The sequence below is a fragment of the Megascapheus bottae genome, chromosome 7 (genome assembly GCF_031878675.1).
Source record: "Megascapheus bottae isolate mThoBot1 chromosome 7, mThoBot2.hap1, whole genome shotgun sequence".
NCBI lineage: Eukaryota > Metazoa > Chordata > Mammalia > Rodentia > Geomyidae > Megascapheus > Megascapheus bottae.
The window spans coordinates 30,981,595-31,269,952 of record NC_143515.1 but is presented as its reverse complement, the minus strand read 5'-3'; the positions used below and the strand labels follow the sequence as shown (position 1 = coordinate 31,269,952).

General features: G+C 39.7%; 2 protein-coding genes across 2 annotated transcripts; one reads left to right on the top strand and one right to left on the bottom strand.

The window, feature by feature from the left end:
* The first annotated feature begins 12,351 nt into the window (after window positions 1–12,351).
* On the top strand, window positions 12,352–18,150 carry Pole4 (DNA polymerase epsilon 4, accessory subunit). Its single transcript, XM_090336604.1, has 4 exons — window positions 12,352–12,610; window positions 12,976–13,060; window positions 13,929–13,970; window positions 17,862–18,150. The coding sequence occupies exons 1-4, from the start codon at window positions 12,392–12,394 to the stop codon at window positions 17,873–17,875; spliced, it is 360 nt and encodes a 119-aa protein (XP_090192730.1). The 5' UTR covers window positions 12,352–12,391; the 3' UTR covers window positions 17,876–18,150.
* Window positions 18,151–72,347: 54,197 nt separating this feature from the next.
* Tacr1 (tachykinin receptor 1) lies at window positions 72,348–213,791 on the bottom strand. Its single transcript, XM_090336603.1, has 4 exons — window positions 212,940–213,791; window positions 143,075–143,269; window positions 74,249–74,399; window positions 72,348–72,548 (listed from the first exon to the last, which is right to left on the bottom strand). The coding sequence occupies exons 1-4, from the start codon at window positions 213,326–213,328 to the stop codon at window positions 72,348–72,350; spliced, it is 936 nt and encodes a 311-aa protein (XP_090192729.1). The 5' UTR covers window positions 213,329–213,791.
* Window positions 213,792–288,358: the final 74,567 nt, after the last annotated feature.

Below are 288,358 nucleotides of genomic sequence, written 5' to 3'. Positions count from 1 at the left end.
TAAACCAATTTGTTGAATTGAAACTTCTTTGTACAACTAATTGGAGATAATAAAAATGTGGTGTTAAAAAAAAAATCTCTCGGGGCCAGGAGTTTGGCATAGTGGTAGAGTGCTTGTCTAGCATGCACGAAGACCCGGGTCCGATCCCTTGGTACCACATACATAGCAAAAAGCCGGAAGTGGTGCTGAGGCTCAAGTGGTAGAGTGCTAGCCTTGAGAAAGTCCAAGGACAGTGCTCAGGCCCTGAGCCCAAGCCCAGGACTGGCAAAAAAAAAAAATCTCTCAAAGATGAATTGAATATGCCTTACATACCAGGTTCTAGGCTGAGATGACAGAACAAGAAGGAGGAGGAAGAGGAGGAGGAGGAGAAGGAGGAGGAGGAGGAAGAGGAGGAGGAGGAGAAATTCACTGGTGGTGGATAGAGCCAACGAGTTCTAAGTGGGTCAGGAGAGCAGTTCCAAAAGGGAGATATATCAGCTGTGGGTCTGGTTGTTGTTGATTTGGTTCTGATTTTGGGGTTTGAACTCTGTCCCTGAGCTTTTTTTCTCTTTTTGAACCACAGATCTGCTTCTGTTTTGTTTGTAGTTTAATAGAAAGAAGAGTCTCACAAACTTTCCTGCACAGGCTTTGAGCTGCAATCCTCAGATCTCAGCATCCTGAGTAGCTAGGATTACAGATGTGAGCCACAGTCCCTGGCTTCAGTTGTGTTTTTTTCTTGGCATGTAACAAATCACTCCAAAACTTAATGGCTTAACACAATGACAGCAATTTTGTTGCTCACACATTTACAATTTCAGCAGGTCTGGGTGGGGTCAGTGTGTCTGCTCGACCTCTACTGGAACCCTGTGAGGGCTTCCTCATGTGTGTGGTGGCTGGTGGTCAAGATCTCAGCAGCTGGACTGGCAACAAACACACCTGTTTGGCCTTGTCACAGCATGGCTGCTTGGTTCTAAGAGTGAGGGGAGGAGAAAAGGGGTAAGGGAGAGAGGAAGGAAGGGAGACAGAGAGAGAGAAAGGGAGAGAACCAGATAGACACTAACAAGAGAGGAGCTCAAAGAAGAGGGGGCCTGGGTGTTGGGAAGGTGGAGGGAGTGTCAGGCACCTACTACCAACAAAGCTCCAACCTCACAACTGACTCCCTGGCAGGTGTCCCCAGGGCATCCCCAGGGCATTCCCGGGCACCCCAACCCCTGGCACAGGGAAGTACCACCTGCAGCCCAGCACTGTGGGGGGAAGGGGCGAGGATGTCCTGGACTGGTTTTAATCTGTGATTGTTAAATCTACTCCCATTTCCTGGCTTATCTATCTGGGTGTCACTGCTTCTTAGTGATCACCCATCTCTTCATCAGTCCATGAGCATGTTGTGTGATGGCACTGTTTTCTCTTACTGAGCCTACGTCTCTTTGTCTTTCTCCCTTGGTAGTGGCAATGTGAGGAAATATATTAAAAGAAACTATATTCAAGGAATACAGTGTTGAACAAATACAGTTGAGCGATATGTTGTTCTATGTTAACACTAATTCCAAGTAGAATTAGTGCACATCGTAGGGAAGCTTTACAAAATTTTGGTTATCAATGAAGCTCAGAAACTAGCTGTGATGTGATTGGAAGCTAATATTCACATGTACCATGGTAGAGAATGCAAGCAGCATTAAATGAACAACACCAAAGAATTGGAGAGGCAAAGATCTAAGACCAAGGAGTCTGGCGTAGTGGAAGAGTGCTTGCCTAGCATGCACAAAAACCAGGGTTTGATTCCTCGGTACCACATACATAGAAAAAGGCAGAAGTGGTTCTGTGGTTCAAGGGGAAGCGCTCTAGCCATGGGACAGTGTTCAGGCCCTGAATTAAAGCCCTAGGACTGCCCCACCCCCCCAAAAAAATCCAAGACCAAGACCAAGTCCTAAATGACCCGAGTTTTCCCCAGTTTACAAGGAACATTGTGAATGGTGATTATTGGCATCCTCTTCTTGTGGGGAGAGAGACAATATCAGCTACAATGGCATGAACAGATGTTTCTGCATCTGCACAGAGAGAGTTGACATCAGGAATTTATGAAGAATCTATACATGCTGTGCTAGACATGGGTATGTAAGTGCCTCTTTTTTTTCTTATTCATCTAAATCTACATTGGTAAGTGTCAATACATCATATAGACCCTTACAATTTTGTTTGCTTGTTTTTTGTTTGTTTGTTGTTGTTTGTTGTTGTTGTTGTCATGGGGCTTGGACTCTGGGTCTGGGCTCTGTCCCTGAGCTCTTCAGTTCAAGGCTGGTGCTCTGCTACTTTGAGCCACAGACCACTTCCTGTTTTCTAGTGATTAATTGGTGCCTGGGCTGGCAGTAAAGATCCACGATTCTCAGATCTAGTCTCCTCAGTAGCTAAGATTACAGGCATGAGCCACTGCACCTGGCTTAGGTCCTTACATTTTGAAGAATCAAACAGTTCCTGTAAAAATACTTTTTTCAGTGCCTTGTAACAGCAAGGTCATCTTGGCCATTGGTAATCTTGAAATACCAACAGAAAGGGAATAAGAAGAGAAAAATGAGAAGCAACAAAATGTAGGCGAGTCTCTAGAAAACATTTGCAAAGATCCAAGACGGAAGTCAGAAAGGTATGTATGCTTAACGTATATTTGTGTTTTCTGAAGGAAAGGCGAGGGCAGGGAAACTGATGCTGTAGGGGAAAGAGATGGAGAGTGCATGGATGCTGCAGCTGGGAGGGGTGAGAGGTGATGGCCAGAGTTCATAGGAGCTCTCTTTTCGATGCCTCTATTTTCTCTATGGTGGAATGAGAACTAAAGTCATCAGCAGAGATAGCAAGTGGAGTGGGGAGATGATGTCTGTGATTGATGAAAGAAGAGAGGGTGTCAAATAGCCATCATGACAAAGAGGACAGTGAGCAGACCAGAACACGTAGTCAGCTTGCCAACCAACCAAACACCCAGTTGAGAAGAATGCCAACACCAGTCAGACAAGCCAGTTTCAGGGTTATCAATGCATTGCCTCTTAGCTTCAAGCCCATCTCAGTTGTTGCTTATGAAAATGCAATGTTTCTTTCTGGTTAGGTGGCATGGTTGGCCTGATCAGGAGGACATTGGAGGAAGGAGAATTTCCTAGCTCTGTGTGATTTTTCTATTTCTAGGTGGCCAGAACTATGGTATGTCTGTCCCATGCACATCAAGTTCAGCCAGCAGGCACTTCAGGGACTTCCCTACCCGGGAGGTCACAGCTCTGTTTTCTCCAGCAAGATCTGAGTTTTGAAGCTAGTATCTTCTTTTTGTTGCCAGCCAATGTCTGATTTCCTTTCCTTGTAATTCAATACACTCAGACAAAGCTTGGAGGACTTTCAGTGCCATAGGGAATGCGAGGGATCAGAGAGTGAGCACAAAGATGTCTTCAAGAGGCTTCACAGGGTGATGATCCTCTGCCTTGGGCCTGTTCTCTGCCGTGAAGATTGAGAATCTGGTTCTGTCAGCACACAGTGTGCAGATCCATCTCTCAGATTTAACACTAATTAATTAAGGAGATTGTCAATTTACTGATTCACCAGGGGTCCGGAACAGCCTCTGTGTCTGGAATACTTGTCTCTGCTTACACCTTTCACTGAAAACAGATCCCCAAGGAAGGAAAAGAGCAGAAAATTGCTTAGTGAGCATGGATCCAAATGATGGGAACTGGAGGATCTAAATATTTAGTGGTTCAAGCCCCACAATTGGAAAAAAAAAAAGAAAAAAGAAAACAGGCAGCAAATGTTACTGAACTAGGAGATGGTGATATTGGCATTCTTACAGTGAGAATATTCAACACTGCCTTTAGCTGGGGCGCCATCTCCCCAAAAACAAGGTCTCTGCACTTAAGTTCCTGTTACCATTCTCCTTTCCCTGTTCTTTCATTCTGGCTAATCCTGCTTTGACCAAATGTTTAATTTTTTTTCTCTTGCTAGGCTGCTACATTTATATTGTGAAGAGCATATTAGAGCAAAGAAATGAGAAAGAAGTTGGAAAGGTATGTGGTAAGTGGTTAAGATATATTTGTGTATTTGGATAGAAATACATTCTAAATAATTTGTCTTTTTTTGAGTTGGGGTTCATGGGGCTTCAACTTGGACCCACTTGGGCACTGTTCCTGAGCTCTTTTGCTCAAGGCTAGCACTCTAGCACTTTGAGCTACAGATACACTTCCAGTTTTTGAGTGGTTAACGGAGATAACAGTTTCTTGGGGACTTTTCTGTCAAGGATGGCTTTGAACCACGATCCCAGATCTCAACCTCCCCAGTAGTTAGGATTACAGGCATGAGCCAACAGCTCCTGGAAAGAGTGTAGGTCTTAAAAGATGACTTTACCTCTGCTCTGATCTGTTTTGTGCAGTTGGTAAGCCTTATCTGCTTAATTTATGCACACTCATTAAGTTCTCCCCAATAGATGATTTTTTTCTTGTACTTTCTATCTTTATTCAAAAGAAACATTTGAGACAAAATGAAAACAAGAGCATTTTTCCTTTCGTGTTTCCTTTCTGTCTTGTTTGTTTATTTGCCTTTGGGAGGGTAAGGTACAGAAATGGAAGCAATAAAGGGTAAACAGATGCAGCAGTGATACTAGACACTGTTGAATAAATTGACTACACAGTTTGTAGGTAGGGATGGGAGGGAAAAACTGGGAGAGGGCAAGGAAAGGGATGACCTTGTCCAAAAAGAAATATACTCTTTACCTGACTTTTGTAACTGTAAACTCCATGTACATCACCTTTATAATAACAATAAAGGCCAGGAGTTTGGCCTAGTGGTTAAAGTGCTTGCCTAGCATGCATGAAGACCCGGGTTCGATTCCTCGGTACCACATACATAGAAAAAAGCCGGAAGTGGTGCTGAGGCTCAAGTGGTAGAGCTCTAACCTTGAGAAAGTCCAAGAACAGTGCTCAGGCCCTGAGCTCAAGCCCAGGACTGGCCAAAAAAAAACAAAAACAAAAACAAAAACAAAAAAATAACAATAAAAACTTTACAAAAGACACCTTTGAAGACACTTACCAAAGACCCTATATCCCATCACTGCATTATGCTCAAAATTATTTACCTTATCTGTTTGTAGATAATCTTCAACTTAGTAACTGCTTCTTGAGTTTTTAATTGTTTCAGTGATCAGTTTCTCCATAAGTAAAGATTCCTTGGGGCTGATGCAAAATGGCAGCGATGATGCTTGTGAGCATAGCACTCTCCTTTGCCTGGTGGTGAATCCTGCCTAAGTTACTGTCAGTTTAGACGAAGCCACACAAGCCTGTCTTACCTGATCATCTGGTGGTTTGGAAAGGCCCTTTTCCCAGCAATCTTTCTTGCCCAATCAAAGCCGTTGTCTGAAGTCTGGTCCTCCATTCTGCATCTTTCTTTGACACCCTCTTTCAGCCATCATATCAGGAGCTGTCTTTTCAGTGCTTCTATTTTCACCAGGGTGGAATGGAAAGTAAAGTTCCTGGCCAGTCTGGGGGGAGTCTCTGAGTCTCTGTCTAAACACACACACACACACACACACACACACACACACACACACACACACACACACACACCTACAAATTAGAAACTACAAAAATAATAAAAACCCCTTTTCCCCCAGCTCCTATATCATATGTCTACAACTAGATAACCTGCCATCTGTCTCCTAAGCTTTGCTTCTTATATATAGCTTCCTTTAGTTAGAGATTTTTTTGAATCAGATCTTAGTAAAATTTGCTCTCTCTCTCCGTCCCATTGTGCCTGTCAGCCATTGTGGGATGAAGAGCCCTCATCTACATGTGTTCTTTTTATACTACATAGGAGTTCTATGGAAGACAGAGGGGGTTTGAGATAGGCTTCCTGAGGCTTCTTGATATTTCTGAGCAGTGTGCTGCTTCCATGAGTGTGCTTGATTTGTGATACATATGATTTATCAGATCTACTTGATGTAGGGTAGCCTAATTAAACCTTTAAAAGAATAAGAGTAGTTGTGAACAGTATTTTTGTACAAGCATGAAATTAGATGTAATGAGTCACAATACAATTTTAAAATTTATAATATGGTCTGAATCCGATCATTCTACAAACTAATTCAGTGATGACAAAAAACCCCATCAACTTGATAAATGATCCATTAATATTCTGCTTTTTTGTCTGTACAACTTCTCACTGATATTTAAATAGAGCACTTAAGTCTTTCATGGGCATGGATAATGACTAAAAATAATTAAATCGTAAGTTAGTGGACAAATGAGTAGACATTTATTAAGCATGTACTTTGACATAATCTGTTAGGTGCAATAAAAAAAAAAAAGAGACTGTCATCCCTGCGTCAATGGACTTCGTGTTTTAGGAAGACTCAAGAGGAAATACAAAGCAACCAAGTAATGGTCTAGGAATTTGTAGTCTACTAGGGTTTACTGAAAACAGAAAGAGAATTAAGTTAGACTGGGAAAAGGCTATGGAAAGCTTGTGTGAAGAACAAAGAAAAAATTATTCTTGTCTGCCTATATTTGATTTATGTTTATAGTTTTAATTATATTTGTTTGGCTTTACCGAGAAATCGAACCCGGGCCTCCATGCATGCCGGGCAAGCACTCTACCACTAGGCCAAACTCCCGGCCCAAGCCTAGGTATCTTAAAAGAGAAGGCCAGGAAGGCAGGTAGAGGATGAAAGTTAGTAGAAAACTCAGGCAGAATAAGAGTTCGAGCAGGTGCCACAAGTGAAGGTCAGGGGCAGTGGGATGACCAGCAACCAGGCAGTGATGACCAGGCTGGAGCTGTGGATGTACTGTTAACAGTAGCTGTTATAAAAGTATAATCAGAGCTAGAGCAAGGTCAAGCCCATAGGGAGTTTAGCTGAGATCCACAGAAAATCAGCATTTGAGCTAAGCACCAAGGATAACTGTTCCTAAAATGAAATCTTTCCTATTAGATATCAAGGCCTTCTAGGCAAAGTCCAGTCTAGTACAGAGTGGTCCTCATCACTTGAACTCTACTCAATGATCCATCGGTGGAAGCTCTGGGGTTCTGACATTCACAGCTCACCAGCTTCATCTTCTGCTGCATATACCAGGACCATCAAAAATCTCCATCCATTCTCAGCAGTCTGAGTTTGGGGCTAGATCCATGGAATGTACTTTGACATCAATTGTTTGCAGTTGATTTGGATAGAGGTAGTAGTTGATGCAAGAAAACTTTTATTCAAAGTTGATTAGTTGTAAGTCACTACTCAGTCCCATGGGGGGCATCTTTTTTAATTATCTTTAAGTAGTTGTACAAAGGGATTTCAATTCAACAGGTCAGTTTATGAGTACAATGTGTCTTAATCAATATCATGTCTTCCATCATTCTTCCCCATCATCCTTGACTCCACTCATCCCCTTTAAGTTGCCTGGTTCCATTTTTCCATGTCTATATTTTCAACATACTTATATAACAATGTTTCTAATACACACACACACACACACACACACACACACACACACACACACACACACACATCCCTCCCCCATGCAGAGTCACAGTGACAAATCTATTTGGTAGTGTGGACTTTTCCATTAAGTAAAGATGTATGAGGTAGCATCTTCAAGAGCAGCAGAGGATTTTTGTTTTCCAAAATATTCTTTTCTTGGGACTCCCAGTTAAAATGAGTATGCACAAACTCCTGCCTGCAAAGGTAATTATCTTCTCATTCATGTCTGTTCAGGTTTGGCTGTATTCACTTGTAGAACAATGATTTAATGTGTCAATATCCTGCAGGACCTAGGCTGGGGGAAGGAGGTTTGTATCTCTATGGGCTTTGATCTGTGTTGGCACACTTCCTAACTGGGTATGGATTCTGGCATGCAAATACAAATTTACACTGTCAGTTTTTAAAAATATGTAATTTTATTGCTATTACTAAGGTATTGTACAGAGGGGTTACCATTTTACAATTCAGATGTGTACATTTCTCTTTTGGACAGTTCCTTAGCTTTTCCCTAGTTCCCTCCTTCCATCCCTGCCCACAAGTTGCACAGTTCATTTTCTATGGAGTGTATATTGAATACCATGATTGCATTTGTTCATCCTTCCTCCCTTTCTGTACCCTTCCCCTCAAAAAAAGCAAAGCAAAGAAAAAAAGCACACACATAACACCACTGCCACCATAAATAATCCATGTTTCCATTTCTTGGACTTCAATTTGATAAATCCAGTCACCTTTTGTAAACGATCTCATCTTTCTCTACAGGTCTATTTTTAAATTTAATTTTATGATCATTTTTGTTAAAAGAAATATATGCATATATTATAACCAAAGATATAACTGTTAAAATCTCTAGAGGAAAGTTTAATAATCCCCAGCTCTTCCTTCCTTATCTTCCCATTTCTGATACTGTAACAATTGTTAAAAGATTCAACTTTGTACATTTCTCTTTTTTTTTTTTGCGGACTGAACATAGGGCCTGAGTACTGTCCTTGGGCTTTCTTAAGGCTAGAGTTCTACCACTTGAGCCACAGAACCATTTCCAGCCTTTTCTATGTATGTGGTACTGAGGAATTGAACCCGAGTCTTAGTGCATGCTAGGCAAGCACTCTACCACTAGGCCAAACTCCTGGCCTGTACATCTCTTTTTACTATCTCTCTTTATCTGTCTCTCACACATACAGGTCTAGGAGTCAAAATTGACTGCGGTCTTCATTATTAGAATGAAAGTATGATAAGATAAACTTTGTTATTCTTGTCTGTGCTTCCAGGGATTTCAGGCTTTTGCAATTTACATTTTTTCCTAGTTTCTCCAGTCCTGAGAGCATATTACTTTAGTTTCTTTCTTTCTTCCTCTTTCTCTCTCTCTCTCTCTCTCTTTCTTTCTTTCATGGGTCATGGGGCTTCAACTCTGGGCCTGGGAGCTGCCCTGAGCTCTTCAGCTCAAGGCTACTGATCTACCCCCTAAGCCAAAGCCCCACTTCCTGTTTCTAGTAATTAATTGGAGATAAGAGTGACAAGTTCTTTAGTGCTTGGGCTGGCTTTGAACAGTGATCTTCAGATTTCAGCCTCCTGAGTAGGAAGGATTATAGGGGTGAGCCACCGTGCCCAGCTGAGCATATTACTTTAATCATACAAAAACAGAGTTTGGCCTAGGGATAGAGTGCTTGCCTAGCATGCATGAAGACCCGGGTTCAACTCCTCGGTATCACATACATAGAAAAAAAGGGTGCTGAGGCTCAAGTGGTAGAGCTCTAGCTTTGAGAAAGTCCAAGGATAGTGCTTAGGCCCTGAGCTCAAGCCCAGGACTGGCAAAAAAAAAAAAAAAAAAAAAAAAGAAAGAAAAAAGAGAGAGAGAGGAAGCAAAAATCTCGTCTCAGAAAGCTGCTTCCTGAGGCTTTAGCCCCAGGGATTCTCACTAGCTTTGGGCAGGTAGGCTGTACCAACTCAACAGTAATTTTGTGATTAAGTGCTAAATAGAACAACACATTTTTTTTTTTTGTTTTTTGGTCAGCCACGGGGCTTGAACTTTGGGTCTGGACACTGTCCCTGAGCTCTTCAGCTCAAGGCTAGTGTTCTACCTCTTTGAGCCATAGCACCATTTCCAGTTTTCTGGTGGGGTTAATTAGAGATAAGAGCCACCGGCGCCAGGATAGGACAACACATTCTATTGTTAGAGACATAGGAAAATAATAAGAACTTGTATTTGTGACCAGAGGCCTGGAAGTTGCTGTGCTAAATTAGCTGAGCAGTGCCAGTCTGACCTGAATCAGGGCCCTGTGAGAGGTAGAAGCAACAAGCAAGGATCACCAGAAATTTTTTGAGGGTGGCCTCCAGGCTCAAATACATGGTGGACAGGCAGTGCCAGGTATGCTCTCTGCATATGGGGAAGATGATTAATTTGGTTATGGCTTTGCCATTGGCTGGGAAATCAATGAAAGCACTTTAGTGTCTAATGGCTAAGCAACTTAATTATGGACTAACAACAACATAAGTGTCTTGTAGCTGGAGTTGCAAGGAGAGACCCTTGTTGCCGGATGACCTCTGTTTTGCATTTTGCTGACTTGGGGAGACAACGGATCGCTTTTGGTGGTTCTCAACAGTAGTTGATTTGTACTCAAACTGTAGTTTATTTCCACATAAGGCTTCATTTGGCTTTGATCATGGTGATATTAGGTGACAGAGAAGTGATACCATAAATTGGAAGATTGTGATTAAGGCCTTTGGCCAACTACAGAAAGATAATATTTTCCTTGAAGGGGCATTTTAATTCACCTAAATGATTCCCTTGTTCAAAGCTGGATCTCCTTTCACTGAAACTTTTTGAAGTTTTACTACTAAGTAGAGCCTTAGGCCTAGGAAAATAACAACTGCATTGACCAAAGACATATCTGCACTACTGGAACTTTCTTCAGCATCCTGTTTGCTAGCTGGGAGGTGTCCTGGGAAGAAATGGAGAGGAGGCTGAGGTGGGAGCTCACAGGGCCTTTGGAGGCAAGTTTGGTGGGACTGGTACAGGCATATCTGGCAATTAGTGGAGATATAAGCAAGGCTATGTGTTCATCATTAAAGCTGGCAAGAGAATTCTTAGTTAATGAAACAATAAAAACTAAAGGACTGTATGGAGTAAGATTCCTGTGCCACTACATGTGGAATTATAAAGACCTTTAGAGGTCTTTATAAAGCTGAGGCCTTTGAGTAATCATCATTATCCCTATCCTCAACAACTTTTTCCTTTGGAGGATCCAGGCACTTGAGTGGAAATCAGGTTCCCTCTTGTGGATAAAGGGATAGGAAATGGTTTCCCAGACAGCAGAGGAAGTTTTCTGTAGCTGGGTCATGACATGCCTGTGAGGTCTGATGTGAGGTAAACCTGTGAGCAGTCTAAAAGTAGATTCAAGCTGAAGATGGATGAACAGGGTTTCTGCAAATGATTAACCAGGTTGCTGACAGTTCTCCCAAGACCTTAGTAATATACTCCTTAAATGTGTTGGCTGGGATTCAGCTGTGCTATTGAAGCTGTTTCTAAGTAATTCTGTAGCTGTGTTCACGGGGGGATGAAAATCTTCAAATTTTGTCTAATAGCTTTGAAGATAATTTTAAAGAAATAAAATCAAACTGTTCAACATTAATTCAGTGCTAAAAGGCATTTGGTGCCGATTAAAGAACAAATAATGTTATGACATGCTATGGGAATACAGATTTTGAAGTAAGCTTGAGCAGAGAAAGATGATGGAGAAACGGGTACATTTCAAAGGTAATACAAGCATCTTCAAATAACTGTCATAGGGGCATACTGTGTGGAAAAGCAAGTTCTTGAGAGAGGCACCAACTTAAACTGAGAAAAGTAACAATTGCCCGCCCCCTCCCTTTTAAGCAGGGAGCCTATGATTCATCCCTATAATCCTACTTAGTCGAGAAACTTAAGTTTGAGGATTGTGGTTCAAAGCCAGCCCAGGTAGGTAAATCTAGTTAGCTAGCAAAAAGCCAGAAGTGAAGGTGTGGCTCAAGTGGTAGAGTAGTAGCTTTGAGCACAACAGCTCAGGGACAACATTGAGACCCTGAGCTCAGGCCCAGCGATCAGCATTTAAAAAAAAAAGAAAAAAAAATAGTGATGGACCAGAAGTTTGGGCCTAGAGGTAGAGTGCTTGCCTAGCATGCACGAAGACCTGGGTTCAATTCCTCAGTACCACATACATAGAAAAAAGCTGGGAGTGGTGCTGAGGCTCAAGTGGGAGAACTGTAGCTTTGAGAAAAGTCCAAGGATAGTGCTCAGGCCCTGAGTTCAAGGCCCAGGACTGGCAAAAAAAAAAAAAAAAAGTGACTTGCCCCAAAGGAAACTGTATGTGTAAAGTATTCGTATATTTTAAAAGCTTTAACTCCAATGCCATGACGACAGTTACAGGCTATGGAGGCAACAGATCTCTTGGTCCTCAATGGTTCTTAGGCGTGTCAAGGGACCCGGCGATGGGATGCGTGGCCGCGACCTCAGGACCCCCACAACCCCACGGAGTCTAACCTCCTCTGCCTGGACTACACTTCTTCCATTTCGGCCTCCCTCTCCTCCCCGGGCGTCTGGTCAGGTTTCTCGCCCTCCTCAGCGATCTGGGGCGGACCCGGTGCCGACCCTTGTCCGCGGGGCCTGGCTTTCTCCAGAGCGGGGCGGGGACCAGCCCGGCACAACCCCGGTAATTAACGGCAAAGTGGAGGCAACCGGGGTGGCTGGGCCCGACCGGAAGGGAAAGGCCACCGGAGACCGCGACCCCGGCGAGGGGGCGGGCACACCGCGCCCTCTCGACTTCCGGCGCGCCCGGCCGCGTGGGGGCGGAGCTATGCGCCCAGTAGAGGGCGTGGTTCCCACCGCGCGCGGGAAAGGGGCCGGAGACGCCTGCGCGCGCTCAGTCGGGGGCCGCGCGCGCGCAGTCCGCTGCGGGCGGGATGGCGGCAGCGGCGGCGGCCGCAACTGGGAGTGGGGCGCCGCGGGAGGAGGAGGGGCCCGGAGGGGAGTCAGCGGCCTTACAGCCCCAAACTCCAGCGAATGCACCCGGGGCTCGCCTGTCCAGGCTTCCCCTAGCGCGCGTGAAGGCTTTGGTGAAGGCGGACCCCGACGTGACGCTGGCGGGCCAGGAAGCCATCTTCATTCTGGCGCGAGCTGCGGTGCGGCGGGAACGCGAGCGAGCTCGGGGCCGCGCGGGGAGGTGGGGGGGGGGAGGGCAGGGCGCGCGCAGGGGGCGGGGCCTGAAGCGTGGGCGGGGGGAGCGGGGCGGGGCCTGGAGGGGTAGGAGATACTACTTGGGAGGGCCTGGACTTGTGGATCTAGTGAATAAGCCCAGTGGATTAGATCTGATGGAGGAGGGAAGTGTCCGATCTGACCCCAGGGGCAGGGACAGTTGGAGGACTTTTAGGAATTCAGGGCATCCTTAGCTTTAAACTCCCCCCGCCCCACCTTCCCACGGGATGGCACCCCAACCCCACGGGCTGGACCCCCACATTGATCATTCCTCTGCTTGTCTGCTTCACAGGAGCTGTTTGTGGAGACGATTGCAAAAGATGCCTACTGCTGTGCTCAACAGGGAAAGAGGAAAACCCTCCAGAGGAGAGATTTGGGTAGAGTGGCATTGTGGCAACTGGGAATAGGGCTCCCAATTTGCTGTTTGGGAATGCATTACTGCGGCAATTGAGGGTTTGATGTCTGACCTTTGTTTAGTCGGTAACCCCTGTACACGTGTAAGCCTACATACAGTGTATCTCACCCCTTTGCCCCCCAGCTCTTCAGCTCAAGGCTAGTGCTCTTCCACTTGAGCCACAGCTCCACTTGCAGTTTTCTGGTGGTTAATTGGAGATAACAGTCCTCTTGGACTTTCCTGCTTGGGCTAGCTTTGACACCCATGATCCTCAGATTTCAGCCTCCTGAGTAGCTAGGATTAACGGTGTGAAGCACCACAACTCCAGGCTCACCCTCTTTGTTGCCAAACTTTCAGAGCAAAGAGAATAAATGAACTTAAGTGTAAAACCGGATTGAAGGAGGGCTTTCTCTCTCCACCCCTCTACTCCCCATAGAGCAGTTACTTGGGCTTTTTTCTTTTCTTCTTTTTTCTCTTGTCAGTTATAGGACTTCAACTCTGGGCCTAGGTGCTGTCCCAGAGATCTTCAGCTCAAGGCTAGTGCTCTACCACTAGCCCCTCTTCTGGTTTTTCAGTGGCTAATTGAAGAGTCTCATGGGCTTTTGTGCCCCAGCTGGTTTTGAACCTAGATCCTCAAATCGCAGCCTTTTGAGTAGCTAGCCTACTGTGAGTCACCAGCACCGGTTGGGGTTTGCTGTAGAGAGGTAGGTAGCTAGGTAGCTCATATATAAGAGTTAATGTAAGAAGACAAATTTTCAGAAGTGGCCTAATTTGCGCACCTGGATTGTGTTGTTAAGGCTGACAATCAAATGACCAGCATTGTTCAAATGCCCCTTTGTTGTGTGTTTCAGATAATGCAATAGAAGCTGTGGATGAATTTGCGTTTCTGGAAGGTGAGTTTTTGTTAGTGGACAATCATTTATAACTTTCTTTTTGATGATAATCATGTGAGTTTTCCCTTGTTCAGGAGTAATTCCATCTCTCTTCTTTCCACTAGATTTATTATTACTAAATCTAGTATAGTTCATTTTTCACCGTTGGAGATTTAGAACTTCTACTGGAAAATTTCCTCTTGCCAACAAGAGAAGAGAAAATATGAGAAACATTGGTAGAGTTAGAGAGATTCAAAATTTGATTCCTTTATAGGCTGATATCCAAAATATGAGAAACATTGGTAGAGTTAGAGAGATTCAAAATTTGATTCCTTTGTAGGCTGATATCCTTAAGTATAAACTTCCCTCCCCTCAATACAATGTTAGAAATCAGAAACAACTGGAAACCTTTAAAATGTCACCATGTTCCCTTCTTTTTTTTCTATTCAGTAGTGTATGTATAGTGATTATTATGCCGCAGGGAAATTCTATACTAAAAGTTTCTGTTGGTTCTTTAGAAGTTTGAATTAACTTGATTACTAACTAAATCTTGTCATAGAAATAGCAAATATGTGTAATACCACATTTTAACTACCTCTCTTGGAATGATTTCTGCTACTTATTTCCTTAATCTTCCTGCTGAAGACATATGTTCTGATTGAATACCTTTGTGAAAGTATCCTCAGTTCATTCTGTTTCCACCTCTAACAGTATTTCTCACTACCTCGAAGCCTCATTGCCATCTGAAGTCCTTTCTTGATTTATTTCATTCCTTTGTCCTATATCTTTATATCCAACTAGATGTGGGTTACTTTTAGTGTTTAAATGTCTTTGAAGATTCATTCCCATGTTATTCCTACCCAGATTATTATGTCAGATTATTATGTATTCTTTCAATTTGTACATATGTGTTTAGCTTCTTTTTCTACCTACTTATAATCTGTTACTTGCCTACTTTGCTTTATTAGTCCAGTGTAAATCTTAGCAGTGTTTTTGCCTGTACTTGTAGACAAAGGGTATCCTGTAGTTGCTAGATGCAATGTTAAGTTTTATTATTGCATAGTTCAGATTTAATAAAGTTCTTCTGTTTGTTTATCAGCTACTGAGATTTGTGTGTTAAAGTCTACTATAACTGAAAATTATTTTACTTCTAGTTTTGGGTCATTTTTTTCATTACATATTGTGATTAGGTGATTAGGTATATACAATACTCGATACTCTTATGTATTGTTTGGATTTCAGTCTCTATAAGTTAACCATCATTTCTAGTAGTGTAAAGTATCTCTAAGGCAAAATGCCTTAAAGTCTGTTTTCTCTGGTATTGTCAGGTTTATCAGCTTTAGTGTTTTTGTAGTGTCTGTTTCATTTTTATGTTTACATATATATATGTAAACTATAATTTTTTTTTCTTTTTTGCCAATCTTGGGCCTTGAACCCAGGGCCTGGCCAATGTTCTTGGACTTTCCCAAGGCTAGTGTGCTATCCCTTGAGTCACAACACCATTTCTGGCATTTTCCGTGTATGTGATATTGAGGAATTGAACCTAGGGCTTCATGCACACTAGGCAAGTACTCTATCACTAGGCTTGTGCTCATGGCCCCTGTCGTTGCTTTTAATTGGAGCATTCAATTCATTAATGTTAAATGTCTTTGGGGCATATATGGCTTTGCATCTTCTGCCTCATTTTATCCTTTCTAATCATCCTACCTACGATCGTTTTTTTCCCCCTCCATTTTCTGCTTTCTTTTGGATTAACATCCCTTTCCCCCTTTCTATTAGTTATATTCTATTCCTGTCCCTTTAGTGACTAACCTATTGGTTATGACATGCAACCATGATTTATAAAAGCTTAATGTTAGAACTTTTTTCTGTATTTTGACCCTCATTGGTTCCCTTTTAAGATATTTAGCTAAATATGGTACATGCATATAGTGTTAGCACTCTGGAGGCTGAAGCAGGAGGATCAAAAGAATGAGTCCAGCCTGGATTGACTTTGAGTTCAATTGGGTTATATAGTGAAACTCTGTATCACAAATAAACAAGACACCCCAAATTACACCCCTTCCCCTCAAAACCAACAATTTATTTTTTTTCTGTATTTAATTTTCTGTAAGTTTCATTCTAGTATATAGAAGTGTAGATTTCTTTTTATGTGGTCAGCACTTGGGCTTCTTCAGAATACCTGAAGATATATTCAGATATTGCTGTATTTTGTTCTCTATCCTTTCTCTCCAAGATTCCTATTGAGCAATCTAATGTCTCAGCCCTAATTTTGTTTCTCCATGGTATATTCTATATAATTTTTTCTGATCTTGCAGTTTATTTTCTTCATTTCTTTGATTTCTCTATACCTTTTTGTTGTGTGAATTCTATTTGGTTTTTTGGCAGTGCTGGGCTAGGAATTCGGCTATAAGCTTGCTTGGAGAGTGCTCTACCACTTAAACCATGCCCCTAAGGGGTTTTTGTTTTTGTTTTTGTTTTTGCTTCAATTAAAAAAATGTAGAGTCACAATTTTGCCCAAGTTGACCTAGGGTAGCTGGAATCTCTGGTATGTATGACTACCCACCTTATTTTATTTACATTTATTTATTTATTATTTGCCAATACCAGAATTTGAACTCAAAGCCTTAAACTTGCTTTTCTTACTTGCTTGACTGATGCTCTATAACTTGAGCTATGCCATTAGCTATTTTTTTTTTTTTTTGATCATTGGGCTTGAACTCAGGGCCTGGGCACTGTCCCTAAATTCTTCAGCTTGAGGCTAGCACTCTACCACTCTGAGTCACAGTGCCACTTCTGGGTTTTTGGTGGTTAACTGAAGATAAGAGTCTCACGAACTTTTGTTCCAGGGCTGGCTTTGAACTTCGGTCCTCAGATCTCAGCCTCCTGAGTAACTAGGATAACAGGTGTGAGCCACTGACACTCAGCCCAAGCTAGCTTTTTGCTAGTTATTTTGGAGGTAGAACCTCATGGGCTTTTCCGCCCTACTTGGATTCAAAGCTTGATATTCCAGATCTCAGCTTCCTGAGCAGTGAGAGTTCCTTTTGATTGGAATCTTGATTTTTGAGAACATGTGAATTTCTGGGCTCAGTCACCATCTTAAACTGGGACTTTCCAAAAAGGCATTTTCTTTGGGCCTTTTTCTTATTTATTTTGTTTCAGTTAACTCTTGTTTGTTCTCTATGAACGCTGCTTAGCTAACACAACAACTTATTTCTCTCCTACCTCGATTCTTACTCCCTTGGCTGTTGCACCTTATTCCTAACTCCCCATCCTATGTGTTTTTTAAAATTTTTATTTTTGTCAGTCCTGGGGCTTGAACTCAGGGCCTGAGCACTGTCCTTGGGCCTTCGCAAGGCTAGAGCTCTACCACTTGTGCCACAGCACCACTTCTGGCTTTTTCTATGTATGTGGTACCAAAGAATCGAACCCTGGTCTTTGTGCATGCTAGACAAGCACTCTTACCACTAGGCCAAACTCCTAGCCCCTAAATGTGTGTTTTTTTTGTCTTTGGTCAGTCTTGTGGCATGAACTCTGGGCTTGGGCATGTCCCTGAGCTCTTTAGCTCAAGGCTAGTGCTCTGCCACTTTGAGCCACAGCACTACCTCCAGTTTTCTGGTGGGTAATTGGAGGTAAGAGTCTCATGGACTTTTGTGCCCAGGTTGGGTTTGAACTGTGATCCTCAGATTTCAGTCTCCCGAGTAGCTAGGATTACAGGTGTGAGCCATTGGCGCCTGGCATCTCCTCATCCTCTGTAGTGACATGTTTTTCTCTGGGATCTTTTGGATAGATACTCCTGAAGATTAAAGTGCTGCCAGTACCAACAGTTCTGCTTTGTTAACTTTGCCCAGTTTGTTGGAGTAATGTAGCTCTTAGAGAAACTGATTTACACATTGCACTTTGTATTTGTAGGTACTTTGGATTGATCGCCGAGCTGGGCAGGTTCTGGAGCCTTCACTCCATTCTTCAGCTCTGAAGAACAGAGTCTGCAACACAATCTTCTGTTCTATGTTTACTTAATCTGGGCTAAGCAGGGATCTCAGCAGATAGCTTTCTCCAAAAGGTCTTCCACTTCTTGTGTCTGTCTTCCACATCAGGCCTGGATGCGGCTGCTGCCACCTGGGGCAGAAATGAAGAAACTGTTCTGCTAAGTGGCTTAATGAATGATGAAGACCAGAATAAAGGTCTTTGATCACCTTCAGTCTGTGTTTTTTTTATTATTTTGCCTTTGTTCTTGCACTTTAATCAGAGAGACGTTATTCCTAGGTGTACACTTTACTAATTACATTAAAATCAGTCATTATTCTTTGAGCCAGGCTTCTAGACTATCCTTGTCAGCTATTGTATATCAGTTATTTCATTAATTTTGTTCATTTTTTTCCAGCATGTCATTAGAATGTGCTCCAAAATTTATGGAGTACTATTCCTAGGAATTCAAATAATTGTCTCTTAGGTTGAAAATCAGTTAAAATCTCATTCTAACAGTTTTATTGAGGTATAACTCAAAAGTCACATAATCCACTAATTCAGGTGTACAGTTTGTGTGACGATGCAGGCCTGTAGTCCTACCACTCAGAAAGCCGAGGCAGGAGGATAGTAAGTTTAAGGCCAGCTTTGGCTGCATGGGAAGGTCTAGGTTAGCCTGGGCTACATATTGAAACCCTATCTTGAAAACAGAAGTCAAAACAAATGAAGTGTGCAGTTTGGTTGGTGTGTGTGTGATATGTAAGTATTGCCATAGTGAATATTTTTAACATTTTCACAATGGAATAAAAATGACATATAATATGCAGGCTTGTGTCTGACTTTTTAAAAAGTTTGTTTATCCATTCTACAGCATATCCAGTAACTTAAAAAATTTTAACTTCCTAAAATGTTAATTTAAATACATATAAAATTTTCTGTTTTAACTTTTTCTTTCGCACTAAGGTTTGAACTGAGGGCTTTGGGCTTGTTAAATGAGTTCTCTCCCACCGCTGTACCTAGTTTTAAGTATCTTACTGTCAGTAAGTGTGCTTATGTGTTACTATCTGGCTGTAGACTGTTTTTAACCTTCTCAAACTGAAGTTTGATATGCACTAAGCAGTAATTTCCCTTCCTCCTCTTTCCCAATCCAGGGTATTTTTTGTTGGTTTATTTGGAAGTGTGGGTAACAGCAAGTGGTGGTTAAGGCAGCACTGAGAAGGATTGCAGCAGGAAGCCTTTGAGAGGAGTTCTTCATTATTTTGGATTGTGAATCAGGATTGAGACTCTACAGTATCTACTGTCTAGAATAATGCAGTGACACTGTCCTGTAACAGGACTGAGGACACTCTGTCCTGTAAGAGTCCTGAATAGGACTTTATTTCAGAGAACACTGGACTTAAAATGTTACAAAGAAGTCTTTTTGTTTTCTTTGCATAGAGCTTGTACTGAGGCCTGTATGCTTGTAGACAAGTGCTCTACCACTTGAGCCACACTTCCATTCTCTTTTGCTATATAGTTTGTTTTTCAGATAGGGTCTTGTGCTTTTGTCTAGGTCAGCCTCAGACCTCAATTCTGCCTTTGCCTTTAGCCTAGCTGGAATTATGGATGTACGTGACACACCTGGCCCTCAGATCACCTTAGTACCACCATTGCTAACATCCTAATATTCTCGGGTACATTTATCAATAATCAGATATTTACTTTTATGGGTCCTTATTAGCAGCTTCAGCCTACTGTGATTTCACTGATTTTCCCATTGCTCACCTTTTTTTTTTTTTTGGTTAGTCCAGGGACTTGAACTCTGGGCCTAGACACTGTCTCTGAGCTCTTTAGCTCCAGGCCACTGCCCTAACCCTTGAGCCATAGTGCCACTTCCAGTTTTCTAGTGATTAATTGGAGATAAGAGTTTCATGGACTTTTGTGCTCGGGCTGGCTTTGAACCCTGATCCTCAGATCTCAGCCTAGGATCTCTAGCTAGGATTACAGGCATGAGCCACTGTGCCAGGCATCCATTTTTCACTTTTTTTTGTGCCAAGATCCAGTCCAGGATCTTAACTACATTTAATTTTCATATTAACCTAGTTTCTTGATTGTGACTATCTTCATTCTTTTCTTTGATTTATTATCTTGATAGCCTTGACTAATGCTGGGCACCTATTCTGTAAACTGGTTTGTCTGTTTTTCCTGTGATTAGTTAGTCCCATAATTTTGCCTGTAATTACGAGTGTTACACAGACTCTGAGAACTCTTTCATATTATTGAAAATGGGAATTTGAAAGGGCATGCTGGCCTTTTTCTGAGATAAATTAAAATTACAGGTTGTAGACCAATAGTGGGACATAAATTGATGTACTGTGTTTCCATTAGCATTTAAAAATATAACCAAGTGACTGTGGTTAATGCTGTATCTAGTGTATTCATGAAAAGTAGGATGTTAAATACTCCCACCAAGAAATATGTGAGGTAATGCATTTGGAAATTAGCTAGGTTTAGCTATCATGATGTGTATGTATACAGTTCAGAACATCATGTTTTCTATCATTGTTGAATCCAGTAAAGTTACTTTAAATTTTGTTTCCTTTGTGTGTGTGCTATGTCATTGTCTAATGTGCCTCTCACCTGATGTCCTGCCTGTTAAGGGAAAAAAAAGAAGTTGCCAATATAACTGATGTTATTGACTTTTAAATAGATTATCCTGAATTGGTGCCAGTGGCTCATGCCTGTAATCCTAGTTACTCCAGAGGCTGAGATCTGAGGATTGTGATTTGAAGACAGCCTGGGCAGGAAAACAGACTTTTTTTTTAAAAAATCTAATTAACCACAAAATGTCAGAAGTGGAGGTGTGGCTCATATAGTAGAGCTAGCCTTGAGCAAAAGAGTTCAAGGACAATGCCCAAGTCCGGAGTTCAAGCCCTCTTTCCAGCACACACAAACATATATGCACACAGGAGTATCCTGAAATAGCTAGGCAGTCTCTAAGTGACAATATGGTCCGTTAAAAGTGAAGGCTCTTGCTGAAGAAAGGTTGAAGAGAATGTCAGATTCAAAGTACAGAATGAGTTTTGTTTTTCTTTCTTTTTGGTTTGGTTTATTATCATAAAGGTTCCCTCACTCTCAGACCCTTCCTGCCATCTCCACTACCAAGTTGTTTGTTTGTTTTTTTAACCAGTGCTGGAGCTTGAACTCAGGGCTGAAGTACTGTCCTTGAGCTTTCTCAAGGCTAGAGCTAGCACTTGAGCCACATCACCATTTCTGGCTTTTTCTATGAATGTGGTACCAAGGAATCAAACCGGGGTCTTTGTACATGCTAGGCAGGCACTCTACCACTAGACCAAACTCCTGGCCTATGTCTCTTGCCTTATTGCTCTGGCTAGGAATTCCACAACTATATTGAAGAGGAGTGGAGAGAGTGGGTATCCTTGCATTGTTCCTGATTGTAAAATTGTTTGAGTTTTTCCCAGGTAGTATGATGTTGGCTGTTTGACTGTCATACATAGCCTCTAATATTTTAAGTAACGTTCCTTCTATTTCTAGCTTCTCTAGAGCTTTGTTGAAGGTTTTTCTGTGTCTATTGAAATGGTTATTGCTTTTGCCTTTGGCTCTGTTGATATGGTGAATTATATTTATTGATTTGTATATGTTAAGTCGGCCTTGCATCTGTGGGATGAAACCTACTTAATCATAATATGTGATTAAAAAATTGTTTCTGGATAGAAATAGTATTTTCTTCCCTTTACTGGCTTTGAAGATAGATGAAGCCATTTTAGAAGCTGATAACCATTATGGCCACTTTAGCAAAATCCTCAGTCTCACAATTGCTCCAGACTTGATTTCACCAGCTACTTGGTCTTGGGAATGATTTTCCTGTAGAGCTTTCAGATGAGAAAGAGCCCAAGCCAACTGACCTCTTCACTTTGGTTTCATGAATCTCTAAGGGAATCTAAAGTTGATATACCAGACTTCAGCTTACAGAACTATAAAACAATAAATGAATGTTCAACTGCGAATGTTGTAGTTATTTATTATGGCAGCAATTGAAAACTTACATATTTCTTACTGAGAGTTAATGAAAAATATAGTCAAATCTTGGATAGGGGTGATGAGGCCCCAACTCTTATCCTGCTATTCGGATTACCTCTGAGCTTTCTCTTAGAGTTGGGTGAGTTATTCTAAAGTTTCTTCCATATTAATTACAATAAAAAATAAAAAAAATAAAAAAAGTTTCTTCCATATAGCATTTTTCTTTCAATGATATTTTTATTTAGGAAAATTCACCCTGTTAGTGTGTAGTTCCTGAAGTTTTGTTTTCATGCTTGTCCTGGGGCTTGAACTCAGGGACTGGGCACCGATCCTGTGATTTTTTTTTTTGTGAGTCATAGGGCTTGAACTCTGGACCTGGGCGTTGTCCCTGAGCTCTTCAGCTAAACGCTATTATCCTACCCCTTGAGCCACAGCCCCATTTCCAGTTTTCCAGTGATTAATTGGAGATAAGAGTCTCTCAGTTCTTTAGTGCCTGGGCTGGCTTTGAATGAGATCCTCAGATTTCTAGTATTACAGGCATGAGCCACCTGGCCCAGTGATCCTGTGATTTTGTGCTAGGCTAGCACTCTACCATTTGATCCACAGCTCTACTTCCAGCCTTTTGGTAGTTAGTTGGAGATTATCTCATGGAATTTCCTGCCTGAGGTGTCTTTGAACCACTATGTCAGATCCCTGTCTCTTGAATAGCTAGGAGCCACTAGCACCTGGCTAACTGAGTTTTAATGCATGTAATCATTTTTGCAATCACTAATACCTACAAAAATTCCTTCATCCATGCTTTTGTAGTCAACCCCTGCCCAGCCTTAGCCCAGAAACCACTATTCTAGTTGTCCCTATACTTTCTTCCAGAATGTCATGTAATATTTGGAATATGACTTCTTTAATTTAGCATAATACATTTGAAATTCATTATTTTATTGTATGGGATATATGTACAATAATCTATCCATCCCCCAATTGATGGACATTCATTTCTAGCATTTGGTGACTATAAATAAATGTTAAATATATATGTGTATACATATGTAAAGTATAAATAAAAATGTTACCATTTGCTTATAGGATTCGTGTGAACATTGTTTCTCTTGGGTAAGGATAGGAGTTAGTTGGGTCTTGTTGTAAAAAGTATATTTAATTTATAAAAGAGGTACCCCATTGTTTTTCAAAATAGCAACATTATATTTCACTTAAGCCAGCAGTATTTGAGAATGTCAATTGTTCCTTCTTTACCAGCACTTGGTATTAACTTTGAAAATTAAATAAATGAGCCATTGTAATGGCTAATGGTATCTTAGTGTGATTATCATGCATATATTTTCTTCAGCTCCCACAGTGTGCACACACACACACACACACACACACACACACACACACACACACTTAAATCCTGTGAATAATTTTTAGCTGCATTTAGCTCTGTTGGTAGGCTGACTGCAATGAGGGAACTTCCAGGGGATTTCTTGCTTTTTTTTTTTCCCAATTTTTTTTTTTTAAGTCAGTGGAAAAGCAGGACTTACTTTGTGGTCAGCCATTCCTATACAGCTGACCTGCCTCAAGGTCTGAAAACTTATGAATAATAATTGGAAAAAGAGTTTGGAAAAGAGTGCAATAGAGGAGGGGGTGATCTGAATAAATTACAGAATAACCACAGTGAAACCTCTTCACACAACTAACACTAAAAAAAAATGAATGACAGAAATGCATAACAGGTTCTGTTTGGAATATGGCTGAGGTACTTTATGTATGTATATTCATAGAGACACATGCGATCTGTTCAAAAGTAGAGATAATGGAGAATGATATCGGTGGTGAATTTGAACAGGATGCATTGTATGCATATATAGAAATACCCTTATATACCTAACGTATGCTAATAGAGAAGGCAAAACAAAACTCAATGCCTGTTAGACTATGAGAATGCATTCTATAGTGCAGGAGAACATGCAGTATGCTATGTAGAGTCTCCTCTCTCTGATGCCTAATTTAAACTATGACCAGTCCCTTTGTACTATGTTTATGTCAGTTAGCAAAATATATTACTTCAGTAATGAAATAAGAAATAGGGCAGCTTCACAGAGTGGAAAGCAGAAGAATTGAGAGGGGATGCATCTAAGTATTATAGTAACAGAAGGCTAATGGCATTGTTATTGTAGTTCATTCTCTTTCTTCTTTCTTTCTTTCTATCATTTTTCTTCCTTCCTTTTTTAAATGTTGCCTTCAGCAATTTTTACTGAGCACTGCAAATTCTTGTTCTGAATGTGGGTCATCTATGGTAATAAAAACTGCAAATAAGAAATGAGGGCTATTTCAAGCACCCATATGGGAATACTGTAAGTGAAGGTATGTCTGCATAGCAGACATTGGCTAATGAGCATTCATTTCTGAGAAAAAGGTTCATTTTGATGTGCTAACAATTCCAGATTTCTTAGCCTGAGACGTATTTGCTAAGATTATTCATGCTACTCTGAAGAGCCTCTTTGGAAACAGCTGGAGAGCTTTTTACCAAAGATAGAAATCATGTCCCTGTGTTCCCCGTTTCCTAATAGAGTCCAGTATCACCAATGAAGAGGGCCATGCTTTTGAAAAAAATCCATGCTGGCTGGTTCCTGGTGTTTTCCAGATGAGCTGATAATGAACACATCTCTACCTTGTTAGAGAAGACAAATAGAGACTGGTGAAGGAGCAGAGGGCAGTGACAGTTGTTCTCATCACTAGATGTCACATCCAACTGTCATGAAGCAGAGATGAACATTCTGCTTAATTTAATTTACAAGCTCTTAATTAAATTACTCATTTAATTTAAATCAAGTAAAGGCAGTGAATTCTCTAAAGACTCACTATATCTTCTGATTAGCATATATTAATTATACAAAGAGGTTTCCTTTGGGTATTTCCACACATGTATATAATGTACTTTGGTTACATATACCCTTTCTATTAGTTTCTTATCCTTCCTTATCCTCTTTTATATTTTTACATGAATTTTATTACTTTCATAATTCATATAAAGTACTAAAATATAAGTGTTCCTTCTCATTCACCCACCTTCTGTTGATTCCCTCAGTAAGCATTCCCTTTTTACACTGATGTCATTTGTTTTTAAGGTCTATATTCCACATATGTACAGAGAACATGTGATATGTGTCTTTCTTAGTCTACTTATTTCACTTCACTATGATGATCTACTGTTCCATTCATTTTGCTACAAACATCATAATTTAATTCTTCTTTATGGCTGAGTGAAAACTCCATTGGGTATATATACACCATATTTTCTTTATCAATTCATTGATTGATAGATACCTAGGGTGATTCCATAGTTTGGCTTTTGTGAATAGTGGCATGTTAAGCATGGATATATATATATATATGCATTCATCTATGTATATACATGTATATATGTATTATGATGACTTAGATTGCTTAAGATATGTGTATACCCATGAGTGGTATAGCACAGTGATATGGTAGTTACATTTTTAGTTTGTCTGTGTGTATGTGTTTAAGGAGTCACCATACTGATTTCCACAGTGGCTATACCAGTTTGCATTTCTACTAACAGTGTGTAAGAATTCCTGTTTCCTCTATATCCTAATGTCATTTCTTGTTTCCTTGATAATAGCCATTCTGACTGGAGTTGAGATAGTTTTGATTTTTATTTCTTTTATACCTAATGGTGATGAATATTTCTTCATGATTTTATTTGACATTTATTCTTTGATAACGGTCATTAATTGTTTAAATCTTGAGCTATTTGCTTATTCTGGGAATTAACCCCTTTTTTCATGAATAGCTGACAAAGATATCTTTATAGATTGACTATTACAGAAAATGTTCCCTTTCATGTAGAACTTTTTAAATTTGATACAATCACACTTGCCAATTTTTTGTTCTTATTTCCTGAGCAATTGCAGTCCTATTTGGAAATCGGACTATGGGCCTATGCCTAATGTGTTAATCAGATCTAAGAGTGTTTTTGTAGAGTGTTCAGGATTATTTAAATATAGGATCATTTGATCTGCAAATAGAAATGATTTGACTAATTTCTTCCTTTTAGCCTCTTATTTATTTCTTTTGATTTATTGCTTGAAGAATTCAAGCATTGCCAAGCACATTAATGAATTTTGCCAGTAACCTGAATGAGCTTTGAAACAGATCATCTCCAGAGTATCCAGAAAGGAAACAATGTAGCCAATATCTCTTATTTAGTCCTGCTTGATTCTAAGCAGGAACCAGGCATGCTATGTCTCTACTTGAGACCTGAAGTAACTAAATTGACAAACCTCAGTTTGCTTATTTATTTATTTATTTTATGGTCCCTGAGCTCTTCAGCTCAAGGCTGGAGATCTATCACTTTGAGCCATAGCACTACTTCCAGTTTTCTGCTGGTTAATTGGAGATAAGAGTCTCATGGACTTTTGTGCCCTAGCTGGCTTTGAACCACGATCTCAGATTCCAGAGTAGTTAGGATTACATACATGAGCTACTAGCACCTGGCTGCAGTTGTTTTAAGACCCTACATTTCTGGCAATTTGTTGCCTCAAGAAGAGAAAGCTAGTATTGCTGGGGTCACATGCACACACTGGGTTCCCTACTTTCTAGACTTATAGCTTCTTTTTTTTTTCCTTTAATTTTCATTATCAGGGTGATATATAGAGTGGTTATAGTTACATATGTAAGGTAGTGAGTACATTACCTCTTGAACATTGTCACCCCTTCCCATGTGTTTCACCTATTTTACCTCCACCCACCCCACCCAAGTTGTAAAGTTCATTTCCAACATATTGTCCTGTGAACATTGCTGTTACATTGGTTCATCTTTGTCCTTTGTCTCATCATCTTGGTGTTCCCCTTGCCTACCCCAAGTCAAATAGACAAATGTATATACAATACACCAGGTAGCAAAGTCAGATGCTGACATCACAAAGAATATTTTCCCATTTGTAAGGAAATGGGAAGACTTGGAAAAAGTCATATTAAGTGAAGTAAGTCAGCTTCATTTGCAATAATTAGTATATGTCCAGGATTTACCTAGCAGAGGATCACAACAGATCAATAGGCATGTGCATATGGCCATATAGGATGATTCTAAGTGGATTGAACTCCAGGATATGGCAACAAGAAGTTTATCTTTGTGGGTTTTTTTTTTTAATGTACTGTGTGAAGTTATTTCTTTTCTTTTTTCTTATGGTTTATCCCCTGTTGGTGAGAGTGTAGACGTGTACAACCACTCTGGAAAGCAGTGTGGAGGTTCATCAAAAGACTGAACATAGCTGGGCGTGGTGGCTCACACCTGTAATTCGAGCTACTCAGGAGACTGAGATCTGAGGATAGTGGTTCAAAGCCAGCCTGGATACTTAAAGTCCGTGAGACTCATCTCCAATTAACCACTAGAAAACCGGAAGTGGTGCTGTGGCTAAAGGGATAGGGCAATAGCCTTAAGCTGAAGAGTTCAGGCACAGTGCCCAGGCCCAGAGTTCAAGCCCTACAACTGACCCCCCCCCCCAAAAAAAAAAAACCCTGAAACAAAAGACTGAACATAGAGCTCCTCTTTGACCCAGCAATCCCACTCCTGGGCATTTACCCAAATGTCCATAAAGAAGGCTATACTAAAGCTGCCAGCACAATCATGTTCATTGCAGTATTATCTACCATAGGTAAGATATGGAACCAACCCACATGCCCCTCAGTAGATGAATGAATCAAGAGCATGTGGTATTTACACAGAATGGAATTCTGTTTTTTGTTTTTGTTTTTGTCAGTTATAGGGCTTGAACTCTGGGTCTGGGTGCTGTCCCTGAGTTCTTCAGCTCAAGGCCCTATACCTTGAGCCACAGCGCCACTTCCTTACAGAAAGGAATTCTATGCTGACCTTTAACTTCTTACTGGAATATCTTCTTATAGTGGTTCTCAAATACATTGTCTCAGGACCTTTTGATACCCTTCTAAATTACTGAGACTTCCAAAGAACTTTTGTTGATATAGTTGCATATGTCCCATATTTGGAATTAAAGTGAAGAGATCACTAAAATATTGATTCACTTCAAAATAACAGCAATAAGTAGGATAAAATATTAACCTAAGAAACAACTTTTGTGGAAAACACTCTTTTGACATGTTTGCAAATCTCTTTAATATCTAACTTACTAGAAGGCATGTAGATGCTCAGACTTGTTGCCATGATCATATGAGTTGAGTGTATGAGAAAAACCTTCCTTCCCTAGGTTGTTTCTCTGTGTCTGGAGATTTCTCTGTGTCTGTGCTGACAAATTACTCCTCACTGCTTCACAGAGCCACTTCTACTGCATGAGGCATGGTTTATGCTTCTTCTGTTCCTTCTATTTGGAGTTTTGGCTTATACTTTTTTTCTTGGTGCCAGTACTGGGGCTTGAACTCAGAGCCTGGGCACTATCCTTTAGCATTTTAGCACAAATTTGGTACTCTACACTTTAGCCATAGATCCACTTCCAATATTTTGTAGTAAATTGGAGGTAAGACTCTCCTGCCCTGGCTGGCTTTGAATTGTGATCCCTCAGATCTCAGCCTCCTAAGTAGCTAGAATGACAAAAGTGAGCCAGTGGCATTCAGCTTCGTTTATGCTTTGGTTACTTCACAGTGTTTCAGAAGTTGCATTTGCCCAGAAACTGCTCCAATGATTTTAATTATCAGCACACTATGCAATGTTCTGCTTTCTGGTGGAGCTAAAAGAATTCTCCATCTTTCATTTTTAGTTTTTCACATGGAGGTTATAATTAGCTTACCTAACCTCCTATCTGTTGGCATTCTTACTGTGATCATATTAAATTTATAGTTTAATTTGGGGAGAAGTGGCAATTTAAGTTAGAGTCTTTCAAGAACAGGGTATGCTTTTTCATTTGTTCAATTATTCTTTTATGTTCCTCAGTAGAATTTTAAAGTTTACATCTTGTAGATTTTTCCCATGTCTTGAATTTTCTTTGGTTGTTATTGGAAATGAGATCATTTTTCCTAATATACCCTGTAACTTTTTGGCATTTCACTTGCCATTGTATCCCTGAAGTCTTTTGATTTTGATGTTTACAAATCTATCTCAGATCTTAAAATGTTTTAACTAAATTTTCATTTAGACATGACATAGAAATAATTTTTAAAATGGCTGTATAATGAAAAATTAATTTTCCTTTCCTCAAGATCTCCAGCTTATAATCATAGATTGTTTCTTACAATCATTCCAGATGTTTCCTAGCATATATACAGCCGTATATAAATGCATTTCAACAAGATGTCGAAATACTATTTTTTTTCTCCTATTGGATGAGACCCAAAGGCCTAGCATACCCCAGTGGAGGCCTTATACTTAAAGGGTTCAACTATCTTCCCAGGCTGCACCAAGAGATTGTAAGTGAGAAGGTGGTACTAGCCTCCCTTGTCCAATAAAATTAATGGGTGTAGGGCTAAGAGATTTCTTTAGAGTGTCTTTTGTGTGCTGGGGCACATCAGGAGGGCGGGGAGACAATCTCCCAGTGAGCTGGACTCTATTGCTGGACATTTCTTAGAAATGAACAGAGGGGGTAGTGGCTTCCCTGGGCTTGACATGTAATTTGAAGAGGAAGCAGATACGGTTTTTGTCTTGCATTGTCTCTCAAGAGGGTTTTTTTTTTTCCCCCTGAGGAGTCCATGTGATCCCTAGTGCTCCTTAAGCTGTACATAGGCAGACCAGACCAGAGGTAATTCTCATGGAAGGCTCTGTGGCCACTGGTCCCCAGTAGCAGAAGCTCCCCCCAAACAAAACTAACCAACAAAAAACAAAAGATAAAAATAAAAACGAAAAAAAGAAAATGCCCAAACCTATAGCACTGCTCCATAAACTATCTACAAATGCTGCCTCTATCAACCTAAGAAACAGCCAGGCTCAATTACTTTTGCATTAGCCACAAGAGACCATCCTTTCTCTTCAGCTAGTTTCTACTTGCATTCCCAATAGAGAGTGAGTCAGAGCAATGCTGAGCAAGTGTTTGATGTATTTGCATGGACTGAGGGAAGCCAGTGTGTTTTCTCCCTGGGGGTGTAGGATAGCCTCAGGTTTTTGTGTCCTTGTCTTGCCCCATCTTGAATTCAGCCTTCCCTTCTTGGCATTCCTTTGACTACACACTCCCTCAGTCTTTCCTGCCTACGGGGAATGCTGAGGGCACTTCTGAGTAGTGTGCTGCACTATCCCTTGTGAGCACCCGATTCCTTGTTCACACTTCTGTGAATAGCTCTTTTAATAAGCTGCCCTGAAGTTATCCCAAGTCCTGTGTGCCATCTCAGTGTAGTATTTTGACATCTTGACTAATGTAAGTATTGTGTGCCTAGCGACAGCCTGAGAGTCTTTGTAGGAATAACAATGATCTCTAAGGCACCTATGACCCTACAATCAATGCAAAAAGGGGTGACATAAGGTAGGGTAGAGGCCAGTCAGCACCTCCTTCCAACCCCCACCTAGAGCTTCAGGGAGGGGTGGCCTTGGACCCTCTGGAGAGAATAGCAGCCGGGGCTGTCAGGGCAGAATACTGTGATCCTCCTTGCACTCAGTATGGACTCTCAGGAGAGACAGTAGCCAGGGCTCCGACATTCCACAGTTCCTAACTAATATCTGGCTCTGTAACAGACGCCATAGCTTGATTCTCCTATAAGCTCAAGTATTGGATTCAGCCCTCAGTGTGGTAGTGGTAAGGTGGTGGGAATTTTAAGAGGAGAAAAGTGGTAGGAACTTTTAGAGGAAGCTCATGTGGTTAGTCATTAAGAGCACTGCCTGTGGAGGAATTAAGTAGGGCGTGTGTGTGTGTGTGTGTGTGTGTGTGTGTGTCTGTGTGTGTCTGTGTGTGTCTGTGTTGATTCTGGAGCTTGAAATTAGAGCCTGGGCACTGTCCCTGGGTGCTATTTTTGCTCAAGGCTAGCATTCTACTATTTGAGCCACAGTTCCATTTCTGGCTTTTGGGGAATTAATCAGAAATGAGAGTCTCATAGATTTTCCTTCCCACGCTGGCTTTGATCTGCAATCCTCAGATCTCAGCTTCCTGAGATCTGTAGTTAGGACTACAGGTTGGAGCCACTAGTGCTCAGCTTCAGAGTTATGTAGTTTTCTTAGGATCTCAATTTTCATGAGAGTGAGTTGTAAGGAAAGAGAAAGGCTTGCTTTTTCCCTCTTTCTGACTTCCAGTCTCACCATGCAACCTCTGCTTCACCATTGTCATGCTATCCACCACAACGCCTTCTCCAGAGTGGAAGAGATGATGATTCTGTGGCCTTTCACTGACAATCTCAGGTATTTGAATCTGGAAAAATATAACATGTAAAACAAAAACACCAGACAGAAGAGTGTCTCAAGACAAAATCACTTGTCCTGAAGTATACCAATTATTGCCCAGGCTTTTCTGGCCTTGATCTTGGCATTCTATAGAATAGACATAATAGTTGGGATAATGACAATAATATAACTAAAGATAAGTACACCTGCTAGCAAAAAACAAAGAAATGATACATAAAAAATTACCTTGAAAAGTTACAAACGCTATGCAAAATCTCGAAGCTATGCAATCTTGGTTTTCTCTTGGGCAGATCAGTAATACATGTTATTCATTCTATCAATTATTTCTTGCTTTTATTTTCTTTCTCTTTTCTCCTGAGCATTCCTGGATTGAATGCTTCCCTGTGGTCTTCTTTTGTCTGAGTTACGAAGACATAGTTGTTTTTCTAGCTGTTTTAAAACAACTATCTTTAAATAACCTGATAAAATGAGGAAAAAAATCAAGGCTATGAAAATGCACAAGCCTTTTTGCATCTCATTGGCTATTTTCTTAAGTAACTGCTGAGGGAGGCTTATGGATTTGATGGCAAAAATAGCTTCAGTAAATGCATCTATCAAAGCGATAATGAACCTCTGGTATTTAAGGGTGACTTTAGTCATTACTTAAGGCTCCAGTCAAGAAATAGTGGGAGAAAAATCTTACATGAAAATTCACACTGACAACCATCAGACATGCCCTTTAAGAGATAATCGGAAAGTTTTTGTTTTATATTTTATTTCATAAAGAGGAGTTATTTTAGATGAGTAGATCCTGAGGGCATAGAGCATAATCAAAGATAATTTTCCTTAACTCATTCATCTTGGTGGACTTAGAAGGGTGGAATGACAAATACAAATGAAAGCTCTTCTAGCCATCTTATTACCTTACACTCAGAGGTGTATTTCTGGAACTATTTATATAGCAATAATAAATTGATCATAAGACCCATCTCTATGGCCTGCCATATTTTAAAAATACAAACTCATTTTAAAAATGTACTTATTTATCTATTTTTGGTGTGCTGTCTTTTGTTGTAATCTGGATCTTCAATGGCCCTCCAAAGACCTCTATTAAAGGCTTAGTCCCTAGCTTGGTGACATTGGGAAATGTCTGGCTTTTCCTGTTTATGTGGTACTGAGGACTTAAACCCAGGACTTCATATATACTAGGCGAGCACTCTACCACTAAGCCATATCCCTAGTCTTAGCACTGTACCTATAAAACCAAGGAATAAAGTAGGTTCTGGTGGCACAGGCTATGTAGGAGGCTGAGATGTAGAAGATCTTGATTTGAAGGGATCCCTGGCTGACAAGTCTGACACTCCCTCTACGATTAACCAGCCAAATGCTAGACTGAAGTGTGAATCAAGTGGTAGAATGCAAACTGTGATCAAGAAAGCCAAGTGAGATCACAAGGTTCTGAGTTTAGGCCCAAGTGTACACATATTTGTGCCTGCTTGTGTGCGTGCACACATACACAATACAAAGACTGTGAATCTAGTTCAATAGTAAGGTGCTTGCCATATGTACAACACTACAAACACATACACACACACACACACACACACACACACACACACACACACACACACACACACACACTGACCGCTTTCCCAGAAATGCTGGAGGAAGGACTCCAACCTCTGTTTAATAAGCCCTCTAAGGTTTCTGAAGCAGAATCAGCTGTGAGAACCACTTACATAAGTAACCCAAATGATACAACTATGAGGAGTTAAAATTATTTTTATTGTTGTTATAAAGGTGATGTACAGAGGAGGTAGTTATATAAGTCAGATAAAAAGTACATTTTTTGGAGAATATCCAATTATTTTGCTTTCTCAATCTCCCCTCTCATCCCAACTATTAGGATTTTCCTAAACTAATAAATGATGTCCAAAGCATGAGAATTAATTACAAAAATTCTAACGGATTCTTACATTATCTGTATGTATGGTAAAGTGTGCTTTTTCCTTCTTTGTCTGAGGATTTTTTTTTATGACATGGGACTGCAACAAATTTGGTACAAATGTGTCACAGACAACAGAGGACCCTGTGTATAAAAGTCAGATTTTCTTGGAGCTAAAATAAAGGGCCATACATTGCTTTAGAACACAATAGCCTGGCTTTCTGTCATAGGTTATCCACCAAAGTGAGTCCTAGCTCTAAGAACATCCAGTCTTCTCATAAGGACATTCAGTTGAAAAATGGGAGAGATCCTAGAGTCATGGCATTTCATTCTTTCGGATAGTTTGTGAGCAAAAACAAGAGGGATGGGGTATTCTGTTACCATGACAACTTGGAGAGGGCCTGGCTGACTGATGATCTGGTTGAACAGACAAAAGCCTGGCATCTTGACTTCAGATGAAAGAAATAGGGCTGCTGGGGCCTGAGGATAGGGTAGAAAAATAAATATTCTTTTCTTCCCTCACAGTGCTGCCAGTGTCTGATTTTAAAGTAATAAAATATTAAATTAAATGCACGCACTGTGACTATGACTAAGGAGCAGCTATGCACGCACTTCCCCTACCTGGAAGGTACACCTATTCCCTTGTGGAGTTCCTATCATCCTTCGCTGCATCGCTCCACACCTTCTTCCCAGGGAGAGATCTCTCCTTGACTGACTCTTGGTGAACGGTAACATTTAAAGCTCCACTACTCCCTCTGTTCTAGTCAGCAGCCCCATTTTATACACAAAAACAATCTCCTTTGAGTGGAAAACAAAACAAAAAAAACCAACCCAAAACAAAAAAAACGACAGTAGCTTTTATACTTCCTGGTGGCTTCAGGGTTTAAACAACTAAATCTGTCTATATTCTTTTTTCTTTCATCCTTTAGAAGAGAAATAGCCAATATACTGAGTAATTTGTGTGTGTGTGTGTGTGTGTGTGTGTGTGTGTGTGACACTACTGTTTAAAAAACTATGCCTGTGTCATGTGCTAGTAGCTCATTTCTTAACCCCAGCTACTCAGGAGGCTCAGATCTGAAGACTGTGGTTCAAAGCCAGCCAGGAGCAAGAAAGTCTGTGAGACTCTTGTCTCCAAAAAGATGGAAAGTAGAGCTGCAATTCAAATAGTAGAGTGACAACTTTGAGTGGAAAAGCTAAGGGATAGTACCTAGGCCCTGAGTTCAAACCCCTCACCTGGCATGAAAAATTTGTGGTTGAGTTGGATCATATCCCTGACAATATATGCCATACAGACTGGGTTGTGTATACCATTCACTCTCCATTCTATGAACATTGATCTATGAGCATTCTAGAATGTTCACCCAATGATGAAATCAGCAAATGGTTCATTTCTCAGAATGCGTTCTCACACTGGAGAGTGGTAGTACATTCAGGAATGATTCCTGGGTATGCACTAGAAGAGCTTGTAGTCTTTACAGCCATGCTTCTGACAGCCTGCTCTGCATCAGTTACACACAGCTGTAGACAATAAGCTGACATTTTAGACTCCTGACTTTGAAATGTCCAATCTGTGGCACGAGGATAAAGTCTAGCCACTAGTTTCAAGAATTTTGACACTCAAGAGGAGAACTGCTAGAGAAAGTTTCCTTGTGTTTAATTTTTTTTCTTCCAGTGTTTAATCTTAACAAGCTTTACAAGCTTTCTTTGAATATAGCTTTGGCATAGGTGTTAGTGTCTTGAGTGCCTTGTTAATCCATTGTAGCTTATGAAATCCCCATGCATATACTCTGTTCCTTGCATTGCCAGTGTCCACTCTCCTTCTTTGGCCATTATGCTCAGCAAACAGATAATTTTCCTTTCATGCAGTTGTCATATTACATGAGGAAGTTTTGCTTCCATGATATGGATGGAGGTCCATTTGTACTTACATTTTTCTTTTCCCTCCTTCCTGGAACGAAACCAGGTAGGGCTCTGCAGTAAGGCATTGGCCTAACATGTACAAGGCTGAGCTTAAACACCAGTACCACCAATAAAAAGATTAGCTATTTTGAGCCTCTTAATTCCAAAGAGATGTACTTGGGAATTGGGGAGAGTAGAAGAAAGATCTCTGTTGCTTTGACTTTTGCTAAGAGGAGGGGATGGTTACATTACAGGTGACTTGAGTGCTTCAAAGCAAATGATCCTATTAAAACATCCATTCATCACATTTCCCAGGTCAATTAGGCTTCCCTTCCCAATTCCCATTGGAGTGATTACTAGCTGGACACTGGGTGCCTTTGGCTAAGTTTTGTCTGCTGAACCAACAGGCAGTTGGCTTTAAGGAAGATACAGGGCGACAGCTTGTCTCTGGGAAATTTCTCAGCCCTAAACTCTACAACTGTAGAACTGATGACCACACGGAACACTTGAGTATCACAGGAGTAACCAAGGAGGTTGAGGACTCTTAGGAAGCTTCAGAAAGTACAGATGCCTTTTCATTGCTGCTCTGTAGGCCTGGCTTAGATCAGAACAAACATGGAGTTCCTCAGGCCACCCAGTGTGAGCTTGTCCCCTGACACTCTTAGGACATTGTCTTCTTTGACCTCTGCCCCCAAATTCAGGCAAGGACTGGATATTCTAGAACGCCATAGAACAACAGCATATCAACACATAACTGCCCTCTTTGTCTTCACACAGGAATATACACCTTGTTGGGGTGAGGCTTCACATTCCGAACCCACGCTGCCCATCCATACATGTGCAAGTTCTTCTCAGGATCTCCTTTGAGCCTGACAGCCACAGAAAGATGCTGGCCAAAGAGGGAGTGGAGGTCAGGTCTTTTCCAAACCCTCTGTGCATAGATTCAACACTAGCAGTGACAACAGTAGGAGCCCATTGCAAAACAGCACACTGCCCGTTGGCCATCCCAGCAGAGACTCAGAGGGCCCTGCCCAGCAACACCAGCTTCATTCTGATCCCAGGTTTACGTTCTGACCATTATTATTATCTCTGTGTCCTGTCCACCAGCTGTAGCAGCACCCCTTTGTGGTAGCTGGAGAACTGTCCAATGTGGCTATTACTCCATTGCTTTTATTTTTATTTTTTCCTGTTTTTCTGTACCCTCTCTAGACAAGGGACATCTGGTCAAAGATGGCCACACAAGGTCAAGGCTATGCATGTGCACACACACAGCACCACCACCTCAGCCACCACCACCAAATCTCAGGGGTATCTAAAGTAACCCATGCAAGCCTAGGCCTTGGGGAGTACAGGCCCAAAGCCCTCCAGAAGCTAACGTGAGAAAAATCTGACTTCATCCTTTTGCTCTACTCCACATCAGCACAGCAGGATTTTTTTTTTTTTTGTGGATCATGGGGCTTGTACTGGGCCTGGACACGGTCCCTGAGCTCTTCAGCTCAAGGCTACTGCCCTACCCTGAGCCAAGCCCCATGTCCCATTTTCTAGAGGTTAATTGGAGATAAAGAGTCTCAGGTCCTTCTGTGCCTGGGCTGGCTTTGAACTTTGATCCTCAGAGCTCAGCCTCTTGAGTAGCTAGGATTACAGGCATGAGCCACAGTGCCCAGCTCACAGCAGAAGCTTTTTAGCTCTCTGTCAAGGCACTGGAGCAAGGCCATTGCCATGACTTGTTTTTGTTTTTGTTTTTCCAGAGCTGGGGACCGAACTCAGGGCCTTGCACTTGCCAGGCAAGGGCTCTTCTACTGAGCTAAATCCCCAACCCCTGCTGTGACTTGTTTAAATGTCTTTTTTTCTTTTGTGTAGTGACATCCACCACATCCTCAGCATCAGTCAGCATCACGCAGCATGCTTTCACCCACCGAGAAAATTCCCCATGGTTATCCATGCCTCCCCACCCACTAAGATCTTTACTCCTTATCATTAACTCTAACTTGTACTTTCTTTCCATTTCTTCAGACAAATGACTGTTCTGCCCTGCTGAGATCTCCTTGGAACATAATTTCTCAGATTTGTACATTATGCTTATGTTCTAGTTATTAGCAGAAAAGTCACCATGTTATCTAGATTTAATTTGGACAAATCTATCTTTTCATGTTCCTTTTCCCAGGGTAGGACAACAGACAAAATGGACATTTGGGACCTGAAAATAAGGACCTGTACCTGGCCTTTGAATATCACCATCAAGGTGCTATGGTGTGATGGGGCCTTGCTACCTGCTCTTCTGATGTCTTTCTTCCCTGGAATTTAGCCCAGCCAAAATGATCCTGAATCATGAGGAACACGAGCACCCACAAAACTGAAATAATATCCAAAAGCTATCATGTTCACTTGATGAACAAGACAGCCTGTGTTGAGATGTGGTGAGCATTTATGCTTAGCAAGGAAAGGAAGTTTCTAGCAACAGAGGCAAGAAGACAGCATGTCTCTGGAGAAAAAGGGTTTTAGAGGAAATGTCACATGAAAGGAGAGCTTTCTTCCTTTCAATTCAAGTAGCCTGAGAGAGCTTGCCACTTATGACCCAAATGCTTTAGGTAATGAAGCATCTAGAAAGGGAGAAAAACAAGGTTTTTTTTCCCCCCACAAAATAACACTTTCCTTCTCAGGCATTACCATGGCAGCAGAGACTTCTGGAAATATGTTGGGAAGCATCTTGGCAGAATGCACCAGTAAACTCTAAAAATATTTACATTTTTGACACTGAGATACCACGTCTGGGAATAAATCAGAAGGAAATAATCCCGAATAATAAAAATGCAACGAACACTAAAATGTTTATGGCAATGCCATTCTATTATAGAGAAACATTGGAATCCAACTAAATATTTAGTGATAAGAGAATAAGTAATTAACTCCCATTGCATTCCCTCAATGAAAAATTATGAAGCCATGAAAAAGTTATAATTATGAAGAATATAGCAACATAAGAACATAATGATGTAAAATTTCTTGCACAGTCTTAATTGCAATGCCCTAAAATATATGTGTTTACAACCAAAGGATGTAAAGGTATACATAAAATGTTAAAGTGGGAGAATTATTGGTGAGTTTCTCATAGTCACTCAATATAATGTTGCTCTAGAGTCTTTATAACCTGTAAAATAAATCTGTAAAATTAAAATAGTCTAAGATGGCTACGAACCATGGGCAAGAACTAGCATTTATTGAAGGACTGGTTTGATATTATTTTATGTGTGTTATCTAATATGTCTTCAGTTTGTCTCAGGTTTTTTTTTTAATATGTGGGAACTGAGGTAGAGGGAAGCTGATTGGGGTTGAGGAGGAGGTGGGAGAGGAATGGATACACTTGTAGTATCATTCAGAATTTATCCAGCAGTGGAAGAATTGGGAAACACTCGGAGTTAGAGTCCCTTCTCTTCACTGGCTGTGAAAGGCTGGGGATAAGCCCTCTCCTCTGCTTCTTTTCTTCTGCTCTTCTGACACAGAATGGAGGGACAGATTCTTGGTTGTACCCAGTGGACTCCTGGATCAGTGCATACCTCTGGTTTCCCAGAAGTCCTTCTTCCAGAATGTGTGACATCTGTCAGGTGTAATTCCAGCACTTTAGGGAGATAGAAGTCCACCAAGATTTCTGCCACATCTTTCTTAGAGCTGGTCCAGAAATGGTGATGTTTGAAAATGCCTGGCTGAGATTTCATGGAGTAACAGTTATGAGGTCCAAGGAGAAGAGTAAGGTGAGCTGGGAGTTGAGGAGGTGATGGTAGAGAGGAATGGAGGAACGCACAGAAGTCAGGGAGCAGACGCAGTGAGTGAGGGCACGGGGGAGATTGGGACAGGAAATCCCAGCTGAGTTCCCGATTGCAACCTGGGAAAGTGTGTGTCTATTAAGGACTGAACTTGTCTCTTCCTTTCTCCACATGCCACAAATTCTTTTTTTTATTAAAGAATTTATTAACATTGATTTTTACATCATATTTCAAATGACATATTTAACAAATAAGTATTCAAGAAGGGAATCTCTATATACAATCACGGGCACTTAGATTTTAGAACATAATCAAAATTAGGCTGAGGGTTTATATGTCATAGATACATATTAATCTATGTAATAAAACCTTATGTCTATAGAGTCATAACTTTTTTCCATATATTTTTTATTGTAATTAATAGAAGGGTTACATTACATTTGCCAGATAGAAGGTGCATTACTTCACATACATTGATACCCTTTCTCATGTCTTGGTCCCCATTTCTCTCCCCCCACCCCCACCCATAAATTTTTATATCTATGTAGTTGTGTTTATATTCCCAATACCATGTCCATAGCATTGGGTATGCAAATATTGAGTCTTTGCTCTTGTACTGTGTGGATCTAATAGCCACATAATAAAGATACCATGCGCCTTTTTTTTTTTCGCCAGTCCTGGGCTTGAGCTCAGGGCCTGAGCACTGTCCTTAGACTTTCTCAAGGCTAGAGCTCTACCACTTGAGCCTCAGCACCACTTCTGGTTTTTTTCTATGTGTGTAGTACCGAGGAATCGAACCCGGGTCTTCATGCATGCTAGGTAAGCATTCTACCACTAGGCCAAACTCCCAGCCCCACCATGTGCCTTTTGTTCCTTTGGTCTTGACTTGTCTCACTCAACATGGTTTGCTCTAGATTCATCCACTTGCCTGCAAATGCCATTGTTTGATCTTGTCTGTTGGCTATGTAGAATTCCATTGTACAATATATATACCATATTTTTTGTATCCATCCATCCATTCATCTGGCTTGTTTCCATCTTCTGGCTATTGTGAATAGTGCAGAGATGAACATAGCATATCATATCCTGGGTTATGATGTTCAGGATAGATGCCCAGGAGTGGTATGGCAGGATCATAGGGAAGGCCTATTTTCAGTTCTTTAAGAAACCTCCACACTGCTTTCCAGAGTGCACATGCCACAAATTCTTAATGATGAAGCCTTAGCAGCCAATATGACCACACTTGATAGAGGGCCTTTCAGGAAGTACCTATGGTTAAGTGAGGTCACAAGCATGCGCTAATGTAACAGGGGCTCTCCAAAGAAGATATGGAATTTGTGTATGAAGGAACTCCAGACAATATTCTCAGTCTTCCTGTCTGTGAACAGAGGAAAGGCCATGGTGCGAAGGTTGAATAGAATGGGAAATCTATGTGGCTAAGATGGTGAAACTATCAAGCTTGTGTGTGGGGTAGGCTCTATGGATAGGCACAAAACCCCAGGAAGATGAGCATACAAATGAATAACAATGCTAACTAAATGTATGGGGCATTTGCTGAGTAGGAAATCTAAATGTTTTATCAATATGAATTCTTCTAATCTTCAAACACTCCCACAATAGAAGTACCACACTTTCATCCTCATTCATGGAGAAGGCATTGGAGCACAGAGAAGTGAAGTGGAATACCTAGAATTACAGAGATGGGGCTTGAACTTGGGCTGTAGATCTCCCACCCTTACAATTCTGTTTCATATGAGGTGTGAAAAATGTTGTGAAGCCGGGAGTTTGGCCTAGTGGTTAAAGTGCTTGCCTAGCATGCACGAAGACCCGGGTTCAATTCCTTGGTACCACATATATAGAAAAAGCCTGAAGTGGTGCTGAGGCCCAAGTGGTAGAGCTCTAGCCTTGAGAAAGTCCAAGGACAGTGCTCAGGCCCTGAGTCAAGCTCAGGACTGGCAAAAAATAAAATAAAATAAAAATGTTGTGAACTAAAGTCCAGCCTAATCAGCTGGGCAAATCTGGTTGTTCAGTGGGTGAGAAATGAAAAAGATGGCCTCATTACTCTTATTCATAGGGAGAGGAAAACCAGTCACCATAGTTGTGCTGAGGGACGCAATGTCACTATACTTTTGAGCTGGGTCACCTGACTTCTCCAAGCAGCACGTACAGAAATCTTTCACAGGCTACTCTGTGAATGGGGTGCCTACCCATAGCAGTAGTGACAACAGCAATGACAGGTGACAATGACCTAGCCAAATATTTTCTACAGAGAAATGGCATTTGATAGCATCTACTTAGTGTGCCATACAGCAAACTAAAGTCCAGGGACTCTTGTCTTATAGACATAGTAAGTGGTTTATGAAATTCGGTGAATACAAGGAAAGGGTATGCTAGTCAGGGGACTGCACTTTAATGTTTGAAATATCACTTTGGAGAGTGAATTCGTTTGCGTGAAATTGCTGACTGGAACCTAGATTTTATGGTTCTCCACTCAAGGAAAATTGGAAATGAAAACTAGGGTCAAATCTTTTTGTTTACAATGCATTTGCATCATGCTTCGGAGAACAGATTGCCATACTAATTAAGCTGAGCACATTCTTATGAGAACTCCTTGCTTTTATTAGCAGGCAGTTATTAATCAAAAAGCTTTCTGTATTTCTAATCTGTTGTTATAACCTCTCTCCAGATGAAGCTGTTAATTTTCTCTCCTTAGTCGGAGGTTAAGCAATGGACTCAAGGTCTTCCAGGCAAACCTAGGCACAGGATAGAGGCCATTTTGTTCAATGACCTTGTAACTTGAGAAGTCTGTGTAAGAAGGAAACAATTATTAAGATAATAAAATTGTCTGGAAGTTGCAATTTCTTCCCCCCTGCCCTTTAGCAATAATCCCAGGAACCTCTCTCTGAGGCAGGATGAATCACTGTCTTGGCTTTCCTGTGGCTCTTCCCTGGCCTCTCCTCTCATGCATGTTCACAGGATGCTTTTGACTTGGAGCCAACCCTATAAATGCATTCCTTTAAAAATTATGTCTCTCAGAAAGCAAATTAGCCTGGAAGTAACTTCAAGTACTGTATTTGGGCCTGGGTGAGCTATTTATGGCTGAGAAAAGGGATGGAAATTTAATGCTCCACTGGCAGCTATCAGGGCATCCACTCTTGTTCTCCATTGCAATCACATCCTCCCTCCTCACTTTATTTTAATTACTTAATGTAGGCTGGTCTGACTTCTGATTGCCACAGTTAGTATTTCCTAAACTGTGCCTTTTTCCTGTGCATACTGCAGGCCAGAAACCCCCGCCTCCCATGGTCAGTCAGCAGCCCTAACCAACTGGTGAGGAGGTGTACACAAATGGCCAGGCTCCCCAGTTCTGGGGTAGGCATTCTGAGGCACATGGGCTTCAGACTAGCCCCCAGAGATCTGTGGGAGAATCAAGCTCCTGTTGCTTGTAGAGGTAACTTGCAAGATGCTACAGTATTCCTTTCTGTGACTTCTTACCTTCCTCATCTCTTTCTTTCGGTACTTCCTAAGATTGCATTTCAAATAAACTACTTGTTTGGCTGGAGAAACTTGGACCCAGATAACTGGCCAACTTTCATTCCTGATAGAGCCCTTGATGAAAGAATATTTATTAATGTCAGCCTTCTTTTACTTGTCATGTGACTTCAGTTTGCACAGAGCTGAAAGAGATTTGGGTATTAGGTCTCCTTACCTCATTAGTTTTTTAAAGTTGTTTCAAGAAGTCAGTGCATCTCTGTGCTCAGCTGTATTATATTAACTCCTTTAGAGATAAAGTTTAATTAATGCTCTGGGTTCTGTAAGAGAAGCAATGAATCTGAAACTTAATGAGGTAATCTTCCTTTGTCCCCTTTTCTCTGATAATGGGAACACTTTAGCATTTGGCTAAGTCACATACATTTTGGTATGTAGTTAAAATAGGAAAATAGATGGGCTAAGCATCAGCCTTACAAAAGATGATGACAAAGTATAGTCTAGGAAATGGTATATGTGTATGTGTGTGTGGGGGAGAGTGTAAATTTAAAAAATGCTTGAAGTAAGACTGAAAAATTATAGAAATAGTAAATCAAGCTGGGTGTCAATGGCTCATGCCTATAATCCTAGCTACCCAGGAGGCAAAGAACTGAGATTGTAGGTTTGAGGTCAGCCTGGGGAGACAAATATGAGAAACCTTTATCTTCAGCTCGCCAACAAAACACAAGAAGTGGAAGCCTTGTTCAATGCTATTTATTGAGCATAAAATCTAACCTCCGAGCTTTCCTTTTAGTTCTAGATAAACAACTTAAATATTTGACTACTACTTTGTATGGTCTATGAGTTTTATTCTTCAAATTCTTGAAGGCAAAGGATACCCAGACTACACCTGACCAGAACTATGTCATTGAGACATAATATTGGAAGTTTTTGTGTTGGAAAATTGTTTCCTAGTGCAATAGCCTTGGGAGGTTGGGCCTAAAGGGGTCTGGAGAACTCCACACTCACGCTGCTTTCATCAATGATTCTGTGCTTTATAATGCAGCAAGAATACCCTCAGCAGCCCATCATTTTTGGACTTCCCATATTTTGGAAGTGTAAAAAGTACATATCTGTACTTTTAAGTCATAGTTTGTGTATGTTCAGTTTTTTTATATAATTTTTTATTGTAATTAATAAAAGGGTTACATGATATTTGCCAGATAGAAGTATGTTCAGTTTTTATAAAATGAAACTTGCACATTTATTACTTTTACAATGAATAAAAATAAATGAGCTGGGAGCCAGTGGTTCGCACCAATTGTTATAGCTATTCAGGATGCTGAGATCAGAGGATTGTGGTTGAAGCCAACCCAGGCAGAAAAGTCCACGAGCTTATCTCAAATTAACTAGGAAAAATCCAGAAGTAGAGCTGTGGATCAATGGGCAAAAGCACTAGCCTTTAGCACAGGGACAGGGATGAGGGATGGGAGGGAAAAACTAGGAGGACAAGGGAAAGGATGACCTTGTCCAAAGACCTGACTATATCACTGTAACTCCTCTGTACCTCACCTTTACAAAAATAATAACATTTAAAAAGTATAGGCCTTTCCAAATGCATCAAGATGTGCCTTCAGGCAGGTGACTCAGAGGCCTCATTTTTTATCCCCAGATGCCAGCAGGGACCCTAGGCTTTTCTTGTGAAGAACTAGTGTGAAGAATTTGAAACTACAACAGGCAAATTCCTATGGCATTCAGGTTAGAAAAACAAATGGGAAAATCATATTAAGTGAAGCAAGCCAGACTCAAAGGAACATAGGCTCAATGGTTTCCCTCATTTGTCATAATCAGTAGAAACCTTGGGCTCTCCTAGCAGATTTACAATAGAACTAAACCTAGATACATAAAGCCATACAGGATGAGGCTAAATGAAAGGACCTCCAGTATGTAGAAACAAGAGCCATATAATGTGTGATTGTTGTCCTTAATGTACTATGTTATCTCTCATCTCTTTTGCTGTCCCTTGGTTATCTCATATCATTACAGTATTTTACCTTGTTATTTGATATACTGTACATATATTTATTTGGTTATTTGAAATAGGAGAGGGAAGGGGGAAAAACAAGATGAGGGGCAGGGGTGGGGGGAGGAAATGGGGACCAAGACATGAGAAAGGTTATCAATGTTTGTGAAGTAATGCACCTTCTATCCGGTGAATAAAATCTAACCCTTCTATTAATTACAATAAAAATATATAAAAAATAAAGCAAAACAAATGGGTTGGGTATAAGTGGCAGAACACTTGCTGAGTAAGCACAAGGTCCCGAGTTCAAAGCAAACACCACAAAATCCAAACAGCAATATCTGGGAGTGGTGGCTTACCCTGTAAGTCCAAGGCCAGCCTGGGTTATATACTGAGACCCTGTCAAAAAGCAACAAGGAGATAGTGACTTAGGCTGTATGAGTAGGAAGTCAGGATTATTACCAAGTTTCCCACTTCCTGTTATTTCTCTGTACTTCCCCCATTTCCTCCAAGGAAGAGATTACAAACATCATCAGAATTAAAGGACTCAAAAATAATAATGCAAAGAAAATAAATGCAGAATACAGGTAGATGAATGAGAGCAGAAGGTGGAGGTGGTGTTGTAGGTAGGGTAGTTAGGAGGTTACAATGATACAGTGAAGACTGAGTAAGAAGCTGTATAAACTGAAAAATTGGGCACAAAGAATGACTGGAAAATGGTGTTCTGCCTAGAGGAATTTCCCACTTCAGTGTAAAGGCCTTGAAATACCTTCTATCATATTATCCAGTTTGACTTTCTTTTTTTTTTTTTTGCTAGCCCTGGGGCTTGAACTCAGGGCCTGAGCACTGTCCTTGGGTTTTCTAAAAGCTAGAGTTCTAACACTTGAGCCATAGCACCGCTTCCTGCTTTTTCTGTGTATGTGGTCCCCAGGAATTGAACCTGGGGCTTTGCACATACTAGGCAAATACTCTACCATGCTCTCAGCCCTCTTTATTTTTTTGGAGGTGGTGTCCTGGGGTGTGAACTCAAGGCATGAGCACTGTCCCTGAGCCACAGCTCCACTTTTGGTGGGAGAGAGAGGATGTGGTTAATTGGAAATAAGGGTCTTACAGATGTTCTTTGCTTTGAACCATGATCCTCATATCCAGTCTACCAAGTAGCTAGGATTATAGGCATGAGACACTGTTGCCTGACATTCCTTTTTTTTTTTTTGGCAGTCCTGGGCCTTGAACTCAGGGCTTGAGCACTGTCTTTGGGCTTTCTCAAGGCTAGAGCTCTACCACATGAGCCACAGCACCATTTCTGGCTTTTTCTATGTATATGTGGTACCGAGGAACTGAACCCTGGTCTTTGTGCATGCTAGGCAAGCACTCTACCTCTAGGCCAAACTCCTGGCCTCTTTTGTTATTTTTTTATATATTTTTTATTGTAATTAATAGAAGGGTTACATGATATTTGCCAGATAGATGGTGCATTAATTCCCATACATTGATACCCTTTCACATGTCTTGGTCCCCATTTCCCTCCCCCCCAACCCCACTTCCACCCCTCATCTTGTTTTCTCCCCTTCTCTATCCAATTAGAAACCATTTGTTTTACTTATTGGGTTACTACTTGTATTATGCTAAGAAAGTTTCTGTAAGAGCAAGAATTCTACTGACTTTATTGCTTTATCCCCTATGATTAGAATTAAGTCTGGTGTAAGAATATGTCCAATAAGTGGGGTCCCCTGTTAACTTTTCTTGTTAATTAGGATCTCTTCGTGCAAACTACAAAAAAACTTACAAGGGAAGCAAAATAAAACCTGAAAACGATTTTATAAGGATATGAGAGCCCATAGGATGTAGTTGGAGCTGGAGAATGGGACATCCAGACGGAAGAAGAGAAAGAACAGAAGCCTGGGTAGTGCTGAGATGCTCTTCATGAACACACATCCATGTAGAGCACTGCTGAAGACGCGATTCCGCTGCCCTCCTCTTCGCTGAGCCTTTCCTGCCAGGGAATAAATAGACCAACCAGGACTGACTTCATGGGAAGCCAAGTGGGTTTCAAAGAACTGCTACTGGCGGAAGATTCTATTGTCACCAACTTCAAAATCTTCCGAATAGTTCAACAAGGGTCTTCGAATTACCATTTTGCACTGAAAATTGTATTCTGGGACTAATTTGGGCTATGGACTCACACTTCTCCTTGGCTAACTGAGGCAAGAGTCACTATGTCTGATGGCTTCCCTAAAGGAAAAACAAAGAGAAGCTAGCTGAATTGTGTAGGGGTCAGGCAGATCCAGCAGTCATGACAGAGTTTTGAGCCCTGTTTTTAGGAGAGGGAGGAAATAGCGTTGAGTTTTGGAGGCTTAGGGCTCGCCTGCTTTAACCACACCCACAGACACCAGGGAGAGTTTGGAACCTGCTGCCTGTCCCTCAGTGTCAGTGAATGGCTTCCCAATCATCCTACATAAGGTATTATAAAGAGAGGGCGTATCTCTGGAGCTATGGAAAGCTAATTCTTATTTGTAAATTACATGTAATACAAAAAGTAGTATTTTCTCAACCAAACATGGCCTTTTCTATTTCATAGAAATCAAACAGAACTCTGTAAAATGGAAAAAACCCCAGTCTTAATTATATGCATAATTACATATTATTTTTTACTTCTTCAGTGATTATATCACCACTTCTCTGCAGTAAAGGCTTAGATTTCCAGAAGCACGTTCCTGTTGTCATCTTTGTTCACTGTCCCACTTATTAAGCACTTACAGCCACTTTAAAAGCACATGCTATTGCTCTGATTGTTCTTCATGGGCAAGTTAGAAGTAATTATATGGTTTTAGATTTTATTACTACATTTGGATGTGTTTTATAAAAGAGAACCAGCTGTGTCCTGGGGACTTCAGAAAGTCTCACTCTGCTGTCATTGTTAAGTGACTGGTTTTTTTTTTTTTTTTTTTTGTTGTTGTTGTTGTTCAGGTTTCTTTTTTGGATCAGCGTTTAGCTCTTTGTTCTCCCTGATTTTTGTTGAAAAGGAAGACAAAATGTAAGGAAAAGCATGCATTTAGGAAAGCATTATACATCAGAAATTATGAGCTTCTCTGGAAGCTGAGAAATAGATTTGACTGAGTGATGAGCATACCAGCAGAGCAAAGCTTGTCCAAGAGGCTCAGGGCTGTCCTTCCCAGCGGCCTCTGGAGGGCGTTTCAACTCAATGGCTATCACATGAGTGACAGGGCAGACCATATGGAAAAATTCAAACCTGAAATATGGAATGAGCCCCTGCAAAAGGGAAAAATCTCAGTAGAAAGCAGACAAGAGATATTAATAGAAACAATCACAGAAAGCCACATCTAAACACATTGAACTTCAGCTCTCATCAGAAAAGCACAAAGTAAAACTAAGCTGAGATATCATTTTTTATGAAATTAATGTATTAGAATTATCCAGAGAAATAGAACCAAGAGAGTGAGCAAGAGAGTGGGAGGGAGGGAGAGAGAGAAAAAATAATTGTGTGGAAGCTTCTAAGTGTGAAATATCCTGGAGAGGAGTTGTGATGGAGACCCAGGGAAGCATAAGAGCTCAAATCCAGAGGGAGTTTGGAGCAGGACTCTATGTTTGAGGATTTCAGGGTTCTTCCTCGTAAGATCTCCAACAGATTGGATGAGGCCCATTCATGTTATGGACCATCCATGTCTACTCTTCTTTCTACTGTCTGATTCAAACGTAAGTCCAATTAAAGCATATTTTCACACTGACATAAATATCTAGACTACTGTTTGGGCAAGTTTCTGGAGACATCAACTTAAACAAATTAGTACTAGGATAAATATGTATTTTTTTTAAAGATTGGTAATATAAGAGAAAATAAGATAAGAGAAAATAGTTTTTTAAAAAATATTTTTGCTTGAGAGAATAAGGAATAAACTTTTGAGGACCAGTGAAACAGTAGTTTGGCAAGTTCTACAGAAATTTCATGTGTGCCTAAGTGTCAGTCTAGGAATCCAAGTTTTTGTTGTCTCTCTTATGGAAATAATCACATACGTACATATCAAGGAAATAAGCTATGTAGTTATCCATCAGAAATGACTGAATAAGTTATGAACCCTCATATTTTATATAGCACTTGATTACTTTGATGTTAGAGAAGACTTTGGACATTTGTAAAGTGAAAGGACTAGATGATTAACAAAAAATCCTAAGCTCACTTTCATTCATGAGTTTAAACCCTGGTTAGGCAAAAACAAAAACAAACAAAAATTGCAGAAGCTGGGGTAGGCGAGGCTTCTTATTTATGTAGGGTCTCAAGGACTCCTGGAGAGCCAACAGGGATCTGAGTGAGACCAGTTACTGCCTAGTGGAGATGCCCATACAATGGGCAAGTATTGTGCAGGGTCTGGAGAGAGGCCAGTGAGGGTGGGTGGATGTGTGATTGGACAGAGGCTGGGAAAGGGCTAGTCTCACAGTACCTGTGGGCTGTGCCTGAGAGCTTGGATTTTTATCCTGAGTACAGCGGGGAAACCACCAGAGGCTATCACACAGGGAAATAACATGACCTGATTTATATTTGCTGAACAGTGATGAAAATAGATGATAGAAGTGCAAAGGAAGCAGGGAGCTATTATTGCAAATTCATGCTGATTCATCTCTATTTTGTGTGTGTTTGCAACTTCAAGATGGTGGTGGGGGGGTTCTGCTAGGAGATTGCATGAGGTAGGAAGAGATTCTAAGAATTCATGTGGATCTGTGAACAATCCTCTTTTCTCCACACCAGCTCTGAAATAGCTCCACGTCTCTGCTTTATCAGACCTGGTCCTTTACCTCTCCAAACCATTCTCTCTCCATTTGGGTTAGTCAGACATTCACTGCAGTGAAAAATACCTATAAAAATGACAAGAAAATTCATTTTGCTCAGTTTCAGAGGTTAGCCTAAGGTCAGTTGGCTTCATCGCTGTGGTCATGAGACTAGGCAGAAACGTCATGGTATCAGGAGAAACAAGGTGTCAGGTGACAAGGAGAAACAAGGGAAGCATTTTCAGGGTTTACCTCTATGAACCACTTCCTCCAATGAGGCTCCACCTTCCAATCGTCATCATCCGATTCTGAAGCCATCAAGTGAGGAGTGCAGTGATGAGCCTTCACTTAGAGCCCCTTTGGTGCCAGTCAAACCACAGATAAAAAGCCTTTGTGGGACCTCTCAGGTTCAAGCCATTACACTATTCTTGGGAATAGGGACCTGCATAGTTCATGCCAAAGAGCTCCCTTGAACTCAGGCTTCAGAAGGAGGCTATAAGACTGGTGTTTTTGCCTGTTTTGCTGCCTTGTTAGTAGAGGAAACCACTCTTCTCATGGCAACCCTTTGCATTCAACCGTGTCCTGTTCTCAGCCATGAGGATGGAATCAGCTCCTTCTCAGAGGAACTACACTGTCCCTTGTGGCTTTGCTCAACTCTGTCCACACTTTTTAAAACAGTACCTTTATTAGTCCTCCTTAGACTCTCCTAATTTGAGCTTCTTGCAGCCCTCCCTAGTATGTGTGAGCATCTTCCCTTGCCATCTTTCTCTGCCTACAGTCTATCACCAAAAGTATGTTACTCTTTATATTCCACTTCAGAACTAGTATTCCAATATGGACCATTATTATCAGCATTCATCTAGCTTCCTTTTGTCCTGTTTTTGTGCCTTTTTTTTTGATACAGATCTTACATAGCCTCTCAAGCACTGGAATTACAGGTATGTGTCACCTGTATGTGCTTTTTCACCTAGATTTCTGAAAAAGTTTCCTACTAATCTTGCGTTTAATTTCTGTCTTTGTGAAGAAATGGTCTCCATTATAGTTAAAGGATCTTTCTAAAATGAAAACCTGGCTGTATCATAGGTGGTTCCTCTTTGCCCTTGGAATAAAGTGCAACTTCCTAAGTGAGGATTTTCTAGGTCCTGCAATATCTGTTTCTTCTCAAAGCTTCTTCCATGTTTTGACCCAGTCTCTTGAACTTTCATCATGTCTCAGACTTCTGCTTCTCCTCTCACCGATGAGCCTTTTTGAACCTGCAGTCAAGAAGTTTCAAGACAAAGGAGACAGTGCTAAGGAGTAACTTCTGTCACCCAAGAGCCTTCCTACCGCCTGAGGAGAGTGTCTTGATTTGAGTAAATGCATCTTCCAAATCAGAACTCCTTGTTTTAATTCTGAGGGGGAGCCTGGATCTCAAAATAACTGTCTCCTAGGCTCTTTTAGCCTGAAACTCAGATATTTAGAGCATTCCTCAGTTGCTGAACGAAAGTTCTTTGAGACAACAGTGAGACCTTCTTGAGTTGTATAGCTCCATATGGCAGCTACTAGTCACTTGTGGTCATTGAGTGCTTGAAACGACATTAGTTGTCTGGTCTGGTGGCATGTCTCTTATCACAGCACGTTGGAGGTTGAGGTAGGAGGATCATGAGTTTGAAGCCAATCTGGGATAGGTACTGAATTTCCAGAGTGAGGTGAACTACACAGTGGCTTTATCTTAAAACAAACAAACAAACAAACAAAATAAACAGAAAAGTCAGGCTAATGTAATTCAATGTAGAATGTAGAATGTACACAGAGTGGTAAAGACTTAGAATGCAAGAAGCATGCGAAACTCTCAATTGTATACTAATTTTACCCTAAAATATTATTTTGGCCTATTAGCTTAAAATGTGTGGGTACCTTATTTCTACTTGTTTCTTCTCAGTTTTTTTCTTTTGTGTTATGTCTAGAAGAGCTACATTATATATGTAACGTGCTGCCCTGGACTCTAGAGCTCTTCATTCCTCCAAGCGCGCTCTGTGAATCGGCAGTCAGCATCTGAGAGTGATTCCAACTCCCATTCTCAGGACCCGCGTGCATGTGGCAGTTCAACAAGATGCCCAGGTGATTCCCATGCGTGATATTTTGATGCACTGGTCTGGAGGGAACGAGGGAATGAACCAGGTCTGGTAATGATTTCTGTCTGTGAACACTGACTACTCAAAGGCTGTAGGTATGCATTTTGCTTTAAGGGAGAGTAAAACAGAAAGATAAGAAAAAGCTACAGAATTAAAAAAAATATTCTTTAAACCAGATACATATTCCCAGATTCTAGTCAAGCATTGTGAGCACAGAGGTTTAAAAGGAACTAAATTGGACAAATGGAAGGTTCAACAAAAATAAAACTGTGTCAAATTGGCCCGATCACTTGAAGAATGAACATTCAAGGAAAGAATAGAAACTCTTTTAGAATCCAGTAAAGCATAAGATTCAGATCACAAGCACTATGATGGAGAATGAATAGAACCATTAGAGCGATATAGAGTTGGAGTTGTACAGAATTGTAGAAGGTCTGCATACAACTGCACCATCTACCAGCCACCATCATTCTAGGGGATTATCAGAAAAAAAGTGTATTTTTCTTTGATTACTTTGTGGTTTTACATCTTTATTTTTGGTGAAGTTTGGATAGTCAATGCTCTTTGTTATTAAACTTAAAGCTATACTTCCCAACAGATTTCAAAAATAATAAGGATAAGACAATATTTCTGTAGCAACTATAGTCTGGCATTTCTAGATCCACTGCTTGAAGCAAATTGACCACACTAAATCCCTCTTAGACAAAAGAAAAGGATCAGGATAATCTTGTTTATTCAGAATATATTTTAGGTTTTCAACTTCATATATTGACTTCAATGGACAACTGTACTCATTTGCCCACAGAAAAACAAGAATTGGATATTATATAATTCTTTGTCACTCAATTCCTGGCAACCTAGGCACTTGTAGTTTCTTTCCTTTTCTTTTTTCTTTTTTTTTGCCAGGCCTTGGGCTTGAACTCAGGGCCTGAGCTCTGTCCTTGGGCTTTCTCAAGGCTAGCCTTGAGCCACTTGAGCCTCAGCACCACTTTTGCCTTTTTCTATATATGTGGTACTGAGGAATCAAACCTGGGTCTTCATGCATGCTAGGAAAGCGCTCTTAACATTAGGCCAAACTCCTGACCCCAGCACTTCTAGTTTCAAATTATTTAGTAAGCAAAATGTTTCTTTTAAGCTTACTGCAAGTGGAAAGCCCTGTGTCCAAACTCCAGTACAACCAAAAAGTAAGCAGTGCATAACAGATACCAATGACCAAGATAACTACTTCTAGTGTAATTTTTTGCAGTAGAAAATTCTACTTCCTTTAAAGGTCTCTGATGTTCTGCCCTAAAGCTTTGGAAAAGGTATTTGCTTCCTTCATGGTATCATATTTATTTGAAGTCATAGACCCATTAACTGATTCCTTAAGCATTCTAGCTCTTAAAATAAACTCAAAGTGTTTGTTAAATTCAATTTATTGTTTCTCATCCCAAAAAATTTAAGGTAATCAGTAGCAAGGACAAATGCAACAAAACACATAATGTAAAAATAGAAAGTTAGGACCAAGACAGATAAATGGAAACTGATAAGAAGGTACCACCAAATCGCCTTATGTAATTTCCAGAATCCAGGGATGAAAGGCAATCAATCAACATTACAAACCTCAAAATCAGGAAAGAGGATGTCTACAAGTTTCCCACAGGAGTCACAATTTTCTTAGCAGTAAAGTACAGAAGAAATTCTCATGTGGAGATTATTTAAGGAATATGGTGTGCCCTTGTGAATAAATGCATTAATAATAGTATCTTCCTCCCAGAGGATATATGAAGATTAAATGAAGCCAAATATGCTAAGCCCTTTGAATTGTGTACTACACATAATAAACCGAAACAACCACTAATTATCCTCTTCATCATGATTACATACAAATTATGTAATAAGAAAACAATGCAATTTCCACATCGACTTTAGCACATGTGAATTGGACTTCATTTAATTGTTTCTCAACAAAGTTCTCACAAAGAATGTATTAGTTCAACTGAGTGAGGGCCATGGCTAATGTGGTCCAGGATGGGCTGTCTGGTATCCTAATTGGATCAAAGAACAGAAACAGAGGAGACCTAGAAATGTCTAGCTTGCACAGCTACATCACCGATTTTAGATATGGCTCTTGGACACACAGAAGGACACTAGGAGCCATCAGATACACAAAGATCAGGCCCAAAATCCATGTGTCTACAGGAAAAGTGGTGTACAATGCTATAGGATTTTAGTATATTGATTCCTGGTAGTCGCTAAGTGATTGATCAATGGTTACCAAAATTTGGCACTCACAAAACTCCCGTAGACACTTAGAATTATCTAAGGATTTTAATTCAGCTTTATGCCAAGAGGCCCGGCTGTGCACTATATTGGACTGATAATGCTGTAGAGTGAGGGGCGGCTTGTTAGTGGCTCATTATTAGCAGTATTCTGGATTTATTGTGCATTTCCATGGCTTCTATTCTTGACATTTAAAGTACTAATTTTATTTTCTGAAGGTTGTTTGGTTATGGATTATTAATAACCCATATACATTCTATGGGCTAACAACCCTCTTTGGGATACTATGTGTGCTTGTACCAGCTGTATTACTGAAGTTAATATCTGTACAGTCCCTTCAGAATGTGCTTGTTTCAGGATTTTAATCACCTGAAGTCCTTGTCTAGTGGAGTAGTTTTTCTCTAACTGTGACGAAGAAAAAATTGGTTCTACCCATCTCTCCCAAATTCAGAAGCTTCTGCCAGAATTCTCCAAAGGAAAGAATGGTATAAGACCATCAATCTTGCTGAGGCTCTTGCTTACCAGTTGTCCAGGTTACCATTCTGTCTGGAGAGAAATCTGAAAACATTCAAGATTTGCTGCTGCTGGATGCCACTCCCTGAGATAATCAGAGTTTTCATTACTGTGACAAATACCTGAGAGAAACTATTTATAAGAAGGAAGAGGGCTGGGAGCATAGCCTAGTGTAGAGTGCTTGCCTAGCATGCCTGAAGCCCTGGGTTTGATTCCTTGGTCCTACATACAGAGAAAAAGCTTACTTCCCACCAAGAAAGCACTGATCTTCATTATCTGCTCCTACACTAGTCTGGGATAGCAACTGGGACAGCAACTTGTTTGTCTCACAGGTCTACCTCCTGTATCCCGCAATGTTCCTTATTCTGAATTCAATTCCGATATTGGTGCCAGTGGCATCCTTCATGTCTTCGGTTGTGGATGAGTATAGGGAAGTAGAACAGGGTTACCATGACTAATAACAAAACAGAGCATATGGCACAGGAAGTTGACAGCTACAAAACTGAAGATGAAAAGCAGAGGGCAAGGTGTCTTCCAAGAGTTTGCTGAAATCCTGAGCATTTAACATGAAAGCCCTTGTTGCAGATGACAAACTTCAGGACAAGATCAATGATGAGGATGAACAGATGATTCTGGACACATGTAATGAAATCACCAAGGGGATGTGGAAGAAGCAGAATGCAGAAAGAGCTGGAAGAAGTCTGGAACTCCATCATTGCCCAGCTGGTTCAGAGTACAGAGGGCAGACCAGGAGGAAGCCTGGGGGCTTCTTTCATTTCCATGATGGTTTCTCAAGGACTACCATGGAACAGGTTGATAAAGCAAAGCCAAGAATAGATGTGGCATTGTTCCATATAGACATACATCTCAGGTTACAAATTTGTAGCAAATTCTGTGGCAATTTTTAGGTTGGGTTTCTACTGTAAGTTCCAGTGTTCTCAATACTTGGATATGATTCGTGTATGTATACAAGAAAAGGAAATGACACCACACTTTTTCTTTTTCTTGCCAGCCCTGGGGACTGAACTCAGGGCCTGAGCACTGTCCTTGGGCTTTTCCTCAGGGCTAGTGCTCTACCACTTGAGCCACACCACCACTTCTGGCTTTTTTTAAAAAATGTATGTGGTACCAAGGCACTCTAACCACTAGGCAAAACTCCCAGCCCCTGACATCACACTTTTTGAATCTTATATTGTAAATGGGAAATGCAAGGTCTTAAATAAAGCTCCAATTAAAATTAGAAAAAAAGAGTTAAGAATTTCCAGAAAGTTTTGGGGTGCAATGGCTTATTCCTGTAATTCCATCTATGTTGTAAGCAAAGATTGGGAGAATTACAGTTTGAGCCAAGACCAGGTCTTCCTCCCCACCCCCCACCTGCCAAAAAAAAAAAAAAAAGGAAAAAGCAAGCAAGACCCCATTGTTGGGATTACATGCCTACCCTCTCAGTTCTGGACCAATCAGCAGGAGGATCACAATCCAGGCAGGCCTAGACAAAAACATGAGAACTTATCTCCAAAATAACCACAGCAGGGAGGCTTTGGTAAGTGGTAGAGCACTTCCAAGACCAGAGTTACAGTCCCAATTCCTCCAGAATAAGCACAGAAATTCAATCAAGGTCAAGAATGGCTTTATTTAAAAATTTTTTTATGAACATTTAATCATCATGAAATTATGAGCACAGGAACCAGAACTGACTTACTTTCATCACCATAGCATTTCCCTTAGGATCATTGACCTAGATACTAAGGACACCTGTAAATCTGAAAACTAATTCTTTAGTCAACATAACATTTTCTCCAGTCTCTCTCTTAGATCAAGAACAACCTTATGACTGGGTTAAAAAAAAAAGGAAAGAAAGAAAACAGTCAAAAAGTCAAAAAGAGGCCGGGAGTTTGGCCTAGTGGTTAAAGTGCTTGCCTAGCATGCATGAAGACCTGGGTTCGATTCCTCGGTACCACATACATAGCAAAAAGCCGGAAGTGGTGCTGAGGCTCAAGTGGTAGAGCTCTAGCCTTGAGAAAGTCCAAGGACAGTGCTCAGGCCCTGAGCTCAAGCCCAGGACTGGCAAAAAAAAAAAAAAAAGTCAAAAAGAAAATTTTGGATATCTGAGCACACGCTTGTGTGTGTGTGTGTGTGTGTGTGTGTGTGTGTGTGTGTGTGTGTGAGAGTGTGTGTGTGTGTGTGTGTTTGTATGCATGTGTGTGTGTGTGAACCATCCTTCTTATTGTCATTTAGGTGTTTATAAGAGTCTATCACAGTACAGTGTTCTAGATGTGCTGGCATCCTTGTGACTATATTATGGTTGCTTTTTTGCCTTTTTCTAAATAGGCAATAAATAAGTGAATGTGTAAGAATGGCTTTATTCTTGGCTTTCTATTCTATTCTATCCTTCAGTCACTTGGGGAAGTAGGACCATTTGGGGGCCATAGAATCACAAAGATTTTCATGTGCATCAGTGGAATGCTCTTGGAAACACTTATTTCTTCACTCTTGGGGGTGAGTTTCACATGGGGAAGGCAGAAGGGAGATTTTTTTTGAAACAATGTTCCTCAAAGCCTGGTCCTTGTATGGGAATCAGCTGTGTTGTTTGTTAAAATGTAGATTTGAGGGCACCCCTCCAGAACCACAGAATACAGTTTCAGGGAATCATGGTCATGACTCCAGCTCTTCTTTGTGCTGATAGTCCTGTTCTCTCACCTCCGGTTGCATCCACTATAGACATCACTTTCTGCTTCTTAGAGGAAATTTAAACCACCAGCTAGGGGAATGTTTCGGAGAGCCTGTAATCAAATCTCCTGACCTACCTTCACCTTCTGTGTTTACCTTCCAGCTGTGCTCAGCATATCAACCTCCTACTTTCTGAGAAACAGTTTGCGATCAGTTCTTTCTTTTCCTGTGTGTACATTCCACTGCTCCTTCACAGAAGGATCATTTATGGAGGCAGGGGAGTATATTCAAGTCTCTTCTTTTTTTTGCATTTTTTTATTGTAATTAGTAAAAGGGTTACATGATATTTGCCAGATAGAAGGTGCATTAATTCATGTACATTGATACCCTTTCACATGTCTTGGTCCCCATTACCCTTCCCCCCACACCTCCCACCCATCTTGGTTTTCCCCCCTTCCCTATCAAATTTCCAAAACCAAATACAAATAAATTCAATATATCAGATAACAAAGTGAGATACTATAACAATATGAGATAACCTAGTGACAGCAAAGGAGATGAGAGACAACATAGTACATTAAGGACAACAATAATTCATTATATGGCTTTTGTTTCGATATCCTGGAGGTCCTTTCAATTAGCTTCATACTATATGGCCTTATGTATCAAGATTTTGCTCTATTGCAGATCTCTGCTAGTGGAGCCCAAGGTTTCTGTGATTATGACGAATGAGGGAAACCATTGAGCCTAAGTTCCTTTGAGTCTGGCTTACTTCACTTAATATGATTTTTTCTAAGTCTTTCCATTTCCTAACAAATGGGGCAATGTCATTCTTTCTGACAGCAGCATAGAATCCCATTGTGTGCAAATACCACAACTTGTTGATCCACTCATCAACTGAGGGACATCTAGGTTGGTTCCATATCTTTGCTATGGTGAATAGTGCTGCAATGAACATTGTTGTGCTGGTGGATTTAGTATGCCCTTGTTTCTGGATGGTTGGGTAAATGCCAAGTAGTGGAATTGTTGGGTCATAGGGGAGTTCTATGTTTAGCCTTTTGAGGCACTGCCACACTGCTTTCCATAGTGGTTGAATGAGTTTGCACTCCCACCAACAGTGTAGTAGTGATCCCTCCTGGCCACATCCCCTCCAGCATCTGTCATTATTCGTTTTCCTGATCCTGGCCATTCTAACTGGAGTGAGGTGGAATCTTAGAGTTGTTTTGATTTGCATTTCTTTTATGACCAGAGATGTTGAGCATTTCTTCATGTGTCTATAGGCCATTTTTGTTTCTTCTTCAGAGAAGATTCTCTTTAAGTCTTTGGCCCATTTTTTAATGGGATGGTTGTTACTTTGGAGATTAGTTTGGGAGTGATTCAATTTTTTGAGTTGTTGATATATTTTAGATATGAGGCCTTTGTCCGTTGTTTGGTTGGTGAAGATCTTCTCCCACTCTGTAGGCTTCCTAATTAATTTACTAGCTATGTCCTTTGCCATACAAAAGCTCTGCAGTTTAATACAGTCCCACTTATCCAGCCTTTCTCTGATTTGTTGTGATTCTTGGTCCCTATTAAGAAAGTTTCTACCTGTGCCAAGGAGGCCTACTATGTCTTCTATTCCTTCCTGTAAAGTTTTCAGTGTGTCAGCTTTTACCTCCAGGTCTTTGATCCATTTGGAGTTAATTCTAGTGCAAGGTGACAAAGAAGGATCCAACTTTAATTTTCTGCAGGTGCTTAACCAGTTCTGCCAGCACAACTTGTTGAAGAGGCTGTCTTTCTTCCATTCTATTTTTTTGGCTCCCTTGTCAAAGATTAGGTGGCCATAGGTCTGTGGTTTAATATCTGGGTCCTCAGTTCTATTCCATCGGCCTTCAGGCCTGTTCTTGTGCCAGTACCAAGCTGTTTTGATAATTATAGCTCTGTAATAGAGTCTAAAGTTTGGAATTGAAATTCCTCCGGCGCTGTTATTTCTGCTAAGAAGTGTTTTTGCTATACGGGGTCTTTTATTATTCCATATGAAATTTTGAATTGCTTCTTCTATTTCTTTAAAGAATGACATTGGGATATTGATGGGTATTGCGTTGAATTTGTAGATAGCTCTTGGCAAGATTGTCATTTTCACAATGTTGATTCTTCCAATCCAGGAGCATGGGAGTCAAGTCTCTTCTTGAACAATAGATACAAGTGACAGTTTCTTCCTTGTTCCCATACTACCTCTAGGTACACCGTCTTTGTTCTCTCTAAGCTAGTAGTTCTGAAGGTTTGGGTTGGGGCTGTATTCCTTTGGCAGACCCTGGTGAGGTCGGCCTCTGTCTCAGCACTTCCCTCCAACAGGTCTTGATGAAGCTGTTACCAATCTTTCCATCATTAAGCCTAAGCTTTCTTAGCAAAGACTTCTCTGACATCGAATCCTGGGTCTGTGTCTTTTAGTAAAGGTTCACACAAAAGTCTTTCTTCCTTTAATAGTCCTTATCTCAGTTTTCAGTTATTTTCTCACTTATGGGATTATTCAATAAGCATTTCTTTCCATTAGCCTGGGAGTTTACCAGAGAAAGAGTCAAGATCAAAGGTTGAAAGGGCAAAAGGAAGCTCTATATTTCAGGCCGCAGGGGCCATTGGAGATTACTTCTAGAGTCTCAAAGCACTACCATTGTCCTCCCTGAGTTAGTGGAAGCGAGTCATCATCTGTGAAGGAATATTTCTAGAGATTTGGTGTTTGTCTCAAAGGAGAATTATGGTAAATGTTGTAACTAGTTCTGTTCTCATTTCATAGCCAAGTTCTCAATCGTGTCCTTGGCACTCTCCCTATCCTCATAATATGTCCCTGTCATGATGATGTCTCAACCTTTTAGCTATCTGAACAAGGATAAAGTTGAGGAGAGTTTAGGTTTATAGTCTTTATTTTTTGATCATGAATATGTGTTTACTGTAAAGAAATATTGCTTGGGGAGCATTAAATATTAATTCTAGATTTAAAAAAATGCATCTGCAGTATTCCATCAGATATCAAAGTGAGACCTCGGCAAAATGTAATATTTATAAATAAATAAAAGTGGCCATAAAGGGATTTAAAGTTTATCCCTGGATCTGCCATTCTTTTTTTTCATATACTTTTTATTGTAATTAATAGAAGGGTTATATGATATTTGCCAGATAGATGGTGCATTAATTCCCGTACATTGATACCCTTTCACATGTCTTGGTCCCCATTTCCCTCCCCCCACCCCTCATCTTGTTTTCCCCCCTTCCCTATCCAATTTCAAATAACCAAATACAAATATATCCGATATATCAGGTAACAAAGTGAGATACTGTAACAATATGAGATAACCAAGGGACAGCAAAAGAGATGAGAGATAACATAGTACCTTAAGAACAACAATCAATCATTATATGGCTTATGTGTCTATATCCTAGAGATCCTTTCATTTAGCGTCATATTATATGGCCTTTTGTATCAAGGTTTTGCTCTATTGCAAATTTCTGCTAGGAGAGCCAAATGAGGGAAACCATTGAGCCTAAGTTCCTTTGAGTCTGGTTTACTTCACTGAATATGATCTTTTCTAAGTCTTTCCATTTCCTAACAAATGGGGCAATGTCATTCTTTCTGACAGCAGCATAGAATTCCATTGTGTATAAATACCACGTCTTGTTGATCCACTCATCAACTGAGGGACATCTAGGTTGATTCCATATCTTTGCTATGGTAAATAGTGCTGCAATGAACATTGTTGTGCTGGTGGATTTAGTATGCTCTTGTTTCTGGATGATTGGATAAATGCCAAGTAGTGGAATTGCTAGGTCATAGGGGAGCTCTAAGTTTAGTCTTTTGCCATACTGCTTTCCATAGTGGTTGAACGAGTTTGTACTCCCCCCAACAGTGTAGTAGTGATCCCTCCTGGCCACATCCCCTGCAGCATCTGTTGTTATTAGTTTTCTTGATCCTGGCCATTCTAACTGGAGTGAGGTGGAATCTTAGAGTTGTTTTGATTTGCATTTCTTTTTTTTATTTTTTATTGAAATTAATAAAAGGGTTACATGATATTTGCCAGATAGAAGGTGCATTAATTCACATACATTGATACCCTTTCACATGTCTTGGTCCCCATTACCCTTCCCCCCACCCCCCACCCATCTTGGTTTTCCCCCCTTCCCTATCAAATTTCAAATAACCAAATACAAATAAATTCAATATATCAGATAACAAAGTGAGATACTGTGACAATATGAGATACCCAAGGGGCAGCAAAGGAGATGAGAGATAACATAGTACATTAAGGACAACAATCATTCGTTATATGGCTTTTGTTTCAATATCCTGGAGGTCCTTTCAATTAGCTTCATACTATATGGCCTTATGTATCAAGATTTTGCTCTATTGCAGATCTCTGCTAGTGGAGCCCAAGGTTTCTACTGATTATGACAAATGAGGGAAACTATTGAGCCTAAGTTCCTTTGAGTCTGGCTTACTTCACTTAATATGATTTTTTCTGTCTTCCCATTTCCTAACAAATGGGGTGATGCCATTCTTTCTGACAGCAGCATAGAATTCCATTGTGTGCAAATACCACAACTTGTTGATCCACTCATCAACTGAGGGACATCTAGGTTGGTTCCATATCTTTGCTATGGTGAATAGTGCTGCAATGAACATTGTTGTGCTAGTGGATTTAGTATGTCCTTGTTTCTGGATGGTTGGGTAAATGCCAAGTAGTGGAATTGCTGGGTCATAGGGGAGTTCTATGTTTAGCCTTTTGAGGCACTGCCACACTGCTTTCCATAATAGTTGAATGAGTTTGCACTCCCACCAACAGTGTAGTAGTGATCCCTCCTGGCCACATCCCCTCCAGCATCTGTCATTATTCGTTTTCCTGATCCTGGCCATTCTAACTGGAGTGAGGTGGAATCTTAGAGTTGTTTTGATTTGCATTTCTTTTATGACCAGAGATGTTGAGCATTTCTTCATGTGTCTATAGGCCATTTTTGTTTCTTCTTCAGAGAAGACTCTCTTTAAGTCTTTGGCCCATCTTTTAATGGGATGGTTGTTACTTTGGAGTGGATCTGCCATTCTTATACCACAACACCAGAAGGTTGTCAAAATGACATATTGTTTATCATGTTTTAAAAATCACATAAATTTCTCTAGTAGGAAAATACAGCAAAGATAAGGTTTAATGTCATTATTAATTGAAAAAGTCACTAAAGCATTTATAATACAAATTATTTTGAATTATAGTTCATAATCATTTACTCAAATACATTTTATATAGCATTCTAGAAAATAGCAATCCAAGAATTAGTGAACACAAAAATTCCCTGCTTTTGTGAACCTTGTATTTTATTTTATTTATTTTATTTATTTATTTATTTTTTGCCAGTCCTGGGCTTGAGCTCAGGGCCTGAGCACTGTCCTTGGAATTTTCTCAAGGCTAGAGCTCTACCACTTGAGCCTCAGCACCACTTCCGGCTTTTTTCTATGTATGTGGTACCGAGGAATCGAACCCGGGTCTTCATGCATGCTAGGCAAGCACTTTAACCACTAGGCCAAACTCCTGGCCCGTGAGCCTTGTATTTTAACTGAAAGAAAATTAAGTTAGGGAAATGAATAAGAATATTTCAATTAGGGTTCGGGGATACAGCTCAGTCGTAGAGCATATATCTAGTCTTCATAAGGTATTAGGTTCAATTCCTGGTTCCAAACAAAAATAAGTTAGTGTATAGTCTTTTTTTGTCTTTACTTATTATGACACGAAAATATATCCTACTTCTACTGCTTCTGTCTTGGCTATCTTTTGAAAGATTTTTATTAACACTGATTTTTTTTTACATCATTTCAAATGTCATGTTTAACAAGTATTCAAGAAAGGAATCTCTGTATGCAATTACTAGCACATAGATTTTAGAACATAATTAAAATTAAGCTGAGGGTTTATATGTCATAGATACATATCAATCTATATACCATTATGTCTAGAGAGTATATAGCCCATCATAGATTTTTATGTCTATGTTGTTATGTTTGTATCTCCAAGACCATGTCCATAATCTTAGGTACCCAAATATTGAGTCATCGCTCTTGTACTGTTTGGATCTAATATCCACATATCAAGGAGACCATGTGCCTTTTGTTCCTTTGGTCTTGACTTATCTTTTTCAACATGATTAGCTCTAGTTTCATGCACTTACCAGTGACTGTTTCTTGGCTGTTATTTGACCTTCTTTTCCTCTCCTTTCTTGCCCACATAAACATTACCCTGGTATATAGACTTCTTCCCTGCTTGAGTATAAATCTAAGTTGAACATAAAGGAAAAGTAAATAATTGAAATTGTTGTAAAATTGAGTTACTGAGAGTTAGGACTGTATAAAAGTAAAGTACCTTCCTATAAAATGCTCTGAAAATTGTTTTAGAATTCAGGAAAGGCAAACAATTCCATCCTGAGTTGGATACAGTGTAGGACTGGGGTCTCCCACTGTCAGCAGCTAAGGCCTCTAGCTGGGAATCTAGAAAATTTATGCCCTTGCTCTTTGTTTGCAAACTTTCATGAAGGAAGAGCAGGAAGCAAAGGAAGATTAATGAGCTTTGCACTAGAGGGATAACATTCAAGTGCTGGGAGTAAACACCAGGAATGGGCCCAGAGCAAATGGAGAAGTGTGTTAGATTAGATTATCATCCCATCTTCTTTTTTTTTTTTTTTTTTTTTTTTTTTGCCAGTCCTGGGCTTGAGCTCAGGGCCTGAGCACTGTCCTTGGACTTTCTCAAGGCTAGCACTCTACCACTTGAGCCTCAGCACCATTTCCAGCTTTTGTCTATGTATGTGGTACCAAGGAATCGAACCCGGGTCTTCATGCATGCTAGGCAAGCACTTTAACCACTAGGCCAAACTCCTGGCCCTCATCCCATCTTCTTAACTGCTCTTTCCATTGTCATTCTCTCCTCTTGTGGTACTGAACCGAGGCCTTGCTCCCAGCTAGATTTGCATACCTAGTCCTCTGAGGAGAACCTCTTTTACCAAGAGATACCAACCTGGGCAATAGGGATCTCTGATTCATCTGTTTAGAATTCATCCTTGTCTGCCAAAATCCTTCCTTATTGGCTTTCCAATTCATTTTCTGTTTCCGTTTTACTTTTCTAGGAGTCATGTGATTCATATGCAGGATAATCACTGACATGCTTGCAGCAATATGTTTCATTAGCCTGGGCAGTGATCTACTAAATAAGGCTCTCTGGACACGAAACTAGGAATTTAGTCTTGGTAAGTACTCTAAATTGTGCTATTCCAATAGGTTTTGCAACCTAAAGGGACCAAGGCAATAATTTGCAATTGTTTCCAAGGAGCCCGGGAACTTCCTCCCATACATGGAGGCATGGATTCATCAGCAAATAGTTGTGACCACGAAGCATAATCTTCCCCAGTGATATTTTAAAAGGGGATATTTCTTCTGCAGAAAATGTGTATTGAGGGCGTTTTATGCATCCAAGACTAGATGTTTCGAGATTAATTTCAGCTGGAAATACTTGACAAGTTCTCTTCAAATCATAGTTGGAGTCTGGCTACACATCACACCTAATTGCAGAAATGGCCATGGAGACTGTAAAGATATTTTACTATTTGGAATATTTTTTCCTGAGGATCTATTGGAGCTATGGAAACTTGATATTCCTAGAACACTATCTTGTGAATTTGCTTCCTGGCGATGTATTTGTGGGCATCGTGTCACCCTGAATTGAATTGGATAGCAATATGACCAATGTGACATGGTTCCTGGTCACAGAAGGGAGAGTCTGGCTTAACACCTTAGACTTTAGAAATGGGTATTGTTGAGCTACAATTCCGGTAATGCAATCTCAAATACGTTACTCCAACTCTGCCCCATTGTTCTCTTAGTAAGAAGTTATTGACATTGTAGCATTTAAGGACTAAATTTTATAATGTAGAGAATGCTTAGCACCAGATTCAGAACATAATACTTGCTATCACTATTGTCACTGCATTTATCATTATAACATTTGAAGTGGGGAAAGGTGAATAATTCTATTCTTCCACTTTTGGAGGGCTTCAAACTGGTACATAGCTTCAGTGTCTTCTCAGTTGCTTCTTTGATGAGCTGGGACTCAATTTGCGAGCCCTCTTCACCATTTGAGAAAGTATTGGGGAATGAACATAAGGGTTAGAATATGAAGAAAAAGTATGGATGGTGTCCTTGTTTGAATATGAGATGCACCTCCCTCTCCCAAGGCTAGTTCCTAACATAGCATGTTAAGGGGTGGAGCTTTGGAAGAAGTAATTGGATGGTGAGGGTAGTGACTTCTTCAATGAACTACTCCTTTGATGAATTTATAATTCGATGTCATTATTAGATATCAGTATAGTTTGATATCATTACTAGATAATGGAAACTTTTAGAGGTAGGGTCTTGGTGGAGGAGGTAGGTACCTGAGGGCATGTCCTCAAGAGCTATAACTTTTTCGTCTCTCCCATACTACCTCTGTTTCCTGGCTTCCATGAGATAAATAGCTCTGCTCCACTATGTCCTCTTTCCTATGATGCTCTGCTTTGCCTCAGGCTAGGCAGTTGGAACCGGTTTATCATGAACCACACAGAAACAATGAGCAAAAAAAAAATTATTTCTTCCTCTTATGTGATTGGGGTATTGTTTTAGAAAGACAGAAAGATGACTACCACAGGTGGTGGGTGTATGGGATGAGAAAGGAAGGATTTGGAGAAATGGGTTCAGGGATGTGTGAGTAGAGGATCAGTAAGTTTTTTTTTCTTTTGCCAGTCCTGGGGCTTGAACTCAGGGCCTGAGCACCATGCCCAGGCTTTCTCAAGGCTAGTGCTCTATCACTTGAGCCACAGCACCACTTCTAGCTTTTTCTATGTGGGTGGTACCAAAGAATTGAACCCGGCCTTTGTGCCTACTAGGCCAAACTCCCAGCCCAATCAGTAAGTTATTGTTACCATGCAATCTTAGTTTAGCTGCTATAAGAGAATGCCATAGACTGGGTGTCTTAAGCAATAGAAAAATATTTCTCGTGGTTCTATAGGCCGGAAAATTCAAGATCAGGATACTACCATGGTCAGATTCTGACGAGGGCCTCTTTTCTGCTTTGCAGATAGTGATCTTCTGATGTTTCAAAGAAAGAAGAAAACTTTCTAATTTCTCTTCTTCTAAGGATGCTAAGTCCATCAGGAGGGCTTCTCCCTTGTGACCTAATAACCTTCCTAAACCCTCATATTCCAGCACCATCACAGCGAGGATTGGAGTTTTAGCATATGAAGTTAGTGATGTACACGTGCGGCCCACAGCACACATTAAGTCCTGTATTAATTAGTGCATCAGAAAATTAGAATGGGGTGATTTGACAGAGAGAGAGGGAGAGATAAGGAGAAGAAGACTATCAGGGATGAGAGCGAGGCCAAATTAAAGTCTGGGGAATGAACAGAAACCAGAAGTGAAAACAGAAAGCAGAAAGCAAGGAGACAGGTACACACAATTGCAGAGAGCCTGGGTATGAATGGGAATGAAAATCTCAAAAGCAAAAAGAATATGCACAGCTAACATGGACAGGCTGGCAATGAGGACAGTGTGGGCGGCCCATTGACTTTGTGTCATCGCTGACAGCCTTTGGTCACTTGTTAATTTGCAGTCTTGTCTCCTTGCAAGCTGCCCTGCTTGAGAGAAGCCAGAACTAAAGTCTGTAGCCCTTTTATGTTGAATCTGGTGCCATGAGATACGATGCTATATAATACGATTGCTCTGTGGTCTTTTCCCCTATCTCTCTGTTTTCCCAAACTGGGTAGAAAAAAATGACAGTGTCTCAGAGCATTGTCTGTGGGGGTCAGGAAAACAAGTTCTGTAATTAGGTGCTGATGTCATCTTTGAAGATGAAGGAGTGGAATATTCTCTGTGTGTCCCTACCTCACCCCCTCTGCGTGGGGCCAGGACTGAAACGCTGCTCTATGGTTCAGGGCTGATGAGATCCATTTACTCACCATTCCCCCTGTTCATCAAGGGGATTGAAGGTAATCATGGGAGGGGATTGCCAAGGCCAGGTATAGTTCCCAAGGGTATGTACCTCCTGTGAGATGCAGGCCACAAGTGCTCAGCAGTAACATCTTTGCATTTCTGTAGAAATATCAGCACCTCCCATCCTGCATTATTTGTATGGTGACAGCTAAGGGGCAGTCTTTCTTTATTAGTCAATAGTAACCTTTCCATGGAGAAGAGAAAGTACACGCCTTCATCATGAATTTGGTGTTTTTAGTTCCAAAATGTCTAATAGCATTTTGCAACTTTAACCCACAGAGGACTGAGGTGAATTATGATTTTTATTCCAAAGCTGAGTTCCATTTCCCAGAAGCCTGTCTGGTTCTTGCAGGGCTCATCTGCTTCTTTCTATGCTGGGAAGGTCTCAAGGCTCCTGTAAGCAATGCAGTATTTCTCCCCCCGCCCCCTTTTTTTCTTAAAGAGCAGAGACAATGATTTCTCTTGAGTAGATTCAGGTTTAATTGTACCTCTTAATACACATATACACATGCATATATACATATGTGTGCACAGATTTTTCATGTGATCTGTAGAGATCTCAAAAGACACTTGTGGATCCACTTGAGATTTATCCCAGACTCTCACTATGTTTTAATTTAAATAGAAACAAGCTTTATTATTTTCTTTCTAATACTATGTGGCATACCTGCCTCTATTTTCTTCCAACTCCTCCTCTGAATGCATCACTGAAAGTCTGTTACCAGCTTCTCATCACTCTCTTGATGGTCCTGCCTGTGGGTTGAGGAGGCGGTCCAGGAAGTCCAGGAGTAGGAGGCATGTTGCCTGCATTCGCAGCCATCATTATTGGTGTGTTCAGTCTGCCAGGGTTTCCTCTTTGCTTGCAAACACAGGACTGGTTCAAAGGTCTGGTGTCAAGCATGCAGCTACACAACACAGCCCTCTTTTGAATGATGAAAGGGATGCAATTATCTGGTGAGTTTGAGCTGCAAGGCTTAAGGACCTGCCACAGGGTCCAAGTGCAGAACACTCTCCAGAGACACCCACTTCCCTCACCAGAAGCTGAGAGTGGTAAGGTATTCATCTAGCCATTTCTAACAATCCAGGACTTCTCTATGGGAAATATGCACACTGTTGGGCTAGTTGATGGGCTTCCTGCCCCGCTCTCTCTCCACAGTGTCTACACGGTGGTCTGATGGCTTTTCCTGCCTCCTGAGGCCTCTAGCTTTGATCACCTCTTGACCAGGAGTTCCTTGCCTAATCCTGCATTTCTAATGCTGCCATGGTGTCTGCTTTTTGGACTGCCCAAAGTGGCAGTTCTCCTCACAGGTGACCTTACTGGGCACAAGACACAATTCTACTTCACCTTTCCAGTTCTCAGCCTAGACGTTTCTCAGATCTTGCCAACCGATGACATCACAGAATTTAGAGTTTATTGGATATTACCTTCTACCTTTCTAGTTGTGTAAGTTGTTAGGGTCCCAGCCACCATCCCATTTAGACCCTTAGAGAATGATGTTGCCACTTCCTAGAGAAGAGACAGAGGCAGGAGACAGTCAAAACCAAACTTTATTTTGACACAGAGATTCTTTCAAGGATCCTAGGCAGGAAAACATGGAAACCTCAGGAACAACTCTTCTCTATTTGTATTCTTCTCTCCTATAAAAGGCCAATGGAGTCAGCTTCTGTGTATCCCTTCCCCAAGATTCCATTAAGTACTACATCCTGGCAAGAAGAAAACAAGATAAAGACTCCTTTTCTCTAATTGCTCCCATAAAGGTCCCCTCTTTATCCCTCAGTTTCTGTAAGTACATGATGCACATCCGGGATCCTCCCTGAGAAAGAGTGACGACAGGGAGGAGACTGGCATAGAACACACACACACACACACACACACACACACACACACACACACACACACTGACAGCCACTGGATCCCACAGTTGGGGAGTCATGTAACCAAGATGATCCCATGATATCTTCTATTCTGTTACTACTGGACAGCACATTAAAGAAACACACTTAGGAGATTAACACACGGTGACACATTTTTACATTTCTATAATAAGTATGAGACCCATGCACAGTGAAGATCATGGTATTCCTCACATAGAAGAGTCAACAACAGTTTTGTAAGTTAAATGGGCCTTGGAGCATGGAGGCAGTGGAAGACTTGCTGGCACTTTGCTGAGTTTTTTTTTTCTCTCTGTATTTCAAACATTCTGGGACCACCCCCACAGTCTGGTGGGTTCCCTTTCAGAATTATTTCAGGAAATTATCATTGCAAAGCTCTTTGATGGCCCCAGACTTTAGCTGGATTAACCATGTTGAGAGTGGTGAAGAATCGGCTTCTCAGATGCCTTCACACCTGCCAGGAAGTCTGGCCTCATTAGGTCTAATTTGTTAGGAATGGCAAGGAATGGTGCACTTTCTGGAAATGGACAGAGCCATGTGTTTCAAGCTCAAGGCAAAAGTTCAGAGCAGGTGCTCAATAAAGTCTTTTTGAGTTCAAACTCTAACCTTTTCTTCTGGAAGTAGGTTCTCAAGCCTTGATACTTTCTACTTTGGTATTTTCCAGAAGCATGTCATTAGCCAGTTTCTGTACTGGAAGCATGACTAATGCTTTGGGCACTGTTCTTAGGCTTTCCTGGTTTATGCTATTGCTATACAACTTCCTCTGGGTAAGCCGATGTCCTTGAAGGGTTAGAGACAGCAGCAGTGGCAGCGGCTGCATTGGTGTGGGTGGCATTCGTCTCCCCTCAGCACTACAAATGCAAACCAAATGGCTCCACATTCAAACCATGAGGAAGATGTTGCCCAGAGTTTCTGCTTCCAGCCACATCTGGACACAGTCCAGATCGGGGAGGCTGCATGCTCACCTGCTGGAGACCCCAAAGCGATATCAGAGCACAAAGTATTCAATTCATGGCTCTTTGCAGGCTGTCTTTCAGCTCTGGTGGATCATTTTACCTTTAATAGATAGGAAAGAAACAAAGCAATGGAGCAGAAGGGAGAGACCCAAAGCCTGAGGAAAAGATGCAAGGTATCGCTTCCAAGAAGCACAGCTGCGAGACCCTTACTTTATGGGCTCCTGAACTCATGAGTCTTGCTAACTAAAAGTTAAAATTTAGGTTAGGCCCTCTAACCAAAGATACTACAAGCCCATATTCTTGAATTTCCTGATAGGGTTCTCAGCCTGTGGAATTCAGCCTGGCAAAGCTTGCTGAAGAGATTCAGGTTTCAACTCAAGGTTCTCTGTGCTGGCAAAGACCAAAGAGAAGCAGCATACCAAGAATGAATGAATGAATGTCAGAGAAGGTCCATTTCCAGGAGCTAGGTATCGTTCAATCCATTCTTTCTGAGACCACCATTTTTGGTTGCATGAATGAACACTACTTATACAATGATTGATTCATGGAACATTAACATTCAAAGGAATGTTTCGATAATCTAGTTCAGTGCTACTGATAAAAAAAGGATAGAGTCTAAGATACATTAATCTCAACCCAGGTCTCTTGACTCTTGGTTGGTTCAGAGATGAGCTGGCTTTAGTAGACAGCTTCCGCTTGCATCTTCTGGTTGCTCAGGATGGTCTCTGGGAGTGTAATGCAGAAGAACCTGACAGTCTCAGTTCTGTGATGCTGAAATGAACTGAAGTATTGGAATGCCAGAAGGAGTCGCATGTGTGTTTTATTATCATGGGTGCTTGGGTTTTATGTGGTACCTTCTTTTGTTTACCTTGCCAAGTGATTGCCAGAGCAGTGGGTACCACAAGCTGAAGAGAACTACCTTGAGCATGGCTGAGAATGACAGCAGGGCCTTCAGGCAAACAGACCTGTTGGATCCATTACTGTGGTGCAGAATTCACCCTGAAACAAGTACTTACATGCAGCAGAAGTCGTTTCTAGAATCAAGGCATGATCTATAGGGAAACTCTAGTCCAGCCTTATAAATTCATAAGCTCAGAGAAGTTCAGTGATTTGCCTTGGGTCACACAACATGGATGGGGGAGGTTGGCAAAGATGAAAACATCCAGATTTGAAATCCAGATTGACTTTAAGAGGGAACATTTTCACCAAACCATTCATCCTTTCCAAAAGCTCCAAATGCGAGAGTGTTTCCAGATCACAGAAATATCCATGCGTGGATGAAGCAGGACAAAGACAGTGGTGGCTGCGTTTACTGAAGGGACTACCACTTAGGACAGCATGTTGGAGTAGAAGCTGAGGCTCTCTGTCAGGGTCTTGGAGTTGCTGCGAGAGGAGCCATTGGAGGTGAGGTCCATGGAGGAGGGCGTAGCTCTGGGGGCCTCCTCCGGCTCCTCCTCGTGGGCCCCTACCACAGTGGAGACAGTTGTCTCCAGGCGGCTGACCTTGTATACACTGCCCTGGGTCTGGAGGTACCGGGTGGATTTCATCTCTAGCCCCTCATAGTCACCAGCATTGATGAAAGGGCAGCACCGGAAGGCATGCTTGAAGCCCAGACGGAACCTGGAGAGAGAAACAAAAGAGGGTGAACTGTGAGGGCGGCCTGTTTTCAGAGGCCATAGCTGCCAGTGTGTCAAGTTCTCAACCTTCGACACACGACCCTGCCATATTTTTAAAGTCAATTCACAGGCTAGTCAGCAAAGTCAGAGGATGAGGAGCCAGGTTTGCAGTGCGTGTTGCTTCTGAAGGCATCTCTGAACTGGGCTGTCTATCCTGTGAGATCTGAAGGCTCTGAGTCAACTCAGTGTCGACAAAACCCATTCACTAGCCGTGCTCATGGAACTAAGCTGGCCACTGAGCACATGGAAAAACCTGGTTTAGCTTTCAGTCCTTTCCCAAGATCATCCAATGAGTAGAAATAGACTTTCTGTGACTCTTATTTCACAACTGAGGTACATACAGTATACCTACCTCAGTTTCTCTATTAAATAAGCAAAATCTGCCTTTAAAGACATACGGAGAAATTTTTACTGAAAAAAATTGAGGCAAATTGTCAAGCTTTTAGAAGGATGGGATCTTATAAATTAGATTAACAGGGACCGTTGGGGCATGTTCAAGAGCATGTTCCCATACTACAAGTGTGTGTGTGTGTGTGTGTGTGTGTGTGTGTGTGTGTGTGTGTTCTTTTCCTCCCTACCTCCTGCCTCACACAGAGGCTACTGCTTTGAATGAATATTGTATTAAAACTTGGTATTTCTATGCCTCTGGGACACGCTGTGCCAGCCAGGGTGATTTCCCTATTGAGGAATTCCCTATTGATGAGAGCTACTTCTGATAGGTTCTCTCTGCCGACTAGTCTGAGTTTGGCTTCTTTGTGTGTGTGTGTGTGTGTGTGTGTGTGTGTGTGTGTGTGTGTGTGTGTGTGTGTGTGGAAGGGGTCCTTACATCAGTCTGATAAAATAAGAAAGGTGGCTTTCCAGGCTCTGACTCCCTTTTGCCTACCTGGTCCTGTTAGATATACAGCTGGTCAGGAAGAGGATCCAACTTACTGACTTAGCCTTATCACAGTGGTTGCTACAAAAATATATGGATTCCTGGTTTGTTGGAGAAACATTCATACTTGTATACAACTCCTGGTCAGCCAAGGACCCAGCGTGTGGCTCTATTGCTGCAGTTCCTCCAAAGCCCCTCCTGTTTTAGTCAGCTGTGCTGAGAATGGCTAGACCCTCAAAAGGGAGTGAGCGAGCAAGGATTCACCTGTCATTGAGGCAGCAGTAGATGATGGGGTTGTACATGGTGGAGCTCATGGCCAGCCACATGATGGCCAAGTAGACCTGCTGGATAAACTTTTTCAGGTAGAGATCCGGGTTGATGTAGGGCAGGAGGAAGAAGATGTGGAAGGGCAGCCAGCAGATTGCAAAGGTGCACACCACGACGATCATCATTTTCACCACCTGGCGAAGAAGGTGAGGCAGTGAGCCCACCACCACATTCTTCCTTTCCATGCTCTTCTCTTCCCCTCCCTCCTCCAAGGCATACCGTACTGTGGTATAGGGTGGGAGATAGCGCTAGTATTCTCACACAGAGGAGGAGAAGGAGGCTCTCATACTTAGAGCTAAAGGATTTTGATTATGACAATATTTCTGAGTGTGTCCCAGGACTGGCATCATCATCATAATCAGGGAACTTTTTAGAGATGGGGGGGTTCCAGGCTTCTGGAACCAAAACTCTGAGGGTGGGGATCCAAAGTTCACAGCTGGACAAACCCTTGATCTTCTGGCAAGCCTGGAGAAGCCAAGGGAAATGAGTTGGCTTGAGCAGGCATTTGTCACTTGGTCTGGAGGATGAAGGAGTGGGAAGGGGGAGAGAGGACAGAGACTGGGAGAGCCACAGCAAGGATATATTTATGAATGAGATTTAAAATAAGGTTTTAGGAATGCTTGTGTTATTCCCAATTAATATGTTAAAATCTGTTAAAGTTCTCAACATGATGGTGTCAGAGGATGGGGCCTTTGGGAAGAAATTAGGTCTTAAGGTAGAGATTTCTGAATGGGATTAGATCTATTGGAAAAGAGGCTTCAGTGTTCCTGTGTGGGCACCCAGGCAAACGAGCCGGGAAACCAGGATGTGGCTCTCATCAGATACCCAAACTGCTAATGCCGTCACCCTAGACTTCACAGCCTCGAGAGCTGAGAGAATCTATTTCGCACAATTTCGCACAAATTTCCAGACATTTTTTTATAGCAGCCTAAATGGACTACACATGTAGTCATGTAGGCATGTATGCATGTTTTGCTAATAAATGTGCTATGTGTGTAGAAGCGTATATGTGTGTATGAGTGTACATGCTTTGTATATGACTATGTGCATACAAATGAGTTTGTGTATGCATTTAACAAGTATATATGAATGTGTATGAATATGTACGCATTCATGATTATGAATTCGTGAATGTGGAGAAAATGAGTTTATGTGTTTAGGTGTGTGACTATGTGGCATGATTGAGTGTGTCTGTGAATGAGTATGTATGTGTTTGAGTAGGTGCATGCAAATGTGATTTATGAAGGTGTGCAATGATTACATATGTATTGATGTGTGTAAAGCATTTATTTATTGTATGATATATAAGTATTATGTGTGTGACAAGTGAATATAAATGTGATATACATTTGCATAATGAATGTATATGTGTATAAGTATGTATATGGAAATGAGAATATTATGCAAATAGCAGTTATATATGAATGTGTTTGTATGAGCATGCTATGTGCATGAGTGTGTGTGAATGCATTTATGTATGTGTGCATGTGTGTAGAAGTATATCTGTGTACAAGTATGAGGGTAAATGAGTTTGTTATGCATGTAATTAGTGAATGTACGCATGCATGAGTGTGTAGGTATGTGTGAGCATGGATGTGTGCATGTATGTAATGAGCATGTGAGTATATGTGCACAAGTGTGTGTATGAATGCATAATGTGTATAAGGAGATGAGTATAGGTATGTATGTATGAGTGTGCACGTATTATTAGTAGGGGCATGTGCAGAAAAAAGCCCCTCCTCTTTGTTCTCCAGACCCAGGGACATTTTGTGCCTGCTGCTCTAGTACCAGTCTGTTGTCTGTGCCAGGGCAGTGCTGCTTTCCTCTTGCTCACCTTGCGCTTGGCAGAGACTTGCTCGTGGTAGCGGTCTGAGGAGTCCCCAGGGATCTCGCTGGCCCACAGGGTGATTCCCACCACGGTGTAGGCATAGCCGATCACCAGCAGGGGGAGGAAGTAGATCAGCACGGTGACACAGATGTGGTACCTGCAGCAACACAGACAGGAAGGATCAGTCCAAGAAAGGGCTGGGTGGTGAAGGCTTGGTCAAAGGTTTTGGGCTCAAAGCCTGGGTTTTAGGACTGAAAAGCGAATGGATTTTGAACTATGTGACTGCAGCAATATCCATTCTATCTTAAGGCAAGCTTCTGCTAAATAGAAGGTTCAAGTAAGGGGTTGGACTTGGAGAAAATAGAATTTTTTTTCTCAAGGTTTATCTGCCTAGATTTATTTTTTTTCATGGCGAATAGTCGATAATCCAATAACAACAATAACAATAGTAGTAGTATCTTGGCTACCATTTGGATATGGTTTGGTTATCAAAATGTCGTGTGCTCAGAGCTTGGTCCCCTGCGTTGGTGGAGACGGAGCCGTTAAGAGGCAGGGTCTAGTGGAAGGCTTCTAGGTCATGGGAAAACCACTTTTGTGCCCACATTTGTGCTCTCTTCTGGGAGTGCTCAGGTCTCATGGAGACTAGCGTTGTTCCCCCATGTGAGAATGTGAGCCTAACACGTTGTTGAATCACTGGGGCGCCTACACCACTCCTCACTCTTGCACGTACTCCTGCCTCTGTGCTACCATCCACCATGAGGTCTGGGGATGATGCCAGTGCTGTGTCCTTGGATTTCTATAACCCTAATTATCTTTTCTTTCTAGAAAGCACTATGCCTTAAGATGTATTTTGTTACAGAAACCCAAAACAGACTGATAATTACTGTGCTAATAATATTAATGACATTATGAGTAGCAGAAATGGTAACTAAATTTGAAGTATTTAGGAAGATGATGATGCCAAGTATGTATTGGCATGTTCCTATTTCATCTTTAAAGTATATCACCATTATCCCATTTTGTAGATCCAGAAACCAGACTTCCAGAATTCCATCCATTTGTCTCAGTTCACAACCGGTCAAGGTGAGAGGCTGGAGTCAGGATGCAGGTTAGTGACTCTATATTAGTTTCTTGTCACTGGAGAAAATTCACCCACAGATTCTATTTCTGGCTCTTTTCAGCCTATGCCAATTTTCCCAATAGGAAAAACACATTTATGCGCTCAATTTCTCCTTTATGGACACTCCATTTGCTTTCAGGAACTTCTTTGTGAAGCCCCTGCAGCTTGCCACTTCTTCAGTCTCCTCTGGATATTAAAAATACTTGAAGAGTTCTTAGGCAATGAACCAAACATTCAGTGAAGTAGAGTAACAGTGCAACCTTGTTCTGTGCAGACAAGCTCCTGGATCAGCAGGCTGTCAAGGTCACCTGGGTTGAGCTCTCTGGGGGCCTGCTGGATTCTCTAGCAACCAGAGCAGTGATGGTGTGATGTGCTTTCTGGGGGAGGGGTGGAGGTTGTAAGATGCTGCTACCCTTCAAGAGGCCTCCTATCCATCTTCTCCCCATAAAAACACTTTTCTCTCATGAACCCAAACATGCTGACTGTGCTTCATCAGACCACTGCCTGGGAATGCTGAGCATGCTTGTGGGCTCAGGGGTGTGAGGGAGGGCCCTGAGGTTCAGTTGATGTGCCCTTCTCTACACCAGTGGTTGTTACCCTCAAATGGGCCCTTGTAAGGGCTGGTGCAGTATTAAGGGCTGCGCCTAAGTATCTGCATTTATTGTACGTTCCCAGATGTTGCTGCTGTTTGGTTCTGATTCTTGAGTAACGTTCTCTTTAATCAGTGGCTCTAACCCCAAAAGCCTACGCGAGGGGAATGTGGCTCTTCTGAGATGATCTGTGCCTGGAGGTGTCCATCTAATAGGCCTAGCTATGGGAGCTGAGAATTCTCCAGGTTATTTTAACGGCTAGTGTGGAAAATGGCTCTTTCCGATTATAGATCTTTGAGACCAATGAGTGCCTGCTGGGACCCGATAGTTTTTTTTTTTTTTTTTTTTTTTGTGGTTGAGTGACTTTGTTAAAATCTGTATTAAGCATATTTTTTTGGTGTCTGTATCTGATGCTTTGGCAGCAGAAGGCTTGCTGGTAAGAGAGATCTAGCTGATTCCTGGAGATAAAGCACTCTCCTGGTCACAAGCCTTCCCATGCAAACTGATAATTGATACCCCACAACTGTCCGCTTGATTGGGTTTGTTAGATCCAAAGGGCATTTCCTCTGCTCTGGACATCCCAAAGCCAGGCATCAGACTTCTATAGCCCAGAGCCTGCAGAAATAATCCTCAACCGGCTTACCCAGTCTCACAGATTCTTTCCAGAGAAAACTCCAGTTAAGGCTTCTTCTGTGGTATGAGAACAGACTCCTTCACTTCAGAAACTGTGAGGAAAAAGGCATTTTCCCCCAAGTGGTAATTATCTTGATTTATAAACCTCACCATACCTAAATCCATAAAACCAGCATTTTAAAACAACGCATCCTTTGGGAAACACTAAATCAAAACATTAGGAGAATGCTAAAGTTAAACATGATTTTGTGAGTCTTTCTTTCTGTCTTTTTTGTGCAAGTCTTGGACTTGAACTCATGGCCTGGGCATTGTTCCCGAGCTTCTTTTTGCTCAAGGATAGCACTAGACTGAGCCACAGCTCCATTGCTGGCGGCCTTCTCCCTCTCCTCCTCCTCCTCCTCCTCCTCCTCCTCCTCCTCCTCCTCCTCTTTCTCCTCCTTCTTTCCTTTTTTAGTTTATTGGAGATGAAAGTCTCATAAACTTTCATGCTTGGGCTGGCTTTGAAACGTGTCGCTCAGATTTCAGCCTCTTGAGTAGCTATGATTACAGGAGTGAGCCACCAGTGCCAGGCATATTTTTCTTTTTTTTTTGCCTCTTAGTTCTTTTTTTTTTTGCCAGGCATATTTTTGACCAGCCTTTTTTTCCAAAGAAGAAAAAGAATTATGTCATCTATTTGGAAACAAAAATAAAAAGGACTTAATTTCAACAAAAAGTGTTATAGCAGGTAGAGCTTTGGCTTTTCTGTACACAAACAAGAAATCACAGTTCTAGGCCAGCCTGGATATAAAAATTTGTGAGACTCCACAATGGTGGAGTGCAGTGGTTTACGCCTATCAGCTCTAGGAACACTGGAAAGCACAAATGTGAAGATTGTAGTTCAGGCAGGCGGGGACATAATGTGAGGCCCTACCTTGAAAATAACCAATAGAAAAAGAGGCTGGAGGTATGGCTCAAGCAATAGAGCCCAAGGCTGGGAGTCAAGAATTCAATCCCTAGTACTGCCAAAAAGAAAAAAAAGAGCATAAGAGCACAATACATGTTTCAGCTGAAACAAGGTTTGAATGGGAGAAAGTAGAGTAGTAGATAAATGGTAAAGAGAATTGGGGATAAATACAATCATAATACTCAGTGTACATCTGTGATAGAGGAAGTGGGAAATTGAACACAATTCTAGGAGGAAGGGGTAAGCAGCATGGAAGAGAATGATGAAGGGGTGACCGATCAAGAAGCACCTAACACGTAAATGGACATATTAAGTTCTAACTCTGTTGTACACCATTTGAAGTTAAAATGTAAAATAAATATTACAAATAGGACAATGAATTTAAGTTATATTATCATTGATTCTACTAGTAGGAATAGACCCAAAGGAACAGAAAGGCTGAACTCAAGCACATACTTAGACACCAACATTATTCAGCATAGAAGATGGAAAGCAACTGAAATATCCATCAACAGATAAATGGATCAACAAATGTGGTAAATCTATGCAACAGACTACCATTCAGCCCTAAATTGGAATAGAATTCTGAAATATGGATAAACATCTCAAATATTATGCTAAGTGAATAAAGCAAAAAGACAAATACTATAGAATTACACTTATATGAAATACATGCCATTAAGACAAAAAGTAGAGATAGAAGTTGAACAGTAATTCCTACTCTTTAACTCCTATTATTTAATTGGCTAAAGACTTTCTATTTGGGATGCTGAGCTGATAGTGATGACTGGTCATATGACATTGTAAATATTGTTAATGCCATTGCAGTGCAATTTTAAAATGATTAAGCTGGTTTATTTTATATTATCAAATTTTAATCTCAATAAAAGTATTACAGCAAAAAAAAAAGATTTCAACAAGTCTTGGATCATAGGTCTCCAGAGTTGAAATTTTCTGTTTTCCTCAGGCATTTCTGAAACCTCACTCCTAAAAAAGATAGATTTAACCCTTGGATAAACTCCAAGATGAAACATATCCTTCCAAATCATGTTCAAACAAACCCTCAACTCTGATAAATTACAAAAGTTCAACCCAAGCTGTGCCAACTTACTGAAAATTCTAGAGTAATGTACGTTGAATGAAAGTTCATCACTATACTATATAAAAATAAGCTAATTTCTTTTATCCTCACACTTTTTTTAAAGAATTTATTAACATTGATTTTTACATCATATTTTAAATGACAAGTTTAACAAACAAGTGTTCAAGGAGGGAATCTCTATTTACAATCACTGGGACTTAGTATTTAGAACTTAATCACAATTAGGCTAAGGGTTTGTATGTCATAGAAACATATTAATTTATAAAATAAAACATTATGTCTGTAGAGTGTATCCTCACACCTTTTTGAGAGAAATTTTAAACCATATTTTATAGTTATCTCAAGGCAGCTAGCTATTGGAGTTAGTCAAACATGTGTCTATGTATTTGCCAAAATTATTATTTTTGAACTCTGGTCAATGAACCAGCATAATCCTATTTTGTGTGATTTCACACCTATTTTGGCTTTCATTTCAGATATATCCTAGATTCCTGCCAGGCAGGATTTTATGAGCTCTCAAAAATAATATCTGCCTTGGGAGAAGAGATCTAGGGTCAGCAATCAACTGGAAGTGAGCTGAAGAGAGTCAGAAATGAAAGGAGAGGCAATGACAGAAGGAACTGCTTTGTCCACGTGAGAAGATGTGTAGTGCAGGCGTGGGGGAGGAGAATCAGCACATTCATTGTGATCATTAAATCTTGCTGATGTGCTTATCTGAACTTTCAGATGAAAGCTGCATGCAATTGATCCATACCTTTGTTGCAACTCCTTCACTCCTTTAAGCAGTGAATAGAGCTGGAAGCATTTATAGGATAAGCTTGCTGAACATGGACCCTGCAGCCCCCAGTCCCATAGTTTCCTGGTCCTCAATGCTCTAATTTCACAATTTATTAAGTACCATGTAGGTATCTTCATAATGGACTTACCAGAGATTCTAGATGCCTTGGGATAGTGGATGAAGGAAGTTAAATGCTCATGGCTCTGTGGCTCCCATCTTTATCTCTAAGGAGGTACCTTTGGCATGGCCTTATAACTTGATTTTCTATGTGTGGTTTTGTTTAGGAGATAGTAGGTGGAAGATTTCAGCTCCTACAAGAGCACTGATGCACTCCTAGTCTCCTTCAATGCATTCACCATCTCTGCAATATTCCTGCCATATAAACATTCCACATCCTCTTAAATAGGCCCTGTAGCGTACTGCTCGTTACCTGAAATGCTGAGCTACACCAGTGACCCTTGGAGGATTGTTAAAGGTGCAGATTCTCAGGCTCAACCCTGAATGGGCCAGATCAGAGATCTGAGTTTTCATATGCAAGTTCAAGTCTGAAGCACACGGCTGTCCCTCTTGGCTGCACTTTGGGGTGAACTGTGGGATCTTGAGACATTCCAATGTGTGGAGCCCATCCTAAGGCTTCCGATCTATACCAGAGCATTAGGAGATCTCAGGGTGTTTCTTCTGGGTAGCCAGGGCTAAGAATCAGTGACACTGAACTTTCTGGTCCTGGTGGCCCCTTCTCAACAAGAGTGAAAGTCACTGGCCTTGGAATATTCACTATTCTGTTCAAGGTTAAAAGCTGCACACAGATTCTATCTTCTCAGGATGTCCTGCAAACATGAAGGCAGCGTGAGTTTGTGTCAGTGGAGAAGTGAGGGAGAACTAGCCACCAGAAGTAGATCCAAGAGGGCAGTCCAGAGATGGTGGCTGCCACAGAGTTCCCAGTGGTGAGTTTAAGTTGTTAGGTGGTGGAAGAGGTTGTGACAGAGAAGAAGACCCCACACAGAAAGGCAAAGGTAGTCTATGCAGTTGTATTATGCCCCTTGATCATGCTTCCCAGTGTAGCAGATGATACCAGATCATCCGAAGATTTGATGATATCTCTGAGGATGTTCTTCAAATCCCTTCCAGCCCCAGGGCTTCAATATAGAAATCTATGGCTGACAACTGCCACCAGGTGGCACCATACTGCAGTTGGCCCTGGGACCAATCAGTATTTCTTGTAGCTTATTGGCTCTTCAGTAAATGAGCAGAAAAAGGAATGCATTCTTTATGTGCTTGGACTCACTGGAGAGTCCACATTGCCTGCCCTTCATTTCACCAACATGCCTTACCCTATCATATGCAGTTTTCTAGTTTACGCCCGTGTAAGCATGTGCTTTGCCAACCCTGAAATGTTTCAATATGGTGGAAAACAAAGCTGTATTTTATTGGTGCCATGCTTGCTCTGAGTGTCAGTGGGTACTGGCCAATGCTTTGCTGCTATAACTCACCTGCCCTTGAGCCCTCCACGTGGATCTGGAACTCATGTTATGCTCTGGCTGAGGAAAGGTTGACTGATCATCACTGCAGTGTGCCCTTGCTGAATGAATGCCTAGGGGATGACTCTGGGTGGACTTCTTTCTGGACTGTTGCAGCCCAGGATGAACACTGAGATATGTAGATCTGGGATTTGAGCATTAGAAGCAGAACTTGTATTTTATTTTTCTATCAGATATTGAAAATGTGGTTATTTTTGGTGGGATATTGTTAAGAAATTGCTTCAAACAGTGCCAGGCAATAAGAATAAGCTTTTTTTTCCCCATATAAATAAGTCAACCATAAATTTGGGTGTTGGTTGGCATTTGAACATTTATCTAGCTCCTAGGGTATACGAAAACACATAATTGGAACAGTCCTAGTCACAATAGCCTAAGCACCAAATCTGTGGCCCTTGCCCTACATTGTCATGACTGGAAAACAGTTCCCCTCTGTAAGAGAAATCTCAGGACAGCAGCCCCTAATAAATGGCCCGAAAGCTGAAGACCATTGATGAAGACTTCTAGAAGCAAGTGTGATACAGTGTGATTAGCTCTGGGCGTGTACAGGATACAGCAATTTAACCTTTTCGATGTGTAGTAGCTTGATTGTACAATCATTTCTGGGAAGTGGATTTGACTTTATCCCATTACCCCTGGGACTGTAGGTAACAGGTGTTGCTGACCCCGTTTTAAACTGGAAAATTAGAGGGACAGGGAAAATAATTGCCTTGTCTAAGTCACACAAAGTTGAAATGGGAGTAGAAAACAGATCTTTCCTTTTCTCAGTTCCGTCCTTGGCACGTTTTCCTCTTGCTGCTCAGATGTGCAAAGAAGAATGGATGGTTGTCATTCAAATCATACAAGCTAAAGGGCTTTTTGGGGGGAGGGGAAAGCAAATACATGAAGCACAAAAATTATCTGAAGTATTTAATAATGGCATACAACATTAAATATAATATGGCTTAAAACATCAGACATAGAACTCAATTCCACGTGGATGGATGACTTGAAGTGTAGCCAGTTGGATTCTAATTTGTGTCTGGATTCCTTCAAGTAGTTTCATAGCTTCTGTTTATTTCGGACCCTGAGCCCTCCCAGAGAGATTCTCAGTTACCTGAAATATGTGGGAAAGGCAAAGACAGTACTTTGTAGCATAGACAACAGGCCATTATGCCATGCCCCGCACAGGCTGCCAGTGTAGAGTTTCCATCAACTAATTGAACAGTGCCATTTACATGTGTCATGGAAAGGATTAAGAAGACTCCATTAGTCATTCTGAAGTCTTGTATGTGTAAAGACAAACATTTTTAAGGTAGAAGTGTTGGCAGAATTCTCTGCTTCTCTGGTTGGCCAAAGCCAATCTAATAATTCAAGACCAACTTTTCTTTAACTCACTTATTTTACAAAGCAAGACTTTTTTTTGCCAGTTCTGGGCTTAAGCTCAGAGCCTGAACACTGTCCTTGGATTTTCTGAAGGCTAGATCCCTACCATTTGAGCTTCAGGACTACTTCTGGCTTTTTTCTATGTATGTGGAACCCAGGGGAATCGAACCCGGGTCTTCGTGCATGCTAGGTAAGCACTCTACCACTAGACCAAACTCCCGGCCTCTTTCTTTTCTTTTCTTTTCTTTTTTAATGGCATGAAAACCTCGGCTGATCTCCACAATAGAGATGGAAAACCGAGGTGCACTGAGTGTGGACAGAGATGATTTAGTGACGGAGGCATAAAGGGGTCTGTGGTGGAACATGAGAGTAATAGAAACTTTAAAAAACATCAAACTGTGGACAACTGTCTTGGGTATTCTTTAAAGGAATTCTTACTTTATTACTTAGACCTATTAAATTGGGATTTCTGAAATTAACTTTCTGAATATAACTCTGTATCTTCATAAAATCACATACCGTTTAGGAAAATAATCTTTAGAAGCTTGGGGATAGCCTTGGCTGAGAGAGAGCACCTTCAGTTAGCAATTTTATTCCCTTTAGTTCTGCAGAGATGGCAACATGAACAAACACTTTACCATTCAGGGTTCTCCAGGGAAACCATGCTTTTGTTTTGATGTGTCTCTGTCTGTCTGTCCTCTTGTTCCTTTTGTTTGTCTATGTAGACAGAGAAATTTAAAGCATTATTTATACAATGGGGGGTAAGTCTGAGATCCTTGTGCACTTTGCAGGCTGAAGACTTGGGCAAGAGTTGATGCTGCAGTCTTGAGGCAGAATTCCTTCTCTTCCAGGAAATTTCACGTGCTCATATGACTTCCAACCGACTTCATAAAGACACGGCTTGAGTGTGGGTGAGAGGTCTTCCTAAAAGCTCATGCACTGGAGCAACAAAGGCCCAGTTCTTAGCTGGTGGCACTCTTTTGGAGGATCTGGAAAGTTTGGGAGTCGTGTCTTGTTGGATAAAGTCAGTCACCGGAAACACATCCTTGGTGACTGGATCTATCTCGCCCAGACTCCTTGGATCTCCCTGTTTCCTCTCTGCCTTGAGGTGATTCACATGCTTCAGCTGCCAAAATGTTCTGTCTTGTCCCAGGCTTGGAATCAATGGAGCCAAGGAGTATAGAGTGAAGCTAGTGAAACCATGAGCCAAAATGTATCCTTCTATCTTTTAAGTTTTTTTTTTTAATTAGGTTTTGGCCAGAAGGATGAAAAGTCTGATGAGATAAGCATTGTTGACATTTTTATAGAGGCTAATCTCTTTCATTTAAAGCAATGCCTTCCTGGTAACACAGTGTTTGACTGGTGGTTTGGTCAACTGACATATACTTAGCTATCATATGGGCACAGCTTGAATGGAGAGAGCTGGGGAGAAGTCAGGATATGATTTGGATTCATTCTACCACCACTACCACCACCACCACCACCACCATCATTACTGCCATACTAATAGCGAATACAGATATAGTGGTATATGCCAGAATTTGTTTTAAATGCTCATTCACCTCCCAACAGCAATGCCTGTTTTATAGATAATAAAACTGAGATAAAATGATGGCAAAGTGCTGCACCACTGCATTCAATGCGACTCCAGGGCACACTCACAGAGACTATTGTGTAAATAACAGTCCCTGAAGTTGTGCAATGCCACTGACCTTGACAGAGGGTTGCAGTAACTCAAGAAATCTATATTATACAGAGCATCTAGGGTGAGAAGCATTGTAAAATTATGTAGGAATATATACTTTTTATTATGTCTGTATGTATTTAATAATCTAGGAAGTTAAAAAATAACAAAACTATTGAAAATAGAGCTGGGCGCAGTGGCTCACATCTGTAACCCTAGCTACTCAGGAGTTTGAGATCTGAGGATCGAGGTTCAAAGCCAGCCCGGGCATTAAAGGACCTGAGACTCTTATCTCCAATTAACCTCTAGAAAATGGGAAGTGGGGCTTGGCTCAAGGGTAGGGGGGTAGCCTTGAGCTGAAGAGCTCAGGGCCACGCCCAGTTCAATATCACTAAATTACCAAAGAAATGTAAATCAAAGGCATAGTAAGCCATCACCTCATGCCTGTTAGAATAGATGTTATCAACAAGAGAAAAGGATGTCAGTGTAGGTGAGGATGTAGATAAATATGATGGTAATATAAAACATGCACAAGGGTTTTCCCACTACATGAAAACCCATTTGCAGTCTTCTGTCTCCATGGAAATTGTTCACAGACAGAATGGGTGAAAAAGAAATGAATAGAAAGAATGCATGCATTTAAGACACCGTTCTCAGGTCTTTCCCTTGTGAGGCACAGCCTGGGAAGGGGGACCCATTCATGTGTGAGGGAACCAGTGCTCTGAGAGGATCCTAAGTCCACAGATGTAAAACAGTTTAAGTTCTAATGGCATCTGATTTAGGGCAGGCATCCAAATTTCTCCTCAGAGACAGATTCCCTGGTGACCTTGTTTTTTTTTTTTCAGTTTGAAAGAAAATGGGCACAAAGGAGCCTCCAGGGAAGGCTGGCTGGTTGTCTGCCAAGACATCTCCCCAAAGGGTGCTTATCTTGAGAGGTTCTCTTCAGTCTAGGAGCTGGTGCCCGTTTCAGTTCCCAGAAGCCTCATTTGTCCTAATGACGCGTCTCTGAGGCAGAAGCACCTTAGCCAAGCTCTTGGGTCTGATACGCTGTAAGCCATTTTAAGGGAGGGCTATGACTGCTAAGTTAATGAGTGTTGGTGTTGGCCAGATCAACCAGCTGTGGTTCACATAATCAAATGCAGAGCCAGGAGGCCAGTTGGCTATATATAGCACCAGACTCTGAAACTGAAGGGCAGGTGTACCCCAATCACAAGAGGATCTACGAACGAAGAAGAGAAGCAATGCTTGTTCCGTAGGGGACACAGCTGCTTTGCACAGTGCCTGGCACAGGATACACAGTTGGTGTCCTGGAGATGGCTTAGTGAAATGAAATCGACTTTAAGACATTTCCAAGATGTCTTCGTTTAATGGAAAAGAATCAAACACAACTTCACGAATGATGTGGGTTTTATTTTTTTCCTTCAGTCTCTTGTCAAGTAAGGCCATCTAACAACTAGGTTAAGCTGAGCTAAGCTGAACTGCACTGAACTACGTAACTAGTCTTCATTACTACATCTTGTAAAGAATATGTTAACGCCAGAAAAGAAACCCATGATCTTAGCACAAAACAGCAGACCTTTACGCTTAAAAAAAAAGCACCTCACTACATTAAAATTTAAAAAAATTCCCAACATTCTTCACAGGTGTTTGCAACCCCATGAAAATGTGTGGTCACCTTCCAGATGGGCTACAGTGTGATTTGATTTCATGTTCCTCTGCTCTGCTACCACCATCTCCAGCCTCATTGCCCTTCTCTTTAGATGTTGATCTTTAGGTGTTGGCAAACTTCTCCTCAGCTCAGATGCAAGGCCCTTTTCTATAGGAGGATTTGAAACCTCAGCCCATGAGAAAAATAACAAGACATCTGTGTGCTTCCCACCTTCCATGCTGTCCTTTCCTCACACAAAAGCACAAGTTTTGGAGACCAGGAGTTTGGCCTAGTGGTAGGGTACTCGCCTAGCATGCACAAAGACCTGGGTTTGATTCCTCGGTACCACATACATGGAAAAAAGCTGGAAGGGGTGTGTGGCTCATGTGGTAGAATGCTAGCCTTGAGAAAGCCCAAGGTCAGTGCTCAGGCCCTGAGTTCAAGCCCTGGGACTGGCAAACACACACACACACACACACACACACACACACACACACACGACTTGGAATTACACGGTTTGTAAGGTGACTGAGATGATGCACACGTTCTTGAATTTTATCACGCATAAGTTTTTTACCCCTCCCACTTGTTGTGTAACATTTTTTTTAATCAAATGGAGAGGAGTATTAAAATATTTTCACAGCCAGTGCTTCTGTCCCCATGTGCTGTTGCTGGATGCTCAAGGAGCACTAAATTTATTTGCAAGATGAGCCACTGCCCACACAAGCGCTGGCTGGTGCTATCTTAACTTGTTGGGAAAAGGAGAGAAATTGACAAGGGTTCCGTCATCTTCATTCTCTGAGATGTCAATCTCTAGCAAAGGGCCGCTTTTAGTCTGTGTTTACACAGAGCTCAAACTTTGTGTGCACACATAGTGCAGCTCTCAGAGAATATGGCTGATTCTCCAGGCAGACCGGCCCTGGAATCGGTATTGTTGTTGAGATGTTTTTTTGTCATATTTCTCCAGCCTAGGGAAATAGAGATTTTTTGGGGGGGAGGGAAGAACTTCTGAAAAATATACAGACATAAAATACAATATGATCTGAATTGTTAAGGTAACAGGTAATTTTTTTCTCTCATTTTGTTCAAGGAATGGACCCTGAGAACACCCCCCACTATTTCCATGTCCTTTCTGTCTCCCCTAATAACATAACCTCAGATTACAACCTATGCATTCCTACTTACGATCTGTGGGCCAGTTTGGGGTGTGCATATGTTAGAAGATTATGTTGTTTGCATGGAATCAAACATTTTAGGACTAGCCAGGGGAAGGAGCATCTGTGTGTACAATGTGGCTAATTACTAATTAGTCTCAGTTTAATTAGGATTTTCCTGGTTTCACGGACACTCCCCAGTTCCAGACAAGCCAGGATGCTGGGTTATCCTACACATGGAAGTGCTCACGCCTGCCCTTCCGAGTCTTCATGTCTTACTGATAAGGGACGGGGCTGATGGTCCATTATTTTAAGAGTAATTCCTTAACTCAAAGGAATATTAAAAGAAGAAAACTCCTGAGAAAAGTGATATGTTAAACTGTCACAGTTGAAAAGCAACCTTCTATTCATCTGATCATCCCTTTTTGCTTCAAACAACTATGTTTTTCCTCTGAGAAGTACAAATCAGAACTACAAGAGAGCACTTTACACTAGATAGGAGACAAAAAAATAAAGAACTGTGACAAAACCAAGCGTTGGCAAGGACAGAGACAAATAGAAACTATGGGCGAGTGCATACATTGTTGTACTTACCTTAGGAAATAATTATCTTATTAGTACTATCTTAAAAAGTTGAACCTATACAAACCCAAGTTTTTCTCTTTCAGAAAAATACCTTAGTTAAACTTTCAAACTGAGGGCTCAGGAATCATATTTAAGGATGTTTATCACATCAAAGAATTGGAAATCACGTGCGTGACAATAGGCAAGAGAGTGGATGAATAAATTATAAAGCATTTACGGCAGAATAATAGAGAGTATTTAAAATTAATGAACCATAGCTGTGTACAATGGTATGGCTTAACCTTAGAAGCAAATGTTGTACCAAACACTTAAATAGATGATGAAAAATGAAATGCACTATGATATGATTTCTATTATTTAGGATCGTATTCAAGCCGCCTATGAGATGGATTCAGTGAGCAGTTCTATGGCCTAAGCACGCACAAGATGGGATGTCAGCGTGTCATGTTTCAGTTTTTATAATTTCCCATTATTTACACAGGTGTTACCTTACTCATTTTGTAAAATTGCAAGATGTTTAGTAAATCTTTTCAGAAAAATAAGATGGAAATTAATAAAATATAAAGAAGCACAATAAGTATACAAAGAGCAGGGATAGTAAGATTACATTTAAACATCAACCACAAGTCCATTTAGATGCAATTTATAACAAACATACCTAAAAGAAGAATGAAAGCACAGGGCAGAAGATATTTCAAGCTACAGATAACTATGGGAATGTAAGCCAAATAGACAGTAAAGCAAACATAAGGAACATCTGATATCCTAGTGCCAACAAAGAATCAAGAGCTTCTACTAAATCCTCATGAAGCTATAACTGCTTTGAATATATATATATATATATATATATATATATATATAACAGCACTGCGCAATAAGGTAGATCTTAAAACAGCAATTAGGAAAGATGGGACAGAATTCCAACCTGGGGGCAAATTTTAACCCAGCTAGGGAGTGCCAGTTGTTGGTTGGGCTTGGATTTGCCTTTGCTATTTTTTTTTATAGTTAATGCAAACTTTGTTTATAAAAGTCTCTTAAATTAGTTGTTTCATGCCATGCATTCATACAGAATACAGTGACCTTTTGGAGCTACAGAAAGAAGAGCTCACAAACTCAATGGAAAATATTAAAGAGTTTCTAATAGTTAAAAGCTAGGAAAGATTAGGACATTTTTACAAATCAGCAATTAAAAAAGAAAACAAAAGAAGGAGTTATGGAACCTAGTCTGAGCTGAGAGCAGCTGTTTGCCTTTGCTATTTTTATCTTTCCTAGTTTTTTTCTGTGACCTGAAGCAAGTTTCTACTTTTAGTTACATGATCTTGGTTTCTTATATTTTTTAAAAAAGGACTGGACAAGATAGGTGAGGAATCCCTCCAACACCTACATTCCCATGCCAGGCACAGCCTGAAAAGAGGCCTTGTCACATGATGAATGGCAGCTGGTATCTTTTTTTCAGCAAATCTCTGGACAATCCATCACGTGTTATTTTTCCTAACAATGCCACATCTCAAATCCTCTCTTTCTATTCTAGGCAGCTCTACACATGTGGAATCTTATACCTGATCTCTCATCAGTTGAAGAGCTGACAGAGTAAAAGCACAGCTCATAGATCCTGAAGCAGACGGTTGCTGCTTGCCTGGTTTGCCTCTAGAAATCAATTAGGAGGTGACAGAGTGAGGTGGTCAGTCTAGGTCAGGTCCACTGGAAAGCTGGCGTTATTACTGAACTAGCTGTGAAAGCTGGGCAGACAGCATCCTTTGGTGGAGATTTCAGTGCAACCTAAAAAGTCTAATTGGGCAGTACCATAATGACAATATGATCTTTGGGACCAGGAGTAAGAAGCCTGGGTTGCTTTTTGCCCTTAACTGATACAACCCTCAGAAAGCTGCTGCTTTTCTCTGTATTTCTTCCTCATCTTTAAAGTGACAGGGACTTGTTCTAACCTGGTAGACTTTCCCAACTCTGGTAGACAAGTACTCTATTCCTTGGCTACCTCTTCTCACTCTTTTGTTCAGTAGCAATACAGAGGAAAGTGAATGAATGCTCTTTAGGTCCTGCTAGGTCCCACATACTTTATATAAGTAATTTTGTAGGGCCCTCATCATACATTTATTATCATTTTAGTTTTATGGATGAGAAAAGGGGGCTGGAGAGGTAATACTAAGAATAGTGGTATAGACAGTACTTAAACTCAAGTCTTTTGAAACCAAGGTTGTTCTTTTTCCTTCTCCTTTTTGGCTGGTACTGAGTTTGAACCCAGGGCATTTTAGTTTCTCCATTTGATTGTTTAGCTGATGATCTACTACTTGAAACATGACCCCACCAGGCTCTTTTGCCTTTTATTTATGAGATAGGGTCTCTGAACTTTCCTGTCAGGGCTGGTTTTGAACTGCAGTCCTCTAGATCTCAATCTCTTGAGTGTTTAGGATTACAAACGTGAACCACTGGCACCTGGCTAGATTGGAGCAACATACTCCAGTGGATAGCTCCACCAAGAGTTTAGCTTGATGGATTATGAATATTTGTTCTTATAAGGTACAATATGTCTAACAGGGACTAAAGGGAAAAAGAAGTTCTTGTATATGGTTGACACAGGCAATAAACACCCACAAATGACATGTAAACAACACAAATACACAAACATTCTATAAGGGCCATTTAGCAGGCCTTCCAGAAGCATAGCCTGGCAGCCAACAGACAGTGGTCTGCATTCATTCATGCATTCATTTCTGCATTCACTTATCAAGTATTTTCTGAGTGTACTGGGAATTGGGCCTGAGATGAGAAGGCTGCAGTGACTGGCAATACAGAGATGGTCCCTCATCTCTTGAGCTCAGGGCTACTGAGATTTCAGAGGAATCATTGGGAGTGTAGAGTAAAATTTCTCCTCTGGTTAAAAAAAGTACTAGAGAAGGATCCCAGGACATGAGCCACCAATGACCTTCTTTGCCCTTTCTTCTCCAAGTTCCTCTTTTCACTCAGTCTTAGCTCTGTGCTCATCTCTCTTTATATAATTGAACTTGAAACAGCAGTTCATTTACATCTATTTGCCTGACCCTGTCTGGGCAATCTGCATTTTAACTCAGGATTATGGATTCAAAATGAACAGCTTCTTTTCTGATGCGACTGCTGTTATTGGAGTGGGGCAATCAATGTTCCAGGTCAGGGGTGAGAGGGGCTTCCTCGGTCACTCAGGCAGTTCCCCCAATGCCTCATGGAAGAGAAAACAGTGCACGGAGATTGAATATCATACTCAGTAATTGAATTATCAGCCCAGTGGCAAATTCACTTCTCCCTAGTGTAAGGTCTGCCGAAAGGAAACTCCACAGGAGAAGAGGGTTTATTGTGTGAGGAAAGAGCAGACATGCCGCCCAAGATAGGGTCGGTGGAGCAAGAGCAGTTATGATATGGGGGGAGGCAACAGCTGGAGTGGAAGTAGGGAAATACCTCAGACTGGGGGACCTCTCATTGCCCCCAGGCATGCCAGTTGCCAGGGTTACAGGTGCTGGGTGAGGATTTCCACGGTGCAGGGGGGGAGAGCCAAGGGAAGAAGTCATTTCTTCCAGGGGGACCTGACACTGAGCAAGATCTTTTGGGGATCTTGGGCAGTTGTCTCACTTTAGCTTGGAACAATAAATTTTGCACAATTTTTGCAGTTGCATGACCATGAAAGATATTCATTAGTCTTCAAATCTCAATTCATGCAATCTGCCAAGTAGATGCTATGTAACACATCATGGGAAGTTATGAAAACCAAATGGGATTATTTACTTACCAGAAATGCCTACCTTATTTTTCTGTGTCATGGCCTAAGGTCCATAAAATTAATAATTAATTTTAAAAAATAATAAATGAGATGAACATTAAGAAAACTAACTTAAAATTTGAATAGCAATTACTCAAAATGAGAAAGCTTTATATAAAAATCATTCAAAATACTCATATGTACATTTTAGTTTTCATTTTTTAATCTTTTGTCAGTTGTGGGGCTTGAACTCTGGGCCTGGGCACTGTCCCTGAGCTCCTCAGCTCAAGGCTAGCACTCAACCACTTTGACCCACAGCGTCACTTCTGGTTTTTTGGTGATTAATTGGAAATATGAGTCTCATGGACTTTTGTACCCAGGCTGGCTTTAAACCATAATCCTCAGATCTGAAACTCCTGAGTAGCTAGGATTACAGGCGTGATCCACGAGTGCTTGGCTAGTTTTCATTTTTTTCTAAGTAATACATCTGATGCATCTTAATTTAATTTCCCACCTTCCACCCCAACACAACACAGAGATGACAGAAAGCATGGCCCTGTGGCTGGACCATAGGGTGGCAGAACCTTCTTTGGGCACCAGAAAATAATGATTCAAAGTGTTTTCCAAATTGTATTTTCTTGATTACATTTGTTCCTTTTCTGATCACTCTGTTGCAAAGTGCTTAGCATTATGAGTCTCTTTGTGTACTCCTCATCTCTTCCATTCTCCTTCCTCTGCCCAACAGCTGCTTATCTATCTTGGAGATTCTCAGAAGTATAAGAGGAAAATAAGACAAAATATTTTAAAAGTTCACATAGATAGAGTGTTATTGGATTGCACATCTAGAAGCTCCCTGACAAACAAGAAATTGCCAAAGTGCTGCCATAGTTGAGGCCCTGGCTGCATTATGGAACCGTCTACTTCACACAGCAGCCCATCGCATTACTTGCTAGGGAGGATTAATCCTAAAGTTGTTTATAGATGGAAGCCACATGACATGGTATCATACCACTTTTGCTTGTCTTAATTTTGTTACTTCTTCCTTCATATACAACCTTTATCATACCAACTACTGTAGTCTTATCATATTCTAAAAAGTCTTTTTAGCATGTTTCTGGATCAAGCCTCTCTCCTAACCCCATCTCCATTGTTAGTCAGATTTTTCTTTCCCAAACCGGGTTACCAACGGCTGGTGAAATGTGGCAATTGAGCTAGTGCCATCATCCATGATTCTCTTTCTGGCCCTAACTTGACTCATCTGTCTTCCCATGTACTTTTTCAAAGCACCTCTATGTCGGTGACTATCCAGAAGTATATTCAACTGTTGTGGACAATTTGTTGCTGAAATTTGCTTGTGAGTTTCTGCCTTTTTGATTTCATTTATATCATATATATCTTCCTTCCTTCTTTCCTTCCTTCCTTCTCTCCTTTCTTCCTTCCTTCCTCCCTTCCTTCCTTCCTTCCTTCCTTCCTTCCTTCCTTCCTTCCTTCCTTCCTTCCTTCCTTCCCTCCCTCCTTCCTTCCTTCCTTTTCTCTCTCCCTCCTTCCCTTCCTCCCCCTCTTTCTTTGTTTCTTTCTTTCTTCCTCTTCTTTCTTTCTTGGGTTCTTTACAATCTCTGTCCAAACATGATACATTTAACCTGTCAGGAAAAAGATAAAAATTCATCTAGACCTAGGTCATACCTTCCTTGGAAGTGAGTCATTCCCATCCATCCTCTGAGAGATTACTCTCAAGAGGAAAAGCCAATAGAGCAGTCTTCTGGAAGACTGATCTCGTGGTGATGTTTTGCTGTTAACTGGAGAGCTGAAACAACTACAGGTGAAGAAGCCTTTTTTTTCCAAGCAGTGTGACTGCTCAGGTGGGTGGCTATGTCACAAAGTGTAGAGGAAGTGCTTGGAAGCTGATCTGTAATTAAACACACATCAAAACCCTCAAGGAAGCAGTCACTTTCTGATTGCAATAGGCTGTGACCTATCTGTATACTTCAGCAAATTAAGATTGGGATGAAAGTAATTCTTAACAAAATTAGACATCAAAATGAACTTTCTAATTAAACAAGCATAAATATTTATAAGAATATGCCTTACATTTTAGTTGTTTGGAATGTCTCTTTAAAAGAGGGGAAGAAAGATACACTGCTCAGTCACTCTTCATACTTCCAGGCAGTGCCAACAGACACATTGTTCTATTTCTTGTGGCTGTGATATGGTATGGAGAAGGAAGCAACATAGACACACTTGGAAAACATAAAATAATTATCACTTCATCATTATCCTACTGGCAGATAGATTAGTATCTATAGAAGAAACACTTCATAAACCATAAAGCCTGGGATGGGAGAAAGTTGAGAGGATGGAGGCCATTGGCTAGGGTCAGATAAGGAAATACAGAAGATATTGTAAGAACGAATGAATTCATTAGGAGAGTTAGGGAAGGATCATCTTCACAAAGGCAGCTATCAAACTACTATACTTCTAGGCCAGATGGCAGATTGTTTTAAAGACTTCTGCCAGTCTTTAAAAGATGGCAGAGATTTAGGGTGAGCCTTTCTGACCACTCACCAAGATACTAGTTTTATCATTCTAACAGAAAGTTTATAGATAAAGAGAGACACCAAGTAAGTTGTAATAGCACAGAGATCTTAGCCAGAGAGGAAAGAGTCAGGCAGCCTGCTTAAGAAGACGGTTTTGAGCCAACACCAGTGGTGGCGGCAGTGGCAGAGGCCACTGTGTCTTCCCAGAGCAATTGTGCCAAGACAAAGGCTCTGGAGCCTGAAAGCTCAGCGCCTCATTTATCTACAGCACAGACATGGTGACTATGAGCAAAAATCTTCATCCTGCTGGCTACAGACAGATGCAGATTGCAGAAGAAACTGACAACCAAGGGAGAAGTGTGAGTACCTCACTAAAGACATTCTCACTCCTTCTCACAGCACAGCACTGGAAAGTAGCCCAAAGACCTGGAAGTAAAAGCAGATACCCTGAAAACTTAATAGGAAGGAATAGGAGATACACTAGGACACATTGGCACAAGTCAAAACTTTCTTAATAAAGGCCCAGAAACACAGCAAATTAAACAAAGTTTGGACAAAGGGGACTGCATTAAACTGCAGAGCTTGTGTATGGTAAAGGACATAGCTAGCAAGTTAAACAGAAAGCCCACAGAGTGGGAGAAGATCTTCACTAGCCATACAACAGACAAGGGCCTCATACCTAAAACATACCTGCAGCTCATAAAATTGAATCTCTCAAAAACAAATCCTCAAAGAAACCACCATCCCATTTTAATGGTAGGCTAAAGACTGAAAGAGAGACTTCTCTGAAGAGGAAATAAGAATGGCTTATAGACACATGAAGAAATGCTTGACATCTCTGGCCAAAAAAGAAAGGCAAATCAAAACAACTTTGAGATTGCATCTCCTTCCAGTTAGAATGGCTGGGGATGTGGCCAGGATGGATTGCTATTACACTGTTGGTGGGAGTGTCAACTCGTTCAACCACTCTGGAAAACAGTGTGGTGATTCCTCAGAAGAATGAACATAGAGCTCTCCTATGACCCAGCAATTCCACCCCTTGGCATTTACCAAAATATCCAGAAACAAGATGTTCATTGCAGCCCCTCAGTAGATAAGTAGATCAAGAAGATGTGGAATATACAGTGAATTCCATGCTGCCATCAGAAAGAATGATCATTCTATGTTCCTTTGGTACATAAGGTCCTATAGGATGAGACTAAATGAAAAGAATTCTAGAATATGGAAATATGAGGTTTAGTTTGTGTGATTGTTGTCCTTAATGTACTGTTATTTCTCTTCTCTTTTGTGCCCTTATGGGTAATCTCATACTGTTACTGTATCTGACTTTGTCACCTGGTTATTGTATATATGTTTATTTGTTTATTCAAAATAGGAGAGGGAAGGGGTGGGGTTGGGGACAAAAATATGAGAGGGGGTATCAATGTGTGAGAAGTAATGCACTTACTACCTGATGAATGTAACTGTAACCCTTCTATATATTATCCTGACAAGAAAAAGAAAAGTGCAAATTAGTGCTGCCAACTCTACCCATAGTTCATCAATGACAGTAATAACTTAGGTGCCTAAGTTATTATTTGGATAACAAGGGTGCCTATCTTGGGTCCTGAGATACAGTAGCTCCTCTCAAGGCCTTCCATGACCAGTGCTCCCCCTACCCCAGGTTGAGAAGTCCGTGAGGCCTGAAAACAACATACTGGGAAGGGATAACTCTGCTCATCATGCTGTTGGAAGTGCGCCCGCTCCTGGGATTTGTGTGAATCTCTTCCTTTGGATCAGCCTTCCCAGGCATGGCCAGTTCTGATTTTGCTGCCTGCGAGGCTGGGAAGAATGGAGTAGGTGTAGACATTGATGTGGCATGTAGGTGAGACTCTCTGAAATGAGAAGAAACACAAGTTGAAGAGTAGGAACTGCCTTGTCCCAGAAGGCCAAGGTCCAACAAAGAACTCCTGGAGTCCCAGTGTTCAAACCTGGCAAGAAGGATTATTTTTCTAAGTAGAAGAGATTTGACTTAATGGTATGTCATTTTAGGAAGATTTACATTTACGTCCTGGCAGGTGAGATTTCACTTTTACCTTCAACTATCTGTCAAGGTTGGGGAAAAATGGTGAGAAATGTGAGTGATTGGGAACGTTTCTGGAAGGAATGATGGTGACAGTGATGATCTACTTGGAGCCAGTCATGGCTGCTCCCCGCTGTAGTTGAATTTCTATCCTGTATTCACACCCTTTGGAACCTTCCCAGATGACTCCAGTCCTAAAGTCATCTTCTTTTTCTGTAATTCTTTGTCTCCAACTATCAGTATGCACAAGCATATGTAGAGAAATCTCCTATATGAGCACTAGCCAGGTTTGACTTTAATTATGAAACTAATAGTAAAAATCTCTGGAAAGCTAACAGCCCCTTTATCTAAACAGAATGATCTTGAAGCCAGGCAAATTCAAGGCCATTTGGACAGTTTTGTATTATTTAGGCTGAGGAAAGAGGAAATAGAGGAGGGAGAACAATTATTTGACTTCTTAGACTTCATTCAAGTTGCCTCTTGAAGCAGAGGAACTGAGACCATGTCCCAGGGGGACACTGAGGGCATAGCCCTAAGCTATGCATATCAAGCCTAGACATTTGTGTGAAGTCTTCCATTTCATCTTAAATCATGCAGATTTTATATTCTACGCGATGATACATTTTTGTATCCGTTAAAATCAAGTTTTAAATGATTTCTCTCTAAGTAGAACTCACTTGTTTGGAAGATGAATCATGCCAGTTTTATAAAGTGTGACTGGATCCCAGAGCCAAACACAGCGTTGGCACACAAAGGACACTCACTAGATGCTTCCTGAATGGATGACTAAATGAAGGAATCCCACTGCGGTTTGCACTGTAGTTTTTGGAGGACTAATGACTGAGTGGCATGAGCAATGGGAGATTAGAATGCTAATCCCATGGCCCCTGTGTGAGGGAAAGGGCTGGCCATGTCTCTGGCAGTGAAGAGGAAGGATAGGTAATGGAAGAGACGTCAAAGGCAGAGTTAATGGGACTAAAGGACAGAGTGTAGATGGAGGCCCCAAAGAAGGGTGCTTGGAAATAGGATGGTTTAAAAAGTGAAGGTATGTTTAATCCAATCTTAGCCTTTTGGTTTGGGATGACAGGGGCAGATGAAGGTTCTTGGGTCTTCTCTCCCTGACAGAGAATGCCCTGTGAGTCACTGTCAGTGTAACAGAATGCAAAATGCCTCATCCTAGTAGAAGAACTATCACTGTCTAGATGTATCTTGTCCATTGGGGTAGCCACAGAGTGCATATAGCTGATGAGCCTTAAAGAGAAGCTAGTCTAAACATATCCTAAACATGGAAGACCACAAACCTACATGCTCTGAATATCTTATTGATATTTTTGTATTAATTATAGCATAGTATTAATGCATTTGGCTGAATATTGTTTATGATAAAACTTACTTCATCTTCAACAAATGGTGCTGTCAGAATTGGTTAAGTACCTGTAGAAAACTAAAGTTGAATCCTTATATGTCATCCTATGCCAGAATTAATTCCAAATGGATCAAAGACCTGAGGTAAAAGCAGATATCCTGAAAACTTCACAGGAAGGAATAGGAGATACACATTGGCACAGGTCAAAACTTTCTTAATGAAGGCCCAGAAACACAGCAAATTAAACAAAGTTTGGACAAAGGGGACTGCATTAAACTGCAGAGCTTGTGTATGGCAAAGGACATGGCTAGCAAGTTAAACAGAAAGCCCACAGAGTGGGAGAAGATCCTCACTAGCCATACAACAGACAAGGGCCTCATATCTAAAACATACCTACAGCTCATAAAATTGAATCTCTCAAAAACAAATCCTCAAAGAAACCACCATCCCATTTTAATGGTAGGCTAAAGACTGAAAGAGAGACTTCTCTGAAGAGAAAATAAGAATGGCTTATAGACACATGAAGAAATGCTTGACATCTCTGGCCAAAAAAGAAAGGCAAATCAAAACAACTTTGAGATTTCACCTCCTTCCAATCAGAATGGCCATTATAAAGAACTCTAATAACAACAGATGTTGGTGGGGATGTGGCCAGGAGAGATTGCTATTACACTGTTGGGAGTGTAAACTCATTGAACCACTCTGGAAAGCAGTATGGTGATTCCTCAGAAGACTGAACATAGAGCTCTTCTATGACACAACAATTCCGCTCTTTGGCATTATTCACCATAACTAAGACATGGAATCAACCCAGATGCCCCTCACAAGATGAATGAATCAAGAAGATGTGGTACTTATACAAAATGGAATTCTATGCTGCCATCAGAAAGAATGGCATTGCCTCATTCTTAAGGAAATGGAAAGACTTCGGAAAAATCAAGCCAGAGCCAAAGAACCATAGGTGCCCTAATTTGTAATAATTAGTACACATCTAGGACTCTCCTAGCAGAGGATCACAATAGCTCAAAAGCTATGCACATGTAGCCATAAAGGATGTGGCTAAGTGAAATGAACTCCAGGACAGGGAAACAATAGGTTTTATCTTTGTGATTGTTGTTCTTAATGTGCTATTCGAAGTTATTTCTTTTCTCTTTATTCCGCTTTATGGTTTATCTCATTTTTTTAATGTATCTGACTTTGTTACCTGGTATATGGTATGTACATTTATTGGTTTATTTGAAATAGGGAAGGGGGAAAACAAGATGATTGGGAGGAGATGGGGGAAGGGAAAGTGAGAGAAAAATATGAGGAGAGTTATCAATGTTCAAGAAATAATGGACCTACTGCTTGACGAATGTAACTGTAATCTCTCTACAATTACCCCGACAATAAAATACAATAAAAATCTTACTTAGTTTTGTGTGTGTGTGTGTGTATGTGTGTGTGTTACTAGGAATTGAACTCAGGGCCTGAGCACTGTCCCTGAGCTTTTTCATTCAAGGCTGACACACAACCACTTGAACTACAGCTCTACTTCCAGCTTTTTGATGCTTAATCAGATATAAAAGTCTCCTAGGCTTTCCTGTTGCAAGCCTCAATCCTCAGATCTCAGCCTCCTGAGTAGCTAGGATTACAGGTGTGAGCTATGGGCACCTGACTCACTTCATATTGTGAAAATGAGGCTAGCAGTGAATCTGGAGTTCTTTAATCACCTTGCATTTATTACCTGCACTCCAATCGGCGGTGCTAATATAGACTCATGAAGTAAATGGACATGGTCAGGGTTCTACGCAAAGAGGTCTCAGTAGCACTTCCTTAAGGATTACTAGGGACAAGATTTTGCCAACCTCTTCATAAAACAGTACTTATCTCGCTGGGATATCTGGAAGTCACTGTTAATAGTTGGTTACAAAGAACAATTACAATTCACCATACGCTTTTGAAGGGCTGTTGAGAAAAGCTGTGGTAGCAAAACTTCACATCGAAATTTAATTAAAACCCTTGCCTAAAGAAGTCTTATTTTCCTAAGCAACTTCAAGGAGAAATCTGTGATTACATTCCCTTTATCTGCAGGTTGTCACTGACTCCCCACACTGCTTCCATTTTAAACAGTAAATAATTAGATTTCTGTTCACTTCCTTGCTAGTTAGAATCACTTCTCTCTGGCACAGGTCGGGCCCTTTTATTCAGTCTATTCACTGAGACGCTTCGAGGAGCAGAAACATTTCTGATACTGTACTTTAACATCTGACAGAACTCTGGCAGGTTCAGGATTCTAATTGCTTCCTTGCTGTTGGTGGTACAGAGAACTATCCACAGAGGAACTGAGGCCAGAGGCAGGCATTCTGGGGCTGTTCTGGAATCCTTCTAAGGAAAATTCTTCTTGGTGCTGGTGCTGGGATGGACTTCTGGCATCTACTGTAGCCTGAGTCACTGTTTCTCTGCGGATCAACTTCCACCCTGCCCCCTCTGGTGATAGGTGGAAAAAAAGAATTAGGCCCTCAAGGGAGCCATCAGCGATTTGCCTGACCTGATCTTTCTCCTTCCTGCAGCCTGGGGTTAGACTAGTGCCCTGAAATGACCAGCTTCACTCTCCACATTCTGTTTGGTCTTGTGGCTTCCAGCCTTGTGCCTTTTTCTTTTCATCTCTTACCACCATCTCCTTCCTCCTCCTCCTCCTCTTCTTCCTCCTCCTTCCTCTTCCTCCTCTTTCTTCTTCCTCCTCCGCATTCTTCCTCTCTCTCTCCCTCCCCCCCCTCTCTTCCTCTCTATCAGCAGTGCTCTGTGCCTATGTCTCCTTTCTTTCTCTAGCATGTGGTTGACTCCTTCTTAAGATTTTGCTCCTCAGGTCATCATCCCTGAAACCATCACCCAATCATTTGCTCCCGTGGAGGACGGGCTTTTCTTTCAAGCTGCTTATCGCAGCTCATGATGCACGGCCTACGTGGTTTCGGGACTCTTCATTGCCTGCCTTTGCCACTTGATTCGAAGCAGCTGGAAGGTGAAGGCAATGCTTGTGTCACTCTCTTTTGCATCCTCAGGGTCAGAGATTCATTAACTCTTGGATGGGATAAGTGTAATCCCTCTGCTCCTCTCTGAGCTGAGTGGCAGAGGGAACAGCCGCCTCCCCCCTCCTGCCAGGAGGTGGAGCCCCTGGTGCTTTCATCTATGGGAGAAGTGTAGTAGCTGGGTCTGTTTTAAATCTTGCGGGTTTAGGCCTGGGGTGGCTCCTCCCTCCCTGAAGTTTCCGTGTCTCTGGATTGGACAACTTCCTTTACTCTACTTGAACGGGTGCCTTCCTCTTCTCCCTTCTTACATGCGGCCTGCCCCGCCTTTCAGCTAATCAGCCAGTTTCCCCACAGGGAACATGCAGCTCTCCAGAGATACACTGAGGCACTTGCCTGTGTAATTACTGTGGCTCCTCATTTTACATCTCTACGAAAGACCACACAGATTCAACCAGTGACTGGGGAGCCCTCGCACGTGCTGTCTTAGAACACAGAGCTAGGTGCCCATACTGTCTCAGGCTGGAGTTTGTTTTCAATGCTGATTAAAGAATTAAAGGGCAGGGGAAGTATTTGAGGCAGAAAGTAGGTTTATTTGAAAGCAAAAGAAACCAGTAAAATGGCCTCTGTACAGGGGAGGACTTCCTCTCCGGAGAGTTTCAGGATGGTTTCTCTGCACCTGGGAGTTCCTGCAGGAAATTTCCCTTTGATTGCATCACCCCCATCTCCACTCCCTGGTGTGTAAGTGGTCCTGATTGGACGGAAGCTAGGGGAACACTCACCAGGTTACAGTCCATTGCAGGTGTTTCCTCCACTATGCTGGAGCTGTCATCTTCTATGCCTGAATAGCTAACTTGGGCTACCTAACTTCCTCTCTGGTGCCAGGTACTGGGTTCCAGTGAAGGCCCAGTTCTAGCCGGGCAGATTTTCATTTTCTGAAGATTGCAGTTGTTTTGATCTTTGATCTTACGTGGCAGCAACACCATGACTTGACTTTTGCATCAACACAAGCGCCCCCCCTCCCCCTGCTCTCTTTTGTGGGTTGTGGGGCTTGAACTCTGGGCCTAGGCACTGCCTCTGAGCTTTTCAGCTCAAGGCTAGCCCTGTACCATTTTAAGCCACAGCACCAATTTCAGTTTTCTGGTAATTAATTGGAGATAAGAGTCTCACAGACTTTCATGCTGGGGCTGGCTTTGAACCATGATCCTCAGAGCTCAGCCTCCTGAGTCGCTAGGATGACAGGAATGAGCCATCAGTGCCTGGCTTAACATAGGCCCTTTTCCTCACCAAAATCTGCCAGCTCTTTGCAGACAATGACAAAATCTGCAAGCTCTCACCGCCTTCACTGGCAAGCCCTTGCTCAAGCCACACCATCTTTTCTATAGAATTATTGCCACACTCTCCCTGCTTCTGTCTTTGCTTATCAATCTCACATTCAGAGTGATCGGGATGAAATGTCACCCAGCTATGTTTTTCCTCTGCCTGGAATCCTCTAAGGAACAGTCACTCAGAGTGAAGCTGAAGTCCATGTAATTGGCCCCTTCAACCCTGTCTATTTCTTGAGCTCATTCCACTCCGGTACCATTGACTTTCTTCTGATCCCTCGATTACACCAAGACTGGTTTCCATCTGCACCTTATACCTGCTTCATCATCTGTGTGGGATACCATTCCTTTGGGTGTGCACGTGGCTTGCCCTCATTTCCCCTAGGACACGGCTTCAGTGGAATCTGACAGGCTGCTGACTCTGCATCTTTCCTTCACCTTCTATTTAGCTCCTTCTGGCTTTCCTATTCTGATCACTGTTCAATGTGAGCAGGTTAACAGCCCCTTTACAACTCCTTTAGGAGGGCTTCTGCAGAGGTAGAAAGGGTCCAAGACCTGCAGGAAATAATTCTAAACTTAAATGAACAGATCCCGAATTTCAACCTTTAATTGGATGAAATCATATGCAAAGAATCTCATTTTTTTTTTTTTGCTAGTCCTAGGGTTTGAACTCAGGGCCTGGACACTGTCCTTGGGCTTTCTCAAGGTTAGTGCTCTACTACTTGAGCCACAGCATCACTTTTGGCTTTTTCTGTGTATGTGGTACTGAGGAATCAAACCCAGGGCTTTGTGCATGCAAGATGAGCACTCTACCACTAGGCTATGCTCCTGTCCTTGTTACAATTTTTTTCTGGTGTGGAGGGACGGTCATGGGGCTTGAACTCTGGGCCTGGGCGCTGTCCCTGAGCTCTTCAGCTCAAGGCTACTGCCCTACCCCTTGAGCCTCAGCCCCACTTCCTGTTTTCTAATGGTTAATCAGAGATAAGAGTCTCAGGTTCTTTAGTGCCAGGTTGGCTTTGGATCGAAATCCTCAGATCTCAGTCTCCTGAGTAGCTAGGATTACAGGCATGAGCCACCACTCCCAGCTTCCTTGTACATTGTTTTTTCTCATTGTTGGAAAATTTACTTTATGCCTTACAAGCTAAAAACTCTTGCCACACACGAACCAAATTTAGAATTATGATTCCTCCCTAGTTTACCTACTTTCTTGTGAAACTTCACAAACAAGATTTTGTACACAGAAGTAGCAGTGGAAAATTCCAGAACCTTGTACAATTTTTTAAAGAAAGAAAATGTGCAACTATGTGGACACATTGCTGGGATGCAGGGTATGCTAGTGGCAGGGACTGTCACTGCTTTTGATAATAGGTGAAGAAATGAGGATGAGAGGTTGCATTTTTAACGTAGCAACTTAAGGTTATGACAAAGTTCGTGGGCATCAGAGTCCTGGCTTTGTTACTAGCCCATGTTCATGATGTAACACGGGGTTATATGAATCCTAGAATAAATAATTTTGTTATTAATTTCTTAGCACTCAGACTAAAATAAACATGCCAAAGATGCTAGCTAATTGCTATCTTCATGAATGTCATTATTGGTACCATTAATAAATTGTCAATGTTTCATTGTTTTGTCTATAAGGAGAGTTTTGGCACTCAATACATCATTTAATAATGTATCTCCCCCACCTGCTTCAGGTCACCTCTCAGCTGTATCACCTTCCTGCTAGACAGTGTGACCCACTCCTGTCCATTCTCCTGGGTATATCCTTGTCTATCTACTTTGCTCTGTGTTTTTCTTTGGTCATTATGGCATTTCTGCCTTTCTAAAACATGATGAATATACTCATCTATTGCTTTTCTATTGTTTATTTTTTGCCTTTTTCTGCCTAGAATGCAAGCTCAGCATTGGCAGATCCTTTGTTGTGCTATTTGATGCTGACCTAGAAAAGTGCCAAGCTCAAAATAAGCAAATAAGCTAGCAAATAACTATCATTATATTTTCTTCATCTTGTGTTTAGTCAGCCAACTTTCTAAAACTCCAAACTCAAGAGTAATCTGAGTGTGGTCGACATTTCTCATGTATCCACGGAGGGACTGTTCATATCTTGTGGATGTTTTTCTCATGGTGCAATGAACTCAGGACTTTGTGAAGTCACTTTGCTCAACCTCCATCCTCGTTTATCTTGTCTGAAAGAATCATTGTGGCCATTCCTTCTGTGAGGGATCTAGTTTGTCTTCAATTTCCAACAAAGTTTTAACCTTCATTCTAGGTTCTAGTTTGTATCTGTCCTATCTCCTTCTGATTATTCATGGAATACATTGTTTTATCTCACACATTTTGGTGCTTGAGAGAATTATTATTTTTTTGGAATCTTTCATTTTTATGTACTTGGATATGTTAAAAAATTCTCACTGAACTCCTAACTGCCAAAATTCATGGCAATTTTTGGACACTGCTCTACCACTTTGGATTCCATTGTTTTCATTTCATAGAGAAGAAGTTAACTTAGGCTAAATCTAAGCCCTCGCCAGATTTCATCTTTTAAGAGCTCAGATTCAGTTTTGTAGCACAGATCATTTAAATAGCAATGACGATTTCCATTTATAAGAGTCTGATAGATTCCTTAACCAAGTTATTTCCAATTTTTAAAAATAATGTTGAAAGAGAAATATGACTAAGGTCATTTTACAGATAAGAAAAACTAATGGAGGAACTGTAACCCCCTCCCCCCCCCCCAACTTATTTTAAGGATGGTTAGTGATTCAGGGCAGTTACTCTATTCTGAGACTATTTCACTGTTCTTTCTCTATTTTAACTGCTTTGGATCTTATATTTCTTTTATGTTACTCTTGCTCATGAATGTAGACCTGGCTTGGAAGTTAATGATCTAAAGTGAACTTTGAATTGCATTTCAAAACTATACTCATTATCTGACCTATGTAACTATAAACCCTATGTACATCACCTTTATAAAAAAATGACAATAGGATTCATTTATATTTTCTTGTTCAGTCTCGAGACTCTTCTGTATCTACCTGGGCAAACCCTCAGGGTCTTTCATATTGGCAGCTGGAAGAAGGCAGTTCACAGAGGAATGAGTAGTTTTTGTTATAACTAATAAATGGTTGTGGACAAGTTAGATAAATTCTGTAACCTATTTTACATATATTTTCCTTCACTAAATAAAAATTCTACCTCCTAGGTGTATTTGGAGAATTTTCTTTTTTCTCCAGTCTTGGGGCTTGAACTCAGGATCTGGGCACTGTCCTTGTGCTTTCTCAAGGCTAGCACTCTACCACTTGAGTCACAGCACCACTTCTTTTTCTGTGTACGTGGTACCCAGGAATCAAACCCAGGGCTTCGTGCATGCTAGGCAAGCACTCTATCACTAGGCCATATCCCTGGCCTGTATTTGGAGAAATTTAAATGAAGAAATGAAAGTGACCTCAGTATGTGCTGCTTTGTTCCAAATTGATCTCAATGTGAAATAGAATATCTTCAGAACACACACACACACACACACACACACACACACACACACACACAAGGCAAGGACCTTTCAAAACAATAGAATGGAAGTTGTATAGTATAGCTACTGTAGGAAACAACAAAACATCCATATTCTGAGTTGTAGTATTTTTACCAGTCCTGGGCTTGAGCTCAGGGCCTGAGCACTGTCCTTGGACTTTCTCAAGGCTAGAGCTCTACCACTTGAGCCTCAGCACCACTTCTGGCTTTTTTCTATATATGTGGTACTGAGGAATCGAACCCCAGTCTTCGTGCATGCGAGGCAAGCACTTTAACCACTAGGCCAAACTCCCGGCCCGAGTTGTAGTATTCTTATGTGGAATTTGGTCTCACAAGTTCTTACCGCCCTCCCCATTTGTTTAACCCAAATGCAGTGCCATCAGCTTTAATTCCCCAGCTCACATACCCAACTCATTATGATGCACAGAAAACAAAGAGAACCTGCCAGTACTAGACTCATTCTCCTTGGGCAATTATTTGGTTATAAATAATAAAGTATATTTACCTTACATAATATCATCAGAAACTTCTGTGGGTTGATACAGAAAAAATAATAAGACGGTAGAAAAAATGGAGATGGGGTTATTTTAATCCAGCTATCGAAAGAGATATAGATGGTTCAAGAAAATCCAGTGCTAGGTAAAATATCTCTGAAATGGAATTCCCTATGCTTAGAAAAATAGAACTAATTACAGTCACCTACCAATGCACACATATTTTTCAGCTTTGGTTGAACATAGATTAAAGACTCAGAGCCCCACTGAATTCTCAGTGACCAGACCTTCTCTTCTTCCTCCTTCTTTCTCCTTCCCTCCTCCTTCTGTTCTCCCTCCTCCTCTTCTTCTCCTCCCCCTGTTCCTCCATCAAACTGTACCTTGACTTGCATCAGACAATGGCTTTATTGTCTTATTGCTTTCTGGCCCTATTCTATGTAAATGACCTGAGAATTACCATATGAATGTAACACCTGGAGGTTCCCTGGGTCTGGAGGAGGGAAGAAGCGGGAGTGAAGAATAAACGCGGCAGTCTTTACCTGGACTGCGGACATCCCGGACCCGGTGTGTCTGTCTCTCTTCTATTTCTTCGTAGTCCTTGCCCCCTATTTCAGGAACCCCAATCTGCGAACCCTGGTTTGCTGCCGGTTGGCCCCGGCATCTGGCGCCCGAACATACTGGGGTTTGAACTCATGCATGCTAGGTCAACATGATTCTGCGGAGCCATGCTTCTAGCCCATCTGTGTATATGTCTGAACTGTAGACTGTGGCTTCCTATCTCAATCTCAGGCTTGCACCACCCCATCCAGCTTACTCCATGGAAATGGAGTCTTGCAGCCCTTTTCTGTCTTGTCTTACAACAGTGATCCTCTGATTTCAGCCTCACGTAGCTCGGGATGACAGGCACTCAGCAACGCTCACAGCTCTGTGCTGAGATGCAGGAGTAGGGGTGGGAGGTGGGTGTCTTCTGAACTTTTCTGCCTGGGCTGGCCTCAAACTTGGATGCTTTCATTAGTAGTCATCCAAGAAGCTAGAACTAGCAAGCACAAGCTACGGGTGTCTGGCTCCAATTAATATTTTATTAGTGTGATGGATATGAGCAAATAAATATACAGAGAAGTTTTTCAGTTTTTCAGGAGGGTATACATAATATTATTATTATTTTTTTAAAGCAACTATAGAGACCTACAAGCCATAACATAGAAACCATTCTTGGTTCTTTCCTCACTCTGCATTTTCAACACCAGTTCTTCATTGATTTTTTCCTTTCCTATTGTTCTGTGAGGTACATTTAGAGACTTGACCTAAATATTCTTTCATCTAACAGAGAGATGTGAAGATTAGAGCCAGTCAGAATATTTAAAAATAAATAATGAAAACTATAGAGCTAAATATATTAATAACAATAATAATAATATACTTTGGATTCCTTTTTTGTCCCATCTCCCAGTGGAGAGTCTCACTACATTCCTTTTATGGCTTCCCTTCCACTTTCAAATAGACTTGCTCAGTTTACCTTAAATAATGCTTGCAAGATCATCACCCATGCATCAGAACTGAGGGAAGCTCAGTCTGTCTCAGGCATCCTCTCGCTCTTAAGGCAAGCCCTTGAATACGTAGGGGTATCCATACTTGGGGGGGGGGTCACTCAAAACCCAGACAGCTATGACTGTAAATCTAAGCAGTTGGTTTTATTGTTCTTAGCTGGGACATAAAAACGTTGTTTCTTTTTATTTCCTCTAAAGATCTTCATCATAAGTAAAGACAAAAGGAGGCATTTGCCTGTTTCTGGTGATGGTACCCAGCCAGTGGTATGCGGGTAACACCTGCTCTCTGAAAGGAAAAATTCCTGATTTGTAGCATGTTGAGTTGTAAATACTTCTGCCAATTTCCATTTCAGGCAATAGTATGTGATCACTGAATGTGAAGCAAGGGAGAGATGGGCACAATTGGCTCTTGCATTTAGGCTGGCATGCTGGGGAAGATGGGGCATGGTATGCTCAAACAACAATCCACATGCTGTAGAATACTTAAAAATCAGAGGAGTGCTGGGCAGAATTCAGATAGAACAAAAAAAATACCAGGAGCAGAAGCATCCAATTAAAAAAAAAGACTTAATGATTTGTTAACTTCCAATTTTAAAAACAAAGAAAATGTGCTCAGATTGCTTGTAATGCTTAGTGTCACATAGCTCTTACACCATACCTTAACAGAACACATGCATTTCTAATGTTGTTTTGTTTCGTTTTTGTTTTTTTGCCAGTCCTGGGCTTTAGCTCAGAGGCTAAGCACTGTCCTTGGACTTTCTCAAGGTTAGAGCTCTACCACTTGAGCCTCAGCACCACTTCCAGCTCTTTTCTATGCATGTGGTACTAAGGAACCAAACCTGGGTCTTTGTACATGTTAGGCAAGCACTCTACCACTAGGACAAACTCCCGGCCCCGTTTTTTTTTTTTTTTTAAACACATTTGTCCTAAGCATTCTCTATTGCATAATTAAACTAAAATGCAACATGGTACCTTGAATTTGATTCTCTCTCTCTCTCTCTCTCTCTCTCTCTCTCTCTCTCTCTCTCTCTCTCTCTCTCTCTCCCTCCCTCCCTCCCTCCCTCCCTCCCTCCCTCCCTCCCCCTCTCTGGTGTGTGTGTATGTATATATACATCTGAGATATGATATCCAGTCTGATTTTCCATCCTCAAGATATCTCATTATGTGAATGAAAATATTGTAAAACAGAAAAAGTCCAAATTGTGAACTATTTTTTTATCCAGGCATCTTTAATAGGAGACATTGCGCATACTCCTGTACTTCCTTTTTTGTGCACCAATATATTGACTGCTGGGAAGATAACTCCCCTTCCCTTGACTTCTCCTTCCCCTGTGGTTCTAGCCCTGTAACAATCTCAGCTCAGGATGAAGGCAATCGCACACTGTCTAGTCTGCTGCTGATTCAAGGGCTGCATACTAGAAAAGGCTCATATAGTCAGCTTGATTGATGTGATTCTAGATTCTGGGGCCTGTGCTGCCGGGACAGCACACCCCAGCTTCCTGCTTACCTGGCTAACCTCTGACTCATAGTCTACTTTGCTCAATTCTACCATTTTACTGACTCCCTCTAATTGGCTTTCTTCAGCTGACTTCTTGGCTATTTTGTAAGTCCACCTATGAGCCTATGACTCACATTTTTCTATCTGTGCCTGAGCCTCACTCATCAGGAGCAGACGTCCATTGGGACATTCCTGTCTTTGGCTTTATGCTGTTCTTTTCGAGCAGTTACTACACATTGTGTCATGGCAAATTCTACACTTAATGGGACTACAGTACTTTTCATGATCTCCAGCCTGGTATTTTGTCACTTGCTCCTATCTTGTATCTTCTACCATATCAATACACACACACACACACACACACACACACACACACACACACACACACAAACGCACTCCATACAACCATGGTAATTTCTTCAGAAATGCAGGGTGGTATAATAGCTAACAACTGAGCTCCAAAATCAGACTTGCTTGGTTCAAAAATCTGCTTTTATTATTGGAAATCTTGGACAATTTACCTATACCATGGAACTTGCTGAGAGGATGAAAAGAGACAAAACAGGAATAATTGTTGGCAGAGTGCCTAGAACTTCATAGGTACTTAATGAATGTTAGGTATTACCAGTTTAAAATTGAATCTTTTCAGCATAGCCTATATATTTTTAAGACTTTTGTGCATGTCTTTGCCTCTTTCTGCCATTTTTCTTTCTTTCTCTTTTCCTTTCTTTCTCTCTCTCTTTCTTTCCTTCTCTTTCTTTCTTTCTTTCTTTCTTTCTTTCTTTCTTTCTTTCTTTCTTTCTTTCTTTCTTTCTTTCTTTCTTTCACAGCACCACTTCTGGTGGTTGATTGGAGATAAGAGTCTCACAGACTTTTGTGCCCAGACTGGCTTTGAACCATGATCCTCAGATCTCAGTCTCCTGAGCAGCTAGGAAGACAGGCATGAGCTATCAGCGCCTGGCCTACTTTTTCTTTTAATGAACCTGATTTCTTGGTCTCATTCTACCAAGATTCTGCCTAGTTCGGGCCCAGATTTCAGGGCTTTGTTGATTACATGTCTTGTTGAACATTTCATGACTTGTGGCAATGACCTAGGTACCCATTCTTTGTGTTCTTGAATACTATGAAGTTATTTTCATCACCATGCTGATTGTGTTTACAGACTTGTTTTACCTCTCTGCCTAGAAGGAGCACAGTTTAATCATTAGTTTATATTCAGCATAGTATTTGCTATAAAGTAAGTGTTCATTAATTTTTGTGTGTATATATGCATGTATGTATTTGTGTATGTATGCATATGTGTGCATGTGCACGTGCATGTATGTGTGTGTGTACTGTCAGTACTGAGTCTTGAAATTAGAGTCTTGGCTCTTGTTCTCTCATAGCTGGGGCTTTACCACTTGAATCATGCTTCTACTTCTGGCTTTTTGGTAGTTACTTGCAGATAAGAATCTCACAGATTTGTCTTCCCAGGCTGGTTCTGAACTAACATCCTCAGATTTTGGCTTCGTGAGTATCTAGGATCATAGGCAAAAATGCCTATGTCATGATGCTAGCATGAAGTGAATGCATGAATTGATAAACACATTGAGACACCATTGCTTTCCTTTTAAAGAATGTATCAGAAAACATAAGTTTGTGGCAACTATGAAGAAACTTTGAAGGAATGTAATTCTAACTCTAAATTTAGTGAACTCCCTCAGGATATGAATAATTATTTCATGCTGTAGATTACTATAGGAGACTAGCTCACTGATTTATGTAGGAATGCTCAGTAATATTCTGTCTTTAAGAAACAAAAAGAAACTTCCATTGAATAAACTCCAACATCTATACTTAACAAACCATAGTGATAAATGTATTTGGCGAATTTAAAATGAAGAATGGGAAATATCATGTTGGCAAAATAGAAAATTGGATTAGTCATCCAGAGGGTAACCTGATTATTCTCAGAAAATACTCTAGAAAAGAGAAGCAAGATGAAAATAAAGATATCAGATCTAACAGAGACAGAAGTAAGATTCTCAAGGGATTCTCCCTACTAATGAAAAAAATTCCAATCTAGATAGAATGATAGAGATGAAGACGCAACAAAACATGCTATAAGTATCTGTTCTTGGTTTGTTTGTTTGCTTGTTTTTGAGACAGTGTCTCATTATACAGCCCAAGCTACTTTGGAACTTACGGTGCTTCTTCAGTTTCCAAGTGCTGGGATTTCAGGTGTTCATCACATCTGGCATGGATGACATCGACTCAGATGCATGGTACTTATAAATTGATATGTTGGACTGAAACTCCTTTGTAAACTATTTAATGATAATAAAAAACAATCATGATGTACAAGATACTGTGGTAAAAGCTATATACAGTACCTTATTCAGTTCTAATAACCCATGACATAGCTATGATGACTGCCAATTTAGGATGAGGAAATGGAGAATTGGAGGAGTGGTACACCAATTTGCCCTAGGGAAAAAGCAGGTGAATGGTGGCTGCTCTATTAGAGAGTGAGCTTTTGACCCATGTTAAAAAAAAATCATCAGGGGGCCGGGAGTTTGGCCTAGTAGTTAAAGTGCTTGCCTAGCATGCATGAAGACCCGGATTCTATTCCTCGGTACCACATACATAGAAAAAAGCCAGAAGTGGTGCTGAGGCTCAAGTGGTAGAGCTCTAGCCTTGAGAAAGTCCAAGGACAGTGCTCAGGCCCTGAGCTCAAGCCCAGGACTGGCACAAAAAAAAAATCATCAGCATAATTCTGGAACTCTAGCTGAGATTTAAATGCTACGCGTCTTTGGCAACTGATAGAAAATAAATACACATATTTTCTAGCATATGGTTTGTTTGGCCAGTGGCATGCTGACATATGTAAGATAGACAGAGGCTTGGAAAACACTAGTGTCAAGGGACTTGTTCTCAACTGCTGCTGTGGAATGTAGCTACAATATGAAGGAATGAACTCTCCTATCAGATGACAAGGAACATATGGTCCAATCAACCCTTACAGCAAAAATAGATTATCAGACCAAACGGTCACATAAATATTTTATAGTTTTATAAATATTCTCACAATTTTATACATATTTTTCAGTTTCCAGCAACAAAATAAAATCTCTTTAAGCTGCAGTGATTAAAAGGAAGCCTGTTATTCTACAATCTATAAACAATGAAGCATATAGATCCAACTTGTATCTGGAAGAGAAAGATATTCTCAAATACACATCAAATCTCTTCTTTTTCCTTTTTTGTTTTTGTCAGTCATGAGACTTGAACTCTGGGCCTGGGCACTGTCCCCAAACTCTTGAGCTCAAGGCTACTGCCCTACTCCTTGAGCCACAGAGCCACTTCTGGTTTTATGGTGATTAATTGGAGATAAGAGTCTCAGGGACTTTTTAGTGCCGGGGCTGGCTTGGCTTTGAACAGCAGTCCTCAGATCTCAGTCTCCAGATAGCTAGGATTACAGGTGTGAGCCACCACACCCTGCCCATCGAATCTATCTCTCTTTCTTTCTTTCTTTCCTTCCTTCCTTCCTTCTTTCCTTCTTTCTTTCTTCTTTCTTTCTTTCTTTGTTTCTTTCTTTCTTCTTTCCTTTCTCTTACTTTTTTTGTGGTACTGGAGACTGAGCTCAGGGCCTGTGAATGTTAGGCAAATAGGTGCTCTTCTACTTATTTATGCCTTTAGTACTTTGAGTTAGAGCCTCTTACTAACTTTGCCAGGGCTGGAGTTGGCTAAGGTATTGCTACTTCTGCCTCTCAAGTGGCTGGTTAATACAGGTGAAAACCACCATTTCTGGCCAGAATGCAATGTATTTTAGCAGATTGTTATACATTTTCTCAATCTGTTTTGTTTGGGGATCAGTTTTAACTAATAAAAATCATTGCAGACACTAAAGAGATTTTGTTCATATGCTACATTAAAAGTAAAAGAATGCCTTGAATGTCTAAATCATTATAAAATAGCAATAATAAACTCAGAGGTCAGATCTTGGTTTCTAATGTCTTTTAAGAAATTACCATTATAGGGGCTGGCAGTTTGGCCTAGTGGTAGAGTGCTTGCCTAGCATGCACGAAGACCCGGGTTCGATTCCTTGGTACCCCCCCCACACAGCAAAAAGCCAGAAATGGTGCTGAGGCTCAAGTGGTAGAGTGCTAGCCTTGAGAAAGTCCAAGGACAGTGCTCAAGCCCTGAGCTCAAGCCTAGGACTGGCAAAAAAAAAAAAGAAATGACCATTATAGAACCAGAGAAAAGAAATACACAAAATAAGCCTGGCACACCTTTAGTACTACAATGTGAGAAAGTGCTCTAAACAACACAATAAAAATCAAAACCTGAACCCCAATGTATATACAGAGTATGTGGAAAGGATACAGGAACTTTTATTGGGGTCTGAAAGAAATCTCAGTGGTCAAATCTGGAACAATACAAGTAACAAAACAGGTAACCAAAAGAGATTATCAATACAAAATAAATTTCTAAAAGCCCATTCTAGTATACATAAGTGATTGAAAAAATAAATGGTGGGGAAAGAGACAGGTCATCAGTACAGAATCATTCCATATAGTATGTGTAGCCACTTTGTTTTCAAGGAGGTGAGTGTAACTTCTCACTCCTGAAGTGGGACATCTTTCAAACATTAAGGCACAGAAAATGGGAATAAAAGAGAAATAACTTCTCAAAAACCCTAACTTAAGTGAGGGAATCAAAACCAAAAACTGCTATCAGCAAGGTGATGGAGCAAAAGACATAAGCTTAAACTGTTACAGCTGAAAATAGATTTTTAAACTGTTTTAAGATGTTCTGTGTAAGCCTCATGGCAATCTCAAAGTGAAAATGTATAGCTGATGCATAAAGAAAGGGAATAGGAGAAAGTGAAAGAAATCAAATCAGAAAGGAAACCAGCAACAGAAGAGAGGTACAGAGATTCTGCAGAAGAACCTGCAAACACTTGGCGTCCTGGCAGTAGTTTGCTCTTTTTTTTTATCAATTGCTTTGAATGTAAAGACAAAGAATGGCCGAATGGATTAAAAAATTAGAGTCAACTCTATGCTGTCTGTAAGAGACATGTTTTACAGACACAGAGTAAAAGTGAAGGGAGAAACAAAAGAAATTGGGGTAAACTTGCATTACCCCAAACAGATTTTAGGACATAAACTGTGAAAAAAAGAGGGGAGAATGTTGGGGATGTGGCTTGGTGGTAGTTTGTCTCGCAAGCATTAAGAGCCTGCATTCAATCTTTGGTACCACAGCCAACCAACAAAAGCAAACCTGTAAAAAGAAAGTCATTAGGAGGCTACTGGTGGTTTATGTATATAATGTTGAGATACACAGAATCATGGCTTGAAGCCATCAGGGGTGGACTGGACTTCCTCTCCAAAATAACCAAGAAGGTTAGAGGAGTGGCTCAAGGAGAGAACAATCATTAAAAACAAAAACAAACAACAAAACAAAAACATGTTGATAGAAGGGTTGATTCAGTGTGAGAAGGTAGCCATCAGAGCAAATGCTAATAAATCGAGAGGGAGAGATAGATAGCAATACAACAATGGCAAAGGACATCAATAATCTTCTTTCAGCAATGGATAGATCATCCAGACAGAAAAACCAATAAGGAAACATTGAACTTGAACTATACCTTACACCAAAGGGACCTAATAGACAATTTATAGAACCTTCCATTCAATAACAGTAGAATGAACTTCCTTTTCAAACCTGTACACAACATTCTCCTGGATAGACCAAAACATTCTATTCAGCCATGAAATAATAGCTTATGACAAATTTAAGAGTGAATTCATACAAAGTATCTCTTCTCACTACATCACATGAAATTATCAACCAGTAAGAGACAAAAAAACCTCACAAAACATGAAAGGTGATCAACATAGTAAAACAAAACCCAAAAAACCCAGCAGCAAAATCCACGATGAGACACTATCTCAGACTTGTTACAGTGGACCACTATAAAAAAGACAAGATCAGTTTTGGGGGAACAGGTGGGGTAAAGAGAATACTTTTACATTGTTGATGGGAATGAAAATTAATACAGCCCTTATACAATAGAATATGGTGCTTCCACCAAAAATGAAACCGAGAACTTCCATAGGATCCAGTAGTCTTGTTCTGGGTATGTAGCCAGAAGAACTGGGAGAGGCATTATCTGCTATCTCATAATCATCGCAGCCCTAGCTACAATAATAAAAATAAGCAATCATTATCATGATATTGGATGGTTAAGATACAGAACCAATAGATGGACAAATAAAGGCATTGTGGAGTAGGGACACAAAGGAATACTTGTCTGTAAAAAGAAGGGAATCCTGACATTTGTGATGACATGGATAAATTGGGAGGATATTTTGCTAAGTGAAATAACCTGGGTTCAGCAAGGCAGTTATGACATAATCTAATTTTTGTGTGAAATTTTAAAAAGCTGACCTCATAGAAGCAGAAAGTAGGATGATTCTAGGGGTTAGAGATGCGGAGATGTTGGTAAGAGGGCCCAGAGTTCCAGTTAGAATAGACAGGTGAATATTTTGTAGAGATCTACTGGACAGCATCGTGGTCATAATTCATGGACTGTATATACCTGAAAATTGCTGAGGGGGTGTATCTGAAGTGTTTTCATCTCAAAATGTGTATGAGGTGATGGCTATGTTAATCAGCTTAATGTAATGATTTGACATTGGATCAAAACGTTGTATGTACACCACAAATTAACATACTTATTATTTGTCAACTATAATAAAATAAAACTTAAACATGAACACCAATAGTAATAAACTATATTAGTCACATATTCCCTTCATAACTGTAATGAGAATGCCCATTACAATAGTATCATGAAAAGTAAAAATTCCATTTAGACCTCTTCTACAAAGTACTTGGTGAGTATTCCTGCAAGCTCTCAATGTCAGCAGAAACAGGGAAATGGTAGGAAACAGCCACAATCAACCAGAACCTAAAGAGATAGGGAAGCTAAATGTACTATACTTTAGATGGTCTCTTGGAACAGAAAAAAAGACATAAGGGAAAATCAAGGAACTCTGAATTAAGAATGAACATTAATAATTAATAGTTAATAATTAATCAATATTGAGTTTATTAGTTGTGATAAATGCACCCAGCTGAGACGGTAGTGATGAAGAAAATTGCTGGTCCTGGGGTATGGGGAAACTCAGTTCCTGAGCTTTTGTTTTCGAGGCTAGAACTCTACCACTTGAACCACAGCTCCACTTTGGCTTTTTTGATGGTTAATTGAAGTTGAGTTTTATGGACTCTCTTACCAGGGTTGGCTTCAAACGTTGATCCTCAGATATCAACCTTCTGAGTAGCTAGGATTACAGGTGTGAGGCAATAGCCCCTTACTGGTTTTTTACAAACAAATTTGAATTGTGCCAAGGAACTTTAGTGTATCCCTGTCCCTTCCTTTAATATTTTCAGGGTATCTGCTCTTACCTCAAGGTCTTTGATCCATTTAGAGTTGATTCTGGTGCAGAGTTATATTTAAGGATCTGATTCAGCTTTCTACATGTCTATAACCAATTCTACCATTACCATTTGTTGAAGAGGCTTTTTTCCATTTGATAAGATTAGGTGGCCATAGGTCTGTGGGATTATGTCTGGGTCATCAATTGTACTCCATTGCTCCCCAGGCCTGTTCATGTGCCAGCACCAAGCTGTTTTTATAACTACAGCTTTATAATAGTGTTTGAAATTTGATATTGATATCCCTCCAGCACTATTTTTCCTGCTAAGGATTGTTTTTGCTATTTAGGGTCTTCTGTTATTCCATATGAATTTTTGGATTGCTTCTTCCATTCATTTAAAGAATGTTGTTGGTACCTGATGAATGTAACCCCTCTTTATATCACCCTGAGAATAAAATATAATAAAAAATAAAAAAGTAGAATGTTGTTGGGATATTGATGGGTATTGCATTGAATTCGTAGTTAATCTTTGGTAGTATTGCCGTTTTTCACTATACTAATCCTCTTCATCTAGGAGTATGGGAGGTTTTTCTACTTCTTTAAATCGCTTTTAACTTCCTTTTTCAAGGGTTTCAAGTTTTCATCATAGAGGCCCTTCATCTCGTTTATTTTATTTTTTTTTGAGGCTATTACAAAAGAAGTTGCTTTATCTGATTTTAGCCTTGTTCTTCTCATTTTTGGCATACAGAAAAGCTCCTGATTTTTATGGGTTAAGTTTATACCCTAGGAATTCCAATGCCCCTCAGTAGATGAATAGATCAAGAAAAAGTGATACACACACACACACACACACACACACACACACACACACAATGGAATTCTATGCTTCCATCAGAAAGAATGACATCGCCCCATTTGTATGGAAATGGAAAGTCTTGGGAAAAAAATCATATTAAGTGAAGTCAGCCAGACCCAAAGAAACATAGGCTGCATGGTTTCCCTCATGTGTTGTAATTAATAAAATACCTAGGATAGTCTTAGCAGAGGATCATAGTAGCTCAATAGCTATGTACGTATGATCATATAAACTGATGCTAATCAAAATGAACTCCAAGATATGGAAACAAGAGGTTTTGTTGTTAACGTACTGGGTGAAGTAATTTCTTTTTTCTTTCATTTTTTCCCCTCTTTTAGTTGATCCGTTGTTGTCATTGTTTTTGATACTGGTACCCTGTGTTTTGTATAAGTTTATCTGATTTGGAGAAGGAAAGGGGAATAAGAAAATGGTGAAACAAAGGACAAAGGGTAAAACAATGCAGCAAGGGTACTCACAAGACACTATGTTACAACTTGGGAAGGGTGAAGGAAGTGGGTTGGGGAGGGAAAGTGGGCGAAAAATGAGGGTCCGGGTTACAGTGTTCAACAAGAAATGCACTCATTACCTTACTTATTTAAATGTAACCCCTCTGTATATTACCTTGAAAATAAAACAAAATTAAATTAAAACAAGAAACAAGGGTTGAGAGGCTGTTGTAAAGAGCAAAAAACATTGCTTTTAAATAAAATCATAGTTCTCAAATTCTAAATGCCTGGAGCAGCAAAGAGCAGATAAGCTCTTGATCTTACAGTTTCATTTGAGATGCTTGACAGTTCATGTGGGAACCAGAAAAATCACAAAAGACATTGATCGTGACATGGTAAGTACTCCAATAAGGGATAGACTCAAGGGAAATACTTTGCACATAGCACTAATTCAAAAGGAGAGTCGACCAGACAGGAAAACAGTCTTCTTTAAAGCGTGCTTCAAAGGATGATTTCCCTGAACTGGAAATCCAACTCTAGTCAGATTGCAAGTTTTCAGCAACAAACCTCCAAACAATAGATACCTTGAAAACAATATATAAAGAATAAAGAAACATCTTAATATTTGTACACAATGGAATTCTATGCTGCTGTCAGAAAGAATGACATCGCCCCATTTGTTAGGAAATGGAAAGACTTAGAAAAAATCATATTAAGTGAAGTAAGCCAGACTCAAAGGAACTTAGGCTCAATGGTTTCCCTCATTGGTCATAATCAGTAGAAACCTTGGGCTCTACTAGCAGAGATCTGCAATAGAGCAAAATCTTGATACATAAGGCCATATAATGTGAAGCTAATTGAAAGGACCTCCAGGATATAGAAACAAAAGCCATATAATGAATGATTGTTGTCCTTAATGTACTATGTTGTCTCTCATCTCCTTTGCTGTCCCTTGGTTATCTCATATTGGTATAGTATCTCACTTTGTTATCTGATATATTGAATTTATTTGTATTTGGATATTTGAAATTTGATAGGGAAGGGGGGAAAACCAAGATGGGTGGGGGGTGTGGGGGGGGGAGGGAAATGGGTACCAAGACATGTGAAAGGGTATCAATGTATGTGAATTAATGCACCTTCTATCTGGCAAATATCATGTAACCCTTTTACTAATTACAATAAAAAAATTAAAAAAAAGAAACATCTTAACCACATGCACACTTCTGTTTTTCTAAAACAGAAACAAAAATCAAATTTCTTCATAAACTAAAAATACCATGACAGAACAATGTCTTAGGAATTTACACAGAAAGGGACTGTGATCAATGATCAATCTTCAGTGCTGCGATCTTTTTTTTTTTTTTTTTTTTTTTTTTGTTAGTCCTGGGCTTGAGCTTAAGGCCTGAGCACTGTCCTTGGACTTTCTCAAGACTGGAGCTCTACCACTTGAGCCTCAGCACCACTTCCGCTTTTTTCTATGTATGTGGTGCCGAGGAATCGAATCCAGGTCTTCATGCATGCCAGGCAAGCACTCTACTGCTAGGCCAAACTCCCGGCCCATTGTGCTGCAATCTTTGTACTTCCTCTCCTCCCTCCCTCCCTCCCTCCCTCCCTCCCTCCCTCCCTCCCTCCCTCCCACCCCCCCCCCCTCTCTCTCTCTCTCTGTGGGTTTTGAACTCTGGGCCTTGGGGCTGTTTCTGAGCTCTTCAGCTCAAGGCTACCGCCCTAACCCCTGGAGCAACCCCTACCTCCGGTTTTCTCATGGTTATTTGGAGATAAGAGTCTCAAGTTCTTTAGTGCCTGGGATGGTTTTGAACCATGATCCTCAGATCTCAGCCTGCTGAGTAGCTAGGAACAGGCATGAGTCAATGCACTGGGCTTTACTTCATCTTTTAAAACCACAGTGATTTTTTTTTCTAGTGGTATTGTAGAGTTGAATGCCTAAATTAGAAAAAGATATCATGGAGAGAAGTAAATTTGATTCAAGTATATTCAGTCTATATCTTGAAAACTCATAATGGAACCATTTATTCAATTAGTATGCACTAATAAAAAGAACAGGGAAGAAAAGAAAATGCTGTAGAGACAATAATTTAAGGTAGGTTTGGAGAAACTGAAATTGTAGATAAGCAAAAGCAAATACCTGACATGTATGATGCATTAAGCATTAAATGTCCCATATCTTCAGACTTTTATACTACAATGTATAAATACAGGTGTAGACTTTATAACGAACACACAAATGATACTATCTATGCATATTATTTTGAAATCTGTTTTAGTTTGCTAATCAGAATATAACAAATGTATCTTCTTGTTAATAGGCTTGCACAGTGTCCTGTCATTTAAAATAATTGCTTATGTAGGGTGGAAGCCTTGAGCTGAAGAGCTCAGGGACAGCGCCCAGGCTGAGTTCAAACCCCATGACCCACAAAAAACAATTGCCTAGGGGGCCAGGAGTTTGGTCTAGTGGTAGAGTGCTTGCCTAGCATGCATGAAGACCTGGGTTTGATTCCTCTGTAACACATACATAGAAAAAGCCAGAAGTGGTGCTTTGGTTTGATTCCTCTGTAACACATACATAGAAAAAGCCAAAAGTGGTGCTTTGGCTCAAGTGATAGATCTCGAGCCTTGAGAAAGCCCAAGGACAGTGCTCAGGCCCCGAGCTAAAAGCCCAGGACTGGAAAAACCAACACCAAAACCAAAACCAGAACCAAAACACCAAAATCTTCCTAACCCTTGTATGAATGACTCATTGTTTATTTAACCAGTCCTCTATGCCGGAGCATTTGTTTCTGACTTTGCAATATTGCAAATCATGTTGACATCAGTGCCTCATAGAAGTATTATTGCCTTTATGAATTCCTATCCCTTCCAACTTCTTTTTCCCCATCCTCCTCCCTCTCCACCTCCTCCTTCTTATTCTCTCTCCTTTTCCCACTCCCTCTTTCTTTTTCTTTGATCCCAGGGCCCTGTGCCTGCAAGCCAAGCACTGTTCTTAACTTGAGCCACACACTTGACTTTTTGGTTCTTACTTTGAGACAGCGGACTTCAGTCTTCTGCTTCTGAGCCCTCCTTCCCTCCACGCCCCCAACAGCAGTTGGGATTACAGAAATGCTCCAGTGCACCAAGCCTTTCTTAAGAATATCTTTTTTTTATTGTAATGAATAGAAGGGTTACATGATATTTGCCAGATAGAAGGTGCATTAATTCACATACATTGATACCCTTTCACATGTCTTGGTCCCCATTTCCCTCCCCCCCTAGTAAGACTATCTTAAGAGTCCAGTTGAGAGAGGAAGGAAGATGGCGCCGAGACAATAGGGACGCTGCCTAGCTTTCTCTGACAAAAAGAGAGAACCAGGGAGTCCCACGAGCCAACTATCTAAAGAAATCCACAACAACGAACTCAAAAAGCAATGGAGAAGGACTCAAACCGGAAAAGAAATCCAGATAAAGCTCACATCCAACTTTCTCAAAGAATTCGGAACGCGAGGACCCCTCCCCCACCTCTCGCCCAAAGCCTCAGAAAGCCGCGCCAGACCAAGCTGCGAAAAGCGGCTTGAGCTGCCGTCGGTTCCACGCGGGGAAAGCGGGGGCGGGCACGGGCTCTAATCCACGACAGCGGAACCCAGACGCGGAACCAGACAGCAAGCAGCGGAACCCAGACGCAGAACACAGGCGGCGGCGGAGACCCGAGGGGAGTGAAAGACTCCCCACCACCGTGGAGCACCCGCAGAGGGACGCAGAGGCGTGAGTAATACAGCGCATCCCCAAACACATCGGGAAAGCGGAGCGGGTGACAAGTAATATAACTTAACTCAGACCCCAACACCCCGCCCGAGAAAGACTGGCGGGAGCAGGGGGGCAAGGAATTTAGAATCCTGTCCCTCCCCTCAATAGCCCCCTCCCTCAGGCCATTGACCAGAGATTGACAGGCGGGCTACCCATAAGACCCAGCACCTCACCAAGGGAGGCGGGGCTGCCCCAACTCCCACCCGCCCAACGGGCTCAACCCCCAGCCCTCTGACTGGAGACTGACAAGCGGGCGGACCCTAAGACTCAGCACCCCACCAGGGAAGGCAGAGCTGTCCCAGCTCCCACCCGCCCACCAGGCTCCTCACCCAGGCCACTGGATCTGGAGAGTGGAGCGCTTTGGGACCCTGCCTTACAAAAGTGGGTAGGGGGTGCGGGTAAATAGGAGCCAGCATCTGCCCCCCCTCAATTCTCGAGCGGGGCATCCTCCAGCTGGGAATCCTGAGCAAGACACCACCGAGGGCCCCCCCCCCCCACAGTCACAGACTCTGACAAAGCGGTGGAAACACAGGAGGGATCTGAAGGGCCGACCAGCAGCCAAGCTCCCCTTCTGAGAACCAAAAAGGCGCGGCTCCGCCCTTGGAGCCCACGTCCCCAGCTGGGCCCCGCCCCTGGGAACAGAGGGGCCTCCTGCTGGTCCTGCTGAGAGATCCTGAAACTCTCAATCCCCAGACCCTTGGCTTGGGGCGGCCCCTGGAAGCAGCACAGGAAAACGTCCGCCAACTGCGCTCAGACGGAAGCTCACAGATCCATCCCATGGTCCACTGTGAGGCCACTGGCTGGCTAAGAGCTAGTCACGCAGCAACACATAAGTTTTCTTCTAACACTTTCCAAACTTTGTACTCAAATACTCTACCTACTTACCCCCTGACCTCTCTCATTCTATTTTTCTATCTCTGGACCTCTGCTCCTCTTTCAACCCTTATACTGCATGGATCTACACTTGATGGCTGTTGAGCAACAGTGTATATCTAGGTGTTTAATCATTCTCTAGGCTCAGAGGGACTTAAAGACAATAGAGATTGGATTGAGAGGCTTATTGTTTTGGATATAAATCGCTTAACAGTGAATAATTAGACTAGTCGGTAACTGCACGAAAAGAAAGAGTGATAACACCAATCAAAACTTGTGAACATCTAGAGTCTGCCAGCTACAGAGGTCTAGGTTGGTTATATCTGAAAAACTATAATCGTGTTTAGTATTAATCTTGCTCCCATTTTCAAATGGGCAGAACAAGAAACTCAAGAAAAATGTCAAATCAAGAAACAACACCTCCCACCTCCCCCACCCAATGTAAACAGGCAATGGAACAGTCATTGGCAAGCCTAGAGGAGAGTCTTCCAAGTGCTGTACAAATGCAATTGATAAACATCATTAATGAAAAATGTGAAAATATAAAGAAAGAGATAAGGGAGGAAGCCATATTTGAACAAGAGGAAACCATAAACAAGGTGATAAGTGAAAAAGAAGGAGCCATAAAGGAAGCCATAATAAAGGCTGTTCAAAGAAAGATGGATGAATTCATAGAATCCACAAATAAAAAGGTGACCGAACTCCAGCAAATGTTCAAAGAAAATAAAGCTACTGAGCTAACCACTCAAATGGAAATCAAGGAGCTAAAGAAATCCATACATGATCTAAAAGAAGAGATGCAAGGCATCAAAAATGAGCAATTAGTAGCAAGGGAGATGAAAAATAAAGTAGATAGCTTTGATAGCAGGTTAGACAATGCAGAGGAGAGAATTTCCGGGGCTGAAGATAATTTAGTTATTCTAGAGAAAGAACAGAAAATGAGTCAATCCAAATCTAAGAAAAATGAGAGAGCGCTTCAGGAGGTCCAAGATACAATTAGGAAGACTAATTTAAGGCTAATTGGTGTTGAGGAGGGTCTGGAGAAAGAAGTCAATGGTATTGGAAATATACTTCAGGGAATCATCTCAGAGAATTTCCCAAATATCCAGAAGGGCAGACCCATCCAGATACAAGAATCTTTTAGAACCCCAAACAGACCTGACCAGAAAAGAACATCTCAGCGCCACATCGTAATCCGAACTGGATCAGTAGAAACCAAAAAAAGGATCCTAAAGGCAGCCAGGGAAAAGGGTTCAGTAACCTATAAAGGAAAACCAATCAGAATAACCCCAGATTACTCAGCAGAGACCATGCAAGCAAGAAGTGACTGGAAGCATATATGTCATGCCCTTAAGTCAAATAACTACCAACCAAGAATACTGTACCCAGCTAAGCTCTCATTCATAACTGAGGGAACAATAAAAACATTCCATTCCAGGGAAAAGCTGCAACAATATGTCGCAACAGAACCAACACTACAGAGAATTCTGAAAGATGTTCTATACATAGAAAACCAAAATAAATGCAATATAGGGAAAGAAATGGCACCTAAACAGCATACCACCTAAGGACCACAAGAACTGTCAAGACACAGGCCCAAATAAAAGCTTTTAAAAATGGTAGGACCTAATAAATACCTCTCAATCCTAACTCTCAATATCAATGGACTCAACTCTCCAATTAAACGGCATAGGCTGTCTAGTTGGATCAAAAAGCAAGAGCCATCGTTCTGCTGTCTTCAAGAGACACATCTTACCCAAAAAAACAAGCATCTTTTGAAAGTGAGAGGTTGGAATAAACTCTATCAAGCTAACGGCCCCCATAAACAGGCTGGAGTTGCCATCCTCATATCAGATAAAATAGACTTCAAACCAAAATTAGTAAGAAAAGACAAAGAAGGTTACTACATACTACTAAAGGGATCTTTCCTCCAGGAAGACATAACGATTCTAAATATTTACACACCCAATCCCGGAGCTCCAAACTTCATCAAGCAAACTTTACTTACACTGAAACCATACATAGATCGAAATACAGTGATTGTCGGTGACTTTAACACACCACTTTCACCTATGGACAGATCAACAAGGCAAAAACTCAACAGAGAAACCTTAGAACTGAACAACTATATAGAACAACTAGATCTAACAGACATCTGCAGAATATTCCACCCAGCAACAACACAATATACGTTTTTCTCAGCAGCACATGGAACATTTTCCAAAATAGATCACATCTTAGGCCATAAAACAAACCTGGACAGATTCAGAAACACAGAAATTATTCCATGCACACTCTCAGACCACAAAGGCATCAAACTGGAACTGAACACACATCTCCACCAACGAAAACCCTGTAACTCATGGAGACTGAACAACACATTGTTGAATCACCAATGGGTCATCGAAGAGATCAGAACAGAAATCCAACAGTTTATGAAATTTAACAGTAAGGAGCACACAAAATACCAACTCCTTTGGGACACAGCAAAGGCAGTACTCAGAGGAAAATTTATAGCGCTAAGTGCCTACAACAACAAGTTGGAAAAATTGCAAACCAACAAGTTAATGTCTCACCTTAAGCTCCTGGAAAAAGAGCAACAAACCAACCCTAATCCCAGTAGAAGAAAGCAAATAATTAAAATCAAAGCAGAATTAAATGATTTGGAATCCAAAAAGACTATAGAAAGAATCAACAAAACAAGGAGTTGGTTCTTTGAAAGAATTAACAAAATTGACAAGCCCTTAGCAAATCTTACCAAAAAAAGAAGAGAGCATATCGAAATAAACAAAATCGCAGATGAAAATGGTAATATCACGACAGAAATTACCAAGATCCAGAATATCATGAGGGAATACTTCTCAAACCTTTATGCCAACAAATTTGAGAATCTAGATGAAATGGATGAATTCCTAGCCAATATTAACATATCCACACTGAACCAAGAAGAACTAAGCCAATTCAACAGGCCTATTTCAAGCTCTGAAATAGAAATGGCAATTAGAGAACTTCCACCTAAGAAAAGCCCAGGGCCAGATGGATTCACAGCTGAATTCTATAAGGTCTTCAAAGCAGAGCTCACACCAATACTCCTCAAGCTCTTCAACGAAATTGAAAATGAAGGTTCCTTACCAAACTCATTCTATGAAGCCAGTATAACCCTCATCCCCAAACCAGACAGAGATTCATCAAAGAAAGAGAACTATAGACCTATATCTTTGATGAACATCGATGCAAAACTTCTCAACAAAATACTGGCCAACCATCTACAACAACTCATCAAAAAAATTATACACTATGATCAAACTGGATTCATCACAGGGAGGCAAAGCTGGTTCAACATACGCAAATCCATTAATATAATTCAACACATCAACAGGAGCAAAGACAAAAATCACATGATTGTCTCAATAGACACGGAAAAGGCATTTGACAAGATCCAACACCCCTTTATGTTAAAAGCTCTGGAGAAACTAGGAATCCATGGAACATTCCTCAATGTAATAAAGGCTGTGTATGAGAAACCTACTGCTAGTATTACACTTAATGGTGAAAATCTAAAGCCATTCCCTCTAAAATCAGGAACGAGACAAGGATGCCCACTGTCTCCACTACTCTTTAACATAGTACTAGAATTCCTAGCCAGTGCAATAAGGCAAGAAGCAAGCATAAAGGGGATCCAAGTAGGGAAAGAGGAAATAAAACTATCCCTCTTTGCAGATGACATGATTCTGTATTTAAAGAATCCTATAGACTCTACTCCCAAGCTCCTTGAGCTGATTCAAAGCTTTTGAAGAGTAGCAGGCTATAAAATCAACCCTCAAAAATCAACTGCCTTCCTTTATGCCAACAGTGAGAGGAATGAGGCAATAATCAGGAAAGAAACTCCTTTCACAATAGCCTCAAAGAAAATAAAGTACCTAGGTATTAGCTTAACTAAGAATGTAAAGGACCTTTTTGACAAAAACTTTAAAACCCTGAAAAAGGAAATTAAAGCAGAACTAAGGAAATGGAAAAACCTCCCATGCTCCTGGATTGGAAGAATCAACATTGTGAAAATGACAATCTTGCCAAGAGCTATCTACAAATTCAATGCAATACCCATCAACATCCCAATGTCATTCTTTAAAGAAATAGAAGAGGCAATCCAAAATTTCACATGGAATAATAAAAGACCCCGTATAGCAAAAACACTTCTTAGCAGAAAGAACAGCGCTGGAGGAATTTCAATCCCAAACTTTAGACTCTATTACAGAGCTATAATTCTCAAAACAGCTTGGTACTGGCACAGGAACAGGCCTGAAGACCAATGGAATAGAACTGAGGACCCAGATATTAAACCACAGACCTATGGCCACCTAATCTTTGACAAGGGAGCCAAAAAAATAGAATGGAAGAAAGACAGCCTCTTCAACAAGTTGTGCTGGCAGAACTGGTTAAGCACCTGCAGAAAACTAAAGCTGAATCCTTCTTTGTCATCTTGCACTAGAATTAACTCCAAATGGATCAAAGACCTGGAGGTAAAAGCTGACACACTTAAAACTTTACAAGAAGGAATAGGAGATACACTAGGCCTCCTTGGCACAGGTCGAAACTTTCTTAATAAGGACAAAGAATCACAACAAATCAGAGAAAGGCTGGATAAGTGGGACTGCATTAAACTGCAGAGCTTTTGTAGGGCAAAGGACATAGCTAGTAAACTAATCAGGAAGCCTACAGAGTGGGAGAAGATCTTCACCAACCAAACAACGGACAAAGGCCTCATATCTAAAATATATCAACAACTCAAAAAATTGAATCACCCCAAAACTAACCTCCAAAGTAACAACCATCCCATTAAAAAATGGGCCAAAGCCTTAAAGAGAGTCTTCTCTGAAGAAGAAACAAAAATGGCCTATAGACACATGAAGAAATGCTCAACATTTCTGGTCATAAAAGAAATGCAAATCAAAACAACTCTAAGATTCTACCTCACTCCAGTTAGAATGGCCAGGATCAGGAAAACGAATGACAACAGATGCTGGAGGGGATGTGGCCAGGAGGGATCACTACTACACTGTTGGTGGGAGTGCAAACTCGTTCAACCACTATGGAAAGCAGTATGGCAGTGCCTCAAAAGGCTAAACATAGAACTCCCCTATGACGCAGCAATTCCACTACTAGGCATTTACCCAACCACCCAGAAACAAGGACATACTAAACCCACTAGCACAACCATGTTCATTGCAGCACTATTCATCATAGCAAAGATATGGAACCAACCTAGATGTCCCTCAGTTGATGAGTGGATCAACAAGTTGTGGTATTTGTACACAGTGGAATTCTATGCTGCTGTCAGAAAGAATGACATTGCCCCATTTGTCAGGAAATGGAAAGACTTAGAAAAAATCATATTAAGTGAAGTAAGCCAGACTCAAAGGAACTTAGGCTCAATGGTTTCCCTCATTCGTCATAATCAGTAGAAACCTTGGGCTCTACTAGCAGAGATTTGCAATAGAGCAAAATCTTGATACATAAGGACACATAATGTGAAGCTAATTGAAAGGACTTCCAGGATAGTGAAACAAAAGCCATATAATGAATGATTGTTGTCCTTAATGTACTATGTTGTCTCTCATCTCCTTTGCTGTCCCTTGGTTATCTCATATTGGTATAGTATCTCACCTTGTTATCTGATTTATTGAATTTATTTGTATTTGGATATTTGAAATTTGATAGGGAAGGGGGGAAAACCAAGACGGGTGGGGGGTGTGTGGGGGGGAGGGATACGGGTACCAAGACATGTGAAAGGGTATCAATGCATGTGAATTAATGCACCTTCTATTTGGCAAATATCATGTAACCCTTTTACTAATTACAATTAAAAAAAAGAGTCCAATTGATCACTCATATAAAGTATACATTTAAAAGCCTTGATAGCTGCTGTCTTTCTACTAAAAGCAGCCACCTGCCTCATAATCTGGTCAATACTCAACGCTTTCATTTTGGGGCTATTATTTTTCACATCTTTTCCTGAGCTGTCAGGAAAGGATTTGTTATTACTTTATTATTATTGTTATTATTACAATTATATAATTACTCAGATCTCCTTTGGATTAATGCACTAGTCATTCGTCTCATTTTTACATTTTTCTGTTTGGCACTTACAGATGGCCCCCATAAGTTGCCTGTCATACAGAATATAATAAGTATGTCTTATATGAATGTATATTTGTAGTTATAGCCATATTTAGACTAGAAAACTCTTATTTGGGCTTTTGCCTTGGGTGATATGCTTTGGCGACCTCTTTCCCACCTTATTTGAAAGATACTTTAGTTTTAATTTGCAGGAAGGTGATGTTATTTTCTGGTTAAGTCAGAATTTCTCTAGAATATAGCTTATGAATAATGTTTTTTGGAAAATGTTGACAGAGTTAATCAGAAGAAAGATTCTAGAAGTGATCAAATAAGCTCTTATGCAAAAACTTTTAAGCAAAACCATGAGCTTTCTATACTGTAAAACTAACAGCGGTAGAGACTATTCATTTCAATATAGTAGAAAGGGGCAAAACTCTAGGAATAACACAAATAGAAATCCATGTCCATTGAAAAGTACATTATATGGCCCAGCATGGTGGCTCAGTTCTGTAATCCCAGTAATTTAAGAGGAAGAGATTGGGTGAATGGTGGTTCTAGGGTAGCTCAGGCAAAGCATTATCCAAATTTGACTTCAATCACTAAGCTGGATTGGTGGTCCATGTGACCCCAGATGTCTGCATAGGAGATCAAAGGTCAGAAGATCAATGTTAGGCTGGCTTAGGGCAAACACACAAGACCCTACCTGAAAAACAAAGCAAAAAAGGAGTTGTGTTCAAGTGGTAGGGCACCTACTTAGTAACTATAAGGTTTAGTTCAAACCACAGTACTGTACCCAAAAGGAAAATACATTATGGTTTTTCTCATACAAAGGAATGCTAGGAAGTTACAAAGAAAACAAATAAAAAGAAGCCTTGGTATACACTGATGGGAAAGGATAGTCAAAATAAAACTATAGTGGAAGGCAAGAATAGGATCTTCTGTATATTGCATTTTGTGTTCAGAAAGTTAAAATAATATAGAAGAATAAAAAGAATATGCGGGTATACTTTCTAATATGTCGTGGAGAAACTTTGTAAGATCACCACAAGGTAAGAACCTTGATTATGGGGAAAGTTGGGATGAGAGAGAAATTCCTTTCCAGTCTACCTTTTATGCTTCCTGGCTTATAAGCCACAAGGTAAATTATCTAGCATGCACAGACATAAAATTTTATAACTGTGGACTGTGTGTGTGTACATGTATGTGTGTATGTGTGTGTGTGTGTGTGTGTGTGTGTGTGTGTGTGTGTATGTATCTGTGTGTGATTTTCTTGTTCTCTACCTCCAGTATGCAGTATTTCGATACCTGGAAAAGCCAGTTGTTTCTTATTCTTTTTTTTCCATATATTTTTATTGTAATTAATAGAAAGGTTACATTATATTCACCAGATAGAAGGTGCATTACTTCACTAACATTGACACCCTTTCTCATGTCTTGGTCCCCCTTTCCCTCCCCCCACCCCCACCCCTCATCTTGTTTTCCCCCCTTCCCTATTCTATTTCAAATAACCAAAGAAGCATATATAAAATATATTAGATAACAAGGTGAAATACTATAACAATATGAGATAACCAAGGGACAGCAAAAGACATGAGAGATAACATAGTACAATAAGGACAACAATCACTCATTATATGGCTTTTGTTTCTATATCCTGGAGGTCCTTTCATTTAGTGTCATACTATATGGCCTCTGTATCTAGGTTTTGTTCTATTGTAAATCTCTGCTAGGAGAGCCCTAAGTTTCTACTGATTATGACAAATGAGGGAAACCATTGAGCCTATGTTCCTTTGAGTCTGACTTACTTCACTTAATATGATTTTCTCTAAGTCTTTCCATTTCCTTACAAATGGGGCAATGTCATTATTTTTTAAAATTAATTAATTAATTAATTAATTAATTAAATTTTTTGCCAGTCTAGGGCCTGGGCTCAGGGCCTGAGCACTGTCCTTGGACTTTCTCAAGGCTAGCACTCTACAACTTGAGCCTCAGCACCACTTCCGGCTTTTTTCTTATGTATGTGGTACCAAGAAATCAAACCTGGGTATTCGTGCATGCTGGGCAAGCACTCAACCACTAGGCCAAACTCCCGGCCAATGTCATTTTTGAGAGCAGTCTAGAATTCCATTGTGTATAAAAACCACATCTTGTTGATCTACTCATCAACTGAGGGGCATCTGGGTTGGTTCCATATCTTTGCTATGATGAATAGTGCTGCAATGAACATGGTTGTGCTAGTGGGTTTAGTATGTCCTTGTTTCTGGGTGGTTGGGTAAATGCCTAGTAGTGGAATTGCTGCGTCATAGGGGAGTTCTATGTTTAGTCTTTTGAGGCACTGCCATACTGCTTTCCATAGTGGTTGAACGAGTTTGCACTCCCACCAACAGTGTAGTAGTGATCCCTCCTGGCCACATCCCCTCCAGCATCTGTTGTTATTAGTTTTTTTGTTTTTTTTTTGCCAGTCCTGTCTTTCTTCCATTCTATTTTTTTTGGCTCCCTTATCAAAGATCAGGTGGCCATAGGTCTGTGGGTTAATATCTGGGTCCTCAGTTCTATTCCATTGGTCTTCAGGTCTGTTCTTGTGCCAGTACCAAGCTGTTTTGGTCAATATAGCAGTGTAATAGTCTAAAGTTTGGTATTGAAATTCCTCCTTCACTGTGCTTTCTGGTAAGAATTGTTTTTGCTATATGAGATCTTTTATTATTCCATATGAAATTTTGGATTGCCTCTTCTATTTCTTTAAAGAATGACATTGGGATATTGATGGGTATTGCATTGAATTTGTACATAGCCCTTGGCAAGATTGCCATTTCCACGATGTTAATTCTTCCAATCCAGGAGCATGAGAGGTTTTTCCATTTCCTCAGTTCTGCTTTAATTTCCTTTTTCAGGGTTTTAAAGTTTTCATCAAAAAGGTCCTTTACATTCTTAGTTAAGGTAATTCCTAGGTACTTTATTTTCTTTGAGGCTATTGCAAAAGGAGTTGCTTTCCTAATTGATGCCTCGTTCCTCTCACTGTTGGCGTAGAGGAAGGCAGTTGATTTTTGAGGGTTAATTTTATACCCTGCTACCCTTCCAAAGTTTTCAATCAGCTCAAGGAGCTTGGGAGTGGAGTCTATAGGATTCTTTAAATATAGGATCATGTCATCTGCAAAGAGGGATAGTTTTACTTCCTCTTTCCCTATTAGGATCCCCTTTATACTTGCTTCTTGCCTTATTGCTCTGGCTAGGAATTCTAATACTATGTTAAAGAGGTGTGGAGAGAGTGGGCATCCTTGTCCCATTCCTGACTTTAGAGGGAATGATTTTAGCTTTTCACCATTAAGTATAATACTAGCTGTGGGTTTGTCATAAACAGCCTTTATTATACTGAGGAATGTTCCATGGATTCCTAGTTTCTCCAGAGCTTTTAACATAAAGGGGTGTTGGATCTTGTCAAATGCCTTTTCTCCATCTATTGAGACAATCATGTGATTCTTGTCCTTGCTCCTGTTGATGTGTTGAATTATATTAATTGACTTGCGTATGTTGAACCAGCTTTGCATCTCTGTGATGAATTCTATTTGATCTTAGTGTATAATTCTTTTGATGAGTTGATGAAGATGGTTGGCCAGTATTTTGTTGAGCAATTTTGCATCAAATATTAATCCAAGAAATGGGTCTATAGTTCTCTTTCTTTGACGAATCTCTGTCTGGTTTTGGGATGAGGGTTATATCATCTTCGTACAATGAATTTGGCAGAGATCCATCTGGCCCTGGGCTTTTCTTGGATGGGAGGTCTCTTATTGCCATTTCTGTTTCAGTGCTTGAAATAGGTCTGTTTAGTTGAATTAGGTCTTGTTGGTTCTGTGTGGGTATGTTAATATTGACTAGAAATTCATCCATTTTTTCTAGATTCTCAAATTTGTTGGCATAAAGGTTTGAAAAGTATTCCATCGTGATGCTCTGGATCTTGGTAATTTCTGTTGTGATATTACCATTCTCATCTCTGATTTTGGTTATTTGGGTGTGTTCCCTTCTTTTTTTGGTAAGATTTGCTAAGGGTATGTTAATTTTGTTAATTTTTTCAAAGAACCAACTCCTTGTTTTGTTGATTCTTTCTACAGGTTTTTTTTGGACTCCAATTCATTGTGCTTTGATTTTAATAATTTGCTTCCTTCTACTGTGATTAGGGTTGTTTTGTTGCTCTTTTTCCAGGAGCTTAAGGTGACACATTAAATTGTTGGTTTGTGATTTTTCCAATTTGTTATTGTAGGCACTCAGAGCTATAAATTTTCCTGAATATTGCCTTTGCTGTGTCCCAAAGAATCTGGTATTTTGTGTGCTCCTTTTTGTTAAATTTCATAAACTGTTGGATATCTGTTCTGATCTCCTCGATGACCCATTTGTGATTCAACAATGTGTTGTTCAATCTCCATGAGTTACAGGGTTTTCATTGGTGGAGATTGGTGTTCAGTTCCAATTTGATGCCCTTGTGGACTGAGAGAATGCAGGGAATAATGTCAGTGTTTCTGAATCTGCCCAGGTTTGTTTTATGCCCTAAAATGTGGTCTATTTTGGAAAATGTTCCATGTGCTGCTGAAAAAAAATATATTGTGTTGTTGCTGGGTGGAACAGACATCTGCAGATGTCTGTTAGATATAGTTGGTCTATACAGTTGTTTAATTCTGTGGTTTCTGTGTTGAGTTTTTGCCTGGTCGATCTGTCCATAGTTGAGAGTGGTGTGTTAAAGTCACCAACAATCACTGTGTTTTGATCTATGTGTGGTTTTAGTGAAAGTAAAGTTTGCTTGATGAAGTTCAGTGCTCTGGTATTAGGTGTGTAGATATTTGGGATGGTTATGTCCTCCTGGAGGTGAGATCCCTTTATTAGTATGTAGTAACCTTTTTTGTCTTTTCTCACTAATTTTAGTTTGAAGTCTATTTTATCTGATGTAAGGATGGCAACTCCAGCCTGTTTATGGGGGCTGTTAGCTTGATAAACTTTATTCCAACCTCTCACTTTCAAAAATGTTTGTTTTTTGGGGTAATATGTGTCTCTTGAAGGCAGTGGAACGATGGATCTTGCTTTTTGACCCAACTTGACATTCTATGCCTTTTGATTAGAGAGTTAAGTCCATTGATATCAAGAGTTAGGATTGAAAAATATTTAGTAGTTCCTGCCATTTTTTAAAAGCTTTCACTAGGACCTGTGGCTTGACAGTTCTTGTGGTAATTAGCTGGTATGATTTTTAGGTGCCATTTCTTTGTCAGTATCACATTTGTGTTGGTTTTCAATGTGTAGAACATCTTTGAGAATTTTCTGAAATGCTGGTTTGTTTGCTACCTAATGTGACTTTTCCTTGGAATGGAAGGTTTTTATTTTTCCCTCAATTATGAATGAGAGCTTAGGTGGGTACAGTATTCTTGGTTAGTAGTTATTTGTCTTAAGGCATGACATATATCCTTCCAATCCCTTCTTGCTTGCATAGTCTCTGCTGAGAAATCTGTGGTTATTCTGATTGGTTTTCCTTTGTAGGTGATTGTTTTTTTTTTTTCTTTCTCCGAGGTGCTTTTAGGGTTCTTTCTTTGGTCTCTATTGATCCTGTACGGATTATAATGTGGCAGTGGGATGTCCTTTTCTGATCAGATCTGCTTGGGGTTCTAAAAGCTTCTTGTATCTGGATGAGCCTGCCCTTCTGGATATTTGGGAAGTTCTCTGAGATGATTCCCTGAAGTATATTTCCAATACTGATGACCTCTTTCTCCAAGCCTTCCTCAATACCAATTAGCCTTAAATTAGGATTCCTAATTGTATCTTGGACCTCCTGAAGCTTTCTCTCATATTTCTTATATTTGATTTGACTCATTTTCTCTTCTTTCTCTATAAAAACTAGATTATCTTCAACCCAGGAGATTCTCTTTTTTGCATTGTCTAACCTATCAATACTTTCTACATTATTCTTCATCTCCCTCCCTTCTAATTGCTCATTTTTGATGCCTTGCATCTCTTGTTTTAGATCCTGTATGGACTTCCTTAACTCCTTGATTTCCATTTGAGTGGTTAGCTCAGCAGCTTTACTCTCATTTGTTGGAGTTCAGTCAGCTTTTTGTTTGTGGATTCTATGAATTTATTCATTTTTCTTTGTCTAGCTTCCTTACGTTCACGTAAATCCTTTATTATGGCCTCCTTTATGGCTCAGTTGTTTCTTAGTCTTTCATTAGTTTGATGATACCAAAATTCCTTCTTCTTGGTCAATAATTTCTTAAATTGTTGTTTAATCATTTATTCTTTCAAATAATTAACTTTATAAACCACCTTGAAATATTCATGGATATAGTTTGAGAGTTCGAGAAGAACTGATCTCTTTATGGAATTATTTATAGATAACAAGGAGACTGCTTTCTATATGCACTTGCATACATTTTTTTGAGTCTTGAATCTCATAAAATATACTGCTCAAATATTTGTTTTTTTCCAAATATTTCTTACATCAGTCAGTAAAGTCTAGAATAACATGAGGCTTTCTTTTTTCATTTAAATCCTGGAAGTTATTCTAAGTCCTTCCTTTCTTCCTTCCTTCCTTCCTTCCTTCCTTCCTTCCTTTCTTTCTTTCCTTCCTTGGATATTTTTTAGTTATTCTAATTCTTTCCTTCCTTCTTTCCTTTCCTTTCCCATCCTTCCTTCTTTTCTTACTTTCTTTGTTTTTTCCTTTCTTTGTTCTTTCTACCTTTCTTCATTTATTATTGTTAGAAAAGAGATCTATTTTATCCAGAATTATTGCTGCCATAAGGGATATTGCATTAAAAATTGTTTTGAACATTTGTTGAATTTGTGGGGTTTCTGTTTGCCCAATTAATTTGATGAAATTCAATAGGTTTTTCTGATAATTTTCTAATTTTATTTTCCAGATAAAATCAAGCTTAAAAATAACTCATTGCTCTTCAAAGATGACTTTGGTTTTTTTTTTTTTACCTGTGGTTTTGTGTCCATGTTTGTGATTGAAATGCATCTGTAGGTTTGTGTTTAAGTTTCTCTGTTTTCTACTTATAATTTGGATATGCCAGAATTATGTAATAAGTAAATCAATTCCATATTGTTCTAAGAATCCTCTCTATTCTCTTCTCTTCTCCTGTTCTGTCCTGACTTACCTTTCCCCCTATTTTTTTTTGCCAGTCCTGGCTTAAACTCAGGGCCTGCACACTGTCCTTGAATTTTCTCAAGGCTAATACTCTACCACTTGACCCACAGCACCACTTCTGGCTTTTTCTGTGTATGTGGTACCTAGGAATTGAACCTTGGACTTTGTGCATGCTAGGCAAGCCCTCTACTACTGTCACCAAGGCTCTGCCTTTCCTTTTGCTCTCTGCCCCTCCCCTAGTATTTCTTACTTTTCCTTCCCCTTCTCTTTCCTTCCCTCTCCTCCCTTACTCTTGTTTTTCTTCCCCCTGCCTTCCCTTCTGATTTTCTTCTCTTTTTTTTCCTCCCTTATCCTTCCCTTCCTCCCCCTTCTTGTTTTCCCTTTGTGTGCTCTAATTTCTTTCTGGCAGTCAAGGTTCAGAGCTTATTTTATGCCTCAAATATCTCTGTAGTGCCAAGGCACTCTTCATTCTGAGTTCAACTGTTTTTCATTAACAGCAGTGACAATGCTAGGGAGCTGGGATATGTTTTTAAATGCAGTGGATGTCAGGGAAGGAGATGAATCACAACAGCTATAACAAACTCTCTCCTGAAAACACAAACAGGCTGCTTCCCCCTTGGCAAAGGAATTCTCTCTCTCTCTCTCTCTCTCTCTCTCTCTCTCTCTCTCTCTCTCTCTCTCTCTCTCTCTCTCTCTCCTCCATCCCTCCCTCCCTCCCTCCTTCTCTCTCTCTCTCTCTTCCTCCCTCCCTCCCTCTCTTTCTCTCTCTCTTTCTTCCTTCCTTTCTTCCTTCTCCCTTTTTCTCTGTCTCCCTCACTTCTTCCTTTCCTTTTTCCCCTCTTTCTTCCCTTCTTCCTTCTTCTCTCTCTCACTCTTAAATATTTGAAACAAGAATGTAGAAAATTTGAGAAATAATTATAATGATGGAAGTCCACTTTGTATTGTTTTTCTCTGGCTTTACTCTGTCAGTGAGTTGATTTACCATTAATAATAATTATTAGCATCAAAAGTAAAAAGTATAAACATAAGGCTCTTAACTGATTCCCTCTAATGGATTGTAATATCCCAAAAGGGAAGTGCTGTAAATGTTGGCAGGGGCTTGTTTTTATGTTCTTCCATCGTAATTGGTACCTGTAGCAACTGTTGCAGGTACTTATAATCAGAGTTAAAATTTCACCTCCATCTACCTTTCCACACAAGCCCCAGGTAATTAGAGCCACAAATGCTACTGCTTTCTATACTTGTCTCCTTTCCCATTCCTGTTGGAAGGATAGGAATGGTCTTTTCTTTTGCTAACTTCCTACTACAATAGACTAAGGTTGAAGTTTGAAAGGCCTATGACCTATGACCAATGTTTTTAAATGTTTCAGGGAAGCTAAAACTTCACAGGCTGTCCAAAGCCTGTTGTTCTCCTATTAGCTTGCCATTCCAGACTTTTCCTTAGCCTCTGTGGTGGTCATTCTAATAACAGGCTGTCTTTTGGCTTATTCATCACCCTTAGTCCTCAGGGACCTCTTACCTTAGGACCACTTAGACCTTACCCCCACCACAACATCTGCAAGAAAGGCAAAAGCTTTCATTAACATTGAAAGCTACTGCACTCTTCTTAATTTTATCAAGCCCAGTTGTTCTTTTTTAAAATTCCCTCATCTTCCTTTCTGTGTACTTTCATATAAATATGTACATATTTATTATCTTCAGGTAGTTGTACAAAGAAGTTGCCATTCCATAAATCATTTTTCCCCCAGTCCTGGGGCTTGAACTCATGGCCTGGACACTGACAGGTTTTGCGCAAGGCTAGTGCTCTGCCACTTGAGGCACAGTACCACTTCCAGCTTTTTCTGAGTATGCGGTACTGAGGAATTGAATCCAGGGTTTTCATGCATTCTAGGTGAGCACTCTACCACTGGGCTATGCTCCTAGCCCTCCACAAAGCATTTTATGAACACAATGCGTTTTGATCAGTGTTACCCTTTTCTCTATGCTTTTTGTTCCAGCCGGAAGACTCACTTTGGGCCACCTATGAAATTATCTGTTATCATTTGTCAAATCCATTCTTTTATTTTTTTGCCAGTCCTGGGCTTGAGCTCAGGGCCTGAGCACTGTCCTTGGACTTTCTCAAGGCTAGAGCTCTACCACTTGAGCCTCAGCACCACTTCCGGCTTTTTTCTATGTATGTGGTACCGAGGAATCGAACCTGGGTCTTCATGCATGCTAGGCAAGCACTTTAACCACTAGGCCAAACTCCTGGCCTGTCAAATCCATTTTTATAGCACTTCCTGGGGTGCGTAACCATTGTAGAAGAGAAACTATGGGCAGTCTCTTAGGTTGCTAATTACGATAGGACTTGTTTACAAATTAAAATGATATGATAGTAATGACAAGCCAAGTTTCTATTTTTGTGAACGCTATAACATTAGCATAATTTTCTATTACTGAGGGTTGTAAACATAGAAAATAGTGAAGGAAGCCAGGACATTTCTCCCTGGGATGAGCAGCTAGAAGAAGCCTATTCTGAGTCTGGTATTTTATTTGACTATTTAGCGAAGAGAAATCACTAGATAACCCATTTTCAAGGGAGAAGATTCATTTTTGACATGTATACAGGCTGCACACATCCACACACATCCACACATTCACAGCATGATATAGAAATACATTTAAGGATGTAGCAATGAAATAAACAGATTGTAAAATGAATGCACAAATTCCTAATAAAAATGAAAAGATATTCAATCTTATTCTTAATAAGGGAAAAATATAAATTTTATCTGTAATGAGATTATGATTCCCTCTCCCCCCACCCACAACCAGGTGAGGGAATTCAGAAAGCCAACAGGACAACATATTTGCCTGACCAGGCTATGGGAAGCCAGAACTCTCACATCTTGCATACATTGGCACAATTCTGCTAGAGGACAGCAGTCAAAATTGAAGTGACTCTTCCACTTTAGAGATTTTATACTACATCTATTCTTGTGCGTGAGAGATGTAAAAGTTATTCCTGGTGATCTAGCAAATGCCTCCCAGTTACACATTCTTCCTCCTGTGGTCTTTGTACAGTGGCCTCGATAGTATTGTCATGTACTTACGCATGTAAAAATGAGCATTTCATTCTGTTTGTCCTGGAACTCTCTTTATGAGAGTCACCAAGTGTTAGGAACTACATTTTACTTTATTAGTGATAAAGTATTCCATTACATGCTGGCATCATAGCACTGTATTCCTCTGATGATGAACTAATGAGATGTTGCTAGGGAATTAAGAATAATGACAGGAGCAAAATGTTAGATGGATTTGGCTGTGTATGTGCATGGGTTATTTATTTATTTATCCCAGTGCTGGTATTTTTTTGTTTTTGTCTTTTAGTAGGACTTGAGCTTGGAGCCTTGGTGCTGTCCCTGAACTCTTCAGCTTAAGGCTAGCCCTTCTACCACTTCGCGCCAAAGAGCTACTTGTAGTTTTCTGGTGGTTAATTGGACATGAGTCTCATAGACTTTCCTGCCCTGGCTGACTTTGAACACCAGTCCTCAGTAGCTGGGATTACAGGCATGAGCCACCAGCACCAAGCTTCAGTATTTGTTAAGTAAGTCTTCTACTGCTTGGGCCATCTTCCCCAGCTTTTTGCTTTATTGTTTGAGATAAGGTCTCAGAGTTTTTTTTTCCCTCTCCCTCCTACCGCCCCAGGCTTGCCTCAGACCATGCTCATTCTACCTGTGCTTCCTAAGGATTTGGAGTTTTATGTACAGGACCTACCATGATTGGCTTATTGGCAGAATTTGAGTCTTGCTAACTTTTTGCCTGGGTTGGGTTCAAACTGAGCTCAGACTGATCTCTGCTTCCTGAAGAGCTGGGATTGCTGGTTTTCACTACCATGCCTGGCTCCATGTATGAATGACTCAGTTAATTAGCTCTGAATGAAATTTCCAACTTATAATATAGCTTTCTTTCTTTTTTGCATTTTTGTCTTTTTTATTATATTTTATTGTCAGTATAATGTATATAGGGGTCACAGTCACATTCATCAGGTAATGGGTACATTCTTTGTTTTAAATTTTATTTTGTTGGGGCGGGAGTTTGGCCTAGTGGTAGAGTGCTTGCCTAGCATGCATGAAGACCTGGGTCCGATTTCTCAGTACCATGTACATAGAAAAAAGCCAGAAGTGGAGCCGAGGCTCAAGTGGTGAAGCTCTTGCCTTGTGAAAGTCCAAGGACAGTGCTCAGGCCCTGAGCTCAAGCCCAGGACTGGCAAAAAAAATTATTTTCTTGTCAGGGTGATGTATAGAGGGGTTGCAGTTACTTCGTGAACATTGTTACCCCTTCCCATGTTGTTCTCCCACTTTCCCTCCCTGACAAAGTTGTAAAGCTCATTTCCAACATATTGTCTTGTGAATATCACGGTTACATTGATTCACTCTTTTCTTACTATAAAATATTTTCAATGTAGATTTAACAACATACACTTCTGGCAATCAACCAAAGTGCTTATTACTTCATATTTTCATCAAAAGTTCAAAATAATTAGTTTCTTTTAGGTGTGTGTGTATGTGTGTGTGTGTGTTTGTGTGTGTGTGTGTGTGTGTATGTGTTACTGAGTATTAAACCTGAGGCCTGTGCTTGAGTAAGTGTTCTACCACTTGAGCTACACTTTGATCCCTTTTGATTTGTATTTGTTTGTGATATAGGGTCCCATTCATTTGGTGAGGGCTGGCCTAGAACTATGATCCTCCGGCTTCTGTCTCCTGAGTCACTGGAATTATAGGCATGTATCACCACGCTTAATGTGTATGTTCTGATGGTGCGCAGTACTTTAGCATTACAGCTTTCATTTTCATTTACTGGTGATGAATGAATCTACGTAGATTTGTTATCTATGGATTTTTTGTTAAGTGCATGCTCAAAACTTTTGGCTATTCTTTTTGTGAATCATCTTTTTTTGAAAAAATTGATTTGCCTGTATTTAACAGTGCTTTATTTAATCCATGTATTAATAAAGGATTCGAATGAAAAATGATTAGGACTGGAGGCTTACCAAGTGGCCAGAAGGCATTTGAAGCAAAACCTATGATTTTTTTTTTCCAAAATGCCTTTATGTAATCAGTTGGCACAGATCTCTACCAGACAAATTTAAGCATCTGCCCAGACCATTCCCTCAGTCATCTGCCAATGGACCCTATTAATGATGTCAAGAATGGCGGTTGATTCCAGATCCTACCACAGGTTCCTTTCTACCTCACTGGTTGAGCACATCACGTGGGTTACTTTTCTTTTTCTTCTTTTGGAGGCTGGTGGTGAGGGCTTGAAGTTAGGGCCTGGGTGCTGTCCCTTATTTCTTTGCTCAAGTCTGGTACTTTACCATTTGAGCCACAGTTCCGTATCTGGCTTTTTGGTAGTTAGAGATAAGATTCTCCTGGGTTTTCTTGCATTGAATGGCTTTTTAGCACTGATCTTTATACATCAGCTACTTGAATAGCTGAGATTACAGGTGTGAGACACCAATGTAGGCTCTAGAATCATTCTATATGGAATATACTAAGCTTAAAGACTTACATTACATGAGCATTGTAAATCAACTACTGAGGGATGGGCCCACCATTCACTACACTGCCTCAAAACAAAGTTTCCATCTTGTCTCAAATTGGGGTTTATTGTATACTGTGGAGATGATTAACACTATTTCTAAAAGAAAGGAATGTAATTAAGGGCTTAGTTTAGACATTAAATTCCCCTCCAGAATAGCATACTCTGTTACGAAGAATTCTGACAGAAAGAAAATGAGGTTGAATAAAGAAAGCTCTGTTGAATCTTGGAATTACATTTTTATCACAGTCAAATCAATTTGCGAATGACAAGTACAGGGTCTTTGGACTCCTATTAATAAACATGTACATCTTTAATAGGTAAAATCAGACGCTCATAAGCTGGACTCCATTTTTAGGTTAGGATGATGAAATAAACAAGGATGGCAAGTCTAGCCATGCAACCAATAATGCTTCTCAACTCTCAAAGCAAGGAACTGGGAAAATAGAAAGGACTGTGTTGAGTCTCAAAGGAATTTGCTAGTCATTCATAAACACAAAACAATTCTCAAAATACAAGACTCTAAACCTCACTACTTCTGGAAAAAGACCCTTCCTCTCAAACAACAACCCCCCCCCAATAAAACACAAAGTACAGATCTGGGGAAAAGCAATTTCCAAGTTAAACTTCGAATTAGTTGTTCGATTAAATAATTATGAGTATTTTGAAATAAAGATTGTAGCAAATGGATGTAACTGAAAAAAATCACTGGACCTAAGAACACAGTCACAGCCTATGTTGTCAATGGAGTTTATATCAAATTTAATTCACAGATGCTTCCCCCTTTTGGAGGGAACCTTCTGGCTCAATCACGTTCACAGATCATGCCTGGTTGTGTTCTTTCTCCCTCTGAGACCTTGCTCTGGCTTGTAGTTTCATTGGCAAGAACAATTTTCAATGTCTCCTAGACTAAGCATTATGTTCTCCACTGCTTGATCGATGAAATCCCACTGTCTGTGTCTGGAGGGCGATATCTGAGCTTTATGTATTGCTTCCTGCCAGTCCGCATTTCCACGCTCCATAGAATAGTCACACCAGCATAACTCTGTGTGCCACAGGCTCTGGAACCTTCAATCTTGGGGTATGACAGGGATTGTGTTTTGTTTTAGCCATCATCAATGTAAAGGCCATGCAATTATACTGTTATCCAGTGAATTTGGTTCATAACTCTTGTTGGCATTTAATAGCTCACTAGGTGTGAGTATGAGATCTTATTTGCTCTTCCCAACTATTGTTTATGGGAAACTGTGCTTTATATCCTTCCATTTAGTAACGAAGAGGAATTCGACCCTTGCTGGTGATCAAATAGCTAGGGGCTATCTCATCATTAAAACCCAGCTCTTCGGTTTCTAAGACTGGTATTGTTTTATGATTCAGATAACAAATCCAAGACTGGAGAATTGCAAAGGGCTTTCAGAAAGAGCCACTTTCATCCATGTACTGCCTGTCTAGAAAGCTAGTGGTTATATAAATGTCACATCGCTGCTAATTTGAGCAGAGCAAAACAAAAAAGAAGCCATTTCATTGCTGCCTCTAGGATAAGAAGTATTAGAGAAAATTCCCAATATAGTTTGCAAAACCCTAAACATGATCAGCCCTCCTTGTGTGAGATAAACAGTGCTGTCCTGTAATTCCTCCAGAACTGGCATCTCACTGTGTGTTTCCTCACTTCTCTAGCCATAAAATTCTGGAAAGCAGGCATTTTTGTTAGTTCTTCCATAAAGACAGAAATTGGGATTAAAAGATTTAAGTGCAAATATCCTATTTGGGAGGGGATGGAAGCATTGTAGGGCACGGGACCATGGTACAGGTAAGGAATGGTAGCCAGAAAAGTGTGATGTTCGAGAACTAGCTACCACCAGGCCAAGTGGAGCTTAATCTCCTGTAGAAGCCTTGCAAACAATGTTAAGTATAATTTTCAGAAACATTTTTCTGTGAGAGGGATGGGACCATAGTATTTACATGCCAACTTCCATGAGCCACTGTTGAGAGATTTGGGGCTGGGGGGAAAGAGAGCCCAGGGACTCCGTCAATCATCATGCTATGCATGACAGCAAAGAGGCAACTGATAGCAGAAGAAAAACAAGTCCTTAGACAAAGAAATGTAGGTACTGAAAGGGAAAACACCTCAGAAAAAAGCCCAAGGGACACTTAGGGGTGCCTCAAGAGCCATCTGTAACGGGACCCAGCACTCATATTGTTTGGAGATTCTCTTTTAAAAGCTCAGAGTAGCATTTGGGATAATAATACTCCCCTGACAACTTCTTACAGAGATCTAGATTCCATCTCAACAGACAAAAGAAAGACGCAACAAGAAAGGACACAGAAGTCTGCCTGCACCACAACATCTTCAGAGCAGGTTCAAGTCTCTACTCACACTTTCTCATAGATCTTGTCGGGATGCTCTGGCCACTCGATCATGCACACCACTCTGCTGGGCATAGTCTCTGTGGTGGAGTAGTAACCTTGTGGGAAGGCCAACAGGAGGGCCAGGACCCAGATGACACAAATGACCACTTTGGTGGCCGTGGCTGACAGCCGAGGCTGGAGGGGATGAATGATGGCCATGTATCTGGAATGGAGAAGAACAGATACAGTTAACCAAAACCTACGTCCACAATTAGAATTTTTTTGCCCATCCTGGGGCTTGAACTCAGGGCCTAGGCACTGTCTTTGGACATTTTTTGCTCAAGGCTAGCCCTCTGCCACTTGAGCCACAGCACCACTTCTGGCTTTTTTTCTGAATTATGTGCTATGGAGGAGAAATTGAAGCCAGGGCTTCATACATGCTAGGTGAGGACTCTACCCCTAGGTGATGTTCCCGGCCCCCAAATTATGATTTTTCAGCCAGTAAAAACTTCTAGAAATGATATCATTTTTATTAGTTTACTTTTTAAAATGTGTGTGTGGGGGGCACTGGGGCTTGAACTCAGGGCCTGGGTGCTGTCTTTTTTGTTCAAAGCTAACACTCTATAACTTGAGCCCTAGCTCCACTTTTGGCTTTTTAGTGGTTAATTGGAGATAAGAATGTCCTAAACCTTCTTTCCTAGATTGGCTTTGAACTGTGATCCTCAAATCTCAGCCTCTTCAGTAGCTAGGATCTCAGGAGGTAGCCACTGGTACCTATCGTCTATAGTCTATTTTCAAGCACTCTGACTTATGCCATACTATGCTAAAATTCATAAGAAAAAAACAAGTGTACATTTTTAAATATTTGAGGACCCATTTAGCAACATTCTAGGAGACATTTTCATCACTTAAATCTGCATATTAGGGACATGATTGCCAAGTACAGATCAAAGGTTTATGGAACACTTAGGAAAGTAAGAATGTTGTTGCAAATGTATTCAGTATAAAGACTCTTTTATCTCTTTTGGAGTAAGGGACAATGGTGGCCTACGTACACTTTATGAGCTAGGTGCCCTGGCTCACATCTGTAATCCTAGCTACTTAGGAAGTTGAGATCAGGAGGCTGGGAATCAAGTTTGGATATGGTAAAAAGTTCCCCAGGGCCAGGAGTTTAGCCTAGTGGCAGAGTGCTTGCATAGCATGCATGAAGACCTGGGTTCGATTCCTCAGTACCACATACATAGAAAAGCCAGAAGTGGTGCTGTGGCTTCAGTGGTAGAGCACTAGCCTTGAGGAAAGCCCAAGGACAGTGCTTAGGCCCTGAGTTCAGTCCCCAGGAATGGCAAAAAAAAAAAATTCCTCAGATTCCATTCCAATAAAAAGCTGGATGTGGTAGTGCACACATGTCATCAAAGCTACGGCAGGAAGAATAAATAGGAGGGTCACTCTCTAGGGTAGCCTAGGCAAAAAGTGAGACTCTTAAAAAAAAGAACTAATGCAGAAAGAGCTAGAGACATGGCTCAGGTGGTAGTGTGCTTTTCTAACAAACACTGAATTTCAAGCCAAATGCCCAGAAGGGAAAAGAAAAAGTCATGCACTGCAAAAAGATATTTTAGCCAATGACGGGCTGCATCTATGAATGTGGTATCATAAAATGATACCATCTAATAGTATCACATCTGTCTTAGTCTCTGTGAATACGCTCTATGAGATTGCCTAATGCATTTTCCACAGCATGTCTTTACTGTTAAGTGGCAAATGACTGCAGAGAATTTTAAAAGTCCTCAGGTAGTATTATCAATATGTACTAACCTAATATCAGTCCATGCAATCAGGAGGGATAGAAATGTGCATGGGACAGAAATCAGTGGCCCAAAGGTAACAACCCTCAAGGTTCCTGGAGAAATCTTCCTTACCTCCTAGAGTATCATGGCCAAGTATGAGACATACAGCTTTCATGAGGAGCTCGTCTCCCTGCATACCAAAGCAGATGTAGTAGATGGCGTGAAAAGCTAAAGACAGGAGGGAGGAAACCTTGTTTCAAGAAGTGGGAGACACAGTGAATACATCTGTGAAATCTTTGGACCAAACAGTGGTGCTTGAGTGAGTGATGTCCCATTTGCATTTGTGAGATATGGCAGGGTTGTGAACAATAATAGCTACCACAATCAGCATTTCTGATAACTTATAAACAAATCAGTTCTGCCTCTTCCCTTTGCAAGAGCATTTATTTCCCTACGGATATTTTTCTTACAAAGTTTATGGATTCATCTCTTAAAATATGCATTTGTTTTTTTTGAAGGAGGAATGATCTTTTTACAGCCTTTGGAGTTTAAATATTATCTGACAACACCTCCGAATCATACTTGTGAGTCTCTGACATGCAGGTATTTCTGGCATCTGTGGGCCAGAATTATCAACAGAGGCTTCACAAATGTACAAATAGCAGTATAGTTGTCAGCTGGCTCCACATAATTCCACATAACTCCTTTGACAGTGGCCTTTAGGGTCTCCAGGTGAGGAGTGGAGCCAAGGCTAGAGTAAAGCTATTTCTTTAGTATGTGCTCAACAATCTCTTACCCAGCATCTGCTCTATGCAGAACATGTTCATTTCCTTCTGGCCGGGGAGCATCTGATTTCTCTGAGAAAGCAAGGTGCATCAATAATCGGCTATAGAATGTGACTGCAGAGTAAGTGACCTCAAGGGGTAATCTCATCAATACCACAGAGCCTCAGGGAAGCTGCAGAGGTAATCAAGCCTTGGACTGGCAGGTGGTCTATTGGAGAGGCTTCAAGAGGTGTACTCAGATGGATTTGGGGCAAACCTGCTGAGCATCCTGTTCGAGAGCAGGAAGCATTTGAAGGCTTCTTTCTCTGTGTTAGGACTAGATCTGACTTCCTGGAAAGCTTGATAGCTTTGTTTTGACAAAGGACTGAAATTTGAGAGTAGATTTCTGTGCATTTTGTGCTGGGGCCTGGGCTTTTTATTTTTGAGCTATAATAGCAGTGATACCGACAGTGTATGTTGGGGGGATGCTTCAAGTCTGCCTTTATAAATACATTAAGAAGTCGTGATGACTCTCATTAAAGTCATGGATATTATTAAGGTCAGGACAGATTAGAATTAGGAAGCCATTTGAAGGAATTATGGGTGAGTAACAAGTGTAATTTTCTTGTGGTGGTGGTGGTGGTGGTGGTAGTGATGGTGTGTGTGTGTGTGTGTGTGTGTGTGTGTGTGTGTGTGTGTGTGTGTGTTGGAACTTGGGCTTGAAGTTAGGGCCTGGATGCAGTCCTTAATGTTTTTGTTCAAAGCTAGTGCCTTATCACTTGAGCCCCAACTCACTTCTGGCTTTTTGCTAGTTAACTGGGGAGAAGACACACTTTCTTGCATGGCTGGCTTTGAACCGCAGTTCTCAGATCTGAGCCTCCTGGCTAGCTAGGTTCCAGGCACCTATGCCTGAGCCACCAATACCTGGCTAACAAGAGTAAATCAAAGAATATGCTATCTGAGAATCACAGTTCAAAACTAGACCAGGCAGTAAAATCCATGAGACTCTTTATCTCCAATTAACCACCAGAAAACCAGAAGCGATGCTGTGGCTCAAAGTGATAGAGCACTAGCCTTGCGTGAAAGAATTCAGGGACAGTGCCCAGGCTCAGAGTTCAAGTCCCATAACCAACAACAATGATGACAAAAAAAGGTGAAAATAGTTCAAGTATCTTTGAATCAAGCATCTTTTGACTTCTTTAGCTCACTCTCATTAAAGAAACCTAAGTACAATGCAGACTCCATGATCTTCCTTCTCTGCCTTGAAAAGAGCCCTGAGAGGTTCTATTTTTTCCATGGACCTTGTCTTGTCTCCCTGGTCCACTGACAGTAATGGGGCTGTCTTTCTTAATAATGCGATGGTGGTGAGGGAGGGGAACCCTAGAACATAAGCTAGTGAATATAGACTCAAGCAACCATCATCTTTACATTTTGGTGAGTGCTGGACTTGCAAAGCTATGGCCAGAATCTGAGTGTTCACATTGAAACTGAAGGACTACTCACCAGATCATTTCCCAAAAGCAATATTTTTGTCCCCTTCACTACCCAAGCTAGACAAGCAACCACGAAGATGTCTTACAGCACTGTAGCTCCAGCCCCACTCAGGTGTCTTCCCTCACTGTGTACCCTCAATCTGTGAAAGAGGAAGGCACACACAGGGGAGACAGTGATAATTACATTGTCCTCTTTTAATATTTTCTCAAATGCAAGACTTTAATTTGTTTCTAACTCAGGATACTTGCTCTATCTTAAATACATGAATTGTAATACCCATATGCCATAATGCCAAATCAGTGCTATGCCATGTAGAAGCTAATGTGTGTGCTTCAGAGGATTGCATCAGCACATTGGTGTTGTAGCTCCAATTGGATGGCAGAAAGCCATATTGTACCTTTATTGAAAAATTGCAGTGTGGGAGCCCCTTTCAGTTAATGTTGATGCTCCTGAGTGTGGGAGCCATTTCAGTGACAGATAAAACTACAGCCCATATAAAGACAGAGACAATAAAAAAGATTGGCTTAAAAAATGTGGATATTTTAATTTGTTCAAAACAGAATCATTTATAAATCTCTCCCCTCCCCCACCAAGTCTGCCTTTCTTCTTTTCTTGTATTTCTTAATTCTGGGATTTGTGTAATGTGCTCCTTTCTTATTTATTCAAAAGGTAATACCGTTTAGATGTTTAGATAATTTGTCCATAGATGGATGAGTATTTTTCTCTCCTACTTCTCATTCCTAACTCGCATCCATTAACATACATTTGTATGTTTATTATGATCCACCCTGAATAATTTCTTCTTATTTGATTATGAGATATCACTGAACAAGTGCTGTAAGCCTTGGGAAAATACATTTAATAAATATTTATTGATTGAGTTGTGCTCATGAGACTCCAAGGCAGTCAATGAAACATCATTTTGGCTTATGCATTAATCAGGTTGCCAGAGTCAGGGGTATAGAGGCTGTGGGGGATGTGGATTTTGTTCTCTGCTTCAGGTTATTTCCAATCCACAGGGGGACATCAGCTCTGATTGTATATGGGCCCCACCTACCCAGCTGAAATCCAAGGAATCATCTTCCTCTTACATATTTTACTTTATAAAAGGAGCTCTCACTCTGTGTTCCCCTGGTCTGGCAAAGTGTATGCCCTTCCTTAATGAGGAGGTTTGTCTTACTAGCTTCTCCATCTATAATTCTCCCCCTCCCACCCCCTCCCAGTTCTAGTCCCTATTTTTCCCGATCTCTCATTTGTTTCAGAAATGGTACAAGTTTCCTTTAAGAGACCATATCTTCCTGAATTCAAATGGCCGTGGTGATGACAGTTGAGAGGATGACTAGATCAAGGGTTGGCAAGCTTCTGTAAAGTTCAGACAGCAAGCATTTTAACTTCCAAGGAGCATATAGTTTCAATCATAACTACCCAACTCTACCTTTGTAGTGTCAAAGTAGCCATGGACTTTAAGGAAACTATTGGATATGACTGTGTATCAACAAAACTTTATTGACAAAAACAAGTAGTGGGCTAGATTTGTCCCTGAGGCTATAGTTTGCTGCCCTTTGCAAGAGAAATTAGAGCCATCGGAGAATACAATGTCATCTCCAGAAACTCTCCTCACCTTCAGTGGCCTGAGTATGTCAAGACTGAAGCTCATTGGGTAGACACATTTATAGTCCACCAGCAGTAGTCAGGAAGGTGGTCCTATCTGAGCACAGTGATCTGTCAGTCAGGATCTCCCTCCCCCCCCTCACTCCCCTCTCCCTCCTTCTTCTTCCTTCCCCCTTCTAGATGCTACTTCCTATCCCGCTATCATCAGTGGAAATATTATTTATCCATTAAACATAGATGAAAAACATCCATTTCTTGGTCAAGTACTGTTGGTTCATGTCTGTAATCCCAGCCGCTAGGAGGCTGAGATTGAGTTGTGAAGCCAATATGGGCAGACAAATCTATGCCAGCCTGGGCAAGAAAGACAGCAAGATGAAATTCTAATCACCAAGTAACCACTCTTATCTCCATTTAAAAGCAGGAAGTAGAGCTATGACTCAAGTGGTAGAGTATTAGCCTTGAGTGAAAAAGCTCAGAGACAGCATCTGGCCCCTGAGTACAAGCCCCAGGACTTGCCCGAGTGTGTGTGTGTATGTGTGTGTGTGTGTGTGTGTGTATAGCTTCCCCCACACTTGCACACACACCACCACCACCAACAACAAAGTCCCCCAAATCCAGGCAATCAACAAACAACAAAACCACAAAACATTCTTTTTAGGAAAAATGTTTGGATAGTCTTAAATCTCCACAGAGATAATTATAACCATAGTCAATGGAATCACCCTGTTACACTGCCCAGTGAACACATGCTGTCTTACAGAAATCTATGCTTCACTTCTGTTATTGCTAGATGGCCAGTTTCCTGAGGAGCGGGACTGTCCTCACTCATCTCTTCATCTTCTGTAATAGGAACTACTTGGATGGCTCAAATAACTTTGTCCAGAGAACTCCAACTTCATTCAACAACTGCAAGTTGGCCATTTCTCTTGGGGAATGATGACCAGTAAAATACAACTGGCCACAATCTGAGATAGGGTTGAATGTTCATCTTATGTACTGTAGCATTGGCAGTAGTGTAACATTTTCTTCCAATCCATTTTGAAGTTTTTTTGTAAGCATTAGCAAGATGTATTTCTTGTGAGGTGGAAACACCAAGTTTACTGGGCTAGGTAGACAATGTATGAACTATTACTATGACACAAAGATGTATTTAGCATTTCCCGTTCTCTGCCATTCTCTTCTCCAAGTGCTAGTCATAATGTTTGGATGATCATAAGCTTGACCTTTAATCTTGGTAAGAGAAAACTTAAAGTAGGGGCATCTGGGACAAAGGGGTAGGTTAGGAGTGGGTATCAGAGAATGAATTGCTTCCATCTCCTCCTCAGGAGGGGTTCCTTTCTTTTATACTTCTCTATGCAACCCATGAGCTGGGATTGGGGTGAGGTGAGTAAGACAGTCAAAGGTTTTATTAAAAATTTTGTGATTTGGTTCAATTGTTTGCATTAGCTTTGATACTTTGAATTATTGTATCAAGATATTATTTTGCTTACTGACTTGACTTTTTGTGTTTTGCCTTCAAGACAATGGCTGCTTCACCCCATTCACTCTTAGCCACGGTCATATCTCCCACTCAAGCCTACCAGGTAGGAAAATTCTTGATTAAATACAATGAATGCAGAGTGTAGTTTAGATGGGGCTATTATTCTAGATTGGTGGTCTACCAAGTATACCAGTTAGCCTGTGCCCACAACCTTGAAATGTCCCATGCCCCAGACCACAGCATGCTTTGGTCCAGAAGAAGCCTGGAAAATTACCAGAAATATGAACAAGGCAGATGCTGAGTAATCCTGCGGTATGACCTATAGTTATTTGAAACTATTGCTATAGTATAGTGATTTTACTTCTTATTGTCCAATGTAAATCTATCACATTTGTTGAATGATAGACTGAAGATTGACTGGTAGTACTTTCTGGGTTACAAAATACTTAAAACATTTTTTATTTTTAAATTGTATTTTGTTCTATTTGAGTAGTTGCAAAAAGGGGCTTTTCAATAACAATAAATTATAAATAAGTGTGCATGCTTCATAAAAAAAATCAAGTGCTGGTTTCCTGCTTTTCAACAAAAGTTTCCAATAAATGTGTAACTTGCACTAAGTAATTTTAAAGATTTACTTTCTATAGGGCCACTGTACCTGTGAGAAACATGAGAGTAATCTGCTGGAGAAACGTATCTACAATAATACGCTAGTTATTATTTTAAGACCACTGTGCAGCTGGTGTCTCACACCTATCATGCAAGCATTTGGGAGAGGCTGAGGCAGGAGGACCTCAAGCTTGAGGCCAGCCTGAACTATATAATGAGAACTTATCAGAAAATAAAACAACCCAAGCCAAACAAGGTTTGTGCTCAAAGTCAGTGTTATAAGCAGAGAAAATGGAGCATTTGCCCATCTCTTTATGAAGCACAACTTGCCATTTAAATAATTCATTTCAGTGATTTTTCAATTTCAATGTATTTTTTGTGTGCCCATACAAAAGGTCAATTGTTGGCTCAATCAACAGCAGAACAACTTGGAAAATAGTTAAATCATTCCAATTTTATATCAAGCTGACCATATTTGTTTAAACAGAAATTCAGTTCAATAATGATTCAATTCTCTTTTAATCCAATTAATTCCTGAATTCAGTTTTTGGAAGGTGAAACAGTTGACATTGTGAATGGGTCATAAATTTATTTCAAACTTCAGCCACGAAGATAAATTGATTTGTTTTGCATTGCCACTAATATGAGCACATGTTAAAAAGAATGTTTTTGCTAAATTAAGAAACCAATGGAACAGAAAGGTACTTGGAACAGATGACACATAATTTGCAACTGTGTCAAAACAAGCCTTGGTGTTTGATCAGTTGAAAAAGAAGACATAGATGTTGAAATTTACAAAAATATGAGTGTAGTAAGTGAATTAATTTACTTTTTTTTTTTCAGTGCCTGTCCTGGAGTTTGAACTCAAGGCATGGATGCTATATCTGAGCATTTTTTTTTTGTTCAAAAATAGCTCTACTATTAAACCATAGCTCTACTTATGACTTTTTGATAGTTAATTAATTGGTGATAAAAGTCTCATGGAGGGGGCCGGGAGTTTGACCTAGTGGTAAAGTGCTTGCCTAGCATGCACAAAGACCCGGTTCGATTCCTCAGTACCACACACATAGAAAAAAGTCAGAAGTGGTGCTGAGGCTCAAATGGTAAAGCTCTAGCCTTGAGAAAGTCCAAGGACAGTGCTCAGGCCCTGAACTCAAGCCCAGGACTGGTAAAAAAAAAAAGTCTCATGGACCTTCTTGCCTGGACTGGCTTTGAACCCACGATCTCACCCTTCTGAGTAGCTAGGAAGACAGGCAGGAGCCACTGGTACCAGCTCATTAATTTATTTTTGGTAACCATTTTTATTTGACAACCATAAAATTTTGTTTTACTAAGGTATTAGATGTGTTTGAGCCTTTGACAAACTCAAGTAGCATAACTGATTTCAAGTAATGATCTCAGGTAACATAACTGATTTGGGTTGCATTTTATTTCAAATGAGTTGAAAATGTATCAAAATAGTTTCAGGTGGATGCCATATCTATAACTGTCACTTCTACTGCTTTTATAAATGTTTACTTTTGGAAGTACTGGGGTTTGGTCTGGTATTTGCAAGGCAGGCTTTCTCAACTGAACTATACCTCTAGCCATTTTTTAAATTTTTTGCAGGATCTCATTTAATGCCCTGGCTGTCCTGGATTATGATATCTATTCTGCCCTTCTCAGTGGATAGAAGAATAAGCACATGCCACATGCTCAGTTCTTGGTTGAAATGGAATGTTTGAGTTGTCATGCTTTGGGTAGTCTTGAACTATGTTCTTCCAGTTCTCAGTCATGCAAGTATTTAGGTTTGTATCTATTAGCCGCAGTGCCTTGTTGTGTGTGTGTGTGTGTGTGTGTGTGTGATTTCTTTAGCAATTCTTATTTAGTGCCCTTTCTGTGTCACACAGAAGAACATGGGAAGTTCATGTTCAGTGGGAATCTCTGTCTCCTGGAGTGGTACCCCTAGAGATAAGACATGGCATGCTGAGGGCTTCCGGAGTTCCCATGAGCACGAGGTAAAAACGCAGTACATGGGAGCCTCTGAGAAACAGGCAGGGAAATCAGGGGCCTTTCTCAGAGGAGATGACATTTGAATTTGACCTGGAAGGTTGACCGGGTGTGTGCATCTACAGAAAACCATGTGCAGCATATTTTGTAGGAGGAGGCAGCGGCATCAATAGAGGCCCAGCGGGGTACAAAGGAGTGGCCTGTTTATAATCACATCTGACATTTGATTAAATGCCTTTCCAGGAGTTCAGGACGGCATCTTCAGTTCCTCTGAGTCTTGTCAGACCTGTGCAGAGTAAGATAGCTGTTACTTACAGATGCTCTTTCTGACCCCTTTCTGTTTAATATGCAGCAGGCAGACATTGACTTTTGAGTTTTCTTTTTCTTTTTGCCAGTCCTGGGCTTGAACTCAGGGCCTGAGCACTGGCCTCGGGTTTTCTCCAGGCTAGAGCTCTGCCACTTGAGCCACAGCACCACTTCCGGCTTTTATCTATGTATGTGGTATGGAGGCAAGCACTCTACCACTAGGCCAAACTCCTGGCCCCTGAGTTTGTTTTTTCTACATGATTATGGAGAAACAAGGACAGAGGCGGGCTGGAGAAGAAGGACAAGGTCCAGTGGGCCTCTTCCTGTGAATGTTAGGTACAAACAGCCAGGTGTCCTGATCTTGAAGTTCCTTTAGCTATGACCATTCCTGTCTTACCCCTCTTGCCTTGACCCACTGTAACCCGTTTGGCAGGCAACAGACCGAGACTTTGAACAGACCAGGACTTGGAACTGACATTTTACTTTACTTTCTCTCTTTCTTCAACTGTGATCTATTCTGCATTGTTGTGTAGTTATATACAACATTTGTTACTTTCATACCAACCCTTTACTGACAGCTGCAGCACCCCCTATGACCCACTCTAAAAATGTAAGCCAGGGTGAGTCTCTTGCTTTGGCTGGAGGCTTCCTTTTGCAGGCTTTTCCTCCCCCAATAACTGTGCGGATTTGGAGCTATCTCTTTGTCTATTTGAAGTGAAGAGTTCAGAGAGAACAGTTAGTCTCATAGGTAATATGAAATACTGGGGTTGGAGCTGCCAAACACAGAGCAAGAGCTTGAAAGAAAGAAACATACTTTCCAAAAGTAAACACTCCGCAGACATGTGTTGAGAGTCTCCCCTGGCCTGTCCTGCAGGTCAGGAGACTTCCCTGGCCTCCATCTGCTGCCAAGAGTTCTGGGTGACAGATACTTTTTCTGTAGGCCTTCTAGCACAGGATGTGCGGTCCCTCTCCCTGTGGCTTTTCCAGCTACTTAATCTCTCTTAAAGTGGTAGCTACAAATCCCAGTTATCTTCTTCTCAACGAGGATGAATGGCATTTACTATAATTACTGCCAGAGATGGCTGGCTAACACACATTAAAAAAAAAAGACTGTATGGTGTCTGGTGTACTCCATGCACATTTATGTTCCCTTTTTGTATCTTTGGAGCTCAGCTCTAGAGGCCATGTGGTCTCTTCTCAGATTCTCAGTGCCCCCACTTAAAGACATTTCAACTCCACTGACAGGATCCAGGGCCAGACGCCCAAAGATATTCCAAGCAGCAAAAGGCCAATGAGGCAGTGGCGTCAGCTGAACAGCAGTTGAGGAGGGAAATATTTAATTTACATCTTACATGATATTTCACGGGGAAAAATGTTAAAGCAGCATTATTCATCCTCTCAGTCCCCCTGAACCCAATTCCTCCCTCCCTTCCCTCCCTTCCTTCCTCTCTCTCCCTCCTTTTTTCCCTCCTTTCCTCTCCTTCCCACCCTGTCCCCTTCCCTTCCTTGTGCTTCAATGCTCCCTCTGGAGATATGGGGCCAACCTCCAGAAGCCTGGTTGGTCCTCGCTGTTTCATTCTTACCAACCTCAGCAGAGGCCAGAGGAGCCAAATGCTTGCTAATGTATGACAACAAGTACAATACTCATCTTACCAGCCACCTGAGTTAGGAAGAACTGGGCTCTTTCGTGACTTTTCTACTTCTGTGGCTGGCAAATTGCCTGCTCTGAATCCTAATTTCTTCTCCATGAAGTCTCTGCAGAGGTTCTATGAGATTCAGGTGTCAGTTGCAGGCAAGTCTGGGGCCTGGGGCTGCAGCAGGGCTGCCTTCTTCCAGCTCCGCTGAGCTCCTACTTCCCTGATCTCTGCTCCATTTTATAGCATGGCTTTACGAGCAACCTTGAAATTCCTCTCACTCTCATCACAAGTGGGCAGGCTCATGACAGGTACTCCAGCTCCTCCACCTTCTGTGGTGGATCTTGATCAAAAGCAAGGGCTAGAAATGATTTGGGGAGACAGTTAAGAATCTCACACAGACATGTAGGCATAGAAAGAATAGAATGAAAATGCATAGCACTGGCTAAGCTACATACAGAATCTGGAAAGATCACCAACCCCTGGAGCTGAACGATGGCCAAGAAGAAAGCCTGATAGATGCCCTATGGGCATTATTATGTTCACATCTGGTTGAGACCCAGTTTCAGATAGAAGATGTTCCAATTATCATTTATGTTTTCTCTTGGTTTGGACTTTGAGGAGAAAACATTAGGTCAATGGCTACTCACTGTACTGAAACAACTCACAGCAGGGATGAGGTTAGAGCTCCCATTTTTCCTTGCATGCTGGGCATGTCCTAGACCTCAGCGAGTAGGTAGGTTGCTAGGATGGTGAAAGTGAGTTGGGGTGTTTAGACCAGCTCCTTCACTAGACATAGGAGTTCTATGAGGCCTAGGGATGTGGCATGGACACTTATGGTCAAGTCTGAGGCCAAAGGGTGGTTAAAGTCAGGAGTGGCTCTAGAATTTCTGTATTGGAAGGGCTAGGGGAAGAAATTGGTCTAGGGAGATAGGAGGTAGTTAGTTGAAGCTGCTTTTACATAGCACTGAGACAGTGCCAAATGTCTATACCAGTAAACAGGAAGAAAGAGTGAAGAGATGACAGACAACCAAGGTTTCCCTTTGGTGCCAATGTGGCTGATGCCACTGAACTCTCCTACATTTCCCCCCAGGTGTGGCCCTGTGGGCTTTCTCAAGCAAAGGGAAGAGGAAAATCAAGTTCTGCTGAGCCTCACAGCCATAAGCTTTAACCCTGCTGCCTCTATGAGGGTTCCAAGAGGCAGACAGAAGTATAGAGACAGACCCTGCCATGGGCCAAGCCTGCTTTTTTTTTTTTTTTTAATAGAGATGTGGGCTCCTCCATCTCCTGTCCTGATTTAGATCATCAGGAAATTTCTAGTAACAAACTCATTAACACCAACCTCTGTGATCGCAGAAAGCAACTGGCAGGCCAACGATGTTCATTAGGATGGGATTTCATTGATAATAATAGCAGCATATAGAGAAGATAATGCTTTATGCCCAGTTGTAGCTGCCCTCCAAAGGAGCTCATGAAAAGATTCTTCCTCCTACTGTGTTGTGAAGGGCTTTGGCCTTCTGGGGGATCCTTTATGTGTGCCTTGGCAACAGGTGTCACAAACAGATTAAAGAGCTTTGTTTGAACAGCTTCGGTGGCTTTGTTGTTTCTGTTTCATGGCTACCCAGACTGCTTTAGGGCCTCTTCTCTCAATGCTTTCTGTTCTCCTTATTTCTTGTGACTATTTACTCTGAGTAGGTGTAAATTGACTGGGTGATGGGGCCAACTGACAGAGATACTATGGGTCACTTGAGGAGTATTGTCTTTCAACAGGCAGGATGGCTCCTGTTCTAAGTGGCTCCTGGAATCTTGCTGTGCCCTTGTCACTGGGTATGGAGTCTTTAACATGATGAGGTCAGCATATAAGCTTTCATGATATTAAGCAACTGTAGAAAATTGCCTTTCCATCTTTGTGCCTCCCCCATAGGCTGCATCTCTAAGAACTGCCTCTCTAAGGGCCCATCTGTTGTGGGGCTGGGAGTGATATGGAGTATGACATGAGATGGAGCCCAGGAAAACACCTCAAATAATAATGACCAATATCTTTCTTCATCAGCTTATGTAATCTGTCAAGTACCATCACTGCTGAGATTCAGTGATCACCCACTTTGTATCATGAGATGGTCTGAGAATAGAAAACACACGTGGGGGATAAGTACATTAAAAATAGCCCAAGTTGCTGATGGTTTCATAGAGATTCCATATCTGCTCTTTAAGGTCTACCGGCTTTCACATAAGCCTAGAATTTTCATGCCTCTATTATGCTTAGAATGCTGCTCTCTGTCTCTGTCTCTGTCTCTGTCTCTGTCTCTCTCTCTCTCTCTCTGTCTCTCTCTCTCTCTCTGTCTCTCTCTCTCTCTCTGTCTCTCTCTGTCTCTCTGTCTCTCTCTCTCTCTCTCTGTGTCTCTCTCTCTCTGTGTCTCTCTCTCTGTCTCTGTCTCTGTCTCTCTCTCTCTCTTTCTCTTTTTGTCTTTCTCATTGGTTGTGGGGCTTGAACTGGGTCTGGATGCTGTCCTTGAGCTCTTCAGCTCAAGGCCTTAAGGCTAGCACTCTACCACTTGAGCCTCAGTGCCACTTTCAGTTTTCTGGTGCTTAATTGGAGATAAGATTCCCACAGACTTTCATTCCCAGACTGGCTTTGAACTGTGATCCTCAGATCTCAGCCTCCTGAGTAGCTAGGATTACAGGTATGAGCCACCAGTGCCCGGATTCTCTCTTATTTTATTTGACAAAATAAACCCTGATTATTTAAGGTATAGCACTCAGGGCTCAATATTGTTAGATAATTTGAATCCTGACAACAGAACTTGGCACTTGGTAAGGACAAGAACCTGAACTATGGCATTAACTTATTTGGGGAAAGGGGACAGTTGCTAAAGACTCATCTATTGTAGGGTGACTTCATTATTGTAGCCACCCCATAGGCTATAGCACCTTGGAAACCAGATATCAAGCTACTCACGTCTGATACATTATGACCAGTGGGATGTATGGGCTCATTTCTTGCCTTTTTTTTATAAAGTCCTCTGAGAGCATAATGAACTCAAGCTAGAGTCAGAGAGGCTGTACACAGATGGGAAAGAAGAGAGCATATCTTAGCTTCATCACCAATCCCCTTAGTGTTTTGAGAATACTGGGCATATCCATGCCTATTTGATTTCAAGGATACCCAGGATTTGTGTGTTTTGGACATCCTTAAGACTTCAAACCAGCTCTTTAAACCACTTAATAGATTCAGAATTTCCAGGAAGAAGGAGGACAGATTGTTTGGTTTCATTGATACAAATTATTTAAAACTACTATTTCTAAAATAGAATTTCTATAAACAGAATCTGAGCCATTTAGGTAGAGTGATCACACATGGTGTCTTCTTCAATTCCCTTCTTCTTTCAGGCCCAAGAGACAAATATTCCTGAGATTCATCTGTATACAAAGAATCTTTGGTCTTAGGATGCCCCTGTACTTGTGACTATAAGTGTTATCTTTGTCCTTCTTACAACCCTCCCCTTTCTACATAACCCTAGACCTTCAGGATTTGTCTTCATGATGGGAACTTTGGCATAAGACTTTGACCTGTGGACATCTAGCAGTTAAATTGTGGAGATGGGACCACCACCTATCAGCTCTGATCTCAAATCTCATGTTTTGGAAGATGTGTACAGAGTCCTCCACAGTTCAGAGACCCAGCAGGAAGACAGAGAACTGGAAATATTTTTGCCACGGATATTGGTGCCACTGCTGACACTAATCCTACCTGTGTGCACCATAGCACAACTACACAGATTAGTAATTAAATAATACATTGCAATCTTTGCCATGTATTTAGTGAAGGCTTGGGGTCATCTCAGAACCCCTGGATGCAGTGTTGATGACCTCTTGGGCACATTTATTCATATCACTAAGGATAAGTAAGAATGAAACCAGGCTATAAACTCTAATCTCTAGTGTCCCGCATCCTTAGAGTTCTGAAGCTCAGAGTCTCAAGAAGATGTGGAGAAAAGATAAAGAAGCTAAGGGTCTGTACAACATCTCTGCAAGCATCCTTGTCCATTCATCAAGTCTTTTTGCTCTGATGGCAGGAATGATTAGAGGGCAGGCGTCATGTGTGTCTTCTAGGCAACTGTGACTATACCTGACCCTGGAAAGGGCCTTAGAAACATTTGATTACCACCTCAGGATGGTCCAGAGTTATATAAAACACCATAAAACAAAGAAGATGCCTTACCCTTCTCTAGCCTACTAAGTCAGAATTTCTGGGAGCAGGGTCCAGAAATCAGTATTTTTTATGTGTTTTCAGAGTTAGATCACATCTAAGGTCTCTTCTTGGCTACTAAATGTTTTTTTTTTCAGGTATCAACAAGGAGAGGAGTGGATGGACTAGAGTGCTAAGGTACTTTATACATAGCTTATTGCTAAATTCTCAGTCTAGTGCTTTTCTCAAGCTGAGTCGCAGGAAGTTTACTCAGATGAATTAATACCTCACTCTTACCAAATACGGGATCCAGGAATCAACTACATTTGTCTAAAAGCTAGCTAGCTTAACAAAAAAAGCTAACTCAGAGGCTGAGATCTGAGGATTGAGGTTCAAAGCCAGTCCAGGCACTAAAATCCGTGACACTCTTATCACCAATTAACCACCAGAAAACCAGAAGTGATGCTATGGCTCAAGTAATAGAATGCTAGCCTTGAGCTGAAGAGCTCAGGGACAGTGCCCAGGCCTAGAGTTCAAGCCCCATGACTGACAACAACAACAACAAATGACCACTTTTCTGGTAACACAGGGATGAGCACTTTTTTTAAAATTACAACTGTTCCAGTCCCCATTACAGAGTGAAGGCTGCCATAGGCAACATGTGAATGCATGATTGTTGCAATTATGCTTTATAAAACAGGTGGCTGGAGAGATTTAGCTCATCGGTTATAGTTTGCTGATCCGTACACTAAACAAAGTATTAATTTATCCTTCTTAAGGGAAATAAAATTAACATTCGTTAAACATTCAATATGGAGTGGTTAACAAATAGGGTTGCTTAGGTATCATGCTAAACACTCCAGTTATTTTTATTTCCTATAAATGGTTCTATCACCCAGGACCTATCATTCATATTTTTACATCTAAGGAAACTAAACAATTAAGTCATTGCCAGGGTCCAGATTGGCCAGGGTTATTAGTCTGGAGTCAATGATCAGGAAGTACTGAAATGGGCTACCTGACATTGGCATCTGTGGGTTTTCTACTAAATGGAGAGAGTAAAGGTGAGTCCATGTCATGCCTGCCTGCTGTGGCTACAACCTTATCTGTGCATCTGGGAGCTCAGTCTGACATGGGGCTTCACTGTTCTCTCCACCCTGCTCCAATAAGGTGACATGTTCGTTCTCTACTTTAGCCACACTAGGTGCCTCTCTGGAGAATTAAGGAATGGTGGTCTCTGTCAGAGCTTTCTTTTCCCCATATGATAAACAAATAAATTACCAGTGTTCAAAGTTCAGGTGACACAGTAATCTCTTTCCTGTTGAACTGAAGATAAGGGATTTGAGAAATTCCATTGGGGGAGAGATTAAAAACCTGAACTTCAGAAATAGCCAAAATATGAACATCTCATTCTGAAATGGACAAACAGGGTGAGGCTGAGAGAAAAGCACCAGAAAAATTAGACAACAGCGAAAGCAGCAGTCCTGGTCAACAATCCTCTCAAATATGGAATGAAAGTGTTCATTTCACATGCAAATTCACAATTAGAGGGGAGGGAAGACATCTAACTCAGAAATCTGCATTTGCTCATTTAAACCAACATGTTTCTGTTAAAATAGAAATGAAAATCCAACCGTACCCAGCAGTCATTTCCTGGATAATATATGGTTATCAGTTATCTTTTTCTTTGGTCACAATGGAAATGGAGAGGCTCAGATTGACCTATTAGCCCTAGGAAGTTACAAATAAAAAAAAAATTGAAATAGCCACTATTCTTGGCACACTACTCTTGTTTTGAGGGACGGGGGCTAAGCAGTTGGTGATGGCTGATATTCTTCGCACTCAAGTTAATTCAGAAAAATAAAAGGCAAATGAAAATGAAGGTGGTATGATGACAGTGGTTGAGAAGGATTTTTGTTTCTGTTGTTTGTTGGCTTGCTTTTGGAAAAAAGCAAAGGCAGACAAATGTCCACAGCCACTTGAAGTAGCTTGAAAAGTCACTGGGAGGAATCAGACAGCCAGCTGTGCCTTCAGAATTCACAGGTGGATTATGTGAGGTGTGGATTTACACAGTAGCCTAGGCTGGTTTTGTCTTACTTATTTATTTATTTTTTGTCTTGCTTATCTCCTGACAAATCTCCTGTCTGATTTGTCTTGGGAGATTCTGGCACAGAGCTCAGAAAGGCTGTACTCTAGGTCCAGCCAGGTCAACTCCCTTTGTAAGATTCAAAAAGCCCTCCTCTGGTCCTTTCTTTAAAGGCTTTCACTACTGCATGGAGACTGAAGTGCTGCTGAAGTCATATTACCCAGAGGCTGGCTTGGCATCCTGTCTGCAGGATGAGGCTGTACATTCCTTGAGAACAAGGATCAAGGTGCATGCCAATCATGAAGCAGAATTAACTGTGTCTCCAATAAGAGTCCATCATTAGAAACATTTTTTAATGATAATGAGTATATTTGACAGGACAATTTGGTAAGAGTAGCATTATTATATATTTTTGCAGATATGCCTACTCTTTGCCTCAATAGAAGACATCAGAATTGAAAACCTATTTCTGAATTTAATCTCAACAATAGCCGTTTGGTTGAAACACATGCAAAAGATCTGGCCTGAGCACATCTTTAATAGCATCAATGTGCTTATGAAACTGGTTGTCAGTGGCTCATGCCTGTAATTCTAGCTACTCAAGAGTCTGAGATCTGAGGATGGCAGTTCGAAGCCTGTCTAGGTAGGAAAGCCTGTAAAACTCTTTTCCCCAACTGAAAACCAAAAAAGATAGATATGGAGCTGTGGATCAAGGGGTAGAGCATTACCGAGAGCAAACAATTTTAGGGATAGCTTCTAGGCCCTGAGTATAAGCCCAAGATTGATGCGCACACATAGACACAATATACAGACATATACTATTCATGAAAATTCAAGAGCAAATAAAAATAATCACAGTTGGCCAAGGAATGTTGCCTAGTGATAGAGTGCTTGCCTAGCATGCACAAAGCACTGAGTTTGATTCCTCAGTACCACATAAACAGAAAAAGCCAGAAGTGATGCTGTGGCTCAAGTGGTAGAGAGCTAGCTTTGAGAAATCCCCAAGGACAGTGACCAGGCCCTGAGTTCAAGCCCTAGGATGGCAAAAAAAAATCACAGTTAATATTCATTACTCCTTAAATATCCTAAAATAAAACTAAACAACTTTCAACAGCAGGGCATGGTAGCTCATGTCTGAAATCCTAGCTACTTAGGAGGCTGAAATCTGAGGATCGAGGTTCAAAGCCAGCCTGGATAATACAAAGCCGAGAGACTCTTACCTCCAATTCATCACTGGAAAATGGGAAGTGGGGCTGTGGCTCAAGGATAGAGTGGTAGCCGTGAGCTGAAGAGCTCAGGGGCAGCATCCAGGCCAGAGTTCAAGCCTCATGACTCCCCCACCTCATAAAAAAGCCCCAAAATTTCAACATTCTTTTTTGGGGGTGGACTTGAACTCAGGGCCTCAGTACTGTCCTTGAGATTTCTCAAGGCTAGCATTTTACCACTTCAGCCACAGCACCACTTCCACTTTTTCTGTATATGTACCGAGGACTCAAACCCAGGTCTTCATGTGAGCTAGGCAAACATTCTACCACTAGGTCAAGTTTCTGGCTTCCCTAAGATGTCTTTTCCTGGCTGCTCAATAATCCAGATTAATTTAGCTCAGATGTAAGATTCTTGAGGTTTATATCTCCTGGTTGCCATTGTCACTAGTTCCTAAATGTACAGACTCATTAAGGTGCTCTCTCTCTTTTACTGATTTCTGTAAAAGTTAATGTCTCTAGTAAGAACACAGAATTTAGGGGTCTTTGGGGGTTCTCACTGGGCAACAAACATTATTTGTTTGGCTTTGCTTCCTCTCTAATCTCTCTCTTGGGTTGCAGATACCATTTTTCCTTTAGTATTTGGAATCTTCCAGTTCTCCTGATTTGCAAATCCACATCTATATAATCTCAGCAGTAACAAAGCCATCTCATCACAGAGCTCATCATCCTTAGAAAATAACTAGACCTTCAACTGGTGACTTTCCCCTACAACATTAAATAGAACTTGCATTGTCTCCAGTATGAAGCCTTCTCTGTAACACTCAGAATTGTATCCAACACCCAGAAATTCAAAGAGACAGGATATAAAACTGAACACTGGGATGGCATGACCAAGAGTGCAGATGTATGAAAAATATAGTATTCAATAATCACCAACTTACCTCCATCCATATGGAGGAGAAACACAAAAGTAGAGCCAACAATTTGTTTGGAGGATAAAACAAGTCAAGAACAGAAGAACTGGGGCGAGACAGGCTTATGTTATGCCTTTGTTTATATACAATTCAATTTACAAATGTTTCTTGATCCTCTTATCAGGCTGCTTTTGAGCTCTAGGAATATACAGATGGGTGTGGAATGGAGCAAGGAATGGCCCTTTTTTTTTTCAAAAAGCATTTACATTTACTGCCAATGTATTGTGCCATCCTCCATTAGAGCAACAGCATGTAGATCCTTGGATATTCTGAGCAGGTGGTTCTTATTTTTCATACTACTGCAACTGTGGTCTACTTGCTTCCTGAAGCTGCATAGCCCCTACCTGCCCAGGCTATCTTGGAAGGAAGCTCCAGTCTTCACACTGTACCTTTCTGTTCTGCTACAGTTTTTTCCACAGCGTGATCTGCACCAGTAAGGAAAGAGGAACCATTTATTAAACTATCCTTGGTGCTTTCACATAGACCATTTCATTTGATTCTCATTACCACCCTGAGGGCAATAACCCACTCTGAGGGATCAGAGAGAGTACTGATTTGTCTGAAGGTGAAGGTCAATGAAGATGAGATGAAGCTCTGCCCCCAGAACCTCCTGTTGTTCTTTCCAGTTTGTCTGCTACACCATTCAGTCCTTTTAAGGTGCTGGGTATGTCTTCTGAGCATTTAGCTGTCTAATTCCTTTTTCCAACCCTTATGCTAAGCTAGAAGTTGCCAGATATTAAACTCAAAGGCAAAGGTTGTCATACAATAGCCTCTTTGATCCCCAGGGCTTTCATCTTAAGAGGACAGGGTAGTGGTGGGTATGTGTATGCAGAATAGAAGCCTTATAGCAAGTTTGCCAACAAGATCTAATGTATATTGCAAAACCAGAAATGATGGTTCCTGCCTCCTTTATAAGCTTTTATAATCTCCTCAACTAAGTCTTTGAAAAGCAAATACAAGGGAGTAGAAGCATGAACAAGGGTTAGAAATGCCTGCAACAACAAAAGGGAAGAGGTGCTTCAATTGTTCATTTGTTTATGCAATACATATTTTGAGTGCCAGGAACTGTGAAAGGTGCTAGGGACATAAGACAGATAGAACTTAGGGCTTGCCTTTAAAGAAGTCATATTCTATTAGAGAAGAGTCTCTTCTAATTGAAGGGGAGTAGACCAGCTTATCCAGGGGTAGAATATATAGTCCAGAATGGAGAGGAAATTAACCCGAGTGGGGAAAGCATGTTAACCAGATCTCAAACCTTCACTGATGCTCAGAATCACCCCAGTTGTGGATTCCCAGTCAGCCTTCCTCTGATTCTGTGAATTCAGATGTTTTTCCCCTACTTCTAGAGTCATCGTATGTACTATTGATAAACTAGTTAGCTTCCATCCCCATGGCAGCTGGGGAAAACGCCTCACAGAACTTTGTGCTGTGTGCTGCTGGCTCCAAGGGGGAGGGGCTACTCGGTGTATTTCTGGCTTTCACAGAGCCAGTAATGTATGAAGTAAGCCTTCAGAATTGTATACAGACAGATTAGGAACATGAGTACTGAAAAAAAGAAGGAAAGGAGGGCTTTCCAGGTGGATGATACCTTCTGAGCAAGGGCTTATGGTGTGAACTACCATGCTCAGCTTGGGAGCTCTGCCTGCGTATGAGAGAGAACCACATTAGAGGAAAAGCTAGAAATGGTCTACATTCCTGGTGGTTTTATTAATCCCACAACTGAGAATTTTCCATGTCAAAAAGAAGAAAACCACCTAGCTCAGACATTCTTTTTCTGCTTCCTGGTTACCATGATGTAAGCTGGTCTCTGCTCTGCCCTCTTCACAGCAATGGACTGTAACTTCTGAATCTATGGGCAACACTTTCTTCAATAATTTGCTTTTGTTGGGTATATTCAGACAAAGAAAAAAAGTTTAACTAACACACTAATATAGGTACTGGTGGCCTGGGCCGAATGTTAAACCAGTGTTCCTCAGTTTGCTTTGTATGTGGGAAAAGTTAATCCAGAAAGTGGTGGATGGGCTACACAGTTCCACTGCCATAAATATCTAAGCTTAGAGTTTCCCCAAACAAGAAATCCCCAAAGCAGAAAGAAGAGGGAAAGCTCTAATGTCAAGACCAAGAGGAGCAAATTCTTATCTGCTTGGCAGTAAAGCTATCAGCCACAGGTAATTCATTTCCCAGTTTCTACAACCAAAGAGACTTCTAATTCTTTCTGATGACAGTATAGAATTCCACTGTGTATAAGTACCATATCTTGTTGATCTATTTGTCTACTGCGGGCCATCTGGATTGGTTCCATACTTTAGCTATGGTAAATAATGCTTCAGTGGACATTGTTGTGCTAATAGCTTCAGTATGCCCTTCTTTCTGGACATTTGAGTAAATGTCAAGGAGTGGAATTGCTGGGTCGTAGGGGAGCTCAATGTTTAGTCTTTTGAGGAATTTCCATACTGCTTTCCAGAGTGGTTGAATGAGTTTACACTCCCACCAACAGTGTCCGTCCTGGCCACATCTGAAGATCACAACAGCTCAAAACATATGTACATATGGTCATACAGGATGAGACTAAATGAAATTAATTCTAATATATCGGAACAAGAGGCTTATCTTTGTGATTGTTGTTCTTTTTTTAATTGTAATTAGTAAAAGGGTTACATGATATTTGCCAGATAGAAGGTGCATTAATTCACATACATTGATACCCTTTCACATGTCTTGGTACCCATTACCCTCCCCCCGACACTCCCCACCCGTCTTGGTTTTCCCCCCTTCCCTATCAAATGTGATTGTTGTTCTTAATGTACTATGTGAAGTTATTTCTTTTCTCTTTTTTTCCTCTTTGGGTTAATCACATGAGGTTACTGTATCTGACTTTGTTACCTGATATATTGTATATACAGTTGTTTGTTTATTTGAAATAGGGAAGGGAAGGGGGAAAACAAGATAATTGGGAGGAGATGGGGGATTGAAAGGGAGACAAAAACATGAGAAGGGGTAACAATGTTTGAGAAGAAATGCATCCATTACCTGATGAATATAACTGTAACCCCTCTATACATTATCTTGACAATAATATAATAAAAATATTTTTCTCCAATTGAATCTTTTCCCCCAAAAATGTGACAACAAAACAAAGAAAAAAAAACCAAAATGGATGAATATCTCAATGAGATGTGGGATTTAAGCATCTACTTCATCTCAAAGCAACAATCTTACATCAGAAAAGATTTTTATCTCATGAATTTGTAAATTCAAATTTTAAAATTTTATTTGTGAGTGGTAGCAGTGAATAAAAAATTAGTTGGAATAAAAGTCCTATCAATGATTCAAAAGTGATTCAGTAGTTCAGTTTGAGGAGGTCCCTCTAAAGCCAGAAACGGGAGAAAAGGAGGACGAGGTGACACTGTTCAACAAGAAATGTACTCAATCCCTAACTTACATAACTGCCACTCCTCTGTATATCATATTTACAATAAAAACTTTAAAAATAATGTAAATAAAAATTAAAAGCATAAAATAAGAAAATGAGAGAAATACAACTGTAACACATAAAGTAAGTTTAGGTAACAAAAATAGAAGGTTTAGAAATAATTATAAAAATTAATATGTTTGGCATGGGAAATATTTTAAATAATAGCTTTTCTGGAGAATATTTATTTATGGAACATATACTAGAACATATACTATTTTTTTCCTCAAAGACTCAAATGAAGTGTTTTTTATGTTTTACTTGATGATAATCAGAAAATTTGAGTAGTCATAGCTAGTTCAATGTGCACTCTGCTTAGATTTTTATACAAGCTATTAACAGGATTGCATATTATAAACTTACAATTTTTACATACAAATGACAGAAAAACATTAGAAGAGTAAATTTTAGAAAAGGACAGTGGTGCTGGGGAAATTCATTATGGTTCACAAAGTATGTCTTTGTAAAACTGAATCAACACTTAAGAATTAATTTATGGCGTTATAAATGTTGAATTGTGTAGACTTAATAGGAAATATCTTGGCACCTCGACAATTTTATCTAGATGTTATCTTATACTTTTAATAATATGATTTATATTGAATACTTAGAGGGTTTGAGAAGATTTTATCAAATTTGATAATGTGTAATGTTTTCAAATGTGAATTATTTAACATATATCTTAATAATGGAGGACCTGGATGTTGAATTGTGATTTCTATATAATATGACAAATAGGGTTCAAATTATGGCTCATCATTTAATTGATTATAAACTTGAGTATATTTCTGAATTTTTTATTGCCTCCATTTTTTCAATCATAGCAGTAATTTTTATTTCATAGGTAGTTAATGAAAGGTATTTTCCCTGACAGTTTTACCTCGATTCTTAGGGTAAGGGTTTTATATTTTGTAGTTAAGTTTGAGAATTCCTAATAGTACCAAAGTGTTTTTCAAAGGTTATCCTTACCGTTTGTTTTATTGGTTGAATATTTGCTTTATTTATGCTTGATTTTGGAGGAGATTGATTTTTTTTTTTTGCCAGTCCTAGGACTCTAACTCAGGGCCTAGGCACTGTCTTTGGGCTTTTGCAAGGCTAGCAGTCTTACCACTTGAGCCACAGTACCACTCTGGCTTTTTCTGTGTATGTGGTACTGAGGAACCCAGGGCTTCATGCATGCTAGGTAAGCACTCTAAGACTATACTCCTGGCCCCTAGAGATATTCTTTAAACTTGTAAAAACAAATGCTTTAAAAAAAATCAGAACACTTTAAGTACTTGTTGTGCTGTCTGTGGCTGATTGATTTATGTGACAACTTATCATTACCCTCAGTAGAAAATTAATGTGGCTTTTGTCTTTAGTAAAAAATGTGTTGTAAGGAAATTATGACAAAAAGATACATAGCTTTTTGTGTGTGTGGTGGGGGAGAGGCCAGTTGTGGTACTTGAATTCAGGGCCTGCACACTGTTTCTGAGCCTCTTTGTCTCTTTATGCTAGAGCTCTACCACTTGAGTCATAGTGCCACTTCTGTTTTTGAGTGGTTAATTGAAAATAAGCCTTTCATAGACTTTACTGCTGGCTTCAAATTTGATCCTCAGATCTCAGCCTCTTGAGTAGATAGGATTACAGACATAAGCCAGTGGTGCTCAGCAATACACAGCTTTTTTTTTTTTTTTTTGCCAGTCCTGGGCTTGGGCTCAGGGCTTGAGCACTGTCCTTGGACTTTCTCAAGGCTAGCACTCTACCACTTGAGCCTCAGCACCACTTCTGGCGTTTTGCTATGTATGTGGTACTGAGGAATCGAACCGGTTCTTCATGCATGCTAGGCAAGCACTGTACCACTAGGCCAAATTCCCAGCCCCAATACACAGCTTTTGTAGTAAGTAGAATTTCTTTAAAAAGTCTATCTGTGGAGTTTTAAAGGAAAATTGAAGGGAATCATTTTTTAATTATTCATTTTCAGATACTTGAAATATTTTTAATTTATGTGTATCACAAAGTTCCTTCTCTTACAAGTATTGCTTCTTTATTTTCAGTTGGAAGTTTTTGCAGTTATCCTGTGCCAAAGTTAATGCAGCTTGTAATACATACATTGGTTTTTAAATCGTAACTTGTAGTTTCTTTGGGATATAACAGGCAAGGTATCTTTCAGTTATTAGCTTTATAATTTTATCTATTGTAGGTTATTAGTGTTTCATATAAGACTTGACGTGGGCTCTTTTAGTTGGGGTTAGATGATTTGGGGGGCAGGGTGGGCAGTGATGTATTTTGCTATGTATCTGTGACTGGTGACTGGTGATCCTCCAGAGATTATAGGTGTGTACCATAGTGCTCAACTTGGTGGCTGTTTTATGTTTGTTTGTTTGTTTTTTTGTTCAGTCCTGAGGCCTGAACTCAGGACCTGGGTATTGTCCCTGAGCTTTTTCATGCTAGGCCAGTGCTCTACCATCAAGCCACAGCTTCACTTCCACCTTTTTGGTGGTTAATTGGGAGTAAGAGGGTTCCTCAAATCACAGTCCTCAAGATCCCAGCCTCTGGAGAAGCTAGGATTGGAGGTGGGAGCCACCAGTCCCTAGCAGGTTGTTTTTGTTTTTTGGTGTGTGTGCCAGTACTGAGACTTAAATTTGGGACCTGGGCACTGACCCTGAGCTTTGGTGCTCAAGGCTAGTCCTCTGCCATTTGACCCACAGCTCCATTTCTGGGTTTTTGGTTGTTAACTGGAGATAGTCTCACAGTCTTTCCTGCCTAACCTGGTTTTGAATTGTCATCCTCAGATCTCAGCCTCGCCGTGTAACCAGGATTACAAGTGTAAGGCACTGGCAGTGGGCTTGATTTTTTAATAATTAAAGTTTCTAATGGCTGAAAGGGAATATTATCTCATTGGAAAATCAGTGGACTAGAAGTATAAGCTATCTGATATTAAAGCTAGCCTAAGTATATGTTTCTGCACTGCTTGAAAAGCAAAAAAAAAAAAACAAAAAAACAAAAAAACAAAAAAAAACAAACCCAAAGAAAAGGATTTTGAACCCAAGCAGTGAAAACAAGTCTTGATTTGAAACAGTGGAATGCGTGACACATCTGGGACAGAATATGAGTGGTTTAATGCGCGAATAAAGGCAGGGCAAAGGAAAAGGAACTAGAAAGTATAAAAAGTAGAAAGTATATTTTAAGTCCATGTTAAATAGAAGTTGTATTTCAGATTAGGAGGTATTCCGAGAAGACATTGAAGCTAGTAGCAAATTTGGGAATGGTAAACGAGATGTTTACAGAAATGTTTTAGGGCAGTGCTAAAGTTACACCAGTGGCTCACAGCTCAGAGCAGTTGTAGAAGATTTCACAGAGGTAGCATGTTTAGTTTCCAAGCAAAGGTGGATGCTGGCAGCCCCACTAGTGCCTCTACCTTTGTGTTGAAGTAATAAGAATAACTGTTCTATTATTCCTAAAAATTAATAGGTTTGCAATACCGTCTGCTCAGCTAAGTAAGATCCTAAGTTCTTCAAGTAAATAAATCTTTTTTGAGGAAAAACTTCACAACATTACTACAATGATGATTCAATACTAAGAACTTGTTTAACATCATTTATCATATGACCTTGTCAAAGAGGAGGCAATTTGTAATAATTTCTTTGAATGACTAAAAGACATCCAGTAAACATTTAGTAATACAAGATAGTAACAGAATAATATGTCATTAATAAAATGAGATACATATGTTTAATTTTAGATCAAATAATTGTAAATATAATGATGTAAACGGAAGTGGTTTATTCGTACTAAAGTCAAAAACCCTATAACTGACTATTATTTCTAACAGTGATACTGATCTAGGCATGCTAGTGTCATTAAGAAAAGAAAGAGAAGAGATATAAATAATAGGAAGCAAAGAAAATGATCATTATATGTAGATGATAGCCTATCTGTAAAAGTAGAGGTATTTGACTGGAAAACTAATTAAAACCTAATTGAAAAGAGGTAAACAAGTGAGATTTCAGAAGAGAGCAAGTTTTAAAATAAATGTGTTGAAAAATCAATACATCCTAGCCTAGTCCTTGTTAAATATAAAGGAAGGAGGACTACATTACCATAGTTATGACAGTATACAGTGCCTAGAAATACATAAACATGTTGGAATCTAGAGGACTTGCATGACAAAGACTTCTAAATAGTCACTTACCGGGAGAAATACTGGGAACATGTCCAAGTAAAACATTAAATGCTGTGGAAACGGCAGACCTTACTGCAGTGTTAGACTAGTATCGTAAATACTATCCTAGTAAATTGAGTCTTAGGTGTGTTTAATCTGATGTTCTTATGGCACATCATGGTGCAGAGATGCAGAAAGCATAGGCATTTATGCCTATACCTCTGTCTCTCAGTAAACAAATATAGATTGATAAGCTTTATATGTCATATGTTTATGTCTGCATTATTAATAATTCAGTGGAGAGATCTAGCTTGGCTACAGAGATTTGGGTCTTATCCCTGCAGGGTGAATGACTGAAATAACTGGACAGGAATGAAAACTCTACAAGGATATATGGAACAGAAAAAGAAAGTGGCCATGATTACCTCTTGGAGACAAAGAGAAGAGCCAATGAGAACAGGTCTAGGACAGAAGGAAAATTTAGAGAGAGCCTTAAGCTGCTTTGTTCAAAGGCAAAACAAAATTAAGGGCATAACCTAAAGTTAGGATAAATAAGGGAAACGGAGGGTCGGGAGGGATAAGTGAGGATGTTGAAAGGGGTGGCAGTGATCTGGAAACTCCTTTGTACAACTACTTACAGATAATTTAAAAATATATAAGTAACACTCCATAAGGTCATGTCAGACAAGATAAAGTTGAAAGAGAGCCCATTGTATGGCCCTTCATGAGACTACTGGTCGTGATGATAAAACTATTTTCAATGGAGTTATTGGGGTGTGAAAGCTGAGCTGAGGATTATTGGATTTCTTGTGATACTAATAACCACGGAGGAGCTAGTCCAAATGAAATCTGCTACTTACAGAGGGAAGGCACTAAATCCTAATGAGTCCTACCTAATTTCCTCATCTCTAAAGTAGAGTTGCAGGAACAAGTGTGATAAAGACTAAGAAGTGTTTTTCTTAAGCTCCACACCACTATGCAAACAGATGGTATTATTTTGGGGTTCTGGCGATATTGTCACATGAAATGTGCTAGAGAGGATGGCACCGAGATAATAGCCCTGAAAAATTTCTTCATCACCTCCTCCCGCTGCTCATTTTGTCTAAACCCCCAAAGTGTTCTGTAACTTTGTTAACACAGAAACACAATCTGCTGTGTGCTTCTGCACTGACGTAGACTGAGCTGTCAGGGAAGCCACCAGTGTTGCAACGCGGTGCATTGTTTCAGACAACGAGTGGGAGCAGAGTTCCAGTGCAGGTCACATGAGGTGGCATGATACTTTCCTGTTTGTCTAAGTAGATGCCAGAACTTAAATATACACCAAGTTCCTTCCCAGAACTTAGCTGGAAAGCACCCCCACCAAAAATAACCAGAGATGCTTGGCTCCTGGCCCACACTGGTTGGCATTTCCCTTGTCCTTCACCTACATTGTAAGGATCTCAAATGGCCATAGGTCTGACACTCAATGGGAGCATTTCAGTAGCAACTATCAAATTGTCATGGCCTTTATCATACCTTTCTCCCTTCCTTCCTTCATGCCATATGTCCCCATAGGGTGTATTTGGTAAGCATCTATGGCATACAGGTACTTTATCAGGAATAAAGGTTTGCAAAGATGAGTGATATTGACTGGGCTATGAAGAGCTCAGTTTAGAAAAACAAAACAAAAAACCCCAAAACGAAAACAAAAAAGAGAAACACATTTGCACTTGTTTATAATATAACGAGTTGGGATTAATGAACTTTTGTTGGAAAGTCTATGGAAATCTGGGCAAAAGTACCAAGAATGTCACTTCAGGCAAAAGGTCAAGAGATGAAATATCAAAAGTCTGACTCCTTTTATCTCTGTAAACAGGAAGGTTACAAGTTGGTACACAGCTGAAGTGCAACTAGTACTTAATGAGCAATTGATGAATATTAATGAAGAGACCTACCTGTGGCTCACAGCCTTCCTAACTATCTCAACTGTATTCCCTCTCATCCATGCAATTAACTTCAAGAGCAACTCGTGGGAAAGATAGGTATCCTCCAGTAGGTGGATCCAAGACTATTAAACCAAAGACCAACACCTCTTCTAAGACTTGTTTCAGAAAAAAAAAATTTGGAAAGGAAGGCAGACCGGGAGAGACATTATGGTTATAATTCCTTTATTGCCATTGAAGTTATCTGGAATCTTTTCTGAACTCGTCCATGCCTCAATGAGACATTATAAAGACAGATAGTCTGGACATCAAAATGGTACAAGGATAATCCCTCGTCACTTTGACCTGATTTGTGAAGCATCAAGACTGAATGGCTGTGCTCTGAGGAAGCTTCCAGAATTAACTAAAATGATCCTCAGTAGAATTTTTTCAAAAAAGCCCCCATAAAAACAAATCTCGCATTCTTTATGGAGTGTTCACAAAGCTGTGTAGCACTTGGGGAGAAGCAAGGACAACATTCCTGAAATCTACCAGGCACAGTCCCTATTTCCTTCCTGTGGCTGCTGCTCACCTTTGAACTGGTAGATACAGGGGATCCAGGTAGTCCTAGAAAGGAGGCAAAGGAGAAGACGCAGTTTCCATTCCCACCTGTAGCAATTTGCCTCCTAAGATGTCTTTTTGTTTTTCCCCGCTGAAGCTAATTCCAGTTCACCAAAATACTGTAAATACTTTAAGCAGACCCATTAAATGTTCTACCAGAGTCACTCTTTGTGAACAGCACATTTCAGCATTATTCAGGATGCTATACAATTAAAAGGCTTGGCCTGCTCCCTGTTGTCTGTGGACTCTGGTCTTGATTGCTGGAGGGTATCAGTGAAAGCGAAGCACGCTGGCTGACTGACTGAGGTGGGGATGGGTGAAAGGTGCTTGCTGGTCAGAATATAAACTCCTAACAATGTCCAAAGCTCAGCTTAACCTACTGGAGAGCTAGCCTTGTGCTACTTCCCCCTAGTGCTGGCATTCTTCCTTCTAAAAATCAAGCCCTGCTATTACACAGAAGCAGGAGGTCCTGTTTCTGTAAATTTCAAACAACACCATCCATCAGGGGTTCATAAGGAAGGAGTTAGTCCTAGAGTGTGTATGTCAGGAGGGAGGATATCTCTGAAACTGTTCCCCCTGGTAGATTTCTAATTGGCTTAGGGACAGTCAGCTGGGAAAATAAATAAGGAAAAAATACAAAAGAAACAAAAACATCAGGAGTTCAACATCAAATCTAGCACAGTCAGGGGAGAAATTAGAGCCTGTCAGTCATGGTGAGTCTAAGGAGGGGATCCCAGCTCTCCCTTCTCTTTCATTCTCATGGTAGGGCAGTCTCCCTATGCACCTTGCTTGGACTATGGTTGGAAGGGCTCCAATGGATCAATTTTGTCCTCTGAGCTTCTTGACTTGGTTGATTTCTGTATTCCTACCTGTGTCCTGCCAGCCATATGAATCCCTTTTTGCTCCCCCCTCTTCATAGTGTTATCAAACTCTTGCTTATCCTCTAGCCCACCTCCTCTCTGTTGCCCCTGGCCCTGGCTGCCAGGTGACAGGATGTGGCTTTTGCCTTCCATCTTTCCCTCACTCATGGAGGCAGGGTAGGAAGCAGACCTTTCCCACAAAAGTCTGCTGTTTCACTCGCTCAAATTCACACAGCAGAGATGCTTCTGACCTCATCTTTCCAAGCCAAAGGAAATAGGTTTGAAATTACTTTATTTTGGAAGGATGGCACACCTTAACCTCCATTTCAAGAACAAACAGAGCCCTCAAACTTCTGGAACTCTCTTGAAGCCTAGCATCCTTGTTCATTTTTCCCTTGAGTCTTTAGGAATCTCATCTTCATTCTTGGGGCTGTGATGCCAAACCTTTTTTAATTAAGATATTTCTGTCTTCTCTTGTGGTAATGACATTAAGTCTCAAGTTCATTTAGCATCAGGATTAATCTCAGGATTAATTTTCTTTCTTTCTTCCTTCCTTCCTTCCTTCCTTCCTTCCTTCCTTTCTTTCTTTCTTTCTTTCTTTCTTTCTTTTTTTGTGGGTCATGGGGCTTGAACTCGGCCTGGGCGCTGTCCCTGAGCTCTTCAGCTCAAGGCTACCACCCTACACTTGAGCCAAGCCTCACTTCCCATTTTCTTGAGGTTAATTGAAGAGTCCCAGGTCCTTTTGTGCCTGGGCTGGCTCTGAACCTTGATCCTCAGATCTCAGCCTCCTGAGTAGCTAGGACTACAGGTGTGAGCCACTGCAACCCGGCTTTTAATTTCCTTTCTTACAATGAACAAGTTCAGTTCTTCCATTTCTCTCCTTTTCCCTCTCTTTGATTCTTTCCTGTTCCTCCTCGTTTTCTTCTTGCTGTTTCTGTTTCCCTCTCAATGTCCATGAACTCTACACAACTCTCCCATCTACTCTTCGCAGAGATCAGCAGCTCAGCTGGTCCATCGCCCCTATATCTTGTTCTTAGGTGCACATAGCTGAAATACATGTAAAGGTGCCCAAGACTATCATTTTCCTTATTATACTTCTTATGAAGCCACAATCACATCTTATCAGATTTATGTGGCCAAAGGAAGAGTTTCCAAAAGGAGAGTGGTCACACTGTGTATCAAGAGACACAGGAACAATGTAGGTGGAGGACAGATAACAGGACTTATTAGAAGGCTATCAAAGAGTTTCAAAAGATGATTTAAATAGATATTCTGTTATTCTTACCCTGGATTATCAAATCGTGGGCTGTGAGCCAAATCTGCCTGTTTCCTATTATTTCATATGGCCTGAAAGTGAAGATCGATCTATCTATCTATCTATCTATCTATCTATCTATCTATCTATCTATGACTGAAAAAAAAAATAAAAAGGAGAGCATCTCCTAAGTTGTGAAAATTCTAGGACATCCAACTTTTAGTGTACAGAAATGAAGTTTTTCTGGAAGGCAGCCATGGACTCTCATTTGCTTACTGCTTAGAGTGGCTTGGGCATTGTAACAGCAGAGTGGAGCCGTTGTGATAGAGACCATATGGCCTGTGATGCCTACAGTGTTTACTCTCTGGGCTGTACTGTGCTGTGGTGAGGCTCCCCAAAAGATTTGTCTGTGCTTAACACCTGGCCCCTGTGATGTTTCCTTATTTGGAAAAAAGGTGTTTGCAGATTTAATTAAGGATCTTGAGGGATAATGTTGGATTATTAAATCCAAAGGCAAGTATTATTTTAAGACATAGAAGAGGAAAAGACAGGCAAAGCACAGAAAGCCATATGACTGCAGAGGCAGAGACTAGAATTCAGAAGCCACAGACAAGTATTGCTCAGAATCACCAGTACCTAAAAGAGTTAAGTGAGGATTTTCCCTAAGAAAATCTGGCTACACTTGGGCTTTTGGGACTTGTGGCCTCCACAATGGTAAAACACTATTTTTCTGTTGTGTTAGGCCACCTAGTTTATGGCAATCAGTTATAGAAGCCCTAAGAACTGCAGGCATGGGCCTTTTACAGGTCATTTTTCCAACATCTCTTCCTCTTTGTTTTTGTGCATCTTACTTTAGTAGGCTCAGTGGAAAGGAGTTTATTTTCCCTAAAGAAGGTAAATAGGTAGTGAAATGTAAGGATATGCTTCATTTCCATTAAGATGAGTAAGAAATGAGAATGTGACCCACCATACTGTGAAGCTGAGACCCTCTCCCTCTCAAGGTAGGTAGGAACAGTGCTGGATTCTCCATCCATTTTCCCAAGGGCTCACGTCTCCCGTTCATTCCAGCTACTTCCCTGGACTAGCAAGAGAGCCTGGAAGAGACTGTCTCCTCGGCTTTTGCCCAGGTTTATAGTAATGATGGGGCAGGTGTTAGGAGATTGGAAAGGAGGAGAGAACAAGAGGAAAGGGTGTCTGCCACCTGAACAACTGGTAACCCAGACAGGGGAAGGCTAGACCCCAGCTCCCAAGTAAAAATAAATCAGAATTCTTCCCATTCCCTTTCTAGCCTCTTCTTACTGTAGTCCTCCATGGAAGCAAGTAGTTCACTTCTCCTTCTTACTTTCCCAAATGAGAGAACTCGGATCCTGGCACATGTCTTGTGGTAAGGATTTTGGCTTAGTGTCATCAGAGATGGTATCAGCAAGAGCTGTGCAAATTCTGTGCCAAGGAAGGGGAGGGTCCTTCAGTCAGCTAGGATAAAGACTTTGCCAAGTGAGAAACTCCAGGGCTAAGTCCAAACTTAGGGATGCCCTGTCTTCATACCTAGCAGGAACTGTGCCAATTTTATTTTTAAAAGAAGATTGGGGAAGGAATAACAATCAAAAAGGTATTCTGAGGAAAACTTAATATATGCATGTCTGAAATACCATAGTGAAACTTCTTGGTGCAAATAATATACACTAAAAAGTAAGGTAAATGACAGAAATGAATTACAGAAAAGTAAAACCGTTGGGATATGGGGGTACTGGAGTGAGAGGGGAAGGCTAAGGAAAAGAGTGAAGGAGGATGAGTATGTTCATATGCATGAAAATAAAAACACAAAACCTATTGAATTTGTTAAGTGGGAAATAATGGAGAGTGATAGATGGAGACAGATTGATAGGCACACATTGTTTTCATGTTTGGAAATGTTACAATGTTCCTCCTACAAGTAATACATACTAATAAAAGCAAACAAAGTAGCACAAATGCATTTATTTTACTCAGCAAGAGGTGGGTCTCTTAAACAATTTAAATTAATTCTGGTTTCTTTCTTCCTATTTTTTTTTTTGTTGTTCAGTTCTGGCTACTGGCCATTATCAGGAAGATGTGGGAAGAGACTTGAAAGAAAATCTTCTAATTATTGAAAGAATTTATAATGGCAAAGCAATTTACAATGTTTCTACCTAGACACAGGGAAGGAAGAGTATCTGAGTCCAAGTCTCCATGGGAATGAGCTTTAGTTTGGAGCTTGTTTTTCCAAGAATTTGCATGTGCATGTAAAAAGATCTGTGAAACTTTTATTATAATCTCTCAGATTAGGTCTAAACCTTATTTTACCAGTGGGGGAAAAATAGAACCTTAAGTAGATGTTGGTGGCTCAACCCAATAGTTCTAGCTACTCAACAGACTGAGATCTGGAGGATTAAGGTTCAAAGGCAATCCTAAAGAGGAGCAGGCATGTAGCAAGACTCCCTCTCCAATTAACCAGCAAGATGCTGGACTGAAGGTGGGCTCACATGGTCGAGTACTAGCTGTGAACAAGAAAACTGAGCCTGAGCATGAGGCTCTGAGTTCAAGCCTTTCTACAGGATAACACACACACCACGCCCACCACCACACAAAACAAAAATCAAAACACCTCAGCTAAAGGGTTTAGCTGATAGCATTATACTAAATGGTGAAAGCTAAAGCCATTTCCTCTAAAATCAGGAATGAGACAAGGATGCCCAGTCTCTCCACTCCTCTTTAACATAGTATTAGAATTTCTACCCAGAGCAATAAGGCAAGAAGCAAACATAAATGGAATCCAAATAGGGAAGGAGGAAGTAAAACATTCTCTCTTTGCAGATGACATGATTCTTTACTTAAAGAACACTATAGACTCCACTCCCAAGTTACTTGAGTTGATTCAAAACTTTGGCAAAGCAGCAGGGTATAAAATTAACTCTCAAAAATCAATTGCTTTCCTGTATGGCAACAATGAAAAGAATGAGGGAGCAATCAGGAAAGCAACTCCTTTTGCAATAGCCTCAAAGGAAGTAAAATACTTAGGAACTAACTAAGAATGTAAAGGATCTTTATGATGAAAACTTTAAAACCTGAAAAAGGAAATTAAAACAGAACTGAGGAAGCTGAAAAAACCTCCCATGCTCTCCTGGATTGGAAGAATTATCATGAAAATGGGAATCCTGTCAAGGGCTATCTACAAATTCAATGCAATCCCCATTAATATCCCAATGGCATTCTTTAATGAAATAGAGGAAGCAATCAAAAAATTCATATGGAATAATAAAAGACACCAAATAGCAAAAAACAAACCTTAGCAGAAAGAACAATATTGGAGGAATATCCATACCAAACTTCAGACTCTATTACAGTGCTATAGTAATCAAAACAGCTTGGTACTGGCACAAGAATAGGCCTGAGGACAAATGGAATAGAATTGAAGACCCAGAAATCAACCCACAGACCTATTGCTACCTAAACTTTTGATAGGGAGCCAAAAAAATAATATGGAGGAAAGACAGCCTCTTCAACAAGGGGTCCTGGCAGAACTGGTTAAGTACCTGCAGAAAACTAAAGTTGGATCCTTCTATGTCACCTTGCACCAGGATTAATTCTAAATGGATCAAAGACCTTGAGGTAAAAGCAGATACCATTAAAACTTTACAGGAAGGAATAGGAGATATACTAGGACACATTGGCACAGGTCAAAACTTTCTTAATAAAGGTCCAGAAACACAACAAATTGAAGAAAGTTTGGATAAATGAGCGCACATTAAACTGCAGAGCTTCTTTTTTTCATATATTTTTTATTGTAATTAATAGAAGGGTTACATGATATTTTCCAGATAGATGGTGCATTAATTCCCATACATTGATACCCTTTCACATGTCTTGGTCCCCATTTCCCTCCCTCCCACCCCCACCCCTCATCTTGTTTTCCCCCGTTCCCTATCCAATTTCAAATAACCAAATACAAATATATCCGATATATCAGGTAACAAAGTGAGATACTGTAACAATATGAGATAACCAAGGGACAGCAAAAGAGATGAGAGATAACATAGTACCTTAAGAACAACAATCATTCATTATATGGCTACTGCAGAGCTTCTTTATGACAAAGGACATAGCTAGCAAGTTAAATACAAAGCCCACAGACTGGGAGATCTTCACTAGCCATACAACAGACAAGGGCTTCATATCTAAAATATACCTGCAGCTCAAAAAAATTGAATCTCTCAAAAACAAATCCTCAAAGAAGCAACCATCCCATTAAAAGTTTGCAAAAGACTTGAAGAGAGACTTCTCTGAAGAGGAAGTAAGAATGGCCTATAGACACATGAAGAAATGCTTGACATCTCTGGCCATAAAAGAAATGCAAATCAAAACAACTTTGAGATTGGAGTGAGGTGGCTTACTCCAGTTAGAATGACCATGATCAAGAAATCCAATAACTGCAGATGCTGGTGGGGATGTGGCCACGAGGTATCACTACTACACTGTTGGTGGGAGTGTAAATTGGTTCAACCACTATGGAAAGCAGTATGGCGGTTCCTCAAAAGACTAAACATAGAGCTCTCCTATTACCCAGCAATCCCACTCCTTGGCATTTACCCAAATGTCCAGAAACAAGGACATAGTAAATCCACTAGCACAATGATGTTCATTGCAGCATTATTTACCATAGCTAAGATATGGAATCAACCCAGATGCCCTTCAGTAAATGATTGAATCAAGAAGATGTGGTATTTATACAGAATGGAATTCTATGCTGCCATCAGAAAGAATGACATTGCCCTGTTCAGATGGAAATGGAAAGACTTGGAAAAATTCATATTAAGTGAAGTAAGCCAGTCTCAAAGGAGCATCGGCTCATTTGTAATAATTAGGATTCTTCTAACAGAGCTAACAGAGATTTAGGATTCTTCTAACAGAGGATCACAATAGCTCAAAAGCTGTGTACATAAGGTCATACAGGATGAAACTAAATGAAATGAACTCTAGGTTTACTGGATCATCCAGAAACAAGGACATACTAAATCCACTAGCAAAACAATGTTCATTGCAACACTATTTACTATAGCAAAGATATGGAACCAACCCAGATGTCCTTCAGTTGAGTAGATTTATACACAATGGAATTCTATGCTGCTGTCAGAACGACATTGCCCCATTTGTAAGGAAATGGAAAGATTTAGAAAAAAACATATAAAGTGAAGTAAGCCAGACTCAAAGGAACTTAGGCTCAATGGTTTCCCTCATTTGTCATAATCAGTAGAAACCTTGGGCTCTCCTAGCAGAGATTTACAATAGAACAAAACCTAGATACATAAGGCCATATAGTATGATGCTAAATGAAAGGACAAAATCCATATAATAAGTGATTGTTGTCCTTACTGTACTATGTTATCTCTCATGTCTTTTGCTGTCCCTTGGTTATCTCATATTGTTACAGTATTTCACCTTGTTATCTGATATATTGTATATATGCTTGTTTGGTTATTTGAAATTGGATAGGGAAAGGGGGAAAACAAGATGAGGGGCGGGGGTGGGGAGAGGGAAATGGGGACCAAGGCATGAGAAAGGTTATCAATGTTTGTGAAGCAATGCACTTTTTATCTGGTGAATATAATGTAACCCTTCTATTAATTACAATAAAAATATATGGAAAAAATAAAATAAAAAATAACATAGCTCAAAAAAAAAGAAATGAACTCTAGGTTAATGAAACAAGAGGTTTACCTTTCTGGTTATGTTCTTAATGTATTATGTAAAGTTATTTCTTTTTTCTCTTTTTTCCACTTATGGTTAATCTCATGAGGTCACTGTATCTGAATTTGTATACTGATACTGTGTACACACTTATCGGTTTATCTGAAATAGGGAAGGGAAGGGGGAAAGTAAGATGACTGGGAGGGGGATGGGAGAGGTATCAAAGTTTGAGAAATAATGTACCCATCACCTAACAAATGTAACTGTGACCACAAAATGCAATAAAAAAGAGTTTAGCTGAGATCATAGAGCTATTTGAGAACAAAGGGAATATGAACACCCACCTTGACACTTTTACATCTCCTTAACTGTAGGTAAATGTCTCTGAGAGCTTCAAATCTTTCAATGGGAGAGCATTGTTCTGGGAAATTCCATAGTCAATATAATATCAAATAGATATAATGGACAGGGAGAAATTCTCAAGGCCTATTAGCTTTTCTTGGTGTGTTGTATTTTTTTTCCTGGGCAGAATATGTGTTTCATATATTCCTGTGGTCTGATTCAATAAGAGACAGCTCTTTTCTAAGATTATATACATATTTAATTAATTAGATAAATAGCAAAAATAGAAAGAATCCTAAGGGAGGAAGGGCTGCCTCTATTTCAGGCCACAAATAAAGTTCTAACCTTCGAGCCTGTTAATTTGTAGTTGCAATGTTAAAAGTTGTTTCTTGAAATAATCTTTGGGTGGTTGCCATATATTTTCATCAATTAATTTTTGTTGAAATCCTGCTGAGTATGTGGTGGATGCAGCATGGAGAGACTGCTGAATGTTGCAACATAATTTAATTTGGCAGCTGGGCCCTGAAAACTGAATATTCCTGCAATCAACATGACCAGGACAGCCAAGGAAACAGAGTGGAACGGAATGCTAAGTGTGGTCAGGTGTGATGCCAGCTGTGTGGCAGTGGAGTTGAGTTGAGCAGTCGTTCCAACCATAGGTATTCCTATGTTCCAGCGCTGGCTCTACCACAGACTGAGCAGCAGAGTAGCCTCTAGGAAAGCCATCTCAATCTCTGAGCATCTGCTCCCTCATCTGTGAACAGAACCGAAAACAGCACCAACCTGAGACAGTCCCGTTAAATGGCTGAGATGTATTCCTTCATTGATTCCCACAGTAGCCGCAAATGAAACAAATCTTTTTATTGGTACTTTTATTTTGGAAGGACAAGTGGTTCATTTTGTCAGAAAGGCCACAGAATGGGAGATTTGATTTCTAGATCAGGTTGGCTGTTAACTCATTCTAGATCAGTAAGATTTCAGAAAGCAGATAAGAAACATATTTCCCCATGACTCTAAGAAGTTCTTAAAGAGGTGTAAAAAAAAACCCACACAATTTCCACTAGCTACAATTCTGAAGGTGTTTATAGACAGGAGAAAGGAAAGGAATTAGGATCTTTTTATTAGAGTAGCTGAGCAGAAATTTTAAGAAACATGGAGTTTTCCTACCAGAGAAAGATAAGTGGGTGCACATCTAGCTTCTAAATTAACCACAACATTTTCACGATCTTTTCCCTGGCACTAGTTAATGTTTTCTTGCCTTGGTTCTGGGACTGCAGTTAGCCATAATGCTGTGTGACGCGGAGTAGAGGTGATTGACAGCAGGAAGCAGCTGGTTGTAGTACATTCTGGGAGTTCCATTGGACACTGGAGAAACTATAATATGTTGAAAACTTGCTATGAATAAATCACCCCTACCATTCATTCACAGTGCCATGCTCATAAAGAAATGCAAAGAATGTCTGACTAGGCAGGAATCAGTACCACTCAAGAGACGTTACACAGGCAGCAGGACTAGATGTCTCCTTCTGACAACACGTTCTCAGTACATAGAGGATTTCAAAATGGGGAACCCGGGGTGGAAAGTATGAATATCACATAGCCCTTGATCTGGAGATTCTGAAATGAGAATTCTATCAGCAATAATGTGCATAGTGGGGGGGACCCAATTTTTTAAAATAGGTATTTATATTGAACTTAGCTTAAGTCAATTTTGCCACATAAAACAATATACAGAAAAAATTGAACTTTGTGACAATGAACATGAGTATTGTCATAAAGGGAAGAATTAATGCTCAATAAGCAGAGGAAGCACATATCTTTGAATAAAAATGCACAGGTTTCTAAAAAAATTAAATAAAAAATAAATTTCAATTTGTTTGGTTTAATTAACATTTAAGTTTAGTTCAAATAAAATTAAGTAAATTAGAGAGATTTGAACTTTAAAATTGATTCACAAAAGTCGGCAACCAAAGGAATAAATGGTGAAATTAAAAAAAGGAAAGGTTAAAAAGTTTCCCCAAACCTACAGAGATGGGAAGCAGGTCTCAAGGAGTTAAACATGTAGTTCCAGAGTCACATTCAGCATTAGAACAGGTCACTTTTAGAAGAGAAAATTAGCAATGGAAGAATCAATTTTAGAAATAGTTCCACATAAAAAAAAAGAAATAGTTCCATAGTGAAAAAGAAAGAACTAAACACAAAAATAATGAAGAAACTTAGATATCCAAACAGAACTATATGATATGAGGAAAAGTAACGATATAAAAATATGGAAGAAAAATGCTCTTGAATTGAATAAAAGTCTGGGATTGCTTATACTAAACAAAATTAATATGTTTGGGATATGTGATATTCTAATATGCATTATTCTTTTTTCCATATATTTTACTGTAATTAATAGAAGGGTTACATTATATTCACCAAATAGAAGGTGCATTGCTTCACAAACATTGATACCCTTTCTCATGTCTTGGTCCTTATTTCCCTTCCCCCACCCTCACCCCTCATCTTGTTTTCCTCCCTTCCTTATCCTGTTTCAAATAACCAAATATGCATGTATACAATATATCAGATAACAAGGTGAAATACTGTAACAATATGAGATAACCAAGGGACAGCAAAAGACATGAGAGATAACATAGTACAGTAAGGACAACAATCACTCATTATATAGATTTTTTTTTCTATATCCTGGAGGTCCTTTCAGTTAGCATGGTACTGGATGGCCTTATGTATCTAGGTTTTGTTCTATTGTAAATCTCTGCTAGGAGAGTCCACTGATTATGACAAATGAGGGAAACCATTGAGCTTATGTTCCTTTGAGTCTGGCTTATTTCACTTAATATGATTTTTTCTAAGTCTTTCCATTTCCTTACAAATAGGGGGATGTCATTTTTCCTGACAGCAGCATAGAATTCCATTGTGTATAAATACTACATCTTGTTGATCCACTCATCAACTGAGGGGCATCTGAGTTGGTTTCATGATGTGCATTCTTCTTTCAATAATAAATAATGTTTTCTACTAGCTTTTTAAGAAGACACACATTTTGCATATAAGGGAAAATATCAATCCAATTTCTCTTTTTTTCTTACTATAATGTCAGAAAATGAAACCATAGACTTATGACAGGAAAAATTTTATACATTTGGAATCCATGTGTTAAGATACTAGACTTCTGCCTGGTGAGATGGGTTATGCCTGTAATACTAGCTGAGATCTGAGGATCATAGTTCAAAGACAGCCTGGGCACTAAAGTCTGTGAGACTTGTATCTCCAATTAACCACCAGGAAACTAGAAGAGGGGCTGTGGCTCAAGGGTAGGGCAGGAGCGTTGAGCTGAAGAGCTCAGGAACAGCATGTAAGCCCAGAATTCAAACCTTATGACAGACAAAAAAAAAAAAAAAGATAATAGACTTCCCAGATATAAGGAAGTATACAGCAATATTATTCCTGAAAAATATATAAATAAGGAAATCAAAGGGGGAAAGTCATGAACTAAACAAAAACTACTCAAAAACATTCCATTTGAAATAAACAACTCAGAATAAGAAGGCTGTGGGCTAAAAGACTTACATCAAACACTGCAAACATTTAAAAAAAAAAAAAAGGAGTTTTGGGTAGGGAGTTTAGCCTTGAGGTAGAGTGCTCACCTAACATGCACAAATCTCTGGGCACCACAAACACAGAAAAAGCCAGAAGTAGCGCAGCTCTGGGGACCACAAACACAGAAAAAGCCAGAAGTAGCACTGTGGCTGAAGTGGCAGGGCACTAGCCTTGAGGAAAAAGTGTTCAAGGACAGTGCCCAAGCCCTGAGTTCAAGCCCCAGGACTGCAAAAGAGTGTTGATAATAGCTCTCATTTTGCTCTAACTATTAATATTAATGTGAAGGACAGCTTTAGAAAAATATAGTGCATAAAACAATAGAAAAAATAACTTAAAATTAGATACACCTCTAAACTACCAAGACAATGGAAGAAAGGATAAGTGAATAAAAGGTACATACTGAAATGATCATCTTTCACAGACATAGCCAATCAAGTTGTATTTTTCTAATTTATAAGAAAAAAAATAAAATGCCTTTCAAATGTAACACTAACCATTAGAAAAACAACAGCATGTATGTAATACATATATACATATATGCACATATAAGTATACTAGAGGAAAAAATCAAAATAAATAGGATCCATAAAGTAAAGGAGGTAAAGAGACAACAAAACAGGAGATTACCCAAAACAGAAGGCAACACAGAGTACTTATTATTACAGGAAATATTAATAATGGTTACAACATTTTCACTGAAAGGAAATGATTTTATTTTATTTTATTTTTTGAAAGGAAATGATTTTAAAATATCACAAATATGATCACAATAGTTCAGAAGCTATGTACATATGGCCATAAAGGATGAGACTAAGCAAAATGAACTCCAGGATATGGAAACAAGAGGTTTATCTTTGTGATTGTTATTCTTAATGTATGTGCATGTATATAATGAAGTATTTTTCTCTTCTTTCCCCCTTATGTTTTTTCTCATATTGTTACTGTATCTGACCTTGGTACCTTGTATATATGTTTATTTGGCTATTTGAAATAGAGAAGGGAAGGGGAAAACAAGATGATTAGGAGGGGGTAAGAAGAAGAAAAATGGGAGAAAAACATGGAAAGGGGTATCAATGTTCAAGAAATAATATGCCCACTACTTGGTGAATGTAACTGTAAGCCCTCTATATATCACCCTGACAATAAAATACAATAAAAAAGATTAGCAAAAGATCACAAGTATGTAAATAAATATAAGCTGTCTAAAAATACCCTTAGAAAAGTCACAAATGAAAAGGCAATAATCTGTGCAAATGTGGCTTATGTAATTGAGCCATGTCTTCTTATCCATAATAGAAGAAAACACCGGTAGTATTGGGTCTGGAGCAAGCTGGTGAATCAGATAATGAGTTATTTAAAGTGAATATTAGAGTTTCAAAAAAATCAAAGGAAAGAAGGAAATCCAATCAAAGTTCTAACTAACACAGACTACATAAAACAAAGCCAGGAACTGGTGGCTTATTTCTATAATCATAGTTATTCAGGAGGCTGAGATCTGAAGATCATGGTTTGCGGCCCTTTCAGGCAGGACAGTTTGTGAGACTCTTGTCTCCAATAAACTATTCAGAAAAGACTGGAAGTGGCACTGTGGCTTAAGTGGTAGAGCACAAGCCTTGAGCCAAAGAAGCTCAGGGACAGTATTCAGACTCCAAGTTCAAGCAAACAAACAATAGAGAAGGGACTGTTGGAAACCCACCTACTCATATCACTCAGGGACATAGAGGAAATCTATCTGCAAAACGTGAGCCAAAGAATATTCTGAAAGTGGATATAAGAAGGAAATGTTATCGTTTTGTAACATCTACAAATTTAAAAGAAGGTAGTCATGCAATTCAAAGTTTACAGAATAGGATTTATGAAGGGCAAAGGAATTCCAAAGTAATGCATGTTTTCATGAACTCATCTAAATATGTCTCCTCCAGAAAAATGGCAGAATCTTAAAAATGCATGGCAGAGGGACTGTAGCATACACTAACAAGTTCAGTGCCAATGGTTTTAGTCCAAAATACAGGAGAGTCAGTGCCTTTATATGAATATCTGCAATATTAGGTTTTTTATTTTAGAAAAGAAACTAGAACAAGATACCTTGGTGGGAATTGAGAAGTTTCATTTGCTACTAGTGAAAAATCTATCAGAAGGAATGGTTTTATTTGAGCTCTATTTTATCTTAGACACTTAATTACATTTCATGACTTTCTTGGTTAGGTATATATTTCTCTAGCATTGAAAGTTAATCTGATTATATTTTCCAGTATTTTTGTGCACTATTTGTGTGTCAGAGACAATTATGATGCAGATTAATTTTTGATTTATTTTCTCATTAATCAAATGCTGTCATCCTTGATTTAAAGATGAATGGTTCTGAGAAATTTTGTTGTTGTTTTAAGGTTAAATTTTTTAGCAAAAGAAAAGTCCATGCATAATGAGTTAACCAACAACTAATAAAGTATGTAATTATACAGGCTTGCTGCTTTAATAAAATAAGCATCTTATGGAATGATGAGATTATCAAAGCATTTTCATTTTTGTGGAGGGGATCCACTATCATCTGTTATTATGTTTTCATATTAGGGATACTCTAAGCAGTTCTTAATTAATGTAACAGGCTAACTTGCAAATTTGGAGATTGTGATGAACATTAGCTTGGCTGTTGGCTAAGTGATGAGTACTTCTACCTCTAATTTTCTCCAAGCCTGTCCCTCAAGAGCAATTAGTCTCAAGACTAGCATTAACTCCTCCGGAGGGAAACACTGCAATTGGTCTCTCCAATAGTCTCTTCTGAAAAAAAAACAAATGAAAGAGAACACAAGTCAGAGGACAGATCATGATAAATGTGTGGGATAGAGTTTGTAAGTGGCTGGCGTTGCAAAAAAAACCAAAAAACCTAAAATTTAGATGTTGTCTGAGGTTATATGCTTTTTAAAATTTGGTCAAAATCACCTGAAGAAGATACTTTGCTGGGAAAGAGAATGAATTAAGAGACCCACAGAACTAATGGTCAGAAAAGCCTGTTTTACTTCATTCCAACATTCAACTGTGGTCCTGTTTCTGGGTTATAGATGTGTTGGTGTTTCTGCAATAAAGCGTATTTTGCTTTTTGTAGCTAGCTAGTAAATATGGATAAAACAGTATATCTTTTATATGCTCACAATAATGAGAAAGAAGACCATGTACAATGATAAAACTGTTTTCCATAAAAGTAACAAAAAAGATAAACTGCAGGAACAATCATAGCACAATGTAAAGGAATGCATGCTGAATAGATCTAGTGCTGAGCACTTGAAGGTGAAAAGCTAATAATGGCAAAGGAGGCCATTTATCTCTCAAACTTTCTGTGTTTTAATGCAATAAAACATGCAGTGATGTTTTTCTTAATGATTCCAAAGATCATACATTTAAAAAACAAACTGGCAAAACAGTCTAAAATTTTGTATGTTAGGATGTTGGTAGAATGTGCCTGCTTGTTCAATCAGATATTAAAGTCCTAATTCTTCAAACCACAAGAAACCAACACAAAAGTTGAACACAGATCAAAGGGCCACACACATATCCTGCTCATATAAAAAAATGATATAAACTGTCCATGACAAAAAAAAAGACTTGCCAAGAAGCCTTCCAGCAAAATTGGTTAAAATATTTGGCAAACTGCACTATCTCATCCTATAAAACCCATCAGGAAATATAGGCATTAGTCTGTATTAGTATGACAGAGAACTTTCTAAATGCTTAATAGATTATATATTATATAAAGCTATGAATTAAAAAACTGATCAGAGAAAAGAAGCAAATAAACTTGAAATATAGTTTCATCTGAAGAGTTAGTGTTTTATGGCATTTGAAAAATTGACACGTAGTAATTATATACATTTCTGAGTCTTGTGTGCCACTGCAATACAATCATACGATGTGTAATGAGTAACACAGTATATAATGTCATAATATTTTCTTCTAGAATATTTGTGATTTATTTATTTACTCTGTGACATTTATTGCCATCTATCAGAATATTGAATTTAGAGTAATTTTTGTTTCCTGTTAGGAGTCTTTGATTTTTCCTGCTGAGATTTGTGAAGGAATTTAAAAATCTAAACTAAGAGTTCAAAAATTAATATGTTCATACTTTCCCCTCATTACTATTACTTGGAATATGTAAACCCATTCTACGTAGATTGTGCTCAGGAAAGTTGTTTTCTCCTGTAATTACGTGACAATTATTTAACTAAGACTGGCTTCTTTTTCAGGAATACCTAGGATATTAAATTGAACATTTTGGTCTGTCATTTTCATAACTGATATCTTTGCTCTCAAATTTTCATTTCTTTTCCTTTTTTCTTTATTCTAGAGCAAAACTTGCAGTTTTCCTTTATATGAACAAATGGGTTTTTCTATTGCTTCAGTGTAGCTTTAGTTCTGAAATAGCATTTTAGTTTCTTTATGGTTTTCTCTTCTTTCAATCAGACTTTTGGATTGTTTTTCCAGTTGGCAGAGACAAAATTGTCTTGTATACTGTTGTGTTTATCTTTAGATTCTTTTCTTTCTTGTCGTAAATTGTCAAAAGAATATTTTTATTTGAAAAGGGTATTCTTATCTTGTGCTGTAGAGTTCTTTTAAAATATGTCCTGAACTGATTTCTTGAATGGAGAACTAATCAGATCTGGAGTTGGCACAACAGGAGAACCCTGTTGGCAGATGCCAATACCTACCTGAAAGGGAAGTTGAGGACTGCCAGGACAGGACAAGAGGCTGTCAGGTGGGAGAGAGGAAAAGGTCAGGAACATGTTTTCTTGACAGCACATAATGTCTTGCCCAAAGGCTACAGCTTCTTCATGTAAGCAGAAGAAAGTACATACGTTAGTTGAAGCGCAAGATTTAGGTGTGGAGAAGATTGCTTCCTTTAGAGAACTATGAGGGAAGAATTATTATAGATGTTTCTTTGGATTGTAGGTGGCTATCTTCTGGTAGTGTCTCTTGACATTGTCTGATCTCTGACCACATTATCTCTCTTTATAATGACAAAAATCACACTGGGTGAAGGTATGCCCTAATGATGTCATGTCACTGTAACCTGATTACCTGTGTATAAATGAGGTCACTTTTTGAGGTACTGTGGGATATATATGTATATGCGCCTATATACCCACATATACATATATATATATATATAACCTATCTATATCTATACATACACACATGTATTTTATATATATATATATATATATGTCTTCAGCTGTTCAGTATTGTGCCTGAGTTTGGTCTTTCACATATGAATAGTGTGTGTGTGTGTATGTGTGTGTGCATGAATGTACAGTAAAGTAAACTCACAACAGTACTAGTAGGTTAAGTCTCTATTACTGTAGATGCAGTAAACTCTGATTAAGCGAATGTAGGGTGTGCACACAATTCTGTGAAAGCTGTCCTATACTGGCACAAATTCAGCTACCTAAGCACACAATGCTGTTGTTGGTTTCCATGCTTGTGTTTACTTTGTTGAGCACTATACCAGAAATATATAGCCTGGGCAAAGCTTTGTCAGGGATTCCTGACTTCCAGATTAACTTTGAGGTTCCAGTCATGGCATATTTGTTGGCAAATGAATAACTTCAGAGTCCCCATCACTGTACGTCTACAATACCTTATCATTGACAATTGTGTTCATTTGCTCAATCATGAACAGTGATTGGAGTTCATCCTCTACCTAGGAAGTTTTTGGTTAACTTGACAAGTCTCACCAAACTAAAGGATTGTGAAAAGTGAAGGAGGGATGGCGATGACAGAAGAAATTAGCTACTGAGTTCTTTGTAAGGAAGTAAGAGAAACCAGCTCATCTCATTCCCACACCTTCACATTAGGAGATGAATGCATGGAGCAAACCCTAGGGTGAAGCACGGTTTAATTACACAACAATTATCTGCTCTTTTAACATGAAAGGCTATTCATCACACTTTCCCCTCACCAGAAAACTGCTTTGACTTGGTAATGATCAAAGGACATCCTTAAGTAGAGAGAAGGGGAGAAATTAGAGCTTCTAGTTCATTCACATACAAGGAACAGTTGTGTAATGAGCTATCTTATCATGCTCCATTTTTTTTTTTTCCAGAGCTGCTTGGCCTTCCCTGAGGACAGACAGCCTGATGTGCTAAACAATGTGCTGGTGCCTTGACTCCCTGGTGAGGCTAATTACCACACTGCAGCTCAGGCAGGGAATAGCCCTCCCCACCCACTCCTGTAGTCCACTCCCCAACCGAAAGCATTTGCCTGCCTTGTTCTTTAATATGCGGTGCCCTCTCTGAATTATGTGATTCTTTCTGTTGGATCCACTGAGTGCCATCAGTGTTCTGGCATGCATTTTAAGATGGAACATGAGTATGTATTGTTTGGTAACATCTCCCTTAGGAGAACAGTTGCTAAGGATGCCCCCATCTTTGCAGATGATAAGGAATAGCTGCACAAAGACCCCCGTCCCAATCCATAGCAATAGAGAATCAAAGAGAATCACTCCTTTTTCTATTTTAATTGCACTCGTGAATTTTTTTTAAACCATGACTGGGGATTTCATTAAGAGGACTCCCTGGGAAACTAGAATTCCATGGATTGCTAGGGCTCCTATGATCAAATATAGATTCTGTTCTCAGTTTTACCACCAAGGGTAGGAAATAAGGAGGGACACAGGCTTTAAAAAATCAATGTGGACGTTTTTATTGATGAATTAGAATCTCCATAGATTATTGATCTTGACTCTGAAATTATCTGCTTTGAGGCTCCTGAGTGCCGAGTAATGGAAAGTCTCTGGAAAGTTTCTGGTTTAGAGCAATGTTCAGATAGGAAGGCGCTCTCAACTCTTTGATTCTTTGATTTTTCTCTTACAGTTTAGAACTTTGGGGAGTATTTGGTTGTTACAAACAGGCAGGTGGACTGCTGGCATTTAGCGTGGGAGCTTGGGATGCTGGATGCCTTGCGTTGGATTATATAGTCCTATGTTAAGGAAACATTATCTCATATCCCCAATTAGTTTTTAGATGGCTTTGTAGATGCAAGTGAAAAAAATTTGCTTATAATTACCCTAATGTAGAACCTACCTCAGATTTCATATAAACAGAGTAAGATTTCCTATTCTCAAAACAAAAAGATTCATTATTTTACAAGTCTAGAACACAGAAGTCCAAAATGGGTTTTGCTGAGATAAAAACCAAGTTGTTGGTAGGGCTGTTTCTTCTGGAGTATCCGGTTCCTTGAGTTTGTCCATTCTAGGGGATGTTTGCAGTCCTTGTCTTGTGGCTGTTTCCTTAATTTTCCAGGCTAACAGTGAGGTGTCTTCAAATATCTCTCCAGCTTTGGCCCTGCTGTCTTCCTCTTCCACTGAAAGGACATTGTGATTGTGTTGGATCCACATAGATGGCTCAGGATCATTTTCCTATCTTGAGATTCCCTAACTTAGTCACCTCTGCAAAGCCACTGTGCCATGTAAAGTAACACTGAGAAATCTCCAGCATTCCATGGATAATATATTACAGGAAGCCTGGAATCTTATACCTAATGCTTTGTATGCCATGTTTTCTTCCCCTTTACGTAGCCCAGTAAGAGGTGAACAACAATAACTAATATTAAAATGGAGTAATAATAACAATATTCTATAAAACAGTTAAACTATCAACATCTTATACACTTGTGCTTCATGACTATTATAAAGTAAAATAAAGTATGTGTGTTACTTGAATACACATATCAGGACAATAGATATGATAGCCAAGACAGCTAATAATAGCCAATGGGAGGGTAATGTACATGTGTGAACACTTGGGTCGAAGGGATGGTTCATGGCCTGGGCGAATGGAGCTGGATGACTTGAAATTTCTTCACACTACTCAGAAACCATTCTGCCAGATTGAAAGTTTTGTTTATTTCTGAAACTTTTTTTTTCAAGTGTGTTTAGATCATATTTGACAGGGTTACTCAGTGCAGAATGTGAAATTGAAGAGGGGAACAGGCTACTGCATTCCTCATTTTCAGGACTCAGATGTAGATTTTTTGGAGGGGGGCTGCTTTCCATGAAAAGAATAAAAATGGTTTTTAATATGTCTCGCGTTTTTCTAGAAACCTAACTACTGTATAAATGAAGGAAGATTGTAGTCTGGATATGGTGGCATTCATCTGTAATCTCAGCCTCTCAGAAGGCAGAGGCAGGAGGATCACAAATTTAAGCCTAGCCATAGCAATGTTAGGAAGACTTTTCATCAAAATGACCTATAACCAAAAGGGCTGGTGGTGTGGTAGAACCCTGGCCTAGTATGAGTGAGTGAGACCTTAGGACCAATCCTAAATATTGAAAAAAAAAAGATTTTCTTTTCATTATCAATAATTGATGCTCATTTCAAAAATACGTTATCTATGCTAGCATATCTGAGTTTAAAATAGAAGTGGGCAGAGGTAAAAAAATGATGTCCCATTTCTGTTATTGGCCTAAATCTGTTGCTATTCCATTGCCTTTATTATGAATAAGACCATAGCTTAGTACACTCACCCCTTAACCTAATGTGGGCCTCAACACTTCCATACTGAAACACATAGTTGCTACAAATCTTTCATTTCTTTTTGCAATTCAATTAGTATGTTATATTGATTTTTTTGCTCTCAGAAATACAAGTATAGTTAAATTATAATGCCTATAAATTTTATCTCAGTGGAATAAGAGACATTATAAAATATTTGGCATAAAAATAAGGTGTTGTGCGTATTTCAGATTCTTGCTGCTCATCTCACCTGAAGAGAACTGGTCATCTTTGCACTGGATTTTACTCCAACCTCCTTCAAAACACCCACCAACATATTTTTTGCTAAGGTCATCAAGACCTTACTCTCCCATGATGTATTTAATGGTTCTGGTAAGTCCAAAGTCATGATTTTTCACAGAAAAATTCTTGAGGAAACTTCTAGGCTTGTGGAAGCCTTTGGTATATTCCACAAGAGGATTTCAAGGAATCTCATCTCACTTCATCTATTTCTGATTAGGGTACCACTCACCTTCACCTTGTGGTACCAGTAATCAGACCACGGAAAGATGCCCCTGTGTCTAATAGTTTAAGGGGATGAGCAGTAATAGAAGAAAAAGGAATGTTAGAAAGGGAATGCTACCAAAATACCATCTGTATATGAAGATGGTAAAACAAAACTCACTAGAAACTTTTGAATTATAGGAGGTAGTGGAGAGGGGAAACATGGGAATTTGAGAGTAAAGAAGGCATTCATCACATTGAAGTATGTATGAGTCAAACACTGAGAGGCTCACCCCTGTAATCCTAGCCACTCAAGAGGTTGAGATCTAAATACTACAATTCAAAGCCAGCTGGAGTAGGAAAGTTTGTGACACTCTTATTTTGAAACAACCACCAAAATGTCCAAAGTGGAGCTGTGGCTCAAGCGCTAGAGTGCTAGACTTGAGCAAAAAAGCTCAGGGAGAGTGTCTACACCCTGTGTCCGAGCACCAGTACCAACATACACAGCCCTGTAGATGCCTGCATAAAACAGAAAAGTGAAGCCTCATTGAATAAACAGCATAAAAGCAGACATTTAAAAAAATGAATGACAGGAATATAAAACAGATCTAGTCCAGGGAGAGAGTTGGTACCGTGACCGTGAATATTATCAAAATACTTTATGTATATGTGCAAAACTGGAAATGTAAAACTGGCTAAAATTGGTGTAATAAAAGAGACAAAAGATGTGAGAGAGTGGTAGAGGGAATGAGCCTGATCAAAATACATTCTATGTATAAGTATGGAAATCAATGAATGGAACCCCCTGTACAACTAGTTAATGCTAATTAGGAAAAGAGGAAGCTTGTGCTTCATATTTTTACCATCTACAGCTTGAATGTTTCCGGACAGCACCTCTGTCACTGCCTTCCCCGCAGGTGGTGGCTTTTCTTCCAACACAGTGTATCTACTACCTTAGCTGGAAGGTGGCCCCTGGCTGGGACTCACCAGTTCTCACTGTTTCTTCCAGATCATTATTCCTTTCTCTTTACCTCACCAGGCAACACTACATGGCAGACATTCCCTGACTCTGCAGCTCGCTCCTCTCAGGGATTACCAATTGTGGCCCACAGAGCACTGTCTGTCTTCTTGTTACTTGCCTTATTTCCACTTTTAGTGACTGTGAGAGCCACAGATTTCACCAGACCAATCTCTTGACTCCGTTTCTTAGCTTCCTCACTTCCATATCTAAGCTGTTCCCCTAGTCAACCTGTCCATTATTCTACCTGTCTACAATGTCACATCATTATCTGACCTTCCTCGTCAGCAGTGACCACATCCTTTTCAGTATTTCTGTGTTTAGTCGCTCTTAGTTTTCAGTTCATGTTCAAATAGTGTTTGATACTCAACACCATCTCTAGCCCATTAATCTCACTACCTTTATGGTGTATACACATTCATGTTCCTCTTCTCTGCATACCCAGCTTAGATGTCATAGCTCGAGTCTACAATCACTGCTTACATATACAGTGACTGCATTGCTCTATCAAAATGCCAGCCGCATGTTTACATCATAGGATAATACACATTACGTTCATTGATCTTAATTTCTCTCAATTCAGACATCTTAAGTGGCCCTTCAGCATTGCTTGAAAACCCTAAAAAATGTCTCTAAGTTATTCAGTTCTCCAATTCTATAACATTACTGTTTCACAAATCTCGATCCTTAAATTTTCACACCTCTTTCTTTCTTACTTTCAACTAATGATCTTGTTTTTTGTTTCCTTGGGAACGCAGAGCAATGAAAATGAGTGTGCTATCTTATCATAAATTCTGTCCTTTTTTTTTTTGCCAGTCTTGGGCCTTGAACTCAGGGCATGAGCACTGTCCTTAGGCTTTCTCAAGGCTAGAGCGCTACCACTTGAGCCGTAGCACCACTTCTGGCTTTTTTTCTATGTATGTGGTACCAAGGGATCAAACCCAGGGCTTCATGCATGCTAGGCAGGCACTCTACCACTAGGCCATGTTCCTAGACCCCTGTGATACTCTTCAAGCTATTTCTCAACTTCTGGGATTAGTCATGAAGTACCATGTTCAGCCTCAGAGTTATTACTAAATTTTTCTCTCCCAGATTCAGTATGGGGGAGCTCCTAAGAGGCCTTGTTTCCATATTTGACCCTGTATATTTTCCCTACAGATCAGGTATTCTTTTTCAGATGTAGACAAGGTCATGGACCTTTCCTTCTCATAATCTTCTAATCATTTTTCATCAAACTTACTCAGCCGACACAGACTTTTAATGCTTATTAAATATTCACATGCCATCTGCATTTTCCAGAGGCATTGTAATTGGGCTAAGCCATATGATTAATTCTCAATAATGCATTTGGAGGACCTGTTCAAAGGTTAAAGTTCATGTGTGGTCCTCAGTTTGTTCTCCCTCTAACATGGATGTGGTGTCTGAGCAGCTCAACTTTGAAATGTCAGAGCCACAAGATGGAAATAGCTAACAACCAAGTAATGCTCTCAAGAAGTGTCCCAGGACAGAGATTAGGCTGGAAATAGAATTGGTATGGTTGATGAGGCACTGAAAGGTAGGATTTGCTTGTCATCTAGCCTTCTAGCCTACCCTGAGGAATGCATAGACTCATGTCTTTTCTAAACTCATTTGCCTCCTTCTCTGTGACAAAAAGGGATTTAACATTATCCCTGTGGTCACATCCCTCTGATTCTCTTACTCTTCTAAGTTTGAAATAATGGCCAGACTCAGAGTGAAGACTTAGACCACTCAGCTTATCATGTCCACCGTCAGCCTGCTGTGAGTTTCCATCACTGACTTGCCATTAAAAGTTAGGATGGTAATCAATTCCTATGGTGCTTATGAATTGTGATTTTATGTTTTCTCCTCATTCTAATTTTATCCATAGATAAATGTTTAATGCAAGAAGTGAAAATTACAAATGGAAAATATTTGGGGTTTTTTTTGGGGGGGTGCATCTTCCTTCCAGTTGCCCGGGAGGAGTTAACTTGTAGCTAACTTGTCTATACCTCTTTCCTCCACCTGACTACAATTCCCTTAATTAGGTTATATTTGGTGGCAAGCCACTGAAAATCTTTCTCGGGGATTTTAAAGAAATAGATATTGCAAAGCTTTTCATAACAAGAAGCCCCAAGCTAGGCACTGTAAGGTTGTTGATTAATGGTGCTCTCAAACTAATTCTAGGCTCTGTCTTTCTGACCCCTCATCGTAAGTAGAGATGAGTTAATCTCGTAGATAAAAATGTGCCTATCACTTCTAGGCCTCTCACTTGTGTGTTTCAAACAAGAGAAGAGGCAAAAAAAGCTTTTTTTAAGACAACTTTTCCTTGTAGTTATTATTTAGGAAGAAAAGCTAGACCTAGACTTTTTCTTTTGAATATGGCTACTCAAAACCCCAGTATGACCCATTTTCTCTACAAGGCAGCCTGGGGTATTGACAACATCGCTAGTATGGATGCCATAGAAGAAGCAATGGGAATGGTTTTTGCAGAAACAACCTATGGTGTTGGCTATAGTGCCTACTTTTTACAACCCTGCTCCTAAGTCCTGCTCTTCCCTTAAATATGAATCCCAAGCTATCCAGCCATATGAACTGTAATCTTCCAACATTAATATTCTGTACTTCTAAAAGGGTAATGCTTATACATGGATTTGAATAGTCATTTGATTAATGTGTTATTAATAGCTCTCATTCACTTGAGTATCACCTCCTTGAAGCTTAATTCTTACTAACTTATCATATTCATAGATCCAGGGTATATTTGCTCTAGGCTGGCTATAAATTTAAGATCTGCATTTGTACAGCATGCAGATGTTGGGGTTTCAGAAGACCACAATTGTTACTTCAAAGGCAAAGTAGTGATGAAAATAAAACTTCAAATAAGGTTTCTTAACATTTCCTTTCAGCCATATCTACTTTCTTGCCTTACTCATATTGCCTATGGGAAAGAAGAACGTGAAAAAAAATACAACTCAGTGTGTTAAAGGGTAAGTTTAATTTAGAGAAATTGCTATGCTTATTTTTGCCTTCTACATGTTAGTTGTTGAGATCTTAAAAATAAACAGTTATATTAATCACAGTCTTGTTAAAGCTCATCAAGCTGCAGAGCCTGCAGTGGTAGGCTTATATTATCTGTTACATTTCCCTGGGTTTTGTTAAAATCTATATCTGTTGACAAGGATGTGTCTCTCCTGGGATGCTGTGTCTACTCGCAGAAAAGACAGGTTTAGCCCTTTCTCTAGTGGAGGAGCTTAAGTTCACTGAGAATGATGGCTGGATTGACTTCCTGACCTACCCCAGGTAGTGCTGGCTTTTGTAGTAATCCAGCAGACTCCAGACAGCGAGTATGCAGCTGGACCTCTTTCCTTGCCTTTAGGTTATTATCTCTCCTGCACTGAGAGGGCAAAATCTTCAAACTATTGTGCAGACCTCATTCCCATTGGCTTCCTGTAACAATAACTCACTGTGTTATTTCCCTTTTTCTTTTACTGCATCTGAAGAGACTCAGAAAAGCCAAGTATAAAAAAAAGAAAAGAAAAGCCATGTCTTACTGCAAGGAAAAGCAAAAATCCTTAGGGAATTGACTGGGAGAAAAGCTTCTTACCAAAGTTCATTTATTTCACCCAACAGAATAAATGTTTATTAAATGCTTAAAAAATGCTTATTTTATTTATTCATAGTCCTGAAACTTAAATTCGAATATAACAACAAAAAAAGCTTACAGCAGTTGTACTTTACAGTGAAAATACAAAAATGTAAATAAAATATAGCAAGTCAATTTAGTAGTCTGCTAAAAGAACAAAGCAGAAGATAAAAGAGGAGTTCTAAACAAAATTTAGGTAATAAAATATATGGATAGATAAAAATATAATAGTTGGTAAATTAAATGTTTAAATCTGATTAAATGTCTCAATGGACTAGGAAATGAATGATGAAAATTTAAAATATCTGTCTTAAACCAACAGGCAATATAATTCAGTGGTGATTTTAAGAGAAATGTTCTGGTTACAGTTAGAGATAAAAAAGATACAATTATCAGCTTTCACTAACATTGTGTGAACCATCTAATAAAAAAGAAGTAAAAGCTGGGCATTGGTGGCTCACACCTGTAATCCTAGCTACTCAGGAGGCTGGGATCTGAGGATCACAGTTCAAAGCCAGCCCTACCATGAAAGTCTGTGAGACTTTTATCTCCAATCAACCATCAGAAAAGTGGCAGTGGCTCTGTGGCTCAAGTGGTAGAGTGCTAGTCTTCAGCTGAAGAGCTCAGGGACAATGCCCAGGCTTAGAGTTCATGCCCCACGACTGGACAAAAAAAAAAACAAGAATAAAGAACACAGATAATAAATGTAATATTTAAAATAATTACTTAAAGATACTGATAACTGAGAAAAGTAGAATTAAAACATATTGCTTAAAGAATAGGACATCAGCAATTAGTGTGCTTAGTGGTAGAGTGCTTGCCTAGCATGCACGAAGCTATGGGCAGTCTTGAGAATGCTCAAAGACAGTGCCCGCATCCTGAGTTCAAGCTGCAGTATTGGCAAAAAACCCCAAAAGAATAGGACATATTACCAAGCTAATTTCAAAATAAACATTAGAAAAACAAGTAGCTATTTCCCTCCTCCCTCTCTGCTTATTGACCACCAAGAAGTAAGTGGACCTCCTTTGCTTTGTGCTCCTATAATGAGGCACTATCCCACCACAGGTCCAAGACAAGAGGGCTAGGTGCCCATAGACTAAGTAACCACAGGCCAAATTAGACCTCTTTCACTTCTTGTTTATCTGTGATATTTTGTCATAGTAACTGAAATCTAAGGATTTCAATTGTGAGAAAGAGCCCATGCATAGAAAATATATCCTAGAATGAAGTGATTCTTCAGAACTAATGATAGGGTTTGGTACTTAGATAAGGGTCGACTTTGCTTTTGTTTTTCCTCATATAGTTTTGTAAATTGCTAATTCCCTTCAATAAAGCATAATATTTTATAAATTACCAAGTAGGTACAATAAATGTGATGAAAAGGGAATATTGAAATGTGCAGATAATAGTCAAGAGTAAGGGCCAATCCCCACCTTAGAAAACCGTAGCTTATGTTCATACCTAAATAACAAACAGCCTTCTTGAATCTCTTCGGGTTCCTTCTGGACTCATTTGCTTAATTAGAACACTAGGAATTTGATTTTTTACACAGTTGTGCAAATGTTTTGTACATAACAGCTTTTGTTTTTTCATCTGCTCCATCTCTGGTATTTATGTACTGTTATTTATTGGATCCGTGTTATGTCCAAATACTGAGAAGGGGCTAGGAGGAAATGGAACAAGGAAATTTTTATCCAGGTGAAGAAGGAAAGGAAGAAAGGAAAATCAGCCAAGAAAAAGAAAGTTTCCAGATGGAGGGTGGGTTCAGACAGACTTTGGTGGAAAATTTTGCTTTCAGTCCACGTCAGGCAAACATCATATTTTCACTATTGATGCTACCTGACTGAACAATCAACAGGCTTGCACTGCAAACCTGAATTCTAGCCTCCTAGACTTGTAGGAATGGCTGGGACTGTGACCCAAAGCTCCTTCTTAATGAAAACATCTTTCCAGGTTACAAAAATATACATGTTTACAAAACAATTACTGGCTTACAAAAGGTATTAAGAACAGAAGCGAATCCAACTTCATTTCATCACCCAACCACAGATGCAAAGCATACTGGCACCTCAGGGCTGAGGTAGGAGAAGGCCTTCAAGCAACAATCCAGTCTCATGACAATGGATCTTCCAGGACTCTCCACTGGTCTCCTTGGTAGGGACATGGCAGTATTTTGCAACAAAGCAATTTTTAACACTTCTGAGCCACTTAAATTCCAGCATTCCTTATATTTCATGCTAGCTCAGTCCCCAAGACTGTGTACGTTCATTCCTGCTCTAAGACTACCATAATTGAAATGAACATGTTCCTATTTGAAAATAGAGAGGGGACCTTGGAGACAGAAAAAAAAGTTCTTATCATCCTCAACTTGCTGTGATTTTAATCAGAGATGCTTCTCTTTGTTCAGTTAAATTTACTAAATTGGATTGGGTTGTGCAAAGAAGGGGCAGTGATTTGGGATCCTGCGTTGATGAGGCAGGATTGGGAATGCGTTTCAAAGCAGGCTGGAGCTGGTTATCACATCCCTAAGAGGGAAATGTCCATGGAGAAAGGGGACAGATCTCTGTCTTCTTTTCATTCAAGGGCTGTTAGCGCTTTCCATGAATCAAATTCAATCCCACGATGGTTCTGGTTTCAGTGGTATTCTGGCTGCATCTTAGACACACTAACTTCTAGATCCCTTGTCATTCCAGCTGGGAAGAGCACTTTGGTTACAAAGGTAAAGGAGAGCTCCAAGAATGATCTGCAACAAGGTTTTGTCTGCCATCTTTTTGCTGCTATGTGAAGAGCTCATTGAAGTTGTTTAACTCATACACAGGGCTGCCTCTCTTTGAGATCTCATCATGAATTCTAGGGCATTTTTAAAACCCACTCTAGCTTATGGGGACTATTTAGGAGAGAATTTCAGTTGTTTGTAGGCTTTTCTTTCGTTTGGTAAATTTCAGAGTCAAATAATTTTTCTTCCTTTTTTTTTTTTGGTAGGTCATGGGGCTTGAACTTGGCCTGGGCTTTGTCCCTGAGCTCTTCAGTTCAAGGCTACTGCCCTACCCTTGAGCCAAGCCCTACATCCCTTTTTCTAGAGATTAATTTGGAGATAAGAGTCTCAGGTGCCCGGCTGGCTTTGAACCTTGATCCTCAGATCTCAGCCTTCTGAGAAGCTAGGATTACAAGCGTGAGCTACTGTGCCTGGCTCTTTTTTTTTTTTTTTTTTTTTTTTAGATAGGGTCTTACTACTTACTAGTATCTCAGGACAGCCTAGAAGTTGAGTTTCTCAGCTTTCCAAAGGATTAGAGGAGTGTATTACCATACCCCATAGACAAATCCTCTTATGAAAGCGTAATTATTATAATTACTATAGAGGACATTCCTCCATAGTAAAATAAAAATTAATAAATTGTACAAGGTGTATAGTTAAGCTTATGCTCCTAATCTCCTCCCATGCTAATAAATGTGCACACAAAGGTTTTAAAAATTAATGTTTCAATTATGTTCTCTGATGGAGAATTCAGAGAGAGGTGCTGGCCTAACTATGTATAGGCTTCCTGGCCTGAACTCAAGCAGTGGCAAAAGGGCAAAGCAGGCTACCTGATTATCAGTCCACCTGACGCTGAGGACACTAGGCTGGGCAGAAAGTACAGAACATATTTTAGGTAATTGTTTTGTCTTCTGCAATTGGTGGCAGTGAGGAGAAAATGAAAGGCAAAGGAGTCCCAGCACGTAGAGAGCGATGAAAAAAGCACTTTGTTTAGTTGGTCTAAAGAGACATTATCTCCCGAGACAGTTGGGGGATTCAAGGGTACAATGTGGTTTCCACGCTCCAGAAAGAGAGTCCCTACTGCTGAAAACTTTGTGCCAAGAGGGAAAGGAGCTTCTAGGCCGACCTTTGACATCAGACAACAGCACTGGACCTCAGGTCCCAGACACACTGAGAGCTTGGGATTGTCAAAAATCAACACATACCGTCCCAATCCCATTTTCAATGGTTCTTGAAGAGAGACAGGATACATAAGGAAAGTTCTGGCACATGTTTTGTGACTTCGAAGTCTGAGAAACAGACATGGGAAGACCAAAGATAGGTGGTAGTTGGGGCTGGGAAGGCACATGGCTTTTTCTGTATTTTTATGGATAGAAGTTACATATATGAGTGCTTCCTATTTGGAAATTTAATCCCCTTTAAAGGTAGTAAAACAAACAAACAAAAAGGCAGTAAGATAGTAGCATTAGGGTAGCTGATGCCTGTAATCCTGTTACTGAGGAAGCTGAGATTCAATGGATCATTAAGCAAAGTCAGTTCAAGCAGAAAACTCTCTGAAAACTTCATTTCCAAGATAACCAGCAAATTGCCAGGCTGAATTCTTGGCTCGGGTTACTAGAGCACCATCCTAGCAATTACAAGACCGAGTTCAATTTTTTTTATACCAGTAAAATAATAATAATAATAATAAAACAAAAAGTGAAACTGTCATCTGATTGTGATGTTTGCAAATGAGGCCATTGGGGAATGATTAGCATTAGATAACGCCATCTGGGCGGGGATTGTATGCTGATGGCCTTTATGAAAAGGGAAGGAGGCCAGAAGAGATACTTGTGAGTTTATCACTTGATAAGAATGTCCTGCACCACCTTAGGACTTTGCTAGTATGAAGTCCATCACCCCTAAACTTATAGTTCTAGAACTGTGAGCCAGAATAACTTCCATTCAGTAATTATTAGCAACAAGGAACGGACAATTACACATGTCAATAAATAATTCTGAATCAAAGGTAAATCAAGTAAACTGATGAGGGGTAGAGCCAACTCTGAACAGGTGGAATGGATGAAAGCAATCTAGAGGAGGGGAACGTGAGGCTGCGCAGGCTGGCATCAGGATACAGGACGTACATGACAAGGACTTCTAAACTCGATCTCAGTGGGTAGACCTGGTGGCCCTGAGCAGGTAGAGTTCTACTGTGGGAAGGGGCTCAAGTCTTCAGGTATAGTATGTGGGCAACATCTTGTGGTGCACCCCCACAGTGAGACCTCTGACAGCCCCTGGTTCTTGAACCCCTGCTATTCTTTCCAAAGGGCGAGTCTGCAGCATCTACTTCCATGTCTTCACCATGCTGGCAAGGCATTCAATGAAATGACATAGACAATGAGAGAATCTGGTTTGGATGTAAACTGTTGTATGCATTAGTATGATCAGTTTAGGTTGCTTTATTTGTGATGGATTTAATATGTAAAAAAATGTGAATCTGATCTGTGAGGGACTTTGACTTACCGGATAAGTCATTTTAATTGCATTGATTAGGAGGATTTAATGCATTCATTTTGTAGTCAGTATTTAGATGCTCATGCTCACCTCATTTGCTGGATTTATAAGCTTAATTCTTAGGAAGTTCAAACACGGAGAGAATGTGATATGCTAAATTTAGCAGTTTTGATTTATTAGACTTATAAGATCTCTGTAAACCTTGAGAGAGATTTTTGTTTATTTTATTTATAAATCATCCTGCTAGGGATTTCCAGTTTTTAGGAAAAACAGATGTATTGAGTTTGTGGTTATAGTTTGAAATGTTTGGGGAATTTTATTAATCAAATTTGTAAGTGCTGCTTCCATTTTTTAAAAAAGCATCAATAAGTCATAGCTAATTTAAAGTACGTAAGACTGCTTTATTGAATGTTTAGACACGTAAGAGCAAAGATTCCATGTTACACTGAAGAGCTAACTAGCTTCAGTCCAAGGTCCAGAGAAAGTGGCAGCTTAACATTGTTATCCACACCACCTTGACATACGAGAAAGTTACCTGATTTGGAAGATGTGTGCAAAGGCTGAATAAACACAACAATAAGAATAAATTGATTATCAAATGGAAATGACACAGCTCTAAGAGGTGTTTGAAATGAACAGATTTTTTTCCTCAGCCACTAAGCATGCCATGCCATTCTCCTAGTGAAATGGTGATGTGGGAACTGAAAGAATTGGGCAAGGAAGAGGTTTTTTGGTTTGTTTTTGATGTACTATGTGAAGTTATTCCTTTTTTCTTTCATTTTTTCCCCCTTTGGCTTATCCCTTTTGTACTGTTTTTGATTTTGGCACCCTGTATCTTATATATACATTTATCTGATTTGGGGAAAGGAAGGGGAATAAAAAATGATGAGTCAAAGGACAAAGGGTGAAGCAGTGTAACAGCAATGCTCATAAGACATTATGTTGGAAATGAACTCATAACTTGGGGGAGGGAATGGAGGGGAGGGAAAATGGGAGGAAACGAGGAAGGGGTAACAATGTTCAACAAGAAATGTACTCATTACTTATTTAGCTGTAACCCCTCTGTACATCACCTCTACAATAAAATTAAATTACATTAAATGAAAAAAAGTGTTGGGTAGTGAAAGCTAGGTGTGGTGTTGTACCTGTTGAATATAGCACTCACGAGTCTGAAGCAGGAGGATTGGGAAGTGAAAGGTACCCTGGGTTACAGAGAGAAATCCTGTCCCTCAAAAGATTTGGGAAGTGAATGATGAGTGGTTTGGCATGGTAGAATGTATGTACATCCCAATGGATGGTTAAAAAGCTCTCAGACATTTCCTGAGCAATCTGAAGGACTTTAAGTTAGAGTTTTGGCTGGGAAGGATATAAATATATCACTCCCATTTCTATTTTAATTTACATAGCAGGAATCCAAGAAGAGGAGGAGATAGGAATGAGAGTGCTTAACCGACACAACAGCCTGTTTGTTGGAGATGACAATGTTAATGACTGCTAAATTATTTGGGAATTTTGCACACCTTTTCTTCTCTCCTCACAACAATATTTGGAGGTGAGTTTATTGCATCTATTTTATGAGATCAGATGAATGAAGCCCTAATAGATAGAGTGTTTTGCACCTCTAAAATACATGGTAGAGCCAGTTCTGGAACCCAAGGTGTATAGTTTTTCTGACAGGCTAGAAGGACGACTATTGAAAATGGCGATCTTATAAAAACACAGGAAAGGAACTGGGTAGTCTCAAATATTAGACATAATGGTAAGGCTGAATTTGAAGTTAGATCAAAGAAAAAATGTATTCCAGAAAATAAAAAGCTGCACTGAAACTCCTGCTGAGGCTTACACTGCAAGGTCATAGTTCTAGTTCCTTCTCATTGGTGGGGCTTCTCCTCCACAGGCCCTCCTATCCCACTCCCACTCCTGGGGAATTGCAGGCTGTCAAGTGGCATGAGAGAATTTGGGTTAATATAAGCTAGTCCTGCAGTCTGTCACCCAGACTATGGCCTTTTTTGGCTCATTACATACTAGAATTTCCCTGTGTGAATGGAATAGGTAGTAAGGCAAAAACTCTACCATGAAGTTCCACTCTGGGTGAAATCCCCAGTCCTGCAGCAGGTAGACAATTGGTTTGGCTATAGGTTTGCCAGAGTGTAGATTTCTTCTGATCTTCCCTCAAAAAGAGCAAATCAATAACAGAGCAGGCTGTTTGTTGTTAGAAATGTAAAATCAATCAACAAAGAAAGAACTGGGCCTGAGAAAGGTGCAGGAATAGCCCGAACATTCCCAGTATGCCTGGGGAGATTGGAGGTAGGGTAAAAATGTGCTGTTCCCGTTTTTAGCAGAGGTGTTGTCCTGGAGCGTGGTACATACTGAGTGTGGCAGGGTATGGGTTCAGAAGGATGGAGTGAGAAAGAAGTCGCTATGATTGGAAATGATAATTATTCCAATAGCAGAATATCCCTGATTGAAAGCGTTCTGTGTTTCAGCACTAACTTTCTGATGACCAGAATGTTGGCCTTCCCCCCCCCCCCCCGCACTTTTGCTTCAACATGTAGAGTTATAGGTACACTTTAGGGTCTGCCTGGTCTGGTTTCTAGATTGTGTTGAGTGCAGAAAGGAGGTGGAGCAAATCACCATTGTATGCATATTGTAATGATTTTCCACTTTGTGACATATACTTATGTGGGTGTTTGGAACGGGAATCTGATAAAGTATTCTTGTTTTCATAGAACTCACAGTTTAATAGGCAGGGAGATGATATGGAGACCAACACATCAAAGGCAGTAACAACATCCCTGAATTCAAGCCCTATGATCCTCAATAATAATAATAATAATTATTATTATTAATTAATAATAATAAATAAATGTGTGAACAAGCCAGTGTTCTTCAAGTTAATTAAAAAAACAATTTCCACATTCTTTCCTTTGCACAGTGATGTTCTTTCTCTTTTTACCCCTTCCTTTCCTTTCCTCCTACTTTCTGGTCCCTCCCTCTCTCCTTTCCCACAATCCCAAGGTAGTTCCTTTCTGTTTATAGCTCCCTGGCATGCTCTTAGAGTGCTGTGCTCCCTGTGGTATCTGTGTTTGTGTCAATTCCCCAAAGACTGAAGGTACATAGTGAAGTGTCTCCCTATCTCAACAGCTGGTACATAGCAAATAAATGTTCAACCATGGTTTGATGGATGGAAAGGCGAGAGAGAGACAATTTTTCCTCACTGCCACCCAATTATGTTTTATAAACACCATGACTTTATAGGTCACGGATGTTTGTCTTTCTATAGGTCACGGATATCCTTCTGAGAAAATCCAATGTTCTCAGTGTCCTTGGGTTCAGTGACACTAATGAACACAGTCAACCACAGGTTGACTTTGTTGGCCTTTGTCACTCTACATATTCTGGCTTCTGTACTACCTCCCTGTCTGCCTTTTTCTTTTGTGCTTCCTGAGAGCATGTCCATGTGAATCTTCAGCCTTTTTGTTGGAAACAAGAACTTAGGAGAAAGGGTAATGCTCCATTTCTATTTTTTTTCCATGAGATGGAGGTAACCCCTCTGTTTGGCAGACTCTTCAATCTACATTTTGATCCCTGGTTTCTCCATTCTGTAACTCCACTTGGTGAATCACTTTTTGGGTATTTCCATCTAATAGATCATTATAACACATTCAATTCAGCATACATTATACTCACTTTCTTCCCACTAACTCCTCCATTTATATCAATTTCCATGTCACATTTGTTTATTTATTTTTGTCAAGGCCTGGGCACTGACTCTGAGTTATTTTGTTTAAGGCTAGCACTCTATCGCTTTGAGCCACAGAACCACTTCTGGTTTTCTGGTGGTTAATTGGAGATAGAGTCTCACATAGTTTCCTTCTGAGGCTGGCTTTGAACCTTGTTCCTCAGATCTTAGCCTCCAGTGCATAGTTTTTAACCCCAATTATTCTCTCTTAAAAAAAAATCCACAAGGTTTAAGGCTCAGACAGTTTCTAGCCTTTGTGCGCTTTCTGGACTCTTGCTTACCATGACTTCCTACCTCTTCTCTCCAATAGAATTTGTCTGCACAACACATACTAAACATGATACTTACTATCTTACATTGCAGTTGACTCTAAATCAGTCATATTTGTCTTAATATGTAGCATAAATACTTTGAAGGAAGATACATTTTCCTGAGTTAAGAACGTATCTCCTTACCTTAGTGGCATTCAGCATTACACAAATGTTTGGGTTATGGGTTCTCAGGTCCATTTCAATTGGTACCTTGGGATCTGATTCTAGTCTCTGGATGGGATGGGAAAGACTGAAGAAACAGTATCAAGATAGGTAATAGTATCTGGCCTAGCCAACACAATAACATTCAAGTTTAGAGACCAGGTTAGCTGAGTGTTGTTAGGACATAGTGGTAAGAACATCACAGCCCATGGGGCTGAGTGTTACTTGTGCCAGTCTTTGTTTTATGTTCCTCTTTTATTCTCCCAGAGGGCACATTCCCTCTTTTCTCTTCAACTGTTACAGCTATCTGGGCAACTGAGATGATGCTGAGAAAATCTCATGTTTTCTAGGAACCATCCTGATTCACTCCTCCGTTTACTGAAGCACAACATATCCAGAAACAGTCTAGGTAGAGAGCAATCTGTGCTTTTCTTCTCACTGAAATTATATCTGCCCCTTCTAGGCAGCGGATCTGTAATAGTAGGCTTCTACTGGGAGCCTCCTGTTGATGCATGTATGGTATCAAGTCAAGTACCTGTTGATTGCCTCTTCATGCCCTCTTGTGGGGCTTAGAGTCTTGCCACCCAGTACCCATCAGCCCGCTTCGCTGATAGAACTCTCATCTTGCCACCAGTCCTTGTAAACTGACCATATTACTTCTCAAATAACCCCTCGATTCCACACAACTTTTACATGTCTTTCACTTTTTTATAATAGAAAAGAATTTTCAACTCTAAAGTGTGAAACACTTACATCACTCTAAAAGGTAAAATTTCTGGTATTTTGGGGGGAGTTAACTAGAGCTAGAACTGATTGGCTATACCTACATTTGTCTTTGGAACTTTTTTTAACTAGGAAAAATAAACATTCTATTTTTGAGGGGGTATCTTCTTCTCATTCCCACTTCCATTTAGGGAGTATTTACATCAGTATTGTAATCCACAACGGAAGGTATTAAAACACATCTTTTCATGCCTCTTGGTTCTAGAAGAGAGTCAGGAAGAGTCTAGCAGGATAATTTAAACCCAACAATTATTATATTTAAAGAGTTTATCCCAAGGAAACTTTCAAAGTTTGTGTCCAGGATATTCATTTCAAAGTTACTTGTAGTAATAAAGAATTAAAACAATTGGCATCCAAACATAGACAATGGCTAAGCAAATTAGAGGCACATAATATGATGCATCCATGGAACATCCTGTTGAAAACCACGCTAAAATATTTAACAGCAACAGTCTCAAATAAAAAAGAAAGTAAAAAAATCAACTATTAAAATTGCTTTAGCTGGAGGCTTGAATCAAGTGGTAGAATGTTATCTAGTAAATATGACTAGAAAACCTGAGTGCCACAAAAAACCTCACAAAACAAAATAAATGGGGAAATGAAACTGATTTTGTTATAATTGGATACTTACTCTTCAAGTGTAACTGGCATTACATGGTATGTAAATATAAGGACAAGCCCTCACTTCCAAACATAAACTGGTAAATTATCACCAGTAGGATTTTAAAGTGATACTTATATTTTCTTTATAATTGCATTTATTGCTCAAATGTTTCACTAGGGACACATGTTATTTGCTCATTTATTCATGTATTCAGAAACGCAGGTGATGGTTAGGTGTCAAGTCCAACTTTGTGTTGAAAAGATTAAATAAACGAGACTAGACAGACATGTTCCTTGCTCTGCTGAGTTTCTAATCCTTTAAAAATAGGTTTGATTATTGCATTAGATCTAGTATTCTCACTTCTGGGAATTTCTCCTAAGGAAATAGTTTTTAAAAAGTAAAATAGGATGATAGTGTGAAAATGATCATACAGAATTTAACGAGAGCCTAAATCTAGCAAAAAGTCTAGAAAACACCTTTAAATACACAGTAGCAGTTGAATGGTTAAATAAACAACAGCACATTCATGCAATAGAATAATATGATACCATTCAGATTATGTTTCTGAAGACATTTTAATAACACAGAAAAGGCTATTAATTTAGCTTTCCATTCATATCTTATGTAGTCTCATTCGCAAAAGAGAAATTCCAATGGTAACAGGTAGTATTTTTGGATGGTGTGGTAATAGTTGTTTGGACATTTGTATCTATACTCTTCATATTTCCTAAGTCTTCTGCAATAAATAATGTTTAATTTTATAATCAGAAAAAAGTCACATTGGTACTTTTAAGGATTTGATTCAAATATCCCATTAAAATTCAAAGTCTGTACCAAAAGAAGTACATCTTGTGATTCTGTGTTTCCATGTTGGGGAAGGAAAGGTAAATCTTATGGAGAAAGCTCAAATCCCAATCTTTCCACAACATCCCTGGGAGAGAAGGGATAGCCCTGTACATAGGAGCCCATGCTAACTGTGGGCCTAAGGGAATGCATTCATTATGTGACCTGAAGCTGAGCAAGGAAAGGAAAGTGCACTTGAGAGAGGTGATGACAGAGATCAGAAGCGATCCTCTCACTTGACTCTGTCCTTGAGCATGCCATTGAAAACCTCTCTGGGCCACATGTGCATATTCGAAACAAGGGATATTTCTGTTGCTGTCATTTTCTGTGGCTCTGACATCTGACATCCTCTGATTCCATTGTGCACATGTCACAGAGGGTCAGGATCCAGTCCCTGTTTACCTAGAATAAAACAACAGTGGAGCCAGGCAAAATCAGGCTCCCTGCCCACAATCTACCACGAGGATCCTCACTGTGAACCCCATCCTTAATCTTCTAAATTATCAAGGAAAGAGCTGGGCTGTTGAACCTGTTCCTATGTGAGCTAGAGGGAGAGAGCTGTCTGTTCCGGCTGGCAGCTGTCCATTGTTCCAGTACCTACAGACAAGCCTCCTTAGACCTTAAGCAACACAGTAAAATGTATCAATGTACCCTCTAATGTAGCGATTATCAAGGAAGTGCATGTGAAGCTGATATGGTATTAACCTTTCCCCACACAAATCTTCGGATTTTGAGGGTGGGAAGATTGTGAATATGCTGGGAAAAAATACTTGAGCTTAGTACTTGGGCTTGAACTCTGGGATTCACATTCTTGCTTGACTTCTTTGATAAGAGCTGGTGTTCTACTGCTTGAGCCACTTCTAGCTTTTTATTTGTTGGTTGATAATAAGCATCTCCTAGATTTGTCTGCCAGGGCTGGCTTTGAACTATGATCCTGAGATTTTAGCCTCCTTGGCAGCTAGGATTACAGGAATGAGCCACTGGTACCCAGCTAAGTTTTGTTTGCTTTTGCTTTGTTTTGTTTAAAGAGGCTGCTGTGGGGCCAAGGAATGAGTCAACACAGAAAGGCTAACAGGTGTGCCTCACTATCAGCAAACCGAGAATCTGAGAAACCAGGATAGCATGTGAGATAAACTTATAAAGTGCTTCATTTCATAGCTGCTTTACCTTCCAGGCTTAAAATATAAATGGATTCACACAATCCGTTTTGCACACACCACAGTAAGAACATATTGCATAAAGGCAAACATACAAAATTCACCAGATGAGACTGAACACCACTGAAAAGTCTAGAAACATAGATTTTCCTGGTTTCACATGAAATTATCCACAGAGGCACTATAGACCTTCCAGTCAATGCAAATCATAAGCAGTCTTCACTGAAAAAGGTTTAGTAGTTTGGGATTTTTAAAAAGAAGTTCCCGGTATTTATTTTTTTTTCTGAGCAACCCCATCAAAAGAATTGTAAAACGACACTGGCAGACTGTTTCAACATACCCCCATACCTCAAATATAATTATTGTGCCTATGTTCACTATGCATCAGAGACCCAGGACACTTACAAAAAATACGTCAATACTAATAAGTTTACATTCTAATGACCAATTTCCCCTCATGCCTCCTGATGAAACCGTTCATTCCAGAACACCAGCCTGTGTTTAAAAATGTCACCCTCTCCACTCTCAATCAGGTTGGGGCACCTGAACCTGTTGGTTGGAGGAAAGGAAGAGTTTGCAATTGTTTGTTTTGCTAAGTATGTTTCTCTGTGGGAACAGACAGGCTCAAAGCATAGAACTTCCATAGCAAGAAAAATCTAGAAAAGCTCCTTGGCTAAGCTTTCTGGATTCCTGACTATGGAGTTTCTTATGTCCATCATTTCATTCTTGAATGAAAACTCCTAGCAACAGAGAAAGCTGAATTAGAGCCTGGGATAGCTTATGTCTTTCAGGAAATACTCTTGCCAAACAAACAGTACCACAGAGTTGAAATAAGAACTTAAAAGTTCCTCAACCATGGGGGTGGGGGAGGGAGAGAAATGGGCAGGAAACAATAAAGAATTTTGTCTAGGTGTACTTAAAACACAAAGCAACAAGAAGGTGTGCAGCCAAAGAGCAGGCCCTGGAGGAATTGACAGAGCCTGGCTTAGAGGGAGGCCTCTTGACCAAGCCTTGAGCAACCCCTTTCTGGCTTCTAGAGGGGTTCATGGAAAAGAGCAAAAGCTGGAGTTGAAAGTATGGGATAGATGAGTAAATGGGGGGGAAGAAAGGGCAGTGAAATGAGGCAAACGCGAGTGTTTGTGGAAAGGAAGGAAGATTGGTGATGGGTGGCAAAAAGGGGAGAAAAAAAATGGTGTAGCTATAACATGGTGACTCAGTGACTGGGCAAGAGCCAGTAAAAGCCTCAGGGCACACATAGGTAGGCCGCTCTGATCCTTCGCTCCCGCCGACTGCTGCCCAAGCCGGCCCTAACAAGGCCTCTTGGGCCACGGTGGGTGTCAAGTCCCACGAGGGGCAAGCTCACCTATCGAAGGCCACGGCCGTCATGGAATAGATACTGGCGAAGACAGCGGCGATGGGGAAGAAGTTGTGGAACTTGCAGTAGAAGAGGCCGTAGTACCACTCATTGTGGACGGCGTAGGTGAAGTTCACCACGGTGTTGAAGGCCGCCATGGAGGCTTCGGCGAAGGCCAGGTTCACGAGGAAGTAGTTGGTCACGGTCCTCATTCTTTTGTGGGCCAGGATGATCCACATCACCACCACGTTTCCCACCACCGAGGTCACCACGATGACCGTGTAGGCAGCCGCCCAGAGGACAATTTGCCAGGCTGGCTGCACGAACTGATTGGGTTCCGAGATGTTGGTGGAGATGTTGGGGAAGAGGTCTGAGTCCACGGGGAGAACGTTATCCATCTTGTAGGCAGGAAGCAGAGCCCCCCTCCTTTATTATTATTTTTTTCTTTCTTCCCCCCTTTGGCAGCCAGTCGTGTCCTGAGGATCGAGGTCTTCCTTTAGCTTGACAGAAGGTAGGAAGTTTGCTGTGTGGACAGTCTGCTCTCGCAGGCAGGCCGGAGTCCCGGAGCTTGGTGGAGAAATGATTCTCCACGCGCTGCCTGCCCCTCGTGGCTGAGAATGCCTCCACTTTTCAGCCTTGTAGAGGCGTTCGAGTTCAGGATCGGCAAGGCAGGATCTCTTCTGCTTTCATCTGGAAGTGGGAGAAGTATGTCCCCCGGGGCGGGCGGGGAGGGGAAGGTAGATGGCTTCTACCAAGCAAGAGAAGCGCGCCTTCCCGCACCTGCTGTGGTGTGCCGGGCAACTCCTCTGCCCTCTGCGGCGCGGGAAAGGCAACGCTGGATGCTTTGGGCTCCAGAGGACTCGGGAGAGAGAAAAGAGACGCCCGCCGCAGGGATACCTGTAAAAGTTCGGATTCGATCGCCAGGATTCTGGGGATCTCGTTTCCCCTTCGGGTCGGCAGCAGCCCCCGTGCCGCCCCCCGTCCCCGGCACCGCCGGCGGGGCCGCCTGCAGCTTCGCGGGTGCCTTTTGGTTCGGGTCCGGCTTCAGCTGGCGAGTTTGCAGAACCCCGGCAGGCTGCGCACCCCGGCTTTTATAACCCACTGCAGACGCGTCAGCGGGAAGAGGCCGTACCTGGCTGCGTCCTGGTCGGTCCCCTGCGCGCGGCACGCGCGGTGCAGCAGCTGCGCCAGCTGTTGGCTACTGTCTCCCTCCTCAGCCGCAGCCACCACGCCTTTGGCTGCTGGTTACCTGCGGTGGGCGTCTGCAATCCCCACGCCCCAGCCTTCCCACCAGGGGGCGGTAAGTGGATGGGGGTGGGGGGAGCAGAAAAACCGCCCTGGGTGTGGGGTAGGGTGTGGTGGGGGGCGCACAGCCGGAGCCACAGTTGGTCTCAGGATGCAGGATGAGGGAGGATTTGGGGGAACCGTCGACTTCCAGGCAGGCAGCCCGGAGCCCTCCAACAGCTCTGCAGCCGTGTTTGTCTGTGGGAGTGGAAGTCGGGCAAACGTGGTTGGCGGGGTGCCAGCGCTGGCGCCCTGGCCTGGCTCCAGCGTCAGTGCCAACTTTCCCCAGGTGGGGATCAGGGGACCCCAGTTCGTCCCCCCACTCCCACTTCCTGGTGGACTGATCTCCCTGGGAAGCCTGGATAGGCTCTAAGCGTTTGGGACACCGACCCCAGCCACCCTGGAGACTTGTCCTCTAGGAGAAGCTCCAGCCTCGCCTGTCATCCCAGTCCTCTCTTCAGCCGCCCCGCCGCCACTTGGGGACGGGACGGGGCTGGAAGTCCCCGCTGAGCTTAGTGCGTGCCAGAACAATCCATAAGCCAGCGCGCTGTCCACGGGCGAGGCTCTAGCTCTGGGCCAACACCCACTGCGGATTGGACTGTCTCCTTCCCGGCGTGCGGACCCGGCACGACCTCCCTCTCCTCGCCTGCCCCGGGCCAGTCTGGGCCATTCCAGTACAGGGCTCTTCCCGGGACAGGGCTGGCAAGTCTGTCTGCCTTCTCTCCCCATGGGCATCCAGCCCCAGGCAGACTTTGAACCTTCAACAATCTAAGGCAATTTGAAGTGTCCAAGCTGGGACCAGGCACTCAGAGGAGGAGGGGTAAGAACGCAGTACCAACCATCTTGGAGAAGCTGCGATGGGCAGAGCTCCGGAGCCGATTGCTGCCAGCGGGGACTGGGGGGTGGGAGGATTGAAGTCTTCGGGGAGGGGATCTACTCCCCTCGGCCCCCCTCCCTGCCCCTCGCTCTCCCTTCACTATGGAGACTCCAGGCTGGAAGGGTAACACCGGCCCCAGCTCTATGTGGGTTGACTCGGTTCTCCCCGGGGAGAGGCGGTTAGTCACTCGTCTGGCCAGCGCGTCCTGCATCCCTCGCGAAGCGCTTCACCGCTGGGCAGTGCCTTGTACTGACCGATGACAAGAAGAAGTCGTATCCCCTGGCTGGGGCGGGAATCTGCTAGTTCGCTCTGGTTAAATTGGAGACTTGAGATTTCAGCGTGTGTAGGAACCGCATCTTGCTTTACCAGGCATCCCTAAAATCCCTAAACCCCGCAGAGGACTCCAGCACTGAGCCCCAGGACCTGATCTGCAGCTGAGTGGTGGAACCACACCTTCTCCACCGGGAACCTCTCACAGCTGCTGTACCAGCTTCTAGCGAGGGGGACCCCAAGAAGAGCGAGGGAGAGAAGGGCCCCCTAGGAAGCAACTATGACAGCCAAGGGGACACAATGGGACAGTAAGAAAAAAAAGTGCTAGCCCCTGAGGGAGAGAAGAGGAAGGCATCACCTAGCTAAGGAGGAGAGGGTGCAAGGCAGGAAAAGTCATCCATAGACAGCAGCCTAAGGACGTCAGGCTGGGGAGAGACTGAAAGGGAGGAGAATATTGCAAGCAGAGGTCTTGTTGTCCTGCTGAAGCTCTGAGACCAACACTGTTCATTTCACTTCCAGTGACACAGTGTGCTCAGCCTGGCCTCAAGGCTCCTTTGCTCTTGACCCCGAGGCTTGGGGGTGAAGCTGAATTGCCTGGCCCTTTTTTTCCTGCTCCAGGTTCTAATGGTGCATGTCCGTTTTACCCGGAATACTTAGGACTCCAGGAAGTTAATTTCCGTTCCCCAAGCGTAAGTGTGAGTGCACACCTGTAGCTCTAGCTACTCAAGAGGCGGAGATAAGGATCATGGTTCAAAACCAGCCCAGGCAGGATCGTATATTAGACTTTTAACTGCAATTAAGCAGCAAGCAGCCACAGTGGTGCTGCAGCTCAAGTGGTAGAGTGCCAGCTTTCAGTGAAAGCATCCAGTGAGAGCTCAAGGCCCTAAGTTCAAGCCCCAATAAAAGCGCAGCAACAACCAGAACACACAGTTAAAGAAAAAAATTGGGGATGGAGGCAGGATGAGTGAGAGCTTGAAGCTGAGCAAAGCTACTCAGAGAAATCCTATGATAACTTAAATACACGAACAAATAAAAAAGGTTGGGAGAGGGCCGGGAGTTTGGCCTAGTGGTTAAAGTGCTTGCCTAGCATGCATGAAGGCCCGGGTTTGATTCCTCAGTACCACATACATAGCAAAAAGCCGGTAGTGGTGCTGAGGCTCAAGTGGCAAAGTGCTAGCCTTGAGAAAGTCCAAGGACAGTGCTCAAGCCCTGAGCCCAAAGCCAGAACTGGAAAAAAAAAAAGTCTCAGGTCTTTTGGGGCTCGGAGTTTGGCCTAGTGGTAGAGTGCTTGTCTAGCATGCACGAGGACCTGGGTTCGATTCCTCGGTACCACATACATAGAAAAAAGCCAGAAATGGTGCTGAGGCTCAAGTGGTAGAGTTCTAACCTTGAGGAAGTCCAAGGACAGTGCTCAGGCCCTGAGCTCCAGCCCACGACTTGCAAAAAAAAATAAAAAAGTTGGGAGGTTTGGCTCAAGAGGTGTAAGGTCATCAATTTAAAGACCGCCCCCCCCCACCCCAAATCTTAGCCATAGGGTTCAAAAAAGTCTTTTTTAAGTGCAAGTTAAATCATACACTGCAAGGTATAGAAAGATTTGTTTTAATGAACCCAGTGGTATAGATTTGATTACTAAGTTTGAACTGTTAGCTATTTAACAATTTTAGACTTGTGGCTTTCTTTGATTTGTTTGTTTTTGCTCTTTTATGCTACACTAGTTTGCCATGTAGCAATTGCACTGTGCAATATTACAATAAGGACTGGGAAAATTTTTATGGATGTAATGACTATTACAGTTTGTGATAGAATTTCTCTCTAGTTCTCAGTGATTTAAATGTGACCAAGCCTTCTGTACTTTGTCACAAAAAGCGGGTCTTCCAGGTGACTATTTTGGTGAGTGTCAAAATAAGAATTTATGGTGTATACTGTTGATTCACTTTGAATTAAAATATATATATATTGCAAAAAAAAGAGTCTTCTGTTCACACACTGGTTAGTTAGGGACCCTCTCTGAAAGAGATAACTGTGTCCTCTCTGGGGATAATATAGTACAAATATCTAGAGGTGAGTTTTTTCGACCTAAGTAGGTTGTTCATCGGTTCCCGTTTTTACTCTGGACACATTTACCTGTCTCAAAGTAAATCCTGTTTGACAAAGTATTATAAATCCTTATTTGTTTGTCCAGGCTTACTCAACCTAGACACAAACATGAACACATGCGATATCCAGACCTGTGAATACAAATAGAGGACTTTTGGTATTGTCTGTATTTTGTTTTTCCTCACTCAGTAGTTTGTCCAAATACTGTTGAATTGATGGGTAAAAGATTTAACTCACTCTTCTCAATAACTAAATGTCAGTTTGCTGCAGATGAACTGTAACTCGAATATTTGTTTTCTTTATTCACAAAAACACACTTTGTTTTCAGTTTTTTTCCAGAAGAGGCAATGCTGCAATACAAATTCTTGAACTACATTTCTTTTTTTTTTTTTTTTGCCAGTCCTGGGCTTGAGCTCAGGGCCTGAGCACTGTCCTTGGACTTTCTCAAGGCTAGAGCTCTACCACTTGAGCCTCAGCACCACTTCCAGCTTTTTCCTATGTATGTGGTACCGAGGAATCAAACCTGGGTCTTCGTGCTTGCTAGGCAAGCACTCTACCACTAGGCCAAATTCCCGGCCCTTGAACTCCATTTCTAAATCCTGATTGTGTCTGTCTTTCTCTGCATCTCCCTCTTGCCCTCCCTCTGTTTATTTAGTTTTGCAGTGCTGGGCATTGAACACAAGGCTCTCCCACAGGTGAGCTAAGTATTCTACCACTGAGCTATGCTCCTAGCTTCTAATGTTGTCCTTTAATGGGATATAGCCTAAGTATAATTGCTGGAGTAATTTGTAATACCCATATTCATATTAGAAATCTCAACATATTAATATTTTATTAACATATTTATATTCATGTGTAGATATGTTGTGTATTTCTATTTATATTTTAATGCTGCCTTCCAGAAAGGAAGGCCACATCCTTTGATGGTTCATTTGACTAACAATTAGATAATCCTTTTCCCACATATCTACTCCAGTCATAGGTATTAAAATTCTTGTCACAAGGATATGAAATATTGTAACAATTCTATCATAGAAGATACTTTTACCCAGCTACTAGAGAATTTGCATTTTCCCTTTATAAGTTCTCTATTCCTAGCCCTTACCCTTTATTTTTTCTATCAGTTGGCTTTTAGTCATTTTTCTAAATGTTCTCTACATTATTAGCAGAAATATGGTGCCTGTCCATGACATTTCAAATACTTTTTCCCAATGTGATTATTTCTCTCCTGAATTTATGAATGTGTCACAAAAACTTAAACACACTTTTTTATGTAGTTAAATTTGCTTTAGTAACATTTGGGTTTTCCAGTCTTGAATTTAGGAGTTTTTCTTAAATTCTAGCTATTTTCAATCTCTCAGATTTTTCTTAGCAGTTTTTAATTTTACTTTTATTTCGCTCATTTCTATTTTATATTGTTAAAAGTAAATGAAGATGTTTACTTTTATTTTCCTTCATTCTGGCAGGTCCATTCATTTTCCTAGTGAATTAGATCATTATCTTTATTATGATTTATTTATGATTTAATTTCATGTTCTCCAGTATTCTTATCAATCCACTTGTCAATTCGGATAGCAATGCCATATATCCATGTTTATATATGTGTATATAAATATATGCAGATACACATTTATATATAAGCATATACAGATATATAATTTCATATTTCCCCATATTTTCCTAACTACTCATTTTCTTGCATTTAGGCAGAAACGTGAGATTATTGATTCAGGTCAATAGACTACTAAATAAATAATAATTTGTATCACATCTAGTTTAGAGGATTGAAAAAGAGAGATGAAAGAGAAAGAAAAGAGAAAAGGAGAGAGGGAGAAAGAGAGGAGAGAGAAGAGAGAAAGAAAGGAAAGAGGAAAGCAAGAGATGGACTGGGGTTTCTCCATGGGTTCTGGTCCCTCCTTCCAACATCTGGTGTTCTGAATGAGGCTGCTACAAGATGAGTTACCAGGTGACCAGGTGAGTTAATACAAGCCCTTGCCAAATCATTAGAGACAGAGAGGCATGAGCGAGAAATAAACTTTTGACATGCTGAGGACTTTGGGATTAATGTGTTATTCATCATGTTGTGATGAGTAACTGACTATATACAGAATAATGGTTTTTGTATCTGGCAAGGCAAGTTCATGAGTGGTCATTTAATGCTTGTCTTAATGCTTTTCATATCTAAACATGAATATTCTGTATTCCATTTAAAGACATCCAGACAAAGTGAACTATATTAGTCATCTAATTGCTGTTTTAATTAGAATGGCTTGGAATTTATTTGTTAATTTGACAAAATTGACACTTTGGATATGAAGTTCTTTTTGTCTGAGAATTCAATATGTCTTTTTCTTCTTTCATGTTTTGTTTTATATCTTTTGAAAAATGTTTTATAATTTTAGGTAAACTAGATCTATTCTTTTGATTACTTTAATGTATTCTATAGGTTCTTAAAATTATATTGCAATAAAATGTTTCTTCTTTTAATGTTAGATGAAAGAAAAGCTATTGACTTCTATGTGTGTGTGTGTGTGTGTGTGTGTGTGTGAGTGTGTGTGTGTACCTTAGACATCTCGATAAATTGTTACTTATTTTGCTGTGTAAATTTTGACTTTCTTTAATTTTCTGTCATTTTACTTGTCTTTATCTCACTGAATTTTCTTTACCTTCCCAAACAAGTTAAATTAAAATGACCAGAGCAAGTTATCCTCTATGGTTTCTAGTTTTAAATTAAGATGATTTTAGTTTCTTACCATTTAGAATAATACTTCTGAAATTTGCCAAGAGATCTTTATGTTTAAGTATTTTTTTTCTAACTTACTTTGAAGTCTTATTAGGAATGTCATTATTTACAATTTATTTTTAAGATCGTGTTCATCAGTTGTGTAATTTTTCACAGTAATTTATTGACAGAATGGATTAAGTGGATAAATTTCCCAACATTGACCCAAACAAAGACCCACCCTTGCATTCCTGGCATACATTCTGCCTTGTTAGAGACTGTTGTTCCTCTAATTCATTCAACTCGATAGCATTTTATTAAATTTTCAAAGCTGTTTCCTGAGATTGGTATCTACATATGTACATACATACATGCGTGTATACATATATATATACTCTATTTTTAAAAATTCTGATAAACTTTGTTATTACTTGGGAAGCAGTTCATCTTTAACAATAGTCAGAAATAATTTTAGTACTGGTTCCAGAATTAGCATTGCTGACTAGAAGTAAGTTGGAGATATATATATATATATATATATATATATATATTTTTTTTTTTTTTCTAGTGCTGGGGTTTGATCTCAGGGCCATGTAGTTGACAGGCAGATACTCTCTGACTTGAATCATGCTTTCAGTCCTTTTTCCTTTTAGTTTTTTTTTTTTTAATAAGGTCTTGTGTTTCTGCCTGGGACCATGGCCAGACTTCAGTCTTCTTACCCACAACCTTGCACACAGTATAGCTGGGATGGAAGGCATAAACAAACTTTGTTTAACTTTTGACTGAGATAGGGTATTTTGAGCATTTTACCCAGTCTGGTCTCCAATTTTGATATTTCATACATGTTTCCCAAATACCTGGAATTAAAAGCATGAGCCATTAAGACTGTCCAGAATGCAAATACAATCTACATTTTTAACAAGATCCCAGATGATCTTCCTGTACATTTAAGCTTGATGAAGTAAACAAATAGGCCAATTGTGTTCTAAATTTCTTATAAAATAAAAACCCCTTTGGGTACATCTTAAATAAGCATGCCATGTTACTAGAATATTGTCATCAATTCTATTTTTGGTGTACAGAAATCTGTATTTTTAATAAGTATCCTGGATGAATACTATCTTCACATCAGTTTAAAAAATGTAAATGTTTTATTTTCAATTCAACCTGAAATTCTTCTCAGGCACCTTTTTCCTCCTGTCTATTCAAATGGTCACAATCCCCTCATCTTTTGGTCTCTTGTTAGAACTCCTGTCGTCAGCAGGTTACTCTACTAGATCCATCCTTCCTCTAAAAGTTTTCAAAACGTTTCTTGACCTTTGGATGGTGGCTGGCTTTTACAAATTGAAGTAGCACAGGACAGTAACTGTCCAGGCAGGAGAAAGAGGCAGTTAATTGTACATGTGGAAAGATTGCAATGAGAAAGATACTAGTTCCTCTGAGAAAAGAGGCAGGCCTCTTCACCTAGAAAATTGAAAGAGTTAGGCTGAAGGGTAGAAAACATTGTTCATGGAAAAGCCTGGATCAAATGATAGCATGGAATAGAAACTGCCCATGAGCAGAGCACAATGACAGCACATATTGTTTTGTGTCAGTTCCTCTACGGTCCTTTATGATTAAAGCACTGGTGTAAAGTCAGATTAAAAAATGTTTGTGTAAGTTTCGTTAAAATTATTGCCTTTTTCTGAGAAATATTCCTTGCATTTGAACTTTCCAACCATTCCTGTGGATCTTTTAATACAACTGTTGAATATTTTTGCTACAATATATTTTTTTTGGTTTGGTTTATGAAGATCATGATTTTTCTTCGGTTGAGCCTTGTTAAGGATACTGATTGTTATTATTATATTTTATTCAAACTTCCATCAAATCCTTTTGGGAGCTCTCTTATTCAAGTGTATTTTCTAGTTGTCCAACTTCTGTCTTCTTTGATACCATTGGATAGGTCACCATTATTTTCCTCTCTGCCTCCCACCTTCTCATCCTCCCTTCTTCCTTTCCTTTTTCCATACCTCCCTCCTCCCCTCCTTCCTCCCTTCTTTCCTTCCTTCCTTCCTTCCTTCCTTCCTTCCTTCCTTCCTTCCTTCCTTCCTTCTTTCTTCATAATCCATCCTTCCTTTCATTTCAATATTTATGGTAACTAATATGCTTTATGCACAGTATAAATCAAATTAACATCTTCATTATCTCATATATTTATGTGACTGGAACTTCTCTCTGAGCAGTTTTCAAGTATGTAGAATATTATTGCTGTGTTCTATAATAGGCCTCTAGAATGTATTATTCCCTTCAAGCTGAAACTTCCTACCATTTGGACAACATTCTTGCCCTTTCCCAACCCCAGTTCCTGGTAGCCACCAATCTACCCTCTACTTCTATGAATTTGTCTCTTTCTGGTTTGCATTTAGGTGATATCAGGCAATATTTGTGATACTGGGCCCAGCTTATTTCACTTAATATAGTGTCTATGAGGCGTGTTCATCTTGTTGCAAATAATGATTTCCTTTTATTATCCTGAATGAACTCCTATTGTATATAACTTCATTTCCTTTATCTATTTATCCATTGATAGACATATAGATTGTTCCCGATCTATAAATTGCAAATAAAAGAGAACATTTATGCATCATTGGTTAGAATGAAAATTATGATTATTATGGAAAATTTTGGAAGTCTCTTAAAAAACAACATAAAATAGAACTATCATATAACACAGAAAAATTCTACTACTGAGAATACATCCACAGGCAATAAAATCAATATATCAACAAAATATCTGCTATCCACATTAGTTGCAACTTTTTTTGTGTGTGGAGCATGCTGGAATTTGAACTCAAGGTCATGCACCTGTTAGGTGCTTGTTATACCTGAGCTGTACCCATAGCCCCTTTTGATTTTGTAGCTGTTTTCTTACATAGGCCTGGGCTGGTCTTTCATTGGGCTTCTCCTGCCTATAACTCCCTCCCGGCTGGGGTCAGAGGTGGTTCTCTATGCCTAGTATATTTGTTGAGATGGGAGTCTCACCAGCTTTTAACTTGAGCTGGTCTTGAATTGTGATCTACCCAATCTCTGTCTTCTGAGTGGCTGGATTACTTTAGAGTATCATTCACAATGCTACAATGAGCCTTTATTGTAGTTTGGTGTCTTAAGAGTTCAGGTACAGTAGTTGAAGGTCTTTTGTTTTGTTTCATTTTGCTAGTGACAAAAGTCAGACTAACGTAGATTGGGTTAAGTAATTTTTAGGAAGGGATTTATTTTGGCTCAGAGTGCTTGTCCAAGGATGTGGGGTATTGTCTAGTGACATCCTCTTGGCAGAATCCTGTATGGTGGCAGCACACAGTAAATCAGAGAGACATCTAACCAGATTGGCTTTGGGAGCAGAACTGTTCAAGTAATCCATTAAGTCATTAATCCAGAACCCACATGAACAGATTAACACATTGAAATATGCATACTGGATCTAAGTAATGCCATCTTGGCATCTCAATAATAGAAGATAAGGGACTTTCTGAGAACTCTTGAGGTGATAGAGGACAATGTTTGGATTGCAGATGTGTCCTGAGCTTTTGGGCTTCAGGAAAGCTTTGCTTCCTCCACATAATTGGTCCTGATTGCCATGATTGTTCCTCTGAATAGTTTGCTTGACCTATGTATAACATGTTGGTTTGCCCATGTATAACACTTTAGTTAGACTTAATTTCTCACACTGGTTATGTGGGATTTTTTTTCTTTGCCTTTATACATTTTGTGCTGGTGGTATTAGAGGCTAATTGTCTTCAGTACAGGGCCTGAAGTCACCGGCTTTCTAATTAAGACTCCCAATTAGACTTCTTAATGTGTGGATTCTCTGCATTTTGCCAATTGAATTCCTGTAAAACCCCATCTATAAGGACAGGACTTTAATTGTCATTTTTAGGTCTCTCTCGGTGTCACTTCTGGACATAATGGGAATTAAACTTCAGCGTCACTTTTAGAGGGAAAAATCATACACACAGAAAACAAAAGTTTAGACAGATCAAGAAGTGGCAAGGGTAGTTTAGTGGACCCTTCCCCTTTTCTGGACATGCCTGCATCACATCCACTGCCCTGTTCCAAGTGTGGGGAATACCTCACTCCTCCCTTCTGCTCTCTCTTTTGGATGAAAATCTCTCTGGTCCACTAGATAGACACCAGATGATAGATAGCCACTCCCATTCTCAAACCTCTGGGTCCAAATTTTCCAGACACTTGTGTGCTTTAGGCCATTTTCTAGGACCTCCTGTCTTCCAGCTTGGTCTTCCAGAAATGCTCAGCCTGGTAGGGAAATCCCTGCCCAGTTCAATTATTCCCTCAGCCCAGACTTCTAAGAGAGCCCCTTCAGTCAGAAACCATGTGCATGAGAAGGGACAACCTATTAGTACTGCAAGGACAAGTTGAGGCACCTAGGTTTAGATTCCCTTAAACCTGGATCCTCTCAAATCACTGGTGTGGAGATATCCTCTTTCTGTCCCTGCAATGTGGATGAGTTGCCTTTAGTCACTGCTTTCCTTGCTTAGCTATCCTTTTAGAAGGAAAACTGCCTGGTGTGCATTCTGTCTTTTTCACATTAGGTTGTTATTCCCAGAGGGCAGGAGCCATGCTACTCACTCACTTCCAGGCAGCAAGTGGTCCAAAAGTGATCAATACAAATGTATTCAGTTGGGCTGAGTTGCATGCACATAGGCCTTAAAGAAGCAAGGAAGCAACAACAGAGCAGAAATCATCGCACCAGAAGTCTTTGCAGAAAACAATAAAAATTAATAAAAATGATGAGAAACAGGAGGAGGATGAGGAGGGCAGTAGACTCTGAAATAGTATTTGTTACATGCCAGGTAATGTTTTACCTGCTTTACCTAGAGTTAGTCTATCAGCATTTCTAACTCATCAGCCAAGAACTGTGAGTACAACTGTAGGTGGACAATATTCCTCTCTCATTCCAAGCATTTTCTAGGCATTATTCTATATGGTCTTCATGTACTGAGCTGTGAGAGCCTTGTGAACCCTTTGGGGGTAGTTGGCAGTGTGATCTTGTCACTGGATGCAGGAGAGGTTTAGTGAAATTTCCCTTTAAATATAGGATCTCTTCTTTTAGGGTCCTTTCTTCTTTTAGGGTCCTTTACTTCGATCGCAGAATAAAAATTTCTGGACAAGTCACTATAGTATGAAAACTTGGCAGAGCTTTAGTGAGTAAACAATCAGGAAAACAAAACAAACAGACAAAAAAACAGAGAAACAGATAAGCATATGGGCAGGGGTACACTCTAGGAGAGTGTGGGTGCTCTCACAGGAAGACAGAGAAAGACACACACAGAGACATAGAGAGACATACCCATAGCTCCTTGGATTGACTGGGGCGGGGAGGGCTGGTATTTATAGGGTAAAGGCCTGGGGTCTGGCTTCAAAATTATGCTTTGTCTTTAATCACACCTGGTGTTACTTTCTGAGTTTCCAGGTAAGAATGCAGCCTGTCATAAAACAGATTCTTATCCTTAAGATAAGGATGGTGCTTAAGTTTTGGGGAAGCATTTTTCTCAGGAAGGCATACATCCTGTCAGACAAGTGTTAATTCTTGGGGTGGGGAATGTAAGTCCCTCAGGAAGGAATGCATCTTATCATCTTTTTTTGAAACAAAGGGATGATTCTATGTTTTTGAATTTCATATTCTGGTGTTGCCTTTACCAGGCCTCAGTTTCCTTGGTTATTCTGTTTTATTTCCCCAAAGGATTTTGTTTCTTTAATCTTAAGGAATATCTCCTGTATTTGCTGTAAGCTGACTATTACTCATTTTCCACAATCCATCTTGCTTCATTTCCCCTAAAATGTCTTTGTTCCCTTAATCTTAAGGGATGTTGATGTACAAGCTTAAAGCTTGAGTTTTTTTTTAAATGCATGGTAACCATTTACCATGACTCATTTTCCTATGCAAAAAGATCTTTTTTTTTTTTTAATGGATTATTTGAATTCAATTTGCAGAAAGTAGTTTACCACAAGAAAACCACAATAAAAATATATTTAAATCTCTCAAGGAAATGAAGGGTATGAGAGTTTCTTTACAAGACAGATGAGAAAAGAAAAAGAAAATGAAATAAATAAGCATTTCCACTAAATTTCGAATTAATGTTTACAAGATAAATGAAAAACTTACCTACGTTGCATGGGAACTCAATCGGCAAGAAACAGAGAAGCTACATTTTGAAAGGTTGAATTCGCAGTCCTTATTGGAAAGCTGGTGACTGCAGATGGACTTGGGTCTTAAAGACCTGCAGCCCAGGATGGAGCTTACATAAAGCTTTTAAAGACAAAAACTATGTGGTGGGGAATCCAACCCAACAAAAGCAGGCTATATAAGGAAATGCTCAGCATGATATCTGCAATTCAAAGAATGGCCTATCTCACCGTTAGGGCTTTTGGAATTGGATGGAAAGCCCTCTCTACCTAGCAAGGCACCAAGATGGCTGTGAGAACAAGGTGATATTACTCAGATCCAGTCTCCTTATTTCACCTATGTAAATTTTGTTTTATTTTTCACTAGTTATTTTCCTGATATTAAAATGTCTTCCTAGATCAGAGATATGTATGTACACACACACACACACACACACACACACACACACACACACACACACACAAATATAGACATCCACATGCACACAAATGTGGGTGTTTGACACACATTACATTAATCAGAAAGAATTTAAGCTTAGTCGATGTTTTCATAGGTAGTCACTTCTCTTTTTCCTGTAAATAAACTGGCTCAATTAAAATGGTGTTTTAGAATTAAAATTTATTAACTCAAAATTATCATTCCTTTCTGAAAGTAATAGAATTGTATTTAAAATTTACTTAAATATGACTGAAACTTGGGGGACTAGATAAAAATCAAAATAAAATTATATATAGTAGTAAAGGAAGAAGAACATTTAATTGTAAGCTAATGTTCAATAACAAACAGTTGGAAAATTTATGGCATGTGTATCTAATAGAATATAATTCATTAATTAAAAATTGTATTTTCAGTATTAATGAAAAGGGCTTATAATAGGCATTTTAAAGGTACAGGCTATCATACAGTATTTAGAATCCTAATTTTATAGAATTAGGGTAGAATTTTATATAGTTAGGATTATATTATAGAATTAGTATCTCTAGTATAAGTAACAGAAAAGAATGGAAACTCACAAAAATTAACAATGGTAACAGTTTTGTAATTGTTTTAGATTTTTACTACTTTTGAACATTTTCCAAATCTCTTATAATTAATGTATTTCTTTTAATACAAATTAAAAAATGAAAAGCAAAGCTGTTTTAAATTGGAAAGTTAAGGACAGTGGCATGAGATTTTTAGGTGTAAATTAAAAAGAACTTGTTGACAAAGAATATTATGCCAGTAAATCTACACTTTTGGAAAAGAGAGATAAAAGATGTTCCCAAACATAAGTTGAGAGACTCCATCTTTATCAGATCTATCCTATAGGAAACTCTGCAGGGATTCTTTAGAATGAAAGGGAGAAATTACAGAGTAAGAAGAAAACATTGGAAGGAGTAAAACTCACTGGTAAGTGACTATACTGACAAATTCAGAATGTCTTAATAATGTACACATGGTATTTCAACAATGTACATCTTCAGTATGAAGACACAAAAACAAAAATGACAAATAATAAATACATTGATATGTTAAGACCTAACTAATCTAGTTAATATGGAAAGATATAACTGATATAGTCAATATAAGAAATTCAAAATGTATGAGGGCTGGAGTCTTTGGGTAGAATTTTTAAGTTTATTTTCTAATGTTTGTATGCTTCCTTTATGAATATGATAAATGTTTGCTGATATCACTTCAAAATAGCCAGTTCAAAATATGTGCCTGGTAAGTCTCATGGTAATTACAAAAGAAAAATAATCTAACAGTCCAACCAGACTAACAAGAAATAATGAATACACCATTTTTAGTTGATCACTTAGCAACAAAAAAGTAAACAGAAAAAAATTACAAATGATAAATCAAGGTACAAAATGTAAACATTACATTTAATTGTATTAAATGTAATGAATTAAATTATCCAAATAAAAGGTACAAAATGTGGCAATGGATAAGAACAAAGAGATACAAACATGTGTGAGGTCTAGGATTCAACTCCCCAGTACTACAAATGTTTACAGTACTACAAAATAAACAAACACAATACCAACAGCAAAATACAGTAGAAAAATTCAATGCCCAATTTTCATTAATGGACAAATCATCCCAATAGAAAATAAATAAATGATAGATTACATTCCACCCAAGCCTAAATAGATCTACCAGACATCTGCAAATCTAATCTAAAAACTGAATAACATTCATTGCTCTGCAGTGCACATGAAGCATTTTCCTGGATAGACCATATGATAGACGATAAAGTTTCAATGTCTTTTTAAAAATTGACATCACATTAACTATCTTTTCCATTTACAGTGTAAGAGAAAAAACAGAAAAAAAAACAAGTAGAAATCAAGTTGAAGAAAAACTTTGGTAGCTATACAAATACATGGAGATCAGATAATTTACTTTGGAATAACCAAGATATCAAGAAAAAATTTGAGAGGAAAAGTTTAAAAAATTCCCAGAACAAGTCAAAATAGGAACATAACATACCAAAATATCTGAGACATTCAAATGCAACACCATAAGGAAAGTTTATAGCAATCAATATTATAAATGAAGAGAAATTTCTCAAATAAACAACCTATCACCACACTTCAAAGAACTGAAAATTGAGAAAAATTCCAACTGAAAATTAGTAGAATGGAAAATAATAAATAGAGACAAAAAATTACAAAGATCAATAAGTGTGGGACTTACTATCTTATTATTCTGAAAGATAAAATTGACAAACCTTACCCAAAGGCACATAGGCTCCATGGCTTCCCTCATTTGTAATAATTAGTATACATCTAGGATTCTCGTAGCAGAGGATCACAATACCTCAAAAGCTATGTACATATGATCATACAGGTTGACACCAAAGAAATGAACTAAAAGATATGAAAACAAGAGGCTTAGTGATTGTTGTTTTTATGTACTATGTGAAGTTATTTCTTTTCTCTTTTTTTCCACTTACGGTTAATCTCACATGGTTACTGTATCTGACTTCATTACTTGGTATTCTGTATATACACTTATTTGTTTAATTGAAATAGGGAAGGGAAGGGTAGTTACTGTATCTGACTTCATTACCTGGTATACTGTATATACACTTATTTGTTTAATTGAAATAGGGAAGGGAAGGGGTAAAACAATATGATTGGGAGTGGGTGGGAGGAGAGAAAGGATGACAAAAACATGAGAACGGGTATCAAGTTTCGAGAAGTAACGTATCCATTACCTGACAATGTAACTGTAACTCCTCTATACATTATCCTGACAATAAAATATAATAAGAATTGACAAACTTTTAAAAAACTGAAAAAAGAGAAGACTCAAGCAGAATCATAGATGAAAAGTGATATGTTACAACTGTCATCGCAGAAACATAAAAGATTGTAGAGTTAATTGTGAGCAAATATTTACCAAAAATTTTAACAACCTAGAAGAAAGGGATACATTCCAGACAACTACATCTTACCAAGACTTTGGTTATGAGTAGACAATGAGTGGCAAGAATCAGTGATAAAAATCTCCCATCTGAGAAAAATCCCAGAACAACAGCTCCATTGTATCATTTTACCAAATATTTAAAGAATAGTTAATACCAATTATTTTTAAACATTATTCCAAAAAACATGAAAAGGAGAAAGCTTTACAAACTTATTCTATGAGGCCAGAATCATACAATTACCAATATCTGACAAGGAATCAACACACAAAGAAACCCACTGGCCATTGCCTTTGATGAACATTGAGGCTAAAAGTAAAAAAGAGAGGAACAAAGAAACAAGACGAGCTTGTCAAAATATTACAAACTAAATCTGAAAGCATATTAAGAATATTCATCAAATGAGTTTCATCATGAATCATCATCAGATGAGTTTCATCCCAGGAATGAAGCAAACCAATTAATAAACATAATGCACCACATTAACTGAATGTAGGAGAAAAAAAATGATCATCTCAGTAGCTACAGAAAACTATTTGATCAATTCCATATCAATTTATGAAACAGTAAACTCTGGAAAGATTGGATATAGAAGGAATATACCTCAAAATAATGAATCCATATATAATAAGCAAACAGCTAACATCATGAAGAATGGAAAAAAGCCAGAATCTAATATCTGGAACATTAAATTTACTGGGGTAATTGGATAGTTACATGAAGATGAATGAAACCAGATTCTCTCTTCCACCAGTTGCACAAATTAACTATTCAGGGATTAAAGATTTAAATGTATGATTTTAAATGCTGGAATTAGACGAATACATAGGGGAAATGCTTCAATAAATTGGAAGCCAACAAAAGTTTTTTTTTTTTTTGAGAAGATTCCCCAAACACAGGAAACAAAAGCATGAATGTCTTTTGTGCTTTGTTTGAGAAATGTGCCTCCTTCAAGGTCATAAAGATGTTCTCTTCTACTAACTTTTATATCTAGATCAATGGTCTTCAAACTGATTAATATGAATGGTGTAAAGTAGGCTTCCTTGTTAGTCCAACTTCTCATTGCTCGGGAAAACACCTGAGAGAAACAACTTAAAGGAGGAAAGATTTATTTTTTTCTCTCTCTTTTTTTTTTTGCCAGTCCTGGGCTTAAGCTCAGGGTCTGAGCACTGTCCTTGGACTTTCTCAAGGCTAGAGCTCTACCACTTGAGCCTCAGCACCACTTCCAGCTTTTTCTAAGTATGTGGTACCAAGGAATCGAACCTGGGTCTTCGTGCATGCTAGGCAAGCACTTTTTCTCTTGGTTTCAGAGATTTCAGTTTGGCACCATTGTTTTCAGGCCTGTGATAAGGCAGAAACAATATGGCGAAAGGGTATGGTGAAGGAAGTATTCACATTATGGCACACAAGAAGAAAAGAAGACTAATAACAAAGGGCCATGGTACACCCTTCAAATGTATGACCTTTAGTGTGACCTTCTTCCTTCAACTGAGTCATACCTTCCACAGTTACACCAGCACCCTCAATCTAGAGTCCATCTATTGACTAGGCCAGCATAACCTTGATCTATTCTTTTTTTTTTTTTACCAGTTGTGGGGCTTGAACTCAGGGCCTGAGCACTGTCCATGGACTGTTCTCAAGGCTAGAGCTCTACCCTTGAGCCACAACACCACTTCCAGCTTTTTTTTTTTTTATGTATGTGGTGCCGAGGAATAGAACCCGAGTCTTCATGCATGCTAGGCAAGCCCTTTCCCACTAGGCCAAACTCCCAGCCCTGTGATCTATTCTTTAAATATACCCTCACAGACATATTCAGAGGTGTGACTCAAGATAGGCTAAATTTTTTTGCTTATATACATTTTTTTCCGATGGTTTTTAGTGAACTTTCATAATTTTCCAAATGGAGGTTTTGTACATCTTTCATTATTCTTTTATGCTGCAAGGTATTTGATGATGTTGGTACTGTTGCAAGTAGTGATTTTCCAAACTTCAATGTGTAATTGCTAGTGCATATAGATGTACAGTTAATCTTTTTATTTCAATTTTACATTTGAATTCGTGAATTCATTTATGAAGTCTCAAGGTTTAATTTTAGATTCCTCTGGAATTTCTGTGTATACAATTATTGGAAAGAATAATGACAGTTTTGTTTCTGTCAGGTTTTCCTTTCTGTGTTTTGACATGAGTATGATAGGTTCATACAGATTAAGATGTATACATATGTATACATGTATACACATATATACCTTCGTGAGTTCATCATTTTATGTTTATGAACATATGTTTGCATCCCCAGTTATATTTTCTGCCTTCGAGTTTACTTTGTCTGATATTGGTATCATTTAATCTACCTTCGTTGTGGTTAGTATTTTCAGTGCATATTTTATGTTTTTGGAACCCAACTCTTCACTGTTTTTTTTCTTTCATATATTTTTAATTGTAATTAATAGAGGGGTTATAGTTATATTCACCAGATAGAAGGAGCATTACTTCACACACATTGATACACCTTCTCATATTTTTGTCCCCATTTCCCTCCCCCACCACCTTATCTTGTTTTTCCCCCTTCCCTTTCCTATTTCAAATAAACAAATAAACGTATATACAATATACCAGATTACAAGGCAAGATACTGTAACAATTTCATTGTTTTTTGTTTTTATTTTTGTTTTTGTTTTGCCAGTCCTGAGGCTTGAAGTGCTATCCTTGGGCTTTTTTTCTCAAGGCTAGCACTCTGCCACTTGAGCCACAGCACCATTTTTTCTATGTATGTGGTACTGGGGAATGGAACTTGGGTCTTCATGAATGCTAGGTAAGCACTCTACCACTAGGCCAAACTCCCAGCCCTCATTGGGTTTCATATAGTTTCCAGTTCTCTTCTGTAATCCTTTATTTTGTTATTCAATTTTATAATCATATGAATCATAGTTTCTTTAATTGCTGTAGTTGATAATTCCATTAGCTGAAGATCTTATAGGTTTATTTCTATTTATTTATCTTGATTTTTTCATGTTTTTTATATACTTAGTTATTTATCATATGATAGAAAAGATGTCTAAAAATATATGCAATAATTGGAGGCGGTATATGATGTTATGTTCTCTAGAAGGGAGTTATTTATGCTCCTGGCATGTGGTTTTAATGAATTTAATCCAATCAGAACATGAGCTGATTGAAAGCGACAGTTTGGTGTGTCTGAGACCCGGTCTATTTTCAGTATACCATTACTCCTATGATAATGTCCTCTGATGTCTCAAGTGAATCATTGGACATTTATAAGGTTCATTTTTTTCTTCATGTCACAGATTTATTTTTGTTCTCTTTATTCTCATAATACTACTGAAACCTTTTCTTAGTCTCTGTCTCTGATTTACCATGCAAGAAAATGCCAAAATTCTGTGAGAAGAGGAGACAAAGTGACCAGTCAGAATGGGAAACAACTATAGCCAATGAACTGTACCAATTTACTATTAAATATGGAAATATTTCAATGTTTTTAAATTAATAGGCTTTAAATGTATCTTGGCAGCACAAAGAAAAAAAACCCCACAGATTCTGATCAGAGCCTGGCTTTTGCTTGGTTTGTCAGTTGGTACTCATCACTTATGTCATACCTTCAACCTGAGCTTTTGTTGATTACTTTGGAGATGGAGTCTTTTAGATTTTTCTACTAGGGCTGGCTTCAAATCATGTTTATCTGGTAATCTCGGCCTATTGAGCAGCCAGTGTTGAAAGTGTTGAAAGCCTGTTTTCCCTCCCTCCCTCGCTCACTCCCAAGCTGGCCTAGAAAACTATTTGTAGTGCACACTGGACTTGAACTTGCAATCTTCCTGTCTGAGTCTCCTGAGATCTGGAATTAGATCATACAATACTACACCTGGCTATTCCTTGTAAGGAAGAATAATTTTAGGCTAACAGAAAAAAGTGGAAAGGAACTATAGAATATACCTACACATCCTCCCTCCTCCACTTTCACCACTAGACTAAACCTTGCCAGTGTGTCAGGGCTTTCTTCCTACCAGTCTTCACATCTCTGGAAGATGAGGCCATGCACTTGTAATGTCTGAGGATGTCTGCCTCTGTCTCTGAGGTGACAGCTCACACTAGGAAGCAGAAGGAATGGTTACTTTATCAGTAACTATTTGTAAAGAGAATTGATCGCTAGTGTTGGCCAAAATTCTGTTGTTATAGACAGTGTCACATATAATCTAACAGACATTTCTGGCAAAACCATGATCATCTCAGGCGTTAGGAACACACACATTCACCCAACACATTGACACAGAGGCTTGAGAGGCTCAACCAACAGCTCCGCCTTCTCAGGTCCCTTTCACCATCAAACTTCAAAAGGAAACATATTCCTTACTTCCTGTTCTAATCATTTCCCCAGTTTGGTCCTAAAAACACATGTATCAGGTTGAAAAGGAACAGTAAGATATGGAAATTCTGCTTTACCATTTTCCTTACAGTTCTTCAAATCTTCCATAGAACCTTCCACAGTTATTTACTTATAGTAGTTATGAAGTTGCCAAAGGGTAACAGCAGAACTATTTCCTAGAAATATTTCCTACATTCTCACCTGGAATACCTTATTACTTAATATATTTTATAAGGTCTAGGTAAGCCTGGAACTAGCCAAAAATAATCTCCCCAAAGTTTCAGCCAGATGATTTAGGATGTTTGTCTCTCTAATGTCTTTCTATGTATGTGAACATCTTCAAGGAGTTCTCCCCACACCCATCTATCTTTTCCTCTATGAAACATTAAAATTAAGAGAGGAATCTAGAGCTATCTGGAGACATTTTCCAAAATAGATTCAACTCCCAGAAACCTGGGCATCTGGTATATCTACCCTGAAATAGCAACACAGTGCATTGTAGGCTTTCTATCAAAGACTCTAATGCATCCTGTCCATGGGATGCTATGTAATTATCATTATTAATCAGATAATTAGGAGTATGGCATGCCACACACTCAAATGCTGTATCCTTTTTATTTTTATCAGTACCACAATTGAGAAAGCATATGGTCTGTGGGTTTTGGTAATGATCCAGTTAAACATCACTTGTTTAATATGATTCCCCAGACCATTAATTGTCAGCAAATCATTCCTCGGAAGCTGTTGAGTCATTTGGCATTCTGGTTCTGCAGGTTGCTTTGAACACACCCCATATCACCTTCTTGTGGAAAAGATTGTCTTGCTCTAGCCCCAAGCACTTCTTTTCCTTCTTTCCTTCACGTCTCAGAAACAGAAATATCATCAAACTTACATCTGTCTAAAGTTCATGGGATTTTCTAGAACAATGCTTGGGAAGAAGTGATTTGAGAGTTATTTTATTTCCTATTTGTATCCATGTTCTGGTAGGAAGACTACAGTGATTAATGTGAAGCATAATTAGACGTCTGTTGTCTGCCACAAACATCAGGGAGGTTAGTAGTTTCCCTAATGAAGACCTTTCCCCCTCCCCCAATATGTCCATGGGATGTGAAGATTCACAATAGCTGATTCCACTTCTTTATTAGTTGTTTCGTGAATGTTAACCTCACCAATCTAAGCTTAGTAATCAATATGTTTTTCATTCAATAAATATTTGAATGTCAGACTCTGCCATGCATATTGGACATAAGTGTAGTTCCTGTATCCAAGAGAGAGAGAGATAGAAAGGCAGCACAATATGTATGTTAAATGAGAAGTTTCGCGATGTATGAAGCACATAACGAGGGGCTTAACCCTGAGGTAGCGAGTCAGGGTAGGCCTCAGAATAGAGTGAAATCTGAGCTCCTCAGGCCATATTATAGTAACAAACAGCCCTCGTACGCCAGTGGCTTAACCAATGAAGTTTCTTTTTCTTCTACCCATAAGATATAATTCCACACGTCCATCAATTTAAATATCCTAGCATTAGAACATCAACTTCAAAGCCTAGAATTATTCGATAAATACGATATGACTATGAGTTCCATTTGTCTGGAGATATATTAGCTAAATTAAAGGTATCAGTGCTTTCAATATGTGGTGGTAAAATGGGACTAGAACAAAAACCACAGTAAATGTTCATAGGGAATGTGAGAAGCACAAGGAGTGTGAGTATCCCATGACCATTCTGAAATCATGCTGGCAGACTTTCTTAACTTAGAAGTATCCCTCCAACAGGGCAATCTTGCCTTTTCAGGGACATTTAATGATGTCTGGAGACAGCTTTGGTAGAAGAGATGCTACTAACATCTAGTAGGTATAAGTCAGGGATGCTGTTAAAGCTCTTACAAAGGACATGTGTTACTCAGCCTTCTATTATTGAAACAAACACCAGAGATAACTCATCTTATCAAAAAGGAAATGTTTTTTGGCTGACAGTTTCAGAGTTCAGTGTGCAGCAGGTCAAATCTAATTGCTTGTTGAAGCAGAATATCATGGTGGATAAAGGCAAAAAACAAAGCTGCTTACTTGGTGGCATCTGAGAAATGAGAGTGAGAGAGATCAAGAGAAAGAGGAGAGAGAAACCAATAGAGATAGAAGAGTGGGGGAGGGAGGGGGAAAAAGGAAAGGGAGGGGAGGGAAGAAGGAAAGGGGAGAAAGAAGAGAGAAAAGTAGAAGAGAGGAGAGGAGGCAGCAGGTCACCTTACCAGGATCTCACCCTTTCCACCCTCCACTATACCCCACCTATTGCAAGTGACACCACCAGCCATGACTAATGCAGGATGACCAAGGCTTCAACATGTGGACCTCTGGTGATATTTGTGCAAAACACAACACACAGTATGATCCCTCTCCCATGACAAACAATTATCAGACCCCAAAGGTTAATAATGCTGAGGCTGAGATCCTGACCTATACGTAAGAAGGGTTCTATGAATAAAAACTTGGTCCTGTTCCCTCATTCACTGTAACTTGTGGCTTCTTCCATTTCCAAAGGTCCTGCAGTTTTCCTTTTTTATCTTTGGAGTCATGTCTGAATTGAACATTTTAGAGAATGCCCTCAATTAGAAAGTACTTCACAAATGTCATTTCTTTGAGTCTGAGTGACTCCAGTGTCCTGTAAAAGTTTTGAATCAGCATGATTTGGTTATCTGTTCCCATGACGTTTTACCTCTTTCTAAAATATATGTATTTGATTCTGATCAGTTGTGGATGTTTGCCCTCACAATTCTTTGCAAAATATAGTTCTCATATCTACTCTTTTTCTTTGCTTTATCATCCTTCTAAATGTTTTAAGATCCTGAATGTGGAGGAAGTGCATACCTCCCCTGATTTCGGATACAGTGGGCCTTTGCCACTCAGAGACATTCTTTTTTTTTTTTTTTTGCCAGTCCTGGGCTTGAGCTCAGGGCCTGAGCACTGTCTTTGGACTTTCTCAAGGCTAGAGCTCTACCACTTGAGCCTCAGCACCACTTCCGGATTTTCTATATATGTGGTACCGAGGAATCGAACCCGGGTCTTCATGCATGCTAGGCAAGCACTTTAACCACTAGGCCAAACTCCCAGCCCCTCAGAGACATTCTTAACATAATCTTTTCCTGTTTGAAGTATAAAGGAATTGGCTTTTCTCATCATCCAAAGCCACATCTTCTTGATTTCTCATTTTCTTTTCCTCCTTAACTTCTTCCAGATCCATCATCTGTAGTAGTTCCTTGAAAATTCAGCCAAATAATAAGCCATATATTAATGAGTTTCTTTTTCTATTTTTTTTCCATTTGAGCTAAACAAATTTATTGAGGAAGTTGTTACCAAGTAATCACAGAAAAAGTTAATACTTTACCACTTCATAACGTGAATTAACATTTTTCAGCCTCCAGCAGTAATTTTCTTTTACATGTTAAACTAATGCCATATATTATTAAGGTAGCACTCAGCTCCTGACAGCATTTTTGTTCCAGAAGAAAGTAGGCCAGCCAGCCAGGGACTCATCCCTGTAATCTTAACTACTTAGGGAAGAGGAGATGTGAGGCAGTTCGAAGTCAGCACAGGCAGGAAAGTCCATGATACTCTTAACTCCAGTTAAGCAGCAGAAAGTCGAGCTGTGGTTTATACTGTGCAGTGCCAGCCACCTTGAGTTTAAGCCCTGGTACTGCAAAAACAAAACAAAAACAAAAAGTTAGGCCATCATTGGCAATACACAGTAACACTTCTTTTGTTTTTTGCTCATACAAAAACAGCTGTAGGCTTGAGTGACTCTTTCCTTCAGACCCTCAATGTCTGTCCCTGTCATATGACTCTACCTTCTCCCATACAGCCTCTAATTTTGCCATAACAGCAGCAGCCAGACATAAAAATCAGGAAGAAACTCCGATTGTCCTCCTGTTGGACGTGACGTGGCTAGTGCTGGTGACATGGCTCCATGTGACATCAGAAGGATGAGAAGGGCCACTTCTCCAAATATCAGAAAGAGGAAATCTGAGACTGGACAAAAAATATTGCCTCTGCATAGCTGAACATTTGCACTTATACCGGATTAGTGGCCTGAGGGTATGGGCAGGAAAGAGGAATACTCTCTCATGACACAACAAAGAAAACCTTATAAAATGTGAGGAAGCCTAAAGTCTGGGAAGAATGTGGTTCATTGTAACAACGGACAATGTTCCCTTGGCAGAAACTGAAGAGACCAGGATGGGAAAAGGAGGTAGGAGAAGGGAATATGGAAAGCCTGGTAGGGGCTCTCATCATGCTGACCCTTGGAAGTCAGATGAAGGAGAAAAGATTTCATTGTATGCCAAGCTAACGAGTGACAACTCATTAGGAAAAACAAAGCCATTCTGCCTTCCAAAAGTCCAGAATGAGTTGCAGTGGGCAAGACTGGCAGCTGTGGCTCAGAACCTGAGGAACTTCTTGCAGTTGACTGGGCAGGGGATGTCCAAAACTAAAATAGTTTCAGAGAAGACACGGTGACAGTGAGGGAGTTACTGAGGACAGACTCTCCAGGAATTGGTGATGAGCTATAAATTGGTAGCAGAGTCAGAGACAGAGTTCAGGTTATTGAAGCAGCAACTCTGTGGACTGTGGTTTTGTTCACTGGTGGGAAATCTAGAGAGAAAGCTCAACACTCACCCACACATTCTTCCAGGTCTTGTAGTAGAGAGCTGGCCTAATGTTAGTTTCAGAAAGACTTGACACTTTACATTAGTAAGGAGACAAGGACATCTTTATTGTAGTGCCATTGCTAGGAGGCTTCCAGCAAGGGCTGTATGTTCTAGAGGGAAAAAGGGTTGCTAGTCAATATCAATGATAACTTAATGGGATTCTGAATAGCTCCAAGTTTTTTCACTTAAAAGTTGAACATATATTGTGATGACTGATTTTATTTCAATGCCAGCTGAATCCTGATGTCCAAATATGTATAATCTATTATTCGAGGTATTTCTTTGAGGTTTTTTTTTTGGGGGGGGATGCAATATTTCAATCAGAAGACTTTAAAGCTGATTATCTTTGGACGTGAACTACAACATTGGCTCTTCCCTGGGTCGCCAGCCTGTTGAAACATCCTACAGATTCTGAACTTCCCAGCTTGCTTCATGTGTTAGTTGACCCTTTTCTCTCTGCTCTTTTAAAATTTTCTTTTCTTTCTTTTGGAAGTGCTGCTAGGCAGACTCTGTGTCTCTGAACATACTCCTAACCTACTCTTGTGCTTTTTGTTTGAGACAAGATTTCACACCTTGCCTGGGCATTCATTTAGATCATAATTCACCTTTTTGAGGCTGCCAATGATAGCTGGAATTACAAGTGTCTGCCACTATACCCATTTTTTTTTTCAGCTAAGATGGCCTCAAACTTTTCTGCCTACAATGGCTTTGAATCATGATCCCCTTGTTCTTAACCTCCCTAGAAATAATCAGCACCTGGTTAGGTAAGCCAGTTTCTTAAAAACAAAGCCTCTTTCTAATTGTTTATACATGTAACATCCCATTGGTTTTGTTTTTTTCTAGGTAATCTAGTAATTCTGCCACTGGGTATATACCGTAGTGAAAGTTGAGATGCTAAATACCAGATACAGATCCAAGAATGCTAATTTCACCATTGTTCACACATGCCCCAAACTGTAACTATCAAAGGAGAAGAAATGGAAAAGTTTTGTTGCAGCTGTTCCATGGGATGATATAGAGCAACCAGAATGAATAAACCAGAGTCACACATAAATAAGTGAATAAATCTCATAACACTAATACATAATTCTTTTTATAAATCCAATAAGAAAAAGTAAATTTCAATAATAAGAATACATACATAAATAGTAACAGTAATGGGCAACAATTACTAAAAAATGGAGAGTAGTCATTTTTGCTAGATGTAAAAAAGAACATCTAGGAAATTTCTGGGAGTAGGGATATTCTAGTTCCTGTCTTCAGTGCTGATTGTGTTGAGTCTGAATTTATGTTATTTAGTACACTGATTATTTGTGCCAAAGGACTTTATTTTTTTTTTACTGTACTGGAAAAAAGTAAAGAAATATACTTTGATTTCTTTTCTGAAATCCTCCAAATTTTTGTTCATTCAGAAGGTGATGGTCCCTGATTATTGGAGCTGATGGATAAATTATATTCATCCTTTTCTCTGCAGGATAGAATGCATGCATGCATGAGTGCCTCTGTGCATGCCTGTGTGCATGCACATGTTCGTGTCAGGGGGGTGAGTGGGTGCATGTGCATTTATGTGTGTGTGTGTGTGTGTGTGTGTGTGTGTGTGTAACAAGAAAATTCTCTGCTAACAGAGATGGAAACTTGCTCCTCTTTTTCCCTAAGAATTTTAAGAATCTCAACACGGTCTCAGAATGTTAGAGTGTAGTCGCTTTAATTTCGATCACTGAAGCCTGCAGCAAGGTTTTCTGTGTCTTGTGCTTTCTTTCTGTTCATTTACTCCTCTTGATTAACAGTGACAGCAAGACTCTAAAGAGGCTTCAAGACTTTAATACAATTTGAGTGTCCACAGTAGCATGTCATAATTTATACATTCTGTTATCACAGAAACTATGACAACACATATTCAATACATGAATTTTTGAGGGAACACACATACAAACCCAAGGTCACAGGCGTGAGCCACCATGCCTGGCCCTTGAGGTTTTGTATGACTTATAAAGCAAGAAACAGTGACTTTCTGTAATTTTTGTTTTCTTTTGTCTTTGAGGGGACCTAGCACAAAGACATGCTATAGTTCAGCAGAAGTGTTAAAACAGAATCCATCCCATAAGGCTGAGTATTGAACAAGAGGTGTTTGTCTCTCCTACATCTGGAAGCTGGGAGGCACAATCTCATATTACTGGCTGATACTGTGGCAAGCACTCATCCCTGGTTTCTAGATGTTGTGTTAGCCTAAGGTAATTCTCTGAGCCCTCTTTTCTAAGGACAGTACTTCTATTACTAATGACCTAATGACCTCCCAGAGGCCCCACTTCCTATGACCTGTAGTAACTGGGATTTAACACATGAATTCTTAGTGACTATGAATGTTCAGATTATAACAGGTGACATCTCAGTAGTACATTGTAATACCATTTGAAAAATCTTCCTGTCCCCACAGATGCTCATTTCATGTGCCATTGCTTCTTCTACTGTAGGCATTGTAGAAAGGTGGTTCCACCAGGAGAGATGGATCAATGGAAAGGATTCGGATTAATTCCAATGTATTTGCTATGATAGGTCTTTATCTGGCTATAGGAAAGACATCATTTCAAAAAGTAATAATTGAACAAATTTGGTTTCTGTAAATACTGACTTTTAGGATTGCACTTCAGCTGACACTTCTCTTGGTGAAGGCTAATTATACAACACTGTGAAGTGTATATTCCCTGCTCACCATATCAAGTCCAGGTAATGTTTGTTCTCCTCTAGAAGTTAAGCAATGAATTTCAACCATATATTTTTTTCTCCTTCACTCTGGACCAAGCCAGCCCTTGGGAACTAGCATGTCTTTTAGGGCTGGACTACTAATGGCAGATGCATGCTTGTTTTTTTTCCTATGGATGGTTATTGTTTTATTATGCTAGTCATCATGTGTTGAGGTCATTAGCAACTAGATCTTGTAAATGATAAGGTTTGTTCAGAGGCCATACTTTATTTGGTTAAAGTACTGTGTTAATGCCAATAACCCTACTACTCTTATTCTGGGCTCTCTCCATTATGAGAAGGAACTCTGGCTGCTGGAAGTGGTAACCCAATGATATCTAAGAGTCTGTAGAGATGCTGTCATGGGGTCCTTACTAACAAGTCCTTGTACTTGCCACTTGATTCTTGGTCCTTACACAACTTTCTCCAGTGAGGTTGGCTACAGGCTGAATGAAGTAGGGGACATTGTCACATCTCCTTTTTCATGTGACCTTCATTTCATTCCTTCTCCCCCCACCCACCATGTCTAAAAACATTTCAGGAAAAGTCGCCTGCCCCTTTCATTCTGCTTTCAGTCACTCTCTCTGTAGGGGTCCCAGAAGCCTTCACAAAAGCAATTTCCGTTCTTCCTCAATGCCTTTCCTCCCACAATTCACCAAATCCCTTGGGTGCTGGAGTCAGCTCTTTGGACATGAGACTTTATATTTTACTTTATAGCTTTTTCGACAATAAGATGCTTCTTCACTTGTAGAGGAAATTAAAAGACTGCGACAATAATAAAAAGAAGTAGAGAACACTCTGGAATGCAAGTAATCCTCCCAAAAGAAATGTGTTAATCTTGTCTGGCCATTTGAAAAGTTTGAGTTCTGGCTTGAGACTGAGTTTTGGTGAATAATTAAAAAAACAATTTGAAAAAGGTTTAATGATCTATGATTTCTTTAGATATAAAATTACTTCAAACACAGAATTGTGTTCTGGAGTGTAATTGGGCAGAAGGCTCTGGTGGCATGGTAGACGCAGAAAAGTGACTCTGTGGAGAAGGAGAAAATTAATACAGGAAAAGGAAAATGAAGATGTTGTTGTCAGTGATAATAACTGAATTCTCTTTATATCCTTGTCAATATGGAGTGTTCTGTCAGAGGAAAAATAGTTGTAAATGAAAGGAAGAGCAGAAGTGGAAGTATTCAAGTCCAAATGTTCAGGGGTCTTGGTGTGTGGATGGTGGTGTAGGTGAGTATTAAAAGAAAGAACCTTGTTTCTTCAGATCAGCTAATGTAGCAACAGGACCTGAGCATGTTCAGGGCTTGCTGTGTGTGTGAGAACTGATCTGTGGGCTTTCATTGACGCTTGTGGCCAGAATCAGTCTAGTGGATCATGGGAAGCTAGGAAATTCTTGCTTTCATTTTACTGAAGGGCCAGAAGGGTATATGATGAAGATGAATTACCTGTATGTGTGAAGAGCACAGACTTGCTGTTGGCATTCCTTCTTTATCTGCTGTCATTCCTAGGTGACAGTTTCTTTATATCCAAACTTCTATTTCATTATGCCCTTATTTTTTCATATATTTATTATTGTAATTAATAGAAGGGTTACATGATATTTGCCAGATAGAAGGTGCATTAATTACCATACATTGATACCCTTTCACATGTCTTGGTCCCCATTTACCTCTCCCCCACCCCCACCCCTCATCTTGTTTTCCCTCCTTCCCTATCCAATTTCAAATAACCAAATACAAATATATCCGATATATCAGGTAACACAGTGAAATACTGTAACAATATGAGTTAACCAAGGGACAGCAAAAGAGATGAGAGATAACATAGTACCTTAAGAACAACAATCATTCATTATATGGCTTATGTTTCTATATCCTAGAGATTCTTTCATTCAGCGTCCTACTATATGGCCTTTTGTATCAAGGTTTTGCTCTATTGCAAATCTCTGCTAGGAGAGTCCAAGGTTTCTACTGATTATGACAAATGAGGGGACCATTGAGCGTAAGTTCCTTTGAGTCTGGCTTACTTCACTTAATATGATTTTTTCTAAGTCTTTCCATTTCCTAAAAAATGGTATGCCCTTATTTTTGTTCAAAACATGATTAAATGTGTATTTGCCTCAACAATGGCAGACACTGTCATATTTATAGCCCTTTCCAAAGGTAATATTCATCTTTTAATGCCCATGATCACTGTAGAAATGTAGGGGGTTATTTGCTTTGCAGAAGAGTACCTTAGAGATCATCATCTTCTCTTGATACCTTGTAGTTTGTGGTTTATTAATACAAGCATTACTTACAGACCATCTACTATATGCCAGGCAGTATATGAGATGTGGAGGCAGGAAAGTAGGAAATAGAAGGTGAACAAGATAGAAATGGTTCCTCCACTAATGAAATTCATAGACAAGGAGACAGGGGTGAGTATAGACTCCCATGGGATTCATCAGAGTGGCTCCTAGCTTTGTTTTGGAAGGTCAGAACAGGTTCTTCAGAGCCAAGGATGTGTGAAGCCAAAGAATAAGGAGGAATAGCCCAAGTAGCCTAGCCAGAGGAAGCCAGGAAACCAAGGACCAGAGAAATTACCTTAGGAGCAGCAGGACTATTTCTCAGACCTCCAGTCTTCTTTTGTTGGTTATTATTTTGTTTCATGAAATAACATACCCCAAGAATATCCTGAGCAGTAGAATTAAAGAGAAGAAATCAAACTCTTACCATTGAATAAATCCATGGTCTGATAGAGATCTGCTCATAAATAATTCCAACATGTCAATAAGTACTGTGCTAGCTCCTGGCACAGTTTGCAACTTGAGCTTCCAGGCTTTGAAATTGGTCATCATTCCAGTGATGCTGTTATCTACAAAGACAGTCAATGGAGAGAAGAGTTACAGACTGAAGATCTGGGAAATATAAAAAAGTAACTATAGACAAGCTGAATTTAGGTGAGTGTAGTATTTCCAAGTAGAAATTTGTAGGCAATGGGATGTATCTAGAGTCTTGCTTTCAGATCTGGATTAGGAATACAGATTTGGGGTTCATCCTCAGATAAATATGGTATTTGGAAAATTTCTGTTCAATATAGCAGGATAATCTTTGTCTCCTAACATATGTGTGTATGTGCATTGCACATACATGCATGTTAGATTATTTATTATCAATTTATTATAAATATATTGTCAATATATATTATCAGTAGTTAGTCTTGTTTCTTTAGTAAGAAAGGGATTAGACATGGGGAGAGCAAAGCCTACAAACCCTAGCACTAAGCTACCACTGAAGTCAAAGGAACAGGAGAAAAATAGGAAGTGTCCTAAAGGTTAATTTTTGACTTTAAGATCTAAATTCAAGATTTTAGGTTGGAAACAAAACTTCTTGTGTTAACTTCATGGCAGAAAGGGGCATCCATATGTTTGTAAAGCACAAAGCCAGCCACCTGCTCAGAAACACAGTTGGTAAAGAACTATTTGATACTGGAATTAGAACTCAAGGCTTTATGCTTCTTTATGCTGGCACACAGCTAGCCTCTGTCACTTGAGCCACACCTCCAGTTCATTTTTTGCCTATTATTTTGAAAATAAGGTTGAATAGACTTTTCTGTCTGGGCTAGCTTTGAACCAAAGTCTTATGGATCTTATTGTCCTGAGTAGCTAATGTTACCAGTGTAAGCGTAACTCTTGAGAGATCAGAACCTGAAGCTGAAACTGTGTGGATTTTTTTATTAAATAATTTTTTATTGTGATTAATAGAAGAGTTACATTATATTCATCAGATAGAAGGTTCATAACTTCAACAAAATCTAGAGATATTAGTACGACATAGTATGACACTAAATGTAAGGGCCTCCAGGATAAGGAAACAAAAGCCATATAATGAGTGACTGTTGTTCTTAATGTACTATGTTATCACTCATCTCTTTTGCCATCCCTTGGTTATCTCATATTGTTACAAATTTTTTACCTTGTTATATGATATATTTTATATGTGCTTAATTGGTTATTTGAAATTGGATAGGGAAGGGGGGAAATCAAGATAAGTGGGAGGAGGGTGGGAGGGAAATGGGGACCATGTCATGAGAAAGGGTGTCAATGTGTGTGGATTTTTTTTGTGATGGATGTCCTATGGAAAACATGGCTACAGAGAAGAAAAGCACATAGGGTAGCTGAATAATGACAGGTAGTCCTCCCAATGAGAGAGAAACATAAGCTACAAGAAATTAATGAAGTCATAGATAACAAAACATTAAAAGAGACTTCTAAATAAATTTGTGTGAAGGAGAGACAAAACTGGAAGTAATCATGGGAGGCTTTAGAGAGAAACTGTTTTTCAAATCCTCAGCAGGATAAGCAAAGGAAATGCGTAGATATTTTGTAATAAAATTGCAGGCATCATGGATATTGAGTAGATGTGAAAACTGCCAAAGAAAGAATATAGATCATTTATAAAGGAATGACAGTTAGACTGACAGAAGATATCTCATCAACAACAGATGTCAAGAACAAAGAAATAACATCTTCAAAGTGTTCAGAAGAAAAAGGACACTCAGAACTCTGTCAAGTTAAATGATCACTTAAAGAAAAGGCCTAGAAAAAAAGAGAAAGGGCTAGATAGAATTTTTTTTCCCAGTCCTGGGCTTGAGCTCAGGGCCTGAGCACTGTCCTTGGACTTTCTCAAGGATAGAGCTCTATTACTTGAGCCTCAGCACCACTTCTGGCTTTTTTCTATGTATGTGGTACTAAGGAATTCAACCCAGGTCTTCGTGCATGCTAGGCAAGCACTCTACCACTAGGCCAAACTCCCGGCTAGATAGAAATATTTTTATAATGAAGTTTATTGCTCTCAAGCCCATCCTGAAAAAATTACTGAAGGATATGCTCAGTAAGAAGTAAAACTGAACTCAGAAGAATGGAGCGAGAAGCAGGAAGCAACAGTTAAACAAAGATATAATACATAGTAGTGAATCTGATATCAGCTGTCCAGAAAATATATTTAAATTGTGGTTTAAAATAAAATGTTTAAAGGCAAGATACAATTGCATTTTTAACCATTATATACAACCCTAAAGAGTTACTTAGTGTTGTTAAAATATTCTTAGGTGATTATGCAAAGTGGTAGGTATATTAGCTAATTTTGTAGTAGATATGTTAAAACTTAAGGGTGACAATGAAGATGAAAACCAAAGAAAAGAAAAATTTAATTCAACAAATGGCAAAGAGGAACAATAAAAAGAAAGTAATGCATAAAATGGAAAATACAAAATAAGCTTAAATATGACAGTAATCACAGTAAAGATACATTTAAATTTGCCTTTTAAATTTTAATGATATTCAGATTATTTCTTATTTTAAGAGTCTGTGATCTGAGGGTCACTATTTACAGCTTGACCCAGCTGGGCCAAGTTAGTTAGGAATACACATAACATATACAAGTCAAACACCTACCTGGCCAGTTGATCAAGGAGTTGATATAGCCTCCAGAGTTCTTCAAGCAGAGTGATGCAGAGGAAGAGTGAATTTGCCAAAAGATAAAATCAAGCATTAAGAAATCAAGAGAATGAGAATGAAAAATCACCAGGGCTCAAGATTCAAGTGTAACTTTGGTTTTATTATTGTAGTTTGATGAAGACTAAGGCTCCAAATATCTTGGAAGTCTATACATATGAGTAGACAACCCCCTGCTTATATTTATCTTAACAAATCCTTACCAAAATGTGTAGTTAATTGGATTAGGTAATTCTGAGTGCCCAAAACTTATAATAAAAGTTTCCATGTTTCAAAACCTAGATGCATAAGGCCATATAGGATGTGGCTAAATGAAAGGACCTCCAAGATATAGAAACAAGAGCCATATAATGTGTGATTGTTGTTCTTAATGTACTATGTTATTTCTCATCTCTTTTGTTGTCCCTTGCTTATTTCAAATTGTTACAGTATCTTACCTTTTTATCTGATATATTCGATATATGTTTATTTGTTTATTTGAAATAGGATAGGGAAGGGAGAAACAAGATGAGGGGAGGGAGTGGGGAAGGGAAATGGGGACAAAAACATGAGAAGGAGTAGTAATGTTTGTTAAGTAATGCATCTTCTATCTGGTGACTATAATGTAACCCTTCTATTCATTACGAAAAAAATATATTTAAAAAGAAAATCACCACATGGGGCCAGGAGTTTGGCTTAGTGGTAGAGTGCTTGCCTAGCATGCACAAAGACCTAGGTTCAATTCCTCCTTACCACATATATAGAAAAAAGCTGGAAGTGGTGCTGTGGCTCAAGTGGTAGAGTTCTAACATTGAGGAAAGCCCAAGGGCAGTGCTCAGGCCCTGATTTAAAGCTCCAGATCTGGCAAAAAAAAAAAAAAGGTTTTGCCAAGTTAGGTGGTGGTAGCTCACACTTCAAATTCTAGCTACTCATGTGGCTGACATCTGAAAAATCACAGTTCAAAGCCAACTTGGGCAGAAAAATCAGTGAGACTCATCTCCAACAAAATCCAAGAACTGAAGGCATTGCTTAAACAGTATCGCATCAATTTTGCATGAGCAAAATTGCTATGTGGGACTTCCAGAGGTCCTGAGGTCAAACGTAAGTACTGGCAACATAGCAGTAATCCCAGGAGGGAAGAAATCAGGCCTTTGTCCAAACTTTTTTAAATTTGTTGTGTTTCTGGAGTTTCTATATGGCAAAGGACATAGCTAGCAAGTTAAAAAGAATGGGAGAAGATCTTTACTAGCCATACAACAGACAAAGGCCTCATATCTAAAATATACCTACAGCTGAAAAAATTGAATCTCTCAGAAAAAAATCCTCAAAGAAACAACCACCCCATTAAAAGGTGGGCTACACTCTCTCCATTCCTCTTTAACATAGTATTAGACTTCCTATCCAGAGCAATAAGGCAAGAAGCAAGCATAAATGGGATCTAAATAAGGAGAGAGGACGTGAAACTTTCCCTCTTTGCAGATGACATGATTCTGTATTCAAAGAACCCTATTATAGACTCCACTCCCAAGTTGCTTGAGCTGATTAGAAACTTTGGCAAGGTAGCAGGGTATAAAATTAACCTTCAAAAATCAACTGCCTTCCTGTCTGCCAACAATGAGAGGAGTAAGGCAGCAGTCATGAAAGCAACTTCTTTTGCAATAGCCTCAAAGAAAATAAAATACTTAGGAATTAACTAAGAATGTAAAGGACCTTTACTATGAAAAGTTTAAAAATCTGAAAAAAGAAATTAAAGCAGAACTGAGGAAGTGGAAAAACATCCCATACTCCTGGATTGGAAGAATTAACATTGTGAAAATTGCAATCTTGCCAAGGGCTATCTACAAATTCAATGTAATACCCATCAATATCCCAATGTCATTCTTTAAAGAAATAGAAAAGGCAATCCAAAATTTCATGTGTAATAATAAAAGATCCTTTACAGCAAAAACAATTCTTAGTAGGAAAAGAGTGCTGGAGGAATATCAATACCAAACTTTAGACTCTACTACAATCCTATAGTGATCAAAACAACTTGGTACTGGCACAAGACGAGGCCTGAGGACCCATGGAATAGAACTGAAGACCCAGAAATCAACCTGCAGACCTATGGCCACCAAAAAAATAGAATGGAAAAAAGCCAGCTTCTTCAACAAGTGGTGCTGGCAGAACTGGTTAAGCATCTGCAGAAAACTAACATTGGATCCTTCCATGTTATCCTGCACCAGGATTAATTCCAAATGGATCAAAGACCTTGAGTTTTCAGATACCCTGAAAATTTTACAAGAATAAATAAGAGATACAGTAGGTCTCCTTGGCACAGGTCAAAGCTTTCTTAATAAAGACCCAGAAACACAACAAAGTTTGGACAAATGGGACTGTATTAAACTTCAGAGCTTCTGTATGGCAAAGGGCATAGCTAGCAAGTTAAATAGAAAGGTCACAGAGTGGGAGAAGATCTTCACTAACCATACAACAGACAAAGGACTCATATCTAAAATATAGCTACAGCTAAAACAATAGAATCTCTCCAAAACTAACCTTCAAAGAAACAGCCATCCCATTAAAAGATGGGCCAAGGACTTAAAGAGAGTCTTCTCTGAAGAAGAAATAAGAATGGTCTATAGACACATGAAGAAATGCTCGACATCTCTGGCCATAAAAGAAATGCAAATTAAAACAACCTTGAGATTCCATGTCACTCCAGTTAGAATAGCCATTATCAAGAAATCTAATAACAACAGATGCTGGTGGGGATGTGGCTAGGAGGGATCACTACTACACTGTTGGTGGGAGTGCAAACTCACTCAACCACTATGGACATCAGTACCGTAATTCCTCAAAAGACTAAACATAGAGCTCCCCTATTACCCAGCATTTACCCAATTGTCCAGAAACAAGGGCATACTAAACCCACTAGCACAACGATGTTCATTGCAGCATTATTTACCATAGCTAAGATATGAAACCAACCCAGATGCCCCTCTATAGATGAATGGATCAAGAAGACGTGGTACTTATACAATTGGAATTCTATGCTGCCATCAGAAAGAATGACATTGCCCCATTTGTAAGGAAATGGAATACCTTGGGAAAAAATCATATTAAGTGAAGTAAGCCAGACTCAAAGGAGCATAGGCTCAATGATTTCCCTCGTTTGTAATAATTAGTACACAGGCAGGACTGTCCTAGCCAGAGGATTACAATAGTTCAAATCCTATGAGATCATATAGGATAAGACTAAATGAAAGGAACTCTAGGATATGCAAACAGAGGTTTATCTTACGTGATTGTTGTTCTTAATGTACTATGTTATTTCTCTTCTCTTTTTTTGCCCTTATGGTTCATTTCATGTGGTTACCTTGTCTGAAGTTGTTACCTGGTATATTGTATATACATTTATTTATTTATTTGAAATAGGAAAGGAAAGGGAGGAAAACAAGATGATTGGGAGGGGGTGGGAGATGAAACTGGGACAAAAAATGAGAAGGGGTATAAATGTGCAAGAAGTAATGCACCTACTACCTGGCGAATGTAACTGTAACCCCTCTATACATTATCCTGACAATAAACAAAAAAATAAAAAAGAGAAAGAAATCAAGCCTTCCTGGAGGAGGAAACAATGTCCAGTAGAACTGGTCATGCTTTATAAGATTCCCAAATGTATATGGATGACATCCCCTGGTGTGGGAGAGAAATGGAGATTCTGAGTAGGACCTGCCACATTATTGTTAACTTTCAGGTACTCCCAAGCCTCTTACCTCATCATCTTTTTTGGAAACTATTCTTTCCAGGATACCACACTCCTTCCCCCTGCAGAGGCAACAGTCACATTCTCATTTTAGATGGTCCAAGACTGGACCAGCTGTCAATGGTGGCCAATTATAGATTAGGTGGGAAAAATTATGTGAAACCATAGGCACAGGTTAGACTTTCTGGTTTATAAGAACCTGCTAGGAAAATGTTGTTTTTTCTTTCTCCCAGCTATTCAAACTGCATTACTCTTTCTTGGGATGAGAGCTATTTTCCTTAGCTTTTAACTTAGTCAAAGAGCTGTCAACATAAACCTTTAAAAGCATTTGTCTCTGGATTGTAGACAGCTGGGTTGTAGTAAATGTTATGCTAAAAGCACAGAACAAACAAATGCTCAAATTGATGTATCTTCCCCCTGAATCTCATTAAAGAAAACAATGAATAAACTCTAGAATTTACAAAGCACTTTTGTTTAAGGGTATCTTTAAAACATAGACCATAGATTATATTTTTGCCAGCCCTGGGTCTTGAACTCAGGGCCTGACCACTGTCCTTGGCCTTTCTCAAAGCTATAGCTCTACTACTTGAGTTGTGGCACCATTTCTGGCTTTTTCTATGTATGTGTATTTGAACTAAGATCTTTGTACATGCTAGGCAAGCACTCTACCACTAGGCCTTGGCTACAGATTCTTTATTTTCCCACTTCTGCATTAAAAATTAAATATAAGAAAATAATAGCATAATAAATATCCATGTAAACAGTATACACATCAGCTGTCAATGTTGTGTCTTTTGTGTTTCTTTTTTAAGAGAAAAGAAAGACTATGTTGGGCCAAGTAGGCCAGACTTCTTCAAGTGGAAAATTCTCCTGCCTCAGCTTTTGTAGAGCAGACATTACAGGGATGTATAACTATCCCCAATTATTTTGTCATCAATTTATTTACATTCTAAATCATCCATCTATATATCATTTATCTGCAGAAATACATATTTTGGAGAATAAAGCAAAAATTGAGGATAGATGCAAAGATAGTTTGTGCCTAAAATATTAAGCCATTTCTTCTAGGAAAATGGATATGTCCTATCTTTGCTATATTTTGGAATTGTTGAACAAGTAAAATGAAATAAGACTTTAACAAATTTTACTGGTTCAGAGCTCAATCATTCTCAGCTTTGTAGTTTCTAGTTTACATTATTCTTATATTTATCTCTTGACCATCCTTGAATTGATTTTAGAGTATGGTGTGGCAGATATAAACATCTATTGTTTTTGCCCCTTTCTTCTGATCTTGAAATAGGATGGATTCTCTCTCTCTCTCTCTCTCTCTCTCTCTCTCTCTCTCTCTCTCTCTCTCTCTCTGTCTCTCTCTCTCTCTCTCTCTCTCTTTCTCCACTATCTGGCTTTGTCTCCTCTGTCTTCTTCTGCCTCTCCCACTCGCACATATGTATATATATATACATATATATATATGTATATATACATATATATATATATATATGCACACGAGCTCTCACCTGCACATGACTCACAGTTAGTTTAGTGTGATGCATCAAGGAAGATGCTCTATGTCATGGTCAATAACCAGCCAGATTCCTGTTGTTTAGTTCACAGTCAGAAAAGTTTGTAGTTACGTCATCTCCTTTGTTGCACTAAGGTCCAAGAAGGTGATATTTTACCAAAATGGGAAATTGAAAGATAAATTGACCAGCAAAGATAAAAGTATAGCAAAGCAATAAAAAGGAATAGCCCTGGAAGGAGAATTGAAACTAAACATAGAGTTACTAAAGAAATAGAAGACAGGCAGACAGTGTTAAACCTGCTGCCATTGAGTACGTAGCCAGAGGAAATAGTGAAAGTCCCTTTACTGGGATAAGTGAGGAATGTAGTGATGATGAAAGGGCGGAAGCCGCACCAGAGGAAACTCAAAAGTAAATGAAGTCTTGGAGAAATTTCACAGCATTGAGAGTGCAAAGGATAGAATAATGGAAGCTGACCCAAGTTGAGAAAAGGTATGACAAGGATTGTGGTTTAGGAAAAGCAGTATTTGCTCTGCATTGTGAGATACCAAGAGACAGTAAGAACCAAGAAATGCTCAAATGACTTTTAATAAGCTTTTAACAGAGCAATGTGACCCTTAATTCACAGTATTTCTAGTGTTCTAAAGTTTGGTGTGCTATATGCTTTAATTTTGCCATTTTTTCCCCATTTCTCTTTGGATATATAGTTGTTTACCTTTTCCGTGTTTTAACAATGTTTTAAAAATTCATAGAACAGTTGAAATTTCTCCCTGATGACAAAAACTATTTTATATTACTTCAGCTTGAACAGATATTTTCAGTTGGTCTTCTGTTCAGGGAAGAAATTCAGAAATCTGATTTTACTTTTTTTCCAAATGTTTTCTTTTCATTTTCTAAATCTATTGTTATTGGTACTCCAAACTCCTGAATGTATGAACTACCTTTCCTTATAATTGTCTTTTCTTTTCTTTTTGTTTTGGAGAGGAGGAGGGGTTGGTCCTGGGGCTTGAACTCTGGGCCTGGGCACTGTCCCTGAGCTCTTCAGCTCAAGGCTTAGCACTCTAACACTTGAGCCACTGCATCGCTTCTGGTTTTCTGGTGGTTAATTGGAGATAAGAGTCTTACGGACTTTCATTTCTGGGCTGGCTTTGAACTGTGATCCTCAGATTTCAGTCCCTAAGTAGCTAGGATTACAGGCATGAGCCAATGGCCCCTCGCTTGTCTTTTCTTTTTATCATTACCTTATATTTTGTTTGAAGCTCTTGTATGTGTGTGTGTGTGTTCTTTCTTTGTATCTTTTCTTGTGTGCTACTGGTTTAAGTCTCAATATACAACTCCTCTTTAATTCATCCACTGAGTTATTCAGTTTGGTCAGCATTTGTAGTGTTCTTCATTCCTTCTCTTTGAAGTATTATTTTCCTTCAGTTCAAAGAAACATTTCTCAAAATTTCTTGTAGTGTGGTTTGGGTGACAACAGATTGTTTTATTTTTTTACCCTAGCCTTTAATGGATGTGTTCACATATTGGGTAGACTATTTAAGATGTTTTAAAATGGTATTTCTGCTAAGAGCATGCCTCAGAGCTAGTGTGCCAGCCTGGCATGTGCAAGGCTCTGAGGTCAAATTCCACTACTATATAAAATATTTTTATGGCAAGTAGTGGAATTACTGGGTCATAGCGGAGCTCTATGTTTAGTCTTTTGAGGAGCCGCCATACTGCTTTCCATAGTGGTTGAAAGAGTTTGTCCTCCCACCAACAATGTAGTAGTGATCCCTCCTGGCCACATCCCCTCCAGCATCTGTTATAAGATTTCTTGATCCTGGCCATTCTAACTGGAGTGAGGAGGAATCCTAGAGTTGTTTTGATTTGCGGTTTTTTTTATGGCCAGAGATGTTGAGCATTTCATGTATCTATAGGCCATTCTTATTTCTTCTTCAGAGAAGACTCTCTTTAAGTCTTTGGCCCATCTTTTAATGGGATGGTTGTTTCTTTGGAGATAAGTTTTGGAGTGATTCAATTTTTTGAGCTGTTGATATATTTTAGATATGAGGCCTTTGTCTGTTGTATGGTTAGTGAAGATCTTCTCCTACTCTGTAGGCTTTCTCGTTAGTTTTCTATAGAAGCTCTGCAGTTTAATGCACTCCCATTTATCCAGACTTTCTCTGATTGTTATAGTAGTTTACCTTGTTATCTGATATATTGTATACATGTTTGTTTGGTTATTTGAAATAGGATAGGGAAGGGGAGAAAACAAGATGGGGGCAGGGGTGGGGGAGGGAAATAAGGACCAAGACATGAGAAAGGGTATCAATGTTTGTGAAGTAATGCACCTTCTATCTGGTGAATATAATGTAACCCTTCCCTAATTACAGTAACAATATATGGAAAAATACTTCTAAATCTAGGGTGTAACTCAGTGGTAGAGCAAGACCTTTGTTTCCATTTCCTAAAAAACACACATATGCACACACACAAACACACACACACACAATAAATCATATTTTTTAGTATTTTAATCTCAATCTGTTTTTTGTTTTAGAAGACTTCACAAATTTTTATTTCTGATCTCTGTGTGTGATTTTTGCTTCTTTTCAATGGTTACTTATTTATTTTAATTAAGTAGTTGCACAAAGAAGTTACAATTCCGTAAGTCAGGTTTTGAACACAATGCTTCAATATTAATGTCTCCACTTCCATCCTCCTTCATTTCCCCTTCCCATCCCTACCCTCAAATTACATAGATTAATTTTTGTCAGTCGTGGGGCTTGAACTCTGGGCCTGGGTGTTGTCCCTAGGCTCTTCAACTCAAAGCTTTCACTCTACCACTTGAGTCACAGGGCCACTTCCTGTTTTCTGTGGTTATTGGAGATAAGAGTCTCATGGACTTTTGTGCCTCGGCTGGCTTTGAATGGGTGATCCTCAGATCTCAGACTCCCGAGCAGCTAGGATTTCAGGCTGAGCCACCTGTGCCCGGCTACACAGTTCTATTTTTATATAGTGTACAATTAATACAATGACTTCATTTGCTCCTACCACCTCCTTCCTTTCCTGTGTCCTTTCCTCCACCTACCCCCCCCCCCCACTCCTGTTGCCTCTCTCCCAAAATATGTTGCTGCTTCCTGGTATTCATTTTTATAAAACAGTTCATTAGTTGTTTAGAGTTTGAGAATAATATATTTAAGCATTACTTCTTATGAATTTACCCTGTTTGGAATTCACTCAACTTCCTTTATTGAAGTTAAAGGTTTTCATGAATTGAGAAATGTTTGTGTTTTATGTCTTCAACTATTTTTTTCCTGCCCTATTGTTAGTTTACCTTTTTATGGTATTTCAATTTTGACTCTAGTAGGCATTTTGATATAGTCATTTGTTTCCAGTCTTTTTTCCTCCTCTGATGCGATCATTTCTGTCTTCAAATTAATTAATTCTTTGTTATGATTTTTCAACCTGCTACTGGTAAGCTTACCTTGTGATTTTTTCATTTTACTTAATGTACTTTTTAGCTCCAGAATTTGATTTGGTGCTTTTTTCCTTATAAATTTCTCCTTTTCTGTTGAGACTCTCATCTGTCATCTCATTAAGACTATATAGTTTTTCTCAGTCAATTGAGAAGCAGCAAATCTATACTCTGATGTATTTGCCAATTCCAACTTCAGGGCTACTTGAAATTATTTTGGTTAGCTTTATCTTCTTTGACTCTGGGTGGCATTTTCTTGTCACAAGTCCAGTAAATTGTTATTATACACTAAATATTATGGATATTACACTATAGAGATATGAGTATGTTGCTTTCTTATAAGAATGATAATTTTGTTCTTTTTGTATATATTATAACTGTATAGGCTTGATTTTAATGATCTATAGACTATGAGTTCTCAAATCTGTATCACTGGGAGAGATTTGACTGCAGAATTGTGTAGTTGCAACTGGTATTGTATGGCCTTCAAAACCTAAAATACGAAGGCCTTAATGGAAAGTTGACACTCTAGAACACTCCAGCATAGCTTTTTGTTGTCTGTTGTTCATCTTCCCTCTTCTTGGCTTCTTTGTTCTACTAGGTAGATTGTCACTTTACTAAGTCAGCAGGCTTCAGGACTAGTTATTGGAATACGCTGTACCACAGTAAGTGTAATCTGGTGGAAGTTCTGTTCCGCAGAGGGAGACCATTAGCCAGTGCTGAAGAACCAGCAGCAACTTCCCAGCTCTCTAGCTTCTGGTATTCTTGAAGCCTCTGATGCAGGAGTTAAGTATATTAAATATGTTAAGTATATTCACATCCCCTTTGTCTTTTATGAGTTGAGTGACTCGTAAACTCATGTAGGAATAAAGTCAAATCTCTCTCTCTACTACTAACTTCTACCCAGGATCCTCTGCTTTCTAGCTTGCATCCATCACTGTCATAATTTTCCTCTGATACATCAGATCCTTCTCATAGAAAGGAAGAAGCCCAGTAGTTCCCCTTGCTGAACCTTCAAGAGTCCAGCTCTCATATTCTGCCCAGGTGTGTGAGCAAGCTTTGAGCACATGACCAAAAATGACAGAATGTGAAATAGAAGAGGAAAGGAAATTATTGTCAAATGTCAATGTTTGCTGACTTTTTATTTATTTGTTTATTCAGTCAGTATTTACCCAGCACTTTCTAGGTTGCAGGCATATACATGGAAGCTAATGGGAAAGACAGGATGAAGCACGTGATTTCCTAAGTAGGTTCATAATTATGAGTCATCCAAATGGCTTTGAAGGAAGCCTCTGAGAAGGAATGAGAGAGCACAGTGGTTCACAAAATCAGACACACATGAGAGCTGAGGAGCTGATTAATAATTGAGTCACACAGCGTCTCCACTGACATCTCTTCCAGAGAACAGTTTTGATTTAGCTTTCAGTATCAGTTTCCCTATGAAAGGATATTCTGCCCTGGCCATGCGAGGAATAAGGCTCATCGGGCTAAATGGCTCATAAACATCTACATTTTTCACAAGAAACTGATATAGGCTGAAGCTCTGTGATTCTGCCTTATTAGGTAGAACAAAGATAAGGCTGGCTGTCAGTGACGGAATATCTCCTCCAGTGAAGGAGCATGAATCTTCTGAAACAGGTTCACAGACTGTGGGTGGGAGAGGAAAGGGACAAAGGAAGGGGCAGAGCTGATGTCTGAAGTAATTTCCTAGAACAACGTGATTCATTGACAAAACACTGGGTCTCATCGTTTCTCATCTCATCAAACTGAGATAAAGTGAAAGTGGTATTCTTTGACTAGGATTTCTTTTGCCATGTTATTGCTGGAAGGATTTATGGCATAGTTCTGTCTAAATCCCCAAGAAAAAAAAAACTAATACTTGAAAGGAAAACAGATCTAAAGGGAGCAGATCCCGAACTGAGTCTGGTGATTCTCAGGCTGGCATCCTTTCACTAATGCCTGAATCCCAGACGCCCAGGCCTGACTGAGAGTTTTGTTGACCTGTTGTGGCTCAGCAGAGTTTTATTACATGCATGTTAGTAGATTTTCTTGTACTGAACTTGAAATGAAAAATATTTCAAGCTGGAGGCATGCTCAAGTGGCAAAACACCAGCAGTGACCCAAAATGTCGAAAAGTGCAAATCCAAAAATGGCACAGAAAATTATCATGATCATACTCATATTCATACTCATCCAATAGTGATACTCAGGAACTCTTATTTATTTTATATCAAGTAAGAAGTTTTGTTTTTTTTTTTACCAAATTCTTGACATTTTCTTGAAATTTTCATACAACTTTGCAATTTTATCTTATCTGTGTGATATGCAGTAGTCTTATTGTGTATATCTATATTTATCAAGATACATGCATTTTATAAATATATATGAATGTATAAACATATTAAATGTCTATGAATTTACCACATACACACATGTGTACACAAATATACACAAGAAGTAAAACTACTTTACATGAGCATATAAACACTGACATTTATTTATAGGGAGCTTTATCGTCTTGCAATTATTTCATAAAAACTCAGATTGTGTTTGACAAATTGAAAGGAAAAATGAATATTGTACTTACTATCAGCAGTAAGGAAAATGAAATGTATAGCAAAATCCACAAGCAAACATTGTATACATTATAAACTTGCATATGTAAGTGTATGTGTAAGAATGTATGAAATAAAATTATGTTTCTATACTCATCATATAAAGAGCGACTGAGAACACATTAGTTTCTGATTTTTATTGTTTTGATTTTATAATTGTTAGATTATGAGTAAGCTATTTTTCCACTTTAAAATCATTTTAGAGGTTAAATTCATAGTTCATATCACTCACTTTCTGCTGAGAATTTCATTTTTTCCCTCTAACTATCATCTGTCTAGGGGAAAGAAGGACAACACTTAAATACTTCATATGACATCAAGATCTTTCTGTTAATACATTTATCAAGTAGGACACAGAATGAGTCTTATTCTAGAATTCAAGCTTGTATTGACCAGAAAGATGACCTAGGCACGAGACAAGGGACTGGCTGTACACTAGCCCTTTTAATATTAGGCTGTGTAGTTAGTTAATTTGCTAATTCTCTATGCTCACTTCTTTTTCTTTAGCTAAATGCAGTCAAAGCTATCACATAATCACAATTGGCCTTTCTAAAATTGCAAATTAGATTATGTGCTAGTTTTTCAACTGTAAAGCCCTCTAAAATGAACATTATAAAAAGTCTTTTCATTTATTCAGATACCTTCTCATCACATGAATCCTCTTAGCTTGGCTTTTGAAGAAACTATGTAAACCATTGCAGTAGTAGTTATTTAAAAATCACTGGTATCCGAGGGGAATATTTGTCTGGGAACACTGTTGTGTTTAGGATTAAGGTGAAAATGAAGGACCAAAAGCATCTGGTCTGTTTTCCTCTTCTTTGGTTTTTACAATTATGAAAATGTGTGATTTCATGAGATCCCAGCTGCCTCTGGGATTCCTAATGAATGGCTAGAATTAGTTTTAGGGATGCTAGAATTTGATGAGTAGTTGAATTGAGTAGAAACTCAACAGGGCTAAGAACCAATAAAAATAGACATACAACACAAACACAAATATTTTCTTTCTCTACACTATTCTATTGACTATGTATGTATGAGCATATATATATATTCTAAAGAGAGTAAATATACACATATACATACATACATACACATATATATACACACAATCCACACTTAACAATATATTCTGAAAAAAGCAAAATTAATCTTCTTTATATTTTTGTTTTACTCAGGTTCTCTGTGGATTATGAACACACACATTGGGAAGTTCCACCTCCTTTACTCCAATCGCCAATTCAAATGCTAACTTCTTCTAGGAATATTCCACCAATATACCAGAAATAATGTTTAATCAGATATCTGGGCACCTCATGACCCAGTCAGGTTGACCCATAAGGTCACCGATCACAAGGATCATTCATCTATGCATTAGCCACACGTAAAAACAAGTAGAGAAGTGGCTGCAATTGCTCGTGCCTGGTCAAACTTCTTGAAGTAGATAGAAAAAGTTGAGAAGATCAAGAAAATTCAGTTGCAACTAGGAATGTGTATTACCAGCAGAGGATTAAAAAAAACAATTTCACACCTGATAAATAAGGTACAACTAATCAGATTTCACTACAAAGATTTCAAATAGGGCTTCTTTTTCTAAGGCCAGACTTATTTCTCAGTGATAGGGATCACCACACTCTCGTTTTCTTACTAATGGCTCATAGATGCTAAAATCCTCAGAGCCTGGAACAGCTGGCTTTACATTTTTGCTCTTTCAGGAACATGCATTAGAACTGAGGGAAGTTATTAACCAACTTGCCTTTCCTGCTATAAAATGTAACTAGCATTAGAGGCAGTTTGGAGCATTAAAGGAGGTAATGTATGCTTTGCATATTGTGTTAATCACAAATGGGTGAAAGAGTATTGAAACTTTAGTTTGCTTAAATATATCAGCTTTAACATATAGATTCTTCATTGCACATAGTGTGTTAATAGTACCTATTGAATAATAAAATGTAACTAAAGGCACATGACAAAAGGTTGGTTAAACACATTATGATGTATTTACTGCTAAAATACCCAATGTGGAAGAATTAGGGCAAGACTTCAGCATTAGATAAGTTCAGATAATAGAGAGAATGGATTGGAAGATTATTCTTTGTGTGTCTCAGTAAATATAGAAAAGACTTGAGGAAAATCCAAGGTACTGAGCCAAGAATAAGGATGTTTGTGTGTTGAAAATACTACTAGTGCTGAGACCCCAGAATAGGTGAGAGTTACAGAAGGACCCGATGCTATTTGAAGAACTGCCTGTTTCCTCAGTCTCCATGCACGTGAGATAAGTACTGTGGAAAACTTTCAGGTTGGATGATTTGGATAGATTGAGGTTATTTAGTTTGTGTAAGCCCAATGTAGGTTTTTATTATGGCATTCATGATTTTTAGGCACGAGTAATAGAAAGGTGAAAATACATTATGTCAAGGTACACAAGAACAAAATTTTGGCAAGCATAAAAACATATATTCTACTCTATGAATGGCATTGAGTATACTACCAAAATGCCAACTCTGTGAAGGCAGAATTTCATTCTCTAACATATCCATTGTGCCTTGAACAGTGCCAGGCACATAGTAGGTGTGGAAGAAATAATTGTTGAATGAATGACACTTTTTATACTTTCTTAATCAATTTATTTTCTAATGTGTGTGTTTCTTCTTTGAGATGAATCTGTTCATATCATTTCCCCCTTTACATTAGAGTTATTTTGTTATCAACTTTCATGCATCTCTCATATATTCTAGAGAGCAATTATTTGTCAGATGAATAGCTTGCTCATTTTTCCCTCATGATTTAGGTCACCTCTTTACCCAGTTAATTTTTTTGTCTGTGCTGATGTTCATTATTTTGTCTATTTTTCCTAATATACCATCGCCTATACTAACATCTATGTTTTCTTTTTTAAAATAATTTTTATTTTAATTTACAGTGGGGTTAGAGTTATATTTGCCAGATAGAAGGTGCATTACTTCTTACACATTGATATCCCTTCTTATTTTTGTCCCCATTTCCCTCCCCCAATCCCCTCCCCTCATTTTCCGCTCGTATTTCAAATAAACAAGTAAACATCTATATAATATACCAGGTAATAAAGTGGGATACTGTAACAATATATCATCTGTGTTTTCTTCTAGTATTTTACAATCAGTAATTTAGTTTTTGTGCTTGCTATATAGGTCTATTTATACTTTTTATTTTTCATTCAGTCAAGTTTAGTAGATTTTGCCCTTTTCACATAAGTTAATTTAAATTATTTACATATAGTTGTGTATGGTAAAAGCTTATATTTTTTGTATATTTCTATCATGTTGATAGTGACATATAATGTAAATTCTTTTCACTCCAAATTTTTGTAGTTTGAGTCTGTCTCTTTTTTATTTTATTTTAGTCCAGATAAGCTTTGTTAATTTTTTCTGTTCAAAGGATACCTCCCAATATACAATGGAATTTTACCCAGCCAATACAAAGAATAATATTATGTCATTTGCATGGAAATGGATTGACCTAGAATGAATCACCTTGTGAGGTAAGTCAAGCTCAAGAGACACAAATGGCATGTTCTCTCACCTACAGAAGCTAGACCTAAAACACATGGGAACATGATAAATTATACAGGACTCTATGCATCCTCACTGTGAGACCAAAGGAGGAGACTCTTAGCAGAGGAATACAAAGATGCAATGCCTATGTGCATAGGAGTATAGAAAACAATGTATATCAAAACGAACCCCAGCAAATGGAACAAGAGGTATTTTTTTTCTTTATGGCGCTTTTCATTTTCTTTTCTTTTTGTCTTGTTTGTTTATCTGTTTTTGTGCCCTCAAACTGAAAGGATAATGGGTGAACAAAGTGGCAGTGATATTCACTAGATACTATGTTGCAAATGAACAACATAACTTGTGGGTGAGAATAGGAGGGAAAAATTGGGAGGGAATGAGGGAAGGGGTGACACTGTCCCAAAGAAATATACTCTACCTAACTTATGTAACTGAAACCTCTTTGTATACCATGTCTATAAAAATAATAAAAAATTAAATAACAAATAAAATTATTTTTAAAAGAATACCTAATAGTATTGTTGATTTTAGTTTATCATTTTTTCAATCCCTCTTCTGTTATCATTATTTATTTGCTTTTCTTGAGTTATATTCAGTTCAATCTTTTATATTGTTTAAATGGAAAGTTAGGTTATTGTTTCAAGATCATTCTTGTTAAAATATCTACACACAGATATATAGATTGTTCTAAAATATTGACTTTGCCATATGTTTTACTATACTGTTGTCATTTTCATTCATAATTTCCCTGTAATATTTTTTTCCTTTGGCCTATTGGTTATTTAAGAGCATACATTTAATTTTTTTTTTGCCAATCATGGGGCTTGAACTTGGGGCCTGGGCACTGTCCTTGAACTTTTTCTCAAGGCTAGTGCTCTACCACTTGAGTCACAGCACCATTTCTGGCTTTTTTTCTATGTATGTGGTACAGAAGAATCGAACCTGGGTCTTCGTGCATGCTAGGCAAGCACTCGAACACTAGGCCAAACTCCTGGCCATCATATGTTTACTTTTAACAATTGCTAATTTTCCAAACTTATGATCTTGTTAATTTCTATTTTCACCTCATTGTTATTAGAGTAAGTATTTTATATGATTTCAAACATTTCCAATTTTTTTCCTTATTTCTTAAAGGTTGTCTAATTGTATAATCACTACTATCTGTCTTATTTTGCCAATGCAAATTTCTTATTGAGACCTTTTGTAAATTTTTTTCACTTAGATTATTAGCCTTTTCAATTTCAAAGTTTTTATTGTTTTTAGTTTATAAGTTTAATTTTTATTTGATAAAACTTTGCCATTGTCTTTCTGGTTTTTTATTTAACTTTCTAAAAAAATTTAATTTTATTACAAAGGTGTTGTGCAGAGGGGTTATACTTAAGTAATTAAGACAATGGATACATTTCTTGCTGAACATTGTTATCTCTTCTTTTGTTTTCCTCTCACTTTCCCTTTTCCCCGCTTTAACTCTTATGAACACATTTATAATGCCTATTTTGAAGTACTTATGTACTAATTCTAATATCTGGATCCTCTCAAGTGTAACTTCAACTGATTCTCTTTTCCTATGTTTGAGTCATTCCTTTTCCTTCCTTCCTTCCCTCCCTCCATCTCTTTCTTCCTTTCTCCCTCCCTTCACCCCCTCCCTCCCTCCCTCCCTCCCTCCCTCCCTTCCTTCCTTCCTTCCTTCCTTCCTTCCTTCCTTCCTTCCTTCCTTCCTTCCTTCCTTTCTTCCTTCCTTCCTTCCTTCCTTCCATATTTTGGTGGCACTATTTATGTACTCAGAGCCTGTTACTTGCTGGCAGACACTATCACTTGGGCCCAACATTTTCTTATTTATTTTTATTTTTCATATTTTTTTTGTTTAAAAATGGAAGCTTCAATTATTTGTTGTCGAAATGCTTAATACTGATTCATCCCTGTGCCTTCACTCCAGGGGATTAGTATTGTTTGCAGGCTTACTAATTTTTTAATATCTTTGACTTTGACTGAGCAACTTGAGTCTATTTGTCTCTGATATTGCTCCACAGAGGTTTCGAGTCTTAGGTATATATACAATTGCCTTGGCATGGCATTTATTTTAGCTTGCCTCACTTTGACCGTTCCTCTCCCTGATTTGTGTTAAACTGTCTCTGTCAGAATAGTAATCCAGATGTTGGTTTTCACCAATTTCTACCTGCTTTCAATATATCATTTGCTAGGTAAATTTAGGCTCATTTATGATAGTAGTCTTTAAAATAATCTTTGAGACTTGGTTCAGCTCCAGATGAACTCTTCTTAACTATCCTCTTCTATGTTTATCTTTATTAAATTTACAGCTGGTCTGTAGTTGAGTTCGTTGCTCATGTTGTTTGGACAGAATACTTGTTCTTGAAATTCTACAGTGCTCCAGATTCTGTTGCCTTAAAGGGAAATCCAGTTTCCTTACGCTCCTTGTTCTCATGAGCCACACTACTGGACACTATCTCAACATCATTGTTTTAGAGCTGGAAGTGCACAGTTATTGATCGATTTAACACCTCTGGAAGTGAAGCCTCTGTTTTATGAATGAGGCAGTGGGTGGGGACATTAACTCATAGTGTTCTATGCATGTTACAGTAGGCAAGAAACTCTTGCCCTATGAATGAGTTGCAGCAGGTATAGTTCATCTTGCTGTATGACAGAGCTTCTTCCCTCTGAAGAAGTTACGAAGAGACTCTTCCCTGTAGTCTTCTACACGAAGCTTTGAAAAACTTGCATATAGTCCTTTCACTATGAAGAGAAAGTTGGAGTGGGAAGTGGAGGTGATAAATATTATTCTCCTAGAAAGATATGTAAGCCCTAGACTTGGGGTTGGGGAAGTGGCAGACCTATGTTCTTGACTTTAGCCGCACATAGGAGAGCTTCTGTTATTCCAAGCTGAAGGACAAAGATAAGGAACGGGTGGTAACTGAAAGGACACAGACTCTTTCTTTCCATAGATACTAGCTTTTCTTGACCATTCCTCCATTTCCATATGCCCTTAACACAATTTCAAGAGATTCAAAGTTTTAACTTATGTTTCAGGTGCTGGGAGTTTGGCCCAGTGGTAGAGTGCTTGTCCAATATGCAGGAAGCCATGGGTTCAATTCCTTGGTACCACATATGCAAGAAAAAAAAGCCAGATATGGTGCTGTGGCTCAAGTGTAGAGAGCTTGCCTCGAGAAAGCTTGAGTTTAAGACCCAGGACTGACCAGAAACAAAGAAAAAAGAAAAAGAAAAGAAATAAGTTTCAGCATTTATAGTTGTTTTGTTGATAGAGAAATTTATAAAGGCCCCTGAATTGCAATCTGAAAGTCTTAATAACCTTTTGTCAAGAAAACTTTTAATATCTCATATTTCAAATATCCCTAAGGGTTACAGGGAAATACCAACAATTCCAGTCACAGAAAAGGCTAATTACATGAAGCAAATTGTAGAGATACACTATATAATGTATTTCTAAAAAATTATGTAGTCTCCACTTCATTAGCAGTTCGCTTTTACTCAAGAAGCCACAGGGTATCATAAAACCAGATTACCAGATTGCTATAATAACATAAACCAACATCTGGATGACACTTAATGCTAATTTTAATAATTTCTGTTATCTTGTGACTGTGAGATACTGGACTTGTTCATAAAGGTGTAGTTCAGTCTTTGCCATTTCTGTTTATCTTTTTCTGCCTCTGCCTTGTTTACAGGTTTAAGGAAAGTAAAGTTCAACCCCAGTAGAGAAGAAATAATTATGTTTCTATCCAGTTTTGGTTTTTTCTTTAGAAAGAATATGGCTTATCAATATTTATTAAAGCCATACAATGTGCACAATGTAATATATGAATATATATTATTTATTCACACACAACATAATATATATAAATGTATATGTTATTTATTCACATGCTTTTTTTATAAAGAATGTAAGGTTCTTTCAAAAAGATGAAAAACTGAGAATAAGAAATTAAAAGACCAAAGCAATGTCAGTATAGAAAAATTAAATAGTATACCCGGGCTGTCCAGATTTAAGCACTTCAAATTCCACATTCAGAGAATTCCCACAGTCCCTGGCAAAGAAAAATTTTCTTTCTTTCTTTTTTTTACAGCCTCATTGGCTTTCCTGTCTGAAACTGTGACCCTCAGATCACAGCCTTCAGAATAGCACCAAGCTTGCACTGATTTTGAAAATAATAAACAACCTGGAATACTATGACAATTTTTTTCTTTTTTTCCATATTTTATTGTAATTAATAGAAGGGTTACATTATATTCACAAACATTGATACCCTCACGTCTTGTTCCCCATTTCCCTCCCCCAACCCCCGCCCCTCATCTTGTTTTCCCCCCTTCCCTATCTGATTTCAAATAACCAAATACGCGTATATACAATATATCAGATAACCAGGTGAAATACTGTAACAATATAAGACTTAAGCATGAGAAGCTTCAGATGCCTATCCAAAGTCACACAGCTAGTAAGTGGATGAGGCTGGCACTCAAAACCTCCAAGCCCCAGAATTGAGTCTTATCACCACAAATTTTACAATGTCTATGAAAATCTGTGCAAATGCAGTTAATCTGGTTCTATGATTCTTACAGCCATCTTAAAGAAAAAAATGCAGTTATAAAATTCAGTTGGTAAAAAAAATGAACTATTTGCTCAGAAGCAAATATTCACTTATAGACTATATGCACTTATGGACCTGAGATGCAAGGAGTTATGCATCAGTGGGACATAAGTATGGAAAGAAGAAAGTGGAGGATGGGAGCTGCTGGAGAGTGATCTAGTCTGTAAGTTAAAAAAGGGTTGTGGGGTAGATCACAAGTTGATAAATGAGAAAAGCTTTGAAGAGATAAAAGAGAGAAGCCTAAGCAACAGGGAGAACCAGGGATTTAACCTGGGATATGCTTAAGCATTTGGACCAAAACAAATCCAAGAGAAACACATTTTAAACCTTTAGAGGGTATGGAAGATAATGTCAGGTCTTGAGATAATGTCAGATACTGTACAGATTCTGGCGTTTATTCTGAATGAAGTGGTAGCTTGGGAAAAGGAGTGATATGATCTAGCTGTATTAGAAAATTATTACTAGGTTGTTGGGTTGAAAACTGACTGGAAAAGGAACCAGGAAAATCAGGTAGAAGGCTCTATCAACTAACTGGGAGATGTAGCTGTGGGAGTGATGAGAATGTATCTTGTTGGTATAGTTTCAGGTAAATTTCATAGGATTTGTTGATGGATGGTGGATGAAAAAAAGGACAAGGAACTCTGGGATTTTAGAGATTTGAAGTGATAGAGATTTGAAATAATAGAATGTAGCTATTAACCAAGAAGAAGTCTGCAGGATGACCGGGTTTGTGACACATGGCAGAAATGCAATTTGAGCTGAAAGTATTTCTGGATTCCAGATGTTTAATAAGCCATAGAAATGTGACTCCAAAGGAGGTAGAAAGGTTTGGCTTGAATATTTAAACTTGAAAAGAATCATATTATACATTATTATTAGTTTTTGCCAGTCCTGGGCCTTGAGCTCAGGGGCTGAGCACTGTCCTTGGGCTTTCTCAAGGCTAGAGCTCTACCACTTGAGCTACAGCACCATTTCTGGCTTTTTTCTATGTATGTGGACCAAGGAACCTGGGTCTTCATGCATGCTAGGCAAGCGCTCTACCACTAGACCAAATTCCCAGCCCTGATACATTATTTTTTAAAGCCATGAAATTTAATGAGATCACCAGTGAGTATAAGTAAAAAAGAGAAATGGGGCAGACTTCTAGAGCCCTTTTATAAAGAATCATGAAGAAACAAAGAATCAGTTTAAGGAAAGAATCAAGGAAGGGAGGAAGGAAGGGAGGGAGGGAGGGAAAATAAAGGGAATGGAAAGAAAAGAAAAACCTTGGGCCAGGGTTGCAGTTTTATTCCTTGGTACCACATACATAGAAAAAGCCAGAAATGGTTCTGTGGCTCAAATAGAGCACTAGCCTTGAGAAAGTTCAAGGACAGTGCCCAGGCACTGAGTTCAAGCCCAGGACTGGCAAAAAAAAAAAGGAGAGAAAAAAGGAAAAAAAAGGAAAGGAAAGGAAAACCTCGGAGGACCCACTAATGCCAAGTTGAACATATCAGAGGCTAAGGGAAAGAAACTTTTCAAGGAGAAGGGAGAAAGCCATCAGGTCAAATGTTATTGAACAAATTAAAACAGGACAACGCATGGATTAGTAACACAGAGATCCACTGGTAATCTCGACAAAAACAGTTTCAAGGGAATAGAGAAGTGGATAGTTTTAAAACAGAATAGGAAGATGAATCAGAGTTAAGGATATTGGTCAGGGTTTAGCAAACTATAGTCTATGTTCCAAATCTGACCTGCCACCTGTTTTTTTTTTTTAAATAAATTCATATTAGAACAAAAGTATTTGCTTTAGTGTTGTCAAGGACTGCAATTGCATTACAATAGCAGAATCAAATAGCTGCAGTAGAGCCCATATTGCAAAGCCTAAAGCACTTCCTGTATGGTGCTCTACGGAAAAAGTTTGCTGCCCCATGATATAGACAACAGCCTTGATTATTGAAGCAGCAGAAATTTTATTTTATTAGGGAAAGAGAGGAGTCAGGAAAGAAAGACTCTGAAGAAAGACTTCTGTAGTGGGATAGGTTTTCATCTATATCACATAGAAAGCACAATAGTGAGTGTTGAAAGGCTGTTGCTTTTAACATTTTTCCATCCTGGTCAATGGCAACACTTCAAAATACTGTTAATAGAAATATTTCATGTATTTCTGCATGCTGCAATTCAGTAATCTGACTTCAAGCTGACTATAGCAATTTGTCCTCTATACCATCAAGCATCCTCAATTTTTCCTTTTATTCCTTTCTTTTCTTTTCCTCTCTTCCTTCTCCAATCCTTCCTCCCTCCTCCCTCCCTCTGTCTCCTCTCCTCTCCTCGTTTCTTCCTTCCATTCTTTCTTTCTTCCTTCCTTCCTTCCTTCTTTCTTTCTTTCTTTCTTTCTTTCTTTCTTTCTTTCTTTCTTTCTTCCCTCCCTGTTTCCTCCCTTCCCTTCCATATTTTTGCATTTTCAGATACAAATACGAAGATAGGCAGTAGCTATTTTATTTAGTTGGCAAATACCAGCAATGTAGATGCTATATGTTTCTGAAGTTGCAATATAACCATCTCTACTAAACTGCAGCCACTCTTAGAAGAATATGTCCCTGATCGCTAGCAGCTCCCCATCTGATAATAATGAGATTTGTAACAGATCAGGGCAGCAAAAATGAGATAATAGCAAAAATACATAAGATTTCTTTTTCTTTTTTTTTTTTTGCCAGTCCTAGGGCTTGATCTCAGGACTTGGGCACAGTTCTTGAGCTTTCTAAAGGCTTGCATATAACCACTTGAGTCACAGCACCACTTCTGGTTTTTTCTGTGTATCTGATACTGAGAAATCGAACCCAGGGCTTCATACATGCCGGGCAAACAGTCTACCACTAGGCCATACTCCCAGCCCATAAGATTTCTTAAGTAACAAGATATACATATTATATTACTGTTTCCTGTCCACACCTATCCCTGTATCAGTAGATGGGCACTCTTAATTGCCATTGGCTTGGGATGGATGACTGTACTCATTCTCTCACATCTTGTTTCAAGTTTCTTTAAGGTTCATCCCAAATTTGACGACTTCATCCTATCTCTATAACTGCATCCTCCTTTTTTCCTTATTCCATCCCCACCATCTATCATCAGTCTACAAAATTAGCACCATTACCATTGAGCTAGCTACTCTGAAGTTACAAGTAGGTGAAGGGCAGTTCTTTATGGTAAGGGAAGTCAGGGCCTTTAGGAGCCAAGGACTTGTGGCCTGGCCTTGTCAGGTTCAGAGGTTTATAGCTACATGCCTTGAAAAATAGAGTTGCTTCCAATATCTTAGAAGCCAGAGATACAGTAGCCAAGCTAGAAACACAGTGCTTTGGGTTACAATTACCAGTCCCACAGGGAATTGCTAACAAACTTCTTGCTTCTAAGCAGCAACAAGTGACAGCAACAGTGGGCAGCCATCAGCACTAGCTAGGGTTATGGCTTTCAAGCCTTGGGTGTTGGGACTTTTAGCCTTCAAAGCCTGCCATCTCCTAGGAATTCTTCCAGTGAACAGAGCCTGCCATCTCTCACCCATCAACTTCTGCCTTCGTGGCTCTCTCTCGTCTCTAACCTTCTACTACTGTCCTTTATTATTGCTACTGCTTTTTTGCTCCTTGCTCTATGGAGTGCTTTAAAATCTCCCTCCCCGCCCTCCATTACCTGCCATTGCTGCAACTGCAGCAATGTTTGAGCAGCTGTGGCCACTCCTCCCTCTGCTGTTGCTCCATCTCTGATGCCCTTCATGTTGTATGTTTAGCCCTTTCTGCTTATAATAATGACCACAAGTAGGCAAGGGAAAGAACTACTTGAGAGTAGTCTCTTCCTGGGCTTCATGTTGCAACAACCAGGAACATCACAGGTGGAAGTCTCTCAGCTGACTCAAAAGGTGAGCTGAACAGGCTGGTTATTTAGCTAGAAAGGGAGAATGTGACATAGAGAATATGTAAATGAAGGATTGAATTTTTGTATTTGCACCTATCACGGCAGTTTCCACTCCCATCAAGCACTGGAGTTCTTGCAAAGTTATTGAGTATTAGTGCTCATCCTCTCATCTTGAATGGGAATAACTGCAGGGCCATTTAAAATTCACTGAGGTCTTTCTTGTCTAGAGTGCTACCTTCCAAGGCTGGTGTAGATTTTTTGGAATGATTGTGACTGGAGCAAGACCTCCTGGAACAGGCACTTCAGCTGCAATGAACCTTGAAGCTGGAGTGTTCGCAGAGTGTTGGTCAAGTGTCTAAAACAGCTGGGCTTCCAGAGAAGGGAACAGTGGCGGTTTCCCATACCAGGCTGCCATGTGTAGGGGGAGATTCTATTCACTTCTATTTGAAGGCAAGAATGGCCTTCTGAAGGCTTCACTCAGTGATAGGAAAGACAAAACAAGCTTACAATAAAGCTTTAAAGAAAATTCAATATAAAATTAACCTCCGTGGTATTTAATAATACGTTACATCACTTACAGTTTGGGTTTTTCTATCTCAGCAACAGTTTCCTAGATTGTACTTTCTCCCCTTCAATCTATTCTCTACAGAGAACCAGAGCAGCTTGTTAAGACACTGGGACACAACTCTGCTAGCAATCCTGGGGAGTGTGGTGAGGATCTTATGTCCACCAGTGAAAACTGAAGCTCTAAGAAGACCCTTCAAGCTCTAAGTGACTAGACTGCAGTGTTGCCTTGCTCCCATCTCCTCCCACTCTCCTTAGGGGAAAGCAGGGTTGCTTCTCCCTGGATATCAAGTTGGCTCATTCCCTTCCCTTCCTTCCTGAAATCTCCTTTTTCACAGCCAAATTCCACAATAAGGAGGTTTCTGTAATTCCATTCAATATGCAATTTTCCCCTTTCACAGCTCAACGTCCTACCCTCCTCACCCTATGTCACTTTTCCTTTGGTTTCATGCTGATCATCATTGTGTAACATGCTAGTCTGTATGCCCTGAGTCTAGAGAGCTAGGGAAGCAAGGAAGAGATCTACTGAAGAGACACTCTTCATACTGGACCAACTCCACAGGATTCCACCTCCCTAGGTTTCTGCCAGTAGGGATCCAAGTTTTGTGAGGACAGCTAAAAGGGGGAAAACTTGTTGGGTAATCAATTTGGACTTGGTCTGGGTATAAACTCCTGATTTGCAGGATCAAAGGCTACTTTTTTTTTTTTGCCAGTCCTGGGGCTTGAACTCAGGGCCTGGGCTCTCTTAAGGCTAGAGCTCTACCACTTGAGCCACATCACAACTTCTGGTTTTTTTCTGTGTATGTGGTACTGAGGAATTGAACCCAGGGGTTCATGCATGCTAGGCAAGCACTTTATCACTAGGCCAAACTCCCCGCCCTGATCACAGGCTACTTGTGATTAAGACCTAGAAAAGAGTTTACAGCACCATTTTGCTTTGCTTCAATCATTTAAAGGAAAGAAAGATAGGGTCAAAAAGAAACCTAAAAATGAAACCAGAGGCTGAAATTTAGAGAGTAACACTTCAGTTTGACAGAGCATTCTGGTTTACATCAAATAATCTTGTATGATGATCAAGCAAAATTCTTGCACATTGCCTCATTTGAATTCTACAAGGGCTTGTGGCTTGTGGAGATGACAGTACACAATGTGGCTTTGGATCCGCAGTCTTCTCCATGGAAAGATGATCCAAAAAGCAGGCAAGAACTGGAATAGTTGCAAATATGTCTTGGACTCTTGCTTAGTCTAAAGGACATTAAACCTCAACTGGAGAAATATACATTTCTTTTGCAGAGTCAGATTGTGATTTCATAGAAATAATAAAAAAGAAGAAGAAAAAGGCCTCCTGGTGAGTGCATCCTATTTCTGTCAAGGATTTTTATGACTCAACATTTAGTCAGTCAGCTAAGAGTCAGAGCCTCATTCAGTTGAAATGCTAAAACTGAATAATTTATGTCATTGTGTTACTGGAAATGAGAGGTTTGTTTTATTCTTTGAGATTTCTATCCTCAATATATTGCCCAAGAAATTCTCTTGTCTGAACAGCACAAAAGAGCATAAGTGAGGACATGGAATTACAGAAATGTGTCAGATATCTTTCTAGTCCTCCCCCACCCCCTCCCAAGCATCAGCTCTACTTCAGCGAGTAGGAATGGCCTAGTAGGTCAATCATTTTTATATATAATACTTCTTCAATGAAATCCAATTTTCTTCCTTCTTCAATAATAAGAAAGGACAAAAGGAAGGAAGCAAGGAAGGAAGGAAGGAAAGAAGCAAGGAAGGAAGGGAGGTAAAAGAAAGAAAAAAGAGAAAGAAAGAAAGAAGAAAGGAAGGAAGGAAGGAAGGAGGGTAAGAAGGAAACAATGGAAGAAAAGAAAGCAAAGGAAAGAAAGTTCAGAGAGGCAGCAACTGCTTAGTATGGCCAGGCCCTCCTGTCTTAATTAGTCCTTTGGTGATTCCAGAAAGTCATCAATGCCTCCAATAATCAAGAACTTGTGTAGACAATTCTTGTTTTCAGTTCTTTTCAAAGTAATCTCCTTAGTCTATCTCATTTAATCTTGTAGCTGTCAGTTATGGTTTGGACAGCAAGTGTCTCCCAAAAGGCTTACTTTTGAAGGCTTGGTCCCAAGCCAGGGGATCCAATCATTGAAAGGTGATCAGATCACAAGGATACTTACTTAATCAATGGTTTCATACAGTGGTGAATTTGCAATTTTTGTAGCATTATTGAGAGGCAGTAAAAACTATGAGCGTGGGCCAGGTTGTAGGAAATAGGTCAGTGGGAATATGTCTTTGAAAGTGAGTTTTGCTCCCAGTCCCTTCCTGTCTTTCTCTTTCTGCTTCCTGACTGCCATGAGATAAAAATTTTTTTTCTCTATTCCACTCTTCTTCCATGAATGCTCTGACTTGCATGATCCAGAGGCAATGGAGTCAGCTGAGGACTGGTTGAAACCCCTCAAACAGTGATCCAAAGTATTCCTGGTTTTCAACTGCTCCTTTTGGGGGCTTGTCATGGTGAAGAAAACCTAACTCAATGCTGTATGCTAAGAGCATAGACATCTCTTTCCATGAGGAAGCTGGCTGACAAGTAACTATTTTCTAGATTCTGTGTTTTCCAAATCATAGAGTAAATCTGCTTAGCAAATATGAAATATGTCTATCAATATTACTATGTCCATACTTTAATGAACCAGATTATCTAACAGTCCAATATGTTTTATCCTGGTATGTTCATCTGTAGCCTTTAATTCTGTGCTCTCATTTAGTTTAGTAGATTTAAAATCTTTTCTTTTCCTCTTCCTTGTAGTGCATTTGCTGCTTTTCTGGAGCCCTGCCTTGTTTATGCTTAGCATTACTGTCTCATTTTGTTAACACATAGTTTCCAATGTCTTTCTCTAAAAAATGATATGATAGATAAATATCAGATTTATGTATAAGAATGTCATTCCCCCATAATCTCTATTTATAATTTGAGTAACATAGAATAGTCATTGTTACAGTTTTTTCTCATGATTTGGAAGAAATTGCTCCATAGTCTTCTTGCTTCCAGCCAATTAAGTAGTATGACATGATTCTGGTAACATCTACTTATTGTGGATTTATTCTTTCTCTCTTTGATAAAAAAATTTAGAACATTCTTTTTATCTGTAAAGTAACACAGTATTACTATGGTGTACTTTGATTAGGTAATTTTTAAAGGTCATTCTGCTAGGCATTTTGATGAACATGAAACTTGTCCTTCAGTTGTAGAGACTTCTTTGATACCTGTGATGTCTGATGTCGCTAGTGTTACTAATTGAGTCTCTTGGGTTAATTCTCCAACATTCTGGTTTTGTTTGTCTTTATCCCCTGTTACATTTTTCCCTATTTCTGCAATATTTTCTTAATTTTATTGTCAAACCCTTCTGGTTTTTAAAAGAATTTTAAATTGCTATTCTTTTTGGTATTAGTTTATTTTGGTAGCCTTTTCTTTTTTCATTTTGAGACCTTAAAAATAAATCTGTCCAGTTATATTAGCCTATACACTAATATTTTTAAACAAAATACTTGAAAAACTCTGGGTTGAAGTTTGGGGTAAATGGGAAAGTACTTGCCTAGTACATGAGAAAGTTCAGAGATGTGCAAATTATGGGAAACAACAAGGCAGATTACTGAGTCTGTTTAAGGATTTATCAGAAATAAGAAAGGCAATAAACAATAAAATATCTTTGAAGTGATGAAAGAAAATCAAGTCAACCAAGAACACAATGTGCAGTATTTCTAAAAATCATAATGGACAGCAGCCAGACATGTGTAGGGCCATTTACGATCAGAAGAGTGTTTCTACTGTGGGCATACAGCACAGGAATGCTCAAGAACTCCACCTCTGACAGGTAATTCTAAAGAGAAGCCAGAGAAATGGAAATGTGAGACACTGAGTAAATACCAAGTCCTATGTTCCTTTTTTTCATTACTTCTTCAAAAACAAAAGCAGCATGACTGAGAGTTTGGCCTAGAGATAGAGTGCTTGCCTAGCATGCATGAAGACCCAGGTTCAATTCCTTGGTACCACATACAAATAAAAAGCTGGAAGTGATGCTATGGCTCAAGTGATGGAGCTTTAGCCTTGAGAAAGCCCAATTAATCACTAGAAAATGGGAAGTGGGGCTGTGGCTCCAGGGCTAGGGCAGTAGCTTTGAGCTGAAGAGCTCAGGGACAGCACCCAGGCCCGAAGTTCAAGCCCCATGACCCACCCCAAAAAACCTGTAACTTTAAACAATAGAAACATTGAGAGCTATTTCCATTAGAAAAATTGAGAGTGACATGCAAAGTAAGTGCTTATCTGGGCACACACACGTGTGTGTTTGTGTGTGTGTGTGCATGTGTATGTGTGAATGTGTTTAGGTTTGGACATATGTGCCTATATTGTGTTGAACTCAGGACCTAGTGCTATCAGCTTATTTCATTCAAGTCTGGAGCTCTGTCAGTTGAGCCAAAATGTCCATTACTTGTCTTTTTATAATTTATTATGTGGAATGATCACTTTTCTATACTCTGGAAAAATTTTATACTCCTTCCTAAGCATGGACCATTTGTTGAATACACCATATATTCAATGTCAAAAAAAAGAAAGTCCAGGGATGATCCCCACACAAAAATAAATGAAGGAAAGAAAGAGACACTATAACTCTGAGTATAAACTGTAAGTTTCCTAGAAGCCTATAAGAATATACCTAAAAATTGCTCACTGCTGGTATATCAACTCAATATCTGAACTTGAAATTAATAAAGATATATACAAGCAAAAAAGGAATAACAATCCTACAATAAATCTGCTTAACAGCATGACAAATGTCTATCAATATTACTATCAAAATACCTAAGTATATCAGTATTCTATCAATAAAATATTCTGAAATTAGAAAATGAGTTCAAGTAACTTTAAATATAATAATAATTGGATAATATAGCTATAGTGGATTATACCTAATCCCACCTCCTCCCCCTCAAAATATTATAATACACATGTAAACTGTGTTTAGTAATTATACCTCCAGGAAAAATTTATACACTTTGACATAAAACAAATAACTATAGATGATTCAAATCTTATCATCCTTAGTGTGAAGACCCTGCAAGGAAGAAGGACAAAACAAAAAAGATTAAACACTCTGTGATGTGAACTGAAAGTATCATTTTAAATCTCTCATGTAATCGATATTTTTTTAAATGCCAATCAAAGCCCTATCTATGCAAAACAGCCCAGAAATAAGTATGTCTAGCAGCCAGATAGTCTTTATAATAATGTTTCCCATTAAAAGGGCAACGGTTCCTTAGAGAAAAATGGCTAATTTCTGGCCCACAACAAATTGTCATACAAGACAGCCAGGAAAACTGGATGACTAATGATAGCACGTCAATAGGACTCAAGAGCCCAGTTATAAAACTCCTTATAGGCAACAAAGGAACAGCTGAGCATCAACAAGGAAAATAAGCGTAACAGATTGAGACACATGAAGTATTTTTGAAATTATGAGCTTATATGCATATCAAGAAAATTGAATTGATCCACACCAGAGAACTCAGAGGAACTGCAGAATAGGAAACAAAAAGAAAGACTTAAAGAGTTGATGAGGGAAGTTTCCCTTTGTGGAAGTATTTCATTTATTAAATTATATAAAGGATTATAGAACCACAAAATAGTAATCTTGTAAAATGAATAAAACTGGGTATAAGCCCCTATGTCTGCTAAAGTCATTAAGAGAACAAGGAAATGTCATGTGTCTTCTGAGAAAAGAGCTTAGCACCAATAGTCTACTGTAAAAGTAAACCTGAATCTAATCAGTCTTCATTTCCATCACTCAGAATTACAAAATAATGCAGAGTATACAAGAACATATTAAACTTAGCACAATCACATTTCTCACAGTTTAGTACTGAACAACCATGTCTCAGGAGACCCTTAAAACACAGACAAATCAGTAGGACTGTCAACTCTAATAAAGCTACCTGTACAGGGGGGCCAAGAGTTTGGCCTAGTGGTTAAAGTGCTTGCCTAGCATGCATGAAGACCCGAGTTCGATTCCTCGGTACCACATACATAGAAAAAAGCCGGAAGTGGTGCTGAGGCTCAAGTGGTACAGCTCTAGCCTTGAGAAAATCCAAGGACAGTTCTCAGGCCCTGAGCTCAAGCCCAGGACTGGCAAAAAAAAAAAAAAAGCTACCTGTACAACTACGTACATTGCTGCACTATTCACCATAGTTAAAGTGTGGAAACAGCCTAACTGTCCCCCAAAGGCAAACAGATCAAGAAAAAATGTGGTATATATATATATATATATATATATATATATATATATATATATAGTGTGTGTGTGTGTGTGTGTGTGTGTGTGTGTGTGTGTAATAGTGGAATTTTACTCATCCGTTAGAAAAGAGTGAGATTGTATCATTTGCAAAGAAATGGATGAACCTGGAAAAAATTATGTTAAGTGAACAATGTCAGGCCCAAACAGACAAAGAATACATTTTTCTCTCATAATTGGAAGCTAGAACTAATTTAAAATGTGTAAGTAAACATGTATGGGGTTGTATGAAAATGTACACAAATGTATTAACTGAAATATGGCATTTGCAGAGGAGAATTAAATGCTATCATAATTTAGAAAATGAACTTACAGTCCAACAAAATGAATACCAGGAAACTTGTACTAGAAAAGTGTGTGTGACGGGGATATCAAGAAAAGGTAGGTAACGAAGAGAGAAACGAATGTGAATGAAGTCCTAATATCCAAATGCATATCCTATTAAGAAAATTAAGGGGAGAATTAAGAAAATTGAGGGGAGGGTTTGTGTTGGTAGGCAAAGGAGAAAATGATCAAAGGGATAATATCAATCAAGATGCATTATTCATAAATTGATTTGTTGAATGGTAAGTCTTTGTACAACTACTTACAGATAAAAATTTTTTTTAATTTTTTTTATTGTAATTAGTAAAAGGGTTACATGATATTTGCCAGATAGAAGGTGCATTAATTCACATACATTGATACCCTTTCACATGTCTTGGTACCCGTTTCCCTCCCCCCCCACACCCCCCACCCGTCTTGGTTTTCCCCCCTTCCCTATCAAATTTCAAATATCCAAATACAAATAAATTCAATATATCAGATAACAAAGTGAGATACTATACCAATGTGAGATAACCAAGGGACAGCAAAGGAGATGAGAGACAACATAGTACATTAAGGACAACAATCATTCATTATATGGCTTTTGTTTCACTATCCTGGAGGTCCTTTCAATTAGCTTCACATTATATGGCCTTATGTATCAAGATTTTGCTCTATTGCAAATCTCTGCTAGTAGAGCCCAAGGTTTCTACTGATTATGACGAATGAGGGAAACCATTGAGCCAAAATTTTTTTTAAAAGTCATCAACAGCTGTAAGTGGTGACACATACACCTATAATTTCAGAACTAAAGAGACTGAATCAGGAGGGTTGTGCATTTGAGAACGGTAACCTGGGCTCCATAACAGGAAAGGAACAAAAACCAACAAACACAATAAACAAAACAACAGAAAATCTCATCAACAAAAACCAGAGGATGAGAAAGTCTACGAGTTGGGTGAGCACAGAAACCTTCTCTGCTTTCGGCCAAAGCTTCCCTCCAGAAGATATATTTGACTTTGAGAGTTCTCTGAGATGAGCAGCCTGGTCTAAGCTATCTTGCCTCCTCAGCTGCACATATAAAGTTACTGTTATTCTATAGCCATTCCTTCCATTGCTTCTTTTTTAATTTTTAAAATTATGGTAAATTTCTATGAAATAAAATGTACTACTTAGATCATTTTTAAGTAAATGGCATCACGTACATTCACTTTGTTGCGCAGCAGTGATCACCCTGTGTAGCCAAAGCTTTGCATTCTCTCCAATTGAAACTCTAGCAGCAATAGCAGGACCAGGAAGAAACAAAACACAACAGAAATCTTAGAACTGCAGTAGGGAGCCAGTTGGATGAATGGGCTACTGGCAGAGGTAGAAAGGGAGGTTGCATCTTTGAGCTAATGCCAGCTCATGTAGCTGTCAGGATAGCATGACCAAAACTGATAACTCCAGCCGCATCCCTGTCAGAGGAAGGAATGTTGTCTGAGGGAGGGACATCAGTAGGAACGAAAATGGCCTTTTAGTAGTCCCTCCATAATTTAAAAGTAGAAAATAATTCTTATGCATCTGTATATTCTTCCCATAATGCTCAAATGAGTGTTCTATAGTGGTTCAATTAGTGCATATCAATTAACTAATTGATTGATGATTTCCTTAACTGGCCATGCCATTCACATCCATTTAGACTCAGCATGGCCAGGACAACTTGTACATGTTCCAAGAAATTGGGGAATTAAATCTCCCCGAGAGGATCCTGGCAATCACAATGCCACTAGGCTGACTGAACTCAGTGATGCATTTCTATTTAAATAGAAGTAAAACAATCACACTCCAACCCTATGGATAATAAGAAGCAAAATAATAAGTAGCTTATTGATGTTAGCTCCCTGCCCCCAAGAGAAATGCAAGTGGTAGTCAGTTGATTCAGTGATGAATTACAGAACAGCTTCTTTCAGCTCAGTCCACATAGAGAAAGAATCCCAGCAGCCTCTGGAGAAATGACGGTAGTTTCATTTGAATCAGGGGCCACTTTAGACTCTGCTATTTTACAAATCTAGTTGATGTGTCCTCCATCCTTAGGTGATTTCTTTCTCTTTACATGACTGGCTCTGGCTCAAGAAGCTACATAGTGAAATTGAATGTTGGACACGTTGAGTAGTGAAGGTTAAATAGTGCATGTGGATCACATCCTTACTTCTTGAGTAGTACTTAACCTTTTTTTTTCTTTACTGAGCTTAGATTCCCATTTGTTTGCAAAGTCGTCATTAGTTTAAGGAGGAAGATGTTACCTCCTCCCAGGATACTTATGTGATAATAGGAGAATCTAAATGTCAGAAAACTTTACACCCCCAAGCAAATTAGAGAGTAGGATGGCATGGACTACAAGGCAAAGTTAGGCATAGGATGCATCTGAATCCACTAAGAATCATTACCAAATGGCATTACTTGGTCACTAACTTGATGTAGTATCCTGGACATGAACCATTTTCTTTTTAAACTTTTGTTTCTCCATTCCTGATGACATTTGCTTTCCATCCATCCATTCTTACTGGCAAGCAAATGATCAAAGACAGTGAGGCGATGGAAGATGTCTCCTTTTCTAGCAGCTCTCATTGATTCTGGAGACAGTAACAGAATTCCTGGAGCAGGGGCCCTGGTGGCAATGAATTGGCCCCAAACGACATGGTGAGCACCAAGTCTACCGATGTTGCTCTTGATAAATTCTCTGATGTAATAAATATGTTTGGGAAGACACCGAAGCACCCTAGTATTATGGGAGAAAGCAGCTAAACTAGTTTTTTGAGTTCAAATCAAAACTCGAGATAGAATCTAGGATCTTGGAAAACCTTTGGCTGACCTACAAAAATTGCTAGGAAATTTAGATGGACTGAATTGGGATTCTTTTCTGTGAGAAAAAAAAAACAAAGATAGAAAAACATATTCTCATTTTTGAGTAAACAGAAGGAATAATGGTTATTTTCACTTTCCCAACACTTCATATAGCTGAGGACCAGTGTGCCTGGCTACTGAAGGATAAAAAAATGCAACATGTTTAGACATAGAAAAATAATAGCACATTATAGCTGTTTTGGTAGTACTAGGTAACAAATTTTAATAGCTTAAAATTGTAGAGGTTATTTCTTGCTATACTGTGTCCATTCAGGTTTGTAGGCATACCATTCATCATAGTCCTTTAGGACGCAGCCTCCACAGTTACTTGTGGCCAGGACAGTGATGAACACAAATACAAAGTCTTAGGTGGTAGTGCATGCTTGTATACAGCTCAAGGAGTCTGGAAACTCAGTCAGGAGATGGTGGATTTAAAATTAGCCTAGGCTACAGAATGAGACCTCATCCCTTGAAAAGGAAAAGAAAAGTAAGCACAGTAAAATCTCTTTTCTCTGACAGTGATATGTTTCATTGGAAGAGTCACACAGTCATGCCAAAATTCAAGTAGGCAGGAAAGACACTTAAGGACCAAGTGAGCTGGGATGTGTTCTGAGGACACACCATCTATTTTCCTGATTTTTTTTTGTAGATGGAAAAATAAAGCATTGGGCAGTACAACGTGAGCAATTTGCACAGTCACATACACTCCTGGCCTGGCTATGGCTGCCAGGAACAGTGGTGCGTAGACAGCAACCAGAAGAACCAGAAGTGCTATTTCCAGACTGGTAAAATTGAGCTCAGCAAAATTTGTTTATAATTTGTAACGTTAGCGCTTCATCAGGGGCCCTGTATAAACAATCTGAATCTGGGGGCATAGCTCCAAAGTACTCAAGGATTTATAGTTTGAGGCTTTTTGCTTGAGAGCGTTCCTCATAGAAACCGCTCCCCTAAGCACAGAAATCCCAGCTTTAAGGTCTTGAAAGGTCAGAGGTCAAAGGTTACAGACACAGAGAAATGGGAAAGTCATGCAATGTGTTGGGTTCCCGTAACTGCAGGAACACATTATCATAAAGGGGTAGACTGAAGCTTCAGAAATGTATTTTGTCTTAGCTCTTGAGGCCTGAAGTGCAACATTAAGGTGTCAACAGGTCTATGGGCCCTCTAGAGCCTCTTGGGAAAATCCATTCTTTAAGTAGAGATTCCAGTGGTTCTAAGTATTCTTTAACTTGTTTCTGTATCACTCCAATCACAGTTTCATTGCTTCCTCCTCTTCTGCATATCTTCTCCAGATGACCATCCCAAACTCTGTGATTCTCTCATATAAGGTATATGTGATTACATTTAGAGCTAATTTATGATAATCAAGGATCAATTCCTCTTCTCAAGCTTCTTCACATTTTCTATTTTCTTTTCCCTCCCTCCCTCCCTCCCTCCCTCCCTCCCTCCCTCCCTCCCTCCCTCCCTTCCTTCCTTCCTTCCTTCCTTCCTTCCTTCCTTCCTTCCTTCCATATTACAAAATTGACATATAGCGGGGTTACAGTTACATGAATCAGGTAATGAGTACAATTCTTTTTAAACCATGTTTCTCTTCCATTGCTTGCCTGTGTTTTTGCCCTCTTGCTCCCAGCCACAAGATGTACATCTCATGTTCCATATAATGTCTAGTGAGCACCATCCTCGTATTTGTTTACCCTGTTCCATTTCATCTGTGTCCTCCCTTACCCCCTAATTACAAACAAACAAACAAACAAGACAGAAGGAAAAGAAAATAAAAACAACAGCAATAGCAACTAAAAAAAGTCTCTTGTTTTCTTTTCTTGGAGTTCATTTCATAGAAGATCCTTCACTTAATCACTCCTTTGACCACATGAAGTAGCAAAGTAGCAAGCACAGGCTCCAGGAATTAGGATATCTATCTATCTATCTATCATCTATCTATCTATCTATCTATCTATCTATCTATCTATCTATCTATCTATCTATCTATCTATCTACCTTAGAGGACTATCTTTCAATCTATTACCTGAGAGAAATCCTGGAGGAAGTGATTGTCAGGGGGAATTGAGCTCCAAAATATGCAGTTAAAAGTTGCCTGGAACTTTAGCTAGCTACCAAACTATGCAGAGAAGGGTAAGACTCAAAGGAAGCTAGTCAAAAAGCAGCATAGCTGAAAACTGGAAAAACTGAAGAGAAAGTTCAGCTATCCATACATGAAAACATAGTTTGACATTTGAGTCTAGCCAAGGTAACTCTTTGCTAGAAAAAAAAATCTATCTCTGTCCTTCTGGCTGAGACTATCTATCTATCTATTATCTATCTATCTATCTATCTATCTATCTATCTATCTATCTATCTATCTATCTATCCCCATACCCCCAAAACAAAACAGAGCCTGAAATCTCTATTGAGGAATTTGTTTCAGGTCAAAATTTTGATCTTGGCCTTTTAGGCTGGACTGTGAGTACCTACAAACCTGTCGTGGGCAGCTCGGTTGTCCTAATGGGGAACACTTGCCCCTGGGTATGACAGACTCATACATACATAGCTAGTGCACTTCAGCTTCTAAGGAGAGTTGTAGTGGGAGACCCAGAATCCTTCTGACACTACACAGTCTGGTCATGCTCTTATGAATGTCTGCATTTCTTGACGGGACCTCCATTTTCAGGCCTCTTTTAAGATCTCCTTTTTAGGGGTCTTTGAGGATGCTTTCTTTATTGAGACTCAGTCTCTTTTCCCTTTTCCTCTACTCCAGCCTCTAGGTCCAGCAAATAGCAGGAACCTTTTCATTTTCACCTGATGCTATTCCACAAGGTGAAATGGATGGAATACTGAGGAAGTTGGCACTTCTCTTTGTTTTTGTCCTCTTGCAGGTACTGTTACAATGACTGAATAAAGAATCACTTGGCTACCACTGTATAATTGTCATCTTGATAACTGTCAAGTCTCAACAAAATTCATGATGTCCAGTTTTCAACCCAAATCAGGCAAAACTAAAAATGAGAAAGAGGATCAGGAAGACAAAAATATAAACCAATTACAGGAGTGCCCCTGGTCTATAGTTAGTAAAGAATTTAAAACCATTGTAAATATGTTCAAAGAGGCAAAGGAAACATATGCACCATGAGTAAATGAGTGGAAAATTCTACTAGAGAAATACAAATTATATTAAAGGATCAAATGTAAAACCCAAAGTTGAAAAATACAATTATTGAAGTAAAAATTCAATTAGATTAACCTAGCTATAGCAAAAGAGCCAGTGAATTTGAAAATAGATTCCAAGAACTTATCTAATTTGAAGAATGCTGGGGAAAAAGACTGAATTAAAAAGAGATTCCTCTTTAGAGAATTATGGAATCATTTATCAAGCATCATAATATATATGATGTAGGAGTTCTAGAAAGAGAAAGGAAAATGAATAGAGTACAAAATATACTTAAAGAAATATTGAATGAACCTGTTAAGAGCATCAATTTATAGACCCAAAGTATCCCACAAGCTAGAATAACTACAAAAGAAATCATAAGGTATATCATAGCAAAATCAATGAACTCTATAAAGACTAAAAATATTGTCTAGGTGTGGTAATACACCCTGTAATCCTAGCTACTTGGGAGTTAGAAACTGGAAGGATCGTGGTTCTAGGCCAGCCTAAGCAAAAGGGTCAAGAGATCTCGTTGTAATTAATTAAAAATGAGAGTGGTGGTACATATATGTTATCCCAGCTGGGTGGGGGATTTTAGCCTGGGTCAGCTCAAGCATAACTATGAGACCCTACTCAAGATATAGCTAAAGAAATTTTAAAAAATGATAAACAAGGAGGCATGGCTCAAATGTCAAGTAGTAAAGCTCCTGCCCAGCAAGCTCAGGGCCCTGGATTTAAACCACAATTTTTGAAAAAGAAAAAAAAAAGAAAGAAGAAAAAGACTAGCGGGGAAACTTTGAAAGAAGCCAGAAAAAGTGATATATTTTGTATTATATACAGGTGGAAACAGGATAAAATTCATGGGTGGTTTCTTATTAAGAAAAGTAGAGGGCAGAAAACAATAGCTTCCCTCAGAAGTAAATCTATGACTTACATCTCATAGTATAAACCAGGGCTAGAAAACTGCTTTAATGTGTAATCGCAGAGATCAGAAGCCGATTTCCATTCGCTGTGGTAATGTCAAGGCAAGTGTGCAGTCTCTAAAGGCTAGACAAGTAATTCCAGTCCATTGCAAGAAGGAAGAATGTTATCTGTGAAACTAAATAGGGAATAAGTTTTAACATGCAATGCAATGATAGGAGGGCCAACGGTGATGACAAAAGTCTAATGCAGATGTCCCAACTCTAGCGTCATCCTTCCTTTATTACTCAATCAAAATTGCTCTGTCTCGTTTTGAGGACCTTTTTTTGCCCTGAACATGGTCACTGTGTGTGTGTGTGTGTGTGTGTGTGTGTGTGTGTGTGTGTGTGCTAAGCAGGTGCTCTATCTCTAAGCTACATCACCAGCCCACACTATCAATTCTTGTTCTACATTTCTGCTCACATTGAGTGATGATATTTATTCACTATCTCACCTTCAAAAGCGGCTCTTTTCTTTCTCCATTTCAAAAGTGGAAACAGTTACTTCCTACTCATTCCCCAAAGTGCCACTAATTTAAAGTTTTAAGAATGAATTTTATTTGAGTTGAGAATAAGTCCTGTGCCAGCTGACAAAACTGAAAGTCAGATTATAGTCCTAGAAATTCATCAGTCAATATAATGGATAAATAATATCTTACTGGTTTTGTTTTTTCTTAAGCTCTACCATCCTTTTATATTGTTTAGATCAAAAGGATTTCTAGATTCTTCCTCTTTTCTTTCCTCCTTTCTAAAATTCCATGAGATTTCTTCTTTAGTTTTGTCCCGTGTTACCAAGGACAATTCCAAAATTCCTATTGCTTTATACTGTGGAATGATCTCATTCTTGGTTTCACTGTTACTTCCATTCAAGACTCATTTAAGAACTTAACCATTTATAATAACAGCAAAAACAATCAGGTTAATTTGGCTTCTTAGAACAAATCCTTCTGTCTCATAATACTGTTTCCCAAGATGTGGATGTTGGGGTACCAAGGGAAACAAAGTCAAATGAGGACCATTGGAGGAGAATTAAACAAAGAGAACTTTACGAATGTGTGGAAGGGACACAAGGCAGCTCCAATTACTGCCATTATCTGGAGTTAAAAACTGCAGAACTATTTCTATCCATCATCTAAAATGCCAGAAAAGACTACACCCAACAAGAATGAGAGTCATATAGAGGATGCTACCTGGAAAGGAACAGGACCTTTAGTAAAGAGCTATAGCCAGCTCAGGACAAACTTGCAAAGCAGGAAATCTGTGGTAAACAAAATTACCTTAACCTTCCATCCCTTCCCTCCTTCTCATTTCTTTCCAGGACTCTCTATTGACTGTGCTCAGAAGGTATTTAGCAAGGGAGATCTTTCAAGCTCTCAAACATGTCAGTCTCCCTTATTCCTCAGGTGAAGACAGGTACACAGAGGCTTCAGAAGGATGGAGGGAGGATTCCCGGCAGAGATTACCTAGATCAAAGTCACTAGATAAAATAATTTCCTTTACATGTTCCTCTGAGAAAGTACCTGGCTATGAGAAATGTTTTCCTCATTGAGTTGGACTAATGAATTTCTGGGAACTGACATTTAGTTTGACCAGTTTGTTATAGAGCTTACATAAAGTTGTTTTCTTATATTTTTAATACATTTCCCCCATGTCTCTCTTTTCAACTTTTCATCCTGAAAATAAACTGTACAAGCTCATAGGAAAAAAGTTATAAGACTGGACCAAAAACAATATGACTATCTAGATTTACTAAATGTTGAAATGTGTCACATTAGTCTTCCCTCTCAGACACACACATACATGCACATTTTTATGGATCACATGGGAGTACAGTACAATAGATGTTAGCACGTCTCATTTAAAATATTGTAGCTTATATTATTTCCAGTAGGACAATATTCTTATATAATGATAATAATGATGTGATGATGATATAATGATGTGATATGGATTATTTAATATAGAACCCATATTTAGAGGTATCAGGTATTCTAATAACATTCTCTGTAGTAAATGTTTTAAAAATTCTAGGACTCAATCATAGTACATATTACATTTGGCTATTATATTTTCATATATATGGAAGCAGTACATATATATATACATATATACATGCCCATACATACATGTACACATATACATATATGTGTGTGGTTGCTATAGCTCCCTAGGCTCCTTTAATCTGAAATTGTATCTTTGTACATTGCGACCTTGGTGAATTTGGACAGTATTGCTCATTTGTGTTGCATTCTGTTTCTTCACTTGAGTTTGCCTGAATGTTTTCTGGCGATAAGGCTCGAGGCATACATTCTTGGCAGTCATCTGACGCAGTAGGATTTTGTCCTTTTGGGAGCTTACTGACTCTCTTTCTTTGAGCTTGTACAGTTTATTTTCAGGATGAAATATTGAAAGCAGCAACATGTGAGAAATTTATTGAAAATACAGGAAAAAAAAGCTTTAGTTAACAGAAATTAAGCTCTATGACAAACTGGGCAAACCAAATGTCAATTTATGTTCCCAGAAACTCATTAGTTGAGAAGCGCTGTCAACTAACTCAAAATCTGGCCATATTTAAAAAAATAACATCTTTAAATGTATGCAACAAAACCAGTCATTCAACTTGCACCATAAGCAAAGATCTGTTTTAGACTCTTCATGTGTTGTTTTGTTTCAGTTTCATAATAATGCTTTAAAGCAGTTACTGCTACTATTGTGGCTTCAGAAAAGGAGGAAACTGGAGCTCAGAGAAGGAAAGCAGCCTTCCTCCAGCCAATAAGCAACAAGTCCATGCTTAATCTACGAATCCACACCAAAGTGAAGTCGTGCTGGGAGTCCACCTGAATTTAGGACAGGAGAGGACAGGAGTGTGCCTACCCAGATGCAGGACTAGAAGGAGTGAGGCAGGTACATAGGTTGGGTGGGGCCAATTCCCTGGGCATGTGTGTCATTGGGATAGAATGGAGTGGAACATAAACATTCTGCGAAGTCCTCCCATAGAAGCAAGCAGACCAGGACCACCTCGGATGATGAGGTCTATCCAAATATATGATATGACTATTTTATTTGGCAAGACATTTACCAAGATGTGGTGACTTGACTTTCCTTTGATTTCAGAAGATCTGTGGGTTAAGGTTGGTCAAGACTTTAGAACAACAAGGTAATCAGAGCAGGGCAGAATGGGTTACCACATGAAAGACTGGACTAGTGAACACAAGTCTAGGTAATATTAGGCCTTCTTACCTGGCAATCATACTGGTTTATGGAAAGTAGATGAATCAATCTAGACCACGTTTAGATTACACCTGGTCTAAAAAGATGTTAAGAGGGGGAGGGGAGGGGTGGAATACTGACCAACTGCCATAGAACGGAGGTATGGGAAAGTACTGTTATGTTAGGGAGTCATTTACAAGTAAGACAAAGTTTTATTGCTCTTATTTAAGTTACATTCTAGTGGGAAGATAAAACAAGTACATTATTATGTCCAAAAATAATAGTAATAAATATAGAAAAAGTGAGATTGTGGGTGTTGGGGAAGTATTGTAATTTTAAATAAGGAAGTTATTTAAATGTTTGACCAAAATCTTTTTTTTGTAATTTAATTTAATTTTGTTGTAAAGGTGATGTACAGAGGGGTTACAGTTATATAGATAAGGGAATAAATATATTTCTTGTAGAATATTGTATTCCCTT

Bases quoted from the DNA above. Each gene is read 5' to 3' on its own strand.
- Pole4 (XM_090336604.1), top strand. From the start codon at position 12,392: ATGGCGGCAGCGGCGGCGGCCGCAACTGGGAGTGGGGCGCCGCGGGAG. The intron at 12,611-12,975 runs GTGCGGCGGGAA...TCTGCTTCACAG, and splicing joins TCATTCTGGCGCGAGCTGCG to GAGCTGTTTGTGGAGACGAT. The intron at 13,061-13,928 runs GTAGAGTGGCAT...TGTGTGTTTCAG, and splicing joins CCTCCAGAGGAGAGATTTGG to ATAATGCAATAGAAGCTGTG.
- Tacr1 (XM_090336603.1), bottom strand. From the start codon at position 213,328: ATGGATAACGTTCTCCCCGTGGACTCAGACCTCTTCCCCAACATCTCC. The intron at 143,270-212,939 runs GTGAGCTTGCCC...TCTCCATTCCAG, and splicing joins ACGGCCGTGGCCTTCGATAG to ATACATGGCCATCATTCATC. The intron at 74,400-143,074 runs GTGAGTAGAGAC...GTGTTGCTGCAG, and splicing joins GACAAGATCTATGAGAAAGT to GTACCACATCTGTGTCACCG.